The sequence below is a fragment of the Schistocerca serialis genome, chromosome 2 (genome assembly GCF_023864345.2).
Source record: "Schistocerca serialis cubense isolate TAMUIC-IGC-003099 chromosome 2, iqSchSeri2.2, whole genome shotgun sequence".
NCBI classification, from domain to species: Eukaryota; Metazoa; Arthropoda; class Insecta; order Orthoptera; family Acrididae; genus Schistocerca; species Schistocerca serialis.
The window spans coordinates 754,216,886-754,505,243 of NC_064639.1; the positions used below are offsets into that span (position 1 = coordinate 754,216,886).

Below are 288,358 nucleotides of genomic sequence, written 5' to 3' on the forward strand. Positions count from 1 at the left end.
TACTTGTCATTTCCTTCTTACCTCCCTTTCGAAGACTGCTAATTACACTCCAGAAAGGTTTTCCAGCAGCTTGACCCAAAGTCTCCAACCTGTTTCCAAAGTCTTCCCAAGATTTCTTCTTGGATGCTGCAATTATCTGTTTGGCTTTGTTTCTTTCTTCAACATAACTTTCTCTGTCTACCTGAGTTCTAGTATGTAGCCATTTTTGATACGCCTTCTTTTTCCTTTTACAGGCTGCCTTGACTGTGTCATTCCACCAAGCTGTTTGCTTCATCCTACCTTTACACACTACTGTTCCAAGACATTCCTTAGCCACTTCTAGTACTGTGTCCCTGTACCTTGTCCATTCCTTTTCCAATGACTGTAATTGACTACATTCAACTAACTAGTACCTTTCTGAGATCATTGTTATGTACTTGTGCCTGATTTCCTTATCCTGAAGTTTCTCCACTCTTATCCTCCTACATATGGACCTGACCTCCTGCACTTTCGGCCTCACAATACCAATTTCGCTGCAGATTAAATAATGATCAGTGTCATCAAAGAATCCCCTGAATACACGTGTGTCCCTCACAGCCTTCCTGAATTCCTCATCTGTTATTATATAGTCAATGATAGATCTGGTTCCCCTGCCTTCCCAAGTATACCGGTGAATGTTCTTATGTTTAAAAAAGGAGTTTGTGATTACTAAGCCCATACTGGCACAGAAATCCAAGAGTTGTTTCCCGTTCCTGTTGGCCTCCATATCCTCTCCAAATTTACCCATAACCTTTTCACAACCCTTCTGTTCGATTTCCAATCCTGGCATTAAAATCACCCATGAGCAGAAAACTGTCCTTGTCCTTTACTCTAACAACTACATCACTGAGTGAATCATATAAACTATCCATCTTATCTTGATCTGTCCCTTCACAATGCGAATATACTGCCACAATCCTAATTTTCTTGCTAGACACTGTCAAATCTATCCATATCAGTCGTTCGTTTACATACCTTATTGCAACTAAGCTGGGTTCCATTTCTTCCCTGATGTAAAGCCCTACACCCCATTGTGCTATTCCTGCTTTGACTCCTGACAGGTAGACCTTGTATTCTCCCACTTACTCTTCTTTCTCACCCCTTACCCGAATGTCACTAACAGCTAAAACATCCAGCCACATCTTACTTGCAGCCTCTGCCAGCTCTACCTTCTTCCCAGAGTAGCCCCCATTGATATTAATACCTCCCCATCTCATTACCATTTATTTGCTGAGTCGTATCTTAGGAGTCCCTGGTTTGTCATTTAGAGGTGGGACTCCGTCACCTCCAAAGGTCGGGGGCATTTTGCTCTGATTGTTGCCAGCATCATTTTTAAAGTACCAGGGAAGCAGGTTGCTAGCCTTACTTGCCCCGAGTCCCAGTGAGTTTTACCCCTAACGTTGAGGGACTAACCGGTGGATTTGGTAGTCTTTGCCGTATGAGCACAAAGGTGACCACAACTCAGAATATATCCAAGATGCCCAGCCTTATTCCAAAGTAACTGGTATCCCGACTGTCGGGACCACTTACTTGGCCACTCATACGTTGCCCGTGGTTCATGAACTAGGACATGACTACAGGAACCCACACCATGAACCAGTTGACAAAATTCTATCAGCATATTCTTTACTTAATCAGTTTGTAGGAGATTGGGCTCTTTCTTCCCCACACCCTCTACACTAGAGCTCACTCTACAACCCCCACCTCAAATTCCCATGATGAAATAAACTTAAGCACCAAGGAATGGAATGAAATGCGATATATTAGCCTCCATTTAGGGCCACCCATATGTATGCTGGCCAGATTGGCACTGCCAAGAAATAGGCATGTGCATCCAAACACTGTTGAGGTTGGGCTGCATCTGCTGGATGGGCACTGCTGGCATGAGGCGAAGCTCCAAGCACTGACAGCACCATCTGTGGTGGAAGTCAGCAGGCTAAGGCAGTGCCCCAGTATTGCCTGGACCAGTGCACACTACTAGCCTCGCCACATGGCAGCTGGTGGAACTACCCTTGCATGCATGAAGCGTCCATCCTCTGTACCATATAGAGAAACCCCTGTCAGGGGCTGCAGAGATGACACTGTTGGAGGACATACAGCCAGCTATCACTGGAGGCCACATGTGACAATACAGGTATGAGTGGATTCACATGCCTACCATCCCAAGTTGTTCTCTTAACCCCAAACAAAGCATCAGAGGTGGCATTTCTTTGTCTGGGAAATTCCAGACTCCCTTTCTGTCTGTCTGTCTTTCTCTCTCTTTCTCACAAGTGGTTACTTCCTCTTTGTGTGAGCACATGCGTGAACCAACATGTTCAAACGCACAGACAGAGGTTTCCATGCCTCCTCAAAACATTGTGTTCCAGTTGGATAATACTGAGACAGTTAAGGCATATAAATCCTAAACCACTCCACCCTTCATCACTAATCGTCCTCATTCTACTGTCATCTATGATCATGTAATGTCCTTGGGTCCTCATTACCCTATCAACTTTTCGATAGTACGTCTATCCACCTCTACCATAAAGTGGTCAGCAGCAACAAACAGCAGCACCGCTACTGTCAAACGTCCTAGGAAATTTGAGGAGTCGGTATTATTGGTTGAGTACATATTCAAATTATTAACTTTTACTTTTTCTTTTTTCTCTGCACTTTATCCTCTAATAATTTTATAGTATCGAATACATTTCTTTGTCTTACTGTTTCAGCATATTTCCACCAAATCATCGATCAGCTGGAAGCAGAGAGGCAGCGGTAAGTGTAGCATTGTAAATATATATATACATACATCAAAAAAAGTTCTGCATCACCTCGGTTCCGAGAGTTCCGCAACATGTACAGAAAATTGGAATAGAGATCAACATAAATATCATTTCCGCCTTTTTTTTTTTTTTTTTTTTTTTTTTTTTTTTTTTTTTTGCTCATAAAATCCACACATTGCGTGTTGTACCACCATCTGCGAGACCTTCAGAGATGGTGGCCCACACTGCTGTACACACCTACACCTGTACCTGTCCAGATTTCTGTACACACCGGTACCTCTAATACCCAACAGCACATCTTCTTGCATTGATGCACGCCTTTATTCGTCATGGCGTAGTATCCTCAAGTTCTTCAAGGCATTGTCGATCAATATTGTCCCATCCAGATTGTACCAGTCCTAAACGGGGAAACGGGGTAGATACCTCAGAGTAGTTGTTGGGTCACGTCGTCCGTAAACAGCCCTTTTCAATCTATCACAGGCACGTTCGATGGGGTTCATGTCTAGAGAACATGCTGTCCACTCTAGTAGAGCGATATAATCATCCCGAAGAAAGTCATTCACAAGATGTGCACGATGGGGACGCGAAATGTAGTCCATGTAGACGAATGCCTCACCAGTATGCTGCCATATGGTTGCGCTATAGGTCGGAGGATGGCATTCACGTATCGTACAACTGTTACGGCGCCCTCCATGACCACCAGCAGCGTACGTCCGCCCCACATAATGTCACCCCAAACCAGCAGGGAACTCTCACCTTGCTGCACTCGTTGGACAGTGTGTTTAAGTCGTTCAGCATGACCGGGTTGCCTCCAGACATGTTGCGGAAACTAATCTCTCTACGGCTGTTACAAACTGGTGACTTCAAGGATAGCACCGAGCCAGAGGCCCTGTAGCCCGCATTCCACTGACCCCAAAGCAATGTCATTTGCGACTCCAGTGGTGTCAAGCGAGAGCTCGTTGTAGGGCATGGTGGAGGTCTGTTATGTTTCCTGATGAAAGTTTATTCTACCTCGGCGCCAGTGATAGCCGTGTGCTGGTTAGGAGGGGGTCATCTGAGGGCCTACAAGCAACCTGTCTGCATGCTAGACACACTGGACCTACTCCTAGAGTTATGGCCTGGGTTACGAATTCGTATCACAGCAGGAGCACCCCCGTTGCTACCCCACGCATCCCGAGTGCTAAACTATATGTCAGTCTGGTGATTTGACCTGTCATGTTGGCATTCATCAATAGCATTCCAGGGGGTGTTTCCCAACAGGATAACATTCGCCCACAATTGGCTTTTGTAATCCAACATGTTCTACAGAGTGTTGACATGTTGCCTTGGACTGCTAGGTCATCAGATCTGTCTCCAATGGAGCACATATGGTACATCGTCGGACTCCAGCGTCACTCAGAAACAGCATTAACCATCCCTGTACCGTCCGACCAGACACGACAGTCATGAAACTCCAAACCACAAAGTGACATCCGATACCTGTACAAGACAAAGCATGCAGGTTTGCATGCTTCCAATCAGCAGTCAAGTGGTTGCACCGGCTATTAACGTACTAGCATTTCACGTTTTCAATCATTTATCTCGTGCTTACATTAACCCGTGATCTTCCAATGTTAATCGCTTGAAAATGTTACCTAGACAAATTTATTCCCGAAATTTCCGTCAGTATATATTTCTTCTATGAACAACTTTAAGTAGTAAGTTCATCAGAAGCTGAGGGTCAGTAGGTAGGTTCTCGACCTCAGTCGTATACAATCTACACCATCAGCACAGGCAACGTTTCAGAATTTTTCCTTTCTGATGTTCAGTTCTTATTATACACTGAAGGGCCCCAGCGAGGTCGCAGAAGTGGTGCAAATGATGTGGCATGGACTCGACTGATATGTGAAGTAGCGCTGAAAGGAACTGACACCATGAATCCTACAAGGCTGTCTATAAATCCGTATAAGTACTATGGGGTGAAGATCTCTTCTGAACAGCAAGTTGCAAGGTATCCCAGATATCACTAAAGTTTATGTCTGGGAAGTTTGGTAGCCAGCGCAAGTGTTTAAACTCAGAGGAGTGTTCCTGGAGCCACTCTGTAGTAATTCTGGACGAGTGAGGTGTCACATTGTCCTGCTGGAACTTCCCAAGTCCCTCAGAATGCAGGTGATCAGACAAGATGCTTGCGTACGTGTCACCTGTCAGAGTCGTATCTAGACGTATCAGGGGTCCCATATCCCCATATCACTCCAACTGCACACTTCCCACACCATTACAGTACCTACACGAGCTTGAATAGTCCCCTGATCCTTGAAAGGTGGCTACACTGAGTCACAGCGCCAGAGATTGCGCCAAAGAGTATTACTCAGCCGCCTCCACAGGGGAAGTAGTAGTTCAGAAGTTGCCGTGGGCAGCAGTAGTACGTGAGGTTGCCGTGGGCAGTGCTTGTTGAGAGGATGTCGATAGCAGTACTAGCTGAAGGTATGTCGTGTGCAGTTGTCCTATTGGTAGAGACAGCAGACGTTGTTCGATTGTGGATGTTGTAATGTTCACAGTGTATTTTTCGTCAATATATATGAAGGTAACAAAATTTTTTTATTTCAAATTCCCTAAATAACAATGCCTCTTGGTCACAGGTTCAGTCAACAAAGCATCTGGCTTGTGTTCATGTATTAGACTGTAATTATGGTTTCTATGTGCAATTATAGTATTTCTGGGTTTTTTAATTACTTCATTGTAAATGGTGTTTAAAATATCTTGTCATCTTGAGGAAGAACCGTGCCAGATGTGTACGTTGAATCACACTTCCACACACAGAACAGTTACACTTGTGCTTTGTTGTTTCGTAGCTTTTACATTTGCTGGGGACTTAATTAATTAACTGTGTTAACGGAAGTTTCCTTTCATTCTTTGTTGTTATTCTATGCAGTCAGATTGCGTACTAATACTAGTCAGGGCGAACCGTTTACGAGACTTCGTAGCCGGACATACAGCTACTAAAAATATTTGCATTGTATTTAATTAAGCCCACATGCATCCTGCTGACACATAGGGCCCATGGATTCATGACACTGTCTCCAAATCCGTACACGTTCATCCGCTCGATACACTTTGTAACGAGACTCGTCCGACCACGCAACATGTTTCTAGTCATCAGCAGTCCTACGTCGGTGTTGGCGGACCCAGACGAGGCGTAAAGGCTTGTGTCATGCAGTCATCAAGGGAATACGAGTGGGCCTTCGTCTCCGAAAGGCCACATCGATGGTGTTTCGTTGTATGGTTCGCAAGCTGACACTTGTTGATAGCACAGCATTGATATCTGCCATTTGCCGAAGGGTTGCACTTCGTCACGTTGAACGATTGTCTTCTGTCGTCATTGGTCCCGTTCTTGAAGGATATTTCTCCGACAGCAGTAGTGTTGGAGATTTGATGTTTTACCGGGTTTCTTACATTCGCGCTACACTGGTGAAATGGTCGTCGCTGCCTTGGAGATGCTACGTCCCATCGCTCGCTCGTCTGCGGATTATAACACCACGTTCAAACTCACTTAAATTTTGATAACCTGTAACACCAGTAACCGATCTAAGAACTGCACCAGACACTTTTCTTATATAGGCGTTGCCGACCGCAGCGTCGTCTTTTGCCTGCTTACATATCTCTGTATTTGAATACCCATGCCTATACCAGTTTCTTTGGCGCTTCAGTGTATGTCTCAGTGCTGTAGCAGATCTGAAGGTTCTTCCAGTCTGAAAAGGTAAGGCGCATTTTCATATGCTTCACAGAATTATTGCGGACTTATGTCCACGCTACGCTCAAGTAAAGATAGAGACAATTCCTCGGTGACTCTTCGAATCAGAAGGAATTTAAATAAATGGTGATGAAATATTAATGTTTAAATGAATGCCGAAATACAGTTTTAAGGAATATTTTTCCCATTAGAAGAGGGAAATATGGTTTTTGGTGGCAGCGATCACAATATGGTATTAATCAAGGATATTTAGCGTAATGAGCAATAATCACCGAAAGCGGCCAAGGCAGACTTAGGAAAGTTATTTATTGCTCACTGTACATAAAAATTATTTTTGTAACATACATTAATTATCGTACGTATCGATTGTAGATTGTATATAGTTGGGATTACATGAAGGTGATACTGATCTTGATTCTTTGGCCAAAGCCACTGTCCCGAATACAGTAACTTGAAACACTTGTTGAATTTCGTCTACGTCACTTAAGTTTGGGCCTAAGACTGAACATCCCTATCACGAATATTAGAAATCTGATTTAGCCAATAGTACCTGATCAAAATATTTTTCCTCGGCTATCACTTCGCAAGGAAGAACTACTTCAAGTAAAGGACAATTCCATTTTCTACCATTGCTTCTGTAGGGCCACTATCTTTTACACCACGTCCAACTGAGTTTGGCTGCTAGCTATTTTCAAGGGCTTTCTCCTACATTCTTTAAAATACGGGTGGAGAATATTGTAGTATGCAGTCAAAAAAGGCTTACAGTTGAAATCTTCTTGTAAATAACAGTGATTGTATAACATCCATTGGGAAATGGAATCGTCCTTCGATAAATTTGAGGCTGTGGCAACTGATATGATAAAACGTACTTGGAGTGAAGACGCTGGAATACTGACATATCCTCCGCTGCGCTTAGATCTGGTTACGACCCCCACAAGGACTGCAATCTCACTAAAAATGAGATAAGCAACGTGGGAATAGTGGGAAAATTTGTAGAGGGGATGTTTCTAACTTAAACTGTCATGTTGTATACAGGGTGTTACAAAAAGGTACGGCCAAACTTTCAGGAAACATTCCTCACACACAAATAAAGAAAAGATGTTATCTGGACATGTGTCCGGAAACGCTTAATGTCCATATTAGAGCTCATTTTAGTTTCGTCAGTATGTACTTTACTTCCTCGATTCACCGCCAGTTGGCCCAACTGAAGGAAGGTAATGTTGACTTCGGTGCTTGTGTTGACATGCGACTCATTGCTCTACAGTACTAGCATCAAGCACATCAGTACGTAGCATCAACAGGTTAGTGTTCATCACGAACGTGGTTTTGCAGTCAGTGGAATGTTTACAAAGGCGGAGTTGGCAGATGCCCATTTGATGTATGGATTAGCACGGCGGTGGTCTCGCGGTTCTAGGCGCGCAGTCCGGAACCGCGCGACTGCTACGGTCGCAGGTTCGAATCCTGCCTCGGGCTTGGATGTGTGTGATGTCCTTAGGTTAGTTAGGTTTAAGTAGTTCTAAGTTCTAGGGGACTGATGACCACAGCTGTTAAGTCCCATAGTGCTCAGAGCCATTTGATTAGCACGGGGCAATAGCCGTGGCGCGATACGATTGTATAGAGACAGATTTCCAGAACGAAGGTGTCCCGACAGGAAGACGTTCGAAGCAATTGATCGGCGTCTTAGGGAGCACGGAACATTCAAGCCTATGACTCGCGACTGGGGAAGACCTAGAACGACGAGGACACAATGGACGAGGCAATTCTTCGTGCAATTGACGATAACCCTAATGTCAGCGTCAGAGAAGTTGCTGCTGTACAAGGTAACGTTGACCACGTCACTGTATGGAAAGTGCTACGGGAGAACCAGTTGTTTCCGTACCATGTACAGCGTGTGTAGGCACTATCAGCAGCTGATTGGCCTCCACGGGTACACATCTGCGAATGGTTCATCCAACAATGTGTCAATCCTCATTTCACTGGAAATGTTCTCTTTACGGATGAGGCTTCATTCCAACGTGATCAAATTGTAAACTTTCACAGTCAACATGTGTGGGCTGACGAGAATCCGCACGCAATTGTGCAATCTCGTTATCAACACAGATTTTCTGTGAACGTTTGGGCAGGCATTGTTGGTGATGTCTTGATTGGGCCCCATGTTCTTCCACCTACGCTCAATGGAGCACGTTATCATGATTTCATATGGGATACTATACCTGTGCTGCTAGAACATGTGCCTTTACAAGTACAACACAACATGTGGTTCATGCACGATGGAGCTCCTGCACATTTCAGTCGAAGTGCTCGTACGCTTCTCAACAACAGATTCGGTGACCGATGGATTGGTAGAGGCGGACCAATTCCATGGCCTCCACGCTCTCCTGACCTCAACCCTCTTGACTTTCATTTATGGGGGCATTTGAAAGCTCTTGTCTACGCAACCCCGGTACCAAATGTAGAGACTCTTCGTGCTTGTATTGTGGATGGCTGTGATACAATACGCCATTCTCCAGGGCTGCATCAGCGCATCAGGGATTCCATGCGACGGAGGGTGGATGCATGTATCCTCGCTAACGGAGGACATTTTGAACATACCCTGTAACAAAGTGTTTGAAGTCACGCTGGTACGTTCTGTTGCTATGTGTTTCCATTCCATGATTAATGTGTTTTGAAGAGAAGTAATAAAATGAGCTCTAACATGGAAAGTAAGCGTTTCCGGACACATGTCCACATAACATATTTTCTTTCTTTGTGTGTGAGGAATGTTTCCTGAAAGTTTGGCCGTACCTTTTTGTAACACACGGTATAGAGAAGCATTAGAATGTTTGTGAACGCTCCCGTTTTAGGGCCTGCCACCAGGTTTTACAACGATATTACTCATTGTTTCTGTTGAGTTTAGCGGTGATATCCAAGTTTCTATCATTTTTAGGGTTCCATGCCTCAACCTGTAAAAGCAGAACCCTTGTGGGATCGCTTTGTTCCTCATGTGTCTGTCTGTCTGTCCGTCCAAGTGTTCGAATCTCTTTCTCAGGATCACGTCGACGTATCAAGTTGAAATTATTGTCACCCTTGGCAGCGTAAAAATTTTAAGCTCCTAAGTCAATTCACCGAAGAAAAGGCCATTTATTTTACACATTTGGATACATGAGAACTCACTCATCGAAACCTATACGGTAGTCCCCGTTGACCCAGAACCATGAAATTTAGCAATAAGAAAGGTTTCTCAGTGCAAATAAAGGAAACAATATCCGAAATTCGTTAACTTATAATTACATAAAACGAAAAACTATTGCTTTGTCATTCTTCATCCGTCTGTCTCTATGTCTGCTTCTCTGTTAAGTCCCCTCTTTCTCGAACAAGTTGGAGTAGCAAATTAAAATGTATGTCACATGCTATGGTCTACGGTCTCTTGTTGGCGTAAAAACGTCAAGCTTCTACGTCAATTCAGTCAAAAGATACGATAATTTATATCATATATTTTGATACTCAAAAACTCACTCATTGAAACCTATAGGATCCCGTTGACATACTATCATGTACTTACGCAATAAGGAAGCTTTCACAGTACTAGTAAATGAAAAAATCAGAATATCATTAATTTTTAATTATATAGAACAAAAAAATTACTGTTGTCAGTTTTCATCCGTCTGTTACGACCCGTTCTTCCTTTAAGCAGTTTCGCGCAAGAAAGTCAAATGGTTCAAATGGCTCTGAGCACTATGGGACTTAGCATCTGAGGTCATCAGTGTCCTAGAACTTAGAACTACTTACACCTAACTAACCTAAGGACAGCACACACATCCATGCCCGAGGCAGGATTCGAACCTGCGACCATAGCGGTCGCGCGGTTCCAGACTGAAGCGCCTAGAACCACTCGGTCACACCGTCCGGCTGCAAGAAAGTCAGATTTATGGTACATAGTAAGGTCAGTGATGCGTTACAGCTGTAACGGTTTAAAGCTTCTAAGTTAGTGCAGTCCAAAATACGGTCAATTATGTCACATATTTTGATAGTCGAAACCTAGTTCATCAAAACCTGCACTGTACTTTCCGTTGTCGTAGAATCAAGTAATTTGGAAGTCACAGTTTCTCGCTACAAGTAAAGGAAAAAAATTCGAAAATTGTTAATTTGTAATTATATCACACGAAAAAAATTATTTTTATCATTTCTCACCCGTCCGTCTGTTTGTCTATCCGTCTGTTAAGACCCTATTTTCTCATGAACAGGTTAGCATATCAAATTCAAATTTATGGTACTTAGTAAGGCCCATGGTTTGTGGAAGGTGTAAAAAAATGTAAGCTCCTTCTCGATTCCCAGAATGGATGAACTATAAATACGGAACTGTCAGTGCGCTACTCCTACTCGCTCTTGGCCAGTTTTTTCCATTGCAGAGTCCCAAGGACACACAGCAAGTGAGTGGGTGTTCTTGTTTTCGAAAGAGATCTTCGAGTTCTATCATAAGATCTTGTCATTTAGACGCGACTCAGCTGAATGCAGAGACAATATGAAGTCGGCAGCTAACTAGAAACAAACATTAAAAATAAGTAAAAAGTTTTCTTTTGATGGTCGTAACTGAGGTACCTCCCACCGAGTCAATCTATAGGAGTGAGCCCGGAAGAGGGGCGCCGCTTTTTCGGCGTTGCGGCCAGAATTCAAACAGAGTGCGCGGGCAGTCGGTTTCTGTGTCCAGGGGCGGGCAGCAGCCGCTGACAGCCGCCTCCCAGGGGGCGGGCGGGGGCGGCGCTAGCGGCGGCGGCTGCTTGGGATTCAAGCGGCGCCTCTTGGCGCCTTTCTTCCTCGATGAGTTTTATATGCGAGCCCCGGCTAGAGGTGAAGCATGAGCTGAAAAAAGCGACCCGCCAGGGGGCCGCAGGGAGGAATTTTTTGGAAGCATTCGTGATGTGAATGCAGTGCGCGCGCTTTCACCGTCCGACTTCTTTAACGAAGCCGCAGGAGGCGGTCTCTGGGGCCCGTAAGGCAGCCGGAGCACTACTCGGTGCGCTGAAAGGACCGAGTGCCGGCAAGTGGCGGGCCAGTTAGGCGCGTTTTGGCCGCGGTAACTGGGCGACGCGGCGGCGAGGTGCGGTCGAGCAGTGCGAGAGGCCGCACGCGTCACGCACGCAAATAATTGTCGAAACGGCGCACTGAAAGACGAAAGGCGAGAGGCCTACGACTTCAGCGCAGGAAAGGTAAAATATGATTATGTTTTCTAGTCTATGGTGACCACTTAAGTAACTTTTTCTCGGTCGCAGTCGTTTCTCCAATTGCGGTAATATCAGCTACACAGAATAATTCTTATTGACACTGAAAAAAACCCGAATTGACCTAGATGATGCTGAGATAATTAATGCAACGTAAGGAACGTGTGGACACAAATGTCGGGAAATACCCCAGAAGTGGATGACAAATGTTTAACGTCACCAGATGACCTACCTCGCCGCACTTGCAGCGGCTGGGCTTGGGCTTGAAGGGGTGATTGAACGATTCAATAGTTCCATTCGAGCGAAAACTGCAAATTTCGAACACCTTTTGTAAATGGGATCGGTTGTGAATGTACAAGTTAGAAAATTATTCTTCACGTTTGTCCGTTCTTTTTCTGTTGATAGACATTACTTAGTAAAGGAAACATAGTTAATTTACGACGTGATTCGGAACTTATACTCATTTACTTGTGCCACAATACGGCATGTTTTTGTTGTACTGCACTTCGTAATAAGCCAGTAGAGATCACAACATCGGCAAATAAAATAACAAATGTTATGGCAGTGTAAACACATATCTGTCTAACGCGACCACAAAAACACTACCTAACAGACGCAAGACTCGAACCCAGACACCCATGTGCAAAAGAAGCACACGTGGGCTCAGAGCCACACCGACACCTATACTTGACTTGATTGGGATGATCAGACGCAACAGACCTATAGGATGAACCGCTGCACTTACGGCGTGGTACGTCATGTGGTGACCTAAGATGTTCAGCGTTTGTCATCCACTTTTGGGATATTTCCCCACATTTGCGACCCCATAAGCGTTGTATTAAATAAATTATCTCTGCATCATCTGCGTCGCTTCGGTGGTTTTCCAACATTAGTATGGCTGCATGCACGGTATGTAAGGCACTCATCAGAGCCTCTTCTGGTGGAGAGAGCAATGGTACGATTAAAAATATTGCCGTCCATATGTTGTATACGTTTTCAATCTGTCTCTATTTCCATGGTGCATATCGTATTCACTGAAACGAACTTTCATTCAACTTGTACCCAAGAATAATAACAGAAGACACCAGTCGACTTTAGGACTATCAGGAAATTACATGCAGTTCAAAAAAATGGTTCTGAACAGTATGGGACTTAACATCTGAGGTCATCAGTCCCCTAAAACTTAGAACTACTTAAACCTAACTAACCTAAGGGCATCACACACATCTATGCCCGGGGCAGGATTCGAACCTGCTACCGTAGCGGTCGCGCTTCCAGACTGAAGCGCCTAGAACCGCTCAGCCACTCCGGCTGGCTTACATGCAGTAATTAAAGCCTTGGTTCCTGAGCGGCTTTCGGACAGCTTAAAACGTAAAATATCCATGATAAATATCAGACTTAAAAAACATCACAGCATCGCAAATTCATTAATCACATTGACAGCCGACATCAATCAACCCGTGAACAGGCGAGAATCGGCCACTTTACCTCTGCTTAATTTCAGTGAAGCTTTTGATCCAATTGATTTCGACACGTTAGTAACGGAAAGGGAACAGCTGAATTTCTCAGACATTGTGCTACTGTTGTCTGACGGCTACCTTAAAAACAGGTATCAAAAGTTCGTGATTGGATCGGGGAAGTCGTATGGAGGCATGTGTTATCTGCCATCCCCCGCCGTTCAGTTGCAGGTTCTTTGCTTTTCTCGATGTATGTCAATGATATTTCATGCCTGGCATATTCCTATCACTACCACTTGCTAAGGATATCCAGTTGTATCGAAGCGACAACGCTAAAACACTGATGCTACTGCATCGGGTGTGAATGGCCACCTTTTTTTCACCTTGTGATGCTCACAAAACTTAGTATTGAACTAAGCCATAAGAAAATATTGCTCATTCCTCTAGTAAACGGAAAGCTCCTCACTGAACATTTTCGTTAAACAGTTCCTCCTATACTCCTTCACGATATCAAGTTACGCCGTACAAAAGATCTTGGCATAATCTTGGAAAAACATGTAAACTGAGAAGAGCAAACTATCATACTCGAAGAAAATATATCGCTTGTCTAAATACAACAACAAAATTTAAGTAAAATATCTCTATCCATAATAAAACGAAAATCAATCCATTCTTTGGTCTTGACGAATGAGACATATTTCAATACGCCACAAATAGTGAAAAATTCCAGACAGTCGACGTAACCACGAATGCTTGTGTAAGATTTTTGTAAAGCTGATCATCACACATCGGCCCATCGGTGGTTTTATTTGCCATTGTCGGCTTGGACACTGCACGGCCTGACTTCTTGGTTTCACTTGTTTTCGTATCGTAGGAGTAGTTCACGCAATGTCGCCTTAAAGCATATATATTTATTAAGAAAATGACAGTCAAATCATTTTGAGTTGTAGATAACACATCAGATAATATATAAGTAGGAGAATTGACTCGACAAATTCCGTTAGTTAACAAAACTGAAGAAACCAAAGGATTGTCGCTTACGCCCCAATAAAAGTTTATTGAATAATACACATATGTGAATGGCGCCTCAAGTAAATTGTAGATTCAATTTTTAAAATATGAATAGTACTACTCTACTTAATGCGAACACAACATTGAATAGAGAAACATACACTAATGAGCCAGAAGCTTATGACTAGAGAAACATACACTCATCATCCCATCGATAGTGAATCATTAAAGACAGAGCACAGGATCGGATTATTTCAAGGACGTAGAAGGAATCCAGGCGTGCCCTTTAAAATTAGCGATTTGGTAGAATTACTCAAATCTGGATTGTTGGAGGTGGATTTGATCCATCGCACTCCCGAACGCAAACTGATGTGTTAACCACAGTGCCGCCTCACTCGATAATATTATCTGAAGGCCAACGAAAAGTTAAAGTAACTCAGGGTGTACGCGACTGCACCAGCAGTATGATGCCTTGATCGGTTACTTCGTCACTCTTGTCCACGATCCGACAATATGCATCCCTTTATTAACATTACATAACTGCAAGTCAAAAGGTTGACAGTTCATACATCTTTCATGCTGCACTAACTGATCAAAAGTATCCGGACACCTGGCTGAAAATGACTTACAAGTTCGTGGTGCCCTCCATCGATAATGCTGTAATTCATTACGGTGATGGTCGACCCTTAGCTTTGATGACAGCTTCCACTCTCGCAGGCACACGTTCAATCAAGTGCTGGAAGGCTTCTTGGGGAATCGCAGCCCATTCTTCATGGAGTGCGGCACTGAGGAAAGGTATCTGTGTCAGTCGGTGAGGCCTGGCCCGCAGTCGGCTTTCCAAAACGTCCCGTAGGTGTTCTATAGGATTCAGTTCAGGACTAACAACCCTACCACAACAAAGATCAAACATTAATTATGATTGTAGTGTTCCTCACGCTGCTAAATATTGCATTTTCGGGCAACAACAAAGTTATATTATGTGGCAGGTATCATTAGAGCACAGTTAATAAAGTCATTTCTTGAAATAATGGATAAACTAGGCACTCATCTTTTCGTGTTTCCCACGCTGGTCTCGTTGTGAACTCATTTCTCAATCGTCGAAAATCTAGGTAATGATGATTCCAAGCTCGGATGCAAAGAGGCCTAGGTGTTATTCTGCGATATTCAAAAGTTTTATAGATGTGTTTCATAAACCATTCTTGAAGATTAAACTTTTGTAAGTTAGCATAATGGTGATGTAAAAAAGCAATCAGCGCTCGGAATTTAAGTTACACTTCTTTTTTATTACTTTTGTTGCAACATCACTTCACATTATAAAACATACTTGGAAATATCTTCCTCACGGTTAAAGTTCACATTTCATAAACTGACTACAATTTGCGTCTTTTCAACATGACGACCAAGACTTGACTCTCTAATAACCGCTTACGCGCCCAAAAACCAGAGTGACAAGTACGTCAAAGATCATAGTGACAAAAGAAAGAATACACATAAGAATAATATCATTGCAATATATATACATATCGATGTATCAAAGTACCTCTACATTAATGAAATCAAATCTGGATGTTGTCACAGAAATATGTTAACTATTTTACAGAAACACAGTAGAATATTGCTGGTATCGAGAGGTTGAGGTGAGGTGGCGTAATGGTTACGTAATTCAAGTACCATTAAAACCTCCACACAACGTTTCACCACAGTTGAATCGTCCAATGTTTACACTCCTTACACCAAGCGAGGCGTCGTTTGGCATATACCGGCGTGATGTGTGCCCTATGAGCAGCCACTCGACCATGAAATCCAAGTTTTCTCACCTCCCGCCTGACTGTCATAGCACTTGCAGTGGATCCTGATGCAGTTTGGAATTCCTGTGTGATGGTCTGGATAGATGTCTGCCTATTAACACATTACGGCTCTCTTCAACTGTCGGCTGTTTCTGTCAGTCAACTGACGAGGTCGGCCTGCACGCTTTTGTGCTGTACGTGTCCCTTTCCCTTCACGTTTCCACTTCACTATCACATCGGAAACAGTGGACCTAGGGATGTTTAGGAGTGTGGAAATCTCACGTACAGACGTGTGACACAAGTGTCACCCAATCACCTTATCACGTTCGAAGTCCGTGAGTTTCTTGGAGCGCCCCATTCTGCTCTCCCACGATGTTTAAGGACTACTGAGGTCACTGATGTGGTGTGCCCGGATACTTTTGATCACATGGTGTATTGCCATTAATATAATTTCATTGAGCTTTAGTAGTGGCTTTTTCTCTATGAGTACGTTCCTCATGTAGCCACGCAAGAGCGAAGGATCGGGTTGGGTACAGAGCTGATGATTTTTATTTCATTTTTGATTGTGGTTGACAATCTGCATCGTAAGTTCTACTTTATAAATATTCTCTGTGACTTGTAAACGTGTGAATGATTGGAAATGCATGTATGTTGATGTAATGACTACAGCTCTCTTCACTACGTCTGCAGTAAGGGATGGGAATGGTTGATTAATTTTCAAAGCTAGTTTGTGGCTCCAGTGAGGCAGTTCCGACTATCTATCGCACTTCTTTCCGAGCGATTGGTTCCTCAGAACAACTTGCAAGGCAAGTGCACGTTCATATTTTCGACGTCATATCAATGAAAAATTTCGAGCAACGGTCACAGACTTTATTTCAGTTCCATCTCAATGGAGAATGTACCTGGCGTTACTGTGGCATGTTTGTTGATTGTTCATGCCCACCCCCGATATGGTTATCCTGGTCTGTGGAGTAGGATAGATTGAGATTTTTTCTGGGTTCGACAGACGTGGTCTGGGAGTCGGTGAGTGTCACGCAGCCTCTGTTTGCTCCTCAAATGAATATTTGGGATGGGAGTTCGCTTAGTTTTTCATGTCGAGTTATAGTAAATCCCCAAGGCTATCAAATTAATTTACTAATCAAATTACTTGGTTTTCAAGTTTGCCGATTTTAAGATCATTTAAGCTATGAAGTTACATAACCGATTTTTCCAAAACTATCCCGTAATTGAATTAGAATTACAAAGACCTTAAGATAGGAATAATTACTCCCTTCCAACGAATAAAGCGTGTATTAGTACCAGTATCTACCAGTACTTAACTAATGTAGATTATTTTTTCATGCTGAACTGCATGGTTTTCATAAATAAGAGGCCACTATGAAAGCATATGGTGCTGGCCTGCAAGTGAGCAGGTGCGCGGCATATCATGTTAGATACAATGGTAGGGCGCCACGCAGGAGAAGTCCTGGAAAACCTCTCTGGCAGCTGCAGATGTCAACACCGTTTGGTGAGACCAGCTTTTGCTTTGAAAAGACATCTCTGGGCGCCGCACGCCATGAGACGCAAATCAGATGCTGACTCCCGTAGTGCGGGGCCACTGGCAGAGCCTGTTTTCAACAAGTTCTATGCGAAAGGAGGAGACGCACCGTTTTTGGCAATGCCCGGGAGAACACTCATGTGTGAAGAATGTAGAAAGCAGGGCTACTTCTAAATACACTGACCCCAATAGCTTAATATCAGAAAGCGCAGTGAGAACCACGAGTTACTACACCTTTGAGGGCGTGAAATGCCGCCGAGCTCAGGTACTGTGGAAACAACATGGTTAACACAATGCAAGAATAGCCAAGACTGGCTAACACAAATACACTCCTGGAAATTGAAATAAGAACACCGTGAATTCATTGTCCCAGGAAGGGGAAACTTTATTGACACATTCCTGGGGTCAGATACATCACATGATCACACTGACAGAACCACAGGCACATAGACACAGGCAACAGAGCATGCACAATGTCGGCACTAGTACAGTGTATATCCACCTTTCGCAGCAATGCAGGCTGCTATTCTCCCATGGAGACGATCGTAGAGATGCTGGATGTAGTCCTGTGGAACGGCTTGCCATGCCATTTCCACCTGGCGCCTCAGTTGGACCAGCGTTCGTGCTGGACGTGCAGACCGCGTGAGATGACGCTTCATCCAGTCCCAAACATGCTCAATGGGGGACAGATCCGGAGATCTTGCTGGCCAGGGTAGTTGACTTACACCTTCTAGAGCACGTTGGGCGGCACGGGATACATGCGGACGTGCATTGTCCTGTTGGAACAGCAAGTTCCCTTGCCGGTCTAGGAATGGTAGAACGATGGGTTCGATGACGGTTTGGATGTACCGTGCACTATTCAGTGTCCCCTCGACGGTCACCAGTGGTGTACGGCCAGCGTAGGAGATCGCTCCCCACACCATGATGCCGGGTGTTGGCCCTGTGTGCCTCGGTCGTATGCAGTCCTGATTGTGGCGCTCACCTGCACGGCGCCAAACACGCATACGACTATCATTGGCACCAAGGCAGAAGCGACTCTCATCGCTGAAGACGACACGTCTCCATTCGTCCCTCCATTCACGCCTGTCGCGACACCACTGGAGGCGGGCTGCACGATGTTGGGGCGTGAGCGGAAGACGGCCTAACGGTGTGCGGGACCGTAGCCCAGCTTCATGGAGACGGTTGCGAATGGTCCTCGCCGATACCCCAGGAGCAACAGTGTCCCTAATTTGCTGGGAAGTGGCGGTGCGGTCCCCTACGGCACTGCGTAGGATCCTACGGTCTTGGCGTGCATCCGTGCGTCGCTGCGGTCCGGTCCCAGGTCGACGGGCACGTGCACCTTCCGCCGACCACTGGCGACAACATCGATGTACTGTGGAGACCTCACGCCCCACGTGTTGAGCAATTCGGCGGTACGTCCACCCGGCCTCCCGCATGCCCACTATACGCCCTCGCTCAAAGTCCGTCAACAGCACATACGGTTCACGTCGACGCTGTCGCGGCATGTTACCAGTATTAAAGACTGCGATGGAGCTCCGTATGCCACGGCAAACTGGCTGACACTGACGGCGGCGGTGCACAAATGCTGCGCAGTTAGCGCCATTCGACGGCCAACACCGCGGTTCCTGGTGTGTCCGCTGTGCCGTGCGTGTGATCATTGCTTGTACAGCCCTCTCGCAGTGTCCGGAGCAAGTATGGTGGGTCTGACACACCGGTGTCAATGTGTTCTTTTTTCCATTTCCAGGAGTGTAGTTCAAAAGTTAGAGTGAGAAATTCGACTGTGCTATAGAGGCCCATTCTCAGTAGACACAGACAGAGACAGAAAGAGAGAGAGAGCAGGACACGGTTTTTCGGCACCAAGTATTAGGGAGAATATTGCTGGTTAACCACTGAACCAAAAGTATGAGAAGGGGATCAGCTTCTTTTAAGGTGCTCAGAATACCCGTAGCTTAGCCGATAAAATTGGCGTGACGAACGAAAAGCTTGGAAACAGCAGTCTTATTGGGCAAAATCACTTCTTCACTGCCAGCCTTCTCTGCAGCCATAAGCCATCACGGGTCGATCTCGTTCACCAAGTGTCTCTGCAGACGGGCGCCTCTTCAGTGGCTGGGACTTGCGGCTGATTTGAACTTAGCCGCAGACGCAAGTTGCCGGTACAAAACCAATGACATTCTGTAGCCTTCAACCTCTACTTCCACATTAACGTGGTGAGATCTAGCTGTGACAGCGAGGTGAACCGTACAGACATTCAGATCCTTTTTATTCAGTTTCAGTAATTTCAAGCTCCATTATGAAGACTTCCTTGCCAATTTTACGATCAATACCCTTCTGTAGCGCTACATGCCTTTTAACACTAACGTCTCGGCAATCATTATATGACTTCGGAAATTTGTTTTAGACTGGTAAGTATTCGTCACAACTGGACCTTAGATTCCTTAATCAGACTTGTCAAGGTATCAGCTTAGTGATATCAAGGTTTGTCACATGATTTATCACGCAGTTTAATGTAATAAAGGAAGTTTATCGCAATCCTTGTTAAATTTCGTAGATAATGAATTCCTTTTTCATTATTTTGGAGGCCAACGATCAATTATTTCAGATCAACATAGCACCTTGCAAACCCCTAGTCAACATCCCGGCCCTGTACCCTTACAAGGGCTCCTATACTATTCACTTCATGTCTCGTGTTGTAAGTAAATTTCGTGATTGCATGTATGCTCCATAATCCAGTACCGACGAACGCGATTTGGAATTGATAGGGTTTATTCAAATTACACGGTCCTTGGTTTCGTTTCTCTCAATGTGGGACGAGATTTTGCCATATAATATGGAACCGATGGACCTTGCCTACTCCCTATCTCGAGCAGGCAGTGCCTCCCGCTTATAGTCCATCTAAGTGCCAAGCCATTTAAAGCAATTTTAAGTTTTAAACTGAGTAGAGTCCAACGCTGTGATGACGTGACTACAAGGCTCTAGACCGATCGATCTGGGAATGACCACTAATCATATTCTGGTACATGTGTCTTACAGGGCAGTTGTGGCTAATAGAACAGGAGAACAAGTGGAGTGCTGGAGTGCACATTAAGGAAAAAATGACGAACTAATTGAAATGAAAACAGACAAATTGGGAGTGCATACTTCGATTTCAGTACACATCGTAATACCACGATTCCTTAAAGGGGGACGTTCTCACCTTGTTCTGATGTGATACGTTTCTTGCAGATGTCATTACTCAACATTACAGATAAAAATATTGAAGAAATTATTTAACACTATTTTCTTTAAACTGGTATATCTAAAGTACAAATTCATTTCTACACATTAATACTAGCCACCCTATCTAGCTTCGCACAGGTACCTCTACGTACCTGCTTGTCTGGCGTAGCGGAAATAAATTATACACAGAAATCTTCCTCGTGAATCAGTCTATTAGAGAAACCCGTACAGCATTTCCTCGTATTAGTCTTCAAATACGTACAGAAAAACCGGGCGTGGGCTTTAAATTATATTTATGTGTAAACGAGTACAAACGAGTTTGTACACCATGCGCATTTAAATCTTACGAACGGCGTCAATATTCAATCAAATGTAAGTCACACTGCCAGTAATGGTTGAAGATTTTGAGTGCCATGCTGGGCCCACATCACACTGCACAGTGAATAACTGTAACATACTTACTACCACAAGTTACAGACTATTAGGATCTGGTGATTACTCCCTTCATGTTCATTTTGTTGTTGTGGTCTTCAGTCCGAGGACTGGTTTGATGCAGCTCTCCGTGAACTCTATCCTGTGCAAGCTTCTTTATCTCCGAGTAACTACTGCTACCTACATCCTTCTGAATCTGCTTACTGTTTCCACGTCTTGGGCACGCTCTACGAGTTTTAATCAAGCTTCCCTCCACTACTAAATTGGTGACCCTTTGATGACTCAGAATGTGTCCTACCAACTGATCCTTACTTCTAGTTAGGTTGTGGCACCAATTTTCCTTCTCCCCAGTTCTATTCAATGCCTCTTCGTTAGTTACGTGATCTACTCGTCTAATCTTCGAAATTCTTCTATAGCACCATATTTCAAAAGCTTGAATTCTCTTCTTGTCTAAACTGTTTATCGTCCATGGTTCAAATGTCTCTGAGCACTATGGGACTTAACTTCTGAGGGGTCATCAGTCGCCTAGAACTTATAACTAATTAATCCTAACTAACCTAAGGACATCACACACATCCATGCCCGAGGCAGGATTCAAACCTGTGACCGTAGCGGTCACCCGGCTCCAGACTGTAGCGCCTAGAACCGCACGGCCACTCCGGCCGGCTATCGTCCATGTTTTACTTACATACATGGCTACACTCCATAGAAATACCTCCAGATAAGACGTATTGACACTTAAATCTGTACTCGATGTTAACAAACATCTGCATTTTGTATCACATCTACGTCGTCCATCATTAGTTATTTTGCTGACCAAAAAGCAAAACACATCTGCTACTTTAAGTGTCTCATTGCTAATCTAATTCCCTCCGCATAACCTGATTTCATTAGACTACATGCTATTATCCTTGTTCGGCTTTTGTTGATGTTAAACTTATATCCTCCTTTCATGACACTGTTCATCCCGTTCAGCTGCTCGTCCAAGTCCTCTGCTGTCTCTCACAGAACTACAATGTCATTGGGTAATATCAAAATTTTTGTTTCTTCTCCTTGAGCTTAATTCCTACTTCAGATTTTTTTTCTTTTGTTTCCGTTACTGATTGCTCAATATACAGATTGAATAACATCGGGTGTGTGCTACAACCCTGTCTCACTCCCTCCTACACCACTGCTTCCCCTTCCTGCCCCTCCACTCTCATAACTGCTACCTGGTTTCTGTACGAGTTGTAAACAGCTATTCTCTCCGTGTAATTTATCCCTGCCATCTTTAGAAAGAGAGTATTCCAGTCAACGTTGTCCAAAACTTTCTCTAACTCTATAAATGCTAAAAATGTAGGTTTGCCTTTCCTTAACCTGTCTTCTAAGATAGCTCTTAGAGTCAGTATTGCCTCGCAAGTTCCTACATCTCTCCAGAACCCAAATTGATCCTCTACGAGGTCGGCTTCTACCAGTTTTTCATTCTTCTGTAAATAATTCATGTTAGTATTTTGCAAACGTGACTTATTAAATGGTAGTTCGGTAACTGTCACACCTGTCAGCACCTGATTTCTTTGGAATTGCAATTATTATATTCTTCTTAACGTCTGGGGGTATGTCGCCTGTCTCATACATCATGCTCACCAGATGGAAGAGTTTTGTCATGGCTGCCTCTCCAAAGGCTGTCAGTATTTCAGACGGAATGTCGTCTACTACCATGGTTCTGTTTCGATTTAGGTTTTTAAGCAATCTGTCAAATTTTCCACGCAGAATCATATCTCCCATCTCATCTTCATCTATGGCCTCTTCCGTTTCCACAATGTTGCTCTCAAGTACGTCTCCCTTGTATAGACCCTCCATGTACTCCTTTCACCTTTCTGCTCTCTTTTCTTTGCTTAGGGCTGATTTTGCTTCTGAGATCTTCATATTCATACAGGTTGTTCTCTTTTCTGCAAAGGTCTCTGTAATTTTCGTGTAGGCGGCATCTATCTTTCCCCTTGTGATTTATGCTTGTAAATCCTTACGTTTGTTCTCTAGATATTTCTGCTTAACCATTTTGTACTTCATGCCAATCTCATTTTTTAGATATTTCGTATTCCGTTTCACATGCTTCATTTACAGCATCTTTGTATTTTCTTCTTTCGTCAAATAAATTCAGTATCTCCTGTGTTCGCAAGACTTTCTAGTAACCCTCGTCTATGTACAAACATATATTCGTATTTCTGTGTTACACCTGATGTTTTTAAGTTGCGAAATTAGTGTATGTGTCTGCTGCTCATGTAACCTGGTTGACAATTCGTACTTTTGTCACTTAATTGTAAACATCGTACATGCATTTCCGTCTTTCTTTCTATCATTCTAGTTTTATTATTGATTTGTTGTGAGTTGTGTATGAATGCGATATCATGAAACTGAATTATAATCGAATTGTCTGACTGTGCGTTTTTGTAGTGTTAGGGGTTCATGGACTTCAGTTTTATTACGATTTTGGGTCAGTTACACTGGTGTCCAAAATTAATGCAACCAACGGAAATTTTGCAACGTTGCCTTTATTTTGCCACAAAACTGTACAGACAGATGCTAGTATAGTAGAAACAATTTAAAGAATACAGAACTTTAACAACTGCAACATGCATAACGGCAGACAAAAATGTTCTTCGTTTTCTCCAACTTAACTGATTTGCAAACACATTCCGATAAATGATTAATGTGCTCAGTATGAGGTGTGACCACCTCTGGCAGCAACACAGGCCTAGCAAAGGCGGGAAATGCTTGGATGATGTCGTCAGTCTGACGTTGAGGCAATAACGCTTATTATTTCTGCACAGGTGCTCGCAAGTCTTGGAGAGTGGTTGGTGGATGCTGACGTTAATTAACCCGTCTCCCTAGTGCATCCCAGACACGCTCTATGGGATGCAAATCGAGAGAGCGAGCAGACCACGCCGCGCGTGCAATGTCTTCCATTTCTAAGAAAACATCGACAACACTTGCTCTGTGAGGTCGAGCATTACTGTCCATCAGTACGAAGTCCGTACCCACAGCGTTTCGCAATAATCATAGATTAGCTCCCAAGATCTCGTCACAATATCCGACACCAGTTAAACCTTGCCGATTCACCCGTACAAATTCACGAAGAGCTGTTCGAGTGGCCAACGCAATCCTTGCCCATACCATTAGGGATCCTCCGCGATATCCGTTTTTTCCACAATGTTTGGGTCCTGAAATCGTGTTCCACGTCCCCTCCAGATGCGAATCCGTCGAGAACCACTCTCCACACCAAATCGAGACTCATCTTTGGTAAAAAAGTTGGCCCTCTGTTCTACCGGCCAGGTGGCATGTTGATTCGCTTCCAGACGTACACACACAGCAGGTCTCCGACAATAAACACCATACTAATGAACGCTTCTGTACACCGTTTGCCTCTATACAACACGTCCAGGGAGTGCTGCAAGACCAGATGCCAGTTGCCATGCAGTACTACGACTGTACCGTCATGCCCTTACAGGGAAATAACGGCAATTTCTGTCTGATATCACATATTGTCGGCCCTGCCCTGGACTTCGGGACACAGTCTCTGTGTCTGTAAACTGTCGCCACATCCGAGAAAAAACAGAACGATTCACATTAAGCCGTAAGGCATCATCACCTTGCGACTGTTTTGCTCACATCCTTACTACTGCCCTCCACCACTGAAAAGTCCGGTAGATGTCTTCTCTGTGCCATACTGCACCGTCTGTGACGGAGTAGACAGCGAATGAGCGATTGTGGATGTGGGACTGTCCGGCAAACACTACTCCGTTTGACGGGTGCCCTGACTTTACCGTTGGCGTTTAAGGATCATTTTAGCAGATTCTATGCGAGTGACGAGGAGGGCCAGAGGGAGCTGGAGAACGTCCTGGAAAAGATCCCAGACGCGACGCGTGTGAATGGGGAAGCGGACGTTTTATCTGAAATTACGTCTGGGGAGCTGGAGGAAGCGATTACACGAGGTACCTGCAACAAGTCCCCAGGTCCAGACGGATTCCTATTGGAATTTTACTATGCCTTTGTGACCATTATGAAACAGATGTGGTTATGCACGTTTAACGAGCTTCTGCTGCAAGATGTACCGGTTCCCATTAAATTCACGGAAGGGCTCATGATCCCGATTCCCAAGCCGCGTGGTGGCAAACGACCTTGTGATTATCACCCCTTGACCTTCCTTAACAATATCTTTATGCGCATACTGGGTAGCCGTATCAAAACGTCGCTGCCGAATCGAATAATACCGATCAGACTTGTCTTGGCGGCATCATTGATATCCACACAGCCTTGGCAGACAATCGTGACGTCGCCGCCCTTGCGGCTGCAGGCCGCCTCCGGGGGGACTGGTTTCTGTCGATTTCGAACATGTTTTTGATCAAGTGGATCACGTGTACGTCGCAACGGTGATGAATAGGACGGGTGTCTCACCATTATTGATCACTGCAGTGATGCGGCTGTTGCACGGCGTCAGATCAGCGACGGTGATCAACTGAGGGAGAACAGAGTATTTTAAGATCTTAAGATTTGTCAGACAGGGTTGCCTCATGTCGATCCTCCTACATGCGATCACTTTAGAACCTGCCTCGCCACGGTCTTACCGGGATCTCCTTGCGGCAATTATCATTCAAATGTAGAGCATACGCGGATGACATTGTGTTCGTCGTCCGGAATGAGGGGGAGGCTCAATCAGCACTGGATTGACTACAGACGGTATGGGATGGCAGCTGGCAGCGATGTCAACTTCCGAAAATCACAATTCATGCATGTGGAGAGTTAACTAGAACCAGGAACGGAAGGACCCTTACCTGAAGTGCAAACCCTCCGATGTTTGGGTATCACCTTTCATAAGGAGACGGCGGGAACGGCTGCGGACAACTACCGACTGCTGTTGGTCAGAGTCCGCACGTCAGTACGACTAAACGCCCTACGGTCGATGGATATGCTGCAGCGAGTGTTACTCGTCAACCTTTATCTCGCGCCCATGATGTGCCACCTGACGCACCTTCTCCCCTTGACATGCTCGATGGCTATGATACAGGCGGCTTTTGGGTACTACATAAGGCTGGGACAGCTCTTTAAAGTCCAGTACAACACGCTTACCCTCCCAGCGCGAGAAGGGGGCGTTCGTTTAGTAAACGTGCACGAGAAGGCGCGTGACAGGTATATTAATACTATGCTGAAACGATGGCGCAACAGGAATCAGTCGCTTACGGGGTCGATCATCGAAGAACTAGTACCGACATCGTATCTTGCCCCGGTCAGTGTCGTCCATATATCGCCCCCATTAACGTATGTGCGCAGGTTCATCGTTGAACACAGTTGCATTCCAGAGCATTTACCAACGTCCCGACAGTCGACATAGAAGGACGTGTACCATCTGTTTCTTTGAAAGAGCGCCCGGAACAGGGTGGAACGGAAACATACAGCCTTTAATTGGCACGTGGTGTGGAGCACGGTTCAGGCCAACTTGGTACATTGTAGTGAACCGGATATACCCAACGAATGACAAAAGTACGCAATATATTTAACGGATTCACCCATGTGTCAGCAATGCGGCATGTTGGGTACGGACGACCACCGGGCTGGTCTGCGGCGAGGCATTGGCTGTCTGGACTCTAGCAAGGAAGATACTAGCGTTCATGTGACGCACTATATATAAAGCAATATCTTCCGACACAGTATTTTTTCCAGAGGAAACGTGTTTTCCGCGTCATAAGAAGAACGCAGTGGCGAGGCTCACAGGTATGACGGTCCATTACATATACAGACACACACGTCTGAACGTACTGGATTACTGGCAATACTTGCACGATGGACACACAAGACTGTTACGGCTACGAAAGTACAAAGACTGATATGCCAATTACCTAGGAACAATTTTTGTGGACCCGCCGTTACTTGGAATGTACCGGGAGCGCAAAGATGAGCGGCGGTGCTGTAGTTGTGAAACAGACCACGTAAGGTGATCCGCGAGTATTCGACCAAGGAAGAACTAACACTTGCACAGTTAGCAATGGGATGTTTCTTCGAATTTTGTTTTAGTATCTATAAACTGTTTTTAAAGGGTGCCGGAAGTGGCTCCGCTTTGACTTTCTTGTTATTTCATGGTGCACGGTAGGACGGCAGCGAGGTTCCTTCCAGGAACGTTATAATTTATAAGGACGTACAAAGGTTTTGTGAATAATAAAGGTTTCCGTTTCTCCTACTTTCCTTAAAAACAAAATTAAAAAATAAAAGAAAATTAAAAGGAACAAAAAGTGGTAATGCGACTGGGAAAAAAGGTGGTAGAGCACTTGCCCGCGAAAGGCAAAGGTCCTGAGTTCGAGTCTAAGTCCTGCACACAGTTTTAATCTGCCAGGAAGTTTTATTTAATACATTATTTACTAGAACATCCGCTAATTCGGTTCCCACCTTAGGTCATTTTCAAGCAGTTACGGGTGCTGAAAACGAAACAGAAGTCAACATTAATAAAAAAAAAATAAAAATGACCTGAGCCTATATGGCTCGTATCAGCCCTTGTTACATACTCAATCATTATGAGACTGGTAGGACAAACAAACCAAATTCGTGATGAAGACCCCGATATCCAGCCTCGGGGAAGCAATAAGATTATTATTGTTAACGTTTGTTGGAATAAATAATCCGCTCTTTAGACGCTTAACTCGATATTGAACTTATCTAAAGAGTAAGTGGCAATAAACCGAATCCAAACTTGTACTCAAGCACTCGTTTCGACGTACGGCCGACAGTACCATCAATTGCAAGTGTAAATAAAAACATTTGTCTTTAAACCAGTTAATATGGTGGCTTACGACTACATCCGCAATCAAGATCGCAGGCACGACGATATAGAAACTTCGGGACCTCAGACGAACTGCTGACGTTGGAGCTATTGCATGACACGTACGAACACTGGCAAATTTGACATTGCTTGGTACCAAACCAAGGCGAGACCAGACACAGAACTTATTCGGATCACTTTTATTTGAATCACAAAGATCAGATGTGATCAGCAATCAACACTATCGGCTTCTATCCATCGCCATTAACCCATTGTGTCATTTGACCACAGTCATTACCCTGACTTACCTGTTTTCTGCTACAAGGGACTATCATCTCTCAACTGACACTTGTGCTTGCACAAAGGTGGGGCGAAGTAGCAATTTAGAGATTTCCGCAACTTCAACAGATTTATTCTATGGGTCTGAAAAGTGTATCTACCGTTTAATTTTGCTACAAAAAACATGTATAGATTAAGATATCATATCATAATGGCTATCTAAATGCATTGCCGGGAAAGCAATACGTCACCCACAAGGCAAGACCATTTTACAGACAAGCGAGGCGACAGGGAAGTTCATCATCGTAGGAGTAAATGAAAACAAATTCACACCGAATGTAGCACACGTCGCAGTTAAGGGTGTCCAAACATTCGAATGACTACGGAGTGTACCCCCACCCCTCCCTCTGGTGGCAACGCATACGCGTATTCTGGCATGCGAACCGTCATAAAGTTGGTGAATGGACATCCTGCAATAGAGGGTCCCAAGCATCTTCTGCCTTTTGTTCCAGTTCGGCAGTGGTTCTTGCAGCTTCTGGAAACGAGTAAGTTCATCACGTTCATCACAAGGCATTTAATGTACACCACGAAGAGCACGTTGTGTCGGTGCTGCTATATGTGGACGCGCATTGTCCTGCTGAAAAAGCACATCATCTCCCTGTCGAAAAAATGGCAGTAGCACGGTGATAGTAGGTGCCCATTTTAGCTGACAAAGGTTACTTTAGCCTGCTGAAACATCAAATGTGAGAGTGAGTAGAAACTTAGCCCCCCTCCCCCCCCCCCCCCCACACACACACACACCAAGATGCCTGAGATGGCACCTGTGTATCGCGGAAGAATGCACTCTTCAATAGGCACCGCACCAGGTCTTTACGATAAACGTGTACGTGCATCACTCGCATACAGACAACACCTACTCTGATCAGGGAAGACAAGAGAGCACCATTTCACTTCAAAATCAGTCAGATGCCTGGAAGTTTCACGTAAGAAGAAAGCACATTTATTTTGTACTCTAACCTTTCTGTTGCGTTGCAGTGACCCGTCGTCCATCAGTAGATCTGTGGAATAGATTACCTGACGTTTAAGTCGATGATCGATGGAATCTATAATGGAAGTAACTGCTAGTAGGCACAAGAAGAATTTTGTAAATTACAACCTAATGTACTACGTACTAGTAACGTTTTCATGTCAGATACTGTTATTAATAAATCACACAGAGTATTGTCTCAAGATGAAATTTCGGTACTTGCAAAAGGAGGAAACTTTGCTATTACACCTACGAAAGTACCAGTAGAGAAGATGATTGCGAACTTAGAAGCAGGGACATGAACCCTCCCCAGAGAAACTGCAAATGCAATCCGGATCGAAACCACCAGGGTCTTGTGCCACAGTAAACCTATGGAAAGTAACCCAACGAAAGGTGAGGGAAGGTCTCTCGGAGATTTAAATGCCGTAGAAGGGATAGTGGTTCTTCCTTCTGACAAAGGCAAGGCTACTGTTGTTATGAATTAAGAGGCTTATAGAAGTAAGATTTTGGATCTTTTAAAGTCAGGACAATACAATAAACTTAAGAAAGACCCTATAGCTAGTATATTGAGGAGGACAAATACGCTGATAAAGTCATCTACTTCAATTCAGAAGGAGGAGACGAAAGGTTTGTTGAGGAGTGAAGCTATGTGTCCCATACTTCATGGCCTACCTAAAGATCATAATATTAACCTTCCTCTGAGACCCACTGTCATTGCTATTAATTCCCCAACATTCCAAATACCAAGAACATCTGGCATCTTGTTCACAACCACATATTGGCCGAACTCATCCTTATGTAAGAGAGACATGTCATTTCATTGAGAAACTGAAAGGATTAACTTTGGCTTCTGAGGCTATTCTTGTCAGTTTTGACATAGTGTCCTTATTTACGATCATTGCGCTTAACGAAGTTACGGTTTGCACAGCAAATGTTTTCCCAGCAGATTTGACTGCTCTTTTCAGATACTGGCTCACCTCAAGTCAGTTCCAGTGGGAGGACGAGTTTCATGGGCAGGTTGATGGTGTGGCCATGGGTAACCCATTGAGTCCCACGATCGCCAATTTTTACATGGAAAAATTCGAACAATTAGCTCTGGAAGAAGCGAATAAGAAACCATGTAGCTGGTATCGATACGTCAGTGATACATTTCTGGTGTGGTCACATGGTAAAAAAGCTTTAGATGAATTCTTTTGTTATTTAAATAGTATAAATCCTAAAATCCAGTTTACCATGGAAATGGAGAAAGACAATGCAGTAACCTTCTTGGATGTCTTCGTTATGAGACAGACTGATGGCAGCTTGAAACGTAAAGCCTTTCGGAAAGTTACACATACCGACAGACACTTGCTTAAGGCCTCCAATCATAATCCACAACAGAAAAGAGGAGTAATTAAAAGTCTAGTGGACAGAGCTAAAAGGATTTGTGCGCTATAATACCTGGACGCCGAGTTAAAGCATCTAAAGCAGGCTTTTGAGAAGAACTAGTACTCTTTTAAGGAAATAAACAGAGTTTTGCGACGAAATAACAGGAGTCCTAAGAACAACGATAGGACACAGCGATGGAGGAACACGGTTTCTCTACCCTTCGTCAAAAAAGTAACGGATGAAATCTGCACGATTTTAAGGAAACATAACGTTCGACCGATTTTCAGACTAACTAAGAAAATGGGCCAAACACTTCGTTCCATTCAGGATAAACGTCCTCCTCTGTCTGGAAGTGGTGTATACAAGATTCTGTGTACATGTGAAGGGTCTACATTATAACTACAAGGAGAAGTGCGAATACGCGGTTGAAGGAACATAAAAGTCTTTGCCGACTAAGGAAAACAGACAAGTCAGCCGTGGTGGAACATGCTTTTCAGTCGGGTGATCACGAAGTGAAATTTTCGGAAACTGAGGTTTTATGTACAATGACAAACTATTATCCACGGCTATATAGAGAAGCCATCGAAGTATATAAACATGGGGATAATTTTAATAGAAAAGAAGAAGCTATGAAACACAGCGATATATGGACAGTGGCGTCATAGAATCGATGAGAAGTTTTTATCTTTGATGAACTACGAACGATAGTTATAGTTTATCCTTGAGAAGGTTTATCTCTGCTATCACGGTATTTAGGCCGTTCTTCGACATCGTACTCGTCAGTCGGCAAGACTCAGCATAACCAGGAGCACCTCCGAAGATGTCCAACGTAAGTTTGGACGAAACGTTAGGGATAGAAGAGTTCCATGGACCATGGCCATACAACCCGGAAGAAATCTTACGCTACACCTGGGTAGCCATGATACGCGGTGTTAGCCTGGCCAGAGGCACACATGGTTTTAATCCTGCTGAAGGCAGACGATTCACAAATGGCCACTCATGTTACAGCAAGTGCAAAATGTGCTCCGATTTCATCTTTTGATAAAGTTCGGTCGGCACCGCTTTTGGCACAATTCTTCGATTTTGACTTGCATTTGCACTAAGCAGACGTCCAGAATCTGGTCTACAGTTATGGAAATGTTCACCGAACAGAGAACCGCTTAGCATTTGTTGTCAATACAACTGGCCAATTATCTCGGGTTCGATGCGTGCTTGCACTCGATAGTTGCTTGCTTTTCCATAATTGGTCCGGGGCCTCTGATTCAATTTAAATTTTCGATTGTAGCAAGTAGTAAGGCTATAGCCATTCTAATTCTTTTTACGTTCACACTGAAGTTGCCTACATGCAGGAGCAGGGGCGATGATATAATTAGTGACGGCATAATTGTCGTCAGCGACGTCAGCCACCTCATTTTCGAATTCTTATCAGTGGGAAGCCACAGCCCTTTCCCTTTAGCCCACCTCTCCATATCTCCACCCAATTACAATGCAGTATTAAAGAAATATTCCAGACAGCAGAAATAATTCAAAAGTGTTAATGAGAAACTAAAAGCTACTTCCTCCTCCACCTATCTCCAACCGATCACAGTGAAGTACTCCTTATCCTCAGCCAACCATATTGAAAATTTAAAACCCTCCACTTCTTGTAAGGAAACAGATCAATTATATATATTGGACAGCCCCCTCCCTCTTCTCTTTCCAACCAATTGGAGTATAGTGGTACACAGTTTCTGCAGGCGGTTTCTAGGAGGGGGGATTAGGCCCAAGTAAAGGTTGAACATCATTCGACACCAAAATATTTGTTGAACAACGTATGCTTAAAAGACAAGTCAAACCAATTAAGAAAAATTTACTTTCAACAATTAATTAAAAACACATTAATAACAATAACAACAAGTCTCAAAGGTGATGAAATTTCATAAATGTGCTTATCCCCGAACATATGGTGCAGTGTTTACTTGGTATTGAAGTAAGACTTTAATACACTGTCACACTCACCAACATTCTACTGTTAAAAACACAGTAAACTGAAAATGTTGCATATGGTTATGAAAATATCTACATTAAAATACAACAACTTAACTATCACTGTTATCGAAGCAAATACTTTCAACAACCCACATCACAGATGCAACGGAATTTGTTACAGTTCCTTGAGACTTAATCACGTACCACTAAGTTTCAATTCGTGTAATGAGATACAATATAATCATTAGGACACAGAAAAAATTTTAATACAAGCTTATGTGACGGAAAAACGATGCAAACATTTAATACTGTATCTTTGCTTAAAAACGACAGCTAAAACAAGAAGAAATTATGTCACAAACAATTAGGCAGTTCACCTTGTCGTATTTTCTGACAGCTTGCTTACTGATTTCCAATTGCTTGCTTTCACAGAAAGTTCCACAACACTATTGACCAAAGGAATGATATCTTACCAAAACAATTACCTTAAAATTTACTTTCAATTCCTCAAAAGGACACAAACACATATCTCAAATAATATGTAATTAGAAAAAAAACGAGGACAGATACAGTGTCGCGTCAAGCAATTCTTTAGGCCACTGTTGGTCAAGGGGCAGTGCAACCTGCGACCTCAGAATCGAACAGGCAGCATCGTAGTTAGCGTAAATGAGATATGGACACCTCCCAGATAATCGAGACAGTTCATGACACTAGTAACTGCTAGTGTTACCTGGTAAGAAGAAGGATCTTTAAGTTCAACAAGTAATCAAATCATAAATGATTTTGAACTGAAGACAGTATGGCTACAAGCGCAATTACACACCACATATCAGTAAAGGGGCAGAAACCGAGCTCTCCAGTATTAATAAAGAAAAAAAAGTTAATGATTTATTACTGAACACGCAGCAAAATCTCAATACTAGAAGATTCAGTTTCAAAACAGCGTCCAACGGCGTAACGGTAGCAAGGGGCCACCACGCGGGAAAGAAATTTAATAAGATTTGAATGGATGTATACGGTTGGCAAACGAACTTCAGTTACATTAGAAGACAGTACCTTAAATATTAAGAAACCGGCATGAATCTTTTTCTCCCAGAATTAACAAGTTAACTAGCAAGCCTCAAAGCCACTCACAGCAATGCATGGGGTAATTTAAATCAAAGTCCACAATGCTATCATACACTAGAAGATAAAAACACAGTATGTCTTAACTACAGAGAATCACATATTTACGCTGGTATAATAAGTAGTTGGTACAAACACGAGTAGGTCTATTGAACGCGACTCAATATTTCCTTGAGCGGGGCTTAAGCAAGCAGGAGAAGTGAACTGATATTGTTAGAGTTCCAATAGGCGTGAAGGGGCGGTAAGGCGCCTAAGCAGACGGCAACGCACTGCAAAAGACAGTAGAAAGGGACATTTTGCGAATCTCACGCTAGCCCCAAATTCACTCAACAGAAGTAAGGTATCTCACCGTAGTTCTAAGACGGCACGCTTCCCTCTTAACCAAAGCGCCGCAACGAAGGATTTCCGCAGCAGAGGCACGTGACCCCAAGCGGAATACCGAAGTCCAGTCGCCCGACAGAGAAATCGAACGGCCCAAATCACAACTTGCCCGTGTCTGGAGAGCCCTTCCTGCTCTGCCGCCTTTCGCCATCCGACTCACTCCTAACACTACCACTTGCTTATGTCGAAACGGTACGCCCTCCGCTAGACGCAAAGATGGCATGCGTAAGACGTACCGCGACCAATCAACACGGTATGACTCATATTCTAGTAGAAAATAGCCTGGGAAACTGAAAATCCTCTCCCATTCCCTCCTCCTTCAGCCATCTTATTGGACGCAGAACAATTGTGTGTTTAATGCCCCACCGTCTCTCCCCTCTTTCCGACCGGAGTGTAGTGTTACAAAATAGCTTGCGAAATTGAAATTCCTCTCCTCATCCTCCAGCCAATCGGAGAGCAGTATTGGACATCCTAAATTGGGACTGCAGTTTCAACCGTGTTAATGACAAATAAAAAAAAACTAGTCAAACATAGTGTAATAATGGCGTCAAATTATATAATTTTCAATGTACAGTCCAGTCAATGGCATTGCCTCGTTTCCCCCTCCTTTTCTCCAAGCCAATCAAGATGATGGAAACAGACCAATGGTGTGCTTTGTTATATTATCGTCCTTTCAGCTAATCAAAGTGTAGTATTTAAAAGTTTTGTAACAACGGTGTCAGTTAATATTATTTCCGAAGAACACATCCTCGTCCTCTCCTACTTATCTTCGATCATTCACAGCGTAGTATTAAAAATTGCGTCAGACATTCAGTGAAAATTACTTAACCTTTACTTGAAGGCCTCATTATTTCCTTGAAAGTCAGAGATATTCAATACCAGCAACATAAAAACTGGTATGAAATTGCATTATTTGCTTACGGACCAGTTGTTTGATTTATACCTCTACCCCACTCCTCCCTTCGTGTCAATAACATCGTCGTGGAAAAATGATGTCAAATACCAGTATTTAGACAAGCCAATGTGTGCATTATAGCCCCACTACCCTCCTCTCCCCAATTATAGCTCTTTACAAAAAAAATCAAGTTTGTGGAAGTAGACCAATTGCGTGTTTAACACCCACACCTGCTCCAGTAAACGTCTACTCTAAACGCTTAAAAGTAAACGCTAAACGGTAAACACTAGATGCTTAACGGTACAAGCTAAGTGCTAGACGGTAACTGATAAGCGGTTAAATGCCCTTGTATGGGTTAGAGTCTTTGACTAACAATCAATACGTCCTACGTCCCGGTTTCGAACCACGTCGCGCTTACATTTCGCACAAAAATCATCAAAATGGCGATTGAAGGCTTCCAGCAAAAAGAAATCACCCTCCACCTGCTAACGGCCTTGTCAAACGTGGAGGAGAAGCTGACAGATGTTCAGGGCACTGTCTTGCCCTTGGTGTGGAAACTGCCCCTAAAAGACGGAAGTATCAGCAATGATCAAAGCATGAGGATGCAGAAGGTGATGGAAACAATTGTATTAAAGTGACGTACTCTGTGTATCGACAGCACATGTAGCATATAACTGAAAAAGTATCATCAAGATATCTCCATCGGCTAAAGGTTCCCCATTCGGATCTCCGGGAGGGGATCGCCAAGGGGGAGGTGACCATGAGAAAAAGACTGAGCAACCAATGAAAGTGTAACTTTTCATGACTCGGGGCGTGGAATATCAGAAGTTTGAAAAAAAAATGGTTCAAATGGCACTGAGCACTATGGGACTTAACTTCTGAGGTCATCAGTCCCCTAGAACTGAGAACTACTTAAACGTAACTAACCTAAGGACATCACACACATCCATGACCGAGGCAGGATTCGAACCTGCAACCGTAGCGGTCGCGCCGTTCCAGACTGTAGCGCCTAGAACCGCTCGGTCACCAAGGTCGGCCAGAAGTCTGAACGCAGTATGGAAGCAAGAGAATCTGAAAAGGATTGTTCTCATCAAAATCGACATCTGACAACACCGACAACAATAGTTCAGGGATACATGCCGACGTCGCGAGCAGACGATGGTACATGAGAGTATTGAAAGGGTAATACAATACGTAAAGGATAATGAAACTCTAATAGCTATGGGGGACTGCAATTCGGTTGTAAGGGAAGGATTAAAAGAAAGGGTTACGGGAGAATATTGGCTTGCAATGGGAACGAGGGAGGCGAGAGTTTTTCAATAAATTTCGGCTAGTAATAGCGAATACTCTGTTCAAGAATCACAAGAAGAGGAGGTGTACTTGTAAAAGGCCTGTTAGATTACGTGCTAGTTAGGCAGAGATTCCGAAATCAGACGATGGATTGTAAGGCTTACGCAGGTGCAGATGTAGATCCAGATCATAAGTTAGTAATGATGACGAGTAGATTGAAGTTTAAGAGATTAGTCAGGAAGAATCAACGCGCAAAAAGTGGGTGCAAAAGTATTAAGGACTGAAGAGATACGTTGGAAGTTCTCTGAGGCTATAGATACTACGATAATGAATGGCTCAGAATCCAGTTCAGGAATTGATATCTCTAAAAAGGGCAGTCACAGAAGTCGGAAAGAAAATCACTGGTACAAGGGAAGTGACTGTGAAAAAACATGGATAACAGAATAAATACTATAGAGGAAAGAAGGCAGTAGAGAAAGGTTAGGGACATTCTAGAATATAAAAATACAAGTCACTTAGGAATGAAAGAAACAAGAAGTGGAGGGAACCTAAGGCGAAATGGCTGCTTGAAAAATGTGTAGAAATGGAAAAAGTGATGATTGTCCGAAGGACTGACACAGCTTATAGAAAAGTAAAAACAACCTTCCGCGAAATTAAAAGAATGGGCTACACCATGGTAACACTGCTGTTAAATGCAAAGCAGATAGCTGGAGTACACTGAAGGCCTGTTTGAGTGGGAGGACTTGTCTGGTGACAAGATGGGAGGAGAAACAGGAGTGACAGGGAAGAAAATGGTTCAAATGGCTCTGAGCACTATGGGACTCAACATCTGAGGTCATCAGTCCCCTAGAACTTAGAACTACTTAAACCTAACTAACCTAAGGGCATTACACACATCCATGCCCGAGGCAGGATTCGAACCTGCTACCGTAGCAGTCTGACGTTACGGTTAATAATGAAAACAAGAATGAAGAAGAATCAAGACACGCTCATAGGATTTGTCAACCTGGAAAAAGCTTCCGACGATGTAAAATCGTACAGGATATTAAAATTACAAGAAAAGTATAGTTAAGCTGTAGGTTAAGACAGACTATATACAATGTGTCAAGAACCAAGAGGGAAAAATAGCGCTGGAAGAGCAAGAACGAAGTGCTTGTATGAAGAAGGGTGTAAGACAGAGACGCGATCTTTTGCCTATACTGATTATTCTTTACATCTAAGAAGGAATGAGCGAAATAGAAAGAAAATTATTTAGTGAGATTGAAATTCAAGGGGAAAGGACTCCAGTGATAAAACGCGCTGATGACAATGACATCCTCCGTGAAAGTGAAGAAGAATTACAGGATCTGGTGAATGGAATGATCATTCTAATGAGTACAGTACACGACTGGAAGTAAATCGGAGAAAGACAAAAATAATGAGAAATAGCTGAAATGATAACAGCGAGAAACATAACATCAAAATTGGGGATCATGAATTATACGAAATTAAGGAATTTTTTCTGTTACCTGAGCAGCGCGTGAATCGAAGCACTTGAGATATGGTACTAAAGACGAATATTGAAAATTGGGTGTACTGATAACGTGAGGAATGAGGAGGTTCTCTGCAGCATCAGCAAGGAAAGGAACATGTGGAAAACACTGATGAGAAAAAGGGATAAGGTGATAGCACATTTGTTAAGACACCACGGAATAACTCCCATGGTACTAGATGGAACTGTAAAGGGTAAACAGTGAAGAGCAAGAAAGAGATGGCTTACTTTTATTTTATTTATGATAGGTTGCGGTACAGCGTCACCTGCCTTGAGTAGCAATAAAATTTTCCAATCTTACTATAACATCACCGCAATGGCACCATTGTATTGCATGTTGAAGGTGTGGCAGTGGGGCTTGAAGTCACGTACCATCCTCAGTTGGTGGGAGTACAGTGTTGCTTGTAAGAGGTGACACAACTACATAGGTAATTATAGAGATGGTCGTACCATGTATTTCATATAATGAGTGGTCGTATCGAAACTGACATATTAATAGTGGCCGTTCCAGAACTATCGTTAGTCATGTTCCGAATCTGAGTTCTCGAGGATTGTAAGAGGACCAGGTTGGCGGTGCCAGTGCTGGAGAGTCATGGTGCCAATGTTTTGCAATATATTGACCAACTCACGAAGGGCGTCAACTTTGTCGTAGAGCTGCCTTTCCTTCTCTCGAATGGACGTCTTTAGAGGGACCACGTTTACCTTCTCGTACAGCGTAACAATCCTCGTGAGTGTATAGGCATGCAGGCTCCACCAAAGCACCTTATTCTGTCTAGGTGAGGGAAAAGTGAACAATCATACGATACAGTCAGAGACCCGGCCCCTTCGGGTGACATATTCCGCACATCGGCAGAAGAGCAGTTTATTATCCATCTGGACACCTAGATATTTAGTATCCGGGGACTAGGAGACCCGGACGCCTGCAATAGTGATGTCGTGGCGGAGAATAGGGCGCCGTTTGGTGAAATAGAACGCCGTAGTTTGATGCGCCGGCCGTGGTGGCCGTGCGGTTCTAGGCACTGCAGTCCGGAACCGCGGGACTGCTACGGTCGCAGGTTCGAATCCCGCCTCGGGCATGGATGAGTGTGATGTCCTTAGGTCAGTTAGGTTTAAGTAGTTCTAAGTTCTAGGGGACTGATGACCTCAGATGTTAAGTCCCATAGTGCTCAGAGCCATTTGAACCAAGTTTGGTGGCACGGAAGGAAATCTTGTTTGTACGACAGAAAGAGAGTGTTGCATACTACTACTTCTTGAGACGAGCAATGAGCTGGTCGATGTTGGAGCTGGTCGTGTAGAGCGCCGTATAGTCGGCGTATCGCGCCAGGTGGCATTGTGGGATAATTGGCATATCATTACCATAAATGTAAGAGGATGGGAGACAACATGTGACGTATGCTCTAGCGTCGACCTTGCTGAGTAACCAAGGAGGCTGTATCGCAGAGGAAATCATCTACGATCTTGATATAAATATCCGGGATGGTCGTCTGCGACAGCATTTAGGACACGAGTTTGTCCTGCCAAATCCTGTCGTAGGCGTTCTGCAGGTCTAAGGAAACAGATAGGGTTGACATGGTGGAAGTAAATCCCTTGTTGACGTGTTCTGTGATCCTAAGAACTTGTAGTTCGGCCGACAGGTGGATTGGATTGGATTGATTTGGTGGAAGAGACCAAACAGTGAGACCATCGGTCTCTCGTCGGATTAGGGAAGGATGGGGAAGGAAGTCGGCCGTTCCCTTTGAAAGGAACCATCCTGGCGTTTGCCTGAAGTGATTTAGGTAAATCGCGGAAAACCTAAATCAGGATGGCCGTCGTCCTCCAGAATGCGAGTCCAGGGTGCTAACCACTGGGCCACCTCGCTCGGTCCGGCAGGCGGAAGCGAGACCAAATTGTTCTAAAAGGATTGTCCCAGCCACCACCAGAGGCTAGGAAATGTGATGAAGTATCGAAGATTGTAGTATCTTCGCCAGAGAATGGAATGCATCCAGCAAATAACTGAGGTCATAGGTTGCAGTCGCTACTCTGAGATGAAAAGGTTGCTACAGGAGAAAAATTTATAGCGGGCTTTATCAAACTATTCAGAAGACAAATGTGCTCTTACGAAAAAGATCAGTAATTCTAAAACCGAATTCTTTGTTAGTACTAAAACGTATGTCCGATTGGGTCTTCAGCTGAGAGCTTCGTTCAAAAAATGAAATGATCGTGTGGCATTTATTGGCCGGAATATCCCCTTCGGGGTTCGGCCGCCGTATTGCAAGTCTTTTTAGGTGACGCCACTTCGGCTACTTGCGTGACAGTGATGATGAAGGACACACAATACCCAGTTCCCTGTCGGTAATCGAACCCTGGCGTCCTCGCGTGGTCGCGTGGTAACTCTACTGCTGCGCTACGGAGGCGGACTGTAAAGATGTAAGTTTCAGCTGACAGATGGCACTAGTGTTTGGAACGCCTTCAAATTCTGTTCCATTTCATTATTTACATGCTTTTTGCTTTTGCATACTTATAAAATAACAGATCGTCTTTAAAACATAAACATTCAAAGCCAAATTATCTTATAAGTCAACTTATAAAATACTATTTACATGCTTGTAATTCCATACTTGTCGAATTAGTTATTCAGATGCCGCTAATTAGCGAAAGTAATATATGCCCAAAAATATACACTATAATCTGTAAATTTACGAAACATATTATGAACAATAAAACTGTCTCGTTATTAAATTAAAATATTTAGTAAGGCATCACAGTAACATCATCAAATTATACAAGCAAATTAAGTACAGTAAAAGTACTCGTCAGAGAGGCAACAGGTTAATAAAAGACATGAAGCGTTAACATTTAGTGGTTTCCTTCCAGAAAGCATTGCTCGCAGCACGAGAGTACTAATGTCATTATAGATTTTCAAACCAGAGGGAGCGTAGGAAATAGGTTGCGCCACAAAGCAGGAAACAGATGCGACCAATATAGTGACTTAGACGTGTATGAAATGAGCTGCAATGATTGCAATAAGTTTTATGTACAGCAAACCGTAAGCGCAAGACAGGGTTTAAGGAACACTCCTACGAAACGAATTGTAGCGCACTGACGACGCACTGAAAAACTCAAAGGCCCGAGTTAGGCCAGATAAGTGAAAGCGTGGAAGTATTTCACAGAGCACCAAAGGGACGTCGTTTAAATAAATTGGAAGGCATAGAAATTTTTAACACCAAAAACAGAACTCTAAAATTTGTTACGAATGAACAGAGTGATTTTAGCCGTTACTACTTTTTTTTTACGTTTTTCGAAATTTAATAGTGTGACGTATAATCACCGGTGCGCTCTCTCGCTGTTGACTGGATCACACCTGGCCTCGGTTTGCCGGCGGCAATGCAGCTGTTTTGAGAAACAAATTGCGCCTGATTCCGCAAGATGGAGATGCCCTCCAAAAATTTTAATTTAATAACTAAATTGGTTCATTCTTTATAACATGCTTTATACGTTTACCGATTTTAATGTGCGTTTTCACTAGATATTACTTCGTAGAATTTAATGAATGCGTCTTTTTAGTTTAGAGTACTCCAGATGGGCTAATTAGCGGGATCTGAATAACTGATTTGACACGTATGGATTTATACGCTTTTTAAATCGTCATTTATAGTTTGACTATGAATATTTTTACTTTATAGACGATCAAACGTTTTGTAAGTATGAAGAGGTAAAAAGAAACAGAATAAAATTCCGCATAGATTTTAAAATTAAACATACACTCCTGGAAATTGAAATAAGAACACCGTGAATTCATTGTCCCAGGAAGGGGAAACTTTATTGACACATTCCTGGGGTCAGATACATCACATGATCACACTGACAGAACCACAGGCACATAGACACAGGCAACAGAGCATGCACAATGTCGGCACTAGTACAGTGTATATCCACCTTTCGCAGCAATGCAGGCTGCTATTCTCCCATGGAGACGATCGCAGAGATGCTGGATGTAGTCCTGTGGAACGGCTTGCCATGCCATTTCCACCTGGCGCCTGAGTTGGACCAGCGTTCGTGCTGGACGTGCAGACCGCGTGAGACGACGCTTCATCCAGTCCCAAACATGCTCAGTCGGGGACAGATCCGCAGATCTTGCTGGCCAGGGTAGTTGACTTACACTTTCTAGAGCACGTTGGGTGGCACGGGATACATGCGGACGTGCATTGTCCTGTTGGAACAGCAAGTTCCCTTGCCGGTCTAGGAATGGTAGAACGATGGGTTCGATGACGGTTTGGATGTACCGTGCACTATTCAGTGTCCCCTCGACGATCACCAGTGGTGTACGGCCAGTGTAGGAGATCGCTCCCCACACCATGATGCCGGGTGTTGGCTGTGTGTGCCTCGGTCGTATGCAGTCCTGATTGTGGCGCTCACCTGCACGGCGCCAAACACGCATACGACCATCATTGGCACCAAGGCAGAAGCGACTCTCATCGCTGAAGACGGCACGTCTCCATTCGTCCCTCCATTCACCCCTGTCGCGACACCACTGGAGGCGGGCTGCACGATGTTGGGGCGTGAGCGGAAGACGGCCTAACGGTGTGCAGGACCGTAGCCCAGCTTCATGGAGACGGTTGCGAATGGTCCTCGCCGATACCCCAGGAGCAACAGTGTCCCTAATTTGCTGGGAAGTGGCGGTGCGGTCCCCTACGGCACTGCGTAGGATCCTACGGTCTTGGCGTGCATCCGTGCGTCGCTGCGGTCCGGTCCCAGGTCGACGGGCACGTGCACCTTCCGCCGACCACTGGCGACGACATCGATGTACTGTGGAGACCTCACGCCCCACGTGTTGAGCAATTCGGCGGTACGTCCACCCGGCCTCCCGCATGCCCACTATACGCCCTCGCTCAAAGTCCGTCAACTGCACATACGGTTCACGTCCACGATGTCGCGGCATGCTACCAGTGTTAAAGACTGCGATGGAGCTCCGTGTGCCACGGCAAACTGGCTGACACTGACGGCGGCGGTGCACAAATGCTGCGCAGCTAGCGCCATTCGACGGCCAACACCGCGGTTCCTGGTGTGTCCGCTGAGCCGTGCGTGTGATCATTGCTTGTACAGCCCTCTCGCAGTGTCCGGAGCAAGTATGGTGGGTCTGACACACCGGTGTCAATGTGTTCTTTTTTCCATTTCCAGGAGTGTAGATTTTACTACTGACACATAATCTTTTTTTTCCTAAGTTGTAATAGCTTTGGTGAGGGCACCTTTCAAAAAATTTTTAACCTTTTACTTTATTTTCTTTTGTTAGCTTGTACAACAAGCGCCAGTCTCTTTTTCTGCCCCTTTCATCTTAATTTGCAGATATCTAATGACAGCAGCAACCAAAGTCTTTATAAGTAAAGAAAGAATTGTTAATGAACGATGCAGACGATATTGCAAAATATTCACTACGGTCGCTAAATCACAAAGGACATTCATTTCGTTTATTAATATTTTACGTCGGATCATTCCTTTACCTATGTAATCTCGTAGCTATGCAAATGTCCACCAGCAGAGTTGAAAACCAAGAAATTGGGATTAGTAAAGTTAATACTACGTCGTCTCATTTCATTCAAAGTTTCTAGCTTCACCGAGCAGGAGGCTCATTTCTTTCATTGAGGAGATGAGTTGCAGCACACTATTAAAATATACAAATAACGTCAACTGAATTTCTACTGCAGTATATTACTTATTCCTTTGTTTTAAGAATGCAGAAAGTAACTGTTTTTCGCAGTCATTGCCCGTGCAAAGAGCCTCCACGAACATTTCAGCGACAACTCTATAATGGAACTACATTCCGGCGCTCATTGTAACAAGTATAGCGGTATGGAAAAGCTTTAATCTCTTCTGTGCGTACTGTAAACACACTGTATGATTCCTTTTCATGGTAAGCAATAAGTGTCGGTAACTGTTGGATGTGTGCATCTGAAGCTTTTCTCGGCACTCGATGTAACAAATCATCTCGGGACACTAATAGCGTCAATCCATACAGCGGTAGCAACGCTTCAGGTAGTATAATCTCTCCTCCCATATTTAAAAATACACGTACATGAATACTCGGCAGTGCACACTTACCTGCCTGGCAAAGGGTTCATCGAATCATTTTCACTCTATTTCTCCAACGTTCCACTCTCTAAGAGCGTGCGGGGGAAACGAACCCAAAATCTTTCTGTGCCAGGTCTGATTTCCCTTATTTTATTACAATGATCATGTCAACGTACGTAGGTGGGTATCAACCAAATATTTTCTCATTCTGAGGAGACATATACAGACTGAAAATTCGTGAAGAGTTCTCGCCGTAACGAATAATGTAGTTGTTTTAAAGCCTTGCACTCTAACTTGCCTATCACATCCATGATGCTCCCTTCCCTGATTCGCAATAATACAAAATGAGCTACTTTTCTTAGAACTTTTTCGATGTCCTCCGTCAATCCTGTCTGGTAAGGATCTCGTACTGCATAGCAGTGTTCTACCAGCGGACGGACAAGCTTAGGCTATGCTGTCTCTTTAGTAGACTTCTTGCATCTCTTAAGTGTTCTCCCAACGTTCTCCTATTAAACCCAATCTTTGACCTAACCACAACAATAACTACATTGTCATTCCAATTGTTCGTAGTTGTAATTCATAGGAATTTAGTTAAAATAGCAGCCTTTGGATTTGTGTGATTTATCGTGTAACCGAATTTTACCAGTTTTCTTTTAGTACTCATGTGTATGACTTCGCACCTTTTTCTATTTGGAGACAATTGAAACTTTTCGCACTACCTAAATAACTTGTCTAAATCGTTTTCCAAGTTGTTTCGATCAGCTGATGACTTTATAAGACGGAAAATGACCGTATCATCTGCAAACAATCTAAGATAGCTGCTCAGATTGTCTCCTACATCATTCGTATAGATTAGAAACAGCAAAGGGCCTATAACATTTCCTTGGAGAACGCAAGATTCACTTATTTTTCACTCGATGACTTCGAATCAGTTACTTCCAACTGACGGAAAATCATGAATCCAGTCGCACAACTGAGACGATAATCAACAAGGACGCGATCTTATTAAAAACCTCTTGTTTGGAACGATATCAGAAGCCTTAAATGAAAAATGGGCACAAACAGCCTCTTTCGCAAATACATTTTTACGATAGTTCTCATTTATTGTTCGGTGTCAGCTGCACGTTTTTTAAATAGATTGAATGTTTCGTTGACTCTGGATCATCTTCAGATCGAAGCAGCTGTCTCAATAATCCGACTTCTCTGTTCAGACACATATATCAGATTGCCGCCCCGGGCAGCAGTTGACGTCCGTGGAGTTACAACACTACAGCCATTCACCGCCGCCGCCTACCGCCATAACATAAGGCTCTGAGGATGGTCAAAATCTGAACGAGACTGGTTGCAATCAAAATAAATGTGTTTGCGTTCGAGACTGTCCATTTTTAAAGTTCTTTTAGCCATACGGCGGTTCTTCCACGAGAAATGTTCTCAAAAATTATTTTTGCTTAATTTATTGCTACACTATGTGATCAAAAGTATCCGGACAGTTGGCTGAAAATGACTTGCAAGTTCGTGGCATCGGTATTGCTGGAATTCAATATGGTGTTGGCCCACACTTAGCCTTGATGACACCTTCCACTCTCGCAGGCATACGTTCAAACAGGTGCTGGAAGGTTTCTTGGGGAATGACAGCCCATTCTTCACGGTGTGCTGCACTGAGGAGAGGTATCGATGTCGGTCGGTGAGGCCTGGCACGAAGTCGGCGTTCCAAAACATCCCAAAGGTGTTCTATAGGATTAAGGTCAAGACTCTGTGCAGTACAGTCCATTACAGGGATGTTACTGTCATGTAACCACTCAGCCACAGACCGTGCTTTATGAACAGGTGCTCGATCGTGTTGAAAGACGCAATCGCCATCCCCGAATTGCTCTTCAAAAGTGGGAAGCAAGAAGGTGCTTAAAACATCAATGTAGATCTATGCTATGATAGTGCCACGCAAAACAACAAGGCGTGCGAGCTCCCTCCATGAAAAACAGGACCAACCGTAACACCATCGCTTTCGAATTTTACTGTTGGCACTACACACACTGGCAGATGACATTGTCCGAGCATTCGCCATACCCATTCCCTCCCATCGGATCGCCACATTGTGTACCTCAACACAACGTTTTTCCACTGTTCAATCGTCCAATGTTTACTCTCCTTACACCAAGCGAGGCTTCGTCTGGCATTTACCGGTGTGATGTGTGGCTTACGAGTAGCCGCTCGACCATGAAATTCCAAGTTTTCTCACCTCCAGCGTAACTGTCATAGCACTTGCAGTGGATCCTGATGCAGTTTGAAATTCCTGTGTGATGGTCTGGATAGACGTCTGCCTACTACACATTACGACTCTCTTCAATCGTCGGTGGTCTCTGTCAGTCAACATACGAGGTCGGCCTGTACGCTTTTGTGCTGTAGTTCATTATCACATCGGGAACAGTGGACCTTGGGATTTTTAGGACTGTGGAAATCTGCCTTACGGATGTATGACACAAGTGGCACCCAATCACCTTATCACGTTCGAAGTCCGTGAGTTTCTAGGAGCGCCCCATTCTGCTCTCTCACAATGTCTAATGACTACTGAGGTCGCTGATATGGAATACCTGGCAGTAGGTGACAGCACAGTACACCTAATATGAAAAGAGTATGTGTTTGGGGGTGTACGTATACTTTTGATTACATAGGGTAGACGTACTCACGAAGCATCGTTTGAATCCCCAAAGGCTTGAACAGATCTGAGTTATTACTCGTACGGCATTTTCGGTAGTTTCGATACCGTGTTGATATTCTTATTTAGTTATGGGCCAGAGCTGACGAACGGTGCGTTGGTTGAATTTGCAGCGTTCAAATCCCTTTTTAGTGGACGTTACAGAGTTCGAAGCCCATCGCCGCTGATTCAAATGCAAGTAGAATACTTGGACAATGAAACACAGCATTTCGAAAAATCGCCTTCACACTATAAACTGAGGTGGTTAGAACCTTTAAAAAATGTTATACCTCTATAGTTTGTGTATGAAACGGATAAATACCAGGCAGGTTTTATGTACGTCTACTCTGCCTCGTTCCACGTCTCTTCCTGCTATAATCTACCGACCTCAGCAAGCCATGGTAAGTTTTAGATTTTTATCATTTACCAAAGTACCTAACTGTTTCTCTCCTGTTCAGAATGGCATACGTTCTGTATTCAAATAGACCACGGATTTATAAGTTGTCTATAATATCATTCTCTTGCTCATAATCACAATCAAAATTCACAGCAATTACAAAATTTGTTGCAGAGGTTTCTTAAAACATACAGACGCGTATAACAACACGAAGGTCTATGTGCGTGACAAGTTAAAAATTTCGGTGCTTCAGAGTGAGGCAGTACCATTAGCGAGAGGCAGTGTATGAAACGGACAGAACTCGTCGCTATTTGTAAAGCCAGACCAGTTATTATTATTGTCAAATTACTAGGGAGAGCAGTTTAACTCTTTTTCACGGTAGCTATGCTATTCATTTATTTTGAATAAAATCCTGACTCATTATTTTAGCTTTTGTTCGATTGCTCTCATTCCATTTTAATTATTCAAATATTACATTAACAACTCTACAGCTTGTGTGGAAGGTTTTGAATGTGTGGGTGCACTGAATGAGAGTGACAGGGAAAAAAAAGTGATCCTATCTCTGCAGTTGTGTGTAAACCTCGAAAACAGCAATCACTCTGCAAAAATAAGCAACTGACACAAAAGCTAAGCACGCTGTTACCACAAAAGCGCTGTGCGGATTCACCGTATATTAACAAGCGGCATCCGCATACAGCTATTAAGTGTTTAAGGGCAGAGCGGTCTGCGGCGCTGAGACTTGCGAGAGACAAAGTGGACCTACAGTGTCGATGAATGATTTATCAAAAGACATATGATTGACAGTAACTGACAGCTGTAATTTATCTCATAATTCGTCAGATCTGACCTGGCGGAAAAAAGTAGATGTTTTTACTGTTGTTGTGACCAAATACGTTTTAATTATTGGTGGTGCTTCAGATTACCGATATGTATTGTCACGTTCTCGAATAGGAGCACGGAAGCACCTAGGGCCCTGTTCCATGCTGAGGACTGCACGAGATCATATCAGCGAACACTCGTCCCAGAATGCTTCTCACAGCTTCACATACCTGGTACATATGATGATCGCTAAACGACTTACGCGTTGCCGTTGGCTGTTGAAAATGAGCAGGCGACTGAAGGTCGTTGGAGAAACTCTCTCCTCACGCCTTAATTATGGTGAATTATAAATAGTGACGCTTCGGAAGGAAATTCGTACGTCTATACGAAACGGCATAGTTTGCTGAAGGCAACAACTAAAGGCAATGTAGATGACATCCTTGAATATGTATATCTTGCCGCTAGAGCAGCAGCCAAAGCATTCTTTCTACAAGATATGACTTCTCCTTCATACGAGATTTGTATCATGTTAACGATCGTGGCATAACCTCAAAGATGCATGGGATGTGTTTCTTAGGATGGCTCTGAGCACTATGGGACTTAACATCTGAGGTCATCAGTCCCCTAGAACTTAGAGCTACTTAAACCTAACTAACCTAAAGACATCACACACATCCATGCCCGAGACAGGATTCGAACCTGCGACCGTAGCAGTCGCGCGGTTCCGGACTGAAGCGCCTAAAACCGCTCGGCCACCAGGGCCGGCTGTGTTTCTTAGGCGTGTGGCTCTTTGCCGGTGGTTTGTTACTAGCACCTTTACAATATTTTCTTCATAAGCAGCTCATATACATACAAATGGTCCTTTTTGTATTTGTTGTGTGGCTGCTTGGAACAATCAACTCCGTATTGACGTAACTAGTGCAATATCAAAATAATACTCACGTAATTATAATTTTTATTCTTTAACTATAATTGCTTTTTAGGTCTAAGTATTTCTTATCACAGAAGATGTGGTCTCACTCATTCGGATGCAGAACAGTAAATATTGGTTTGTCACTCGTTCTAGTGTTGGTTGTTCTAGCATCCATGAGGTTACAAATTGTTGCCTGCAGAATATGAACTACAGATGGGCAGCTCACAAATTGTAGCCTGCGGAATATGAACCAGAAAATGGCAGTTTCTCCTGGTGAAAGAGTGACTTACCACGAGTAACTCACCAGAGAATTTTGCCAGTAACGAGAGTCCCGATGCAAGTTCGCTGTCTCCACAATATTTCCCCCAGTCCCATAGCACCAATGGTGGTCATAGTGTCACACCTATGGTTTTATAAGACCGAAGGCGTGATCATAGAGCTTAACTGTATCTTGTTGATTTGCTGCTACATGTCAGAAGTCCTGGCACAGGCTGATATCGCAGAGCCACAGTACCGTAGCAGCCCGCTAGCGCAGCCAGGTGATACAGTGGAGTACCATGCAGCAGTTCACTATCTGCATTTGAGGACGACCTATGCTGCAACAAGCCAATCAGAGTTATTAGAAGTGTACGTCAATAGTGCGTCATCATACGCCACAACCGCTAGGTAGAGTAGACGCGTCCAGAGTTATAAAATAAGTCTGATGAACGATCTGGCAGACTAACAACTCCCTGTGAAAAGAAGATCTTAAGAGAAGTTGAGACCCTCGTGCTCGAAGACCGAAGTATCAAAACCGAGGTGATAGCGGAAAAATTGAAAATCAATCATGAGACATTTTTCAACATCTTGCACGACATTCTGAACATGGAAAGGTTTCACCTCCCGCTGGGATCAGCAATGGCTCACATCCATTCAAATATCCAGCCGAACCGACACAGCAGCGGAAATGTTGTAGCTGTGTCAGGCCATTTCAGGTGACTTGAACCACGTAATCAGCATGGACGAGCGATGGTGGTACTGCTATGGTCCCAAGACAAAGCAAGAACCTGAGACCTGTAGACCTGTTGTTGTTGTTGTGGTCTTCAGTCCTGAGACTGGTTTGATGCAGCTCTCCATGCTACTCTATCCTGTGCAAGCTTCTTCATCTCCCAGTACCTACTGCAACCTACATCCTTCTGAATCTGCTTAGTGTATTCATCTCCTGGTCTCCCTCTACGATTTTTACCCTCCATGCTGCCCTCCAATGCTAAATTTGTGATCCCTTGATGCCTCAAAACATGCCCTACCAACCGATCCCTTCTTCTAGTCAAGTTGTGCCACAAACTTCTCTTCTCCCCAATCCGATTCAATACCTCCTCATTAGTTACGTGATTTACCCACCTTATCTTCAGCATTCTTCTGTAGCACCACATTTCGAAAGCTTCTATTCTCTTCTTATCCAAACTAGTTATCGTCCATGTTTCACTTCCATACATGGCTACACTTTCAGAAACGACTTCCTGACACTTAAATCTATACTCGATGTTAACAAATTTCTCTTCTTCAGAAACGATTTCCTTGCCATTGCCAGTCTACATTTTATATCCTCTCTACTTCGACCATCATCAGTTATTTTACTCCCTAAATAGCAAAACTCCTTTACTTTAAGTGTCTCATTTCCTAATCTAATTCCCTCAGCATCACCCGATTTAATTTGACTACATTCCATTATCCTCGTTTTGCTTTTGTTGATGTTCATCTTATATCCTCCTTTCAAGACCCTGTCCAGTCCGTTCAACTGCTCTTCCAAGTCCTTTGCTGTCTCTGACAGAATTACAATGTCATCGGCGAACCTCAAAGTTTTTACTTCTTCTTCTTGAATTTTAATACCTACTCCGAATTTTTCTTTTGTTTCCTTTACTGCTCGCTCAATATACAGATTGAATAACATCGGGGAGAGGCTACAACCCTGTCTCACTCCTTTCCCAACCACTGCTTCCCTTTCATGCCCCTCGACTATTATAACTGCCATCTGATTTCTGTACAAATTGTAAATAGCCTTTCGCTCCCTGTATTTTATACCTGCCACCTTCAGAATTTGAAAGAGAGTATTCCAGTTAACATTGTCAAAAGCTTTCTCTAAGTCTACAAATGCTAGAAACGTAGGTTTGCCTTTTCTTAATCTTTCTTCTAAGACAAGTCGTAAGGTTAGTGTTGCCTCACGTGTTCCAACATTTCTACGGAATCCAAACTGATCTTCCACGAGGTTCGCTTCTACCAGTTTTTCCATTCGTCTGTAAAGAATTCGCGTTAATATTTTGCAGCTGTGACTTATTAAACTGATAGTTCGGTAATTTTCACATCTGTCAACACCTGCTTTCTTTGGGATTGGAATTATTATATTCTTACCTGTAGACCTACTACCACTCAAAAGAGTGAAGACATGACCATCATCCGGCAAGGTGTAGCTGAGTGTTCATTGATGCTGTCATGATTAATTACGATCGGATTATGCTGCTAAGGGAAAAATCATCATAGAAACTTACTGGAGAGATTCCCTGACGTAGTTACTGGAAGCTGTCAAGAAGCCCCGCTGGAAGCGCTGGAGTTGAGTTTTTTAACACCGATGAATTGTACGAGGTGCCATTAAATAGCTTAACTATACATATACATATATATATATATATTTTTTCCGAGTTAGATGCCAGCTGTCCCTGTATACAATGCAACATCAGAACCCATGCTCCTATACGCCGATACCATGAAACGCAGTTATGTCCAAATAAAGGTCAAGTGAGTGACAGTTTCTCTAAATTGTTGAAACTAAACATTTTCTTGTTACACAAAATTAGCTTTAGAACTGCTGAATGGAATAATTGTAATGTGTATGTGTAGAGTTTAGGAGCGCTCAGCACTGAGATTATCAGCGCCGGAATAGTTGTATCTGCTCTTGAAAACTAACATTTCCAATACACAGAGTGTCCACTATTCCTATTACTAGCTTACAGGGTATGTAAAGGGAACTTTGTAAACAGAGTTCTGATAAGGCACCAATGTCGAGAAATGCGTCCTTCGGATACAAAGAAATTTTGAAGAACAGATCACTTTCAAAACTCATGCTTGACAGTACAGTATCAAACGGAAGTGCTGCTCAACGCATGTATCGAGAACGTTTTCTGGCCTGCCGTAGTCCATCACATACCATTTCCGCCCGGCTACAACGACGGCTGCGATAAAGTGGCTGGTACGTTTGTGTTAAATTGGGTTGACCGTGGCCCTCCAAGTACTTGCACTAGATTTTGAGGACCCTGTGTGTGAAAGCTTGCGTCACAGATACAGCTTATCGAACGAACAGCATCGTCGTTACGTGAAACATCTTCCGCACATCACACATGCAGAGGTCTTTGCGTCTACTGTGTGCGTATCGTGGAGCGGGAGATTCTGAAGCGATCCGATCTTCAAATTTGTTTTCAATCCAAACGATTCTCAGACATGGTCTCCTTGCCACTCAACTATATACGGAATTCAGCACTGTGAATTTGAACGTTCTGTTGCCAAGCGTTCAAAAGATATTAGCGCATTTTTAAATCTTCTCTTCGTAACAATATTTTCTTGTGCCTCCAAACGCGTCAAGTCGTTACAGATCGTTGAGCATATAAATTCTCCCCGGTCGATGTGAAGACATAACAATGCCTGATGAGCAGCTGCCTGGAAGCTCGTGAATATTTTATTACTCGACGCGGCTGAAAGACCGAAAAAAATTCTTACTTTACATCGCCTTGAGACCATGCTGCCTTCTCCTCTGCATGTCTAATCCTTTTGAAGCAAACGTAAACACCAAAATTTTAGAAGACTTTTATCTGCAAATGAACTACAAAATTTTGTATGAAATAGAAAGTGCAGAGGTCGAGCAAACTGTGTGATGTTCCTATCATGCCAGAGAAAGTAGGAGACTCAACCGGTATTTGGAAAAAGCACTCCGCGACAAGCGCTACTACCGGTTAAACCTTCACAAGAAGTGTGTTTCCAAATTTGCGTTATCTAAGTAACATGATACCTGACAGGGAGGCTCTTACGAGTAGCGTTCAGAGAAATAAAAAACCCCACTCTTAGTTTCAATTTGAATCTTGAATGAATAGGATACTATCACGACGAACTTCACTGAAATCCCGTATAAAATTACTCTACTACAGCTTTGCTGCTCCCATTACAAAGTAAATACACTAATTAAGTAAGAGAAAAGGAAAAGCATTCTGTTAATAGTGTATTGTCTTTTTTTATTTTGAAATTTTTACGTTGTTGACTGTGCACGGTAGCAGACGCTAATACGATTTGACGAATGTCATTATGCATTTCCCAGCACCCCGTCGACGCCTATGCACTTGCGGTTTCGCACTGTGATTTGCGTAGTTTAGAAAACTATTGGAATATATACGGGGAGGAAAGAAAGAGTATGTAAACACTTTTTAAAGACTAGTTTTATTTACAATATCCATATTCAACAACAATTTTATTTGATATTGTCAAAAACTAAAAACGTCACAAATACAATTTCGCATATACACAAAATAAAAAGACATTTATTATACAAAAATATACATCTTTGTAGTCAACAACACGTACAAGAGCTATATATTGAATAATTTGTGCACCACCAAAACACGCTACGCAGACTTGATTATCTCAAAGATTACATCAAATATTTTAATCCAGCTTTCATCCCGAGCAGCTCACAGTAATATCTGTAGCAATAATTCTGTAAACGATATCTATCACTTCAAATTTTCCTTCATTCAGCCACAAAGTTAGTTGCCGTATAAACTTTTGAATCCTAAGAAACAACATTTACAAACAGAGATAACACAGCACAGTAATGTTATCAAAAATCCACTACCTCTGAAGTCGGCATTTGTCTCTTGACGGTATGTATTACTTTATAATCCATTGAGCTTACCATCATTTAGGAGACCGTTATGAGAACATCTACTGAGTTTAAAAAAATAATTAAATCCAATGCACTGACATCCACAGATTCTTGAAATTTAAGTCATAAAAATGTCATGCTAGTTTCCAATGTACAGTTTTATTACATCATGAAAGTAAAGTAACCGAGAGGAAGAAAATTAAAATTGCTCTACCCAGCAGCAACTGCCGAAATCAATCGAGATAACGCTGAGAACTCCATTTGTAGAATACACTCACGGGGATAAGAGAAATGAGAAAGAGCCTTTATGGAATAAGATGTATTCGCAACTTTATAAGCGCCCTGCTAGTAAAGGATAGATATTTCCACTGTCGAAATAACACAAGTTCATTATTGACTATGGGTCATAACGTAAGACCAATTCTGTCGATTTTCCAGTTCTCGGCAGTCACGGAGAACATAACACAGTGTCTTTTAATAAATATTTGCTAATGACTCAGATAAAATTCTCCGTTTCGAAACACTTTATAGCGATACAATGCTCTCGTGGAGAGAGAAAGAAAAAAATGAAGCCGATCTGAGTTATTCGTTGTCTTTTCCGTAGTAGGTGTACTGAGGTCGATCATTCGGGGCTCTCTTACTCCAAAGCAGGGAACTGTGTAGACGTACCTTCATCGTCAAATACCAGGATATCACGATCACAAAATTCAACATAACACCGTTAAAAATAGACACATGACAAACTCTAAGAATACGCTCGAATTCAAATAAATGGGCGTACAAATCTTTGCTTAGGAAGGCAACTTCAAATTAACCGCTCAGAGTATGCTCTTGAAGAATGTGTTAAAGCTGATGATTATGCAGAAATATTTATTTTCTGTCCATATTAGCTAATCTTCTGATCCACACACACTCACTTAGCACTTGTTCATGAATGTGTATTGTAGTCGATTAGCTTGTATCACAACAGTTAGCGTTGAATCACCATTAATGAGTACTACAAGATTTTTAGGTCAAAATACATTTTCATCGGCGTTCCTTACCGTGTAGTTAATCTTTTTAGGAATAAATATCGATCTAATAGACCACTTCTCTGTAAAATTGTGGTCCCTTTACAGAATCATGTAAAACAGTCCAACTGTGAGTGAACGAACGCAACAGAGTGTTTTCCTTTCTTGTCTTTTAGTGTCACATCGTAGGTAGGATGAACGAAAAATTGCATTATTTTCTGATTATACGTGAGAGGTCACCTGAGTTACATAACGCTGTATTTGTGTACTATACTTAGTACCACAGAGTCCATAAAACGATTAGTGACAGGGTTTTAATTTATCTCAGCCAAGTTCCGAAATAATTAAGTGAAAATTTCGAATCACTGCAACTAGTGTCAGCTGATTCGTTTCCATTGCTAACTCTTTTCCTCAATCAATTCGTTTCATTTTGTGGTACCTGCTGGAATGGTATTTCTGGCTTCAGGGAAGTTGCGTTTTCGGTGCAGATCCTTCTGAGGCATCTATTCTATTTCTGTAATGTAGATGTAATCAATAAACTTCTATGCCGTCCAAAACGATACTGTAATACATTTCATCTTCCTTTAACACTGATCACCGTAATACATTTTATACGTAACAATGTTCACTCGGTATATACAGTTTCTCAATGTTCAGAGCCACTTCCTAAATTAGATTGTAATACTACTTTGCAAACATCCGAACTGTATTTGTTTCAGCATGTATTCATCCATACTGGACTCCATTAAACTTTTTGCATGTCCCTGAGGTACTATGTGTTGTTCTGTTGATGTAGTAGAGACAACCAATTAAACGTTCCATCCAGTCTGTTATTGAGGGCAGTGAAAAGCTGCTCTCGTGTATGAAATAGTTACGATGTTTCCAGGCATTTCAGTCAACAATCCCTCGTACAGGGTGCCCACAAAATGTCTTTACAATTTCAATAATTTATTACAAAGGTAATTGGCAAGGTATCTTCATAGGACATGTACCATCTACTTAGTGATTATTGAGGTTTTTAATCGTATTACTTTACTGTGTCTCACATCCCTGTTAATGGATAAGACACTGTCAACCAGAGTCCATACTAACAGGCTACTTATCAAGAGAAGACAGTGTGTCTCATGGTTTACTGAAACAAACTCGGACATGCAGACTCAGTGAAATAGCAGAATGTATAAGTATGGAAGAGATCCAACGTCACGTACATCAATTCCTGAAAAGCAAAAGAAATTTATGGAAGAAAGGGTACTCTTCGATAAAGAGAGGAATGACGACAAAGAAAATCTGAGGAAAATATAGATCATGGGACACAAGCCTGTGATTGGAATCCCAGAAAGTCTCCCTTCTGCTTCCAGACAGACACATCTACCACTTTCAACAGAACACAAAGCCGTAAATTAAATTTGCGATTCTACACAGTTAAAGAGTAATTGTTATAAGAAATGGACCCGAATGGTAAACCAGAACAAAACGATTTAATAGTTAAATGCTGGTACAAATGTTTGGCGATGAAACATTCCTCACACGAGTTTGATTCAGTGTACGGCAAAGTTTCGTCTTTCAGGGAAGTAACAAACATTGTATGAGAATCTGGAAGTCAGAAGACCTCTACATGACTAGGTGGCTTCAGGAAGATAGTCCGAATGTGAATGTATGACTTGAGATAATGATTAATGGCACCATTTGTCAGTTATTATTCGGCGAGACAATAATAATTGCATATGTGCACTTAGGTATTTTGACGGAATTCGTGCACTTCAACTACACGACCTTCAACCAACCAGCATTTTCCAGCAAGATGGATCACCACCCCCTTGGTGACCGTACATTAGTGTCTTGCTAGATGAAAAATTTGCAGATCTGGGTAACATGTTTCTTGCGTATTTCGTTCAGCAGATATTACTTCACTCGCTTTTTTTCCATAAGGATATATTCAAGATTGATATTAAAATACACGGAGGTTTTAAGCCGCTTCATATTCCACTGCAGACTAGATTACCCGACATTTCCAGCCCTCTTCCGCGATCATCTTCAGGATTGTTCAGATATCCCTGGGTGGCTGAACACTGTAAAAAATAGTGTCCTGGGCTTTTATAACAGCCCGTTTCGCCGCGCGTTCTTAGAGGAATTACTCTATGAAAGCTTCGAAGTTGGCAGTGATGGGCATCATCATTGGGTAAATTCTATTGGCAGATAGTAAAAGAGAGGGGAAATGTTATCAACATTTTTGAAAAATGTAATGTTACCGTCTCGAGCTTCTGATAAAATTCTTTCTCTTACAACCTGGTGACAATGACAATGGACTGATAACGTTAGGATTGGTTCAAATGGCTCTGAGCACTATGGGACTTAACTTCTGACGTCATCAGTCGCCTAGAACTTAGACGTATTTGAACCTAACTAACCTAAGGACATCACACACATCCATGCCCGAGACAGGATTCGAACCTGTGACCGTTGCGGTCGCGCGGTTCCAGACTGGAGCGCCTAGAACCGCTCGGCCACTCGGCCGGCTCGAGGCGACAATCATGACATTTTTCAAACACATGTTAGCTGTGAGGCACCACCTCCTGAGAATATATTGTCGAAATATTATTGCCGTGCACCGAAGTGGCTTCGTGATGTTTCTTCGCGGGTAGTCACAAAGTCGGGATGCCTGTAACTGTCAACTCAACTGAAACTAAAACTCCACTTCTTAAAAGCGTGGGAAAAAAATTTTATAAGTGGAGGCAACCCTGGTTTCCCACATCGTTCAGCCGCCTGGGAACACAAAAGAATCCTAAAGAAGATCCCAGCAGAAGGATCGAAATGTCAAATATTTTACCAGTCTGAGGAGTATTATGACGTAGACTAATAGTTCAGAAGATTTCAGACTTAATGATAAGGCCACGAAAGCCTGCAGACATACAAGTTAAAGACATTATGTATCAAACAAGAGTGCGGGGCATCTCTGATCTCAAGTGAAGATTATTGATGCAATTATTACCGCTGACGATGGTCTCCTACGGTGAACATGACAAGAAATCTAGTACCATCTTAATAAGGAGGAGGAGGAGGATATTAGTGTTTAACGTCCCGTCGACAACGAGGTCATTAGAGACGGAGCGCAAGCTCGGGTGAGGGAAGGAAATCGGCCGTGCCCTTTCTAAGGAACCATCCTGGCATTTGCCTGAAGCGATTTAGGGAAATCACGGAAAACCTAAATCAGGATGGCCGGAGACGGGATTGAACCGTCGTCCTCCCGAATGCTCTTAATAAGGCTTGTGCAATTTACAGTGTTCTTTTATAGGTCTGTTAATTTAAGCAATACGTTTCAATGCATATATTTCACTTTGTAATAAAATTCACATATATTTCGAAATAAAATCCGTCTTCGAAGCAGGGTAAACAATATATTTATTGATGAGTTTCGCCCTTGTGGGGATATCATCAGAAAATTTTAATGCACCGTAAAATTTGCATCAATAAAAGTAATGGTTCTCCCGCAACATAAACTGTCTGCCTTTAGAAATACTACTAACGGTTGTTCTACCAGTCGTTCATTGGGAAGAACTGTTTCACATAACTGTCTTTTCAACTGCTCGTGTAATAATTTTTGAGTTTGAAAATAGACTTTGCGGACACCCAGATGAAGTACCCGTTCGAAGGTATAGGCTCTGAGGTGGAGTCGCCCGAAAAAAACATATTAATGTAGATTTCTTAATAATGTATTGCAGAATTTATATTACCAGAAATAATTTCGGAAATTTAAATACTGTTACAAACTCAACTGTCCGCGTCCGAAGCTGAGTTGTCAGCGTGGGTGACAGCCATGCGGAGAATCCGGGTTCCTTTCCCGATACAGCTACGGATGTTTTTTCCTTGCCATGGGTTAACTGAGGAGCTACTCGACCGATTAGTAACGGTTACAAGGTCAAGAAACAGGGTGACGAGGGGGAGAGCGTTGTGATGACTAAATGTCCTTCCATAAAGCGTCTGATGACGCCATTGGCTGACGATGACACGTGGTCAGCCAGGCCTGAGTGGTCCGTCTTGTGCTGGAACGCGGAACTCCATCCTTACCTGACGAACTGCATTACAACTGTAGATATCGAGCTATGGTTTTCAAACAGGAAGTAGCTAGTCTTAAGGTTGGGCCTTGAAATGCCGATCACCTCCAGTTAGAAGAGCTCTACGGCGTTATGAAGGCTCAGCTGGCTAATCCTAAAAGAGTCGTACCAAAATCCACGAGATTCTCAGGATCATCTGCCTACAACGAAAGTTAATCAGCAAAATGCCTGAACCTTATCTCTGGAATCCCTGTCTATATCCTTGTGCTGTTGTGTTCTGTCGCGTCGTCTATCGACACCTAATATTACTGTTTTGAACTGTTAGAGTTACTTTATTGTTTGTGGATTGCCAGACCTTCCCACTGTAGCTAAGATACGCCAATGTCTTACTAGAGAGTACTAGAATCCGGTAAAAAGGCGCCATCTAGCAAGTGTTTCAGTAACGAATTAATCAAATAACGGAGCGAAATTCTCGGAAGTCGAGAATTTGACAACTTCGGGTTGCAAACTTGCAGTCTCGCCCAGTACGGAATCACAAGGCGCGTGTACTCTGTACTGTTTGAGCTCTTTGTAAGAATTCTTTGGAACTAGCGTCAGGGATATAAAACGTTACTGTTTCGTACATCTCTAGCGATCATATTCAAGCTGCATTACTCTGCCCAACTATTTTTCCGAGGGCCTGACGAAGCTACTTCCTGAAAGGGGATACCAAGGTGTCCTGGTGAATGACGAATATGTAGCTTCCGAGAAACGCTTGGACCACGCAACACGCTATCACTTTTCCCGAGGCGCCCGAGTTGCCGCCAGCAGATGTCGCCGGCGGCAGCTGACAGCTCAGTAATAGAGTTCCTGGCTGGGGAAAGGCGGCGGCCGGTAGCGCGCCGTGGCCGGCAGCCTTGGCGCCTTGTGCGACGGCTGCCGGGGCGGCAGCAGCCTGTCCGGCGGCGCGGGGGCGGCGGGAGCGGGGGCGGCGGCAGTGCCGGCCGGGGGCGGCTTGCGAGGCCGGCCGCCGCCGCGCCGCAGTCATCGCCGGTAGCCGTCGTAGGCGCGCTCGTCGTCTATGCCGCCCCCGCCGCCACCGCCGCCGACGCCGACGCCTCCTCCCGCCGCGACGTCCCCGGCGACGGCCTTGTCGGCATCGGCGCCGCCGGCGCAGCAGGAGCGGCAGACGATGGCGACGCAGGCGGCGAGCGCGAGCAGCGCGGCGGCGCCGGCGGACAGCGCGACGGCCAGCCAGTTGACGTCGGCGGCGTCGGGGCGCGTGCAGAGCGCGCTGCCCTCGTCGCCCTGGGCCGCCGCCAGCGTCGCGTTGGCCGGGCAGTTGGCGACGCCGTTGCAGACGAGCCGCGCCGGGATGCAGTAGCCCGCGTCGCCCGGGCACGGGAACTCGCAGTCCTCGGCCGCGTCGGCGCGCGTCACGTAGTAGGAAGAGGGCGCCGACGCCTCCTGCCCGTCCTCGCCGGCCTCGCTCGACGACGGCGCCGACCCCGAATCCTGCCGATTGATTTGTTCACGTGTACACCAGCTGACTGAACAGGCAACGCAAACTGGGAACTTACAAGCGAGAAGCGAACTGTTCAAAAATGGTTCAAATGCCTCTGAGCACTATGGGACTTAACTGCTGAGGTCACCAGTCCCCTAGAACTTAGAACTACTTAAACCTAACTAACCTAAGGACATCACACACATCCATGCCCGATGCAGGATTCGAACCTGCGACCGTAGCGGTCGAGCGGTTCCAGACTGTAGCGCCTAGAACCGCTCGGCCACCCCGGCCGGCTAGAGGCGAACCGTAATACAATTCAACCGCACCGTGAACGGACCATACCATTGGGACGGAAATCGGTTGATGTGAAGTACACGTACAATCAAACAAACGATCGCGATTTCAGAAAAATTGGATCATTACACTACTGGCCATTAAAATTGCTACACCACAAAGATGACGTAGTACAGACGCGAAATTTAACCGACATGAAGTAGATGCTGTGATATGCAACTTATTAGCTTTCCAGAGCATTCACACAAAGTTAGCGCCAGTGGCAACACCTACAACGTGCTTACATGAGGAAAGTTTCCAACCGATTTATCATACACAAACAGCAGTTGACCGGCTTTGCCTGGTCAAACGTTGTTGTGATGCCTCGTGTAAGGAGGAGAAATGCGTACCACCACGTTTCCGACTTTGATAAAGGTCAGATTGTAGCCTATCGCTACTGCGGTTTATCGTATCGCGACATTGCTGCTCGCGTTGGTCGAGATCCAATGACTATCAGCAGAATATGGAATAGGTGGGTTCAGGAGGGTAATACGGAACGCCCTCCTGGATCCCAACGGCCTCGTATCACTAGCCGTCGAGATGACAGGCATCTTATCCACATGGCTGTAACGGATCCTGCAGCCACGTCTCGATCCCTGAGTCAACAGATGAAGAGCTTTGCAAGACAACAACCATCTGCACGAACAGTTCGACGACGTTTGCAGCAGCATGGACTATCTGCTCGGAGACCATGGCTGCGGTTACCCTTGACGCTGCTTCACAGACAGGAGCGCCTGCGATGGTGTACTCAACGACGAACCTGAGTGTACGAATGGCAAAACGTCATTTTTTCCGATGAATCCAGATTCTGTTTACAGCATCATGATGGTCGCATCCGTGTTTGACGACATCGTGGTAAAAGCACATTGGAAGAGTGTATTCGTCATCGCCATACTGGTGTATCACCCGGCGTGGTGGTATGGGGTGCCATTGGTTACACGTCTCAGTCACCTCTTGTTCGCATTGACGGCACTTTGAACAGTGTACGTTACATTTCAGATGTGTTGCGACCCGTGGTTCTACCCTTCATTCGATCCCTGCGAAACACTACATTTCAGCAGGATAATGCACGACCGCATGTTACAGGTCCTGTAAGGGCCTCACTGGATACAGAAAATATTCGACTGCTGCCCTGGCCATCACATTCTCCAGACCTCTCACCAATTGAAAACGTTTGGTCAAAGATGGCCGAGCAATTCGCTCGTCGCAATACGCCAGTCACTACTGTTGATGAGCTGTGGTATCGTGTTGAAGCTGCATGGGCAGCTGTACGTGTAAACGCCATCCAAGCTGTACGTGTACACGCCATCCAAGCTCTGTTTCACTCAATGCCCAGGCGTATCAAGGACGTTATTACTGCCAGAGGTGGTTGTTCTGGGTACTGATTTCTCAGGATCTGTGCACTCAAATTGCGTGAAAATGTAACCACATGTAAGTTCTAGTATAACATATTTGTCCAATGAATGCCCGTTTATCATCTGCATTTCTTCTTGGTGTAGCGATTTGAATGGCCAGTAGTGCAATTGAAGATAACTCTCTTCACAAATTCAGCAAGCCAATAGCACATTCGTCCACCTGTAGCCCTTACCGAAGAAGCTATTGTTGGATGTCCAATTGAGCGATGTCGAACGGAATTCTGTCCAATTGACCCTTTAGATCATCAAAAATCCCGAGATGCCTGGACGGCTCTGTCCATAACGCTCCAAACGATCTCAGTTGGGGAGAGAGCCGACGACCTTGCTGGCCAAGATAGTGCTCGGCAAGCACAAAGGCGTGCAGTAGAAATTAGTGCAATGTAAGCACAGTATGGTTCGCTCAGAACGGGCAACAAAATGGGACGTACAATATCGTCGACGAACTGCTGTGCTCGAAGGGTGGCGCGGATGACAACGAAAGGGGCTCTGCTGTGAAAAGAAATGGCACCCCACAGCATCGTTCCCGGTTGTCGGGCTGTATGCTGGGCGACAGTCATGTCGGTATCCCACCAGTGCCTCGGACATCTCCAGACACGTCTTCGCTTTTAATGTGGGTTCACTTCGAAGCGGGAGCCATCAATGACAACAACTGTACTCCGGTCAATGAGGTTGCAGGCCCAACAACCAAGAGTAATGGTCTGGGGTGTCATTTCATTTCATGGGGAGAGATCCGACGACCTTGCTGGCATGTCATCTGCCGATTCCTTGCTGCGCATTGATATGTAGTCGATACTAAGCGCCCAGTTTCCTTACAGAAGGGCCAGAGGTAGACCAACGCGTTGCTGATTTGCTCAATTTGTGAAGCTCTTTCTTTTAAATATATCATCAATTTTTCTAAAATTGTTACAATTGGTTTGTCTCTAAGTGTACATCACATCTACTGATTTCCGTCCCATTCAGATATTGCCGCCCTGGTGCATCGGTTCTTTTTACTTTTAATTTTATTTGTTAGAGTAGTATTGAATAACTGCCCTCATCCTGAGACATGCCCCCCGCCCTAATTGGGATTTTCTTCAGTACCTTCTGGTATTCACTGTTAGCTAAACACGGTTAGCAGTTTTCACCAGAAGATGCTAGCAGTGGGGCCGAAACGCCGACCGTGATTAAGAAACAGTAGAGGTGAATAAAGCCTCCTGATATCTTAGAAGATTTTACCTTCAATGACAACAGCCACAAAAGTCTACAGACTTATTGGAACATGATATCAGTCCACTGGAAAACAGTCATTGCAGCTAAATAACGCTGCATGTGGAAACTACTATGTCAGTAATTCAATTATCCTGCTAGTCACACTTATTGTTAACAAAATTACCGTCTTCGGCCAGCACCGGCCATCTACATATCTAAAAGGCAAATTTGTTTAAAAAAATTATGGAAAAGTTACGCGGTTAAAGTTGCATAATATAATGAAATAAAGTAATGTCATGTGGAAAATTAAAGGTCGTGGTTCAGTGGCACCACTGCCGACAATACGCTATTTCCGAATAGCCCCGCAGAGTGGCCGCGTTGTTAGAGGAGCGATGTCACGGATTGCGAGGCCCCCTCGGCCAGAGATTCGAGTCCTCCCTCGGGCATGTGTGTGTATGTTGTTTTTAGGATGAGTTAGTTTAAGTAATGTGTAAGTCTATGGACCGATAACCTCAGTAGTTTGGTCCCTTAGGAATTCACACACATTTTAACATTTCCAAATATACAGGCGAAGGATGTTTCACATAAAAGCTAATTATTAATTTTCCATTGACACATTCCTACAAAAAGTTTTCCAGTATAAAATTTAACACAACATACATTAGTTTGTTAGCCAATAACATGTATAAAACTGCATTACAAGCACTGCAATTGCCGTATTTTATGTCGCAGATGTGATGCATCTGTAACAAAAGTAGTTCACATCCTTTAAAATTTCATTCCGAATAAAAGGTACCACTTATAAAAGGAATCATTAAAGAGAGTAGAGATATAGTAGACAACGTCATTTACTACAGAACAAATGTCGACGACACCACTACGCTTTGTGGGCCTAACGCTGACGCACCACTTGGAGTTACAACAGGTAGTTAAATAAACAGTATTCACACTAAAGACAACTTATAACAAAGTTCGAAATGTAACAGAATATAAATTAATTTGCTTCAGTTACTAAAAAATCTGCTTATTTATTTTGTAGTTCTGAGGGTCGCCGACGCCACCTGAAATCGGTAATTTCGACAGTAATTATTCTCAATACAATACAGTTCCTGTGGACTCCAGCTATCCAGAAATCTGGTTCTCTGCAAAAAGAAAATTTTATATTGTGATACACTGAATGCGTGGTCGAACACGCGAAACGACTGAGAAGAACGCTTCTCGTCTCTCACTGGCTGTCCAGAGCACGGTCTTATAAGGCAGCGTTGCTTGTTCCGGCCTCTGACAGCCTATAACTCGAGAGTGGTGACTTCAGGACAGCCCAGCGCGAGGGGATGGATAAGTCAGTCTGTGGGTGAACATACTGCATATGGTGTGGGATTGCGCTATAAATATTAATGATTTTAATTACATTTTATTTCAGTTTCGTGTGATGTTTATCCAGAGTGGGTGTGATATGTTCCACAAGGGTAGTTACAATCATAAAAAAGTGTGTTGCTGTCCTTAAATATGAAAGTTCATTGTCAACAAGCAAGCAGCCTTTTCATTACTTGTAGCGATCCGCATTGCAGTCAAGGTGAGTGCTATCAACGGGCCGATCGCTGTGCGGTGTAATCTCCGTGAGGGACACATCCACGGAGACACAGGCTACTGCAAAGGTCATAGATCATTAGCGACTTTTATCTAAGTGCACACGTCCACCTGCAACGACCATGTGACTGCTACATACCACCCCCGCCAGCACGTTTTCTCTAGTAATGACGACTGGAGATGGCGCAGAGTGATGTGGGACAAAGAAGTCGCACATAAAAGTAGAAGTTAATATGTCAAACGTATTACACACCTATACAGTACTTCGCTGCAGTACCTGACTCATGAAAGACAGGCTAGAAAGTAGGGTCGTGAAAATGAGATGAAGTTTTTGAGAACTCGGATAGATGCAAGAAAAACAGAAAAGATGAGGAATGAAAGGCTTAAAGTGATAGTGCATGAAGAATACCTATGTGGTTCTAACCCTAGAAATACTTCTTCCCAGGTAATAAGTAATAATTGTACCAAATTTGGTTGAAATCGATCAGATGGTTATGACGAAAATACACACACACACACACACACACACACACACACGAACATACATACGTTGTTGTATATGTTCATGATAAGTATTCGCAACCCTATCAGTAGCTACACATTATAAGTTTATAGAACGACAACGCTACCGCCTATAAGGAACGCATTCAAAAGAACTGCAACACGGATCACGTAGGAGACTGCCTAACTACTTGAGGAAGTTGGTTCAAGGACAAACATCACCTTGCCTCCCCAAATGAAATAGTTTTAACCAGCGTAACTCGAATCATCAACTTGAAATCAGCAATGTTGGGTGCTAGGTGTTAGAGGACTGTTGCAAATTGATACCAGGAGGCTGACACGCATCTCCTGATAATGGCAGGGAACAAGACACAGCACGTTCTCAGGTTCTTCATAGCCGCTATTCGTCCACGAGACTCAGAGGGCCATAGACACGGATTCCCAGGTAGATGCCGTATTTCTTGACTTCCGCAAGGCGTTCGATACAGTTTCCCACAGTCGTTTAACGAACGAAGGAAGAGCATATGGACTATCAGACCAATTGTGTGATTGGATTGAAGAGTTCCTAGATAACAGAATGCAGCATGTCATTCTCAATGGAGAGAAGTCTTCCGAAGTAAGAGTGATATCAGGTGTGCCGCAGGGGAGTGTCGTAGGACCGTTGCTATGCACAATATATATAAATGACCTCGTGAATAACATAGGAAGTTCACTGAGGCTTTTTGCGGATGATGCTGTAGTATATAGAGAGGTTGTAACAATGTAAAATTGCACTGAAATGCATGAGGATCTGCAACGAACTGACGCATGATGCAGGGAATGGCAGTTGAATCTCAATGTACACAAGTGTAATGTGTTGCGAATACATAGAAAGAAAGATCCTTTATCATTTAGCTACAATATCGCAGGTCAGCAACTGGAAGCAGTTAATTCCATAAATTATCTGGGTGTAGGCATTAGAAGTGATTTAAAATGGAATTACCATATAAAATTAATCGTCGGTAAAGCAGATGCCACACTGAGATTTATTGGAAGAATCCTAAGGAAATGCAGTCCTTAAACAAAGAAGGTAGGTTATAGTACACTTGTTCGCCCACTGCTTGAACACTGCTCACCGGTGTGGGATCCGTACCAGATAGGGTTGATGGAAGAGAAAGAGAAAATCCAACGGAGAGCAGCGCGCTTCGTTACATGATCATTTAGTAATCGCGAAAGCGTTACGAAGATGATAGGTAAACTCCAGCGGAAGACTCTGCAAGAGAGACGCTCAGTAGCTCGGTACGGGCTTTTGTTGAAGTTTCGAGAACATACCTTCACCGAAGAGTCAAGCAGTTTATTGCTCCCTCCTACGTGTTTCGCGAAGAGACCATGAGGATAATATCAGAGAGATTAGAGCCCACACAGAGGCATACCGACAATCTTTCTTTCCATGAACAATACGAGACTGGAACAGAAGGGAGTACCGATAGAGGTACTCAAGGTACCCTTCGCCACACACCGTCAGGCGGCTTGCGGAGTATGGATGTAGATGTAGATGTAGATGTGGATGTAGATACGTGCTAGCTCCGTTCGGTAACGTTGTTATCTGGGCCATTAAGCACCCGCAGGGGGAAGGGGGATTTTTTCAGTCTAGAGCTGACGATCTAGTCCTTACCTTCTTCCTGCTAAATGAGTTTGGACCGAAGAGTATTTGGCGGGCTTACATGAAGAGTAATTTCCGCACGATTGGCGGTGTTTGCAGCGTACGTTCTAAATATCCTGCCAGCAGGCAGCACCTTACAGAAGCGCAGTAATCAGGAGAGGGAAATGGGCCATGAGTATTCCTATATTCTGCTCTTGATTCTGACTGGCTGAAAGGCCTACAGTTATGTGAAGTCGAGGAGTCGACTGGCAGCACTTGGGTGGAAAAGCTTTGTGCCTTCTGGGCGGAGGTGGAATTTTCATTGAGTATATCAGGATTAGGGAGTGGGTAATCCTTTGTAATCAATCTGATGTGCGTTCCCAAGGATGCACATAGAGTTCTGTTTAGCATTTTCCTGGTTGTCTCAACGAGTTTTGCGGGCTAGTGATCGTGGACTTACACGGTAAATAGGGAGACATTAGAGGAGAGCGTGGCCAACAGCATTGCCGCAGTGGTTACACCGGTTCCCGTCATATCACGAAAGTTAAGCGCTGTCGGGTTGGGCTAACACTTGGATGGGTGACCATCTGGTCTGCCGAGCGCTGTTGGCAAGCGGGGTGCACTCAGCTCTTGTGAGGCAAACTGAGCAGCTACTTGATTGGGGAGTAGCGGCTCCAGTCTCGGAAACTGACATTCTGCCGGGAGAGCGGTGTGCTGACCACATGGCCCTCCATATCCGCATCCCCTGGCGCCTGTGGGCTGAGAGGATGACACGGCGGCCGGTCGATACCTTTGGGCCTTCATGGCCTGTTCGGGAGGAGTTTAGTTTTTTAGTTTAGAGGACAGCGTTGAGTCATTAGCTAGCTGGAGGTTGTGTAGGTTAAAATTGACGGACTTGGTTAACGTTAATTCATTTCAAAAAATCTTACTTCTTGTACCATGGAAATTGCAGTGTGATGTTTTTGTGTGATTCCTTTCCTATTGATTTTGCAGTATATAGCTGACTTCGTGTTGTGAAAATTGACGAAGGGAGTTGTTCGGCACTAGGTGGAAGCGAAGTGTGAGCAATGAAAGGTGAACCTGTTCCTGTCCACTGGCCGAATGTAGGAATCTTCCTCAACAGTACTGAGATAGGTAGAGGCCTTTCGATATCGACTTCGGAATGGTTACAAGTATAATCTTGAATAGCTGGTGAAAGCGAGGCTGGTGGCCATTATTATTTTGACTTTGCCCGCCGGCTGCAGCTGACGATTGTTCCGGGTCCGCCAATGAAAATTCCCACTTAAATTCGCAGTCCACTACTACATCGCGCAACTTGTCGCCCGCGTCACCCAACGACAAGAGTACGGGGATTGACACAGCGCCCGCGATTGTGAGTTAGCACCACGCCACGGAATGTGAAGAACGGCCGAAAGGATCGTTGTGACATTAATGCTACCCAACGTCACACTCGCTTTACTCGAATTAGTATATGACGATTTTCATTGTGAGAACCCTACTGGAAATCACGCTATGGGATTTACGTGCCTGAACGACCTCGACTCTGGTCAGCTCTGTCCACACCATCCTGAAGTAGTCGGCGGCGCTCCAGGCAGACGAGACGAACTCGACGGTGACGTGCGGAGAGTCGTCGGCGGCGGCTGCGTCCGGCGGGAGCAGGTCGGCGGCCGCGATGACGGGCAGCTCCTGCAAGGCACTGGCGTTGACGCCGCACGCGAAGAGCAGCGGCGCGGGCCGAGCGGGCAGCGACACCGACAGCCGGCAGTCGCGCGACGCCAGCCGCGCGTCCTCGAAGTGCAGCCAGAGGTGGCGCTCCGGCCGCACCGCCAGCCGCCAGATGCAGTGCAGCGAGCGCGGCGGCTCCGCGAAGCCCAGCAGCGCCTCGAAGTTGGGGAAGCGCAGCTCGCCGTCGGTGGCGAGCGGCAGCAGCGGCGGCCCGCACAGCGGCGCGTGCACGAAGCGGTAGCGCGCCTCGAACAGCGGCGGCGCGTGCTTGAAGTAGCTGGAGGCGGCGTGCGCCGCGTCGACGCGCAGCTCCAGCGTGAGGCGCTCGCCGCGCGACACCACCGACAGCGGCGGCAGCTGCGCGCCCCCGTGGCACAGGCACGCCGACAGCACCGCCGACACGGGCGACGACGCGTTGCTCGCCGGCTCCAGCACCACCAGCTTGTCCGCGCGGTCGCGCAGGCAGTCGCCGCACCGGCCCACGCTGTACGGGTTGTCCTGCACACACCGTCGTCAGTCAGTTTAGAATCTCGATCTGACCCCACGAGCGATATAGCCTCTGCAACGAACTTGTGTCATCCCACAGCAGATCGTGCAGGTCTTACGAGTGCCAGCAGCCGTCTCCGATTGGGAGCGTGTAGTTATTTCAGACGAGCTCCGTAAGTATTCTGTTTGTTTAAAACCAAACAATTTCTCAGTAGCACACGACAAAATTAAGATCCTTAGCGGATACCTTTCAAATTACACTGAAGCGCCATAGAAACTGGTATAGTCATGCACATGAGATGTGTGAACATGTAGAATACGGCGCAGCGGTCGGCAAAGCCTATAGAAGGCAACAAGTGTCTAACGCAGTTGTTAGATCGCTTGCTGCTGCTAAAATGGCAGGTTATCAAGATTTAAGTGAGTTTGAACGTGGTGTTATAGCCGGCGCATGAGCGATAAAGCACAGCATCTCCTAGGTAGCAATGAAGTGGGGATTTTCCCGTGTGACATTTTACGAGTGTAACGTGAATATCAGGAATTCGGTAAAACATCAAATCTCCCATATTGCTGCGTCCGGAAACAGGACGGGATCAACAACAACTGAAGAGAATCGTTCAGTGTGACATGAGTGCAACCCTTCCGTAAAACAGTTGCAGATTTCGATGCTGGACCGTCGATATAAGTCAGCGTGCGTACCATTCAACGAAACATCATCGATATGGGCTTTCGGAGCAAAAGCCCATTCGTGTACCCGTGATCACTCCACGACACAAAGCTTTACGCCTCGTCTGGGCTCGTCAACACTGATATTGCATTGTTCGTAACATGTGGTCTGGTCGGACGAGTCTCTTTTCAAACTGTACCTAGCGGATAGACGCGTATTGGTATCGAGACAACCTCATTAATCCATGTACCCTGCATGTCAGCCGGGGACTGCTCAAACTGGTGGTGGCTCTGTAACGGTATGGGGCGCGTTCAGTTGGGGTGATACGGTACCCCTAACACGGCTAAATACCACTCTGACACGTGACGCGTACGCAAGCATCCTGTCTGATCACCTGCATCTATTCATGCCCATTGTGCATTCCGACGGACTTAGGCAGTTACAGCAGGACAATGTGACTCACCACACGTCCAGGATTGCTACTAAGTGGCTCCAGGAACACTCTTCTGAGTTTAAACACTTCCGCTGTCCTTTAAATCCCGAGACATGAACATTATTGAGCATATCTGGGATGCCTTGCAACTTGCTGTTCAGAAGAGATCACGACCCCGTCGTAGTAGTACGGATTTATGGGCAGCCCTGCAGGATTCATGGTGTCAGTTCCCTCCAGCACAACTTCAGACATTAGTGGAGTCCATGCCACGCCGTGTTGCGGCCTTCTGCGTGTGGTGGGCAAGCCGACTACTGTGACGTCACAAATTTGTTGCGGAACCTGTGTATCTCGTTGGCCCCGAGCAGCCTTATCCACCATAATTAGCGAATGCTTGGTTCCATGCAGGACCCACGGGGAATCAGTATATCAATGAAAAGATACCAACTAAAGGTTTTAACTTTGTCGTATGCTACCGAGAGCTTGCATGCAATTAAACGCGCAGATTAGAATTATGGAACTGGTCTAGAAAACGAGTAGTTCCTCGCTTCCAGCCAGAGACGGCTGTTGACACTCGTAAGAGTTGATGCGTCACGTGCTGTGACGTACGCGCCGTGGACTGTCTTCGCGAGTCTCGAGTCTCAAGTACTGACATCGATAGGTATGTTGTTATTGCGAGATTACGACCACGTGAATATCACGTTAATTCGTGTAAAATGAAAGAAGATGGCTACCTAAGAGACAAGCGACCTGAGTGCGCCCATAAGGGCTTCGATGCTAGCTGATCCCTCGCACAGGACGGCCTGGGTCAGACAACGGAGGAGAGCAACCTAGAAAGACATATGAGAATTACCCAGTTTTTAGACCAAAACGTCAAAAATGGCAAAATCAGTCAGGCCGCAGTGCAGGCCGTTAAAAATGAACTGGCGGCATGGGCGATCGCCAATGCCAAGCTAGAAGGGAGGATTGAAGAGCTAGAGAAAGAAAACGAACGACTTAGGAAACAACCAGGAAAGACATGGGCCGGCGTCGCAGCACAGGCTGCACCAAAGGCCCAAACAACAAAAGAAACCATTGCAGAAGTCTCTAAACGACCGGACACTGCAGTCTTCTTAAGACCATTACCCGGCCAGGACATTAAAAAGGTACAGGAAGTGTTTGCCACCACTGTAAACCCCGTAAGAGAAAAGATTAAGATTAACAAAGTAAAAGTAACTAAAAACGTAGCTATTGTAGATGTAGCTTCGGAAGACGACAAAAACAAGCTCTTAGGAAACCAAAAATTGTGCAAGTCAGTTAAATGTGAACCCCCTCGTAAGCGAAATCCACTTGTCATCCTGTATGGCGTTCCAAAATCAACGACGGACGAGGACCTATGCGAGACCCTATACCAACAAAACCTTGAGGATTCAGATATAAGCATGGAAACATTCTTAAAAGACTTTAAACTCAGATTTAAGACGGGACCTAGGGACAGAGATGTAGTTCATCATGTTGCTGAAGTTACAGGGGGATTATGGAGGAAATTGACAGCTAAGGGCAGGGTGTACATAGGTTTTCACGCCATAAACGTAAAGGACTACCTGATCGTACCCCGTTGCCACAATTGTGGGGACATTGACCATATTCATAAATACTGCAGTAGGAAACCAGCTTGCTCCAGGTGCGGAGAGGAAGACCATGTAAGGAAGGACTGTAGGCAATTCGCTGTATGCATACCATGTACACAAAGGGGCAAAAGGACCTGTGGCACAACCGGGAGGAACTGCCCAACATACAAACTACTCGAACAACGCCTGATCTCTAGAACAGATTATGGCTGAAGGCAACAACAAAACCGGATCAACCAAGAAAAGAAAGTCTCCAAGTAAGAAGAGAAGGGATGCGGAGAGAGCAGAGAAATTCAAAGAATTTTTGAAATCTCTCCAGGAGACAAAGAAAGAGGAGACAATCATGGTTGATTCAAGCATCCAAACTGAACCAGAAATAGAGATTGAAGAAATAGAAGAAAAGGCTGACCCAGGCAATTTGACAGAGCCTAAGACTCTGGTTCATCTGAGTGTCAACTCAACACTCAACCCGGAGGCAGAAAGCTTCGTTACAAAGCAAGAAAAAACAAGCCCGCAACAGACAATCATGGTTGACCTATGCATACAGACGGAGCCAGAAGAGGAAACAGAAGACAGTCTGCAACCGGCAGAGAGTAATAGCATTGTTTCGGTTCAAAAAGGAACTCTCCAAACTGTTGTACAAGACAACACAATCACGAGCACAATGCAGTTGCAAGTAATTCCGAGAGCTCCAAATCCGGATCCTAGAAGGATCTACCCGAACTTGGAGCTTGCTATGCAACTTTCACGCTTGGAGCAGCCGGCTGTCCTCACCACGGCGCTCAGGCACGTCGTACGTATAGGGCATAAATATGGCAGGAAGGTCACCTTCTCAACAATGGAGGCTGTGGACAGGATACAGCTAAAGTCAATGAACCTTCCCACAGATTTCGGAGCCCTGCGTGATTTGCTCAGAAGGGTTTTCGAGACAAGAGGAGAGGAATTCAACATGCAAGAGATCTACGTACAATCTGTCCTTGCAAATGGCCGAATTGCTTCAGATTACAACAAACCATGGCCTGATTGCAATTTGCACACTTTCTTCCCATAACATCTGAAATTGTAATAGGACAAATAAACACTCATAACAGTCGGCTGGTCATGCAGGAGCTTCGGAGGGTAGTGGAGGAGAGGAGACTGGATGTAGTCTGTCTGCAGGAGCCATACTCCCGGGCGGGGCAGATCTCCTTCATGTCTAGCACTTGGCAGACAATTTCTACCTGAGAAGAGCCGAAGGCAGTCCTAATAGTCACAAACAAGGCCCTAAGGGCCACTACACTAACACAGCTATCCAACAGTCACTGCAATGTAGTAGAACTACAAACACCAGTAGGATTAATACACCTTGTTAACATGTACTTCCAATATGGGGGATATTTTGAAGATTTCTCGGACCACCTTGCGAGAGCCATCACGGCGCTACGCGGGCGTAGGGTTATTGTCACGGCAGACATCAATGTCAAGTCCCCCATGTGGTACAGTGGCACAAGGGATGCTAATGGTGAGAAGACTGAAGAACTAATCATGGCTTCCCAGCTTGTAGTGGCAAATAAATCTGGAAATCCTCCCACCTACAGAGGAGGCGGAGGACAGGGGACAAACATTGATGTCACCCTGGCAACTGCTAACGCCATCAGCATCGTTGAAGGTTGCAAGGTTATTGAACACGCCACTACAACTTAATTACCTTCTGCCTCAGAGAAGAAGGGTGCCGCTGGGACCTAGGATGGGAAATCCAACTTAATTACAACAAAACCGATTGGGACTGCCTGGCTCGGGAGTGTGACATTCCGCCATTGCCGGAAGGTGACCTGGACATCGATAGGCACGCCGAAGAGCTGGTAGGGTCAATAGTCAGCGCGGTCAAGGCCGCTGTGGCAACCAGGAGGAGAGCCGTGGCGGCTTCCCCATCGCCATGGTCTGCCGACCTTGAACGTATGCGTCAGTCTGTGAGACGGGCGAGGAGATACTATCAGCGAAGTGCTGTCTGGCAAGAAAAGCAGTTCTGGCTGCAGCAGTACAGAGAGGAAAAAGAAATATTCCAAAAGGAATTAAAGTAAGTAAGAATGAAAAGTCGGGAGAGGTATGTGCTGAACCAGCTAGCCACTGATCCTTGGGGAATACCGTACAAACTGGTCAGGGAAAAAATCAGGTCCCCTGCGGTCCTCTCGACAATCAGAGACGGAGGCAGAATGACAGAGTCGTGGCAGGAAACCGCTGAAGTTCTCCTGCGCACTCTGCTGCCGGATGACGAGGAAACTGAGGAGAATGAACTCCAACAACAAATTCGCAGGGAGGATCTAAATGAATACACAAACAACACCATGGTGTACCCCTTTTCAGAAGAAGAAGTGGCTGCACAAATCAAATCATTGAAAAAGGGCAAAGCACCGGAGCCAGACGGCATAGTCGCGGAGGTGGTGCAGTTCCTTGCCCCTCAGCTAATAGCGTCTCTCACGGGACTGTTCAACGAATGTCTCAGAACTGGGAGATTCCCTAAAATCTGGAAAAGGGCTAATGTAATAATTATTCAAAAAGGGAAGGATAAGGACCCCACAGAACCCAAATCTTACAGGCCAATCTGCCTCCTAGACAACCTAGGAAAACTGCTGAAGAAGCTATTGGCTGACAGACTGACAGCGCACAGGATACTGCGCGGGATGCGCGACAGGCAGTTCGGCTTTAGGCCAGGGCGATCGGCTTCTGACGCAATCGCCCTGGCGGCTGAGGTCTGCAGCTCAACCCCGCACAAGTATGTGGTAGGCATAATGGCGGACATCAGTGGCGCCTTTGACAACCTGTGGTGGCCCTCGCTCTTCTCCCGCTTGCGTGAGAAGTGCCCAGGGCCCCTCTATGGCTGTCTAAGGAGCTATTGCATGGACAGGGAGCTTTGGCTATCGTCGCCTAGCGGAAGAACAAGTAAAACCATCACGAAAGGGTGCCCCTAGAGATCGGTTCTGGGGTCACTCTTTTGGGATATAAACATAGAGCCACTCCTAGAGAAACTACAACTAAGTGAGGACGTGCTAGACGTGATAGCCTATGCTGACGACCTCCTCTTGCTGGTAGGCGGCCGCAGCCGAGAGGAACTCGAGCCTAAGGTAGAGCAAGCAATGATAGTGCTTCAGAAATGGTGCCAAGAAGCAAAAATGAAAATAGCACCACACAAACCACATATCTGTTAATGAAAGGCAGTCTAGTCAGAAATCCAACTGTCAGAATTGAAGGAACTCCAGTTCTTCGGCGTCGTGAGGCCAGATACCTAGGAGTCACAATAGACGAAAAATGGAACTATAATACACACATAGAACACATAACGCAGCACTAGAAGTTTTAAATAATCTCATAAGTATAGGACATAGAAGATTCCACCTACCTCCCAACTTGATCAAACTATACCACAATAGTATCCTAACGTCCTTACTAGGATATGCGAGCGGGGTTTGAGCACACCGGCTTACGAGGGTGGTGCCCGCAATGACCGTGAGAAGGGTGCAGCGGAACATGCTGTTGCGTTCTGTCGGGCGTGGTACTGGGTCTCCAAAGGAAAAATAGATAAGACCAGGGAAATCATGGGGGTACAAGTTGGGGGTAAATATGCAATAAAGAGAAGGGGCGAAGAGTTGTGGCAACAGCAATGGCAAATCGAGGAAACGGGAAGAAGGGTTTTCCAGCTACTACCAAATATCAGAGAAAGGCTTCAAATGAGCCACTTTGAGCCGAGCAGAGGTCTGGTGCACTTTCTTACAGGTCATGGGCCATATCCGACATATTTATGTCGATTTGGAAAATGGGCAACACCAGCGTGTGACTGTGGTGCTCCGGATGGAACACCCGATCATGTCGTCTATGACTGCACGTTATATGACGATGTGGCGCTCGAACTCAGAAACCAATTACCAAACAGAGACACATACACATTACAACGACGTGGCGAGACCTTCAATGTCCTCAACAATTTGGCTAACGAAATATCCAAAAACATATTGAGGGATTTTATTAGAAACCAACACGGTTAGAGACCAAAAAAATAACCCGGTGAAGACACAGGTTCACCTGCAATTGCCGCCGAGCGCGGTACTGGCCGGTTGTTTAACGACCGGAATCCGCCGCGCTGCTGGACCAGGAGAGCAGGTGTACCATTCCCGGACTTGATTTATGCACTAGATTCATTAGAAAGTAGTTACGCTAGAATAAAGTAAAATTAGAGCACTAACATTACTAACATAGGTAGGGACTGCAGCGATTTCAAAAGTAGTTGGCCAGCCCAGTGCCAGGGGCACGCTCACTAGGATTAGGTCAGTGAGCAGGCCTTATTAGTAGATTTGTATATCATCTGGCACACCTGTAACGCTGCAGGGTAGTTAGTCTCAGAATAACCAGAGTAGTCAAGTAGTTAGATTAACCCTGTCTATAGCAAGTGCCATTAATCAGTTAGTATAAGCTGCCTGTTAAGTATAATAATTGGACCCACTAATTATATAAGGTGGTGGGTTAGAGTGTATAATACAATGTTTTGTTGTTATGAATCGTCTGTGTCACAATACTTGTATTTTTTTTTTCAATCGTGTTATAATGTTGTTGTATCAATAAAGATTCTTTAAAAAAAATGAAAGAAGAACAACCGGAAAGTAATGCCTCCTGTTTTTACACTTTTTTATAGGATCGCTTTCTTGTCCATTTTTAAATTGATTTTAATCTGACTTTCCGATGAGCTACAGACCTGAAACTTTCTACATAGCTCAGAACTGAATGTTGATGCAATACTAATTCGCTTTCCACTCTGATGTGTTGCGGAGAGTACTTTGTTTACCGCCTTTATTTCCTAATCAGCTTGAGACTTGCAACAATCAACATAGCTTAAAACGAGATGATGATAGAATGTTAACTGTATTTCGTGTCGTGCTGTCCAGGCGGACACTGTGGTTGCTTGTCCTACTCTCCCATGCGTTGATATGAAGTAAGTGTGGTTCCCCATGACTGACTGGTCCGATCGCCACACATTTATCCTCTCGTAATTATTTTGTGGCACCTGAAGATGAACATTTAAGCTTCGAAACCGGTCATGGAATAAATTAAGAAAATTATTAGCAACTGGAGTGGATTTTTAGTGTGTAACATTAATTCGCTTCCTTGCCATGTATGTGGCGGAGGGTACTTTATTTACCACTACCATTTCCCAGTGAGGTAGACACTTGAAACTCTTATATCTCAGAACTGGATTATAATGCAGTACAAACTAACTTTCTTGTCTGGTGAGTGGCGGAGAGTAGTTTGCTTACCGCTGTCATTTCCCAATGAGCTAGAGACTTGCCGGCCGACGTGGCCGTGCGGTTAAAGGCGCTGGAGTCTGGAACCGCAAGACCACTGCGGTCGCAGGTTCGAATCCTGCCTCGGGCATGGATGTTTGTGATGTCCTTAGGTTAGTTAGGTTTAACTAGTTCTAAGTTCTAGGGGACTAATGACCTCAGCAGTTGAGTCCCATAGTGCTCAGAGCCATTTGAACCATTTGAGCTAGAGACTTGAAACTTTCAACATAGCTCATAACTGGATGACAATGCAATATTAACTTGCATTCGTGTCTGGTGTGTGGTGGAGGGTACTTTTCGTACCACTGCTGCTTTCCCTTTTTCCTCTTCTAGTCGCAAAAATTTCGAGGCAAGAATGGTTGCTGGTAAGTCCGTATGTGAGCTCGAGTCTGATTTTTACCTTGGAAGTCTTTTGTGACATCATCAGATGAGGAAGCAATTAATTGGTTGACACAGGTGAAGAGTAACCGAAATAATCCTGAAATTTATCATGTGTCTTTGTTGCAGTCTCACTAAAATGTTTGAAATCGATGGTCACACACCACTAAAAAGCATAAAATAATTATTTAAACAAACTATTTAATATAGCATGTTTCTAAATGGACTAAAAATTATAAAATAATTTCTCATAGCCCCATAACGATTGCGAACTCCATACAAATAGTCCTGCAAATTTGTGCTTGTAACATTTTGATAGAGCTATCAAAATACTTGTACAATTGAAACGACGAACGTGGGGTGCCTCCAAAGCATAACTGATTTATGAATGTTTCGAGTCCTTATTATTGTCTGTTGCATGCGCCCCATGCTTCTGGTTTTCAATTCTACAAGTACTTTCATCACTATTACAATTTCACAAGCACAAACTTTCAGGACTGTATGGGGCTAGGAATCTGTATAAGGCTAGGAGAAAATATTTTACACTTCTTAGTTTGTTTTACAAACGTGTTATATTACGAAATGTTTAGTTAAATTATTATTTTCTACTTCATTAAGTTCTATAATGTGTCCGCCTCCTTAGCTGAGAGGCCAGGGTAGCTGACTTTCATGCAGACTACTCGAGTTCGATTCCCTTTACTACCAGGGAATTTTCCTTGGTCAGAGGTCAGGAACGTGGTACACTCAGCCCCATAGTGTCAACTGATGAGCTACTTGACCGACTAGAAGCAGCACTAGGTCTGCAACACCGACAATGGTCGGAAGTGCGATGTACTGACCCTTACACTTTCATACCACATCCAAATGACACCATTTGCAGTGGATGACGCGGCAGTCGGTAAAAACTGATGAACCGTCTCCCACCGGAATGGCAGTGCTTATTATTCTCAAGTTGACAATGCACTAATCACGAATTTGGTTTACTTCTTTTAATGTTCTTCTGTAGCCCACTCCATCAACAGCGTCCCACATCAGCAGACAGCAACACTGCGCAAGTTTAGAAAATGGCCTAGCAAGACGTATGGATAGGACTGGGATCCACGACTGAATTCGTTACTGCAGGAGGTGAGACACCCAACTGAAGGGCAGACACAGTGGGCTAATGCTGCGGTGACTCCGTGCAACATCCCGCGTGTCGATCAAATCATCCACCAGACTTCCATGTGTGCGCCACAATCAAAGAAGCTCATCGGAGGCTTCACCCTGAAAATGCACAGACAATTAAAAATTCTGTGAACCATTGGCTGAGGAAGTAGGACTGTGATTTTTACTACACAGGTATAAACTCTCTTGTCTCAGGAAAACTGTGAGGAAAGATGGTGATTATATTGAAAAGAACAAAAGTGTTGTAAGTACTATCCTAGGTACTTGTTATTTACTTTTCTCATAAAATAACGACGTAAAAAGCACTACTTTCTGGCTGATCTTTGTAGATACAACGCCGGCCGGTGTGGCCGAGCGGTTCTAGGCGCTACACTCTGGAACCGTGTGACCGCTACGGTCGCAGGTTCGAGTCCTGCCACGGGCATGGATGTGTGTGATGTCCTTAGGTTAGTTAGGTTTTAAGGAGTTTTAAGTTCTCGGGGACTGATGACCTCAGAAGTTAAGACCCTTAGTGCTCAGAACCATTTGAACCAATCTTTTTTTTTTTTTTTTTTTTTAGATATAACAACCAGCTACGGCCAATGCTGCTATTTACTTAAACTAAATAGGGCTGTCACCATTTTCGAGCCAGCATCTTCGGACTGCTGTTAACATTTACCTTTTGCTGAACAAGAGACTTTGGCTGTTTCTTGAATTAGGAGGAAGTTTCTTTGTTGAAGAGACTCAGTGCTTTTTAGATTGTGGAGGGCCGTGCAGACACCGGGATTATCACGTGCCATTTTGTACGGGGTTCATACAAGTCCGTATCACCCTCCCGCAGTTAACAGCCACCCTAGGACAGCAGTTTATACCTAAAACTACATCGATACCCGGCGTTCCATTTTACGACGCACAAAAATGTAGTGCTATTCCCTGTAAGAAACTTTATAACTTGTCACAGTTCGCAACAGATGGTATCATAACTGACTAAGAAACACAACTTAAAATCTACGATATGCACGTCAATTTAACAAATGTACAGATAAACAAATGTAAGACACATTTATTAGAGAAAGGGCGTCAGCATAACTTGAAGCACAATTAATCAAAAACAAAAACAAAATTAAAGAAATAATTTCTGAGGTAAAAGTAGCTTGTATTTATGCAAAATTAAACAAAAATTAAGAAACAAAAGTTTCTTTACAGACGAGAAAAGCCCTGCATAATGCACTACATGCAGATAATTAACAATGTACCGGAACTTACGACAGTAAAAACCTTAAATAAAAAATTGCTAGATGCAAGAGCTTTAGTGATAAAATCTGATGAGGGTAAAAGCAATGTTATTATATGAAAAAGATTGCACTGACAAAACATTACAGTATTTCGAACAAAATGGCATAAACGAAACTAGTAAAGATCCACACAATATGTATCAAACCGAAGTGAAAATAAAAATTGATACCTCAAGCTTCTGTTTGACCCATTAGGGAAATGCAAAGATAATGAACCCTACTTTTCCTACTGCAAGAGCTCGGATTAAAATACATAAACCTGAAAAGGCAAATCGAGTTATTAATAATAACGACTACGCCCCCAGTAGTAAACTCAATTACGTACTTGTGGTATCTACCACTGTTAAATCTCCCCACCGGGTATGAACATTATTGAACATATTTGGACTGCCATGCAATGTGATATTCAGAAGTTCTCTCCATCCCCTCGTACTCTTACGGATTTATGGACAGCCCTATAGGATTCATGATGTTAGTTCCCTGCAGCACTACGTCAGACATTTGTCGTGTCCATGCCACGTCGTTCTGCGGTACTTCTGCGTGCTCGCTTGGGTCCTACACGATATTAGGTAAGTGTACTAGTTCTTTGTCTCTTCAGTGTATCTGCATTGTATGCAGTGCTTCTTCCATTAAGTATTGACAGTGTGGACATTGACTGCTTTCATGCTTCTGTGCAAGATGTTCAAGTCGCTAAGGAGTGATTCGGAGGGAGCACGTTAATCACGGTTGAACTGATAAACAACTGAAGTAATTTCTTTCCACTACATAATTTCCAAAATTTTTGTAAAAGACAAAACCATTTTGTCTTACACCTAGACTGAATTTTTCCAGGTGGGTGTAATATTCGTCACTGCAGCCATTTTCAAGTAATACAATACCAGTTACTTGTCACCTACATCCATAATATTATCTGGCCTCTTACAGAATAACGCGTGCAAGTGAAGTAATCCTGTGAGCATAGAGAGAGGTCGGATGAAATGCAGTCCATGATACTCCTGTTATCCTTTCTCATAGACCAAATACTGAGAAACCTACCGCCCGATCATGTGCACCCCCTTCTTCATCTAGGGTACCTGTGTCGTCTTGCAGACAATGAATCACATCATTGTTCCCGAACTTTGTGAGTCTACTTTGAGGCTATCTCTCGAAACTTTGTGGCTAGTTTTCATAAGATACAAGACTTTCTCGCCATATTGTATCTTTATGCAGAGTACTCTCTAACGCCATTCAAGCGGGCATGCTAACTCCATTGCCTTTCTTTACGTACGCCCTCAACCGGGTATGGACTGCACACAGTTTTGCAGCGTTCTATTACTGATCGCACATACTATATATTTTAGCAGCAGTCTCATTCCTGGAAAACTGCTGTTTCCGTTCGACTGCAGACTACGTTGAGTTAACGTATCCGATTACTAAGTTTCATTTGACATCCTGGGTATTTCTAAGACATCAATTTTAGTGTCATGAATTTATATCTTGATTAAGGTTGATTTGGCAGACTCTATACGAAGGCTATGTGAATACGACCGTAATAATTTGCACAGATATTTTAGGCATTTAAAATAGACTGATTTCTCCAGAGGATCGATGTATGTAAAGCTGGAATGTTACGCAACGGGATTTTCGAAAAAGCAGTTCTGGTACCATGAGAGAGATTACAATGTAGCGATTTATTTTGTGAGGCCCATCATTCTTTCTTCTTTTGTGCCAAGCTCTTTACCTGAGAGTAGAACATACGTCCGACGTCCTCCGTTACTTGTTGGATAATACATTCCAATTTCGGTCTTGTTCTACAAGTTTTTCCGCCAAGGCTCCCCATAATATCATGGGAATTTTTCCCTATCTCTTATCACATGTCCTACAATACTTTCCCTTCTTTTTTTCCTTATAACCCTTCCTTCACCAATTCTGTGGAAACCGTCGTCATCAGTTCACTTAAATTTCAGCACCTCTGTCGTTCTTTAGCGCCACATCTCAAACATTTCAACTCTTTTACGGTTTTCCCACAGTACATAATTGATTTACATACAATGCCGTGTGCTAGCCGCACATTCTAAGAACTCTTTTTCGCAGCCTAAGACCTATGTTTGATTCTGATAGACATCTATAGCGAGAAATTCTCACCTAGTCAGCTACATACATATTGGTCATCCGTTATTTTGCTTCCAAGACAGCACAAAAATTTGGGACGAAAAAATTATGCTAAGTCTGTATACTGCTGCTGACTGTTGAAGCTTCTTAATTACTTCATCATTCGTTAGCATACTATAAATCCGTATTCTGTGTTCATTAGACTGTTCTTCTCACTTTCACAGAGCATAACAATGTTGTCAACGAATCTTATCACTGATAATCCCTTCACCACAGATTTTTCTGTACCTTCCTTTTATTTCATTCCTTGCTTCTTGGAATTCATCTGTAAAGGACAAAGACAGTATTCCTGTTTTAAGCCCTATCTAAGTGACATAGTAAATACATACACTTCATGAGACAAATTATATGGTGTAACTACATAAACCTCAATATCGTTGTCTACCGGTCTAGGCCAGTAATCAGAACTATATGTTCTGTTAAGAGCGAATAAAAGTTCCATATGAAAATCTGTTTCTATCAGGGTAGTTGTTTTATTCAACCCATGTTCTTTCACTAAATGTGTTGCTTCAGTCCAGGATGACTATGCGTGCAGCAGTGAGCTCTCCAATTCTGCTTATGCGTTTAGGTTGCTATGAAATAGTGGATGCTATAATCAGCTGTGGCCGAAGTATAGGTCAGGAGACCTCTCGGGAAAGTGAGTAAAATATTCCAAGTTCACTTGTTAGAATAATCTTTCAAATTATCTTTCCGCTAGAAGATGCTATTGACAATATAGACCAACTCTTTTACAAAGTAAAAACAGCAGCTAGATGCCAAGTAAGGATCTAACGACGTCTCACGTATGTAAAATGTTCTACTACAATGTGCAAAAGAATTAAAGGGATCATTTCTCCGAATACCAGTAACTGCCTGCCATGGCGACGCAGATGTTTGAAATTTGGATCAAAGGTACCGAAAAGCTGTCTCTGTAATGGTGCAAAGGCGTGGCGTCCTGAGATGTCACATTCGGACTAGGTGACGCTACAAATAGCAAGGTGCCGACACATGCGGGGAAAAGACCACACCACGGAAGTTCATGTAGCTGTGAGACGGGCTGACGTCACATTTGCACCAAATTTCACCACAGTCCTGCCTACAGCCACCTTGAACGTGTCAGACGATGGGAAGGTCATTATTTAACCTCTTACCCACATTTCACAGTCTTTTGACGTCTCTGCGAAGGAGGCCAGAAATGCGATTCCCATCGTCGAAATCATGCAGGTTATTTCTGAACAGCCGAGGAAATCATAACAGACACACCGCCGCTCAGAATCGACACGAAAAGGTCTGAGGGGTATCAAAGAATCCACTTCTCTTTTCGAGATCGAAAACGACGGTTCGCGGTGCGTTGAGCAATAGAGACATACAGTGAAGAGGCAAAGAAACTAGTTCACATGCCTAATATCGTGTAGGGCCACTGCGAGCTCATAGAAGTGCCGCAAACATGACGTGGCATGGACTCGACTAATGTCTGAAATAGTGCTGGAGGGAACAGACGCCATGAATCCTACAGGGCTGTCCATAAATGCTTAAGAGTACGAGGGGGTGGAGATCTCTCCTGAACAGCACTTTGTAAGACATCCCTGATATGCTCAATAATGTTCATGTCTGGGGAGTTTGGTGGCCAGCGGAAGTGTTTATGCTCAGCAGAGTGTTCCTGGAGACACTCTGTAGCAATTCTGGACGTGTGGAGTGTCGCATTGTCCTGCTAGAATTTCCCAAGTCCTTCGGAATGCACAATGGACATGAATGGATGCAGGTGATCAGACAGGATGTGTAACAGGTTAGAGTCGTATCTAGACGTATCAGGGGTACCGTAACACTCCAACTGCACACGCCTCACATCATTACAGAGCTTACATTAGCTTGAACAGTTCCTCCTAACATGCAGGGTCCATGGAGTCATGAGGTTGTCTCCATACCCGTGCACTTCTATCCACTGGATACAATTTGAAACGAGTCGCATCCCACCAGGCAACATGTTTCCAGTTATCAACAGTCCAACGTCGGAGTTAACGGGCCGAGGTGAGGCGTCAAGGTTTGTGTCGTATAGTCATCAAGAACACAAGTGGGCCTTCGGGTCCTACAGCCCACATCGATAATGTTTGGTTGAATGGTTTGCTCTCCGACACTTGTTGACGGCCCAGCAATGAAATACGCAGCAATTTGCGGAAGGGTTGCACTTCTGTCAAGTTTGAACGATTCTCTTTATCCGTCGTCGGTGCCGTTCTTGCAGGATCTTTTTCGGGCCGCAGCGACGCCAGAGATGTGATGTTTTACCGGATTCCTGATATTCACGGTACACTCGTGAGATGCTGTGCCCCATCGCTCGTGCGCCGTCTATAACACCACGTTCAAACTCACTTAAATCTTGATAACCTGCCATTGGAGCAGCAGTGACCAATAGAACAACTGCGCCAGACCCTTGTTGCCATATATAGGCTTCGTCAACCTCAGCACAGTTTTCTTCCTGTTTAGATATCTCTGTATTTGAATACGCATGCCTATATCAGTTTCTTTGGCGCTTCAGCGTATATTTGACGATCTTCGACACTGAGATCACATTCAGTTGAAATGCAGCCCGACAATGTCCTTAGAGAAGGGTTGAACGTCCGGGAGATATCAGCAGTGTCAAAGGATGTCTGAACATCTTCCTATGGCTCAGCGCTCTGCGAATTGTCGTTCTGTCGTTTTCCATCGCGAAATTTGTGGGAATCAACGCTCCAAGGGAAGGAGTTATTTAATTGACCCACTTTATGCCTCTCCCTGAGGAATTTTCCTGTCGATTCTTAGCGGTGGTGTGTAAAATGTTTGGGCAGGATTGTGCTGAAATTTGGTGTCAATGTGACATCATTATCCCACCATACAGCTCGCATGGAATTATGATCTGTCGCCTATTTCTTGCGTGTGTCGACACCTTGCTGTTTGAAACGTCACCGAGCCCGAGGGTGACGTCGCAGGACGCAACGATTTTGTACAAAGTAAGTTTGTAGGCACCTTTGAGCCAAATTCTAAACTTACGTGTCGCAATGGAAGGCAAATACTGGTTTTCGAAAAATTAGTCCTTTAATTTCGTTACGCAGTACATTTCATTCGCAGCGATGACACAAGCGCTCATTCTGCAGAAAAACAAGTTATCTCCAACTTAGTTGCTTATGAGTGTATTTTAACTCTGTAGCTGGGTTGCCTTTCTACCTTCGCAATAGTCAGTTCCTGTAAGGTAAGCTAGTCGTGTTCATCATATGTCTGTGACTGCTAGAAACGTTGTTCTGTGTGTTACTGTTTTCGTGAGATAGAGATGGTGGTATTACCTTGCATAAGCCTTCACGCGACTGTAAAACCGTCTAAAAACCCAATTCAAACTGGCCGATTTACCAAGCAAGTAGCGGTAGGTTCGTAGAGTGCTGACCTGCCTCGTAACCTACCGCATTGTTTACTAAGCTATAGGTGTCCTTCGCAAGACAGCTATACACAACTCTCGTAGTAACCTATAATTTCCTTCGCCAAAGAACTATTACTCTCAAATAACTGTTCAATCGTAAAGAATTTTTCACTTTGCAACGGAGAGGGACAGATTTGAAATTTACTAGCAGTGTGTGCCGCACCGGCAGTAGAATTAAAAACGCTGCTTTACGCGAATAGTTTTGTTACCAACTAAGCAGGAGCCCGATACTGGAAGAATTGAAAGAGTGATGAGGTCGTCAGATACCTGTCCTAGGAAATTCTGGTCTTACGTTAAATCAGTAAGTGGATCGAAACAGGATGTCGGATGATAATGGCTTTGAAACAGAGGATGACACGCGTAAAGCTGAAATACTAAACACCTTTTTCCAAAGGCGTTTTTTCTTACTTGTCACTTCTTCTTCCATGTGTATTTGCTTTTAGGAAGCTTTAATTGTCAGGTGCTATTAATAGTGTTCCATAGATTTCGTGTTTGTTTTGAATACGGTCAGAGAGAGTCCCTTTAGTCAACCATAGTGCCAGTAGTGCTAGTGTTTGTTTTCAATACAGTCCAGAGACAGGTAGTGCTATTTTCATTGTTTTCTGCAAGAAGTGGCTAGCAACCACAGTTTAGTGAATAAACAGCCGCCTTTAGTGAATTAGCAGTCTAGTTAAAGGTTGATTAACTCTCTTCAGTAAATTGATTCCTTAGGATGGATAGGATGTGTGACTGCTGTGTACGGACGCAGGAGGAGCTGGCCACTGTTCGCGAACAGCTGAGCGTGTTGACGGCCGCGGTCAGCCGTCTTCAGGCTGCTGCCTCGGAATGTAGCGGCAGTGGGGAGTCTGGTGCGTCGCACGGTACACCCCGGGTGTTACATGCTTCACCTACTGTCCCTGCTGTCGAGACATCTTCGCGGGTACCGGGCGCGATTGGGCCACCCTCTCCCCAAGGGGAGTGGTGGGTTCAGCGGCGTTCGCGGCGCACGAGGCGGAGGGTCAATGTGTGGCATCGGCCGCTCTGCCTGTGAGTGGACATGTGGCTGCTCCTTCAGCAAGGTCCGAGCAGGCACACGAAAGGAGGGGTTTATTAGTTATTGGGAGCTCCAACGTTAGGCGGGTGATGGAGCCCCTTAGGGAAATAGCGGGAAGGTCGGGGAAGAAGGCCAGTGTTCACTCTGTCTGCTTGCCGGGGGGTCTCATCCGAGATGTGGAGGAGGCCCTACCGGCGGCGATAGAGAGCACTGGGTGCACCCGACTGCAAATTGTTGCTCATGTCGGCACCAATGACTCCTGCCGTCTGGGTTCAGAGGTCATCCTCAGTTCGTACAGGCGGTTGGCGGAATTGGTGAAGGCGGAAAGCCTCGCTCGCGGGGTGAAATCAGAGCTAACTATTTGTAGTATCGTTCCCAGAACCGATCGCTGTCTGGTTTGGAGCCGAGTGGGAGGCTTAAACCAGAGGCTCAGACGATTCTGCGGAGATCTGGGGTGCAAATTTCTCGACCTCCGCTGTCGGGTGGAGAAATGTAGGGTCCCCTTGAATAGGTCAGGCGTGCACTACACGCCGGAAGCGGCTACAAGGGTAGCGGAGTACGTGTGGAGTGCACATGGGGGATTTTAGGTTAGAGAATCCCCTCCCTAGGCCCGACAAGACGCCTCCTGAGACGAGGCAAGGTAGGAGTAGGCAAAATGCAACAGGGAATAACAATATTAATGTGCTAATAGTAAACTGCAGTAGCGTCTATTGAAAGGTCCCAGAACTGCTCTCATTAATAAACGGTCACAGCACCCATATAGTACTAGGGACAGAAAGTTGGCTGAAACCAGACGTAAACAGTAATGAAATCCTAAACTCAGACTGGAATGTATACCGCAGAGACAGGCTGAACAGTGAAGGGGGAGGCGTGTTTATAGCGATAAGAAGTGCAATAGTATCGAAGGAAATTGACGGAGATCCGAATTGTGAAATGATTTAGGTGAAGGTCACGGTTAAAGCAGGCTCAGACATGGTAATTGGATGTCTCTATAGGCCCCCTGGCTCAGCAGCTGTTGTGGCTGAGCACCTGAAGGATTATTAGGAAAATATTCGAATAGATTTCCCCACCATGTTATAGTTCTGGGTGGAGATTTAAATTTGCCGGATAAAGACTGGGAGACTCAAACGTTCATAACGTGTGGCAGGGACAAAGAATCCAGTGAAATTTTTTTAAGTGCTTTATCTGAAAACTACCTTGAGCAGTTAAACAGAGAACCGACTCGTGGCGATAACATATTAGACCTTCTGGTGAAAAACAGACCCGAACTATTTGAAAAAGTTAACGCAGAACAGGGAATCAGTGATCATAAAGCGGTTACGGCATCGATGATTTCAGCCGTAAATAGGAATATCAAAAAGGGTAGGAAGATTTTTCTGTTTAGAAAAAGTGACAAAAAGCAGATTTCAGAGTACCTGTTGGCTCAACACAAAAGTTTTGTCTCAAGTACAGATAGTGTTGTGGATCAGTGGACAAAGTTCAAAACCGTCGTACATTATGCGTCAGATGAGTATGTGCCAAGTAAGATCGTAAGAGATGGAAAAGAGCCACCGTGGTACAACAACCGAGTTAGAAAACTGCTGCGGAAGCAAAGGGAACTTCACATCAAACATAAACATAGCCAAAGCCTTACAGACAAACAAAAATTACGCGAGGCAAAATGTAGTGTGAGGAGGGCTATGCGAGAGGCGTTCAATGAATTCGAAAGTAAAGTTCTATGTACTGACTTGGCAGACAATCCTAAGAAATTTTGGTCTTATGTCAAAGCGGTAGGTGGATCAAAACAAAATGTCCAGACACTCTGTGACCAAAATGGTACTGAAACAGAGGATGACAGACTAAAAGCCGAAATACTAAATGTCATTTTCCAAAGTTGTTTCACAGAGGAAGATTGCACTGTAGTTCCTTCTCTAGATTGTCGCACAGATGACCAAATGGTAGATATCGAAATAGACGACAGAGGGATAGAGAAACAATTAAAATCGCTCAAAAGAGGAAAGGCCTCTGGATCTGATGGGATACCAGTTCAATTTTACACAGAGTACGCGAAGGAACTTGCCCCCCTTCTTGCAGCGGTGTACCGTAGGTCTCTAGAAGAGCGTAGCGTTCCAAAGGATTGGAAAAGGGTACAGGTCATCCCCGTTTTCAAGAAGGGACGTCGAACAGATGTGCAGAACTATAGTCCTATATCTCTAACGTCGATCAGTTGTAGAATTTTGGAACAGGTATTATGTTCGAGTATAATCACTTTTCTGGAGACTAGAAATCTACTCTGTAGGAATCAGCATGGGTTTCGAAAAAGACGGTCATGTGAAACCCAGCTCGCGCTATTCGGCCACCAGACTCAGAGGGCCATAGACACGGGTTCACAGTTAGATGCCGTGTTTCTTGACTTCCCCAAGGCGTTCGATACAGTTCCCCACTGTCGTTTAATGAACAAAGTAAGAGCATATGGACTATCAGATCAATTGTGTGATTGGATTGAGGAGTTCATAGATAACAGGACGCAGCATGTTATTCTCAATGGAGAGAAGTCTTCCGAAGTAAGAGTGATTTCAGGTGTGCCGCAGGGGAGTGTCATAGGACCGTTGCTATTCACTATATACATAAATGACCTGGTGGACGACATCGGAAGTTCACTGATGCTTTTTACAGATGATGCTGTGGTGTATCGAGAGGTTGTAACAATGGAAAATTGTACTGAAATGCAGGAGGATCTGCAGCGAATTGACGTATGGTGCAGGGAATGGCAATTCAATCTCAATGTAGACAAGTGTAATGTGCTGCGAATACACAGAAAGATAGATCCTTTATCATTTAGCTACAAAATAGCAGGTCAGCAACTGGAAGCAGTTAATACCATAAATTATCTGGGAGTACGCATTAGGAGTGATTTAAAATGGAATGATCATATAATGTTGATCGTCGGTAAAGCAGATGCCAGACTGAGATTCATTGGAAGAATCCTAAGGAAATGCAATCCGAAAACAAAGGAAGTAGGGTACAGTACGCTTGTTCGCCCACTGCTTGAATACTGCTGAGCAGCGTGGGATCCGTACCAGATAGGATTGATACAAGTCATAGAGAAGATCCAACGGAGAGCAGCGCGCTTCGTTACAGGATCATTTAGTAATCGCGAAAGCGTTACGGAGATGATAGGTAAACTCCAGTGGAAGACTCTGCAGGAGAGACGCTCAGTAGCTCGGTACGGGCTTTTGTCAAAGTTTCGAGAACATACCTTCACCGAAGAGTCAAGCAGTATATTGCTCCCTCCTACGTATATCTCGCGAAGAGAGCATGAGGATAAAATCAGAGAGATTAGAGCCCAGACAGAGGCATACCGACAATCCTTCTTTCTACGAACAATACGAGACTGGAATAGAAGGGAGAACCGATAGAGGTACTGAAGGTACCCTCCGCCACACACCGTCAGGTGGCTTACGGAGTATGGATGTAGATGTAGATGAAAGCTGTTTCACAGAGGAAGACTGCACTGCAGTTCCTTCTCTAAATCCTCGCACGAACGAAAAAATGGCTGACATCGAAATAAGTGTCCAAGGAATAGAAAAGCAACTGAAATCACTCAACAGAGGAAAGTCCACTGGACCTGACGGGATACCAATTCGATTCTACACAGAGTACGCGAAAGAGCTTGTCCCCCTTCTAACAGCCGTGTACCGCAAATCTCTAGAGGAACGGAAGGTTCCAAATGATTGTAAAAGAGCACAGGTAGTCCTAGGTTTCAAGGAGGGTCGTCGAGCAGATGCGCAAAACTATAGGCCTATATCTCTGACATCGATCTGTTGTAGAATTTTAGAACATATTTTTCGCTTGCGTATCATGTCATTTCTGGAAAACCTGAATCTGCTCTGTAGGAATCAACATGGATTCCCTGAACAGCGATCATGTGAGACCCAACTCGCTTTATTTGTTCATGAGACCCAGAAAATATTAGATACAGGCTCCCAGGTAGATGCCATTTTCGTTGACTTCCGGAAGGCGTTCGATGCAGTTCCGCACTGTCGCCTGATAAATAAAGCGAGAGCCTACAGAATATCAGACCAGCTGTGTGGCTGGATTGAAGAGCTTTCAGCAAACAGAACACAGCTTGTTGTTCTCAATGCAGAGACGTCTACAGACGTTAAAGTAACCTCTGGCATGCCACAGGGGAGTGTTATGGGACCATTGCTTTTCACAATATATATAAATGACCTAGTAGATAGTGTCGGAAGTTCCATGCGGCTTTTCGCGGATGATGCTGTAGTATACAGAGTAGTTGCAGCAATAGAAAATTGCAGCGAAATGCAGGAAGATCTGCAGCGGATAGGCACTTGGTGCAGAGAGTGGCAACTGACCCTTAACATAGACAAATGTAATGTATTGCGAATACATAGAAAGAAGGATCCTTTTTTGTATGATTATATGATAGCAGAACAAACTCTGGTAGCAGTTACTTCTGTAAAATATCTGGTAGTATGGATACGGAACAATTTGAAGTGGAATGATCATATAAAATTAATTGTTGGTAAGGCGAATGCCAGGTTGAGATTCATTGGGAGAGCCCTTAGAAAACGTAGTCCATCAACAAAGGAGGTGGCTTACAAAACACTCGTTCGACCTATACTTCAGTATTGCTCATCAGTGTGGGATCCATACCAGGTCGGGTTGACACAGGAGATAGAGAAGATCCAAAGAAGAGCGGCGCGTTTCGTCACTGGGTTATTAGGTAAGCGTTATAGCGTTACGAAGATGTTTAGCAAACTCAAGTTGCAGACTCTGCAAGAGAGGCACTCTGCATCGCGGTGTAGCTTACTGTCCAGTTTTCGAGAGGGTGCGTTTCTGGATGAGGTATCGAATATATTGCTTCCCCCTACTTATACCTCCCGAGGAGATCACGAATGTAAAATTAGAGATATTCGAGCGCGAACAGAGGGTTTCCGGCAGTTGTTCTTCCCGCGAACCATACGCGACTGGAACGGGAGAGGGAGGTAATGACAGTGGCACGTAAAGTTCCCTGCGCCACACACCGTTAGGTGGCTTGCAAAATGTAGATGTAGTTGTAGATACGAAGCACAAGTTCGTATTGGAGAAGGATAGTAAAGGAAATGGGCCAGCTTTTTCTAAGGAACCACCCCGTTATTCATCTTAAGTGATAATCACTCAACATATAAATCTGGATGACAATTAGCGCTACTCCATCTCGTTCGGTAGCTAAATTGTAGCTATGAAGACAGTTACTGAGTCTTGCCAGCATAGCTCAGACGGTATGAATAATGTCCAAGAAAGACAAGATTCTGAGTTCGAGTCCCGGGCCAATGCAGTTTTAACCTACCAGTAAATTCCAACTCATGTCATCGCCACTATACTGACCTTGAAAGCCATGGACTCTATGGTGAGGATGACCCTGGCGAAGAGCCTCCGGTCGGAGATGAAGCGGTACTGGCAGCGCACGCTGTGGTGCGGGTCGGCGTGTCGCTTGTACACCAGCGTGTTGAGCGGCGAGCGCAGGTACCCTGAGGCGCTCCTCCACGCCACGAACTGCTCGTCGCAGGCGCTGCCCGCCACCGGGTCGCCGCTGCGGCTCGCGTTGAAGAAGTCGTAGTGCGCCCAGTAGTACAGCGAAGACCTGCGCAGAAACAGCGTCGCTCAAGAATTAACCGATTTCTTTTCCTTTTTTGTGCGTCATCAGTCTTCTGACTGGTTTGATATGGCCCGCCTCACATTCTTCTCCTATACATACAGCTTCAGCTCAGAATAGCATTTCCACCCTACATCCTCAATTATTTGATGGATGTATTCTAGAGGTTTTACTCTCTACAGCTCACTCTAGTACTACGGAAGGTACTCTCAGATGTTTTAACAGATGTCCTACCATCCTGTCCCTTCTTCTTGCCAGAATTTTCCATACATTCCGTTCCTCGCCGATCCTATGGAGAACCTCCTCACTACTTATGTCATCAGTCTACCCAATTTTCAACATTATTCTGTAGCACCATATCCCATACGTTTCTATTTTCCTCTGTTCCGGTTTTCTCACACTCCATGTCTCACTACCATACAACGATTCTCATTGACGTTTAGAAATCTTCGAACTTATAGACGTCACTCTGAAACAAGCAATTTAATATAAAATACGCTGCTAGTGTTGCAAAATATCCCAAAAGTGGATGGCAAATTTTGAGCATCTGAAGTCACCAGATGACTTACCTCGCAACGGTTAAGCCTCTCTGTCGCACCTCATCATCCCAACTCAAGTATTAAGGTCGCAGGCGCGACTTTAGCGCGTGGGTCTCATAGTTAGAGTCATGAGTCTGGCTGGAAATATCTTTTTCATTGCGTGAGACGGTTATATGTTTACACTGAGCTATTAATTTACTTAACGGGCACACGGTCTCCGCAGGTTTATTGCAAATTACTGTACAACATAACAGCGTAAAATAAAGGCGGCTACAATAGTTGAAGTCTGTAATGAGCTTATAACGTATAAAAGGCATTACAGTAATAAAAAGCGATGAAACAGAATACGACAAAAGTCAGATTGTTAAAAAGAGGAAGAGATACGGGACAGTAGCTGACATATGCTCATGTTCCAATATTCTAGATAATGGCATAAGCAATAAACACCTTGGATAGTGCACAGAATAATATCAAAAAATCGCTAAAGAAGCCACAATGAATGAAAACATAGTGTTGCACATAATCAGCGCCCTCTGTTAGAGCTAACGCCAGAATTACGCATAGGCGAGAAGCGGTTGAAGGAACGTGACCGCAATGCGTCACAAGCAAATGAGTATAAGCTTCCGAACTGCATCATTACCAGTCTATGGCTGCTTTACTTTATAAGACATGTAAACAAAAATAGGAAAAAAGAACGGTTTTTGCTCGGTTACAGGGTACAAGGGGCCCTCTGGCGGCCACTTTCCTCCAACCACTTCTCGCCTATGCGTAATTCTGCCGTTAGCTCTAACAGAGGGCGCTGATTACGTGCAGCACTACGTTTTCTTTCATTGCGACTTCTTTAGCGATTTTTAGTGTTTTTTAATATTATTCTGTGCACTTTCAAAGGTGTTTATTACTTATGTCATTATCTAGAATATTGGCACTTGAGCATATGCCAACTACTGTCCCTTAACTCTTCCCCGTTTTAACAATCTGACTTTTGTCGTGTTCTATTTCATCGCTTTTTATTACTGTTATGCCTTTTATACGTCATAAGACTTCAACTATTGTAGCCCGCTTTATTTTACGCTGTTAAATTAATCATTGAAGGCTAGTGTATGCCAACATTAGCGACATCTGGTGAACTTAAAACACAAACATCTTGTGGCTACTGTACGGTAGCTTGTTTTGAACAGTAGTACTACTGACAACATGACTCGTGCATATGATGCACTTTTCATTACGGTCTATTTATTGTTTTTAAGCTGTAGACAATCTGCGAGTGTATTTATGTTTTTCCCATTCTTTTGCTAGAGATCTGATGATGGTCATTATAGACTGAAACCGGTAATCTGTTAACAAAAAGGTTTTGACCATAGACGTAAATTAAAGGAAATTTATTTGTCTTCCACTTCTGGGGCATTTCCAGACGTTTCCGACCGCATGTGTCTTGTATTAAATTACCTGTCTCAGCCAAATCTAAATCACTATGAATTTTTAAACGTTAATAAGAATCACCCTGTACAGTTCCCAAGTCACCTTATGGCGTGTGGCTGAGGATACTACGTGTAGCACTGACATTTCCCCGTCGTCCTGTTCCAATCGCGCATAGTTTGCCAAGACAACGATTGATGCTAAACCTCCGTGTGAATTCGAACATCCAGAATTTTTCCCTCACGGCCTTTCCGTGAGAAATTCGTAGGAGGAAGCAATATGTTGCTTGACTCTTCTAGGAGCATAAGATGTCGAAACATTCCTAGTAAACCAAAGCGTGTGCTAATGGAGCTAGCTGGGCACCTCTGAGATGCTGATGCGCTTACTAAATGAACCTGTAACTAAAGGTGGTGCTCTTCCTCGAACATTCTTTATTTGCTCTGTCAATAATTCCTGGTACGGATCCCACACCGACGATCGGTGTTCAAGTGTTGGCCGACGAAGGTTCTGTGTGCTACCTTCTGTGAAAGTGGACTGCACTTCCTGAGGATTTTTCCAATAAATCTCCGTGTGGCACCTGCCTTTTTACTATTAGTTTATGTGGTCATTTCACTGCACATCGCCCCGTATGCATACCCCTAGATAATTTGTACACATGACTCATTCGCGTGACGACTCTACAATCGTGTGATTACGGACCTTTCTGCTTGTTTATGTGCGATACGTTACATTTCTTTATGTTGTGCCAATCCCCGCACTAAGCATCGATCCCCTGCAGTTTTCCCTGCTTTCCGCTACTGGCCTTAACCACTGCCACTCGTAACATCTATGAAAGATTTACTTAATACTCTGGTCACCAGCAGCAGTGCTCAGAAAACAGTGCATCGTACAACCATTGAAAACTGTACTCTCAGCGTACGAGGGTAGTAATGGTGTAGGCCCTTCCAACTTTCGCTATGGTGTTGAGGGGCAAGCAGACGCAATTTCATAGCGCCTGACTTATTTGACTCCTAAGACTGCACTGTTCTGATCTGTTGTTTTATTTCACACCGTCCATTTCGGGACATCCCATCCTATCATTAGATGTACTTCAAAACTTTACTATGTCACTCGAAAATGAGGTATATCTACTGTGGGAATCCATCTGTAGAGCCTGTCACCATTCAAGGATAGCGTCAGTATTTACCTGAAATCCCTGCAATGCCACAAAACCAAACATACCATCTCCGCCATGCAAAGGACCACTGAGGTTTATAGTTGTCCTTAGTGTTTCATAATGCTGAGGTCTGATACCCAAAAGGACGTAGCTATTGATACTGTTCGTGGGCGCCTAAAAACTTATAAATTATTTTTTGGTATGATTTACGACTTATTTACGACTTCATTCATATGCTGGACACCAGGCCACACTGTACATAGCAACATTATAAGTGCATTCATCTGAAATGTAGTATAAACATTTTGCACTTGAGAACGGGGCATAAGATGACATTAATTTTCAGAGGATCAGTTGCGTCAGGAAAGATACGTTTAAGTTTTTCTCACATTCTGGTACCATTTCAAACAAAGAGAATAGTGTATTGTTTTATTCCCTCTATTGTAACAGCATTCTATACACGTTTAGCCAGCCGCGGTGGTCTAGGGGTTCTAGGCGCTCAGTCCGGAACCGCGGGACTGCTACGGTCGCAGGTTCGAATCCTGCCTCGGGCATGGATGTGTGTGATGTCCTTAGGTTAGTTAGGTTTAAGTAGTTCTAAGTTCTAGGGGACTGATGACCACGGATGTTAAGTCCCATAGTGCTCAGAGCCATTTGAACCATCTATACACGTTAAATTATTTCTCACATTTTAATACAGTTGTAAACAGAGAGAACAGTATGTAATTATTTTTATCTGGACTATTTTAACAGCATGAATCGCCTCGCTTTGACCAGTTTCAGCTCGCAAGACGCCTGTGCAAGTACTCCATGGCAAACAGCATGACAGCAGTTATGTCAGCGGGAACTTCTCTAGCTCTCTCGGTATTGCTGTGCTGCGGCACTTCCAGCAGGCAGCCCAGCCGTGCGCGGATTACGTTGGCTTCACGGTTCTTGCTGGAGGACTGGCTACGTCGCCTTGATAATGTCAGCCAGCATCTACTAACAAAGATCGGCTCCATCAACTCAATCTAGATGCTCTCTCAGTTGAGGTCTCCCTTTTAATTCTCCACATTCGTTCAGCAATGCATCTACGTGACTACTCTGCAATTCATACAAGGGCCAGGAAGAGTTTTCTTCGAACTTCTCTACCGTGGCACTCTCCAACAGCGCTTGGAAAAATTAACGCTTAATTCTTTCCGTACGAACTCTGATTTCTCTTATTTTATTATGATGATTATTTTTCCGATGTAGGGTGGCGATAGTAAAATATTTTCACATTCAGAGGAGAAAGTCGAAGATTGAAACTTTTGTCTCAATGATTGCAATCCCAATTCGCTTATGGCACTGTCTCCGCTATTTCGCAATAATACAGCACAATCCGCCCTTCCTTGAATTTTTCCAGTGTCCTCCGTCAACCCTATCTGTTAAGGATTCCGTACAGCACAGCAGTACTCTAGTAGAGTACCAACACGCTTACAGTAGGCAGTCTCTTTAGTAGATCTTTTAATCTCCTAAGTGTTCTGCCAATAAAATGCAGTCGTTGATTGGCTTTCCCACTAACTTATCTATGTGATCGTTCTACCTTATAGTGATCGTAATTGAATTCGTAGGTATTTAGTCGAATCAATCAATTGCTTTGAAGCAACACTTTCTTCTGTGTCTAGCGTTGTTACAGTAATACCATATGACAGGGTATAAGGAATCGTCATCTTCTGGTTCCACCTCCAGCACGGTTGGGGGGGGGGGGGGGGGGGTTGTTTTGGGGGAAGAGACCAAACAGTGAGGTCATCGGTCTCATCGGTTTAGGGAAGGATGGGAAAGGAAGTCGGCCGTACCCTTTCAAGGGCACCATCCCGGAATTTGCCTGGAGCGATTTAGGGAAATCACGGAAAACCTAGATCAGGATGGCCGGAAGCGGGATTGAACTGTTGTCCTCCGAATGTGAGTCCAGTGTGCTAACCACTGCGCCACCTCGCTCGGTCTCGAGCCTGGATTGGTATCGTCATCTACGGATAATAACAATAGACATGACGAAATTGTAATTCCGGTCTTAGCCGGAATCAGGCATTGAAGTAATTCAGCGGCGACAAGTGAAAATTTGTGCCAGACTGGGACACGAACTCACGGTTCTCACTTTGTACGAGAGGTTTCCGTAACTGCTTCGGTTATCCGATCACGCTTCTCATCCAACCCTAATTCCCAACTTGTCGCACTCTGTAGACGTTGCGTTCCCTGACCGTTACCCTCATTGCTTGCAGCCTCACACTGATTCCCGCAAGGGGTTGAACGAAGAAGCATACGCACTCAGTGATCATTAATTGGTGTAAAGTTACATATTTTTTCAGGAAATGATCATTCAGTATAGATGCAGTCTTCCAGTTCTTGCGGAAGTCAGAGTGAGGCTGTGAGCAATAAAGACAATGGCCTTGTAACGGTGCCACTATAGTGAGCGACAAGTTAGGAATTAGCGTGTACGTGAAGCGTGCTTGGAGAGCCGAAGCGGTTAAGGCTAACGCTCTCGTAAATCGCTAAATCCGAGTCCTAAAGAACGGAAACGAAGCGCATAAATAATACTTTCGTTACAATAATTTCTCCTGACCGTTTACTGTTTCTCATGTCAGTTTGAATCTGCTTAAGCCCGAACAAATTTGTAAATTCACCTCACTGACTGACTTAGAAATCACATATCTATTTTTTCCCGGATATTTGTACCATTTATTCCGGCGGAAGCTTAAGATCATTAAAAGAAATATACGTTGCAGTGTAACAAAGAGTGAATGGCAAGTAAAAATATTACAATTCCTAATGATGCCCTAAAATAATGGTCGCCTTGCGTAATACCTTAGCTGCAAACTTTAATGGGCTACGTTTAATGGTTTATGGAAGATTGCTACCGTCTTCGCTATTGCCCTGAATACAATTCTGCTATTAGCAATCTTTATCAGGTATCCGATAACAAGTAGGTGAATGGTCTTATATTGTCTCTTCCTCAGTAAACCAAGTGGAGTATTCAAACAAATTTCGTCACGGAAGGTCATTGGCAGAAGAGCACAGGATTAGCAATGAACTCACCCTGAGTAGCTACCAGTCTTGCTTTCAAAGCGGACGAACATGGAGCTGCCGCTGGATACGAAGTCGTGCTTCTCCATGGCCCTGGAGAAGGTGTCGCAGAAGGTTTTGATAATTCGCGCGTCGTCCGCCCACGACGCGTCGTACAGCGTCAGAGACTCGCCGCAGTCCCCGTCATAGGGCTGGATGGGCGCCTCTATCGTGTTGATTCGAAAGCTGCGGACAACACACTGCCTTCTTACCGCAGTCATGACGAAATCACAAAGGACATAAAAACATGGACAGTGTATTACACAAATTAATAAGCAGGTTTGGCTCCATCATGCAGATGACGAATAAGGCTAAAGTCTCAGGCTCCGACATTACGGAAGGACTTTGACAGTTGCAGCGTGGCCCAAACGTTGGAAGATCTGGTTAAATTTTTAGGGATCAAAGAGGTGCGATGAAAAGAGGATACGCGGCTGTATGAAAGTTATAACAGCATCCGAGAAAGATACAACAGTTCGTATCACTATGAGCAGGAAAGTGGGCAACATAAAAAGTCACTGCGAGCAACGCATTGACCTACTTATTGTGCTCAACGCGCCAAAGTCATATTAGCATTTTATAAAGGATAGCGAAAATGAAATTAAGTCAATAAGTGTCCACAGACATTTGATGACAACGTAATCTAAAACAGTGGGAAATAAGATAGAGCAGCAGCACACTTCTCAAACGTAGTCTCGGCACGAGTTACGGAGGTGAGGAGAGGATAGTTAGCAAAGGACATAAGGTTTCCTGGCAGCAATGATCGCCTAATCTTACTCGTTGTGCATTATATGTTGAGATTTATACGAATAATACGCATGTTCTGGAAGACCTAGATGACACACGGTAGAACGTTCTTCTTACCTGGTATAACGTAAATTCGTGGGAGCTGTTACACACAGTGGTTCAACGTATCTATTTTAGCTATGTACTGTACTCATACATTATTATGCATATGTGGGTCACGTTAAGATGTTCGTTTGAACCAAGCTGGTTCTCTGTTAAAAATACATATTTCCCAACTTTTGGTGGCTCGATGCCGTTCATAAAAGAAATTGAGACGTTAGTGACATATGTGAAGAGTAATGAAACGTTCTTGGGGGAACTGTATTGGTTTAGAACTGGTAGTAGCAATAGTAGTAGTAGTAGCACAAAGTTTTATGCCTCTCTGGGGCCGTCAACACTGACATTGGATTATTGATGACTGCAACATATTGTCTAGTCGGAAGAGTCTCGTTTCGAATTGTATAGAGCGGATAAACGTGTACGGCTATGGAGACAACCTCATGAATCCATGTATCCTGCGTATCAGCAGCAGATTGTTCAAGCTGGTGGAGGCTCTGCAATGGTGTAGGGCGTGTGCAGTTGAAGTGATGTGGGACCCCTGATACGTCTAGAAACGACTCTGACAGGTGACACGTACGTAAGCATCCTGTCTGATCGCCTGCTTCCATTCAAGTCCATTGTGCATTCCGACGGACTTGGGCAATTCCAGCACGACTATGCGACACCCCACCCGTTCAGAATTGCTACTGAGTGACTCTTCTGAGTTTCAACACTTCCACTGGCCACCAAACGCCCAGACACGAACATTATGGAGCATGTCTAGGATGGTTGCAAGGTTCAAAAGAAATCTCCACCCCCTCTTACTCTCACGGATTTGTGTACAGCCCTGTAAGATTTATCGTTTCAGTTCCCTCCAGCACTACTCCAGACAGTAGTCGTGTCCAAGCTCCATCGTGTTGCAGCACTTCTGCGTGCTCGCGGGGGCGCTACACGATATTAGGCAGGTGTACCAGTTTCTTTGGCTCATCAGTGTATTATGCAAGAAAACTTCAACAGCTGGAGCTGTCTAATGTCTACAGCACTGAAGAAACTGTCTCAAGCGTAAGTGTTTCAATTTCATTGTCTCCACTACGACTGGCTACGATACTTTTCACAGCTTGAGGCGTATCATGTTTCAGCTTTTCCAACATCTGAAGAGGTCTGCATCATTAGTAGGTCACATAGGTATTATGGAACTTCAGATACCTCATCATAAATCCAGCAAGGAATTACAGTAGCCAATTCCACAAGCGCAAGCGGAACGGAAGAGATCCAGCAAGGCATTACAGTAGCCAATTCTACAAGCGCAAGCGGAACGGAAGAGATTTATGCAGACTACCAGTTGTTGTTGTTGTTGTGGTCTTCAGTCCTGAGACTGGTTTGATGCAGCTCTCCATGCTACTCTATCCTGTGCAAGCTTCTCCATCTCCCAGTACCTACTGCAGCCTACATCCTTCTGAATCTGCTTAGTGTATTCATCTCTTGGTCTCCCTCTACGATTTTTACCCTCCACGCTGCCCTCCAGTACCAAATTGGTGATCCCTTGATGCCTCAGAACATGTCCTACCGACCGATCCTTCTTCTGGTCAAGTTGTGCCACAAACTCCTCTTCTCCCCAATTCTATTTAATACCTCCTCATTAGTTATGTGATCTACCCATCTAATCTTCAGCATTCTTCTGTAGCACCACATTTCGAAAGCTTCTATTCTCTTCTTGTCTAAACTACTTATCGTCCATGTTTCAATTCCATACATGGCTACACTCCATACAAATACTTTCAGAAACGACTTCCTGACACTTAAATCAATACTCGATGTTAACAAATTTCTCTTCTTCGGAAACGCTTTCCTTGGCATTGCCAGTCTACATTTTATATCCTCTCTACTTCGACCATCATCAGTTATTTTGCTCCCCAAATAGCAAAACTCCCTTACTACTTTAAGTGTCTCATATCCTAATATAATTCCCTCAGCATCACCCGATTTAATTCGACTACATTCCATTATCCTCGTTTTGCTTTTGTTGGTGTTGATCTTATACCTTCCTTTCAAGACACTGTTCATTCCGTTCAACTGCTCTTCCAAGTCCTTTGCTGTCTCATCGGCAAACCTCAAAGTATTTAATTCGTCTCCATGGATTTTAATACCTACTTCGAACTTTTCTTTTGTTTCCTTTACTGCTTGCTCAATATACAGATTGAATAGCATCGGGGAGAGGCTACAACCCTGTCTCACTCCCTTCCCAACCACTGCTTCCTTTTCATGTCCTTCGACTCTTATAACTGCCATCTGGTTTCTGTACAAATTGTAAATAGCCTTTCGCTCCCTCTATTTTACCCCTGCCACCTTCAGAATTTGAAAGAGAGTATTCCAGTCAACATTGTCAAAAGCTTTCTCTAAGTCTACAAATGCTAGAAACGTAGGTTGGCCTTTCCTTAATCTTTCTTCTAAGATAAGTCGTAGGGTCAGTATTGCCTCCCGTGTTCCAATATTTCTACGGAATCCAAACTGATACTCCCCGAGGTCAGCTTCTACCAGTTTTTCCATTCGTCTGTAAAGAATTCGCGTTAGTATTTTGCAGCTGTGACTTATTAAACTGATATTTCGGTACTTTTCACATCTGTCAACACCTGCTTTCTTTGGGATTGGAATTACTATATTCTTCTTGAAGTCTGAGGGAATTTCGCCTGTCTCATACATCTTGCTCACCAGATGGTAGAGTTTTGTTAGGCCTGGCTGTCCCAAGGCTGTCAGTAGTTCTAATGGAATGTTGTCTACTCCTGGGGCCTTGTTTCGACTTAGGTCTTTCAGTGCTCTGTCAAACTCTTCACGCAGTATCATATCTCCCATTTCATCTACATCTACCTCCTCTTCCATTTCCATAATATTGTCCTCAAGTACATCGCCCTTGTATAGACCCTCTATATACTCCCTCCACCTTTCTGCTTTCCCTTCTTTGCTTAGAACTTGGTTTCCATCTGAGCTCTTGATATTCATGCAAGTGGTTCTCTTTTCTCCAAAGGTCTCTTTAATTTTCCTGTAGGCAGAATCTATCTTACTCCTCATGAGATAAACCTCTACATCCTTACATTTGTCCTCTAGCCATCCCTGCTTAGCCATTTTGCACTTCCTGTCGATTTCATTTTTGAGACGTTTGTATTCCTTTTTGCCTGCTTCACTTACTGCATTTTTATATTTTCTCCTTTCATCAATTAAATTCAATATTTCTTCTGTTACCCAAGGATTTCTACTAGCCGTCGTCTTTTTACCTACTTGATCCTCTGCTGCCTTCACTATTTCATTCCTCAAAGCTACCCATTCTTCATCTACTGTATTTCTTTCCCCCATTCCTGTCAATTTTTCCCTTATGCTCTCCCTAAAACTCTGTACAACCTCTGGTTCTTTCAGTTTATCCAGGTCCCATCTCCTTAAATTCCCACCTTTTTGCAGTTTCTTCAGTTTTAATCTACAGTTCATAATCAATAGATTGTGGTCAGAGTCCACATCTGCCCCTGGAAATGTCTTACAATTTAAAATCTGGCTCCTAAATCTCTGTCTTAGCATTATATAATCTATCTGAAACCTTTTAGTAACTACCAGTAACACTATTAATAGTGAATGAAGTGCAGTAACTTCCAAATTATTCATTAATTCGCCATCTAATGACTTCAGTTACTCGACTTTACAATATGTAGTTAACGACAGACAGCAGCAAAGTGCTACATTTACCAATTCAATTATTTTCCCACCAACGGTCACTGACAACTTTACACTAACCTTCTCAGCCATTGTTCATGGGAACGTATTTTACATTCAAGCTCGCTTAACAACTGCAAATAAGTACTAATTTAATAAACTGAAAATACCTCCACATTATTAACAGGAACTCAATGAAGTTACTTTGTCCACCCACACGAGAGAACTGGACAGAATATGTTGGAGAGGTATGATTTGTTTGCAAAACGCAAAGCTAGCAGCGCTCGTCGTGGGCGATGTTGCATTGCTCGCAGCAACGCCACAGCTGCAGTACAGGATGCCCGAGGCTCAACAGTGAGCATCGACTAACGTAGATTTTATGCATATGCGTTTCTTGCGTTAGTATTACTAGTAACTCGTATCTATATTTTATGTAGTGTTAATAAATTTTGTGTGAAATGAACACTCCCTCCCCTTCGGTATGTCTGCACAGATGTCAGTTATTCATAAGGCGAGCTGCGGAAAAGTCAATGTAACTTGATGAAAAACCCTGCAGTTGCTTCATGTGACTTACGGAAGGTGTAGTGGGGAATCACCTGGTCGCACTTCAGTTTTGAAAACGTATGAGGAAGGAACTGCATGATCTCAGCCCAGCGAAATACTTTCCCTCACATTTATATCCATCAGCCCCCTCACCCTTCGCCGTATTTCTCTCCCAGAACACAATACATCCCTTAATGTAGTTCTGCTGCATTTAGATGAAATACACACATTTAATACTCGTTCTTAACCCACATGACTCAACAGTAAATAATAATTTTATGCCTCTAAAATACTGTTTTTAATAATCAGCGATTTTTTCATCTTTTACGACTTAGAAACTGTTAATCCTAGAAAGAAAATGAATAGGAACTTTTTGTAGGATATTTAACGTAGCCTAATTTTCTACTGAAAAACATGTTCGCTAGAAGCCACTTTGTAACTGTTATGTAAGAAAAACATAAATAAAACCGTTAAACCCCCAACCTCCCCAACCCTCCTTTCCCCCTTACACAAACACCCGGTGGGGCTTTTAATATGTAGTTCATGATACTCCCTTCAACAACTGTACAATAATTTAGTACTATATGATTTTTCCCTAATTTTCTTTCGTTGACTAGAGTACGACGGGGGACGAGCAGGTAGGCAGATTTGTAAAGAGCAGTGCGTGGTAAATAGCATCAAACTTCTGCTATTCAAACAAAGCTGAAAGAAATGTTAAGAAAATTTATCCGTATCTAATCTGGTACACTTTACATGCTATACCGTCCATGTACTTCACTCATGCTGTAATGTTAAAATTTACTGGCACCGGCTAGAAGAAGAGGTGGTTACACAGACCAGGAAAAGATAGGTCGATATTTTATGCAAATATAGTTCATATTGAATCTGCGCAAATGCTTAAACCTATTAACCCTGGATTTCTGTAAGAATATTTGTTAAAAATTAATGATTTCTCATGATTTTCCTCTTTGTACCCTTATATGCTGATTGCTCATTTCCAGCTTCCAACTTACTTTACCAGTAACTCCATGTCTGCAAGATACCCAGTGTCTTCTCTGTGGACCAGCCTTGAGCACTTTACCACTTACTATGGCTTCGACAACACTATATTGATTTCAAAGGAAAAGAAAGAAAAATTATGCTTTCTTTATTTTTTGAGTAAAATCGATGAGAGAAAGCCACTGCGATTGTATTACGTAAATAATATCCTACATCGGACATGCTCCACAGACGAACATTGTAAATGTTAATAAAAACCACCACAGCTTTATTTCTGGTATATTTCTTGCGTCACAACCGGTTTCGCTGTGAATGAACATCTTCAGGTGACACAGAATTTTTACCAACAGTCTTCGTCATTAATTGCCATAAAGTGGCAACAGTGTTCCGCTGTCCTGACTTAAAGTATTCTAATCGCTTTATATTTAGACAATAAGTCATGAGGCCGGTACATTTAAAATACTTTATGAAAATTAGTTAGTATACTTCAGTATCACTTACTGCAATGCCTTCCGGACATGTATTTTGACAGTTTCCTGCATTATCAGTAATGGTAATTCACTGCTAGATTCACAAAATACTGCGTATTTGGCAGATAATTTTATCTGACAAATTTTTATCCTCTGCGTCGCGTTCAGAAAAGGTGATTAGAGGGAAGTAATGGAAGCACTTCTGCGATTCGAGACAACTTAATATTATTGCCAACTCTGATTCTGTGTTCCTACTTAAAAACGCCCATTAAAACGTGCTCCTCGTCAGGTCGGGAAAGCCCAAAGACTGTCAATCGCCCACCGTGTCGTCCTCTGCCTTGTGGCGTCATGTGGATGCGGTATAGGCACACCGCACCCAAAAAAAAAAAAAAAAAAAAACATTGATCAACTTAAAGTTGCCACATAGCTACATAATAGTCCTTTTCTCTTCAAAAATTACTGTGGCTATTCATGCGCGTGATGAGCATCTGTCGACTAGTTTCGAGTGTAGTAGTGTTGAGGACTGTATAACGCATGAGAGAGTATGACTCGCTCAGTATTTTTTATATGGGAGAAAGTTCTACCCCAAATTGGTTTGGAAACACCTTTCTGTATACCCTTATTCAATATGGAACAAATAAATAATGCTTCCTATTTATTCGTAAATCGCCATTTACAAATATACTCTGTTCAATAAAGTTTAAAATATAAATCTCTCAAGGTTCAGGGACTATATCTATAGGATGTTTCAAAATCTTAGCATCAGATGCCTAATGGTGACAGATCACGTCATGGAGAACAACTGTCCCGGCCACACTAGGCGTCTTTTATCGTTGTTTATGCGGCGGCAATTATGCGGGGGCAGGGGATAGGCACTCTTCGGTGTGCCTATGCAATGTGTTTCCTTTAATACAGTCATTCGTTTATAAAATATCATTCTTAAGGTTTTCTTCTACATCTACATCTACATCCATACTCCGCAAGCCACCTGACGGTGTGTGGCGGAGGGTACCCTGAGTACCTCTATCGGTTCTCCCTTCTATTCCAGTCTCGTATTGTTCGTGGAAAGGATTGTCGGTATGCTTCTGTGTGGGCTCTAATCTCTCTGATTTTATCCTCATGGCCTCTTCGCGAGATATACGTAGGAGGGAGCAATAAACTGCTTGACTCCTCGGTGAAGGTATGTTCTCGAAACTTCAACAAAAACCCGTATCGAGCTACTTCCTTTGTTTCCGGATTGCATTTCCTTAGGATTCTTCCAATGAATCTCAGTGGCATCTGCTTTACCGACGATCAACTTTATATGATCATTTCATTTTAAATCACTCCTAATGCGTACTCCCAGATAATATATGGAATTAACTGCTTCCAGTTGCTGACCTGCTATTTTGTAGCTAAATGATAAGGGATCTATCTTTCTATGTATTCGCAGCACATTACACTTGTCTACATTGAGATTCAATTGCCATTCCCTGCACCATGCGTCAATTCGCTGCAGATCCTCCTGCATTTCAGTACAATTTTCCATCGTTACAACCTCTCGATACACCACAGCATCATCTGAAAAAAGCCTCAGTGAACTTCCGATGTCATCCACCAGGTCATTTATGTATATTGTGAATAGCAACGGTCCTATGACACTCCCCTGCGGCACACCTGAAATCACTCTTACTTCGGAAGACTTCTCTCCATTGAGAATGACATGCTGCGTTCTATTATCTAGGAACCCCTCAATCCAATCACACAATTGGTCTGATAGTCCATATGCTCTTACTTTGTTCATTAAACGACTGTGCGGAACTGTATCGAACGCCTTGGGGAAGTCAAGAAACACGGCATCTACCTGTGAACCCGTGTCTACGGCTCTCTGAGTCTCGTGGATGAATAGCGCGAGCTGGGTTTCACACGACCGTCTCTTTCGAAACCCATGCTGACTCCTACAGAGTAGATTTCTAGTCTCCACAAAAGTCATTATACTCGAACATAATACGGGTTCCAAAATTCTACAACTGATCGACGTTACAGATATAGGTCTATAGTTCTGCACATCTGTTCGACGTCCCTTCTTGAAAACGGGGATGACCTGTGCCCTTTTCCAATCCTTTGGAACGCTACGCTCTTCTTGTTGGAAATCACTCTATCATTTTAGTGCGGTTAGTAGCATGCAGATGCAGAACACCCATATGGAGTCATTTATCACTCCTAGACGTTTGATGCGAAAACTGAAACACCTGTATAGGAAGCGACACACAGGCATCGGATGACTACAAGTAATGGTCCTAGAACCTACTTAGGACGTCTGGGCTGTCCTCTTTATACCATCAACACCACCTGCACTGCAAATACCGTTTCCACCACCACCACCGCCACCAACACCACCACCACTACTACTACTACTACTACTACTACTGTCGCTATTGATGTAACGTTTGTTGGGACTGTTCTGCGACTTTACAGATACCCACTTTTACATCACTCCAACCTCACTCACAATCACATGACTGTCAAAACCATCTTGAAGGAGAAACATGGCCATTTCTGCTTACCACCACCACCCTACGTGATGATCAAATTCCTTGTTAAATTGTCGTTCCTCCTCGGTAACATTACATGAGATTGTTTGAGATATATGCAATTGTTAGGCTTAGATGTGTGTTAGTGCACAGTGCATTCTCTCTTCCTTCCCACACATTGTTGTGTTACAGTGAGGCAGCCTGGTACCTGGGGAAGTAGAGGCGGACGACCTGTCCGGGCCGGCCCTGCAGCAGGTAGGTGCAGGAGGAGTGGGGCGGGTACCAGTGGGCGACGCTCTGGAAGATGCCCTCCTGGTCGGACCCCAGGTCGTCGCCGGTCAGCAGCCAGTCGCACGTGCCGTTGCGCACGCCCGCCAGCTTCCCGTGGCCCGGCCAGCTGCCCACGTTGAAGTGGAAGCCAGTATTGAGCAGCGGGCCCGCCGGAGAGCTCGAGAACTCCACCAACAGATCTTCCGAAGTGCCGATGATCGAATACGGGAAGTGTCCCATCCCGCAGAAGACGCCTGCAGTGTAAAAAGCAGAGTAACCAAAGTGGACTAAAACAGCATACGCCAGCCAGTAACATCTTAATTCGTGAGCTTTTTATGTTTTCGTTTCTTTCTGCAATACCGGTCATTAAAATTCCAACGCAATGAAGGAAGCAAGCAACAAACTAAAACCAGCATGAAGTATATTACCGACGCGGGCATGCAACTGATTAGCATTTCGACGCAATCACACAATTTAAGTAGCAGTAACGCCATCTTCAATCTGCGTACAAGGAAGGATTGCATATTGGTGTTCTGATATCACTTTTGTGTATTGGTTTTCTCTGATCCAGGGAGCTTATAGGCTCCACGCGGTACAAATGAGTCAGAGGGCTTGCCGAAGGAGCAGGCGTGAAGCGGCGAGTGTGTCTTCAGTTTCGGTAGGGAGTCAGTTCAGTTCAGTTCCATTTATTGCTCCGAATTTTAGACCTGTTATCTGGAAACTCTAAACAGGTTGTAAGTATTCAATAATGATGATGAAGGACAATGTTTTATATTATGAATATAATAGTAAATCATGTTATCAGCAACCACTGGTAATATTAATATAAAAATAAAACACAGCACTTGAAAAACACGAATAAATAAAAAATGCATTTAAAATAAAAGGACTTAAGGCAAGTTCCAAGCGAATAACTTCCATCTTACACTTATAGATATGTTACTGGAAGCCTCGGAAGAACTCGGGCTGGGGCTAGTACGGTCTTGATCCATGAAAAGCGAGTAGGATGAGATACTCTTTATGCCTGGCAAATGTTTAACGGAAACTAAGTGTTCTTCTTTAGTTCTACTCTGTTCGAGACTGTTCTTTAGTGAATGTGTGCCTTCGTCTACGTGTGACATGGTATGTTAATCAACGTGATTAAATTGCATTGTCCTGAGAAAGTGATAGAACTATATATGAAAACAGCAATGGGTATCTATTTTTGAAGCTACAATCATAATTTACATACATCTGTTTTCATGTGTCTACTCTCAAACACAAAGAAATGTTTTCCTAAAACTATTTTTTTGTCGAGCCATCTTGGAACACAGCTTTCTTAAGCATTGAGGTCGAATGTACAGCGGAGTGCTGTTTGCGGCTACGATTAATGCGGGGCAGATTCCCTTGTCTTTACCTACTGTATTTGATTTGTGATCGGATTTAAGAGGCTGGTATTTCATACACCGAAATGTTTTTGTACGTTATATGTTTTCCAAATCTACGTTATGTAGCTGGTCATTGTATGACTATGCCACATGGCTCACGTAAAATTAGTCTTATTTCTCTGGTAAAATTGTATTCTCGGTATCTGATAATAATGATAATAATAATAATAATAATAATAAGGTTAAAGAAAATCACCTATTTTTATTTCTGTTTCGTTCCTTTCACCAATTTCTTTAAATGAATTATTACCTTTCAAGATGACAGTACAGGCTATCTGTAAATTATCCTTAATTTAAGACTTTTATATCTTTAAAACCATAGTAGATATTAACAAATGGTTATAAATATGTGATAACTCACAAAGTTTTGTTTCCTTATTCATACACATCAGTGTTCGCACATTTAGCGGCACGGATAATGCCTGGTCGGAATTCCATTTGTCTCCACGTATAATTGAAAATCTCAAAGGCGACACGTTGAAAAGACTTGTGAATGTGTGCCTACAAGTTCTGCGCAGATCTCTAACCTGGGTTCAGCACTCTAGAGTGCTGGGAGTTGGGGGAGTGGGGGGGAAGGTGCCATCAAATTGGACCATCTCATCCAAGTCACCTATCCGGAAACTTTCCTGAGATTTTTCAAGTTCAGTTTTGCGTCAAAGCTGCGTTATCTGGAAGGTAAAAAGGCTTATAATATGTTATCAGATTTCGAAAACCATTTTAAACATCTAGTACAGTTTTAAAGTTAATAAAATATTAAGTTGTAAAGATAATTTATGGACACCCTGTATTGAGTAACCATGAAGATTTTCACTACTGCCTTGTATATGAATAACAAAAGATGCCGTTTTATGCCTTCAATTCACTCATTAGTTTGAAGATAACCATTTTTCATGTCGTATGCACTGTGCGACCCAGCAAGGCTTTTTGCTGCTTTAGTCAGTTATGTTCATATCACGCAAGGTAAGATTGCCTTGAGAATTTCAGAGCAACTGTTGCTTCGCCCTTCTGCAATGTTTTACGGTAACTTTACATTACTAGCTCACAACAACCAAGCGTTATAAATTTATAACTGAATACATGATTTGATATTTGTACCCTGATGATTAGGTTAAATCTAGAGGTTATTTATGACATCTAATGTTAGGTTCAGTAATGAGAAAGTTAGCTGATCAGCAGCAAATCATTTCAGATGCCACATAATATCCGTTGTGCGAAGTACGTATGTCTGTGATGAATTATAGCTGAGAGCAGTCAGATCAAAAATAAAATTATTTTCTTTGGGGCTCCATTCACCTTAAAGTGAAACTTTAATATCCATTTTCAATTATTCGTAGACACCACACAAATTGTGCTCTCTTATTTGACGTGCCAAGTCGCTTAAATCCCACTGATACTACAGACCAGTCACTTCCTATCACTAACCATTAAATTTCTCCATTCATTCTGCAGGTTCTGTGATCCTCTAAAACACTGGAGGAGAGCCTTGGTAGTTGTCAAGCTTGTAATGAAATTTCTTGATGGTCACAGCGTCGTTGGTCCTAATTTATGTTGTGAGATCGGAATGTCTAATCGACGAATACAAGAGTCCAGGTGTAAATTAGTGAGCTCCTGCCATCTAGAAGTGGCCTTAAAATCTTTCTTTGATCACATAGTTAAGTCTATCGAGTTGGGAAGTTATTTGGAAGAACAATTCAACGACGACACACTACAAATACGACTTCGTAGAATTTAGATACATGAATTGTAATTAATGCCGCTGATCAGGCACGTCCACTGTGTTTGCTGACCCCGTGTAATACTCGAAACTACAGACTTTCCGCCAATCAAATGCAGTTCGTGTGGACTCAGCGTTCTCATGATCAGTGCAGGTTTTCTGCATCCTCCACTGTGTGACCCTCAGTTTCTCTCCGTTTGCAATGCTCCATCATTTCTTACAGCTATGGGAGCTCTGTGACGTCTTAACAGATACTAATTGTTTGTTTCCCACTACTAGGATTTATTTTCATGTTTCTTATTTTATTGAACAATGTCTACAGTAATTGTCTATAGTGCACATACGACAGTAAGTCGAAGCAGCCTTATGTAGACTTGTTAAGAAATGGCACATTTTTTCATGAGGTTAAGTAATAGTGTCGTTAGGAAATGATTATGCCGAGAATAGTTAAAGACATGTTAGTCTTAACGGATTATGACCTCGTGACTCTCTATTTCAAATTGGACCTCTACAGCATAACCAGTAATTTATTTGGAGCTTCTTCAGCGATAGTCGACATAAGCGGCGTGCTATATTGGTAATGCCGCGGAAAATTCGTCGCCTTAGAGCAGCTTCTTGCCGTCGACGTCAGAAATATGGCACTTTTAGAGGAAGCCGTGGAGGTTTCCGCCCCATCGCCCTGTCACTGATACATTACGCTCCACCACGCAGTAAGGCAAAGTCAGAGCTTTCTATCGACAGAAAGCCTCACTATAAAAAGAAGGGAGTTCGTCTTACGTCGCGGCTCTTGGAAAGAGACGACCACCGTTTTCGTGGCGTAACCCGAATTATGTATTCTCACAGAATTCTGTTTGTTCCTCTTGTCATATAACTACGGTAATAATGCAGTTTAAACATTGCAAACTCAAGAAATAATTCTTAACATGTGCTTCATATTTTACAATCTCTAAACGTCAGTTTTCTCATAAGAAAAACACACTTCTGCTCATCTAAATCGTTCACTTCTGCAAACATTGCGTTTATAGAACTTCGTGAATTTCTGTTATGTTTTCGTTTTCCAGTTGCTAATAGGCTTGATATATCAGCTGAGCCCCGTTGGCTCGTGCTAATACCTCCATTATGTTAAACATGCTTTGCGCATGCCTTGTATATAAGATCTCCACATTTTCCGTCACTATGATTTTACTATTTAGGCTGTAGACTATCATCAATTTAGGCATAGCTTCTTGTCGTCTTCTACCTCTCCTCGTTACACGGATATTTCATCGATGAAATCATATTGAAATGCGGAAATATATGTACATTTCATATAATTCTGTAGTTTTATAATTTCATGATTTGATCAAATCGGTTGAACACTTCGCTCTTTCTATGGTTTCCTATATTTTAAATGCCCGGAAGGAAAACCACGCACGGATCCAACACTGAGATTGTTTTATTCTCATTTTCACGACATTAGATATTCAGCAAACAATGTTCCCGTAACAACGTGTCCTAAAAATAGATAATCGCTGCATTGCGTGACTGTGGGTGTAATTACAACGCATGCGACTGGGTGAATTCAGATGGAAGTTCTTGGTGTACCTTTGCGGGTGAAGCCTGAGAAAGGCGTTTGAATGCAATCTTCGAATCTGGCCCGTGGCTCCAGTCAGTTGGGACACTCGTCTGCCCAAACGCTTTACACGTGCCATAACGTGATTAATTGCTCCGGACTCACTAACAAGGGAAACTAGCTTCGAAACTGGGAAGTTCAATGAGTGGAAAATTCTGAGGCGAGGGAACCGGGAATTGACTCTCCTGTTTTCTGACTGGAGGAGACGTCTGCTCCACTGGAAATTTCGTCTTGCTGATGATCACTTAGGTCTCTCCAAGTTTGTTCATTCTTTCTGCACGGAGGGAGGCGGGTTCGATTTTATCCAGAGTTAGCCTGTCGCTGTTCCACGATCAAGAAATTAAGTAGTGCTACTTCTGTGCATCCTTGACGGTGATTTTGAATGGGCGTTACTTCAGTTTTGAGTTATGATACTGCATTAACAATTGAATTATTTCGTTAGGAGAAGTGGGTATTAATTTTGCTGGCGTTTTGCACAGATTCATCTGGAATTTGTTCCTTAATCGGTTACGATTCATTTTATTCATCGACTATCCAGTTAACTTTCATGATTCTTTTCGCTGCGCGTTAGAGGTAGGCTTTGACGGTTCAGTCTTTATTGAAAAACGGTGAATTTTGCTTTCAGTTGTTCTGTGAGTTTGAAACTATTGGACGCGCCTCCATGTTGCTGTACTTAGTCCACCCAGTTCTTGCTGAATAATGATGATCTTTACGCAATTACAGTTTGCTTGTAAGGAATTTTGTATGTAGTCCATGTTAAATACAGTTCAGGAGTGCGTCCCCCTCTGTGAATAAATGTCCTTCATGCTGCTATGCAGTTAAATTTCACTACAGTGTGCATAGCAAACACGCCTTCCCTTCCCCTCACATACTCTGTAAGAGAAAGCTACTAGGAAATATGTAATGAAGTCTAAAGCCTGATTGATCGATCCGAAGATCAACAGATTTCTGTTTCGCGTTTTGTTTAAGACCAGAACTCAATATTTATGGAAGTTTAGATAGCTTGGCACAATATTTGTTCAATAGTATGCTCGCGACTACGAGAAGTCTCTGTTACAGAGCGAAAGTTTGATCCACCAGAGAACTGAGTGTCGACTTTTTTACACAGGGAAAAAGAGTGGGCAGCCGGCTTCTAACGTATCTTGGAACGACTTCTTTTACCGTAGCAGGAAATGATATTTTGGTACCTGTGCCTTACAGTACCGCCATGATGTGCTTAACGCGTTTGTTACTGCTTTACTATACGTAGCGCGCTTGCTGACGGAAAGGGTGCCATGAAAACTTTGGCATTCTTCAAATTTCAAACGAAGCCTTCCAAGAAGATGCTGGTATTCGGCTAACACTCAAGAAATTTCATCAGCTATGGCCTCTGTTTTATCCATCTAAATTTAAAAATCGCACTCTTACATTATTGTCAACGCTCCAAACATAGCTAATTATGGAGTAACCTCACATCTTCAAACTATGACTTGATATTTTGCAAGGATAACTGTTAGGATGAATGTCGTGTTTTAAAACAACTGTGCACATGCACTGCTTCATGTCTCTTATGTGCAAGTCGACAATGTGCGAAACATACGGGTGAGAATAAATAGACAGTAATGCGCTAAATTTACATTTGTTGATTTAGAGAAAGCTTTTGATCAAGCTGATTCGAACAAACTATACAAAAATGTGAAACTAACAGGAATAAAATACAAGGAGTGAAAAGTTAGTAAAGTTGGTACAAAACCCAGGCTGCAGTAATAAGCTGAGGGACAGTAGTTGAGAGGATGAGATAGGATTGTAACATCCCCCCCCCTCCCATTTTATCTAATCAGTGCACTGAGCGAGTAGTAAGGGAAACCAAGGAGGAATTTGGAAAGATCGTTCAAGTTCAGGAAAAGGAAAAAAAAACTTCAACGTCTACAGACGACATAGTAACTCCTTGAAAGACGACAAAGGACTAGAAAGAGCATTTGATCTGAATAAATAGTGTTTTGATATGAGGCTCTTAGTTGAGCATCGAAATCGGTAATGGAATGTTCTTCAACTAAAGCAGGGGACGCTAATGGAATTAGACTGGGAAATGAGTCCCTTAAACTAGTACATGAGTTCTGCTATTTGTGCAGCAAAATAACTGACGATTCCAAAGTAGAGGGGATAAAAATTCTGAATGGTAATAGCAAGAAAAGGGTTTGTTTAAAGTAGTTATTTGTTAAATATCTAATAATGAAGTCTTTTCTAAAAGTATTTGTCTAGAATGTGCGTGTGAAGTCTGGGCGATAAGCAGCTCAGACATGAAGAGAAAAGAAGTAGATGTCACAAGGTGCTACAGATTGGATATATGGACCGAATAACTAACGAACAGGTACTCAATCGAAAACAAGAAAAATAGAATTCATCGAAAAAGTAAGCAGTTTCAAATGCCATACAGAAGATCCCGTCGTCGTGCAAGACAGACAATATATAAAACTATTGAAGACGTCGAAATGACCACATCTGTCGCCGACAAGAAAAAGAATACCATCAAATCTGTCGCTGCACACTCTCTACTGGACGGACCTGCAGTGTTTTGTGGTTGCAGACTGAACTTCAGCATTGACATCAATGATTCGTTTACCCACGGTAACGGATGGTTAACAGTCGCTGTTGTACGTGGTGGTACAGGCGTACCTAAAAGGGAAGCAGGGTCTTTTACAGGATAGACTAGTATGAAGAGTTACTATCAAATCAGTGTTCAGACAGCAGACAAGAACAACGGCAACAACAACAATGTTCAGCTATTAGTATTAAACATGTACATACAGGTGAATCTGGACTTACAACAAAGAATTAAAACAAATTCCTGTGTCGGCCGCTGGTGGCCGAGCGGCTCTAGGCGCTACAGTCCGGAAGCGCGCGGTCGCAGGTTCGAATCCTGCCTCGGGCATGGATGTGTGTGGTGTCCTTAGGTTGGTTATGTTTAAGTAGTTCTAGGTTCTAGGGAACTGATGACCACAGAAGTTAAGTCCCATAGTGCTCAGAGCCATTTTTGAACCAAATTCCTGTCTTCGTTGTAAGTTGATACTGTGACACCGAATGTAACATCTTTCATAAATATAGAAATATTGAAATTTATTGCTCATCTTCGTCTACTATTTGCAAGACACCATCCTTGAAAAGAATATATTAAGTTTCGCACGACTGGTTTTCTGAAACGATGATGACTGTTTTGTTTTTAATACCGTAATGCAGGTGCAGATTAAGTGCAGACTACAGGTGCAGCGGCACTCACCGATGACTGGTGCGCTCTCGTTCTTCCCGTCGTACACCTTAATGTAGTCGTACGGGCAGTTCTCGGCGCCCGACGAGATGGGCCTCATGGGACACGTCATGATGTTCTCGCAGCGCTGGCCGTCGATGTTGAAGACCTCGTTCTCGATGTAGAGCTTGATGAAGGGCAGCCTGGTGTTGAGGTGGTAGCGGCAATGCAGGCCCCTGGGGTAGACGCCTGGGTAGGCGGGAGACTGCACGTAGCACGTCTGCAGGCGGCAGTCGCGGAACACGCGCTCGCAGTAGGACCTGCGAACACAACAGGACGTCCGCTCATGCCGGGGCAGAAGACGTTACCGCCCGCTTTTATCGCTGCCGCGGGCAGTTTCCTCTCCTCTGTGCAGGCGAGCGCCCTAAACACGGGAACACACCGCGCGTAACACTGCTGTGACCTAGTTCCACCCAGTACCTGCTGCTGACAGCATTGTGAGGCGTTGACGACCGCGGTTCGTATCTATGTCGATGCGAAACGTGCTGCGGGAGTGTGGTGAAAAATTATAAATTAACATTCTATCGACAATTTTCTGCTAATAATAGGGATGTAATTAGCACTTCAGCAAAGGTACGAATTCTAGAAGACGTGGTCAGAAAACTAGAGTGAAACCCTATAGTCAGAAGCCAGGGCAGATCCACATGTCCTCTGATATATCCATTGTGCGGACGAAAGCCTGAGCTGAGGCGCAAAAACTACAGTTACATCAACGGACATGAACAGTCATAATTTCTTTCTGGTAAAAAGTTAGAGGACAGCGCCAGTATTACGATTTTTGTCTGCTAGCATAATAGCCGGCAGGAGTGGCCGAGCGGTTCTAGGCGCTACAGCCTGGAACCGCGTGACCGCTACGGTCGCAGGTTCGAATCCTGCCTCGGGCATGGATGTGTGTGATGTCCTTAGGTTAGTTAAGTTTAAGTAATTCTAAGTTCTAGGGGACTGATGACCTCAGATGTTAAGTCCCATAGTGCTCAGAGCCATTTGAACCATTTTATCACTTGTATATGCACGTAGTCCCAACTGGACCTTTCATGTCAAATGTAGAGTTCACACTGTGTCAACGTCTGAAGTGAATAGTCTAAATGGGATTATGTGCATACACAAGTGTCTTTAATGTCTTAACTTACATTTACTGCTCTGAAGACGGCCACATGGTGACCGAAATCCAGATCTGCAATACATATCGTTGCGAGTGACTGCTGTACTATGAACGTTTTGAAATAAATACAGCCGCTAGGCGCTATTTTTTTCCCTAAGGAATCGAGGCTGATATTATTATTCTTAAGTTACTCTTATTACCTATTTGGGACAACGTGGCACTATACCTGCTGTAATAGACGATGACCTGGGAAGGGTAATTGTCATCTCCCGTGCTCTTCTTTCTGATTTCCAAATAGCTAAAGTTGCATCCCATTTCCGTCGGACCAGTTTAAGCCTTACGTCTGTCATTCCTGTGTTGTCTGCAGTGGCAGAGGTCACTTCTACTATTAGCAGAGGCATCCTCAGCGATGTTCTAGAACAAACCACCCACTGATCGGACTACTGATTTTGTGTAAAATACATCACAGGTAACGTTTGGCTTAAAATCAGTGAGTCTGCCAACGCTCCTCTTAAAATTATTTACAAGTGGACAATGCAGTTCCTATTCTTGAGAAATATAGCACCTTATCATGATTAAAATTATGATGGATTATTGCAAATCTGATAAGAGAAATTTACGAACGTACAATTTCGCGGCGATATATATCGATTAAATTCTCTCTGGCTTTCAGCCGCGTCATGTAGTTTAAAATCTACGAGATTTCTACCGAGTACTCCACTGCCATTGTCAAATGGTGACACAAGTGTGGTTCGTTCTGCCGTCCTTAGATAGCAGGCTGTGACGTTACGGGAGCCCAATCCAGTGCCAGGTAAGGAATTGTTTTGGGCGCGCGAGAGAACGGCGTTAATGAGACAAAACAAATTCCTTCTTTACCATGTTGTTAGGGTTAAAAGATATGAACCACAAAATAAACTGTACTCTTGTGAGGTTAACAGAAGTATTATCGCTTATGTCCACGAGGGTAGTGAAGTCTTCTATAGACTGAAAGCCAAGCAAATGAGTCTTTGTTCTTTCTTAACTACTTCAGTAGGTGTTCCTGTAGGCTGTTTCTTTTAGCTATACAGTCTTCTCGACAGCGACGACACAATACAGAGACTCCGTTTATTATATTATTATTACATTATTATTATTATTATTATTATTATTATTATTATATTCTTACTGCATTACCACTGTATGAAATAGAGAATGAGACAGCAATCTCCCACAGCAATGTAGGGTACATTATATTACCGTATGAACGAGTGTCATAAGACTAGATAGGGTTTATGCATACACCAAAAACATGGAGCGTAATGTAAGGAGGCTGTAAGTAGGCTGTATAGGTTTTTATGTTGGTAGCGCCACGTAGCGCTCTGCATGAAAATCACTGGCTGTGCTGTGTGCAGTCTGTGGCTGGTTGGCATTGTTGGAATATTCGCCATTGTAATGTTGGGCAGTTGGATGTGAACAGCGCGTAGCGTTGCGCAGTTGGAGGTGAACCGCCAGCAGTGGTGGATGTCGGGAGAGAGATGGCAGAATTTTGAGAGTGGACGATCTGGACGTGTGTCCATCACAAATAGTAAATTTGTAATACGGTATATCATGAACTGATATATATGTGATGACTTTTGAATATTGTTAAGGTAAATACATTGTTTGTTCTCTATCAAAACCTTCCGTTTGCTAACTATGCCTATCAGCAGTTAGTGCGTTCAGTAGTTAGAATCTTTTACTTAGCTGCCAGTATCGGCACTCGCTGTATTGCAGTAGTTCGAGTAACGAAGATTTTTGTGATGTAAGTGATTCATGAAAGGTAAACGTTATTGTTAGTCAGGGCCATCTTTTGTAGGGATTATTGAAAGTCAGCCTGCGTTGCGCTAAAAATATTGTGTGTCAGTTTAGTGCTGTTCAGAATAAGTAAAGAGAGAAATGTCCGAGTTCGTTCAGTTCTGCTCAGCTGTTTGAAAATCAAATAACGTAAGAGGTTTATCAGCACAGTAATTCATATATTTTTCTAAGGGGACGTTTCAGGAATATCTTCCGGCAAAAATGCTTGTACTCCCAGTATCTCCTTCTAAACGGACAAATATATTTCGACAGGATTTTGAACACAACGTAATGCAATTGATGAGTTTATGATTGAGAGATAAAATCTTCAGTTGATGCTTCTTGATGTAGTACTCAAGAAATAATAAACGAATTTCGTTTGGTATTTCAGTACCGCATAACAGAGCTATACCGTTAACATTGTAAAGTATATTTTTAAGGACTGAATGTATTGCAACAGTAACAAAATCTGTTCAGAAGTAGTCCTTCTCACTGCTGAGGCTCATTTTCGAAGTTTAAAACAACGCCCGATGTTTTGTAAACTGCTTAAGTTTTATATGTTTGAAATACATTCTTTTGGCAAAAGAATTAATGCAATTGCTCATTTCAAGCAATTGCTGATTATATGTAGGTAATCACATAACGTTCACTATTTTACTCACGATGGTTTGGGAACACTGCAACTGTTTTTGCAAAAATAAAGCTGAAGAAAAGCTGGAACCAGCCACTCATTTTTAGCGAATGACTTATTTCGCTAATCTCGGATCTGAGCCCTGACACGAAGAAACAGAATATTTACAGCAATATACATTATAGCTGTAGAAATGAATACTGCATCAATTTTTTCTTTGATGCAGCCAATCAGATAACTAGATGACGTGTCTTCAGGTGTATACACATGTGTCCACCATCTTGCTTTGGTAAGTTCGTGTTCAACTTGCTGTAATGACCCGAGCCCTCTGCTGTAATATGTAGGGAAACGTTTTCCTCAAGTAACTGACATTTAAAAGGTTTTGTGTATAACATAAAAGCTTTTGTAAACAAGAAAATTATGAATATTGTGTTATATTATAGAACAAAACCGTGATATTTGTACAAGAAGCCCTGGTTGTCGCCTTACGATTGTCTCAGCCCCAAAACTGGTTACGGCGAAATAAATAATTAATTTAAAAATGTGGCTGGTTGTATTTCTTTTCTTCTATGTATAAAAACGTTCATTGTTTGGGATCACGTTTGCTTGCAGTTAACTTTCAGTTTACAGACTATAATAGTATTAGAATTCCACTACTACTATTACTACCACCACTACGACTTCTACCATCATCTCGTTGCAGTAACAGCAATGGTAATAGTATAAATAGGGGTAACAGGAAGGAATAAAATGGTTGTTCAAAAATTCTCTAGTGACACTAATCATAAATGTAGTTCAGATAATATCAAATGAGAAGTCGAAATAGAGTGAACCTACGACGAAGGTAGAGGTTACAGGTTTTTTACAGCAGGAGAGAAGGATATTCAACTGTGAACTGTGAACTGTTGGCTCAGGAATCTTACACTCTCGTTGGTGGCATCTGTAGAAAAAGGAAGATAGTGGCAACAGAAGAAAATAGGTAATTTAAGATTAGACTCCCATTTACTTAGCGTTGTTGTGCTACTCTTGAGTCCAAAGACCGGTTTGAGGCAGATCTCTATGGTCACCTATCCTGTGCAAGCCCCTTCATCTCTGAATAACTGCATTCATCTGAACCTGCTTTGTGAATTCATGTTTGGCTCTCCCTCTACAGTTTTTATCCCTACAGTTTCGTTGACAGCCAGACTGTCTCTTCCGTGATGCGGCAAGACTTTTTCCCCACTTCAATTTAGTACCGTATCAGTAGCTATTCGGTCGACCAATTTAATCTTCAGCATTCTTCTGCACCACCCCATTTTAAAATCTTCTATTTCTTATTGTCTGAACTGCTTATCTTCCACTTTTGTATTCTCAAGACAAAAACCTTCAGAAAAGACTTCCTAACACTCAAATTTCCCTTTTTCAGAAACGCTTTCCTTGCTACTGCCAGTCTGCAGATCGTCTCTACCTCGGCCATCATCAGTTATTTTGCTGCCCAGATTTCAAAACTCATCTACAACTCGGAAAATTAAGAACATTCGCCCTCAGGCACATTCGTGAGTTTATTTCATTGCACGACGCATTTCAAGTCATGTGTGTTCCACTTCAAGTGCTGTGACAGTCTTCATCGATTATTTCTCCAGGTTTAGATTCATTCTGGTCCTGGTAAGATTACAAAGGTATATTACAAAATGGTCATATTCTAAATATAAGTTTACAAAACTTATACAAACTGACAATTAACTTACTGTTTCCAATGGTGGATGCATGGTTTTTGAAGCATAGTACGAGTAAACGTGTTTATGTACATATATATACATTTTTTGTTATACAGCACATTCTGAATGCGCAAGCCAAGGAATTTCAAATGTAAATAAGCAGCATTTCTACAAATACACTAGTTCTATTATTTCAAAGGAGATAAAAAGCCATTATATTATTAGTTATACAGCATATCACTTCCAAAACAAATATTTGTCAATATGTAAAACGTGGATTATGTTATCAATTGGTGGCACTATTAAATATTTTTACCTTTAGGAAAAAATAAACTTCTAAAGTAACTGAAAAACCTGTGACTCCTAAATTCTGTTCATTCAAATGTTTTTCAGAGATTTTACTTTGTTTAACAATACCTCTGATTGTTCTAGTAGTTCAAGTTTTTCAGCATGTTTTTCTGTGTGGAGTACAGTTATGCTGTTGTGAAAGTCAGTTTATGTTTGTCTGTTAAGGTACTCGTGGTTGGCTATCGTGGGTCTATCAAAGTGGTTAATTTTAAAAGCATCAGTGTGTTCTTTGTATTGTGTGTGGAAATTTCTTCCTATTTTGCTTATGTAAAATTGGGGACAGCTGTTACATAGTAATTTATATATTCCTCTAAGTTCTGTTATTCTGGTGTTTCTGTTTACTGTGTGAAGTAAGTGATGTCCAAGATTGTGGTTTGTGGAGAATGATATTCTAATATTGGTGTTTCTAAATAAGTTAGTAATTCTTTGTGATGCTGTGTCTAAATAGGGAAACCTTGTGGAGAAGTGTGTTGAGTCAGTTGTTATTAATGCTTCTGTTGGCCTGTATTTTGTTGGATAGCTTATCAATTGATTTTTCTGAACTCTCGTTGTTTACTGAAATTGCGTTGATCATATCAGTTTTTGTATCAATGTTCCAAGTTTCAAAGATAATGTGTTTGCCCTATTCAGCACAAAATACTTGTGTGTGCTAGGATAGTATGATAATTCACGTTTTGTGATGTCAATGTTAGTTGATTCCCTGTAATGTAAAAATTATGTTCTTGTTGTTCGTTAACAATTGTAAGGTCTAAGAAATTTATGGATTGATTTCTTTCACGTTTTACTGTCAGTGTTATTTTATTGTGGAAGCTCATATTTTGTGCCACCAAGTAGGAGTGGATTGTCATCCACATAACTTCTGTAATACTGAATTTTTTCAGGAAGTATATTCTTCTGTTCAAGAAATTTATGTTCAGGAGGCTTGACACGTTAATAGCCGTAACTAAGGTTTCTTCCTGGTGTTAGATTTAATATTACAAGTTTGAACAGATCAACTAACTCTAATAGTCTGGTATGGTTAGTTTTTTGTGTTTTATAAGGTTTTCTGTTGTACTTTCAATTGCGTCTTTGACAGGTACATTTGTGAATAAATTAACAGTGTCAAATGAGGCAAATGTAACTGCACTGGGGATTACAACATCTTTGATGAGTGTAGTTAAAGTATTTGTATTTTTATTGAGTATATTGTTTCAGAAGTGTAAAACTTCCTGAGTATGTTCTTTAATACTTGGGAAAGTTTGTATGCTGCTTTATCATTGGAGTTAAGAGTTGATCCAATTGGAGTGTTAGTTTAGTGGATATTTAGTTGTGTGCAAAGATAATTAATGCGCTAAATTTTACTTGTTTATCAGACAGCAGGAATTTACATTGGTTAATCATTTTCTTTAATTTTTACTGCAATTTAGTGGTTGGGTCATGGTCCAATTCAGTAATGTTTTTTCTGAGAAAAAATTAAGAATTTTGCTAATGTAATCCTATTTGTAAATGACAAGAGTGGAGTTTCCTTTATCCACCTTAACAAGTGTAGTGTCATGACCATTTAGTTTATGTTGCAACTGTTCTAACACTTAGTTTTCTTCAAAGATTGTATTGAAGCGTTGTTTTACTTTTTCCTCTTCTTGTTGAATAATTTCATTAATATTATGTGCTAGGAAAATCTTTCCATTGTTTTTAAGGCTGGCCATGTCAACAGCTTTCTTAGTATTTACTAATTAGTTTTGTAGGGTATGGTGATCAAGCACTAGTCTGATATTGTGTTTAACACATTTGATCAATAGATTGGTTCTGTATTTGCGAAAGTAATGTTGGTTTTATTTATAACCCTCCCAGAGAAATTCTGTGTTTTGGAAGTAACATTATACCCCAGTGCCCCAGAATATACGACAAAAGCAACTACAGTAAATAATGAGAATACAGAAAAACCAGTTGACAAATTATCTAAGAAAATACAGGCCAACCTAAGTGAATAACAGAAGCGTGAATAACAACTGACACAACACACTTCTTCACAAGCATTCCCTATTTAAGCAAGGCATCACAAAAATTGCTAACTTATTTAGAAACATCAATATTAAAATATCATTCTCCACAAACCACAATCTTGCACATCACTTTCTTCACACAGTAAACAGCAACACTCCAACAACTGAACATAGAGGAATATATAAATTACGATGTAACAGCTGCCTGCATTTTACATAGGCAAAGCAGGAAGAACTATCCATACGTAATACAAAGCACACACTGAGGCTTTTAGATTTAAGCACTTCGACAAATCCACAGTGGCCAACCCCAAGTACCTTAAGAGACACAGTCTACCTGACATTCACAAAAGAGTAACTGTACACCCCACAGAAAAACGTGGTGAAAAACTTGATCAACTATAAAAATTAGAAATAATGTTAAACAAAATAATACCTTTGAAAAACATGTTGAATGATCAGATTTTTGCAGCCACAGATTTACAGTAATTTTAGAAGTTTATTTTTTCCTAAAGATAGTTACATTAAACAATGCTATCATTTGATAACATAATCCACATTTTACATATTCGCAAACCTTTGTTTTGTAAATGACATGCTGTATAACTAATAATATACCGGCTTTGTATCTCCTTTGAAATAATATCACTAGTGCATTTGTAGAAATGCAGTATATTTTTTCGTTTGAAATTCCTTGACTTGTGCATACAAATTTGCTGAAGAACAAAAAAGTGTGTATATGCACATAAACACGTTTACTCATACATTGTTTCAAAAACCATGTATCCACCAGTGGGATTAGTAAGTTAATTATCGATTTGTGTTAGTTTTTTTAACTTATGTTTACAATATGCCATTGCAACTTTACTAGGACCAGAATGAAAATAAATTCGGAAAATTAATCAACGTAGACTGTCAAAGCTCCTGAATTGAGCACTCAGGACTCGAGATGTATTGTGCATTGAAATGAAATCATGGCTTGGCCTACAGGGAGCTGTTCTTTATTTTACGAAAGTAATACTGTCACGAAAGTAACGCCAACAGAAATGGATAAAATTAATCGTCTAAAGTTTTTAGTTTCTTGTCTCCTAATCTAACTCCCTCGGCGTCACCTGATTTACCTCGGCTATTACTTCTATTGATGAGCATCTTATAACCTCTTTTCAAAATACTACGCATTCCGTTCAACTAATCTTCCAAGCTCTTTGTCGAATCACCCGCAAATTCAAAGGGAAACCGTTACTGTCCATTTTAGTCCTCTTAGTGAGAACAAAGGAAATTTACCATTGAGCTGAAAACAGTATAGACGGAACGTCAGCTTGTCTTGGACAAGGACAGGGAAGGAAATCACGTCTGGACATATTTCGAAAACCATGACCGTTTGTATTAAATATTTACTCTGTCAACGGGAGTTTAAAATGTAGATGCGTGGACGGAGAGTGAACTTTGTCCAGTATTCTTCCTAGTGTTCCATCTTGGCTGGTGAAGTGTGACGAGAGTGTAAATGAGTCGACAACGACATCCTTCTGTTGATGCTACGTCATACGTGGGCGTTTGAGGACAGATGAACATAAAAACACCTCGCTTTCTCTCTCGACATTCGTTACCATTTGGCTACAGGTTCATCAACATCTGAGGAATATTAGTGTTGCCGCCGTGAATTTAATACTCAGGGCGTCCTACTGATAATACTTGAACGTTGCTAATAGCTCAGAGTACATTCGTCTTTACATAAAATTATGTGCGGGGAGCTTAGTTTCTTTATCTTGCTTCGTTTACGAAATGTAATGCGCCCTCCGTGACCTACGAGAATACGTATGGAAATAGAAGTAATATTTCAACGAACGTTCCTAAACATGGCATGAGAAAGAGTGTTTCAGACCAAGGTGCAAACGCGCTATCGAATTTTTTTCCTTTAATTAATGAGCCGTAGAGTGAATAGATGGTGGCAGGGGGTGCGAGTGCTGCTATTGTTCTCTGTTGGGGAGTCTGCTGCGATCTTTGTTATGAAGAGGTCGGTTTAAATTCCACGTTATTAAATGAATGAGAAAGCTACGGAAACGAGTTCTACAGTGCATCGAGTTGTAATAAAGTTCACAATACTGAATGAGTGTGTTGTAATTAAGCTTCTCGGGAATTATAGTCTGTATATGACATTTCCAAGTGGAAGACTTGTAAATTACGTCAAACATTAGAGCAGAATGCAAAGATTATACTGTTACTCGAGTGCATTACACAGTTCAATTCGACTCTGGACTTTCTGTGGTCAAATAAAATAAGATGGGAAAAAAATGTGTGTGAAATCTTATGGGACTTAACAGCAAAGGTCATCAGTTCGTAAGCATACACACTACTTAACCTAAATTATCCTAAGGACAAACACACACACCTATGCCCGAGGGAGGACTTGAACCTCCGCCGGGACCAGCCGCACAGTCCATGACTGCAGCGCCCTAGACCGCTCGGCTAATCCCGCGCAAAATAAGATGGAGCAAGATTGCGAATCCTACGACTATACTCCGGTCAAAATTACTTTGGGAGTGCAACAGTCTACAACTGTACTCGGATTAGAATGACCTTGTGATTGATGTTTCAGTGAGCCGTGTGGTAGTGGCCTGGCGTCAGCCAATCGCAGCTGTTTCTTGGGCTCCACGTACTCACTGCGCTGCCTGTTCGGTGGGAAAAAGTCACACAGCATAGCCAGATGACGAGGCCTGCAGAGGCTGGGAGTAGGGATGGGAAAAGCTGGCCAGTTAAACCCGATATCAGTAATTTATTTCCAAATTATGGTAAGTTTCGGCACTTCTTTGCTCTCATTTTTCGTTAATAACAGGGTAAAAAAACGAAATATCAATTAGCCGTAGCTGCAATGCTACAAGTTCTCGTTTTTTAAATATATATTAATATTTACTGTAGTTCGCAATATGAAAGCCGGAAAAGCGATAGGTGCTATTTTAATAACAGTGCCGATGGAAATGAGCAACAAACACAAGACGTGAATTGGTAGAGCACTAAGTCAGTAATGTCCCTGTTGTGTATCGTGGCTTGAGGTACGTAGGGGAGGGGAGGGGGGATGTACGAGCAGTGTGCAAAGCTTGTCCCCCGCCCCCTGGCAATTTATCGATGTCGTCGCCAGACATCCGTTGTATTGCAAAACGGCACCAACGCTAGTCTGGAAATGTTTCTAAGAAGTGACGTAGCACTTAAATACAATGCTTCATTTGCTTTAAAAGATTAAGGATTTGTCTGCCATTTCTATAAAATAATAGAAGAGGAATAAAATTATGGTAATTTTAGTAAACTAATAACTTAACAACATTCATAGCATACGATAAAAACAGAAAGTAACTGATCTGCTGCCTGTGTCTACATAATACGTCTTCACCTACTTATCCTTGGAAACGGACTAATTAACACGAAAAAAAGAGATCTCCGATCTCAGTTTTCACGATTTATCTCTGACTATTCGTAATACGCAAGCTGTGGTACGATCCCCGATTACAACATGATTTTTGAGCACAGTTTCGTAAAACTGAAATCAATAGGAAAATACTGGTGAGATTTTTGACAGTATTTAATCACTTATCACTTTTCGAAAACAGCAGTGAATTGTGGGCAGACTATATTTTCTTTTACTTGCTCATTTGATTGAATATTTTCATCTGTATCATTAAACTGAGAGAGTCAAAATTTTTCAATCTTTGCTCGGTTTCTACGTTTATTACGGAAAATAATAGGAATAAATTCCAAAACATCGGTTATATTGGGATGTTTAACACGCGGGTTAAACTGGTTTGAAAAAAAAAAGAAACGATGTAACCAAAAACCGGTTGTTTCTGCGACAGCCGCCATGCCTAGTTGGGAGGGGCCAGGTCCCAAGGGTGAGACGGGAGGGGAAGGAGGGTCCCATAACCAGTGATTTTTGTTTCGAGCAACTACAAAAACAATATTACGCACATAAGGCAAAACTATGTCTGCTACTGAAGTTAGTCTTTGGTAAACGGTTTAGTTTCTGCACTACCAGCAAGTAAGTTAATAACAGTCGACAAGTAACGGAGCCCACGGAAAGTAGACACATTGTTTCTATTTTGGTGCGCGAGCATGAGTACTTGGTATGCTGGGTACAGTCCAGCAGCTCTGCTCCCCAACACTACCATCTGTCGCCGGCCAGGGTGGCCGATCGGTTCTAGGCGCTTCAGTCTGGATCCGCGCGACCGCTACGGTCGCAGGTTCGAACCCTGCCTCGGGCATGGATGTGTCTGATGTCCTTAGGTTAGTTAGGTTTAAGTAGTTCTAAGTTCTAGGAGACTGATTACCATAGATGTTAACTCCCATAGTGCTCAGAGCCTCTATAGGGAGTGACTTTACATCAACGTACATCGTTAATAGGCAGTTGTCTCATTATTTTATACTGTTTTATTCATTTCTCACTGCATACTAATGTTGTTCTCTAGCGACAAGTTTGTATGAATGCACGTTGTTGATGCACAACCAACCTGTTGGACCTGTAGATGCTACTAATACACTGTTTCGCTGCTCTAAGAAGCCATGGTTTCCCGTTTCTAATGCTGAGGTATTCAAGGTAGTTTGCGGCATTTCCTTATATTTGTATGGAGTGGTATACACTGACACTGATATGTCAAAGTAGCCGTTATGACAGAATGAATGCTTGGGATCCATCAGAATATGCCAGGGAAAATACTGTTGTCCACATGGTGCCGATCGGTTTGTAAATTGTTTAAATGACGATATATCTCCCTAAAATACAGTGAAATTAAAATTTTATCATGTTTTAAAACACATTAGCAGATGTCTTTTAAGGAATTCAATTACAGAGTATTTTTACAAATATTTAATTTCTGAAACTGATTAAAAATTGGAAGTAGTTGTTCTAATTTCTTGTGTTACTAAATGCTGAAGAACTTTATACAGCCAGAGTGTTTAAAATGTTTTGCTGTCATCGGCTTAATTTCAGTTATTATGACAGGTCTGTTGTTCAAGTACAATTCCACTTTTATGTCGACTGATATTGACACAAGTTATTACTAAACAATAAAGTGTCCAAAATTCACCCTGTACTCAGTCAATCGATTCCACCCTTTTATCCTGTTCACCCAAACCAGCATTTAGGATTTTCTAAGCTGTATCCAAAATCAATAAAAGTGTACTGATAGTTAGGGCTCAGCCGGCCGTGGTGGCCGAGCGGTTCTAGGCGCTAGAGTCCGGAACCGCGCGACCGCTACGGTCGCAGGCTCGAATCCTGCCTCGGGCATGGATGTGTGTGATGTCCTTAGGTTAGTTAGGTTTAAGTAGTTCTAAGTTCTAGGGGACTGATGACCTCAGAAGTTAAGCCCATTAGTTCTCAGAGCCATTTTGAGCCAATTAGGGCTCAGAAATTAACAATTTCATTTCTGTTATGGTGCATGAAGTATTTTTTTATTTTCAGATATCTTATCCGAAAAATGTGGGTAAATTCTTCTGTGTGGAGGAAATATTAAAATTTCTTAGACTGTACAATTTATGATAATCTCACGATCTGTTGAGAGCAGTACACTACAAAAATAAAGATAAAAGTAACTGTGCCGTCATACACAGAGTTTCACACGACGCCCACAGCACACTGTGTCATCCTCTGACGAATGACGTCATTTGAATGCGGTACGGAGAAGCGTCGTCCCGCCCTTTGTAAGCTTTCCAGACCTTGGAGTTGCTACATATCATTCAAATAAATGTTCAGTTGGTCTGGTGGGGCTCAGGCACAATGTTCATGTCCTCCCACCAAGAAAAAATCCCTGCCACTGCCAGGAATCCGTCACAGGTCGTCCACATGGCTCAGATTCGAAGGCGGATATCGATAATAAAAGTGCAAATCATAATTTATTCATCGAAAATCTGCAACGTCACTGGATCTGCGCCGAGGAATAAGAGATAATTTCAGAATGATATAACGACTCCTAGCTCAAAGGTACAGTGCCTTTTCTACTTTCGCGACGCTAGCATGAGAGGTCCCGATGTTGGAGATTTAAATGCGCTGTTTCATGCGTGAGCTTCAGTCGCGCTTGCTTTAAGAAGCATCGTAATAGTCTCATATTATCCTCGCTGTGTGTTTACGGTCACGAGAAGGACACAAATCTTATCCTCTTCGGATGTGAGAAATCGGCGAAATGCCACCATTTGTTCCGCTCTGTCCCAGTAACTTCGTTATCATCGGAGACTGACTTTTGTGCTTGTTTTAGTCACTTTGGAAATGCGTCGTTGTGTCCGTGTGGCATGTTAATAAGAATGAAAGTTATACTCTTTTTGACGAAACATCACAAAACTTCACAAAAATTGAAATATTACATTTATTCTCTCTATCGACCATTATCCAATTATCAAAGTATAATTTTGGTTTTACGCTGTGGCGGAACTCACATCGTAGTCTGTCGATCAACTGGCCCGTAGGAACTTAGGTACACTAAGTATGAGTTATCGGCTTAGGAACTTTGTCTGACTGGTCAGAAACTGGCGAGTGTGTACGAGAGTATTACTATTTTTGAGTGATAATCACCACTTTCTCAGAAAAACGCACATTCACAGATTAAATACAATGCAAGATTCATAAAATATTCCTCCGTCTTTGTAACGACTGTTGACTCAAATCTGGCCTTACACTAAGACACAAATCATCATACCAATCCATTAGAATATCACTGATCTCTCAATTACCCACCACGTGTATTTAACACAATTAATCTTTTAAATGCTCCGTCATCAATCCTCCCATTGACTCACAGTAATTACAAACAAATCCTTGAAATTCTGTATATTTCAAGCCCAGCTCGGCACTGAGGGCTTTAAAAAGCCATGGACAGGTCAGACGAGAACTTTCGATTTAACATTTCACATAATTTCAATTTGCACCAGTGACCTTACGGACTCATTGGCGGCTGCTTCTTTCTTCCTCGCCCAGACTGTGGTTGTCCTCTCAGCTGTCTATGTAACTTTCCATCATGATTTGCTACACCGCACGATATAAGCGGTCAGTCACAACGCCTAATGTGTAAAGGAAACTGATACTAGACTGAATGAATAGGTGTAAGTTGTTATTAGTGTATATATTTTGGTGTCCTCGTCCGTCATGTACTTTGGCATATCCATATTAGCTGCATCGATTTTCCAATCTGTGACTTAAAACAATTGCATTATTTTGAACTGACTGTGAATTCACTTAGATAACAGATCTATAAATCGCTATCCTAGGATAATTTCAACAGTGCTATCACTCGTTAACTGTTACTAGAAACATTCGAGTTTAATGTGAAAGCAGATTACATTTATAGTAGGCCTACAGAACAACTGAAGGAGCTTATTGTTACAAAACATTTGTTATTGCATCCCTCGAATCATATGACTACGTCACACTGCACTGCAATCGTTAAATTATACATCAGGTTAATTTTCGAAATGCTTTAAATATAAATTTAGGGTCACTGGCCGCGTCCAACTCCGGCTTTCAATAATAAATCTCATACACACAACAAAAAAAGTTCCCAGAACTCCTGAAGATAAACGTTGACTGTGGATATTGTATCACAGACACAGTCCCTTTGACTGTTCAGAGAGCCGGCTGGAGTGGCCGAGCGGTTATAGGCGCTACAGTCTGGAACCGCGCTGCTGCTACGGTCGCAGGTTCGAATCCTGCCTCGGGCATGGATGTGTGTGATGTCCTTAGGTTAGTTAGGTTTAAGTAGTTCTAAGTTCTAGGGGACTGATGACCTCAGCAGTAAAGTCCCATAGTGCTCAGAGCCATTTGAACCATTTGAACTGTTCAGAGAAGTCACTAAACCCGTTCAACGACGTAAACAACCAGCATGAGCAGCTCCTATTAGACGGAGGGGGGTCCGACACCCGATCTGTTCCAGTCATTCCACAAGGAAGGAGGTACACAGCTCGTTTTCTCTGTAGTTCAACCATGCCTAGACGGTCAATACCGCGCTTCGATCGTGTCCGCATTGTTACTTTGCGCCAGGATGGGCTCTCCAGAAGGAATGTGTTCAGGCGTCTCGGAGTGAACAAAGGAGATGTTGTTCGGATATGGAGGATATACAGAGAGACAGGAACTGCCGGTCACAAGCCTCGCTCAGGCCGCCCAAGGGCTACTACTGCAGTGGATGACCGCTACCTACGGATTATGGCTCGGAGGAACCCTGACAGCAACGCTACCATGGATTGGTACCACGTTCTCTTCACCGATGAGTGTCGCATATGCCTTCAACCAGACAATCGTCGGAGACGTATTTGGAGGCAACCCGGTCAGGCTGAACGCTTTAGACACACTGTCCAGCGAGTGCAGGAAGGTGGAGGTTTCCCGCTGTTTTGGGGTGCTATTATGTGGGGTCAACGTTCGCCGCTGGTGGCCAAAGAAGACGCCATAAAGGCTGTACGATACGTGAATGTCATCCTCCGACCGATAGTGCAACCATTTCGACAACATTTTGGCGATGCATTCGTCTTCATGGACGAAAATTCGCTCCTGCATCGTGCAAGTCTTTTGAATGAATTCCTTCAGGTAACGACATCGCTCGACTAGAGTGGCCAGCACGTTGTCCAGACATGAACCCTGTCGAACATGCTGGGGATAGATTGAAATGGGCTGCTTATGGATGACGTGACCCACGAACCACTCTGAGGGATCTACGACGAATCACCGTTGAGGAGTGAGAAAATCTGGACCAACAGTGCCTTGATGAACTTATGGATAGTATGCCATGACGAATACAGGCATGCATCAATGCAAGAGAACGTCCTACTGGGTATCAGAGGTACCATTGCGTAAAGCAGTCTGGATCACCACCTCTTAAGGTCTCGCTGTATGGTGGTACAACATGCAATGTGTGGTTTTCATGAGCAATAAAAATGGTGGAAATGATGTTTATGTTGATCTCTATTCCAATTTTCTGTACAGGTTCGGAGTTCTCGGAACTGAGGTGATGCAAAACTTTTTTTGATGTGTGTATTTAAGTGCTGCAAGAAACCTGTTACGGGAGCGAACTGTTATCATGTTAAACTAGGCGCAACTACCAATCGATGTTTTAAAGCCAATAGAAGCAGCACACAGAGATAAAAAACGATATTCCTGAATGAAAACTATTTACAGCCTTCATGTTTCCGCAGTGGTAAAGCCGGTTCCCGTCAGAAGACTGAAGGTACAGGCTGTCGGGCTTGGCTTCAGTTTGGATGAGTTACTGTCCGGATGTGCGAAGCGCTGTTGGCAAACGGGGCCCAGTCACCACTTTTATTCGTTTATTTATTTTTATTTTTTTATTCATCAGTCTTCTGACTGGTTTCATGCAGCCCGACGCCAATTCCACTCCTGTGCCATCCTCTTCATGTCACAGTAGTATTTGCAACCTATGTCCTCAATTATTTCCTGAACGTATACCAATGTCTGTCTTCCTCTACAGTTTTTGCACTCTACACCTCACTCTAGTACCATCGAAGAAATTCCATGATGTCTTTACAGATGTCCTATCATCTTGTCCCTTCTCCATGTCAGTGTTTCGCACATATTTATTTCCTCTCCGATTCTGCGCAGAACATCGTCATTCCTTACCATATAAATCCACCTAATTTTCAACATCTGTCCGCAGCACCACATTTCAAACGCTTCGATTCTCTTCTGTTCCGGGTTTCCCCCAAATCATGTTTCACTAACACACAATGCGGTACTCCAGACGTACATTCACACACATTTCTTCCTCAAATTAAGGTCTATGTTTGATATTAGTTGACTTCTCTCGGCCAGGAATGCTTTATTTGCCACAGCTAGTCTGCTTGTGATGTCCTCATTTCTCCGCCCATCACTGGTTATTTTGCTGCCTAGGTAGCATAATTCCTTAACGTCATCTACTTCGTGACCATCAATCCTAATGTCAAGTTTCTCGCTGTTCTCATTTCTGCTACTTCTCATTACTTTCGTTTTTCTTCGATTTACTCTCAGTCCACATACTGCACTCATTATACTGTTAATTACATTCAACAGATCATGTAATTCTTCTTCATTTTCACTTGGGATAACAGTGACATCAGCGAATCGTATTACTGATATCCTTTCACCTTGAAATTTAATCCCACTCCTGAACCTTTCTTTTATTTCCATCACTGCTCCTGCGATGTATAGGTTGGACAATAGGAGCTAAATACTACATCCATGTCTCACACTCCTTTTCAATCCGAGCACTTCATTCTTGGTCGTTCCTTCCTGGCTCTTGTACATGTTATATATTACCCGTCCCTCCATAAAGCATACCCCTATTTTTCTCAGAGTTTCGAATATCATGCACCATTTTACATTGTCGAATGCTTTTTCTAGGTCGACAAATTTTATGACCGTGTCTTGATTTTTCTTTCGTCTTTCTACCATTATCAACCGCGACTTCATATTTGTATCTCCGGTATCTTTACCGTTCTCAGAGCCGAACTAATCGTCATCCAAGTCATCTTCAAATTTCTATCCTGTTATTCTGTATATTATTTTTGTAAGTAACTTGGATGCATGAGCTGTTAAGCAGATTGTGCACTTGTCAGTTCTTTAGTTTTCGGAATTGTGTGGATGATATTTTTCCGAAAACCAGATGGTATGTCGCCAGACTCATACATCCTAAACACCAACGTGAGTAGTCATTTGTTGCCATTTCCCCTAATGATTTCAGAAATTCTCCTGGGATGCTATATATCCCTCCCACCTTATTTGATCTTAAGTCCTCTAAAGCTCTCTTGGATTCTGATTCCAATACTGTATCCCCTATATCTTCTAAATCAACTCCTGTTTCTTCTTCTATCACATGAGACACATCTTCCTCCTCATAGAGGCCTGTAGTGTTCTCTTTCCGTTTATCCGCCCTCTCCCCTGCATTTACCAGCGGAATTCTCGTTGCGCTCATTACATTACCACCCTTGGTTTGAATTTCACCGAAGGTTGTTTTGACTTTCGCACATGCTGATTAGTCCTGCCGACCATCATTTCTCTTTCAGTTTCTTCACATTTTTCATGCAGCCATTACATCCTAGCTACTCGGCACTTCCTGTTTATTTCATTTCTCAGCGACTTGTATTTCTGTATTCCTGAATATCCCTGAACATTTTTGCACTTCCATCTTTTATCGATTAACTGAAGTATTTCTTCTGTTACCCATGTTTCCTTCGCAGTAATCTTCTTTGTATCAAGGTTTTTCTTTCCAACTTCTGTTTTGCTCTTTTTAGAGATGTCTATTCTTCTTCAACTGTACTGCGTACTGAGCTATTCCTTATAGCTGTATATACAGCCTCAGAGAACTTCGAGCGTATCTCATCAGTCCTTAGTACATCTGTATCCCACATCTTTGATTATTGATTTTTGCTGACTAATCTCTTAAACTTCAGCATACTCTTCATCACTACTACAATGTGATCTGAAAGTATATCTGCTCCTGGGTAAGACTTACAATCAAGTATTTTATATCGGAATTTCTGCCTAACAATGGTGTAATCTAACTGAAATGTTTTCGTATCACCCGGCCATATCCCAGTATATTTCCTCCTCTTGTGATTCTAGAACAGAGTATTCGCTATTACTAGCTGAAATTTATTACAGAACTCAACTAGTCCTTCTCCTCTCTCATTCCTTGTCTCAAGCCGATATTCTCCTGCAAACTTTTCTACTCCTTCCCCTGCAACTGCATTCAAATCCCCCATGAGTATTGGATTTTCATCTCCCCTCACGCACTGTGTTACCCGTTCAATATCCTCATATACTTTCTCTATCTCTTCATCTTCAGCTTGCGACCATGGCATGTATACCTGCACTATCGTTGTCGGTACTGGTTTGCTCTCGTCTCTGGTAGAAAGAACCCTATCACTCAACTGTTCACAGTAACACACACTCTGCCCTACCTTCCTATTCATAACGAATCCTACTCCTGTTATACCATTTGATGTTGCTGTTGATATTACTCTATGCTCATCTGACCCGAAATCCTTGTCTTCTTTCCACTTCACTTCACTGGCCCCTACTATATCTAGATTGAGCATTTACAGTCCCCTTTTCAGATTTTCTAGCTTCCCTACCACGTTCAAGCTCCTGACCTTCTACACCCCGACTCGTAGAACGTCATTCAAACTCTTTCTCATGGTCACATCCCCCTTGGCAGTCCCACCCAGAGATCCAATTGGGGGATTGTTTCGAAATCTTTTTCCAATGGAGAGATCATCATTACACTTATTCAGTTACATGTCCTGTGGATACACATTGTGTGTCTTTAATGCAATGGTTTCCATTGTCTTCTGCATCCTCACGTCGTTGAGCATTGTTGATCCTTTCGCGTTAGGGGCAGTTTCCCACCCAAAGGACAAGAGAGTGGACTGAACCTCCGTCCGTTCCCCCGTCGTCTTGGACAAGGCCGTTGGCTGAATGAGAGTGACTTCTTTTGCAGGAAGTCTTCAGCCACCACTGCTGACTATTAATGAAAATCTAAGTAGTGACGGGGTTCGAACCCGTGACCGAGGACATGTTGATTGCTACTCAAAGACACTACCCCCCCCCCCCCCCATTTTATGTTAGTATCACTTTGTCTGTTATTATTCGTTCGAGTTGTTCGGGGCAGACGTCCCATGACGCTTGTTCAAGTTCATTGTTGATCAATTAAGTCAGTTTTTTTATTGCAGAACTCAGCTAAGATTCTGGCCGAACACGCTTAGACCACTTGTGCCCTTGCTCAGCGTGTGTGGTATGGTGAGGCACGTGGTGAGCACAACGCTCTTCCAGCGATCAGTTTTCGTGACCGGAATCGCCAATTCTCGGACAAGTAGCTCCTCAGTTGGCCTCACTCAGCACTTGTGCACATGCCCCACCATACCCGTATCTAGTGGCACCTAACGGCTGAGGATAACACCGCGGTCGGTCGGTGCCGTTGGAGCTTCCGAGGACGGTTCGAGGGGAGAGAGCGAGAGATAGAGAGGCCCTTCATGGCTCGCTTCTAGCACAAATCAGTTGCCACAGTTCCTTCTAATGACACCAACAGATGACGGTACTCAAAATACACAAGTTCCCGTGCAGTAACAATATGTTGTAGAGTATGTAGCAATTACACAGGTACTGACATACAGCACCTGCAGAAACTAGTGGATTTGCACCTTTCAGAATATGACTCCTGTAACAATTTTAACGTTGCCATCAGTAAACAAAATAACTTTGAAAACTGGGTGCTGCAGTTAAAATCGTTATGTGTATGAGGGAATGAAGTGGCCCTAGTATGGAACCCTGAGGAAGACACAAATAATGGAAATATTTGTTTCTACCAACGAACGACCTCTTATTGTCACAACATCTTCCTTCAATTCATTTCTTGTACTACTTCACATTCCGTCAAATAGAGTTGGAAAATTCGCATCCAGTCAATGTTTCAGTATTTTTCAGTAAATTGGGGACTGAAGTTGTTCACACTTGATCTGATATTTTATGATCATTCAAATCTATTGTGTCTCACGAAACTGCCCGTGATCTTCGTATACGAAAGGGATACAATAGCTACGTAAACCAAGTTAAAATATGGGCATATTTATCCAAAATCCCTTCTAAATCTGGGGATTACCGAACATGTAACCTGATTATCTCGAGGAATACTAAAGGTGGTGAGTAATCAAGTCGAGTAACTGTAAATAAAAGAAAGGGCAGAATAACGAATTGCACTTTGCAAGATTACGGTAAACACACATTGCTCGTCCTCCTTTACGAGCTTAATCTGTCTGCAGATGTTTCTGAATAAAGCGTCGAGTGAGGAACTGTTATTTTATGCCTGTGTACGGATTAAAGTAATCCACGATCCAGCATTCTTTTATCTCCCTGGCCGCATGAGAGTTCTGCCGCAGAGCGCAGTCCCGGCTGTAAGCGCATTACGCAGAATTGGCCTTCTTTGCACGCTAACTGAGCCGCGACCGGCAGTGGGCAGATGGAGTTTGCGGCGAGCAACAAGTTCGCAGATTGGCGCTACAGTTGTTTGCGTTATCGCGAGGCGCCGCGCTATCCATTATGCATGACGGGCAGGCGGTCCGGTCCCAGGCAGCAGGAGGCGGGTGGTAGGCAACCCGCCGTCCTCGGCTCGGCCGCGGAATTGATTACTCGCGCTGCGCGGGGCAGGTGCCGCCGCTCCGACGGTGATTGCCATTCCCTCAAGACTCGGCCTGCCCACGCAGCTTTAAAATAAAGCCCGGCCGCGTGCCGTTATCCGCACTGCCGCGATGGCTCTTTCTTGCTGACGTGTGGTGTCCCAGCTGTCGCTACCATCTATAGGAGAGGTACAGGAGATGTGGGAAGACGCTGATATTTAGAACGATTCAACAGAAATGCTACTTCTTGGAATCCTGTCTCGACGATCAGAGAAATACAGCCAGTTGAGGCCCTGGAGGGAGTAGTTATCAGTCGTTCACCCCCTCGAGAACGGAATTTTGAAAAGACCATTACTTCAAATTTATCTGCATTGTAGGATCAACACTCTCTCCAGTTTTAAAGTTTCTATCCTATGCAGTTTGGGCTAGGTGATGATGAGTAAGTGAATCAACAAGTACACGTTCTTGGTGGTTAGAAACAGTCTGAAAAGTTTGTAAGGATGTTGCACGGTAGGTTGAACTAAGAAATAATTCTTAAGAAAAAAATTCGATGCTTAGCGCCGTTTCCGAGTTATTTAGCGCTGAAGTTAGCGAATCAGGCCGTTGTGCACGAATTCAAGAGGCCCGCTAGATGCAGTTAATGTCAGTTGTTTTCACAGCGTAGATGACAGCGGACGAGCCTGCTCAGCTTTTGCCTCCGGTTCGATCCTTACTACATTTCCGGGTCCAATATTTGTACCACACTCTTCTTCGGTTTAAGGAAACCACACCACAAACACGTTTGGCCAAAAATGGTCCAAATGGCTCTGGGCACTATGGGACTTAACATCTGAGGTCATCAGTCCCCTAGAACTTAGAACTACTTAAACCTAACTAACCTAAGGACATCACGCACATCCATGCCCGAGGCAGGATTCGAACCTGCGACCGTTGCGGTCGCGCGGTTCCAGACTGAAGCGCCTAGAACCGCTCGGCCACACCGGCCGGCAACGTTTGGCGCCAACGTCTCTGGGTTTCAGACTGCTTCTGACAACACTATACGAAAGAACATTTCCTGATTGATTCAACGACTCATCATCGCTGAGCCCACACCTCTGAGGATAGTAACTTGAAATTTAGAGAGGTTGTTGGTCTTATACTGTAGGCATTGTTTAGGAAGGTATTGCTCTAAACTCCACCGCCGAGGGGGTGAATTAGAGGACGAAATTCTTTTTCATCTCTTTTTAATACATCACTATTGAGACAACTTTGAAGTATAACTATGAAAATTGGTACATGGTTTCTCCGTCAGGAACAAAACAATACGTGTTTCATCAGTTTTGGAAATTCAGCCCATAAGGGGGTAAAAAGGGAGGATGACATTTTTTTGGAAATAATCATTGTTAAAGAATTACTAAAGCATTTTTTATGAGAACTGGTATTTGACATCTTGGTTAGACATAAAAAATATGTGTTTTAGTGTTTTTGGAAATTCAACCTACAGTAATGTGAAACAGGGTACGCAATATTTTATGAAAATATTTCATTCCGAAAGCACAATCACTTTTTGATCAGAAATATATTCGGAAAAGATCATGCTTCTTTAACGTTTATTAACGTGAAAGGTTTAGACCTTGTTGTGATGTATGCACTAAGTGAAAGACAGTTGTTTAATAGTCACCATGTTTGTCAGAACTGCATAGAAAAAGAAACGGACCTTAATACATTTCTTTTTCAGTAGGCCTAACGCATGCTTATAAAATAATTTTTGTTGCAATTACTCCGCAAAGTAACCATTACGGATGACAGAATAGATACCAACTTCAAATGCGATTCCAAATACAGGAATTATCGATTAAGTTGAGAGAATTTAGTATTGGGTGCTTAGAATGGCGGTAATAATAGTAGAACCACTTATCCGATTTGTCTCTTTCTTCTTTTAATTTTCTGTATGAATTTAAATTGAACCCGCTTGAACATTTTAGCTACGCAGAGACTAGCAGCCAAGTAACTGGTCACTAACTCTTTTACAATGCAGGTACAGAAAAATAATAAAAACTCAACAAATAATCTGTGATAAATATCTTCAAACAAAGACAAATGAAGGGGGTACACAGTTTTAGCCAAAGCGTAGTTTTGTAAGGAATAGTGTATGAATTGCGTATAATGAGTCATAGGACAGCTATGCTCCTTAAATAGAAATATAATCACACATAACATAATCGAACATTGTAACCAAGGGAAAGTGAAGCGGCCGCGCGGGATTGGGATTAGCCGAGCGGTCTAGGGCGCTGCAGTCATAGACTGTGCGGCTGGTCCCGGCGGAGGTTCGAGTCCTCCCACGGGCATGGGTGTGTGTGTTTGTCCTTTGGATAATTTAGATTAAGTAATGTGTAAGCTTAGGGGCTGATGACCTTAGCAGTTAAGTCCCATAAGATCTCACACACATTTGAACATTTGAAAGTGAAGCATTCAAGCTACATTTTATGGCCATGCCAGCGGTATAAAAAGCTACGGGTTGACCACAAAATCCTAGATGAACCAGAAGACAGAAATTTAATAACATAACAATTACAGAATTATGAAATGTGCTGAAGTCCATTGAAGATAGAAAACATACCAAGTGAAGAAATTTATGTCAACAAAGGAGTACACCAGAACTACAAAATACAGAAAAGAAATTTCCTGAAATCTATGACACTCTTTAGGAGACTGGACAGTATGTAGATTTACACACGTTCAGTGGGCGTGACAACTTACAAATTGGATTAAAGAAAAGTAAAAGAAATTCAGACCATACAATCTATGCGAGCGAAGCAACCTGTGCTAAGCTAATTGTACCTATAAGGTCTTCTCGCGAGGTATACATAGGAAGAAATAATATTTTGTTTGATTCTTCTGGGAACGTATGCAATTGAATTTTTTTACAGTAAATCACGCCTTGATGAGAAACAACTCTCTTGTAGCTTCTGTCAGCGTAGGTGGCTCAGCATCTTCGTCACCGTTTCGAGTTTAGTAGACGTACCCGTAACGAAACCAGCTACTCTTCTTTGGATCTTCTTAATTTCTTGCTTCAGTGCTATGTGATACGGACGCCAGATTGAAGAGCAATTGTTACTCGGACGAGGGTTTCATAGTTTCCTTTCGGGAGCACTATACTTTCTGAGAACTCTTACAGCGATTGACATTTGCCTGCGATTAGTTTTGTGTAGTCCTGGCACTTTAAACCTCTCCTTTAGCACACTCTTAGGTATTTAATTGGTATAACTGCCTCCTGCAACGGCCTTACCACAGTGGAAACGCCGGTTCGGCTTGGGTAGCACTTGAATGGGTGACTGACTGTCGTGGTCTGCCGAGCTCTGTTGGCAAACGGAGTGCACTGAGCCTTTGGGAGGCTAATTGAGGAGTTACTCGATTGAGAAGTAGCGGCTGCGGTGATGAAAACTGACAATGGCCGGGAGATCGGTGTGCTGATCACATGCACCTCCGTATCCGTTTTCAATGACGCCTATCGACTGAGGATGACACGGCGGTCGGTAGGTACAGTTGAGCCTTCCGAGGCCTGTTCGGTCGGAGTAGAGTAGTTAACTACCTCCAGTGATTGTTCTTTAAAAGTGTAATGTTAGAGTAAAGTGTCTTTCTGCGTAATGTGTACCATTTATGTTGAGGGTCAACTGTCAATCCGCAGAGAGTCAACCGTCTGCAGGTCGTTCAGGATTCCGCTATAGTTTTCTAGCATTGCCACTTCTCTACAAGCAACAGCACCATCCACAGAAATCCTTATGGAACTTCTGACGTTATCCATTAGGTTATTTATATATACTGCGAAAATTGCTCGTCTTATATCACTCCCTTGGCATATGCCCGAAGTTAACATTACATCTGAAAATGTATCTCTGTTAATAATGGCATGCTGCGTTGCTTCTAATGCCTCTTCTAGAATTCATTGTGCACGGCAAATATCTTTCTAGCAACCTGATCAAGTGTGAAGTACTTTTTTCATTCTTTGACTCCATCTTCTGTTAAAAAAATGTTCTGCTCTCTCTGAACATTGTCATTTTTAAATATATCTAGTCTTGTACAGCGTGTCACGGATTTCAGGAAATTATTATCTGTATTTTACATCTCTGGTATACTCCTTGGTTGACATAACTTTCTTCAGCAGTTATTTTTTCTGTCTGCAATGGAGTTAAATGCATTTTATAATTCTGTATATGTTACATTATGTACACTTCTGTCTTCTGTTTCCTCTTGGACTTTGCCATCAAACCTTAGCTTTTTATAACACTCAACCGAGTAAGCCATGGCCATAAAATGTAGCTTGCATGCTTCACTTTCCTCTTGATTAAAATGTTTTATTATATTACATGCCATTGGCTGTCTAATTTACTAACAAATCCGTCCCACGACTCATTATGTAAATTTATACAGTGTTCTAGACAAAATTCCGATTTTGCTAAAGTGATGCATAAGCTTGATTTGTCGTTGTTTTAAGAGATTTATTACAGACTATCTGTTTTGTTTTTATTAGTTTTCTGTGCCTCCGTTCCAATTTTTCAATTCTATTTACGTTTCCTTAAAGCCTCCTTGGTAAGAACTTCCACTACAGTTTCATATTTACACTGCCCATAACGGCAAATACATTTTGTTAATCTTTTTTGAAACATATCATATGTACTTTCCATTGTATTCTAGGTGAACTACATACAGTTTAAATTCCGTTTTCACAGCGTTATTAAATACTTTGCTCCTTCTTGTCCAATATGTGATGTAGCGTTGTTTGGTATGTATATAGTATACAAAAAAATGGTTCAAATGGCTCTGAGCACTAGGGGACTTACTGCTGTGGTCATCAGTCCCTTAGAACTTAGAACTACTTAAACCTAACTAACCTAAGGACATCACACACATCCATGCCCGAGGCAGGATTCGAACCTGCGACCGTAGCGGTCGGGCGGTTCCAGACTGTAGCGCTTAGAACCGCTCGTATGGTATACACTTACATAATTTAAGATAGGAAGAAAGATCAGTGCTAATCGGGATGGGGAAGAATGTTCGAAGTAGCCTTCTAAACTAATCATTCGAGCAGTCTTTTGGAAAGATAGAGGTAAAAGATGGGTCACCCCCAGAGCTCACGAAATAAGTCTGCGGCGCCTTCGCAAAGCACCTTGCCTACTGGTCATGATAGTTCATATTATGACGTCCGAGTCATCGGATGCTCTGATCCAACAGTTATCTCTCAATTAGCCACAGACACCACTAATTTTCTGGTGATATCGCCGTCACAGCTAAGGGTAGCGCATTTCAAGTGTGGCTCTCACTAAGAATGAGGACTTGACTGGTAATGCCCCTGTATGTTTTAAAATCGCAGTTACATTCACTGTATGAATGTAGCTGGCAAACGTGTACTTCTGGTTCCCTCACGAGAGCGCCCACAGCCTGTCGCGAACGAGACGAATACATTTGCGGGTGCAAGCGATTCCTTGACCCCCATCCAGCGGCTTGCGCCACGTTGTTCAGGATCACGTAGCTAAGACGTAAATACGTATTCTCGTAAGTCACAAGGAACCCTTCGTATTTCAAAAGAGATACAAGGAACTAAATTTCCTGCACACACATTTTTGCAAAGGAGAGAGTGTTTTGAACTTGCACGTCTACATTCCATAAGACGATCTGAGAACTTCGTTGACAGAGAACAATTAATTTTTATCACATTTTGATGAAACTACAGCCAAGTAGTAACGTAACGCATGTAGAGAGTGAAGCGTTGCGTTACGTATATTTACCTGGCTTTGACCTGCGACGTATGACATAACACAGAGGGATGCCACTCTCGCCTCCGTACAACAAGCGAGGTGGAACGCTGGCAAGACTCCTGGATTGAAAGTGCCCTCTCATCCGGATTTAAACTTCCTGTGGTTAGAATAAACCATTGGATGTAAACGGCAGCAAGTTCTCGACATATGTGCAGAGTCGATTAAGCAACCTTGCCTAACCCAAGACAGGCTTGCATTCCGCCTGTATTGTAATCAGCTCCGTAGGTCTTTTTTTTTTTTCATTTCTTTATTCGAACTCTGTTCAATTACTATTACCGCTTACCCATTTATAGGCTCTTCCTGGAGAGTAAAACATGTATATTTAGAACGTATTTTCATGAAACTGTTCAAGAATCGCCTTAGTAAACAGTTAATCGTCGAACTGTAGCTGTTTGAATATGTTTCTTACGTAAAAACTCAATCGTGATGGGGGCTACATTTGGCACACAAAAGTTCTTTAATCTGTTTTGTATCTACGTCTTTGCCGGCCGCGGTGGCCGAATGGTTCTGGCGCATCAGTCCGGAACAGCGCGACTGCTACGGTCGCAGGTTCGAATCCTGCCTCGAGCATGGATGTGTGTGATGTCCTTAGGTTAGTTAGGTTTAATTAGTTCTAAGTTCTAGGGGACTAATGACCTCAGATGTTAAGTCCCATAGTGCTCAGAGCCATTTGAACCATTATCTACGTCTTTACTCCGCAAGCAACCGTAAGTGTGGCAGAAACTACGGTGTGTGTCACAGCCTTTTTTGTGCTTCTGTATTTCATTCTTTATTAGTGGTTGCGTAAAATATGACGGAGAAAGTAATGACGTTCTTAACTCGTGCTGCATTGGGTAAGCAAATCCGTTACAAAGCGCGCTGCTGTGTTTGAAGTTTCTCCTTCACCTCTCTCTTGCACGGCAACTCTCTTTTTCTCTTGCTCGCTATCTCTCTTTTACTAACCCGTTTAACAAATTTAGGACCATTCCCAGACCGACGAAGTTATTCTCATTGTTCTTCTAATAATATTCTGTCTGTTATCTACCTTTCACACAATTGGATTTACGTGATGTGAGGGTTTTTTTTCCCAAAGAGTCAAAGAAGACCCATTACAGTGACTACATGTCGATGGTAGTGCTGAAAGGTATCAGGTTTTTCGACTATACGGGTACTACGTTACAATTATCTTTTCTTTCCCGCCAAGCAATAATCAATTTCAAGTCGTACTGCACTTCGTAACATTCTTTTAATCACTGTCTACAGCTGTGGTGGACAGTAGCGAATACCTTCATATCTTGAGTTATTATTTAAAAGCATTATGCTGGACTCTCAACGCATTCTGTCGACACATTGGAGAATGTGATTCCATTTTAGATACCCTCGGATGGTATCAAAATGTCCTGTGGACTCCCGGGACACGTTGCAAAAGGCTTCATCGCCTGTAACGATGTTCGACACAAAACTGTCACCATCAGCTTCGTCACGTGCTAGCAATTCCGCATGGGCCAGGAACCCTGCGGGCACATACATCTGAGTCCCCAAAAAGATAGACGAGTGTGTCAACAATACTAACAGAGACGTCCATTTGAGGAACGAGGTGCGCCGAGTACCTTGAATAAGTGTCCGCTTGTTCCTACATTGCTGGAGACTCAGCTGTGCGCGGCCGGCCGGCACGCAGGAGATGGGAAGGTTTGCGCGACCTTGTTGCGATGATGACAGACACCTGGCCACTAATAGACCGTGCCAAATCTGCGTAGACACACTACAAGCACCTATGTATATCAGCGATGCACTTGGTTTTCTGCCAAAAGAAATTCAATGACACCTCTCCGCTTGGAAGCGACCACCTTTACAGACGCCAGAAGGCTATGTAAATCGCTGCCATCTGTCGGAGCTTCTAGAAACTATAGGGGCTGAAGCGGGAATATTTCACGATGTTTCACAACAAATTTCATATTTTTTCAAACGAATTTTGTCGAGAAAAGAATGTGTTGCATTACTTATTGAACGCTACTAGCATACTCCCCCCAAAGTTTGTAGTAGTATTTCTGGTACACCCAAAATAAGTATATATTTGTTTCTCAATTTAAGAGTCCTTAAAAAAAGTGAAACGTAGGTAGAAAGATCATGCACGAGCCGCAAAGCAATCAACAAAGGGCACCGCTATTAACCATTGAGTAAATATGACACAGATTAAAAAGAAACTTACTGAAAATTTAAAAATATGTTACAACTGGAGTGTGGCAACATGACCCTCAGTCTGTGAACAGCATGGTCATTTGTAAAAATGGAAAAGTGGAAAAATACGCTGCAGGCTTCCTTGACGCCAAAGTGTTTCTCATTAAATTTCGAAATCGTGATGAAAAGACAGATCAACAGGTATAAGCATTATTTTACTGCCTTCCCCATTGACCATTCCAATGTCTTGCACATCGTATCACACCTTGTGAAAGAGTGAGTTGAAAACAATTAACAAGTCTACTATGGCTGGCTGTACCCACCTGGATACGGCACGAAATTTCCGAGACCTTAAATGGGTAAACATGAAATAGCACATTGGAAATTACGGAACTTCTCTCGTAAGAAGACAATTGAGAGAAACGTTCCTTCAAACAGCTTCGTTAAAACGAAATGAGCAAACAATACTTGATGTCGACAAATTTCGTTGTCATTAAGTTATTTTTGGAAAAGCTACGGAATCCCCGTAATATTCAAGTGACCACAGGACGAAGGTAATGGGGAAATACCTCCATTGTGACGCAGGAGACACCCAGTCTCTAATGGAAGAGCGCTGATTAAAAACAGTGCGTTACATTTTCATAAAAGGACGCACAAAGCACAATTTTGTATCTATTTTTGTTTCAGATGTAGACGTTCTGGATGGAAGGTTAACTAAGGCAGAAGTTAAAATTAACTTTCTGCATATGTTATTGGACGCCCATCAACTTTTTCCAATCCAGAATGCTCTTTCAGTAATTATGACTAACATGAAAGAATAGATTGAAAGCGATTTCTCGCCGAATGGTGGCGAGGTTAAACCTCGACATCGACTGAAGAGTTATATTAAACTGGTCATGACAAAAGGGATTCAACATGCATCACACAGCACCGATTATACTCTTACATCAGCTATTAAAACACAAGGAGATTTTAAACTGTAGGTGTTGTTTCAGGAGGACCCGGAAACTATCTTTTGGTGTGGAAACTGAATTAACAGAATGCCTGGAGGTTTGCTACACAAGCACCTCGGTGGCTCAGAGGCTACGTTTAACCGTTTTAATAGGAGCGTGGAATGTCATAATTTTGAACATGGTAGGGAAGTTTGAATATCTGAAAAGGGAAACGCTAAGGCTCAGTCAAGATATCGTGAGGGTCAGTGGAGTACAGTGTAAGGGAGACAAGGATATCTGGCCAGATGAGCGGGAATGGCTCAACACGAGTAGGATTCGTTATGATTAGGAAGGTAGAGCAGAGAGTTACTGTTAATTCAGCGACAGAGTATCCTCGTCAGAATCGACAGCAAAATGTCACTATCAACAATAGTTCAGATATATATACGCCGACTTCACAAGCCGAAGATGAAGACATAAGTAGAGTACATTAGGATGTTAAACGGGTAATTCAGTATGTAAGCGGAGATGAAAATCAAATAGTCATGGAAGATAGGAATGCGGTTGTATGGGAAGGAATAGAAGGAAGTGTTAATGGAGAATATGCCTTGGTACTAGGAATGAGAGAGGAGAAAGATTAATTGAGTTTTGCAGTAAATTTCAGCTATTAATAGCGAATACTCTGTTCAAGAATCACAAGAGGAGGAGGTATACTTGGACAAAGCCGGGTGATACAGGAAGATTTCAGTTAAATTACATCATGGTCAGGCAGAAACTCCCAAAACGGATACTGGATTGAAGGGGTACTTTGGAGCAGATATAGCCGATGTAGACTCAGATCATAATTACTAATGGTGAAGAGTAGGCTGAAGACTAAGAAACCAATCAGAAAGAATCAATGTGCAAAGAAGTTGGATACGGGAGTACTAAGGAATGAAGAGGTACGCTTGAATTCTCTGAGGCTGAAGAGGCTATAGATACTGCGATAGCGAATAGCTGAGTAGGCAGTTCAGTTGCAAAGGAATGGACTTTCCTGAAATGGGTCATCACAGAAATTGGAGAGAAAGCCGTAGGTACAAAGAGATTAGCTTCCGAGAAATCATCGGTAACAGAAGAAACAAAAAAATGGTTCAAATGGCTCTGAGCACTATGGGACTCAACTGCTGTGGTCATAAGTCCCCTAGAACTTAGAACTACTTAAACCTAACCAACCTAAAGACATCACACACATCCATGCCCGAGGCAGGATTCGAACCTGCGACCGGAGCGGTCACGCGGTTCCAGACTGAAGCGCTTAGAACCGCACGGCCACAACGGCCGGCCTCGAAGCATTTGAGATGTGGTACTACAGACGAATGTTGAAAATTGGGTGGAATGATAACGTAAGGAACGAGGATGTTCTCCGCAGAATCGGCGATGAAAGCTATATATGGAAAACACTGACAGTATGGTAGGATCTCTGTTAAGACATATACAAAACAGTGAGGCGCATATGCATATACCTGTATTCTTGCTCACATCGACGATGTGGATCTCCTATCTTAATTTTCAATTACAAAACATGAAAGTAGAAACTGAAGTACCTTATCGCTGCGTTTAAGAGATAGCTGAAACATTTTGAACACCATAACACTTTACAAAATATATTGCCTCTCGAAACAGGTGCTTACAAGAAACCCAAAATTCAACCTGTGCCCGCAGTCTCGATGGAAAAAATTGCTTTCTACAATGCATTCCAGAAGTACACTTTAAAAATCTGAAAACATTATAATAGAGACGAGGAACTACATTCTGGTCGCTGTTCGGCCACCCTGATTGAGATTCTCATGGCGATTCCAAATAAAAACGGTACATTACCAGAATGGTTGTTTAAATAGAACACGGTCAATTCATTTCCATACGTCACTTAAGAAGGCTCGTAGTCCAACACTAATGACTTATTTGTTGATAAAAATGTTGAAATATATCTTTTACACCAACGCGGCAAAACTACTATCTATATATGCAGAATATTTACAACTTACAGCTACAGCTACATTTAAGCATTCCGTTGTTGATGGGGCTGTGGAGAATTCAGCCCTAAGGTTAATCATGAAAAAGAAAAGAGAAATCGCTTCACAGTGAAGTTAAATACTCTAAGCGCCATCTTCGGAGGCAGTATCTGCGGCCGACCACTTGGAGCGTCACTTCGCGAGTGGTGCAGTTGGTCCGTGGTTTAACATTGTAAATTACTGAAGATTTATACAATAAAAACGTGATCCTAAAACGAAAATCTGCACCTCTAATCGATGTGCACGAAACAGGAAACCTTTACTGCCCAATCTACAGTTATTCCTCGTCTGTGGTCGGTGTGGCTACAAACTCTTCACGTGCGTCCATCCGATTATTATTACCATTGCTAACTGATCTCTACACGTTCACATCAGAGAATTTGCTGGACGTCTATTAGTGATGCTAATTAATGCTCTCTTATTTCATATGATGATCTCCTAGTTTGTGGACTGTGTTCCAAAGAAAGGTACCTTCACATCCATGTAACAACTTTGACACTGGTGTACCAAAGGCATTGGCGCAACACAGCAGTTCAATGTTATATTCGTGTGACTAAGTCGTAAAAGTAAGTGATTTGCGCGAGAACTTCTGTTTTGGTAATCTGCTGTAGAATACACGATTCTAGTGTGACAAAGTTCTTTGAAAGCCACGAAAGTGAACTAAACTATCCAACCCGCTAATTTCAGGCCATCCCACGTCAAAACCTGTACATAAAATCTGCAGTCTTGCTAGCATCGCTACTCGTGAACTTCGTTGACACATTCCCAACTAGCCACTACGAAATATGAACAGATCGGCTAATGCCGCCCACTACTTGTCCAATAGTGCAGCTGATCGGTACCTCATATCGAAAAGAGTCTTGTCTGATCTTGTCTCTGAAAGAAATCTCTAGAGAATGCGAAGAACTATAGCGCAGGGAAAGGTTCTTGCAACGGTTCATCCTTCAGGAGAAACTCTACGTCTCGGTGGCCGAGAATGGGGAAAAACTTCAGTCAAATTCAGTTTGAATATCCCCCGCCCCCCCCCCCCCAAAAAGTGTGTCTACTGAAACAAGGGCTACAGACTGTAGTTCGCGCGTCTATTGTTAGTTCGCGTCATCAGGAGAGACTTAACGACCAACTCCTTCTCAGATTCAAATCCAGTACAACTAGACACCTTTTTCCCTAATTGTTTTCCGAGCATATGATCAATTAATGTCTCCAGCCAAACGCCCCAATCCAGTGTATATCACATGTTCCAATATTTTATTCATCGTAATAAAGTATATTTGGGTCTGTGGGTTAGAATTATGTAACTTAAAGAAGCGAATTTACAATAGTCACTGTACATTAAACTCTCATTTAATGCATGTTTACGTACCAAATCCAACAAAAACTGTGTGTCCTATGCTCATAGTAATCGAAACAACCTTCACATAGCTTACTTTGACAATAGGTCACATGGTTTCTGCTTACATCTAGTAAAGAGATCATACAATCTTGACATCAATGATGAATTAATAGTTTTCAAAAATGCGACTACTGGATATTTTTCATCATACATTTTAGGTATTTTCATATCGACATAATTTTATGTATTTTTGCCCATACGTAATTCCCAATATGATGACTCAGTAACCAACCAATGGTAGTTCAGTATTGGCTTTTCCTCAGCGTATTCCTTAGAATTGGGACCGTTTAATCGTTCTACTTATTTTTAGAGCTACAGCGTACATTTTAAGAATTTTTACGTGATGAAGATTTGTGGGAATACAAGCTCTCTGAAACCGTAATCTGACGTACCGTTGACGAGAGTTGTGAAGCTTTCTGACCGAGTCACTGCACGTTCTCTTTATTGACTAATCAGTGTCCCTAATCAACGACATAGAATACAAAATGTATACTGCACTCGCGTTTCAGATGTTTTACCTATTTCTCTCGACTTTTCGATTCATTGTAAGGGAGCTAAAATCTTCTACATCTACATTTATATCTACATTTATACTGCGTAAGCCACCCACCGCTGTGTGGCGGAGGGCACATTATGTGCCACTGTCATTACCTCCTTCTTTTCCTGTTCAAGTCGCGCGTGGTTCGCGGGAAGAACGACTGCCGGAAAGCCTCTGTGCGCGCTCGATCTCTCTAATTTTACATTCGTGATCTCCTCGGGAGGTATAAGTAGGGGGAAGCAATATATTCGATACCTCATCCAGAAACGCACCCTCTCGAAAGCTGGACAGCAAGCTACACCGCGATGCAGAGAGCGCCTCTCTTGCAGAGTCTGCCACTTGAGTTTGCTAAACATCTCCGCAACGCTATCACGCTTACCAAATAACCCTGTGACGAAACGCGCCGCTCTTCTTTGGATCTTCTCCTCCGTCAATCCGACCTGGTACGGATCCCACACTGATGAGCAATACTCAAGTATAGGTCGAACGAGTGTTTTGTAAGCCACCTCCTTTGATGATGGACTACATTTTCTAAGGACTCTCCCAATGAATCTCAGCACCCGCCTTACCAACAATTAATTTTATATGAAATTCTCCGATAGAGGTATCAGAAATGAAGTTCTAACGCACGCTATGAAGTTCAAAACAGGGGACACCGTCTGTTGTAAGCGGGTAGCAACTGCACATCCAAAGACTGCAGATGGCCGCGTGGCAAAGCGCCTCACCCTGGCACAACCTGGCCGCGCCTGTTGGGGTAGAGCTCGGGGTGGTGGCCGTAGCGCGCGTACACCTCCAGCTGCTGCTCCACGCGGGATTCGAAGCTGAAGTAGGTCTGGTCCGTGAAGTTTTCCACGTGGAACACCACCTTGACGAAGCTTGTCTCCGAGATGAACGTCTGCGGCTGCTCCGTCTCGCCGCAGAACATGCCCGGATCCTTGCGGTTACTCAGCTCCGTCTTCGCATTGCCGTCCACGATCTGAAAGAAGAAGAAGAAGAACAATTAATTGAATAATTTCTCTTCTGTTAACTAGCAAGACGACGAATATTAAATGTGACTGAAAGCTTTGCCATGGAAATAACATGCTAGTGCTGTGCAACCACATCATAGTATCAGTTTTAGTGGAATACACTGTGCAGTGTCATCACTCTTTAGATCACCTCAATCTATTTTAGCACTGACAGCAGAAATATGTGGCCTATGAGGAACTGCTCAACCATTGTATCCCATTCTTTGCAACTACCTTTTCATAAGGTTTTTAACATTGCTGTCAATCAGCGACTGCTGTATAATACAAAATTTTGAAAAACACAGCCCTCTGTCGCGAACACAACTGTGACTTAGGTTTCGGTGTCACAAGGGACACCTTCTTCGGACAGAATTAAAACTGAATGTTACAGCATAACGTACCAAAAAAATACGAAAGCTGCGGTCATACCTAACAGCGTCAGATAGAATTAAAATAAAATGCAACAGAGGTCCAAGCCACTAGGGGCTACCATGTGTCCTCTGCTACAGTCAACACAAAACTGAAACATCATGTGACTTGTGCGTCACGGCAACTTCAAGACAATACCGCCATCTGGTGGCTGATTGGTAAAACAAGCTATTTTATAAAAAACTCTCGTAACTGCAGAGAGGGAAATAAGCAAACACCTGAACGGTATACATGAAGTAATTACAGTAGCGGGATGCTGCATGATATAAAATACAACTAACGAATGACTGGCTTTAGTACAATAATGGTTACGAAGCTCGGTTGGTAGATGATATCCTCAGAAAGAAGATTGGCAAGAATGGTACTACACTTGGTTCTTTCACCAGCGTCCCAGAAGAATCGGAGAAAAAATTCTTCTGAATTCCATTTTTAGGTCCAGTGTCACACCAGATTCAAAGGTTGCTTCGGATTAAATACAAATCTAATATTGCTTTCTCTACAAATAACAACTTGATAAAAAATGTATCCGTAATTTAAAGTCAACCACTAGTCCTCTGCAGAATTCTGGTGGCTATAAGATTTCATGTGACACTTGCGGTGCCTATTATATTGGTCAAACAGGACGTGCCTTTTCAATTCGCTGTAAAGAACATTTTCTGAGGAAAAACAGTTCATGTGCCCCTAGTTCTTCTTTTGCAGATCACCTGTTAATCACAGGGCACTCTCCTAAAGGGGTTGAGAAGTTGGAGATTTTGCATATCGAAAAATGGGCGTAAACTTGATATTTTGGAAGAGCTGGAAATTTTCAAGCATTTCCTTTCGAATGACGGACTTTTTCTCAACGAGCAGGTGCAGTTGCGCGGAAGAAGTTATTTCAATGGTAAAAAGCCACTGCTTGACGAGATCTAACACTGTGATGTACCAACTACTTCTTGCAGATTCAAAGATACCTTTCCTTTCTAATTTTTAGGCTCATATACGTAAATTAAAAAACCCTTTTTTGGTTTTCATAACGCTTCTATTGTAGCAAGCAGTAATGCCATTTAATGGATTATTTCGTATATGTCTTCTTTATGCATTTATTCCGGAATTTTTGTACTACAGCCAGTCATTCATTAGTTGTATTTTATATCATGTAGCATGCTGTAACATTTAGTTTTAATTTTGTCCGAAGAAGGTATCCCTTGTGACACCGAAACCTAGGTCACAAATTAATTGTGTTCGCGACAGAGGGCTGTGTTTTTCAAAATTTTGTCCCTTTTCATATTTATTATGGTTGCTGGGCTCCAGGTACCACTTTGGACCTCACGAGTGATTGTTCCCGCTTATTTCATGTGATATTTTTACAACCACGCTCTGTAATAATCGGCGTGCATTGTACGTCAGTTCTTACATGAGGTCTACTTGTTCTTGGTCTAGCTTTGGTTGTTCCTTCGCTCTTCCGCTTCACATTCTCACCACCAACAGTCAACCGGGGCTGCTTTCGAAGGATTGAAATGCCGTTGATGGATTTGTTGCTCATGTGACATCCAAAGACTATTCCACGTTCGAAGTCACACAATTACCATGAGCGATATAATTGCTGTTGCTGCTTCTCTGTTAACAACTGGTGGGCCCTTTCCCCCACCCCACCCCCCTCCTCACTCCCTCCAATTCCCGCCTTACACAGGAATGCCTGGGTAGTTCAGACAGTGTATTATAGTAGAAAGAGTAGATGATTTAATTGGTACGTGATTTGCGGCTGTACAGAGTGTGAAATGTACTAAACATAGCAGACACCTCTGGTCTCTGGTTGAGCACTGCCAGAAACGTATTTCGAATGATAAATAACGGTACGACTGCATGCTGCTTCATCTCTACGCCAAAGTTCATGCATCGTGATTACTTGTGAGTGACGGGGTGCCAGATTTTAAACCCACAACGACATGATTTCATATTGTGAAAAGGCTGGAGGTCGTGCTTGCTAGGGCAACAGTCGAAAACCTTCTACATCGAGGCAGGTCAGGACTGCAAAGGAGAACTTCTGGTCTGGAGTTATTTTGTCGGAACATAAGGCACAGCCGCAGTCCTTGACCCGTCAGAAATGTAGCTCCTGTTGTCCGAAACACCGGCTATGCGAAACAAAGATGATCGTTTTGAGTACCAGATGGCACGCCGTACTATCAAGCCAGATGGTGGACCCATATGACGACGACGAATGCAGTTCGACAACCTTTATTCCCCTTCGATGCCCCATGCACTCGTACGTTCCATTACGAGGCTCTACGCAGAATCTGGATTCGCCTCAAAAGGCCAAACAGTGCAACCCCTCTGTGCACCGTTGTCGTTCAGCGCACCATTGTCGGTGCATCTCACTCTACTGCCGCGTCAACGGAAGCCCCAATAATCGTAGCCGTGGAGACAATGCGTGGTGCTTCATACTGAGTCGAGGTATTGATACATGTCTTACTGCAAAGTTACCCGTCTCTTGACTCAAGATACACGGCGTAGCTGTACGATCTTGCTAGACCGAGCGAACAGTAATTTTGTTTTCTCAAGATCGTGTATGATTTTGAGTGGAGCCCTTCCTGTAGTCACCGATTGTGTATCCCATGACATTCGTGGTAATCCGACGAACGCGAATGGCAATGTCTCGAAACGGTAAACGGCTGTCTCGATAGGCAACGACTTTACAGCTGCCAAATTACGACGTGCGCTGGAAGACGTTTCTCCTTGTACGACCCACAATACGAACCTCTCGAAGACAATATTGATAAGCGATTTCGGAATTAGAAAGCCACTGGGTAATCTTTCCTGATGTACAGAATGTAGTCGGTGTTACTGTTAACCACTTTGTACGATTGGGCTGAAGTCCTAATTTACGAAGGGCGTCCTATAAGTAATGCAACACATTTCTTTCTCAGCCAGTTTCGGTTCAAAAAATTCGGAATTTGTTGAGTGACGGCGTGTAGTATATCTGATTCAGTCCATATAGTTTCACGGAGTTACGATGTGTGGCGGTGCTATACGTAGCTTTCAAAACTGCGTCTGTAACGGAAGTACGTTCCAAGGAGAGAGCTGTCAGTGAGTTTCTTCTGGCGGAAAACCAGAACCTCGCAGATAATCATAGGTGCTTCCCGAATGTCTAGAGAGACTTGGCTGTGAACAGAAGCACAGTAAGTCGTTGGGTGAGGCGTCTGTCATCATCGCAACAAGGTAGCGAAAACATGTCCGATCCCCCCCCTTGCCGACCGGCCGCACAATGTTGAAACGTGCGGACACTCTTATTCGAGGTGATGATGAAAGACAATCAAACACCCAGCTGCGCAACTGGACGCCTCTTTTGGTAGTGCTGATACTCTCGTCCACCAGTTAAGGTGCTCAGAGGTGTGTGCCCGCTGGATTCCTCGCCTATGCGGAATTGCTTGCACCTGGCGAGGCTGATGTTGATAATTTTGAATCTAACATCGTCACGGGTGCTGAAACATGAGTTCATAACTTCGAACCGAAAGCAAAACGGCGATCCATGGAGAGGCGCCACACCGCCACTCCTCCGAAAAAACAAAAGTTCAAAGCCACACCCTCAGCCGGTACAGTAATGGCGGCGGTCTTCTGAGTCGCAAGGGGTCATTTTGTTTGATGTACTCTCTAGTGGTGCCAAGATCAGCATTGAAGTGTATTGTGCTACCCCAAGGAAATTGATGAAACGACTTCAGCTTGTTCGCCGCCACAAAGTTGCATAAAAACTTCTCCTTCTCCATGACAACACAGTCCCTCGCACAAGTCGGCGCACCCGAGCGGAGCCCCTCATCCACCCTACAGCTCGGATATCGCACGTTCACCCGGCCATATGTTTGGTCCATTGAAGGATGCGCTCCGGGGAAAGCAGTACACGAATGATGGGGAGATTACACATGCAGCAGGATGTTGGAACCGCCGCCGACAAGGGGAATGGTACTATCGGTAGTTGGGAGCTCCAACGTTAGGCGCGTTGTGGGGCCCCTTAGGAACCTGGCCGACAAGGAGGGTACGAAATCCAATGTGCACTCCGTGTACATACCGGGTGGAGTCATTCCAGATGTGGAAAGGGTCCTCCCGGATGCCATGAAGAGCACAGGGTGCAGCCAACTGCAGGTGGTTGCTCACGTCGGTACCAATGATGTGTGTCACTTTGGATCAGAAGAGATTCTCTCTGGTTTCGAGCGGCTAACAGAAGTGGTAAAGGCTGCCAGTCTTGCTTGCAAGATGAAAGCAGAGCCGACCAAAAGCAGCATAGTCGACAGGACCGATTGCGGACCTCTGGTACAGCGCCGGGTGTAGGGTCTGAATCAGAGGGTCAGACGGTTCTGCGACCGTGTAGGCTACAGATTCGTCGACTTGCGCCAAACGGTGGTTGGGTTTTGGGTTCCGCTGGATAGGTCAGATGTCCACTATTCGCAGGAGGTGGCTACACGGGTAGCAGGGGCTGTGTGGCGTGGACGTGCGCTTTTTTAGGTTAGAGGGTCTCGGGAAAACCAAAGAAGGGCTTCAGTCACAAAGGGAGCAGGCTGAACACAGAAAGAACCTAGATAAATGAACCATTGGTATAACAGTTGTAAATTGACGTAGCTGTGTTGGGAATGTACCAGAGCTCCAAGCGCTAATAGAAAGCACTGATGTTCAAATCGTTATAGGCACTGAAAGCTGGCTAAAGCCGGACATAAGCTCAGCCGAAATTTTTGCGAAGAACCTAACGGTGTTCCGAAAGGATAGGCTAAACATGGTTGGCGGTGGCGTGTTTGTTGCTGTTAAAAGTAGTTTAACTTGTCGCGAAATTGAAGTAGATACTTCCTGTGAGTTAGCATGGGCAGAGGTAATTGTTGGCAAGCGGAATAAAATAATAATTGGATCCTTTTACCGACCTTCCAGTTCAGATGTTACAGTTGCTGAAAGGTTCAAAGAAAACTTAAGTTTGATTTCAAACACGTACCCGACTCATACGATAATAGTTGGTGGTGACTTTAATTTACCCGCGATATGTTGGCCGAAATACATGTTTAATTCCGGAGGTATGAATAAAATATCATCCGAAATTGTGCTAAACGCATACTCCGAACATTATTTCGAGTAGTTAGTTCATGAGCACACGCGAATAGTAAACGGTTGTGTAAACACACTTGACCTCTTAGCAACAAATAATCCTGAGTTAATAACGAGCATGGAAACCGATTCAGGGATTAGTGAACACAGGGTTGTCGTAGCGATATTGAATATTGTAATCCCCAAACCCCCCGAAAATAAGCGAAAAATATACTTATTCAAAAAAGCAGATAAAAATTCACTTGACGCATTCCTGAGAGACAATCTCCACTCATTACAAATTAATAATATAAGTGTAGACCAGATGTGGCTTAGATTCAGAGTAATAGTATCGGCAGCAATTGAGACATTAATACCAAATAAATTAACAAACGACGGAGCTGATCCTCCTTGGTACACAAAACGGGTTAGAACACTGTTGCAGAAACAACGAAATAAACATGCCACATTTAAACAGACGCGAAATCCCGAAGATTGGCGATCTCTTACAGAAGCTCGAAATTTAGCGCGGACTTTAATGGGCGATCATATAACAGTTTCCACAACGAAACTATGTCTCGAAACCTGGCAGAAAATCCAAAGAGATTCTGGTCATATGTGAAGTATGTTAGCGGCGAGAAACAATCGATGCCTTGTCTGCGCGATACCAATGGAGATACTATCGAAGGCAATGCCGCCAAAGCAGAGTTACTAAACACAGTTTTCCGAAATGCCTTCACAAAAGAAAACGAAGTAAATATTCTAGAATTCGAATCAAGAACAGCTGCCAACATGAGTAATGTAGAAGTAAATGTCCTCTGAGTAGTGAAGCAACTTAAATCACTTAATAAAAGCAAGTCTTCTGGTCCAGACTGTATACAAATTAGGTTCCTTTCGGAGTATGCTGATGCATTAGCTCCATACTTAACAATCATAAACAACCGTTCGCTCGACGAGAGATCCGTACCCAAAGACTGGAAAGTTGCACAGGTCACACCAATATTCAAGAAAGGTAGTATGAGTAATCCACTAAATTACAGGCCCATATCGTTAACGTCGATACGTAGCAGGATTTTGGAACACACATTGTGTTCGAACACTATGAATTACCTCGAAGAAAACTGTCTATTGACACACAGTCAACATGGGTTTAGAAAACATAGTTCCTGTGAGACACAACTAGCTCTTCATTCACATGAAGTGTTGAGTGCTATTGACAAGGGATTTCAAATCGATTCCGTATTTCTGGATTTCCGGAAAGCTTTTGACACTGTACCACACAAGCGGCTCGTATTGAAATTGCGTGCTTATGGAATATCGTCTCAGTTATGTGACTGGATTTGTGATTTCCTGTCAGAGAGGTCACATTTTGTAGTAATTGACGGAAAGTCATCGTGTGAAACAGAAGTGATTTCTGGCATTCCCCAAGGTAGTGTTATAGGCCCTTTGCTGTTCCTTATCTATATAAACGATTTGGAGACAATCTGAGCAGCCGTCTTCGGTTGTTTGCAGATGACGCTGTCGTTTATCGACTAATAAAGTCATCAGAAGATCAAAACAAACTGCAAAACGATTTACAAAAGATATCTGAATGGTGCGAAAAGTGGCAGTTGACCCTGAATAACGAAAAGTGCGAGGCCATCCACATGAGTGCTAAGAGGAACTCGTTAAACTTCGATTTCATTATAAATCAGTCTAACCTAAAAGCCGTAAATTCAACTAAATATGTAGGTATTACAATTACGAACAACTTAAACTGGAAGGAACACATAGAAAATGTTGTGGAGAAAGCTAACCAAAGACTGCGTTTTATTGGCAGGACACTTAGAAAATGTAACAGACCTACTAAGGAGACTGCCTACACTACGCTTGTCCGTTCTCTTTTAGAATAATGCTGCGCGGTGTGGGATCCTTACCAGATAAGACTGACGGAGTATATCGAAAAAGTTCAAAGAAAGGTAGCACGTTTTGTATTATCGCGAAATACGGGAGAGAGTGTCACAGAAATGATACAGGATTTCGGTTGGAAATCATTAAAAGAAAGGCGTTTTCCGTTGCGACGGAAACTTCTCCTCCGAATGCTAAAATATTTTGTTGACTCCGACCTACATATGGAGGAATGGTCATAAAAAAAAATAGGGGGGGTGAATATGAGCTCGTACGGAAAGATATAGGTGTTCATTCTTTCCGCGCACTGTACGAGATTGGAATAATAGAGAATTGTGAATGTGGTTCGATGAACCCTCTGCCAGGCATTTAAATGTGATTTGCAGAGTATCCATGTAAATATGTAGATTTAGATGTAGATGCGAGATTCAGGCCCTTCCAATAAGGTGGCGTATGGCGGTCGCAATAAATACATATTATGTTTAAAAACAGGGTTTTGTAAGGGAAAGGGTGGGGGATAATATGGTGTGTTGGAATCCTGAATGAAACCAACATGTTTTCTCAGAAAATGTGTTGCCTTACTTATTGAATGCCCCTCGTGTATATCCAAGCATGTTGTATATTTAATGCCAGTTTCATACGCAACTAATCATCAATCAGATTGCATAAAGTGATTTCTTAACAACTGTTGCCACCAAACCTACTACTAGGAATTTTAGCGGACGGACTGCGAGAGGATAGCAGGCGTCTCCGATCCGAGAAGTTAATCACGCAATGCGTTTTTATTGCACTCCTACAAGGTGACTATAGATAGCTATGCTGAGGATAGGAGAAAAAAAGACGAGGAGTGGCAAGTTTGTTTGCGTGGTCAGCCCCTGCAGCCAGCACAGAAATACTTGTTTTGTAAACACAACCGCATTTTCCTGCTGCCACTTAATTAATTTTTCCCAGAAGCGTTTCGCCTTTTTCCTGCTACAAGACATCAGTGGGATCTATAACGATACAGTTTTGTTATTTTTCACGTCGTGGCTTTTTATGCAAAAAGTAATTACTTACGATTTGCTGTGATCTGCGTTTCCTCTCAACTGGTCTGGAGGTCGCACTACAACTTTGTTACCGATGTACAAGGTGTTGCAAAAAGGTACGACCAAACTTTCAGGAAACATTCCTCACACACAAATAAAGAAAAGATGATATGTGGACATGTGTCCGGAAACGCTTAATTTCCATGTTAGAGCTCATTTTAGTTTCGTCAGTATGTACTGTACTTCCTCGATTCACTGCCCAATTGAAGGAAGGTAATGTTGGCTTCGGTGCTTGTGTTGACATTCGACTCATTGCTCTACAGTACTAGCATCAAGCACATCAGTACATAGCATCAACAAGTTAGTGTTCATCACGAACGTGGTTTTGCAGTCAGTGCAATGTTTACAAATGCGGAGTTGGCAGATGCCCATTTGATGTATGGATTAGCACGGGGCACTAGCCGTGGCGCGGTACGTTTGTATCGAGACAGATGTCCAGAACGAAGGTGTCCCGACAGGAAGACGTTCGAAGCAATTGATCGGTGTCTTAGGGAGCACGGAACATTCCAGCCTATGACTCGCGACTGGGGAAGACCTAGAACGACGAGGACACCTGCAATGGACGAGGCAATTCTTCGTGCAGTTGACGATAACCCTAACGTCGGCGTCAGAGAAGTTGCTGCTGAACAAGGTAACGTTGACCACGTCACTGTATGTAGATTTAGATGTAGTGCTACGGGAGAACCAGTTGTTTCCGTACCATGTACAGCGTGCGCAGGCACTATCAGCAGCTGGTTGACCCCCACGGGTACACTCCTGCGAATGGTTCATCCAACAATGTGTCAATCCTCATTTCAGTGCAAATGTTCTCTTTACGGATGAGGCTTCATTCCAACGTGATCAAATTGTAAATTTTCACAATCAACATGTGTGGGCTGACAATAATCCGCACGCAGTTGTGCAATTACGTCATCAGCACGATTTTCTGTGAACGTTTGGGCAGGCATTGTTGGTGATCTCTTGATTGGGCCTCATGTTCTTCCAGCTACGCTCAATGGAGCACGTTATCATGATTTCATACGGGATACTCTACCTGTGCTGCTAGAACATGTGCCTTTACAAGTACGACACAACATGTGGTTCATGAACGATGGAGCTCCGGCACATTTCAGTCGAAGTGTTAGTACGCTTCTCAACAACAGATTCGGTGACCGATGGATTGGTAGAGGCGGACCAATTCCATGGCCTCCACGCTCTCCTGACCTCAACCCTCTTGACTTTCATTTATGGGGGCACTTGAAAGCTCTTGTCTACGCAACCCCGGTACCAAATGTAGAGACTCTTCGTGGTCGTATTGTGGACGGCTGCGATACAATACGCCATTCTCCAGGGCTGCATCAGTGCATCAGGGATTCCATGCGACGGAGTGTGGATGCAAGTATCCTCGATAACGGAGGACATTTTGAACATTTCCTGTAACAAAGTGTTTGAAGTCACGCTGGTACGTTCTGTTGCTGTGTGTTTCCATTCCATGATAATGTGATTTGAAGAGAAGTAATAAAATGAGCTCTAACATGGAAAGTAAGCGTTTCCGGACACATGTCCACATAACACATTTTCTTTCTTTGTGTGTGAGGAATGTTTCCTGAAAGTTTGGCCGTACCTTTTTGTAACAGCCTGTATAAGCACAATTCTGAGTTCCAACCTTTTTCACACTGTTCACCATGTTCCTCCTTCTTTTTGTGCTATACTATTATTCTTTTGCCACTCGATATAACTATTTCTTCGGATACTGTGCTTTTAACAATGTAAATATTTTAACTTCATTACGTGTTTCCTCCTCTTTGGTGTGTTTGCCTACACGTTGCCAACGCAACGAAATATGTGTTCAAAACTAACTTACTTTAATGATGTTTACATAGTGCGTGTTTATGAGAGAGAGAGAGAGTGAGCTAAAGAATGTGTATATTTCTTTGTTTGTCTGTGTGTGTGTGTGTGTGTGTGTGTGTGTGTGTGTGTGTGTGCGCGCGCCCTGGCGGGCGGTTTGGGTTGTAGGGTATGAAATATGAATAGACAATCTGTTAGTCAGTGGTTGAAAGCCGCTGATCTGACTTTTTGTTTCAATGTTTTGTGGAGTGGTTCATGGATAAGTGAATGTGAAGATGTTGGGTGGTATTATTATATTAATCCTCTTTGGGAGAGTTATTCTATTATGTTATCTATTAGCGCAAACAATGAATTGTTTGGCATATGTACTTGACCATTCAACTGGATTTTCCTTTCTGCTTTTGTTTTCTGTATGTGGTAATTTTCTTGCAGGGTTAGGAGGTGCTTTTTATTGTTAATTCTAATTATTTTCATGTCTTCTTCTCTAGTGGTTGGTTTGTGGTCATGTTCTCCTGGCTGTTCTGCAAATGTGCAAATGTGGAGTGGTTTGTCCCATATTTCCTGGCTCTCACGTGTTCCTTGTATCTGAAATCAAATGTTCTATCTGTTTGTCCTATGTATCTGCTTTCACAAGTGTTACACTGTAGTTGTTATGTACCGGCTTTCTGGCATATGTCTCTGTTTTTTGTCAGTTTTGGGGTGTATTTTTGTATAGAATTGTCTGTTGTATATGCTGCGTTTATTCCCTTTCTTTATGTGTGAGTTTGTGTGTGTCATTGTGTACCATTTTGTGTTTTCTTTCCTCTTTTTCTGACTATCCTGCGTAGTTGTTATGGGACTGAGTGTTTGTGTTTGGTTCTCTTGTGTTGTTCTCTGTGGTTTGGTGCTTTCTGCTTTTATTTTACTTTCATTTTGTTGTTTAGCTTTGTGATTGTGTCACTATTGTAACCATTGTTTCATGCTATCTGTATTATTATGTCCAGTTCTTTTCGGTAGCTTTCTTTGCCGAGTGGCACAGTGTTGAGTCTGTGGAGATTTTATCAAAATTCTACTTGCTTTTGTGACTGTGGTGGTTCGAGGATTGGGAAATGATAATGTCCGTTGCTGTGGGTTTACGGTTGATTTCAAACATATGCGTATTGTTTTTGTTTTTTTAATTGTTATATCCAGAAAATTAATTTGGTATTCTGTTCTCTTTCCATTGTGAATTTTATATTTTCATGTATTTTCTTGATGTCAGTTTGTAGTTTTACAATTTTTGTTTGTGGTTCAACTAGTAAGCAAAGGATGTCATCTGTATACCTGAACCAATATAATATGTTGTATGCTTTTGCTACTATTTTTGTAAAAATGATTTGTTAAATGTGGTTTCCAAAAATATTTGCTTAGGCTCCTGAAACTTTGGATCTCACTGGTGATAGATCTTCTGGTTAATAAAATTCATTATTGAATTGGAAATAATTTTGTTAAAGTGTCAGTGCGTGGACTTCTCACTTATTGCAATCTGTCCTGCATTTTCCGATTTATCATTGATGCGCAGAATGGAACAAATAGAATCGATATACAAATTTACCATTTAACTGATTCCTGTCAGGTAGGCTGTATCACACGAATCCTAATTTATATGGATACAGTACTGCTTGTGTCTCAAAACATTTATTCTTCTCTTGTTTACTATTCCGCTTCAGATGTTTCCCTGTTTACCTTCATTGCCGTTTAAGATAAAAGGCTCAGAACTAAAAAAAAGGACTACACTGGATCTAATTCATTAACGTCACACACATCAAAGCGCTGAACCGTGAAATGACTAAATGAAGACAATAGCAGCATAACACAATCTGCCTGTTATCATAATGCCCAGCTTTGAAATGTGTCCGGTCCTGTAGCCGAACTCTGTAAGATTATTTGGCCTCAAATGTAACATCACAGAAAGAGATTACAGCACCTTCGCAAATAACTTCAAGCCTGTGAGGCAGAAAATTCTCCCCCACTGAAAAAAGTAGAACAACTAGGCCAACTAAGTACGAAGAGTATAGGATATCATCTACGGAAGGTTCCTAGAGTTTCGCACATAACCCTTAAGCAGATCCATTTACCAGAAACACTAAAATTCATCGTTCTCACGAGACATCTCAGACTAAATCATCTGACAAATTTACTGAAAAGGTGAATATTTCTCATAGTGATGTTACAGGATACCAGTTATACAATCTAATGCGGAAATACAGATTTATTATAGGAATCTAGATATAAAAAACACACAAAGTCCACAAAACTTGTAACTGCGTCCATAATCAAATAAAATTTTACAGTCACTTACAGATTTTACATCTCCATCAGAAAAGATCTCTTTTTTCTTATTTAGTTAAGGAAACTATGGATATATACTGCCAATGCACAAGCCTGCATCAACATTGCCAAGAATAACAGTCCGAACAAATAAGACAATATTGCAAAAGACGTTGAAGCATGAGTGATAAAGTTACTACAATACTGTATGAAACAGATGGGGACTTAAGCGAACAAACAGACAAAGAAGTAAAACACAAAACAATTCCGAATTATTTTCCAGCTATAACGAGAATTCTTGTCCGAAATTACCAAGAACAGATAATAACATACGGCACATATTTTTATTCATATGAGTTATATCATTTACAAACAGGCAGCCAAAGCAAAGAGGAATAATATAGTAATTGTCGAAATAGCTTTCAACATAGAGATTAGGATTATTTTTTTAAAGGTTACACTAAAGTATCAAGGAAACATCAGAAGCATCACTGAACTGACATATGCTGTTTATCAGTGAACTTTCAATATTTGTTTCCAATATTCGAATAGAAATGATGTATTGGGACGTGATCACAAAAGATATGGAAAATCGGCGAAAGAACTAAAGCCGCTGACAAGCAGGAAGATGGAACATGAAGAGATGCGATGATATAACATAGACTGTCACCCTGATGGATATGGAATTCTGTCTTAAAACGCATTAGAACCGTTTTATAAGGACTACGGAATAAATGTTTCGATATTAAGAGTGAAGTAACGTAAGTACAAGCAAAGGAAAGGGTAAAAAATACATTCAAGAAGAATAATTAGAATACTTTTCTAATGTCTTCAGTAACGAGGACAGAGGGTTCAGACCCACAAATATACACTTCGAATTTATCAATGATAAAGCCAACTTAGAACTGACCGACAAACATTATGGAGACTTTTTTTTACAAGGGGAGAATATATTGTAAAAATCACAAACATTGTAGGAAACACAACACTATGTTGATATACTGAAAATGCAAGGCACTAGATGAAGAAGACATACACTCCTGGAAATTGAAATAAGAACACCGTGAATTCATTGTCCCAGGAAGGAGAAACTTTATTGACACATTCCTGGGGTCAGATACATCACATGATCACACTGACAGAACCACAGGCACATAGACACAGGCAACAGAGCATGCACAATGTCGGCACTAGTACAGTGTATATCCACCTTTCGCAGCAATGCAGGCTGCTATTCTCCCATGGAGACGATCGTAGAGATGCTGGATGTAGTCCTGTGGAACGGCTTGCCATGCCATTTCCACCTGGCGCCTCAGTTGGACCAGCGTTCGTGCTGGACGTGCAGACCGCGTGAGACGACGCTTCATCCAGTCCCAAACATGCTCAATGGGGGACAGATCCGGAGATCTTGCTAGCCAGGGTAGTTGACTTACACCTTCTAGAGCACGTTGGGTGGCACGGGATACATGCGGACGTGCATTGTCCTGTTGGAACAGCAAGTTCCCTTGCCGGTCTAGGAATGGTAGAACGATGGGTTAGATGACGGTTTGGATGTACCGTGCACTATTCAGTGTCCCCTCGACGATCACCAGTGGTGTACGGCCAGTGTAGGAGATCGCTCCCCACACCATGATGCCGGGTGTTGGCCCTGTGTGCCTCGGTCGTATGCAGTCCTGATTGTGGCGCTCACCTGCACGGCGCCAAACACGCATACGACCATCATTGGCACCAAGGCAGAAGCGACTCTCATCGCTGAAGACGACACGTCTCCATTCGTCCCTCCATTCACGCCTGTCGCGACACCACTGGAGGCGGGCTGCACGATGTTGGGGCGTGAGCGGAAGACGGCCTAACGGTGTGCGGGACCGTAGCCCAGCTTCATGGAGACGGTTGCGAATGGTCCTCGCCGATACCCCAGGAGCTACAGTGTCCCTAATTTGCTGGGAAGTGGCGGTGCGGTCCCCTACGGCACTGCGTAGGATCCTACAGTCTTGGCGTGCATCCGTGCGTCGCTGCGGTCCGGTCCCAGGTCGACGGGCACGTGCACCTTCCGCCGACCACTGGCGACAACATCGATGTACTGTGGAGACCTCACGCCCCACGTGTTGAGCAATTCGGCGGTACGTCCACCCGGCCTCCCGCATGCCCAATATACGCCCTCGCTCAAAGTCCGTCAACTGCACATACGGTTCACGTCCACGCTGTCGCGGCATGCTACCAGTGTTAAAGACTGCGATGGAGCTCCGTATGCCACGGCAAACTGGCTGACACTGACGGCGGCGGTGCACAAGTGCTGCGCAGCTAGCGCCATTTGACGGCCAACACCGCGGTTCCTGGTGTGTCCGCTGTGCCGTGCGTGTGATCATTGCTTGTACAGCCCTCTCGCAGTGTCCGGAGCAAGTATGGTGGGTCTGACACACCGGTGTCAATGTGTTCTGTTTTCCATTTCCAGGAGTGTATGTGGAAACTAGGCGGTAAACTGGCAGCAGTGTAATGGAATAACTCTGGAAGAAAGAAAGATACGGGGATGCCTGGGTCTGGAAACTCTCATTCACTCCAAGATAGACGCCAACAACCAGAGAGGCATCTCCTTCCTACCTGTCATTTAAAAACAAAAACAAAATGTAGATGACGCCGGAAGTAATCTTCCACCTAAAAACGACTCTGAGATTTTCAGCGTGATTATAAACAAACTTTCGCCACTTAAGCCAGTGTACATGGCAAACTATTTAACGTTTGGTTACCCAATTTTATAGGAATGACTGTGCGCTGCGGGATTTGCTATTTTCGTAGTGTTAGTGACAAGACTTGCCATTAGGTGCAGGTACCGAAATGGCGACGTAGGTTGAAGCACAAGCATCAGTGTGCAGTCGGCCGGAGTGGCCGAACGGTTCTAGGCGCTACAGTCTGGAACCGCGCGACCGCTACGGTTGCAGGTTCGAATCCTACCTCGGGCATGGATGTGTGTGATGTTTAGGTTAGTTAGGTTTAAGTTGTTCTACGTTCTAGGGGACTGATGACCTCAGAAGTTAAGTCCCATAGTGCTCAGAGCCATTTGAACCATCAGTGTGCATTATAGTTGTAAACAGTCAACATGAATCCAGGAAAGTAAAATAGACCTTATTCGTAAGCTGTTTTATCAAAACAATATCAACAGTGCTGTTGATCTTTGCGAGTATTGACGCATTAAATGCATACGAAGAGGTCAACTTTCGCATCGCGGTTGAAGAACACGGTTCGGAAGTTCCGTTTAACTATCGATTTTGGTATGGTGAGAGTTCGACAGCTAGTTATGTCGCGAATTGTCGAACAAGTTACTGTTGCCATATCTGACGATGCTAGGCGCAATGTGCGATCTTCAAGGAGCACACAAGTTTTGTCACGACAGCTAAACAAACATTCCATGGTCCACTATTTGAAAAGAGCTGCCAACAGTTGTGAAATGGTATCTCTGGACGGTTACAGGCTGTTGAGGGTGCAGTTGGTGGTCATGTAGAGCAACTTTAGTAGCCTGGAAAGTAAGCATGGTAAGCGCTTAACAAACGCTAAACTCTGGTGTGGATATTAAAATGCGTTTCCTTCAGTGATTTATTCGTTATTTGTCTTCTACATGCTATTACAAGTATTTCTACAACGTTTCATTGTCCTACGATCACTCGTTTTTCACGGCAGTCCTCTCAAATAAAGGAAGTTTAATTATAACCACCCCGTACAATAACAGGAAAAACCAACACGAATGTCAACTTTGTTGAATTGAAGAATGGCCTAAGTTTCCGTAGATTGATCGACTACATACTTAACTCCAAGTTATAAAGATCGAGAAATATCAATACAAAATGAGAGAAAGCATCCTCGTAAATATGATATAAAGAGTGAAGCTTGTAAGGGAAATTTCGGGATCGTTCAAAATACAACAAACTTTCTGCAACGTGACGGTCCCTCTCTCATTAATTTCGTGCTAGGTACAAGAGAAGAATGAGAAAAATGATGCGAGAGAAGCACATCAAGCGAACTCAGCTGTAAAAAGGACAAGAAAGGTTTCAGGTTTCTGATTCGTTTCTCCCAATGACATTGCCGTAATTTTCTGAAACAAAGTGAAACCAGAAGCAATTGCGAAAAGCCTTACATTGCAGGTGAAAACAGACTACAGATATTCGGTGATTTTAGTCACAGTGGAAAAGCGGGTTTTAGAACTATATGGGTCCCTCATGTGAGTTGACAGATTTAAATAAGAAGAAGAATATAACCAAAGAGACGGACTAAATGATAAACGCAGCGAGATAAAGAGAAAAGGAAATGTGATACAAAATTCCAGCAGCAAAATCTATATGTTCCCAATTAAAAGTTTATCACTATTCAATAGTAATTATGGGATGGGAGAGGCGAAAAATTGTAGACACGAAGAAAGACAGAAAGACTAGAAAATGTAAAACATATTGCAGAAGATATTGGATGGAGCAGGCAGGTAGAGACGAAGCGCAAAATAGGAAAAGATGTATGACGGAATCAAAAAGCCTAAAGACTGTATATAAATAAAATCCAGGTGCATTCCATGGATCCGAATGAGTTACACGAAGCACAACAGCTTACCAGTATAAACTACAAAGAAAATTATAGGAGAATGCACTGAAAAGTTGTGAGAAAACAAAATAACTAAATTAAAAAAATCGAAGAAAGGAGATAGTGTTCTGAACAGAAATTTATATAAACAATATGAAAAAAAGGTTAAAATTTAACGGGGTATTTTCGTAGATTGAATAGTAAAAGACGCACTAGTCAAATCTGATATCACATCTCAGAATTAACACACTCACTCACACACACACACACACACACACACACACACACACACACACACAATAAGGGGTTAAGTGAAGGGATAATATACAAGAATATTCAAGATAACGGAATATATTGATATGAACAGAAATGGCTTCCGGGAACGGATCACTTCTGTGATATTTCCAACCCTTACGCCTAAACGACAATCTAAGCCAGTGTGTCAGACGAACAAAGGCCTTAAGTCAACGTATGAAGTTCTGAGGAGAAAAAAGGAAACAGACTAACCACGGTCTTTAAGCACTATGTTTTCTTCGGAAGACAAAACGCTTCATCATAACATTGAAGTAATATTCTGCTTGAAAATACTTCATTTTGCAAAGCCTGGTAACAGACAATGTACTGAGACTGTATCAGGAAAAGTACGAAACAGCGTCCTCCTCCTATTATTACGATTCACTTCAGTGTTTAGGTAATGTGCCTGGTCCAGCTTCACAATTTTAAGACCATATTTTTCTTGGTCCTCCAATTTATCTTTTCTCCTCGCTGTTTGCACTTGTTTACAAAGACTTGAATTCTGTGTTCTTCTGTACAGTTAGGACGTTGCCTCAATTTCTCCTTGCATTATTCCACTTTTTCATTTCTTACAAGATCCCCTCTTGATCAGCCTATGACATACCTTAAAGATTTCATTTCGGGAGGTTGTTTACTGCTTTATTTTTATTTTATTTTTGTTTTTTTTTTTTTTTTTTTTTTTGGTCCAAGCTTCACTGCCATAGAGAGACAAGCACAGTCATTCCTTCGTAAAACTTTAGTTATGTGTCTTCTCTCGTCTTGTCCTTTAAGGTTTTATTTACAGTTCCAAACATGAGCTGGAATATATTGATTTTATTCCGTAAATCGTTATGGTTATTTCAGTTTGTATCGACCTAAATAACTAAATCTGCACATTTGTTCCAGTGTCTTGTCTTCAATAACAATTTTTGGTCGTTGTGGGTGTTTTCCATAAAGAGTCACGAGTGTTAGTCGTGGCTATTTTTAGGTTGTAACATTAGCTTCCTAGTTTATGTAATTCAATATAACGAATATTGTATGTCTGATTCCTTTTTCTGTATGAAGATTACATCTGTATATAGCATAGCACTCAGTTGTATGGCTTCGCGTACTTCCATTTTTTTTTTTTTATTGTTCCGTGGGACCACATTTAGGAGAAGTCTCCATGGTCATGGAACGAGTCAATACATGAAATTATAACACGATTGTAGAAACAGATAAAATGAAATATAAGAAACATATTCAGGCGACACGTCGTTAGTTTAAATAAAGAAAATCAAGAATGTAACACTGGAATTTGCTTAATTTTTTAGCTCTTACAGGAGCTCCTCGACAGAATAGAAGGAGTGAGCCATGAGGAAACTCTTCAGTTTAGACTTAAAAGTGTTTGGGCTACTGCTAAGATTTTTGAGTTCTTGTGGTAGCTTATTGAAAATGGATGCAGCAGAATACTGCACTCCTTTCTGCACAAGAGTCAAGGAAGTGCGTTCCACATGCAGATTTGATTTCTGCCTAGTATTAACTGAGTGAAAGCTGCTAACTGTTGGGAATAAGCTAATATTGCTAACAACAAACGACATTAAAGAAAATACATACTGTGAGGGCAATGTCAAGATTCCCAGACTATTGAATAGGGGTCGACATGAGGTTTTCGAACTTACACCATACATAGCTCGAACAGCCCGTTTTTGAGCCAAAAATACCCTTTTTGAATCAGAAGAATTACCCCAAAAAATAATACCATATGACATAAGCGTATGAAAATATGCGAAGTACACTACTTTTCGTGTTGAAATGTCACTTATTTCAGATACTGTTCTAATGGTAAATAAAGCGGCATTTAGTTTCTGAACAAGATCCTGAACATGGGCTTTCCACAACAGCTTACTATCTATCCGTACGCCTAGGAACTTGAACTGTTCCGTCTCGCTTATAACATGCCCATTCTGTCTGATTAAAATGTCAGTTCTTGTTGAATTGTGGGTTAGAAACTGTAAAAACTGGGTCTTACTGTGATTTATTATTTTCCACAAGCCATGAACTTATATCATGAACTACATTATTTGATAATGTTTCAATATTACACACAAGATCCTTCACTACCAAGGTGGTGTCATCAGCAAACAGAAATATTTTTGAATCACCTGTAATACTAGAAGGCATATCATTTACATAAATAAGAAACAGCAGTGGCCCCAGCACCGACCCTTGGGGAACTCCCCATTTAACAGTGCCCCATTGGGACTGAACATCATTACCACTCTCAATATTGCGGAGGATTACCTTCTGCTTTCTGTTCTTAAAGTAGGAGGCGAACCAATTGTAAGCTACTCCCCTTACTCCATAATGTTCCAACTTCTGCAGTAATATTTTGTGGTCAACACAGTCAAAAGCCTTCGTTAAATCAAAGAAAACACCTAACGTTCGCAACCTTTTATTCAATCCGTCCAAAACCTCACAGAGAAAAGAGACTATAGCATTTTCAGTTGTTAAGCCATTTCTAAAACCAAACTGTACATTTGACAGCAAATTATGTGAATTTAAATGCTGCAGTAACCTTGTATATACAACCCTCTCGATAACTTTAGCAAACACCAATGGCATAGAAATAGGTCTATAATTGTCAACATTATCCCTGTCTCCCTTTTTATAAAGTGGCTTCACTACCGAGTACTTTAATCGGTCAGGAAACCGACCACTCCTAAAGGAAAAGTTACAGATATGGCTAAGTACTGAGCTAACATACGTGGAACAATACTTTAGTATTCTGCTAGATACCCCGTCATATCCATGAGAGTTCTTGGTCTTTAGAGATTTAATTATTAACTCAATCTCCCTCTTGTCAGTATCATGGAGGAGCATTTCAGGTAACAGTCCCGGAACACTTTTTTCTAAGAGCGCTATATGATTCCCTGTTGGGACTAGGTTTCTATTTAGTTCACCTGCTATATTCAGAAAGTGATTATTAAGTACTGTACATATATGCAACTTATCAGTAACACGGACATCCCCACTACGCACTGATTCTATATTCTCGACCTGTCTCTGCAGACCAGGCACTTCCTTTACGACTGACCATATGGTTTTAATTTTATCCTGAGACTTAGCTATTCTATCTGCATACCACATACTTTTTGCCTTCCTAATAACTTTTTTAAGCACCTTACAATACTGTTTGTAATGGGCTGCTGCATTTAGATTTTGACTGTTTCTAACGTTTTGATATAATTGCCACTTTGTTCTACAAGATATTCTTATCCCTTTAGTCAGCCACCCAGGCTGCCTGTTTGTGCTAGTACCCTGTTTTGAACGTTCTAACGGAAAGCAACTTTCAAAGAGCACGAGAAAAGTCTTGAGGAAAGCATTATATTTATCGTCTACTGTATCAGCACTATAAACATCTAGCCACTCTTGTTCCTTGATAAGGTTTACAAAAGTCTGTACAGCAACTGGATCAGCTTTCCTAAAAAGTTGGTAACTATATTTAACATGTGTTGAAGCACAAAAATCTTTTAGACTTAAAATTTGTGCATCATGATCTGAAAGGCCATTCGCCTTTTTGCTAACAGAATGCCCTTCTAATAATGACGAGTGAACAAAAATATTGTCTGTGGTTGCTCTACTGTTCCCTTGCACTCTCGTTGGAAAGAATACGGTTTGCATAAGATTATATGAATTAAGGAGGTCTACCAGCATCCTTTTCCTTGCACAATCACTTATACAATTAATATTCAAGTCACCACATATAACTAACTTTTTGTATTTCCTATAAAGTGAACCAAGAACCTCCTCTAGCTTTAGCAAAACTGTTGTGAAATCGGAGTCTGGGGATCTATAAATAACAACAGTAAGACGTTTAGCTCCACTAAATTTAACCACACCTGCACAACATTCAAACACCTTTTCAGTGCAGTACTTTGAAACATCAATTGACTCAAATGGGATACCGTTTTTCACATACATGGCTACTCCCCCACACCACAAAGAGCTCCTAGAAAAGCTGCCAGCCAACCTGTATCCTGGTAAAGGAAGCCTCTGAATTATCTCCTTATTTAAGAAGTGTTCATATATACCAATAATTTCAGAGTCAACACCTATAAGCAGTTCACTAACTTTATCTCTAATACCTTGTATATTTTGATGAAATATACTAATTCCCTCATTAATCGGATACCCAAGCTTTGTAGAAAGTGGTTTCTTTGTTAGAGAGACTTCCCTTAAGCAGGAATACCTATCAGCTGACTTCAATCTAAAAAAGGTACAGCTCTAACACCCACAACTACCGGAATTTTCCCATGAGTGGTCCCACCACCCCCACCTATGCTGTCACCTATAAGTTTTGCCAACCTCCCCTTCCCATACCTGTTGAGGTGCAGGCCATGTCTAGTGAAACCCGTCCTACTGATAGACTCCACCGACACCACTGAAATGTGACTCATGCCTACTGTCATCAGCGCACCCCCAAGTCTCATGTTATTACGCCTGACGGCTGTATTAAGATGAGGCCGATCGTGACGCTGAAACAGTTCCACGAAATGCACATTCGTGTTGCCAGTCTGATCCTCAATAAAGTGTGTCGGGTATAAGCTACATCCTTGTCTGACGCTTTGATTTATTTTCTCTTCCGTTTTTAGACTTCCTCTATTTATGATTATTTTGGAAACGTCACACAAGTTTTTGATTGTCTGTATAAGGTGTTTAGGATATCATCTTTCATTTATTATTGCCCATATATAGTTTCTAGTCGATTCAGAAGCTTCACCGAAGTCAATAAACGCAACACATCTATCTGGACTGCCTTCACGCCATTCTAAAATTCTTTCAATGATCATTCAGGGAGCGTCCCTTCCTAATGTCACTTATTCTCCTCCCAGGAATACATTTGCTATTGCGGTCAACCGATCTTTGAATATTTTTCAGTAAATTTATTAATTAACTTTATTTGAAACACTTACACCTTTTCAGACGTCACCTACATTTACGAATCGGTTTTCAAAAGTAGAAAAACACCTCTGTGGTCTTAAAATCTGTAGAGGTTTTATAAATTCGCCAGCTTTTACTGAATACATCTAAAACCCATAACTCACACACCGTCCCTCCTCAAATGTTACTGAATCACTTGTCCTATTTAGCTGGCGAGTCAGAACACATTCGCCTTAAATCACTTGGGAAAATCATTAAACACCCAAATCAGTATATTTGATCAGGTAAAGCAGGATATCTCTTCCCCATTCTTCTTCGATTTTACGGCTTATTATTACACAATGAAGGAGACTTAAGTATTCATTAATTCCTGTTTTCTAAAGTCATTTCAGTGAGATCCAATTACCAAAAATAGGAAGGTGACCTATATTTGTTCTTGTATTAAATTAAAGAAGTTTTCTAACGAAATAAGGTTAAATTTGCATTTGAATATTTGCAGTTTGTCAGTAGCAGTATAATTTTCTTGCATTAGCTTATTGAAAATGGTTGTCGAAAGGACGTTAAGCCTTAGAATTGTTTCGTTATATTTTACTGATAATCTACATCAGACGGTGCTGCATACTTTTCTGTACAGTAGATAAAGATGTGTTCGCAGTATGAAGGTTATTTCTGTGTCTCGTAATCAATGAAAGTAATGAAGTGTCAAGTGCATGAGTTCTCAGTTTGCTTGATATAGGACTGTTAATCGAAAGAGTCGGCGGAAGAAGGAGACACCAACTCAGTTTAGAAGAGATTAGTTTGATCACGTGATCCGTTGTGCTCTCGCTTGCTACAAGTAGTTCCATATGCACCTCTACTGCTAGGAAGTACAGTATACTAGAAATGTTTCATGTCTTCTTGTATTTATGTTCTTTCCTTTGAATTTTACCAAAAATATAACATGCAGCAACTGAGAAAATGTTGTTGGGCGTTAGCACTTTCTTTCGTGGACTTCTTCAATTTCCAGCATGCATGGTTCATTGACCTGACTGCCCCTTTTTTTAGCTAAACGTATTGTTTTATGTTGCACTGAACTGAGACAAAATTTTAATTTACATGATATCAACCAATAAAGGTAAGTGAAATTAGCGCATTTCAGTGTATTAGTCGTGCTGATTGTGAACAATATTCCAGTCGTGGAAGAAACTGCATTCAGGTCGTTTTTAGAAAGTCCGAGACCGTCTGTTGTCTGTCTTCCCCGACTGGATTTCAGGTAGATATTTGCAATATGTCACCATGAACCAATGCAATTCATCACATGTTTCATGTGAAAACGTCGATTTGTTTATCGTTCAAACAAAATTAATTTTAAAGTGATACTTTATAATCGCGTAAGATACAGATGTATTAGTATACGTTTTCGACTTGCATGTACCAGCTTTTCCGAGTTGATGTCTAAACGGGAACAATTTGCAGTTAATGAAGGTAGTCATTACAATATCAGAGGATGTGTTTTACGAAATTCTGAAAATATTTCGTTTCCTTTTTCTTACCTTTTTTTCTTTTTGATCAACATGCGAGTGGAGTTCATGGATTCCATTGAGGCTCCTTTAATAGTGTATTATGTTTTTCATTTAAGAAACTACTGACTTAATTCTGAAGTCAGTTTTTTTTAACTTTTGCTACACGGTCATACTGTAAATAAGTGCACACTTGACTGTGTTACAACCATGGATGACGCTCAACGCACATAGAACACTACTAGTTTAACGCAGTAAAATTTGTAGTACTTTATCTGTCTTTATCTATTGAATAAAATCGGCAGTCATTTATGCTGTCTGGTTTTTGAAATAAAGTTTCGCATATTTCTACAGCAGCAGTTTTAGTAAAAACTTGAAGAAGAGTTCCTACAATGATATGTCAGGAAACCAATACCTGTTGAGACATTAGTCAGTCTCTCCTCTCATTTCCATCTGTTACGTAGGAGCAGCCCCAGCAGGTGGTTCTGCGTGTAGTCACCAAGCATCCTGACACGTCCCTCAGTCCTACTTCAGGGTGAATCACTCTCTCTTTCTAATACACCTTGGTCTAGTTACATTGCGTCACTTGCATTGGTCACATGCTCTTGTAACGTGAGCACAATGTCGACGGGTTTAGCATATACCCATCATTTCAAATTTGGCCATAGCAAGAAATCCAACGTATTGAGATCCAATGAAAGGGGAGTCCCTACAACTGGACCTCAACGACCAATCTATAGTCCGTGAAACGTTGCGGTGAGTTATGATCCGGAGAAAATGTAGTGTTTCATACACCACAGTCGTTGTCTTTCCACAAGGATAACATTCTTCTGCAGCGCTAGCAATTCACCACGCCGTTTACTGCAACAGCAAGACGTCCTACATCATCGAATACCACACATTACTCGTAACATGTAAACCAGTCCATTCTCAACAGACATTTTTTTCCGAATGCATAAGTATAGAAACATTTTTTCTATTTTTTACCTGTAGGAACATGTAAATTTACCTACTTTTCCACTCCACAGACTCTCTATCTTTATCTTTTATATTTCCCGTTGTTTTTTAGTTTCTTTTTTATTTCTGAAAATTGCTTTGTGTGTGCATCTAGATGAAAGGCTGTTCGTTTGGCTCTACACTCGTTTCGCTTCTTTTTGCTCATGAAATATCTTCATTGGCGGTTTTGTGAAGTTCTCCCATAGGTGTCGTTCTGGAGCTGTACTTAACTGCTCTGCGTACACAAGGATGTCCATTTTTCGGCGTTTGCCAACACGTTACATTGAGCACTTCACTTTCACTCTTCACTGTGTCACAACATATCCATGGATAGGCAATCTAGTTCCAGCCTCCTTCCTCTTCTGTACTTCAATCCTTAGACAATATGCCCGTTCCGACTCCATCTCTTTCTCGACCTTTCTGCATATCTCCTTCCTGAGGGCTAGTACTTGTTTACAGCGACTGGACTTCTGTTCTCATCCGTCCAGTTGAGGTGTTGTCTCCATTACTTCCCGTACTCTTCAGTCTTCTAATTTGAATTACAGATTCTCAATTATGCGTGGGTGTCATTATTTTTTTATGTGTTTTCTCCTGAAAGTTCTTAAAAATCTCATTTCTGATGACTGTATGTTACTTTTATATTTCTTCCTCTCATTGCCATATTCGCTACCATTAAGTAGCAGAGACACAGCCGTTGTTTCATATAGCTTCAATTTTGTAGCTTTTCTAACTTTAATGTTTAAAGTTTCAACTTGTAATCAGCTGATTAGCTCCAGATCGTGCATGACGCCTGCACTAGTTGTTTGGTTTCCTTATACCAGTTTTGAACTGGCATTATGAACCACATGACCACAGCAATATGGTGCATACGTCTTACTTTTGACGCTCTCAAATAAAGCGATAGTTATACACTTCTGAAGGAGGCCATTAGAATTCTGACACGGGTAAAGCAATAAAATTTCTTTTGTACAACTGATAGCTGATTATTTCAACAAATGTTCTGCCTTAGTTACCTCATTTAATTCATTTTGGAGGTTGTTATAAACCTTCTGAGTGTCTTCTTTCCTTCCTTCTTCTGGTGCATATACACCAATTACAGTAAGATAACAGTGTCTACTCTGAGAGTCCCCGAGAGCCATAGTGGCATTAGCCGTTGTACCGAGAAAGATGTCTCTCGCAATTGGAGACGAAACATTAGGGAGCAGTTTTATACATCAGCCACTCCACCTCAGCCCAGTAATTTTAACTGAAGAAGACGCCTACCTTGAGAGCCTACACCGTATGATTACTTGTCATGAATGTTTCATTTGCATAGTTACAGCTTACTGTAACCTACCTCTATTTATTATCCATTAAAATTGCTACACCATACAAGCCCCCTGTTTTAAGGGACTCCACCATATACCATTATATAATCCTCATATCCTATTAACCCCTTTAATATCTTTTTAGTTTATGTTCTGGCTAAGACATCAGTTTTACATTGTTTTAGAATGTGTAGTCCGTGGATCACTCCTTTATCCCCCAGAGGCATCTCATTCCATGTTCCTATTTTTGCTCGATCTATAATTCTCAGTCGTTTATTCTTAACTTTTCGCCATGGTCGTTTGGCAAATGACCCATCCGGCTTTTTCCTGTGAAGAACTAGAGTTTTTTGCTATTTCCACAGAACAGTTTTCCAGTCTGTCACCAGGTAAGTCTAAAGAAGAGCCTGTCTCCTCTTAGCCTATAAACATGATTCCAGATGTTGTGAGATAACGTGCGATTTGTGGCGCCCTCGAAATATTACATGTTCGGAATTGGGGCGGCCGCACATGACGCTAGTCAAATCCGGGCCAGGCAGCAAACACGTGGTGGCAAACGTTACCGGACGAGAGGGGTAGCCCCAGCGCATGGTCCAGCCGCGTGGCTGGGAATTCCGCTGTGACGAGGACGGTGCTTTGTGTCGATGAAGGAGGTGTCTATGCCGGGAGTGCCAAAGATGGCAGACTTTATGAAACCTTAATGGCAGACATTTCACAGTTCGTATAGAAATTAATAGTAGCCAGATGAATCATGATACCTCAAAAAGAAACATGAACATTACTATTATCTACACGACGATTCTGATGGTGTATTCATATTTTCAATATCTTTATTAGTTTAAAGTTTAGTATCTGACGGTAAATTACACAAGTAACACCCAACAACGAATTTCCAAAATCTAATCGGTTCTTTCGATTTTGACGGTCTACGTATCTTTAGAAAGGTGTTAGTGTAAACCTAAATTGTTATGAATTACAGGCATGTAACTTAAATAGTACATGAGTTATTGGAGGTCAAAGTGGCCGATTACTATCGATCGCGTCAGGCCATAAATACTCCACAGTTACACGATAAAACGGTAACAGCATGCATATAAACATATTTATTCATCTATGTCTTTGTTAATATCTGATACATACTAGTCATGATGAAATTGGTTAAATATTTACTGTGTTTTAGAAAGCACAGAGACATTAGGCTCTTGGCCTACCTTTTGTTTCTATTCTTTCGATATATGTTTATTTAATTGTTTATGTATCTAGTAATGTGTGTTAGAGCCTGTTTGCGGGCCAGACATAGGAATATTTATTTAATTTCAAGTATTTAAATATGAATCCAGTATTTAGAATATGTTTCGTTATGTTTGTGACTGTGCGTTGCCACGAAGATATGGCGCGAGCGATCTAGCCAATCACAGCGCTCTTGAATGGGGGGACTGGATGGAAGCGAGTTTCCGGAGAGGACACAGGGGTAGTCCGGGGAGTACGGCGCAGGACACGGTGAGTGCTGGACGGGACGGAACTGGACACGGGGAGTGCTGAACGTGTAGGCGCGACGTATGTTCTACATCTACATCTACATCAGCCTCCGTGCGCGCTCTAATCTCTCTAATTTTTAATAATAATTCGTGATCTCCTCGGGAGGTATAAGTAGGGGGAAGCAATATATTCGATACCTCATCCAGAAACGCACCCTCTCGAAACCTGGCGAGCAAGCTACACCGCGATGCAGAGCGCCTCTCTTGCAGAGTCTGCCACTTGAGTTTGTTAAACATCTCCGTAACGCTATCACGGTTACCAAATAACCCTGTGACGAAACGCGCCGCTCTTCTTTGGATCTTCTCTATCTCCTCCGTCAACCCGATCTGGTACGGATCCCACACTGATGAGCAATACTCATGTATAGGTCGAACGAGCGTTTTGGAAGCCATCTCCTTTGTTGATGGACTACATTTTCTAAGGACTCTCCCAATGAATCTCAACCTGGTACCCGCCTTACCAACAATTAATTTTATATGATCATTCCACTTCAAATCGTTCCGCACGCATACTCCCAGATATTTTACAGAAGTAACTGCTACCAGTGTTTGTTCCGCTATCATATAATCATACAATAAAGGATCCTTCTTTCTATGTATTCGCAATACATTACATTTGTCTATGTTAAGGGTCAGTTGCCACTCCCTGCACCAAGTGCCTATCCGCTGCAGATCTTCCTGCATTTCGCTACAATTTTCTAATGCTGCAACTTCCCTGTATACTACAGCATCATCCGCGAAAAGCCGAAAGCGGAATATGGAATGTTACATCCTTTAATCGAATATACAGGTTAGAAAATTTAAAAAGCAGAATTGGTAAGTTGAAGTGGGAGGTAGAGCGAATTGGTGGAGTGTTACAGCACTCTGCGCTCCCAGAAACTGTTAGTCTGCCTTTCATTATTGGTTATTAGAGCCACCACACCGTATCTGGTGGGATCTGCCATCCGAACCTCGAGGACGCGCCCGGTAGGCGTTACGTAGGCCCCCCTCTGGTCCCAATTAGTCACAATATTTGTAAATTCCTGACTTGCCTCAGAGCTTCCTAACAGCATAGACTTCCAATTTTTTTCCAAAAATTTTGCTAGCTGTAGTATTTTGGTACAATACGTCAGGGACCTACCTTCAATACCTGACTCGATAGGCTGTCGATTCTCAGATTCTGAAAGTAGAACATAGTGAGTCTACTGTAGTGCAATTGACTGCCATTCTCTAATGCACAGATGTAGAGGTAATAGGCTCAAAGCGACGTCAGCCGGAGTACCGACAGCGCCAGAGGCGACTGTGCTGCAGCGAGCGGCGAAAGCGTACGGCACTCGCTCCAGAACGCTTTCACCGGCAGAAATCCCCGATAGCGTGGGGAGCGCGCTGCAGCTGGACGAGTGAGGATCGCTGTGCCGCCTCCCCCACTCCTCCCTCCACTCTGCGGAAAGCCCTCACGACGGCGACCGGCGCGCAATTTGTTACAATTAGAGTAATTAATAGCTGGCCGCCTCCCACGCCACGCACGCACGCAGCGGGCTCGCGCAAATTAAGGTTTGTGTGTAAAGGACAGGAGTTAATTGGCGACCCGTAATTGAACGCGTGCGCGCATCCGCGTCCGCGCTCGGAAAACCCCCGCACGACAGCTGTGGGTAAGGTGGGGGGGGGGGGGAGAGGGGGTGACAGGGGGTGCGGGGGCTGATTGCTGATGAACCGGGCGGCGTTAATTAGCCTAAGTTGAAAGCGGCGGCGATTAACACGGCCAATTAACGGCCGCGGCCTGACCTTAGCCGCGGAGCAATTATCGCTGCGGGTTCTCACCTGCTGACACTCGGCATCGGTTACCACTTGCGACTCTAGACGCCGATCCGGTTAAAGTCTGCAAAATGTTCTTCATGTCTCATTTGTGCCGGACATTGAGGTGTGGGTATAAGGAGAACGGAATTACTCCAGCATGTGGACATTCGCCTGAGCATCACATGGATGATACGTGTGGCTCCAGACTATTGCCACGCATACAAGAAGATTCTGAAGATCTCAGGTTGACTTCATTATCAAAAATGTTCAAATGTGTGTGAAATCCTATGGGACTTAACTGCTAAGGTCATCAGTCCCTAAGCTTACACACTACTTAACCTAAATTATCCGAAGGACAAACAAACACACACATGCCCGACGGAGGACTCTAACCCCTAGAAATTCGTCGCAACATTTCTAGAGCACGCTATACAGATTCATAATCGTACCTTTATTTAATTTCTGTTACTAGCATAATCATAACGACAGTGATGAACATACAGGCCAAGTTAAATTGGCGTCTGGAAATTGGAGAGGTTCAAAATGGCTGTGAGCACTATAGGACTTAACTTTTGAGGTCATCAGTCCCCTAGACTTAAAACTACTTAAACCTAACTAACCTAAGGACCTCACACACATCCATGCCCGAGGCAGGATTCGAACCTGCGAGCGTAGCGGTGGCGCGGTTCCAGAATGAAGCGCCTAGAACCGCTCGGCCACATCGGCCGGCAACTGGAGAGGAAGCTGATGCCTGGGTGACAGGTAAGAAAAGAGGCCGTAAGACAGGTCTCCATTTCATCGAGAGCAGACACTACTATGGGAGGATTTTACAGTGGCCAAAATCTTGGTTTACTTATAGAATAGTACATTCATCAGCACCATTACATCCCTTTCATTTAACAATTTGCGAACACTTTTACGAAATTTATTATTCTTTCATCACAGCAGCCCGTTCAAACGTATATTCCTACGGATAACATCATCCAGCTACTTTTACACAGTTGTGGTGGGGTAATGAAGTCAGCCGAGCGGTCTGGGGCGCTGCAGTCATAGATTGTGCGGCTGGTCCCGGCGGAGGTTCGAGTCCTCCCTCGGGTATGGGTGTGTGTGTTTCTCTTTAGGATAATTTAGGTTAAGTAGTGTGTAAGCTTAGGGACTGATGACCTTAGCAGTTAAGTCCCATAAATTTTCACACACATTTGAACATTTGAACTTCGATGGGTCGCAGAGGATGTCTTGAGGAATAAATCGACAACAGAAACCTGTGTCCGGAAACGCCACCCAACGACGCGGCAGAGTGTCGATGTTACAGGCGTCGGAGCCTGCTGTTACGTCGTGCCTTCGGCAGAAAACGTGACTTTGTATACCGAGGGTGGAACGTCTTACAATGTCGTTTCTTATTCTGTGATCGTCACTGATAGCCAGGATCGCTAGTGTAGAAGATGGCGCTAGCTGTTGAGTGGACAGGCTGTATCCTCTACGAAAGTGATGCTCTGTTGCCTCGGTGGAAGACGGTTTGAGATACACGTTTCCAACCACAGTTTATTTTTCTCCTGGAAATCACCAATACGTTTCGGTATACAGGAGAAAGACGAATTGCAGATGGCACCCCGTGTCCAAAAGCATCGACCAACAAGGCAACAGAGTATCGCATCCATAGGAGACAAGACCTCTACGGGGCAGGTAGTTCTGTCTTCTCCACTGGTGATCGTAGCAATCGTCCGCAGTCCCTGAATGAGAAGCATTGCGAGACGTTCCGTCTACGGTTCATCACCGTACAAAGTCACGTTTGCTGCCGAAGGAGTTGCCTAGCGGCGGCCGCCGTCGCCTGTGTCTTGGACGATCTATAGCGTGCTTGGATGACGTTTCTGGACACACGTTCGTACTCTCTTTTTATTCGTCAAGACATTCCCTACAACGCCTCGAGGTTTGTCGCAACATCTCTGGGACACCCTGTATAAGTAAGAATAGTCACCATATTCAAACACATCTATTGTAAATAGAAACCTCGCTTACATATACAAAAAGATCACTTAATCATGTAATGTATTAGCACTGAAATTAGTGAGGAACTGTGCTTAAACCTTAACTTCATACCTGTGTGTAGGCCATTCAACCGGCAGTCAGTGCTTAGTCAACCAAAGAAAATCACACACAATCTATCTATATCTATATCGGCATCGGTACTCAGCGAGGCTGCGGACGGTATATAGCGGAGGATACTTATCATACCACTAAATGATCCTGCCCCCTTCCTTTCGCCATTCGCGAATGGCACGTAGGACAAATGATTGTCGGTAAGCCCCTGTATTAGCTTTTATTTTGCGAATTTTTGTAGTTATGGTCATTTCGCGAGATGTGTCTGGGAGGAAGTAGTATGTTTTCCGACTCTTCCCGAAAAGTATTCTCCCGAAATTTCAGTAGTAAACCACGATGCGCGGCACCTGTCTTGTAGGTCTGCCATACATTTTTTCAGCATCTGTGTAACGCTCTCGCACGGACTATATAATCCCACGATCTTTTCTCTCTCTTCTATCAGTCCTACCTGGTAAAAGCCTAGATTGATGAACAATACTCAAGAATCGATCGAACGACCGCCTTGTAAGCCACTTATTTAGTGAATGAATTACCTTTCCTAAAAATTCTTGCTGTGACTCTCAGCCTGCCATCTGTTTTTTCTGCTACTTATTTTATGTGGTCATTCCAGTAAGGTCGCTCCGGATAGGTACTCCTAGATATTTTGTGGCAGTTACTGTTTCCAGCAATTTGTCCTCAATAGTGTAGTTATAGAGTAGTTGCTCTATTTTCGTATGTATGGCAACATGTTACATTTATTTACGTTCAGGGTCGACTGTCAGTCCCTGTATCGCTCTTCAATCCTCTGTAGGACGTTCTGCAAATCTTTGCTGCCTTCTGGCGTTGCTGCCTTCTTATAGACCACCCCATCAGCTGTGAGAAGCCTTAAAGAAGTTCCAACGCATTCTGCCAAATAACTTATGTACGCTGTAAACAGTAACGGTCCCATCACGTTCTTTGGAGAACTCCCTTAACTCTGTCCCTTTCGTTCTGTTAAGAGCGACGTGTTGAGTTCTATTTGCTAGGAAGTCTTGAATCAGTCGCATATGTGGTCAGATAGTCGGTAAGTTCTTTTATAAGTATACAGCAGAGCGGAATAGTGTCAAATACCCTCCTGCAGTCGAGAAACACGACATTAGTCGGAGAACCGATGTATAGCGCTGTTGGTGTAATGGACAGAGGTGTACACATTCCACTTTTAGCCTGACCATACTTGCCTGTTAGCTGGGCAGGCAAGTTGCCGCATTTTATCAGCATAACGGACAGGATGTTTTACTCCCATCCAAGCCAATCTGTGCCCAACCCTAGTACGTTTTTGCTATTTTGACATTGCGCTTTGACGCCCCATCACCCCTACTCCCAACTGGAGGGGGATAGGTGGGGCTCAGCAGACGTGATTCTGGGGATTCAGTGAGCCGGGATTTCAGTGAGCAGTGTTCTCCTACAGCTCACTAATGTCGCCCCATCTTTCTGTGCTGCCGCATCAACGGATTCCGCAACAGTGGTGGCCATGGTTACGTCCTGAGCTGAGAAGACAAAAGTCATAGGAAGACTGATATGCGCAGATACAGATGGCTGTACTATCGGGTACACAGGGTATAAAAGGTTAGTGCATTGGCCGAGCTGTCATTTGCACACATGTGATTCATGTGAAAAGGCTTCCGACGCGATTATGGGCGTACGATGGGTATTAACAGACGTTGAACGCGGAGTGGCAGTTGGAGCTAGACGCATGGGTCACTCTTGCTTGCCTACCCGTCCTCTCCCTCTGCTACGCTAGTACCAGTTCATTCTGTACTCTTTCATTGTAGCTGAAGTTGACGAAAATACCCGAATATCATAAGGCTCAATGAAATATATACTCATATCGGGTCATTGTAGGCCAGAAAATGATGGATTTTATTTACCTTTTTTTTCTTTCTCGGCGTATTTCGATCTTATTTATTTCGATATGGACAGCTTCCCCTGCAACCTCACACTCTTTCGATTATGCCTTCCTGAAGGCATACAAAGTTGAGCACTTAAGACCTGCTCCTCGGCAGTTGCAGGCACCCATGTATCACTTCTTGCACATACATGAGAGCTATTTGAGACATTTTCTTGGGGCTGACTCACGTAATCTTGTTCACGGTGACAGGCCAAGGGAGCATTTCCACCAAAATTTCTGCACGCGGTAGTATGTGCAATACGAATCGAAGGCAGCAGCTTCTTTGGTGTGGGACAAATGAGCCACGTCCACCTTTGCAGTGGCTGCTGATTTGATGAACAGGTGAAAATAAATGCCGCATAATGTGTCGGTGAATGTGTCCCCTCAATACAGAGAGATCAGAAACTTCTCTCCAACCTCAGCAATAGCTTTCCGACTCACCCCTGGGAAGATAAACACAGTGGCCAAGTCACATTTCTTTTGAGAAACACTCCGTAATTTTATTTTTCCTTGCCAGAAAAGGGCTGAGGTGGTTTCACATCCGCTGAATTCATATAAGAAGAGCTCAGATCCGAGGAGAAACTCTACTTCTCTGAGAGCAAAAGAAGTGGTGGAGAAGTGAGTACAGCTTTAGTCACGCTCGCTGTTTTTTCTGCAAGTAAACATTTCAGACGGTTGAGCCCACGCAGTAGAGGAAAACGAAGTCCACTTCTCTCCAACCATGATGCCGTACCATTTAATTAGATGAGTGTTGACGGTTCTGATATCAGACTCGTAATTGCTTTTCATTTTGTCTCTGAGGTCATTCAACGAGAATTGACAATTTTCCTGTTTTCAGCAGTGTATATATATATGTTCCATGCAATCCCTAATATCTGTCCGCTCTGAACGTCTCTTTTCAGTTTAACAGTTGATGCCATGCTGTACAACGTTTTATGACATGTGAGTGGTATCTGGCATCAGCAGCGACGATTTGCCACTTCAAGAATCGTCTCTTTTGCACCGAATGATTGCACTTGGTGCACATTGTTCCTTCGTGACTGAGGTAGTTTCGTTTAGTGCTTGATAAATTCCTCAGTGATATTATCTTCACAGAAGAAACAAATATTTCGATGGTCCGCGAATCCTCTTCATAACCTAGAAGACGATGGTTCAGGAACTGTTTGCCTCCACGACGAACAGTGCCCGTAACATTACTTTCAAACAGTATATCACTTCCTCTACGCATAGTGCACAGTAACTTCATCTAACATTTGTAAAACTAATAAGTCTCCTTAAGCCCACGCTTCACACTCACTTCATATAGTGAAAGCATAAGGTTCTTTTTTTTCTCTCACCGCTATCACGTGACTTTTCTTAAGTGCTCTTTGACGTATGTAACAAAACCTGACGGAATTCACATTTTACAAAACTCGATGAGACACTGACAGAGCAGAGAACCGAATGCGACTAAAACCTTAACAGGACAAGGGAATGGACAACAGACTGTTAATAACGAACCAACTGTTGCGATGAATAGGGTGATATTACAATAACACAAAGTAGCGATGACTTACTTAATTTTGGCCACATTTTTGTTGGTCCACATGCAATTCATGTACACATACAATCCAATCTTTGAACGCAATGCCCACAATACGTTATTAGAAGTGTTGATGCTAACTTCTTTAAAAATTAAATTTCTGACATACTGATTATCTGCGATATCCAGAGAGCTACTGGGCCTGAAGACTTCATTTTGTGTTCAAATGAAATCCAATAAAATAAAATTTCTTCTAACTTCCATTATCATACTTTCTTTGTACGATGAGCCGTGATACCCATATTCAGCCCGAAAATAGAGCAAAACTCAAAATTTAAATTTTTGATAAGAAATGGCCAATATTTGCAGTTACATATATCAGAAACTACTGGATATATAAACTTACGGTTGGACTTAAACTATTGCATATTTAATGTACTGTACATATGGGAATAGCTGTTAATGTCGGAGAACGGCGTGGTTTATAAATTATAAGGCAAGAACTAAACGAAGTCCAAGAAATTCGTAGCTTGTGCTTATTTCTCGGAAAGACAAAGTTTTTCGAAGCTGCAAACTGGAATTCACACTACCGTAACCGACCCTAATAACATAACAAGAGCCGGCCGGGGTGGCCGAGCGGTTCTAGGCGCTACAGTCTGGAACCGCGCGACTGCTACTGTCGGAGGTTCGAATCCTGCCTCGGGCATGGATGTTTGTGATGTCCTTAGGTTAGTTAGGTTTAAGTAGTTCTAAGTTCTAGGGGACTGATGACCTCAGAAGTTAAATGTCATAGTGCTCAGAGCCATTTGAACCATTTTCTATTTTAGCCATCAGTCTTCTGACTGGCCCGCCACGAATTCCTCTCCTGTGCCGACCTTTTCATCTGAGAGTACCATTTGTAATCTATATCCTTAATTATTTAATGCATTTATTCAAATCTCTACTTTTATAGTTTTAACCGTTCGCAGCTCCCTCTTGTACCATGGAAGTTATTCCCCGATGTTTTAACAGATGTTCTACCATGCTACCCCTTCTCACTGTCAGTATCTTCCTTATATTCCTTTTCTCATCGATTCTGAGGAGAATCACCCAGTTTTCAACATTCTTCTTTAGCACCGTATGGAAAATGCTATGTTTCCCTTCTGTTCCGGTTTTCCTATAGTCCATGTTTCAATACCATGCACTACTCGGATATATAGACTTTAAAGCGAATTCGTTCCTTTTAATGTATGTCAGGGCGCTGATGACCTCCACGTTGAGCACCCATAAGCCCCAACAGACACACACGCGAATTTTTGTCTCCGCGCATATCGAAGCACTGTCGCCTGCAGACAATAGCTGTCGCGGCACCGCTGTAACTTCGTACGTTAAACATCCGGTTCCACGTAATTTAAGCGAGAGCAGAGTGCGCGCTTACCTGTAAGTAGCCGCGCAGGCAGTGCGTGCCGTTGACGAGGACGCCGACCTTGAAGCGGCGGAAGCGCAGGCGCAGCACGAGGTCCTTGCGCGCCGTGCGCAGCCGGTAGAAGCAGGTGACGGCGCGGCCCGGCTCCGCCTCCGGGCTCGTCACCTCCTCGTACGGCGACACCGTCTGGTTGCACGCTGCAACACAACGCACGCCTCGTCAGCCCTGTCGAGAAAAACACTGGTGATCGGACGAAATTTGTAAGATCTACACTGCTAACCGTTAAAACTGCAGCACCACGAAAGATAACTAAATTTTATTTGTAGTAGTATGCAGTATAGCATTTGTAGGCCATTTTAGAGTACACCAGCTGTGAAATTCGGTGCACACAGCTGGAACCAATGGTGCCAAAAATGGCTCCCGGCTGGGCGTTAATTCTAAATTGGAGCTGTTGCTAAGGTACTGATATATCGATGTTTTTCCTTAGAATATCGATAAGTCTCTGCATATCGATATATCGGTACCAAGACGGTAATATAGAGTACTTATATTTTTGTCTTACATTTTTTCACAATTTTCGAAAAATATTTGAAATTTCCCTTCTGAAATTGTAGTAGGACATTGTTTTACTTTCACTGTGTGAGGAATTCTGTAAAGACATTGCTTTTCCCGAAAGGCGATAGTATTTTTTTTCTTTTGTGCATTACCTTGTCATAGTACGTATGTATCATTTATTTCAACTATTCTTTATTTATTAATACGTCACATTGTTTATTCATCCATTTTGCTACTGTTTTGTATTTTATATTGTACGAATATGAATGCTCTGGTTTTATATGCTTTGTAAATCTTTGCTTAGACTAGGAGAAGTACTGTGTCAGAGGGAGAAAGCGATCGGCTATCGATAGAGAGCGTCCGAGTTGTTGGTGTATCGTGGCCGGTTCGCGGATGGAGAAACGTTGCAAAGTTCGGCGTAAAAGTCGGTGATACGCGGAGGAACAATTAATTACAGTGCGTCCGCTGTGTTAACAGCAGATCTGGTGTTATTAATAAGTGAAGAGTAAAACCTGAAAAGTATATGGAGTGTTTGCGGTGACGATTCTACTTACTGTGTGAACTTGTGACAATTAGCCGTGAACCAGACATCATTGTCGTGTGGAGACACTAACTGTTAGAATTGCGTGAAAGTGGAACAAACCAAAATGATAAGTAAAAGAACACAGGTGTGATTTGACCAAGAAACATTTAATATATCATCCAAACTGTCTTAAAGACGACGACGTAAATTGAACTGATGTTTAACGGACTGTTATAATGACAAACACATGTGACTCATTTCCTGTGACAACACGGTGAAACAACTGTGCGAAGTATTGGCATTAACCAGCTATATATCGTAAATACTAAAGACATTGCATAATTCCGACCTTCACACACCGCGTGATTAATAAACTTTTAACAATAAAACGTCGCGCGCGTAACGACAACGCACACACTGGAACTATTATTATAGTGCCAGTGCTGCCAGCTGATTCGAATACAACGGAGACGTGGACCACCTCCGTAACTGGAATATTAATGAAACAGGAGGAACCATCATTATCTTCACGCCACGAACCAGGATTAACTCCACACATCGCCCGCGCGGGCCACCGCTGATGTCATCGAACTGCCTGCAGCAACAGTTAAGACATTAAAGAAAAATTATTACGATCTCTCTCATTTCAAAATTAAAGACAATTGCAGTTAAATTATCTACTTTAAAAATACTGTCACAATACCAAGGTTCAATTTTGTTTAGTTCCAATAAATATTCTTTCCAGTATTTCGTCTTGTCGACAGTGTTGAAAACCCGCCAAATTAAAGTTCAATTCCTGCAGAAAGTGTCATCACTTCTGTCTCTATGCTGTTCATTTTTGGAACACAACCTACGACCACCTTAGAGACAGAAGTGATGACACATTTTGCAGGACCTGACCATCATTTTGCAGGACAATGCTGAAGAACGTACAGTGCAAGCTATTACTGACTTGTTTGACTGATGGGGCTGCTAAGTACTATAACACCTACTGCACTTCCCTGACTTAAGCCCTAGTAAGTTCAACTCGATTTCTAAACTGAAGGAAACATTTCACGGCATTCGCTTCAGGACTGCTACAAATTCGTCGGACAATAGACGGCGCCGCTCGGACTGTCAACACAAATGGCACTGCTAAGACTTCCACATTGCTGGCAATGGGTTATGCACAATGCTGGTAACTACTTTCCAGGTCAGTAAGACTTTGAAACACGTTCCTATTTTTTACCAGCTGTAAAAAAATAGTTGTCACTATTAAAGATGCAACCCTCGTATTACTCAGAGCTTTTCGGTTTCGCCTCTGGGACATATCTTAAATCACAGCAATAATTTGTGCAAGGCTGAATCTTCTGAATGGACAGTTATTAAGTACTCTGCGGTTTACTGAAAGCATTTTCCCTTGAGCTGTGGCATTAACGGCACACTAGTTATTTAACGAACTGTTTAACAATAAAAAATAAACCTCTCCCGGTAGTTTTAAGTAAAACTGCTTTTTCTATTTTAGGCTATAAGCTATCATGTTAAGTGCAATTTAGATGATATCTTCTTTGTGGTCCAAATGCCAATGCATGACTTCAGCTGTGTAAACTACAAGCTGCCTCCTGTGAAACGTAATAGTAACAACAGATTTGTATTACGAAAGTATACTCTTATCTAAAAGTTAATCTACCTTGCCTTTGGCACATATGGATTACTGAGTGAATTAGAATAAGGAAACTGAATGATAATGAAGGTTTGATCAACAGTACACCGCATACAGCAGTGGTCGGAATTTGTTGATATTTGTTTACGAGGAGGTTACAGTGGAGACGACGGTGATTTTACTAATTGTAATGAGATATTGTTATTACATATAATAAGACGTTTTCCACAGTAGTTGATTAGTGTGTCAAAAGTACTATATGTTACCTGATATTCCGTTTAAAATAACTTGTGCTTTAGCAACTGTTTGTTGATTGGCAGTTGACTTTAATCGTGCAGAGGTTAAATGTGAGTGTTGTTTACCAGTTAAGTAATCGCAACGTGTTGGTAACACTACCTTCAGGTTTCTGCCATTTGTGTATTTGAAAATAAATGTGTAACTAAAATGCAGCCTTTACATAAATTAGTCCATCCCACCACGGCATTTCTCCCTAGTACGTTTTTGGTATTTTGTTTTGATGCCCAACCCCCCCCCCCCCCCCCTCCCGCCGCAAAGGAGACGGGGATAGGTGGTACAGCATTGCCTCCGGTAAGAAACAGTAGAAATAAACAATGGAGGAGAGTTATCTGTGCTATCAGAATTACAAATATTATTATCTGTGTTTTTTTGAAAAAGGATGATGAGTGGTTTTTGTTTCATTATCTTGTCGATTTTGCGATCCTCACTGACGGACGTTAAATTTTCACGGTCTGTAACTGATATAATTATTTGCAGTAGGAATATAATTTCGTTGAATACATATGAGATTAATGATTGTAGTGCGTATTTTTGTGAGCAGCTAGTACCTATTCTGTATATGATTCAGTACGTAATAATTAAATGTTGCCCTGGCCATTTCTGCGTAGGCTCATTGTTGTAGCGACGCCATTAATGACAAAAATTATATAAGTTCTTCCAACAGTCATATAATACTAAAAGTATAAAAAGAATAATTTTAATAATCTGAAAACGGCGTCCTGCAGTATTTTTCAGTTCATATTCGGCCAGAGGTATAGTTCTTATTAATAGCAATATCAATAAATGCTTACGCTGCCATTGCATCCTGGAACATCTAGCCCCTCAGAAAAAATAATTAAGAATTATTTAAATGTATTATCGTGTAGTAGTTAAAAAGGATTTTAATCCATCGTGAGTAGGACGGATATCTTCACGTTGGGATATGTATGCTGTTGTTGGTGATAGCACCCTGTGCAAAATCAGAAAAGATTCATTATTTCTATTTTTCAAAACTATTTCATATAATAAGAATAACGGCGCGGTTGTTGTTTCATGACTTATGCAATCAATCATTTATAATCATTTAAAATTAAGCGATATTGTGGCTCAGTAAACGTGATTCTAGGGATTTCAGTGAGACGAGATTTCAATGAGCAGTGTTCTGCCTGAGCTCACTACCGCCGCCTTTCTGCGCTGCCCCATCAACGGATTCCGCAACAGTGGTCGCCAGGTGACGCTCTACACTGAGATGAAAAATATCATAGAGAGACTGATATGCAAACATACAGGTGGCCGTAGTATCGGGCACACAGGGTGTAAAACGGCATCGCGTTGGTGGAACTGTCGTTTGTGCACACGTGATCCATGTGAAAAGGTTTCCCAGATGATTATGGACATACGACTGAAATAAACAGACTTTGAACGCGGAGTGGTAGTTGGAGCTATACGCATGGGACATCTTTAGCAAATGTAATTTTCTGAGACCCACTGCGTCAAGAGTGTGCCGCACATACCGAATTTCAGACATTATCTCTCACCAAGGACAACGTAGTGACCTACGGCCTTCTCTTAACATCGGAGATCCGATGCATTTTCGTTGAGTTGTCAATGCTAAGAGACAAGTAACACGACGCGAAATAACCGTGGAAATCGTTTGGGACGTACGACGAGCGTATCCATTAGGACAGTGCGGCGAAATTTGTCATTATGGGGTTATGGCAGCAGACGACCGAAGCGAGTGCCTTTGTCAACGGCACGACATCGTCTGCAGCGCCTCTCCTAGTGACTATAGCTGTTGCATCCTAGACGACTGGAGAATCATACCCTGGTCAGACGTGTCCTGATTTCAGTTGATAAGAGCTGACGGTAGCGTTAGAGTTGTGGCGCCGACCACACGAAGCCATTGTTCCAAGCTGTCAACAAGGCACTTTGCAAGCTGGTGGTGGCTCCACAGTAGTGTGGGCAACATTTGCATTGAATTTACTGAGTCCTTTGTTCCAAGTGAACGGATCAATGACTGAAAATTGTTATGTTCGTCTCCTTGGAAATCATTTGGAGCCATTCACACACTTCATGTTCCCAGGCAGTGATGGAATTGTCACTGGGCCACAACTGCTAGTGATTCGTTTGAAGAAAAAGAAAATTCTGGACGAGTCGAGCAAATGAGTTGGTCTCCCCCATCGCCCAACATGAATCATATCGAACATTTATGGGACAGAATTGATAGGTCACTTCAGGCGCAAAATCCTGCACTGGCAACACTTTCGACAGTATGAATGCCGATTGGGATAGCGTGGCCCAGTATGTCTGCAGGGGACTTCCAACGATTTGTTGAGTCCATCCCACGTCGATATGCTGCACTACGCCGGGAAAAAGGAGGTCCTACGTGATATTAGGAGGAATCTCACGACTTTTGTCGCCTCAGTGATTGTGCGCCATACGTCTTCACACTGTCCCTGTGTAACTTTTCTTCCTTCAAGCAAGACCACTTGAAAGGTGGCTACACTGAGCCACTGCGCCAGAGATTGCGCCAAAGAGTATTATTAAGCCGCCTCCACAGTGCTTGGGGAGAGCTCGTGGTAGTCTGTGCCTGTCGAGGACTCGGGGTAGTCTGTGCTGAGATGTCGTAGTGAGGAGTGTTTGTTGAGATGTGCTAGTAGGCAGTGCTTGCTGAGCTGTGATATTGGAGAGTTCTGGTTGAGATGTGGTAGTAGCGAGTCGGTGTGGAGAGATTGTAATGTCTAGAGTGCTCTTCATCAATATAAATTAAGGTAACAAACTACTTTTCTTTTTTTTCTCATTATTTCAATGTCCTAAATAATGTGTCATTACAGGTTCAGTCAACAAAGCATCTGGCGTGTGTTCTTGTATTAGAGTGTAATTCTGCTTTCCTTACGCAATTATAGTATTTCTATTTTTTCAGTTACTTCAGTATGAATGGTATTTAAAATTTCTTGTCTTGTTGAAGAAGAATCGTGCCAGATGTGTACGTTGAGTCACACTCCCACACACAGAACAATTACACTTGTGCTTTGGTTTAGTAGGTTTTATAGTTGCTGGGGACTTAATTAATTAACTGTGTTAACGAAAATTTTCTTTCATTGTTTGTTGTTATTCTATGCAGTCAGATTGCGTAATAATTCTAGTCAGGGCCAACCGTTTACGAGACTTGCGTAATCGGACACACAGCTACCAAAAACTAATTATATTTGCATTTTATTTAATGAAGCCCCCATGCACACTGTACTACTAAAGATCCGTGATGTGACTGAAATATCTCTCCACTTGGGCACTATCCACGTGGGCTACTGAGATCCTTATATACGTTTATATGGACATTTTGGAACCATGGATTCCATGAGAGCATCAATGTCGTGGAATGATAAATGACAGTCTCGACAGTCCGCAGTGCTGTAGCTGCAGAATTCCAATACATGATGTGCTGCAACTTCACTTCACCGCCAGTCGCTGTGGCTATTGTGACTTTTCTACCTTGACAACACACTACGAAGTACCATTGATACATCTGTCCACCCACATATGTGTTACTTCCAACAAACTAGTTATAAATGTCTATGTCCAAAACACTGATATATTCAGTAATACAAACAGTAAAGCTCCAGGTCATCGCTGTAGTAAAAGCCCCAGCCTGTGCCAATGTTCCATTCATGAAATGGGTGTATACGACTATCTTATTAATGGTATGCACACTGGTTCACGGCAGCAACTTATCACTGGGTTGCAGATTTAATATCGGACTCATCGCCGGGGAGTGTGTTGATTTCTTTGGTGAACAGGTCGATGCTCCTCAGTAGGTGAGCTGTGATGGAACTACTCAGCACAAAGAAACTGAAACTGACAATCTGCAGAACGCAGCTTTTATCCTGGTTTCGGCAGTGATATAAAACTGTGCATTACTTGTTCCAAATGGCTGCTGACGTGCAACATTGTTCCTGTTATGCATCTGGCCACCTCTGTTGTACGTCACTTGAGTTGCTATCGGTTTCGCTCCGCCTGGAGAGTAGGCTGCCCCATGTACAGGGAAGGCTAGCTTGCAGTGGAGATGCGATTACCCTACTTTCAGTCACATCACACTCGCAGATGTTTGTCCTTGCTATATGATGCGCCAGAGTACCGTCTCACAGCATTCCAATACGTTTTCTGAATGAGAAATTTGTTGCTTAATCTTTGCTTATGTACAGATTGCAGAAATTCGTTTGGCTGAAATGCTAATCATATACTTACACCAAGCATGTAGTACACTTCGTACCAGTTTAATGTTTGTTTGGTGGTGTTTCAGTATTAACAGCGAGAAGTGCAGACGGAATCATCGAAGTTCGGATAACGAAGAACGGCAATCCACACAATCACGACCACTGCACAGGAATTCATGATCGAAAGAGGTTTATGCAGCGAGAAAAAAAAAGAGTGAGTGAAAGAGACAGAGAGATAGAGAGAGAGAGAGGGGGGGGGGGGAGGGTGAAGGAGGGAGGAACCCCCAAGAGATGTGGAAGAGACTGGAGGCAATCTCTTTTCTCTTTAAGTGTAGTCGGACCGACTGAGAAGACACCTTCATAGTTGTCAACCCTTGCGTGTGAAAACAAGTAAAACTGTGTCACAACCAAGGTATGGTCAATTTGCTGGCTTAAGTTTAAATTTCATTGGCTTCTGTTGGTTGTTATACTTCCGACAGAACTATGTGGTGACTGTTGATGACGCAGGGATGGGTGGAGAGAGACAACACTGTGTCGCTCGAACGACTCTTCATATTACCAGTCAGTCTAGCACCGTTTCCGTACTGGAGAAAATCCAAGGAGGAACAACGTGTTTCGTCTTGTGTTCCTTTATTATGCGCTAGAGCACCACGGAGGTGCTCATTAAACTCAAGCTGCGTTTGTTACAAGAGAGGCGCTGTACATAAGCGACAGATTTATTGTTATATTCGGAGAGCGCACGCTCTAAGAAAGCACAAGAAACATATTTCTTGCTCCCACACACATCGCACTTAAAGAGACATGACTGGAGAACAAGAGCCCTTCGACCTCTAATTGAAACTTCCGACAATCGATCATCCCATTTACCAATTAAAATGGAACAGTAAAGGACAAATGTAATGGAAATCGAAATGCACTCTGTAAAGTGACTTGCAGAGACAGTTTACAGATGTGTACGTAGTGCCTCGCATACCGTAGTGCCTCGTGTACTACGTATCTACTATTACCGATATCATTTAATATAACATCATGGAAGAGTCAAACCCAAGCGTCAATATGCCAGACAACGGAAATGCAGAGGACATCTGTTGCGTCGGTGAGAGACACTTCCTTGAAAGCTAAATCACACTTTCTTCACTTTTGTGCTGCTGCTCCTATGACCCTGAACACAGTTTTCGATCGTCGTATATTATAGGCTGCCTGAGAAGATCTGAAGCAACAACTTAAAATAAAGAAAGGGAATAATGCCTTACCTCGCCCAAAATTGTCAAACAATGGCGTCGTTTAGTCTATGGAGGTGTGCAGAGTATTTTACGATGTCCAATACATGAAATTTCACTCAGACAGAATTGTTTTCACCTTGCGGAACGTCTAGTGAACGATATACAGCGCTAAATGTATTGTGACACCAGTGACAGTCAAAGGGAGCTTGTTACAACCTCTTCTTTTCCGTGCTCCGTTACCTTGCTCTATGGCAAATCGTACACAGCTGCGTATGAAACGATTTACGAAAATTTAATGCTTCTTCAATTGAGAAGATTTCAACTGGACCTCTGCCTCATTAGTGTGTGTCACATAATATCCTTGTATCATCGTTCAGAAAAGAGGAGGTGGATTTGTTGGACGAGCCACCTCAAATCCTTTCAGTGCCTTCAGGATAATCTAAATTCTAGAGAATCAGTTCCGTGTTATAAAATTTGGATGAAAACTGTACAATAAAAATTTAACATCAAGAAAAATGTATCAGACACTGTCGGGAAGCTTTCCACTAAAATTAGACGGTATAGCAGAAGAAGCAAGAGACGCATGGAGAACGACGCAGACCCAAAAATTGCTTTTAGAAATAGCGATTACTATTCCAATGAAATTACTCTTTAGCTTCTACGATACACCGTATTCGTAGCTATGTGTAAATAAACAAGATGCACGTTGCAAATACCATACAGGTTCGTTCAACAATTATTACTTGACAAAGCGAACTATAAGCCTTACCGTAGCTGGAACTAACTTGGTTGCGTAAATAGTTACAGCCGCACTGCGATTCAGAATAGAGCGCATTGCTACATCGCAGTGCAGGCACGGACATTGGTTGCAACAAATGTCTTCACAGGCCATGGGGAACGATCGCTGTTAATGTAATTTAATTTTTGATATAGTAGCAATACTATGAACAACTTTGACATGTACCTTGAAATGCCAAAGAAACTGGTAAATGCATGCGTATTCAAATACAGAGATATGTAAATAGAATACGGCGCTCCGGTCGGCAACGCCTGTATAAAACAAGTGCCTGGCACAGTTGTTAGTTCGGTTACTGCTGCTACAACGGCAGTTTATCGATATTTAAGTGAGTTTGAACGTGGTGTTATAGTCGGCGCACGATCGATTGGCCACAGCATCTCCAAGGTAGCAATGAAGTGGGAATTTTTTCCGTACGACCATTTCACGAGTGTGCCGTGAATTTCAGGAATACAGTAAAACATCAAAATTCTGACATCGTTGCGGCCGGAAAAAGATTCTCAAAGAACGGGACCAACGACAACTGAAGAGAATCGTTCAACGTGACAGAAGTGCAACCCTTCCGCGAATTGCTGCAGATTTCAGTCCTGGGCCATCAACAAGTGTCAGAGTGGGAACCATTCAACGACACATCATCGATATGGGCTTTCAGAGCCGAGGGCCCACTCGTGTACCCTTGCCGACGACACAAAACTTTACGCCTTGCCTGTGTCCGTCAACACTGACATTGGACTGTTGATGACTGGAAACATGTTGCCTGGTCGGACGAGTCTCGCTTCACATTGTATTGAGCGGATGGACGTGTGTGGATATGGAGACAAACTAATGAATCCATGGACTCAGCATGTCGGCAGGGGACTGCACAAGCTGGTGGAGGCTCTGTAATGGTGTGGGGCGTGTACAGTTGGAGTGATACGTCTAGACACGACTCTGACAGATGACACGTCCGTAAGAATCCTGCCTGATCACCTGCATCGATTCATGTCCATCGTGCATTCAGACGAGCTTGGGCAATTGCACCAGGATAATGCGACACCCCTCATGTCCAGAACCTCTACAGAGTGGCTCCAGGAACTCTTTTCTGAGTTTTAACACTTCCGCTTTCCCCCACACATGAACATTATCGAGCATATCTGGGATGCCTTGCAACGTGCTGTTCAGAAGAGGTCTCCACCCCCTCGTACTCTTACGGATTTGTGGACAGACCTGCAGTACTAATGTTGTCGATTCCCTCCAGCACTACTTAAGACATTAGTCGAGTCCATGCCACGTTATGTTGCCCCACTTCTACGTGTTCGAGGGGGCCCTACACGATATTAGGTAAGTGTACTAGTTTCTTTGGTTCCTCAGTGTACATTAATAATTAGGTTGAAAGAAATGGAAAGGAAATGGGATGGGGAAGGCGTACAAAGGAAAAAATGAGTTCCATCCGCACAGAACGTGCAAAGACGTGAGTTGAAAATTTGTGTCGGACCAGGACTCGAAGCCGGATCCTCCGCTTCTCTAGAAAGATTGCGTGAACCGCCTCGGCCATCCGTACACACTTTCCGTCAGACTTAGATTCCTAACTTCCAACTCGCCTCATCGCTACGACTCCCGCCCGTATATCTCCAACTCATAGATTTCTGATTCCTGTGCGAGTTCGGTAATTGGTTGTGCATTCGCACTGGAACTCTTTCATCAGACATGCGTTGCAACCCTAGAATTATAGTTACGAGAGGATGTCTGTTTTAACGGACATGCCCGTTCTAGACAAATCCAGCATCAGGGTTCGAGTCGTGGTCCGGCATAAATTTTCATCTCTCGCAGTTACATTGCCACAATACCCTGCGCGGTTGCAAGTCATTATTTCCTTCCTATCCCTTTACCATCGCGTTTCCTTTCCATTCCTGTCACCCCAGTTATTCCTGGAATTAAATTTACTGTCGATGAGGAGAAAAGTTAAAGACATTGCTGACGGGACGCGTACAAGAAAAATGTTAACCTGAGTGACTCCGTCGCGTGCAAAATCATGGCAGGAACAAGAAGAGGGCGAACAGAGTGGATTTTCAGTAGTCCAGACCAAAAAGTATAAGCAATTCCATTGACGAGTAGCGTAAGTGTGCTACTCAGAAGAAATTTTCCGGAAACTGTGAATAATACCAACTACATCTACATCCTATTCCGCAAGTCACTTAATGGTGTGTGGCGGAGGGTACTGTAACGGAACTGAAATGATGGTGGGCTGACAGTAATTTGGAGCCCGCGCGTCGGAAACGGGCGCGCTGGTGTGAGACTGCCAGGGAGTGCACCCTGATGCCATCTATTAGCGCTGCCTCTCAGACAATGCACTAAGCTCTCGGAGTCAAATGTATTCTTTTTCTTGGTAATTATAAGTTATTACTGTATGATTTAATGTTATAAAGCGCTAGTAGTAAATTATTATGACTGGTATGAACTCCAGGGTAATAAATATAAATATTCTTAAATACTAAATGATTTCGGTGAAAAGGTGGTAGGGGAACGCCCCCACTCTTGGTGATACGAGCGTAGCTAGAGGTAGCTGGAGACACAGGGACTGAACAATGGAATGGCCTGGGGAGTGTTGACGTGACCGGACGTGCGTAACTGTGCTCACGCAAAAGTGATTGTGCAACAGCGAAGAGGCGAATATCGTCGCCGTTTGTGGAATAGAGCGCGACGAATGGTTGTCGAAGCCGTCTCTATGCCACTGGGGCTGATTGTGAGAGTTCCTGCGCCCAGATTTTATGGCGGACGTGCAGTAGCTTATACGAGTGCTACAGCTCGTAGTTCCAGCCGCCATTGAGGGCATGAGGCGTGAAGAGCTGCGTTAGCCACATGCATCTCACCACCAGCACCGACACGTCTACCCAAGGCAAGACTGCTTGCAATTGTTAAGTCGAACTTTGTATACATGTAAAAGGAGAATACCAGTTTTCTTTTGTGCAAGTGCAGAAGACAGAATATAGTAATGAGTAAAATTACGACGCATGTTGTTCATTGTAAAGTGTAGTAACCTGAAACATAGTGTAGTGAAATCAGACTGAGGCCACCATCGTCTCTTTCATTTACAATTCTTTTGGGTGTAGAATACTTTAGCGTATAAGAATGTTGAAAAGAGCAATTGTCACACCAGAATGAGTCGCCTATTTATAGTTACTTAAATTTTTCTGAGTAACCTTTCAAGTATAGTCACTTAACTAATTCTATATCAATTGTCCGAAGAGTAATATCCAAAATCATTAAATAAGTTGAAGGATAGAATTTGTTAACCTAAGTTGCATAAGTTGTCTTGGTGGTAATTACCAAGCCAACTCACAGAAATTGAGAGAGTATTTGCTTTGTAGAATCACCTAGAATGATCAGAAATAGTAATATTCAGAATTAAGTTTAAATTCAACTCAAGCCGTTTCACTTTGCAACGAGCCAAAAAATTGATTTATTCTTTTGCTCCTTCAGAGCTGGCGACCGTAGTTATAAGTATTTTCAGGAGGATTCGACGGTAAGTCTGCTGCTCTCGTCGTGCTGATAGGATTATCCACTGCTGCTAGCAGTGGTGATTGGATACATAAGCTCACTACCAAGTTAAGTGGGTCAGGTAGGCAGTGTTACCGTGTGAACTGTAGGGCACTGTAGGCCGTGGATCGAACCCGTTCAATCATCACAGCTCTTTGGGAAATAGTCCGGTTAGGAGTGTACTAATCATTAGGTAAATACTGGCGAGTAACGGTCAAAACTGTATACGCAAGTGAATTTAGCAAGGTCCATGTAGCACCTAGTTAATGTGGTGCAATGGCGAGGGTAGGAGTGGAGTAAAAGTGAGCGGAGCTTGTGGCAGCTGTGCTGTCTTCAAAGATTAATAACGTGAATTCACTACTACCTCTTACCATTAGGGCTGAGCTATTTACGGTTAAAATACGTAGCAGTAAGCGCAAAGGCGTGACAGCTACAAGTCCGTATCGGCTTTATACGTACGGAAGTAGGAAGCGGGTCATTCCGTCAGTGGAGGGGTTAAAACAACCGAGTCAGTCGAGAACATACCTCATTTACTGATGGAAAGATTCGGCGGTTCGGTCGCAGTACTTTCGAAACCACTATCTGATCCCACCAATCCTCTTCCACTCGCCAATAGCGCGTGGGAAGAATGATTGTCGGTAAGCCTCCTTATTGGCTCTAACTTATCGGATTTTCTCCTTGTGGTCTTTATACGAGTTGTATGGGAGGGGGGGGGGGGGGGGAAGTAATATGTTGTTCCACTTCTGCTGAAAAGTGCTGTCCTGAAATTTCAATAGTAAATCTCTCCGTGATCCACAACGCCTCTCTTGTAACGTCTGCCAGTGGAGTTTGTTTAGCATCTCGGTAACGCTCTCTCGCCAGCTAAACCATTTCGTGACGAAACGCGCCGCTCTTCGTTGGATCTTCTCCGTCTTCTCTATCAGTCCTAGCTGATAGAGATCGCAGATAGATGAACAATACGCAAGAATCGGGCGATTATAACTATTTCAAACAGTTAACGCAGTACAGGGAATCAGCGATCGTAAAGTGGTTACAGCATCGGTGATTTCAGCCGTAAATAGAAATATTAAAAAAGGTAGAAAGAGTTTCCTGTTTAGAAAAATTGACAAAAAGCAGATTTCAGAGAACTTAACGGCTCAACACAAAAGTTTTATCTCAAGTACAGATAGTGTTGAGGATCAGTGGACATAGTTCAAAACCATCGTACAATATGCGTTAGATGAGTATGTGTCAAGCATGATCGTAAGAGATGGAAAAGAGCCACCGTGGTACAACAACCGAATTAGAAGACTGCTACGGAAGCAAAGGGAACTTCACAGCAAACATAAACATAGCCAAATCCTTGCAGACAAACAAAAATTACACGAAGCGAAATGTAATGTGAGGAGGGCTATGCGACAGGCGTTCAACGAATTTGAAACTAACGTTCTATGAACTGACTTGGCAGAAAATCGTAAGAAATTTTGGTCTTATGTCATAGCGGTAGGTGGGTCGAAACAAAATGTCCAGACACACTGTGACCAAAATGGTACTGAAACAGAGGATGACAGACTAAAGGCCGAAATACTAAACGTCTTTTTCCAAAGCTGTTTCACAGGGGAAGACTGCTCTGTAGTTCCTTCTCTAGATTGTCACACAGATGACAATGTGGTAGATATCGAAATAGATGACAGAGGGATAGAAAAACAATCAAAATCGTTCAAAAGAGGAATGGCCGTTGGACCTGACGGGATACCAGTTTCGATTTTACAAAAAAAAAAATGGTTCAAATGGCTCTGAGCACTATGGGACTTAACAGCTATGGTCATCAGTCCCCTAGAACTTAGATCTACTTAAACCTAACTAACCTAAGGACAGCACACAACACCCAGCCATCACGAGGCAGAGAAAATCCCTGACCCCGCCGGGAATCGAACCCGGTCGATTTTACGCAGAATACGCGAAGGAACTTGCCCCCCCCCCCCTCTTCTTGCAGCGGTGTACCGTAGGTCTCTAGAAGAGCGTAGCGTTCCAAAATATTGGAAAAGGGCACAGGTCATCCCCGTTTTCAAGAAGGGACGTCGAACAGATGTGCAGAACTATAGACCTGTATCTCTAACGTCGATCAGTTGTAGAATTTTTGAACACGTATTATGTTCGAGTGTAATGTCCTCTCTGGAGACTAGAAATCTACTCTGTAGGAATCAACATGGGTTTCGAAAAAGACGTTCGTGTGAACCCAGCTCTCGCTATACGTCCGCGAGACTCAGAGGGCCAGAGACACGAGTTCCCAGGTAGATGTCGTGTTTCTTGACTTCCGCAAGGCGTTTAATACAGTTCCCCACAGTCGCTTAATGAACAAAGTAAGAGCATATGGACCATCAGACCAATTGTGTGATTGGATTGAAGAGATCCTAGATAACAGAACGCAGCATGTCATTCTCAATGGAGAGAAGTCTTCCGAATTAAGAGCGATTTCAGGTGTGCCGCAGGGGACTTCGTAGGACCGTTGCTATTCACAATAGATGTAGACGACCTTGTGGATGACATCGGAAGTTCACTGAGGCTTTTTGCGGATGATGCTGTAGTATATAGAGAGGTTGTAACAATGGAAAATTGTACTGAAATGCAGGAGGATCTGCAACGAACTGACGCATGGTGCAGGGAATGGCAATTGAATCACAATGTAGACAAGTATAATGTGCTGCGAATACACAGAAAGAAAGAACTTTCATCATTTAGCTACAATATTGCAGGTCAGCAACTGGAAGTAGTTAATTCCATGAATTATCTGGGAGTTGGCATTAGGAGTGATTTAAAAAGAAATGGCCATTTAAAATTAATTGTCGGTAAAGCAGATGCCAGACTGAGGTTCATTAGAGGAATCCTAAGAAAATGCAGTCCGAAAACAAAGGAAGTAGGTTCAGTACACTTGTTCGCCCACTGCTTGAATACTGCTCAGCGGTGTGGGATCCGTACCAGATAGGGTTAATAGAAGAGATAGAGAAGATCAAAGGGAGAGCAGCGCGCTTCGTTACAGGATCATTTAGTAATCGCGAAAGCGCTACGGAGATGATAGATAAACTCCAGTGGAAGACTGGGCAAGAGAGACGCTCAGTAGCCCGGTACGGGCTTTTGTTGAAGTTTCGAGAATATACGTTCACCGAGGAGTCAAGCAGTATATTGCTCCCTCCTACGTATATCTCGCGAAGAGACCATGAGGATGAATTCAGAGAGATTAGAGCCCACACAGAGGCATACCGACAATCTTTCTTTCCACCAACAGTATGAGACTGGAATAGAACGGAGAACCGATAGAGGTACTCAAGGTACCCTCCACCCCACACCGTCAGGTGGCTTGCGGAGTATGGATGTAGATGTGGATGTATAAGCCAGTCCATTCGTGGATAAGTTAGATTTCCTTCAATTATTCCGAGGAATCTGAGTCTGGTGTCTGCTTTTATGTAGTCATTCCACATAAAACAGGTGGTCGCACTGGATAGTTACCCCTAGATATTTTACGGCAGACTCTGTCTCCAGCTGTTTGTCATCAGTAGTGTAACTGTACAATAGTGGATTTCTTTTTCTATGTGCGCGCAATACGTTACATTTATTTACTGCGAACATTTCTACAACTTTTGTCGCACATAACCGATCTACAAACACCAACTACTATAATCTGAGAAAAAATGTTTCTGTGGTGTTTGGTACTAAAAGATGTCAGTAGAAACAAGGCATCGAGTGCGAACGAGACGACATAGTTTCAAACAAGAAAACCTGCACTGAATGTTGACGAAAAATATGAAGCATTAAAATTAAAGCAACTAGTGAATTCACACACTTTACAGTGGGGACTACTGTTATCACAGTGATAATGTGCGGACGCACTGACAAATTAAAGTGTCTGCCAGTGCAGGGTACTATTTCATGTAGAATCACTGCTATCTCCTTCCCTCCCTTTTTCAACGGCGTAAAACTACAATGCTTTCGTTAGGGATTCATTCCACTTTGATTTTCGAGGGAAGCAATTCTTTTGATACTTTCAAATGTGTTTGCCTAAAACGTGCTTGCCGTATTATGGGGCGACTGGGTTCAATACGTCTTTCAGATATGCATATGAAGAATAAAATTGTGCATGACCTGATATTTATACATTCGACGGCACTATTTTGACTGCGAAGACGAATGCTCGACTCATGGTAACAGTCTCTACGCCTTTTGTGTGGGTTGCGCCAGCCAGAGATATATAAAACTGTTGGCGAGCCTTCTGTTACGATCACAGATTGTTTCCGCCGTGTTTGTCTGAAATATGTGGGAATTGTTAGAATGAAAGATCCGTTGGAAAGTACACTGTCATCTTTTACAGCACAACATTTTAGTCTCATCATAATTAACAGTGAAATAAGGATACATATCTGTAAAACAAACTTGATTAACTATTGTCAGTATTTATTCCCGTAAGGGACTCATTGGTCGAAAATTAAGCACAAAGTAGGACATGTCGCTCTCGTCCGCTTCTTAAGCGAAATTGCAGTTTCATGAGCTCCGTTTTGCGGAAACTTCAGGTTGTTGTATCTCATGCATATTTGTCTAGGCACGGGTGCAGCCTGCCACAACGTAATCTAAAGCTCGTTTCTTGACAAGATGCACAACCAGAACCGTGATCTGAGTACACTGGCCTGGTGGCCTAACAAAGGCCACAAATTGCACTGGATGCACGGGCTACAAATTAAAATGCAAAGCTTCTCATAGAACTTCTTGCAGTCGTTTTTCTTTAACTTCTGCTATAAGACTGTCTTGTTGAAGTGACATTACATTGGTTTTTGAGAATTTACATGCATGCTTTGTGCTGATCGCAGTTATTGGTGGTTGTAGTGGAAAGTACAGCGGATATCCGAGGTGGGATGGTGAAAGCGGACGTATGATGTTGGTTTACAAGCGATGCTTCAAAAGCTTTCGGACTGGCATATTTGTGGAAAGCAGCGTTCAAATATTCTTATAATCACCTTGTTTCTCTCTACTCATTACTCGCCCGTATAATAGATAACAACATTCTCATTTTACAATTTTTCAGTACTTTCATGTATAAACTCCAGGTGTAAATTATTCTCTCCAAGTACGACTACTTGGCGTGTTTTGCGTCGACAAAGTGAAAAAGAAACGGCTGAACATACATGCAACGCCTTTTACATTTCACGTCATCTGCTTTCGCAGTGATTGTGCTGAAGAACTGTTTGAACGACTAAGGCAGTGTGCTTTATTGAACAAACTTCTTGCTTCCACATTCAGTCAGATGTTTAATTATTTGAGCTTACAAAGTGCATGATTCTTCGCCAGTAGAAAAAAGGTATGAATTATTTATCATGGCGGCCCAAAAAGTCAGAATAATTGTACAAAATTAACGGAGATTCTGACCTGACCATCGCACCATTCAATCAGAAGTACTGACCGTAAGACCGTATACGCCTCCATTTGCATTTGTTATGCGTTACAAATTTGATTGCATTTATGTAGTCATAATTGTTGATAGCATTAATGTACGCAGTATTTGAACTGAAATATCAAGCGCAATTACAGTCTGGTAACTGCTTCCAACAGCCGACCGTTGTCTCCGAACGGTTCTAGGCGCTTCAATCCGGAACCGCGCTGCTGCTACGGTCGCAGGTTCGAATACTGCCTCGGTCATGGATGTGTGTGATGTCCTTAGGCTGGTTAGATTTGTTTCTGAAACTAGGGGACTGATGACCTCAGATGTCAAGTCCCATAGTACTGAGAGCCATTTGAACTGCTTCTAACATATTTGAGAAATATGGTTCGCAAGTGGGCTCTGCCTCAGCGGTGACAAAAATAACAAAATTAAAATTTTCTCCATAGTTATAATACTACAATTTAGTGAAATACTAATTACGATGAACGTTGTTGGAATCGTTTCTGAGACGAATTTCTTGTTAAAGGTGTACATGTAAACACTATATGATTGGATAGAAAAAGCAATGTTTGTGAGTGGTGCAGGTAAATGCTTCCCAGGTAAAATGAGACGCGACGAAAACCAGAAGATAACATTTGTTTGATACAAGGCAGAATGATACAACTGTGACAGGAGACTGAGAAACTGACGGTGTTGTAAGACTAAAGGTATCGTGCGCGCTCCAAATGCATGAAAGACATACTAACCGTACGGAACTTACTAACAGATCAAAAGTGTGACATGGAAAATCCGTGAACGTTGCGCAGCTAGCCACCGAGTTATTCCGACAAATTTATTTTAATGTCGATACGCCCCTATCTTCCTCCAATCAGAGTCTATACTATGTGTTGTTTCATGATGAATCTTTCCCTCTGAGGAGCAGTGTACTTTGTAAAACAACTGCCTGTCACGTTAAAACTGAGTATCGAGTAGGTATATAGAAGGTTAGAGAGCCGGTTCGGTTGCCAGTACCGCACACATTTTTAATCTGGTTTCATTAAGCGTAAACACTCAAAGGTTAATTCTGTACTTTTATGTTGAGCAAATTTGTGATGTGATCATTCACATTTTCTCGTCAACATTGATGATATCAAAACTTTTATGTTTGCAGTCTGTTGTCATTTTTATTTACGGGGCATTTCAACAACTTTCATGGTGGCTTGCTCCAGTGCTTCCTCTCTAGATTCCAACAAGACGGTGATGATCCAAGGTTTTCGCCATTACAGCGATTGACTCTCGGCGCCGTGAAGTAATAAAACAATGTCACAGAAATTTAAGACGAATCGAAGCAATAAGCATAGCCGTAAATATGTTATAAGGAAAATAAGGAAAATATCATAAGACAATACCCTTAAAACCCTTAATAAGAATCTGTGTACAGAAAGAGAAATTATTGACACACTGCTGATCAAAAGTAAGCGACCACCCCAACGTAATGCTGATTTGACCACTAGACATCACGAGAGACAGACCCGCCAATATAAAACAAGGCGAGGAGTACTGCGCTGTCAGTAGAGAATCAGTAAACAGCACAATGGGTCCGTCAGCAGAGCTCAGTGACTTCGGACGTGCAGTTGAATAACAAATACATCACGAACATTTCAACCCTTCTCAGGGTGCCGTGGTGTGATCGTGAAGTGCAAACGCGAAGGAACAATCACAGCTAAACCAAGTTCAAACAGACGAAACGTACTTCGTCCACTTCCGAGAGTGGTTGTCCTTTACTTCAAGGTCCCAGTAATTCGTAGTCAGTGCTGCTATTATGTCTCATTTCATTGTCGCTGGTTAAGTATTGTTCGGTCACAACTGATTTAGTTGACTCCTTGAAACTCCAAACAGCAAGTGCCTCAGGAAGGCGTTAACATAAGCTGCAGAAAAGTCGTGTTAACGAATGATAACTCGGCTGCTACTGCTTCCAAAGAAAAGTATCGTAATAAAAGACAGCAAAAACCAGTTCTGGTTTAATAGCACCATTCCGAGATTGTTGCGAAACTAGAGAATAGTACACTCTCTCCGGCCGCTGGTGGCCGAGCGGTTCTAGGCGCTTCAGTCTGGAGCCGCGCGACCGCTACGGTCGCAGGTTCGAATCCTGCCTCGGGCATGGATGTGTGTGATGTCCTTAGGTTAGTTAGGTTTAAGTAGTTCTAAGTTCTAGGGGCCTGATGACCTGCAATGTTAAGTCCCATAGTGCTCAGAGCGATCTGAACCATTTTTTTAATACACTCTCGCTACAAAATACACTGCGGGGACACAGAGGAAAGTTAATATCATTTCGTGAGTCTCTGAAAAGAGCCATCGGCGAAGCATTCAACAATTTTGACAATCATATACTGGCCAAAGATCTATCAGAAAATTCTAGTAAATTCTGGTCGTGCCGTAAAGTCTGTTCAATCTCCCGTGGATCCGTCTGGTGTTGTAAATGAAGGCACAAGACATAAAGTGAGAATACGGAATTCGGCATTTAAAAATATATTCAGGTGCGAGAATATTACCATATATAAATTTGACAGCCGCACATACACAAAAATGAGAGATGTCGATATCAGCACATCCGGTATTGAAGAACAATTAGGACTAGTCTTGGAAAGGATGAAAATTTAGCCAACCAGCTGTTTAACACAGGTTTATTAGCACCCATGACATAGCTTTCGGAAGTTAAAAAATTATCTTCTTCTGGTGTATATTGTAATGCTTGTTACAATTAGGGCTGCTTAAAGCGAATGAGGCACCAGGTCAGTGCGGAATGCAAGTTAACGAGGCAAAATTTACCCCTCTTCTAGCTCTCATTTATCAAGGACGTCATGCGAAGCGAGTAGCCCCGTGAGACTGGAAAACAGATCACTCCAGCTTATGTAAGTGGTAAAACGTCTGAGGTCCATTTGCAGCAGGATCGAGGACCGTATTCTGAGCTCAAACGTACGTAACGTACTTACATACATACATTAATCCTTGTTCCACAGATCGTGAATACGACATTTGATAGATAAGTTTTCTTTACACAATTTAATTAATTAATTAATTTTTCTTTTCTTTACTACTTCGTATCTATGAAATCATCTCTTGAGTAGGAGGAGTTCTCATTCAGATATTCTTTTAATTTGGTTTTAAATGTTGATTGGCTACTTGTCAAAGTTTTAATGCTACTTGGCAAATGATCAAAGATTTTTGTGACAGCATAATTCACCCCTTTCCGTGCTAATGTGAGATTTAATGCAGAATAGTGAAGATCATACTTCCTTCTAGTGTTGTAGCTATGCACTTCGCTGTTTTCTTGATTTGGGATGGGCGATTAATGACAAATTTCATAATTGAATATATGTATTGCGAAGGTAATGGGATTATCACAAGTTCCTTATATAAATGTCTTCAAGGTGATCTTGGATGGGCTCCAGCTATTATTCTGATTACACGCTTAGTTAAATTGTAAGTAGGCTGTATAGGTTTTTATGTTGGTAACGTCACGTAGCGCTGAGCATGAAAATCACTGGTTGTGCTGTGTGCAGTCTGTGGCTGGTTGAAGTTGTTGGAATATTCGCTATTGTAGGGTTTGGCAGTTGGATGTGAACAGCGCGCAGCGTTGCGCAGTTGCAGGTAAGCCGCCAGCTGTGGTGGATGTGAGAAGAGAGATGGCAGAATTTTGAGAACGGACGATCTGGACGTGTGTCCATCAGAAAGAGTAAATTTGTAGAACTGGATGTCATGAACTGATATATATATATATATATATATATATATATATATATATATATATATATATATATATATACACTCCTGGAAATTGAAATAAGAACACCGTGAATTCATTGTCCCAGGAAGGGGAAACTTTATTGACACATTCCTGGGGTCAGATACATCACATGATCACACTGACAGAACCACAGGCACATAGACACAGGCAACAGAGCATGCACAATGTCGGCACTAGTACAGTGTATATCCACCTTTCGCAGCAATGCAGGCTGCTATTCTCCCATGGAGACGATCGTAGAGATGCTGGATGTAGTCCTGTGGAACGGCTTGCCATGCCATTTCCCCTGGCGCCTCAGTTGGACCAGCGTTCGTGCTGGACGTCCAGACCGCGTGAGACGACGCTTCATCCAGTCCCAAACATGCTCAATGGGGGACAGATCCGGAGAACTTGCTGGCCAGGGTAGTTGACTTACACCTTCTAGAGCACGTTGGGTGGCACGGGATACATGCGGACGTGCATTGTCCTGTTGGAACAGCAAGTTCCCTTGCCGGTCTAGGAATGGTAGAACGATGGGTTCGATGACGGTTTGGATGTACCGTGCACTATTCAGTGTCCCCTCGACGATCACCAGTGGTGTACGGCCAGTGTAGGAGATCGCTCCCCACACCATGATGCCGGGTGTTGGCCCTGTGTGCCTCGGTCGTATGCAGTCCTGATTGTGGCGCTCACCTGCACGGCGCCAAACACGCATACGACCATCATTGGCACCAAGGCAGAAGCGACTCTCATCGCTGAAGACGACACGTCTCCATTCGTCCCTCCATTCACGCCTGTCGCGACACCACTGGAGGCGGGCTGCACGATGTTGGGGCGTGAGCGGAAGACGGCCTAACGGTGTGCGGGACCGTAGCCCAGCTTCATGGAGACGGTTGCGAATGGTCCTCGCCGATACCCCAGGAGCAACAGTGTCCCTAATTTGCTGGGAAGTGGCGGTGCGGTCCCCTACGGCACTGCGTAGGATCCTACGGTCTTGGCGTGCATCCGTGCGTCGCTGCGGTCCGGTCCCAGGTCGACGGCCACGTGCACCTTCCGCCGACCACTGGCGACAACATCGATGTGCTGTGGAGACCTCACGCCCCACGTGTTGAGCAATTCGGCGGTACGTCCACCCGGCCTCCCGCATGCCCACTATACGCCCTCGCTCAAAGTCCGTCAAGTGCACATACGGGCACGTCCACGCTGTCGCGGCATGCTACCAGTGTTAAAGACTGCGATAGAGCTCCGTATGCCACGGCAAACTGGCTGACACTGACGGCGGCGGTGCACAAATGCTGCGCAGCTAGCGCCATTCGACGGCCAACACCGCGGTTCCTGGTGTGTCCGCTGTGCCGTGTGTGTGATCATTGCTGGTACAGCCCTCTCGCAGTGTCCGGAGCAAGTATGGTGGGTCTGACACACCGATGTCAATGTGTTCTTTTTTCCATTTCCAGGAGTATATATATATATATATATATATATATATATATATATATATATATATATATATATACACTCCTGGAAATGGAAAAAAGAACACACACACACACACACACACACATATATATATATATATATATATATATATATATATATATATATATATATACTCCTAGAAATTGAAATAAGAACACCGTGAATTCATTGTCCCAGGAAGGGGAAACTTTATTGACACATTCCTGGGGTCAGATACATCACATGATCACACTGACAGAACCACAGGCACATAGACACAGGCAACAGAGCATGCACAATGTCGGCACTAGTACAGTGTATATCCACCTTTCGCAGCAATGCAGGCTGCTATTCTCCCATGGAGACGATCGTAGAGATGCTGGATGTAGTCCTGTGCAACGGCTTGCCATGCCATTTCCGTCTGGCGCCTCAGTTGGACCAGCGTTCGTGCTGGACGTGTACGTGAACCGTATGGGCAGTTGACGGACTTTGAGCGAGGGCGTATAGTGGGCATGCGGGAGGCCGGGGATGACGTACCGCCGAATTGCTCAACACGTGGGGCGTGAGGTCTCCACAGCACATCGATGTTGTCGCCAGTGGTCGGCGGAAGGTGCACGTGGCCGTCGACCTGGGACCGGACCGCAGCGACGCACGGATGCACGCCAAGACCGTAGGATCCTACGCAGTGCCGTAGGGGACCGCACCGCCACTTCCCAGCAAATTAGGGACACTGTTGCTCCTGGGGTATCGGCGAGGACCATTCGCAACCGTCTCCATGAAGCTGGGCTACGGTCCCGCACACCGTTAGGCCGTCTTCCGCTCACGCCCCAACATCGTGCAGCCCGCCTCCAGTGGTGTCGCGACAGGCGTGAATGGAGGGACGAATGGAGACGTGTCGTCTTCAGCGATGAGAGTCGCTTCTGCCTTGGTGCCAATGATGGTCGTATGCGTGTTTGGCGCCGTGCAGGTGAGCGCCACAATCAGGACTGCATACGACCGAGGCACACAGGGCCAACACCCGGCATCATGGTGTGGGGAGCGATCTCCTACACTGGCCGTACACCACTGGTGATCGTCGAGGGGACACTGAATAGTGCACGGTACATCCAAACCGTCATCGAACCCATCATTCTACCATTCCTAGACCGGCAAGGGAACTTGCTGTTCCAACAGGACAATGCACGTCCGCATGTATCCCGTGCCACCCAACGTGCTCTAGAAGGTGTAAGTCAACTACCCTGGCCAGCAAGTTCTCCGGATCTGTCCCCCATTGAGCATGTTTGGGACTGGATGAAGCGTCGTCTCACGCGGTCTGGACGTCCAGCACGAACGCTGGTCCAACTGAGGCGCCAGGGGAAATGGCATGGCAAGCCGTTCCACAGGACTACATCCAGCATCTCTACGATCGTCTCCATGGGAGAATAGCAGCCTGCATTGCTGCGAAAGGTGGATATACACTGTACTAGTGCCGACATTGTGCATGCTCTGTTGCCTGTGTCTATGTGCCTGTGGTTCTGTCAGTGTGATCATGTGATGTATCTGACCCCAGGAATGTGTCAATAAAGTTTCCCCTTCCTGGGACAATGAATTCACGGTGTTCTTATTTCAATTTCCAGGAGTATATATATATATATATATATATATATATATATATATATATATATATATGATGACTTTTGAACATTATTAAGGTAAATAGATTGTTTGTTCTCTATCAAAATCTTTCATTTGCTAACTATTCCTATCAGTAGTTACTGCCTTCTGTAGTTAGATTTTATTCAGCTGGCAGTATTGGCGCTCGCTGTATTGCAGTAGTTCGAGTAACGAAGATTTTTGTGAGGTAAGTGATTCATGAAAGGTACAGGTTACTGTTAGTCAGGGCCATTCTTTTGTAGGGATTTTTGAAAGTCAGACTTCGTTGCGCTAAAAATATCGTGTGCCAGTTTATGGTTGATCAGAATAAGTAAAGAGAGTAATGTCTGAGTACGTTCAGTTTTGCTCAGCTGTTTGAAAATCAAATAACGTTTAGGTTTATCAGCACAGTAATTCATTAATTTTTCAAAAGGGATGTTTCACAATGAATAATTTCTCTCTTGATAACGAATTGCCCCAAAATATGAGACCATATGAAAGAAGTGAATAGAAATAGGCAGTTTGAGGCTAATTTGCTGATATGTTTATCACCAGAATTTGCAATAACCCCAATAGCATAAGTAGCTGAACCTAACTGTTTCAGCAGATCATCAGTGTGTTTCTTCCAATTCAATTTCTCGAGAATTTTGAATGTTCTGCCTTGGCAATAGACTTCTGTTCATACTTTATATTTATCAATGATGTCATGCCACTTACTGTACAGAACTGTATAAACTGTATTTTCTCAAAATTTAGTAAGAGTAAATTTGCAGAGAACCAAAAATTATTTTCTAGAAGACATTATTCACAATTTCCTCAGCTGATTCTTGCTTGTTGAGTGTGATTACTATCCTTGTATCATCAGCAAAAAGAATTAGCTTTGCATCTTCTTGAATATAGAGGGGTAACTCATTAATATATATTAAGAACAATAAGGGACCCAAGACTGAACCCTGTGGGACACTATTCTTGATACTTCCCTAGTTAGAAGACTCTGCTGATTTTTGCAGACTATCTGTACTGTTAATTTCAACCTTCTGAATTCTTCCATTTAAATATGAATTAAACATTTGTGCACTGTCCCACTCATACCACAACACTTAAGCTTATCTCGAAAAATTACATTATTCACACAGTCAAAAGCGTTTGAGAGATTACAGTATATACCAGTGGGTGACGTTCGTTTATTAAATGCATTTAATATTCATACGTTCCTGGAAGCAAAAGGGCAAGTTACTGGTAAAGACAGCTTGGATTCAGCAGAAACCACCAACATCTTTGCTTAATTCATACACGACATACTGAAAACAGTATAAGAAGGCGAGAAGGCCGATTTGTCTTCCTAGAATTCCAAAAGGCATTCTGCACTGTACCATATTGTCGATTACTGACCTAGATACTGTGATGCAGTGTGTCTTTTCAAATGCGGTGCTGTGTGAAACAAGCACGAAAGTAACTTCTGTTTGATGTTCCCCTGCCAAGTAACACAGCTCGATTAAATTTGAATCATACACAGAAACAGCTGCTGGGGAATAGTACATAAGGTAACTGAAAGAAGTATGTGATGCAATGCGACATATAGAAATGGAACTTTTATTTAAAGACAGTAATTACACTGAAGCCACCGCGTTCAGTGAACCCATCGCGTTTCATGATGGTCCCTTGGACACTACATTATGTGGGACATGGTTCTTGACAGGTTGTATGATAACCACGGATGCTTTGCTACTGGCTACCACGGTGGGCACAGGTTGGTGATGAGTTCTCGCGGTAGGATGTCCCATTCCTCCGCCAGCTTCGTTGACAACTGCTGGACGGTCGTTGGTGCACCTGTACGTGCCGAAATATGCCTCCCAAGCGTTCGATGGAATTTACATCTTTAAAACACGCAGGTCAATGTATTGGCCGAATACCTTCTCGTTCCAAGGGCTGATCGAAATGCGTTGTTCAATGCTGTCATATGATGCCATCCATAAAAGATGAGGTCGTTGGGCATATTTACCCCAAAAAGACGCACAAGGGGATAGGAGTACTGTGACTGTATAGCGTTAAAATATTTTGATGCCAGTGCCTCTCCACATGGCAACACCTGGAACACCAAAAAGTTCATGTTCGACAACATTCCTTGTGCATTACACGTTCCCATCTCTTGCAAAATGAGGGCATACTGCCCTCCAAATGTTTAAACACCGCACACTCACCAGTCAATGTTATTACGACACTGTACTCTTTCCTCATGTGCATGTGCATGTGCCTTCGACCCTGAAATTACTTTTATGGATCCGTATCGCATAGAGCATGTGAAGGGGCTCTTGGAACGAGTGGATAATCGTTCAATGGACTGAACTGTCATTCCCCGAACTTAGGACCCATTGAACACTTAAGTGATGCGTTGGAGAGATGTGCAACATGTGCACACGCACCACCGACTGTCCAGCAGTTGTCAAATCACCTGGTGGAGGTATGAAACGCCCTACCGTAAGAACTCCTGTACCAACATTGTGGCCAGCATGGGAACTCACTGCAGAGTGTGTATTGCCTTCAATGGTCCAGAGGATCATAATAAATAATTTACTTAACAAAGAAATTCGTCAAACAGCCATGGAAATTGAGTTGTTATTTTATTTTATTTTCGCTACCAGTTCCGGCAATTCAATATGCCATCTTCAGGCGCCTTGTGCACCTCTAAAAATTTATCGATCTTGACATTCGGGGGCCATCTGTTTCTGGATAGAGGTGTGCTCAGTTGTAATCAAGTCTTCGAAATAAATGCTTTAGAATTCATGACATCCAGAAACAGAGGCCCCAGAATGCCAGTATTGATAATTTTTGAAAGGTGAATATGGGGTCTGAAGATGGCATATGGAATTGCCAAAACTGGTACCTAAAATAAAATAACTTCTCAATCCGCAATTCTGTTTGGCGAATTTGTGTGTTAAATATTTGATCAGCTGCTGTCCCACACCCAAAATGGATCAAGAGAGACTGATCACAAATCATGTTGACTTCACTGTAATCATCAATTTTGAATAAAAGTGTCATATCTGTTCGATTCATTGCGTATTTCTGTCAGTTACATTTTGTACTATACTTAGACGGTTCTTTTTATGTATGGTTCATATTCAAAGGAGCTATGTTACTTAGCAGTGACTGATAATGCGAAATATATTTTCGTCCATAAGGTCTGCACACCAGTGTGGAAATTTTCCACGGAAGTGAAAGTACCCTTAGTGCGACCCAAGAAAGGACATTACGACTTCTGATGTTCTCTATATACATAAATGGTTTATCACGTACATGCAGCGGAGGTTCAGGATGTAACAGGTATAATTCAGTTATTATTACACCTGTCATCTTAATACATACATACATACATCAATATGTTGGCTTTTTTTCTCAGTGTGAAACAGTCTTTCCACAAATACGTCACAAACTTAACGACCTGATGTTTTCCAAACGGTTTCAACATCGTTCAAATGGCTCTGAGCACTATGGGACTTAACATCTGAGGTCATCAGTCCCCTAAAACTTAGAACTACTTAAACCTAACTAACCTATGGACATGACACACATCCATGCCCGAAGCAGGATTCGAACCTGTGACCGCAGCGGTCGCGCGGTTTCAGACTGAAGCTCCTAGAACCGCTCGGCCACGCCGGCCGGCTCCAAATGGTTTAACTGCACCGCTAAGTGGATTATCCCTATCAGTACAGACTCACCGTTCTATGTCCAAGCATGCACATTTAAACGCGTGACATGCTACCCAAAGGAAAACAAGCATTAAAAGCTTGCATTTTTCGCATGTTCTTGGAGGTACTAGCCAACTTAAAAATATACTACTCCTAATAGCTATGATTATTAGTCGGCAAATGAAGGAAATACTAATGTAATGTTGTTCAAGATGCTGTCTTCAGCCATCATAACATCTGTACTCACTCCTGTTAAACCATGTATACGTTTGTTCACTGACGGTCCTATACTCTGCAAGAAAGTATCTTCATTGGACGATTGTAAGACTTGAGAATCTTTATGCTTCGTGTAATGGACAGCAGCTCTATTTAAATGAAGCAAGTTGTAAGATAACGCTTAAAAGAAAGAGAAGGAACCTGACAATTACAAGATCGGTGGTGAATATCTTAAGCACATTAGATTATATACGTACTGTTTGGTAATACCAAGAATTTATATCACAACACATCAGTATTATGTAAAGCGAGTGGAAGACTACATTTATTGGGAGAGCTCTGGCAAAATGGAATGCATTTGTTAGGGATATCGCACACAATACGTTTGTGGGGTTCCAGTGATTTGAGTCCTTATCAAGTAAGAATGACGAAAGACATAGCACGAATTCAGAGACGCGTTCCTAGGTTCATAACAGGTCGGTCTAGTTAATATGAAAGTGTAACATAAATACTCGAGGAAGACGGAATCATTGGAGGAAAGCGATTGTACTTCTCGCGAAACTCCCTTGGTTAACCTCGACTCCCAGGACGCTGTGCGACTCTTTCCTGTCACCAACATACATTTCGCGGAGAAATCACGAGATAAAAAGCCGAGAGAGGTGGTGTAGTGGTTAGCATACTGGTCTGGCATTGGGGAGGACGACCGTTTAAACCTGCGTCCGGCCATCCTGATTTAGTTTTTCCGTGATTTCCATGAATCGCTTCAGGTTCCTCCTCCATACCTCCCTAATCCTAGCTTGTGCTCCGTCTCTAATGACCTCATTGTCGACAGACGATAAACATTAATGTCCTCCTCCACCCCCACGCGAGAGGAAAAAAAATGTGTATGGCACCTGCAGAGCCACATAGACACCGTTCTCTCGCCCTAGAGACGTCTGCGACTGGAAAGCAAACTGATAATATTCGTTTTATGTGCCCTGTGCCACGTACAGTACAGATGTAGAACCCAAAAACATTCGTAACGCCGTATGAAGGCACCTATCTCTGCTTGAAATCAGACAGAGATTAAACAAAAGTGTCAATATGGAGCCGGTGTTTCTGTTGTATTTCCCGTGAAGTTACGCTCACGGAGCCGCCTCGTACGCTCAGAAATTGTCGGTTCATTACTGCTGTCAGCTAACTGCCTGTCGGCAACTCGGAAAAGAGAAGGCAGGCAGCGAAGTGGTGCGCTGGCTCTCCAGCAGGCAATCGGCCGGCGCTGCCTGTCGTTCCAGGAATCAGCGGCCGCTCCAGTCCTGCAGACGCGGCACAAAGGCGCCGTCCCCAGCGTCGCGGTCTATTGTGGCGGCGACGCCGACGTCAGCAGCGGCATCCGCCCAAACCTGCGTCGCTTTCCCCAGCGCCACAGCGCCCCGCGATTCACACCAGCAGCCCTGCCGTCGAATACCGCCGTAATGACTTCTGCGCAACATAACACTGTCCTCAAAACAATAGCCAACATGAGTTCTTTCGCTTGTACAGCGCGACCTATCGAAGTGTGCCACGTGGCAGTGTTTGTAAACTGGTACCCCGCTGCCAGCACAGTCGACTGTGCTCAGAAAGTGAAACTCTGTGTGAGGTGGAAAAGATTCGTGTTCCCTTTATTGTGAATGTACAAAAATTACTTTCTTAATTGTTTTCAGTAAACCCAAAAGACATACGCCTCTCATAGAAACCCAACCGCAAAGTAGAATTAGTACCGCCAACTCAATTTCCGCTTATACACGAAGTCCTGCTACTTCCTTGTAACACTTTTAAGATGTTGGATGTTATGTACTTATGCAAACTGAAGGAACGAATGAAAATTTGTACCATTGCCGTGATTACTAGCAGTAATAGGCAGCCCGGGTGATTGACTAGTGGGATAAGGATATCATGTAGAACTAAGAGGGAACTACATCCAAATGTTAGACGTAGTCACAATCAAGCTACAGTAGCCCATTACAAACAGTATTGTAAGGTGCTTAAAAATGTTATTAGGAAGGCAAAGAGTATGCAAATAGAACAGCTAATTCATAGGATAAAATTAAAACCATATGGTCAGTTGTGAAGGAAGTGTTTGGTCAGCAGCAAAAGGTCGAATCGTCAGTTCGTAGTAAAAATGTTTCTGTTGCTGATTAATAAGATATATGTACAGTATTTAACAATCATTCTCTGAGCATTGCTGGTGAATTAAATAAAACTTTAGTTTCTACAGGAAATCACATAATTTTCTTGGCAAATTCCTTTCCGAGATTGATGTCTGAAATACTCCTCTGTGTTACAGACAAGAGGGAGATTGAGTCAATGATGAAATCACTGAAGGCTAAGGACTCTCATGGTTATGATGGACTGTCCAGCAGAATACTAAAGTACTGTGGTGTACATGTTAGCCCTGTATTTAGCCATATTTATGCTTTTTCCTTTAGGAATGGTCAGTTCCCTGAACGATTTAAGTACACAGTAGTAAAGCCGCTTTCTAAAAATGGAGAAAGGGATAATGTAGACAATTTTGGACCTATTTCTATGCCATCAGTGTTAGCTAAAGGTATTGAAAAGGCTGTGTATCTAAGGATAACTGATCATTTTATATCACACGATTTGCTCTCAAATGTTCAGTTCGGCTTTAGAAATCGTTTAAAAACTGAAAATGATATATATTCTCTTTTTTCTGTGAGGTACAGGATGGGTTAAACAAAAGGTTCCGAATATTTTTTATTTAACTAAGGCATTTGATTGTGTTGATCACAAAATATTGCTCCAGAAGTTGGACCATTACGGAATACGGGGAGTAGCTCACAATTGGTTCACCTCATACTTCAGCAACAGACAGCAAAAGGTCATTATTCACAATGCTGAGAATGGCTGTGATGTGGGTCTGAATAGGATACGATCAAGTGACGGGGGGGGGGGGGGGGATGATGCCCCAGGGATCAGTGCTGGGGCCTCTCCTGTTATTTATTTGTATAAATGATATTCCCTCTAATATTACAGGTAGCTAAAATACTTCTGTTTGCTGTTGACACTAACTTGGTAGTAAAGGATGTTGTGTGCAACACTGGCTCGGTGTCAAATAGTACAGTTCGTGACCTAAGTACATGGCTTATAGAAAATAAACTAACGCTAAATCACAGTAAGACTCAGTTATTACAGTTTCTAACACACAATTCAACAAAACCTGACGTTTTAATTTCACAGATTGGGCATATGATTAGTGAAATTGAACAGTTCAGATTTCCAGGTGTTCAGATAGATAGTAAGCTATCGCGGAAAGTCCACGTTCAGGATCTTGTTCAAAGACTAAATGAAGCAATTCTTACTATTTGAAAGGTATCTGAAGTGAGTGATCGTTCGACACGAAAACTAGTCTACTTTGCTTATATTCATTCGGTTACGTCATATGGTGTTATATTTTGTGGTAACTCCTCCCACTCTAAAAGGATATTTTTCGCTCAGAAACGGGCGGTTCTGGCAATAAGTGGTGTAAGTTCACCTACCTCTTGTCGACCCGCGTTCACGAATTAGGGTATTTTAGCATAGGCCTCTCAATATACATATTCCTTACTGTCATTTCTTGTTAATAATATTAGCTTATTCCTAAGAATAAGCAGCTTTTACTCGGCAGAAATCAAACCTGCATTTGGATCGGACTTCCTTAAGTCTCGTGCAGAAAGGTGTGCAGTATACTGCTGCATACATTTTCAACAAGCTACCACTCCAATTCAAAAATCTTAGCAGTAACCCACACGCTTTGAGATCCAAACTGAAGAGTTTCTATTCTGCCGAGGGGTTCTCTGAAAAATTAAGCTGATTGTTGTTATATTGTTGATTGCGTTTACTTAAACTTATGGACTGACTTTTTGCGAGTTCATAAACATAAATAAATATAAATCCGAGTCTCACTCTCACTAGGCAGATGCGGTAACCACTACGCCACTCTGATACAGTGGTTTTGCACTAGTGCACGGACTACCGCAGCATGCCTCTCTCCTTAGTCCAAATTCCCATTCACATTTCAGCCCATTTGGTATACCCCCTAAACTTCAATGCTGTTCGTGTTTATGTGAAATATCATTTAAGCTGAGATCTGAATGGGAATTTGGATTTAGGAGGGAGTCATGCTAGGGTAGTATGTATGGGTTGTGCAAAGCCACTGTGCCAGGAAGGCGTAGCGGTTAACCCATCTGCCTAGTGAGCAGGAGACCTTGGTTCGAGTACCAGCCTTGGTACAAATTTTCCTTCGTCTCATCAATTTGCATATATACACCGTAGATGTTTGACACCTGAGAATGGAACGATGTAGTTTCATTTGAAGCTGGGTAGTTATACATTAACGTCGCAGTACATATTATCTCTCCTGAAATTGGTTCTATATAAAAAAAGTCCCACAGTTCAGAAAGAGGTTAAAATGGTTAAAATGGCTCTGAGCACTATGGGACTCAACTGCTGTGGTCATAAGTCCCCTAGAACTTAGAACTACTTAAACCTAACTAACCTAAGGACAGCACACAACACCCAGCCATCACGAGGCAGAGAAAATCCCTGACCCCGCCGGTAATCGAACCCGGGAACCCGGGCGTGGGAAGCGAGAACGCTACCGCACGACCACGAGATGCGGGCCAGTTCAGAAAGAATAACGATCAAGAATTAGAATAACACATGGAAAAGACTGCACTAGTTACCTTTCATTAAACTTTATTGTAATTCAGAAACGAATGAATAATGGTGGTAGCAAATTCCTCGATCACTTACCCAAGGCCTGACAAATAGCGGAGGTAATTTTCAGATTAAGCAAAAATACATTGCCTGACTAAAGGTGAAGCACCCAGGCGAAATTGTGGAATGTCAATATATCTTCGTACTCATTCATAGCAATTGCGATGTATGCAAATGATAAGAGCAGCAATGCTCTGAATCCTGAGACCGGCCACCAGGGTGTAGTGGTGTTCTTCTTGTTTAGAGCTGTTACGAGGAAAAATTTGGTCTGTTCCTGTATATAGACAACGCACTAAAAAACAGCAAAGAAATCAGCAAATAAAAAATTCTTTCTCTTATCAGGCCTAGTAGGGAACATAAGGGGCGTGAACAGCGTCAGATGTTCACGGATCGCTATGAAGAACACGGAGGTTCAGCGTACTTGTTTGGGACAGCACCTGGCAAAGTTTGAAACATGCGTCAATGTGGATCTCGCTTTGGTCGGCTGATCGAATGGTGCAATATCCGGATACGGCTGTCGACAGATTTTGGACCGCAGTGTTACATGATAACAGGCAATTTCATCGTCAAGACGCCGCTCGGCCACGTCTGACCATCCCAAGAGACGGTCGCCTTGGTGTGCACCAAGCACATCGTAACGCCTTCACATCTGCACGTGCCATCCGAAGTAGTGGTCGCCCTGTGTTATCGCGCGCAACTGGCTGAAGACTAAAGGCAATCGAACTAATAATCGGCCCACGCGTACGCTTCCATCAATATTACACCACAAACGGCTGCGTTTCGAGAGATGCCGTGACCGGAAAGCATTGACTGCTGACAAATGGCGTCGCACTGTGCTCATCGATGAATCACGGTTCTGCTTTAGCCCAGACGGTCATCGTCAGCGAATATGTCGGCGATCTGACGAGAGGTTACACGCTTCCAATATTTCGGAGAGCCACAGAGCTGTCACTCCTAGTGTCATGCAGTAAGGAATCATTGGGCGTGACTTCGGGTCACTGCGCGTAGTGACTGTCGGAACTCTGATGACACAAACGGTACGCCAACGAGTCTCTCTCGCGACAATTTTGTGGTGCCATTTTTCAACAAGACGAGTGTCTGAATAAATTGTTAACGTACTACCATGGCCAGCAGATGCTGTCAGAGGTAGAACGTGTGTGAGACCAGCTTGGATATTAACTCCATGCCAGTGCCAGTATACAGAATATCAAGGGCCAGTTAAAGCAGCTGCGGAGCAACTTGACTCAAGAGAGGATACAACGAATGTACGAAACCCTTCCTGCAGTAACGTAGCTTATCGACTGCCGGAGACAATGCCTCGAAGATTCCTGCGGACGCCACGAGCGGCGCTTTGAACATCTCCTCCAACGAAGAACCTCTTGGCCGCCGACTCGCATTACTGCACTTCTCAATCCAATCTGTGCATACATTCTGGCCAGAAGAAGTGAGACGTCACATTGATAGCTATAAATTTGACTCGATTTTGTAATCATTGAAATAACGTCGTATGCTGAAGCTTCCTGGTAGATTAAAACTATATGTCGGATCGAGGCTCGAACTCGGGACCTCCGTGTTTCATGAACAAGTGCCCTACGGAGTGAGCTACTCAAGCGCAACTCACGACCCCTCCTTACAGCTTTTCTACGTGCGGAAGTAAAGCTGTGAGGAGGGGACGTGAGTCGTGTGGGGTCACAGTGGCTCAATGGGTGCCGCCGCGGTAGCTCACCGTGTTCCATAAGAGCATTTGCTGCCCTCTGTAATTAAAAAAAAAAACTGAGTGAACGGATCAACGATTAATGTGAACGGGTGTCATGGGACGTCCGCTCCAAACAAGTATAACGAACAGTAACGAACACTTGCAATTGTTTTTTATTCCAGTCTTTGATCACAATATAAAGTCCTTCGACGACGAACGGTTTCAGTCAGTAATAACCATCTTCAGATCCACAATGTAAAAGATATACAACTAGTGGGCAGTCCATCTTTCAAAACAATGCAGTATTTCACATTGCGATATACTCTCATATAAAATGCGGATGTACAGATGAAAGAAGGTCAAGCGTACCTGTTCTACACTATGTCCTAATGTGATAAGGCCGCCGGCCGGAGTGGCCGTGCGGTTCTAGGCGTTACAATCTGGAGCCGCGAGACCGCTACGGTCGCAGGTTCGAATCCTGCCTCGGGCATCGATATGTCCCTATGTTAGTTAGGTTTAAGTAGTTCTAAGTTCTAGGCGACTGATGATCTGAGTAGTTAAGTCCCATATGCTCAGAGCCATTTGAACCATTTTGTGATAATGCCGTAATGGCATCGTCAACACATGTAAATACACGCAGCAAAGCATCGTTGTGTAGAACTAAAATATGATGTAAAATATGCTGCATCGTCCACACAGTCATTTTGCAACTGGCGTTAGCGTACAAAACATATGAAGTGCGTAGCTACCAGAAATATGTTTGCCTATATGCTTCATAGATGTCACTACTGTGGGCTTACATATATCCTTCATTTACGTAATAACCATAATATGATGAAAATGTAGTAGGTAAAATACATGTAACAGACTTTTAAATTTTAATAACTATTATAGAAGCCAATTGTGATAAAATAAAAGACGAATACAGTAACATATAAAATTATTTAAAGGAAATATAATAGGTTTTGACACTTTTATGGAGAATTTACGGTCAAAAATAAAATATACGTAATACACTGCCTGTACTAACCTACAAATTACCTATGAAAGATAAAATGTCTGTATGACAAAATAACTGTATGGAACAAAAAGCAGATCAATGATCAACGCCCTCTAATGGCTCGGCCGCCAGGATGTTACGTAGGCGCGTAGCGATAGTAAGAACTTATCCACTAGAGGGCCTTTTGTACCTCGTGAAACGTCTCCCACAGAAAAGATTGAAACAAAATACGTATTAACAGTCAACAAATAAGATTGTATAGTCTCGCCATACAATCCATGATTATATATAATCAGTTACAGGATTAGAGCGCCGAATGTATGGAAGTCAGGCAAATGCATACAGTTCTCGACATAAATCATCAACAAGGCTAGATATAAATAAGCGAGACATTATGTGCTTATAGTAATGTGATATGAAAGAAAGCAAAATAGGTGTTGGGGGATCCTGCTGGGTTCATGGTTTTTAGTGTTGTTGCTTTCCGACTTCTGTATGATTTCCAGAGCACGAATGTGTTCCGCCTTGTGCAGAATACGAATACAACTCACAATATTGCTTGTAGTGTGGGCAGTTTCTGCCAAATGTATTCCCGATGTTATTTTGTTACGTGTCTGTAAATGTTTCTTGAATCTTATTTTAGAAGAGCGCCAGCTTGAGCGATATAAAATTTGTCACAACTGCTTCAAACGATGTTGTAGACCCCAGAACCACCAAATTTGTCAGAATTATTACTCAAATTATGTTTTACACTGAGTTTCAGAGTGTTGTTAACTTGAAAACCACATCTAACCTTATATTTCCTGATGCACTTTTCTGTTTGTTGAGACATTTTTCCGTAAAATTTCATTGGAATAGTTTTCGGTTTTCCTTTATTATTTCTTTTTTCTGGCTAATTGTGTTCCTGCCTTCTATTCATTTTCTGTTTTTTTATCATATTATACGGGTGCATAACATCATTTTCCGAAAAACCGTTGGCTACTGCAATTTGCTTTACGATACTAAGTTCTTGGCGCATTTCACTGTCCGCCAATGGTAATCGAAAGAGTCGGTAGATCACAGAGGTGAGAAAGGCCTTTTTATATCGTGGCGGATAGCATCAACTATCACCGACAACAGTATCTGTACATCTAGGCTTTCTGAAAATCAAAAATTTATGTCCGTTATCAACTTTCTTATTAGTAAGTTCTAAATAGTTAATTGAGTTCGCTGCTTCTACTTCTGTAGTAAAAGTAGTACAAGCTAAAGTGCATGCTGCATATGGCTTGAGCAAATGCGGTAACCTCATTCTCGTCACCCTCTAACAGTAGCAAGATGTCTTCGACATAACGTTTTTAACATATAATCTCGGTTTTAGTTGTGGAAACTTAGCAAAGAACTTACATTCTAAATCGTTCATAAAAATGTCTGCTAACGTAGCAGCCAAACTGTCACTCATCCCAAGACCATCTTTTTGTTGATATATTTTGCCATTGAAGGTAAAACATGGTGCAGTTGCCGTTGCACTCTGTCACGGGTAGGATGTAAGACTTAAAGCTAGTGGGTAGCTGGGATGGCAGTTATAGAAAAGTAATAGATGTATACTGTAACTCAAAGGTAAAGCAACTCGAAAAAATTTGTCAGGTAATGAAATTTTGTACATTTAGTTTTAAGAATGCAGCAACGCAATTTGGATTTCGCGAATTTTTACAATACTGACCCTTGAATGTAGGAACCAGGTATTTTCTGTCAGATTACAGATAAGTTAAATTTTGGAAACTATTTTGTCTAACGATGTCAGACCTTTTGTCATGTAGTAATCCAAGTGTTTTTAATTACGACAGTAAGCGAGAATTGTAGAACAGTTGAGAAGTTCACTGATCTTGAAGCTAATGTAAAATGTTTGCTATCAGATTTTGTGAATGAGAAACTTTATTTTGGACACAAGTTTCAAACTGAAGCATTTCGTCTTAGGTTATCCCCTTGTCAGTACCTCATCCTCTTTCATGTCGTGTTTATTTGAACCCAATAAATATTTTTTTTAAGAAATCATTTTTCAATCAGAGTCAGAAAAATATTAATGTGCCAGAATCAGAAAAGTATTAATGTTTGTAACAGCTTGAATGCGGGCAGGCAGCACTGCGCAGCGCTGAGCCAGTATCCAGTATTTTCAAGGACCATTAGCAAAGTTGTTCTTGTAACAACCAATGTACAGTTATTATTTGTATGTGGCTATTTTATGGTCGGCATTGCACTTGCTATGCCAAGACTGAATATTTTTTATGCTTACTATGGAGAGAGCACAATACCAAAATTACATCCGTTGCGACTCCAGAGCTAAGGAAAATTTATTTTATTGTTTATTTTCATAGGGAATTTTAACAGTTTATTGCACAGGGCCATAGAACTCGGTGCTGACGAGACTGGGTAAATTTCAGAGGGATTGCTTTCATTGTGGTCACTGCGTATTGGTTTTGCAGATCACGTCATTTGCTCAACAACACGTCACACATCAAATTTGCATGACACTAACGTTACACATTCCATATTCATTCACAAGCAAAACTACCAAATCCTGTTAAAAAAGAACGTTACACGCTTATATCATTCAGTGATTTTGGACCAACTGGTAAGGGCACTGATTGCTTCATAGTGTTCCCTTAAAAACTTGGAAAGAAATTCGGAAATGATGTAGACATCGTTTTAAATAAGAATGCTAGTTCCCTACCTTTGTCACAGGTATTATTAATGGGCACTATAGCTTAAGATAGTCTCACGATCTTCCTGAAGACGTGATGACTGGGTGTTGTGTGCTGTCCTTAGGTTAGTTACGTTTAAGTAGTTCTAAGTTCTGGGGGACTGATGACCATAAATGTTAAGTCCCATAGTGCTCAGAGCCATTTTCCTGAAGACTCCGTGAATATTTATGTAGTTCCGATACAGAGAAAAAGAACTGAGTGCTGCATTATGATAATGTCCCCTTACGTTTAGCGCAGAATACGGTCATCCTGAGAGTATCACTTTGCTCTTGTGTGTACGGATTGGTAAAACCTCTAATTGGAACACACTATACTGGACGCATACAAGTACATACATCGATACGGCAAACTGTTGTGGTAAATGCAGAAAATTTCAAAAGTAAAAATTACTCTGTACAAATTACATATCGGTAACAATGAAGTTACTACAGATGAACATTGCTGTAAAAAAAAATTTGTTTCCCTTTGTTTCCGTTCACCCCTTTTTTCGTTTTTACTTTTTTCTCTTTTCCTTTTTCCGTTTTCCATTTTTCTTTTATCCTTTTCTGTTTTACTGTTTTTCCATTTTTCGTTTTTCCCTGTAACTTATTCCTGTTTCCATTGATTGTCTCTTTTCCCCTTTCCCTTTTCCTTATCTCTCCCCGTTCCTATTCCCATTGTCTCCCCTGTTCCCTTTTCGCTTCCCTTCCCTTTTCCTTTAGCATTTGCCTTTTTTTCTTTTTGTTTTGCAGGAATAATACTATTAGTTTTTGTCATTTTGCTTTCAATGCTGGTCTGTGTGAAGTACTGCTGTAACGGCTCGGAGGGATGCGTATAAAGAGGCGAGTTGGTTAGTAATTGCGCTTGAAATAATGCATGCATATCATTGGGATTAATGGTTTCCGCATTGTGTGTATATTTGGAAAATGCTGTCATGTTTAGCGATATTTACTGATAACCGAACTTACAGCCCGTTTTCAATATCAACAGATTTACAACCCTAGAGGTCGGAAACATTATTGTTGTATTCCTGTAAACCACACACGGCGCTATAGAATGAATATTGAAATACTGTATCATAAAGGCAGTCGTGCAGCGACGGCAATTTTACTCGCACAAGCCTGTTTTCGTTGATCCGTGAAGTATTATTGCACTCCGTTCGGACGATCAGTACATACTCAACACCATTTGGATCTCGTAGGGTTGTTAAATGTTGTTTATAATAACGAAAGAGATAAGTGCAAGGAATAAATTTGAAAGCTCCTCTATGAATATGTGCTTGACTTCAGAGAAATTAAAGCTATGAAAGAAATAATTGTAGCCCAGAACTTAGTAATGAATGAATAGTACCTTCCATTTCGTTTCTAACATTAAACATGTTTTACTCTATCCTAATGTCTTTCTTTTTCAATCTGTTTGCTTTGGTGCAGCCTTTAGCACCTTTAAGAAGCCTCATTTTAGCTGCCTGGATCTCACTTTAATGCCTGAGCCGTGGTGCCATTAAGGGGACATTGTATGTCCTATGCCGCTAAAGATAAATTATCGAATTTTGAGACCCATTATGACGGAAACTTTTCAAGACACCAGCTTACAATTTTCCATAATTATTGAATGCACCTTTTTAGATACACTGACCTAGAATTATTACTAAAATTGTATTGTGGGGCATGTTATCCTTTTTTTTTTTTTTCAAACACTCAATTTTTTGACAGAATTTTGTACATAAATGAACATAAAAACAAAACAACTCAGATTATTTTAATTATTCTAGTTGCATATGTGTAAAATCTTACACTCGGCATGCTGTCAAAATTTCATGTCTATACCATTAGTACGTTTCTAGAAAACCGGTCATTTATTGTAAAAAATGTAGTACAGAGAAAAAGAGGATGAAAACTTTTTTATTACAAATTCTTATACAGACTTACATTTCCGTGTTTTTTATTCACTAGAATTGCCATTGTCGATAGCCTGTGTCTTCTTCAGTGCCACAACGTCTCAGTGCTTACCGCCTCCTTTTCTTTCTTGCTTCTTTTATCATTTGCTGAGCAGTTAACTCTGCTTCACGTACACGAAGCTCATCCAGTTCCCGCAGACCTTTAGTTGTGTTCTATCCAAATCTTACTCCTAACTTCATCAGAAACCTAAGTCTTTCATAGTCCCCACCATTAAAATTATCACAGCATCAGACAATGCTAACCTTAGACTCGTGTAGCCAACAAATACATTTTAGCCACACGACACTACACAACATTACTGAAGGACTCATTCACATTCTGGGTCTTCCCATGTAAACACCTCTTTAGTAGCTCAGGATTTGACAAATCTCTGTAAATAGGACTGATTACCTCCATTACTGCCAAAGGAAGACAATGTTTATGTGTAAATTCATGCAAGGTGCCAGAAAATTCAGCTTCCCTATATTTACACCAAGTGTTTGGTGGAGAGGACACAAAGCATGACATGGCTTTTCATCGGTTGATGTTCGATGAAAGAAAGTGGTCCACACAGCTCTTTTCATCTTCTCTACATTGTCACATTTATCTCTAATGGCCTCCCCATAGTATTCCTGTAATTCGTCAATTAATTTGTCTGTTAGTCTTCCAGTACATTTTATTGTCTTGCTATCAGACAGTTTTGTGTTACCGAGCTGGGTTTTTAGGCTACGCCGACGTGTTCCCATTCTTTTCTTGACATGTCATACACACTCACATTTTGTGTAGGAACATCATATTGCTTACTGTTTTGTACTGCAATGAAAGCCTTGCTGTCTCCATCACCTAAGCAATTCACATATCTGACACTTCTCGCCTTCTGCGAATGCTGGAAAATGTTAACAGCTCTTTTACACTCCATTCCTCCTCTTGTGCCATCATAACTTTTTATACACTGCTGCTTATGAAGTAATCTGTTCTTCTGGTTCACTATACAACCCTGGCAGTACTTACTGAGAACTTCAAAATCCAAAACCTTTCCAGTGTCAATACTTACTTCAAACGTAAAACCATTTTTAGAACTGAAATCACGCTTTTGCCAGGATCCTTACACAGCAATGCTGATGTCTGTGTCACCCTCATTTTGTTCAACAGCTTCTGATGTAGTAGCAACCATTAAACCTTTAGCCACAGCATTTACAGAGACCTCAATTGCTGTTACATATTTCGTACACCTAGTAGGTGGTTTTGGAAAATTCAACACGGTGCAGAGAACATTACCAGCCCTTACACCTTTACAATGCATCTAAGGCCATAGATCAGTCTCACATTAGTTTCGTACAATTCATCAATTGAACACTTTGATGAAATACGAAATGCTTTTTTGTTTTTGCACTTCTGAGATTTAATGATTAATTTAGACACAACACCTATTCTATCTCCAATATCATCATAAAATTTAACTTCACCACCACAAAGACAGCAAGAGACAGTTTCAGAAATAACTTGTGCAAGGATTTGCAGATTAATAGTGACGTTGTCCATAATATCATTACTTTTACCACTGTCATCCGTTTCTAAAGTTACTTTCCTTTTCGATGCACTAGGGGGCGTGGTCACTTCAGAAACATTATCATGGTTTTCTTCACTGCTAGCACGCGTGTTTTAAATACTCCAGAAGAAAGTACAGGTGTCACATATCTGTTATTCGCAAATTTGCGTTTCTTGAAGTTACTTTTACGCTTCGTCATTTTATCTACGTATAAAAAGCAATAGAAGTAGGTTTACTACAAAAATAGCCGATAATCACACTAATTTCATTGAAAATTAGTACCAGAATGAAAGGACTGATTTGTTTGTTCGTGATTGAGACGTAGCAGTAGACACAAAACAAAGCAATTCACAGCCTTCTAGACTGTTAGTTCCCAAGATATAACTGCTCAACCGTGGTAATATATGTGTAGCCGCGGAATTTGACAGTCACACGTCAACATTCAAAATATTGTTTGAAGGTCTCACAATTGTCTGATTTTAATCTATTATATACCAAAACGTTCAGGAATGTCCAAAGAACATTATGGAGTAGAGAACAGGAAACGTCAAATTTCAACGAATTTCACGTAGAATGTCCCCTAAGTCAGACTGTTCTGTCTGGCGCCACTAGCCACTACTACCTCAATTTTAGTATCGACTATCCCTCTTGCGGTCCCGTTGCCAATAATTATGAGGAAGAGGTAGTATCTAAGCCAGCCTTATCATTGTCATAATTGTTTCCTAAATTGTTTAACCTTTAATCATAGTTGCGCATCTTAACCCCGAACTTTTCGACATACAGTGTCTAAATAAATTAAAAAAGGTTTTTTGCGTCATTTGAGTAATTGAAGCGCTCTTGTTATCGATATTACTTATATGTTTTCATGTGTTGCAGAAGGGCATTGAATAACAGAAACTGTGTCCAGCGCAGTAGTAAACACCGCTGTTTCACCCGATAATGGGCGAACTGCAGGTCCGGGCCCTTGTATTCATTGTCATGTTGTTCTTGTTTTGATTTCTCTCGCAAAGGCCTATTCATTTCACAAATTTGTTAATTTGTAAAGAAAACAAATATATGATTATGTATTGTTAAATAAACAGGTTGTGTGAGAAGGAAGTTACATAGGAGGGTCCTCCTTCCACGTTTTTCTTAATACCAGTAAATTCAACGCCTCAATGTCGTTCGTGAATAACTCATGACTCACTTCCTTAGCGTACTGGTAGTGTGGGCACAGTCATTATGAAACTACATTCATGTTATTTTTTGTGTCTTGGTTCTAAGGTATCTGCTTATTATTGAAAACATGTAACTAAATTTTTCTAATAATAAATGAAAAGCACCAGTTTGCTTTTGTTCTACAATATTGTAGAACAAAAGCAAACTGGTGCTTTTCATTTATTATTATAATGTTGTTCTACTAAGAACCGACGGAAGATTCTGTTAATATAAATTTTTCTAGTTTCATGTCTAAATCTTTGTCAAACTCATTCATAATAGCACACCTCAAACGATTGACTTGACTGACCTGTCCCACTATTGTATTCTACATCAATGTTTGGGTTCTTCTGGGATTCCATGGGCCAAAACGCAATATTTTAATTTATTTGTGGATGCCTTCATGAGCCTTCTTGGTAGGCCATTCTCATTGTTATATTCACGCCCGGTTACACGCTCCGAATCGGTTGGGAAGTGTGCCATGAAGCCATTATATACTCTCCTGCGACGAAATGGCCTCTAGCCGCTCTAACTGGTCCCTGATATGCTAGACACTGGTATGGGGATGGAGTTGACTTGGCAGATACGAAGCGATTACGATGTGCTTAGTGGACAACACTGCTGTGCGCTCTTATGGTGGTCAGATACGGTCGATCGGGACCCTTACGACGAGAATGCCTGCCCTCACATGTCCAAGCAGTCTAACATCGGGTCACTGCCACATCCTAATGCCCCGCAAAACTGGATATTGCACGGGTAGACCAGCAGCCCAAAAGGAGATCCCCAATATGATCTCTTTCAAAGTCTATAAATTGCTTATAACGCTGTCTCACAGTATCTTCGTGTCCTTCACAGTGATCACTCAACATATGCGGTTGTTCATGTCCCTTATATATCCTAATTGGCCTGGTAACAACAGCAAAAACGAACACCACTACTGCTTTCTGGTGGACGATCTTCTGTCAGATAAAATTGCAAGTCTAGTCATTTACATATCTGCTGATGGTGTGCACACCTGTACTAAGTTATATTATTATTATTCACGTTTGGGCCCTACTGGACCACGCGAAGTACAATCACGGGGCATTCAGTTATTTTCTTTTAGACTTTCTCTCTGCCCAAATTGTTTTCATTCTCTCGGAATGAGCTCTTTTCCTTTCATCAGACCATGTGGTTCCAGTTTTCTTTGGTTTTTCAGCTTGACCAACTACCCAGTCATGAATTTTTTGCCCAAATAATTTTCTGTCTTGAATTTCATCTTGTTTTATATCTGCCTCTTTCATGTCCTCTTTTATAGCAGCAATCCATTTTATTGTCTCAAATTTAGCTTTACTTCGATTTTCGTAGAATTCCACTACTTGTTTAGTTAGTCTGGTAGCATCCATTCTTTTAATATGCCCATAAAATTTTAATCTGCGTTTTTTCATATCCGAATATATGCTGGTGTATTGTTGAATTTCACTATTTGCTCGTAGCCTGTATGTTCCTTCTTCAGTATATTTTGGACCTAGAATTTTTCTGATTACTTTTCTTTCTCTTTTTTGGATTTCTTGAATGTCCTTTTTTCTGTTTAAAATTAGCGTTTCAGCCCCATAAAGGCACTCTGGTTTTATGACCGTGTTGTAATGTCTCAATTTAGAGTACCTCGAGAGATATTTTTTGTTGTAGATGTCTTTTGTAAGTCTAAAAGCTGTCTCCATCTTTTGACAACGAATTTCATTTCCAATTTTTTCTAGACCAGTCTCTGAGATTGTTTCACCTAAATATTTGAATTGCGAAACTCTTTTGATTTTTCCATACTTAGTTTCCAAAAGTTTGGGTGCCAGTTTGTTGCTAGTCATATACTGTGTTTTTTCAAATGAGATTTGGAGACCTACTCTTTCTGCTGTTTCTTTAAGAATTTCTATTTGTTTCTGAGCAATTTGGATGTCCTGCGTTAGAATAACCAAGTCGTCTGCAAAGGCCAAACAGTCTATTCGAATATTTGTTCGTCCTAATTTCACTGGTTGGTCAATTTTGAACTCCAATTTTCGTTCGCGCCACTCTTGTATTACTTTTTCTAGAACGCAGTTAAATAGCAACGGAGAGAGTCCATCACCTTGCCTCACGCCTGTTTTTATTTCAAAGGATTCTGAAATTTCTCCTCTGAACTTTACTTTTGATTTTGTACCAGTTAGCGTGTCTCTGATAATTGCCGTGGTTTTAGGATCCAGGCCTTGTTCTTTCACAATTTGGAAAAGAGATTCACGATCCACTGAGTCATAAGCCTTTCTAAAATCTACAAAGGTACAAACTAGTTTTTTATTGTAAATTTTTTGATGTCTGAGAATTAGTTTTAGGACTAAAATCTGTTCTGGGCAAGATCTATTTGGCCTGAAACCTGCTTGATATTCGCCAATTTTCCATTCAAGTTGTTGTTGTGCTCGGTTCAGAAGACATTGAGAGAGGATTTTGTATGTGACTGGAAGAAGAGAAATTCCTCTGTAATTATTAACATCAGTTTTGTCTCCCTTCTTATGAAGTGGGTGAATCAAGGCGGTTTTCCATTCATCAGGAATTTTTTCAGTTTGCCAAATGTTTTGCATGATTGAAGTAATTTCTTTAACGGTTTTTGGACCAGCTGCCTTTAAAAGTTCTGCAACAATTCCATCTTCACCAGATGCTTTGTTGTTTTTCAACCTATGAATTTCTTTAATGATTTCCTTTTCATTTGGTGCAAGTGAAACTGGATTGCATTGTTGGGGAATTTTTGGTGGAAATCTTTCTGTGGGCTCGGGGCAATTTAGAAGATTCTTAAAATATTTAGAAAGTTCTTTGCAATTTTCTTGGTTGTTAAGAGCCAACTGTCCATTTTCCTTCTTGAAGCAAAGATTCTGGGGTTGGTACCCCTTTATTTTGGTTTTAAAAGTTTTATAAAAATTTCTGGTATTGTATTTCTGAAAATCTTCTTCAATTTCTAAGAGTTGACTATTCTCATATTGTCTTTTTGTTTGTCTAATTAGTTTTGAAGTGTCTTTTCTAGTTGTCAGGAATGTATCATATGTGTCTTCTGTCTTGTTGCTATTCCATGCTTTAAATGTCTCTTGTCTGGCTTTGATTGCATGATCACAGTTTTCATTCCACCAAGCATGTTTCTTGTGTTTTCGTAAAGGAATTTGATCTTGAGCTGTTTTGATAATCTTGTGTTTGAGTTGTTCCCAATTTTGTGCACTTGTTTTGTCAAATTCGTCTGCTAATAATGATGGTTGGATTTTACTGGTGTCAAATTTGGGGATTAATGGTGTCCTTTTGTTGAAATTTTGGGGTTTTAGCTTTAGTTTCACACGGGTTAAGTAATGGACTGAGTCAATATTGGCGACTTTACGAACTTGAACATTTAAAATTTCTTTGTGACATGGATACGAGATTGCAATATGGTCAATTTGGAATTCACCTATGTCCTTGTTAGGTGATCGCCATGTCTTTTGTTTTGAAGGTTTTTTCTTAAAATGACTTGACATAATTTTGAGATTGAAATTTCTGCAAAATTCTACCAGCCTCTTTCCATTTTGATTGGTCCATTTATGTGCAGGAAATTCACCGACCGTTTTTCTAAATTTTCTCTCTTTCCCTAACAGTGCATTAAAATCACCCATTAAAATCTTTACATAATTTTGAGGAATTTTGGAGACTATTCTCTAACACTTCCCATGACTTATTTACTTTTTCTGGATTTGTTTTATTCTCCTGGTTGATAAGCATGTGTGCGTTAATTAAACAGTACATTTTATTTGCACATTTCATGGAAATTGTCATTAGTCTGTTGTTTACTGGATTTATTTCGATTACGGAGCCAAGAATGTCTTGCGAAATTGCGAATGCAACACCCAGATGCGGAGTGTTTTTAAGAATTCTTTTGTCTGTTTTACTTTTAAACAATCGGTAGTTTCCAAAATCCATGGTATTCTCATCAGGCAACCATGTTTCTTGCAGGGCAAAAATTTTGATATTTTGTTCTTTTAGTGTGTCTCCTTATTTATAGAGTTTTCCTGGTGTCAAGAGAGAGTTATATAGTGTATTTATTAAAAAATAGGGGTCAAATGCTACACAAGTGTCTGACTCAAATCTCCATTCACGATGGAATTGGGTAAGTGATGCAACACGTTTATTTTCTGAAAGCAAGTTGGTTTTATTCAGGATTCCAGTACCCCATATTATTTCCCACACCTTTGGCTACAAAACACCATTTTTCAACACAATTTCCGTTCAGCTCACGGCCTTGCGCCACCTCACTAAGTGGGTCTGCATGCCCGCATAGTACCACTCTACTGGTCGACGACGGAGTCGACGCAATGCTTTATTGATAACCTCCCATCATCCATGTGATGCTTCCTGCGGAGTGCAGCCTTCATTGGGCCAAACAGACCGAAATCGGTAGGTGTCAGATAAGGGCTGTTGGGTGAATGAGGAAGAAGAGTCCCGTGAATTTTTGTGAGCCGCTTTCGGGTGGGCAGACTTGTGTGAAGCGTTTGTATTTTTGTGGCGGCGAAACAGCTGAAGTCTTCCCTGAGGGTAGCACAATGCGCTTCAGAGCTGATCGTCGCTCCATGAGGTAGGACATTAAACAGAGTGACCGCTTCAGATTCCCAGAAAATCATCGCCATGACTTTATCGGCTGAGGGTGCGGGTCTGAATTTTTTCTTTGGAGGAGATATGGTCTGGCGGCACTGAAAGGGTTGCCGTTTCGTTTCCGATTCGAAGTCATGAACCGAAGTTTCATCGCCTGTGACGATGTTCGGCAAAATATTGTCACGATCAGCGTCTTAAAGTGCAAAAACATTCCGCACAGATGGTCCTTCATTGGTCTTTTGTTAGTCGGCGTGGAACCCAGCGGGCACACTACCCTGAGTACCGCAACTGGTGGATGAATGTGTCAGCAGTACCATCAGAGATGTCTATTTGTGGAAATGTTCAGCGAAGTGTTTGATCGTGTTCCGTCGATCACCTCGAATGAGAGTGTCCGCACGTTCCAACATCGCAGGAGTCAGCCATGTGTAGCAAGCCGTCACAGTGGAGATCGGATAGGATTGCAGGAGTTGCGATGATAACAGACGCCTCGACCAACGACTCATCGTGCTTTTTTGTTCATTGTCAGGTCGCCGTAGAGATTCTGCAGGCGCCTATGAGTATCTCCGATGATCTGGATTTCCTCAACAGAAATCAATGACAACTTTCTGCTTAGAACGCACCTCTGTTTCAGACACCATTTTGAAGGCTACTTGTAGTGCTGGCACCTATCGAAACTTGATGAAACTACAGATGCTAAAGCGGGAATATTCTGCAATGTCTTACAAAAAACTCCGAGAAAAAAAAGTGAGGCATTACTTATCGAATGCCCCTCGTATGTCAAGTTATGTTTTAGAATAGGCTTCTTAAAGTACTAATAGGGGTGCATACCATATTTTTACGCAAATAATTGTTGAGGTGGAAGGTTTTTAATTTTACCTCAGTCAAACTTATCCCTCCTGATTTACGGGCCGAATGTACTCGGCAGCTCATCGACGCCACTTTTGCATTCTCTCACTTTCTGTCCATCAGATTAATCTTCTTGATGGAGAGGGCATATTCAGGGAGTGTTCAAGCGGAGAGCTTGCACAAGTGTTTCCGTGAGAGGAGTTCATCGCAGATCATCTGAAAGCGCTCTTCTCTGGAAGCGGCTAAATTTTAATGTTCCCTGATGACTATTCCGGCATTTTCTCGCAGTCGTCCGCTGCAGGCGGGCTGCGATTGTTCGGCGGGAGGCGGACGAGCGAAGAATAGCGGAGGCAGCAGTCCCCCTCCTCACCACTCTGCAACGGCCCCTCCCCCCCTCGCCCCTCGCCCCTCGCCAACCTTGCTGATAGCGGCCGGGGTCTCGCCTTCTTTCAGTTCCAGCAGCGGCAGCAGCCGGGGCCCGGGAAAAACGTTTCTTCGGGCCGCTGAATGCCTGCGCGCCTTCCATTCGTCACGTTGCGCCGCGCCGCGCCACTGCCGGGCTCGGCCGCTGCTCGCGATATTACTCTGCGGAATTAGTGCAGCCTCGCGGCGCGGCAATTTGCAGATTGCGAACCAGCGGCGCACATGTTACTGCTTTTGTGCTCGCGTGTGAGTGCGAGCGCCTATATGAATGTGTCGGTGTGACCGCCTGCAAACTCAGTCCACTGTGCGAACATGACGGCAGACTTTCGTACGAGTTTGATTACATTTTTTTCTGCTCCTTTTTTTTGCGACGGCATAACTGGTGGCAAGTGCCTCCGGATTGCTTGCGGTATACCCGAGCCGCTCCGGCAGTGCTGATGTTCCACTCTGGGTGGAGCCTCTCCGACATCGGAATTCTGCAGGAGAGGAGTCGATGGAACCCAAATGGAACCCAATTGTTGCTCTACCCATCTCTGAATGAAGAAAATGAATTAGTTGATTCTTTTTCCACTCTGCTAATGGATTGTCTCAGGCAGAGTGATTGTTTCTGTTATTTATAAAAACAGAAACTGTGTTCCAGAAATTTATTTCTTCGAGTCGGCGTTTTGGTAGCGGATTGAGGTATATCCCAGTAGAGCTCTACATGTATAATGGGCGCTAAAGGAGTAATATATATACACACGTATTTTAAAGACCGTATCTTGTAACTTCACGCCAGCCTTAAACTGTGTTCCGGACTGAGAGTTGAAACCGTGACTTTTTCCTTTCGCGGGCAAGTGCTCTACCAGCTGAGGTACTCGATCACTACTCACAAATCGTTCTCACAGTTTTACTTCCGACAGTCCCTCATCTCCTGCCACCAAAACTTCACAGAAGTTCTCCACCGAAACTTGCGAGATTGCACTCCTGGAAGAAAGGACACTTCTGTGCTCCAAAGGGAAACGGATCTTTTCTATAGCGAATGATACACTAGTGCTCCTAATTCCAGCAATGCCCTGGAAGCGTATGCTATCAGCTTACCTTCACCATTCTCTTTTTTGCAAAATGACAGGCACCACCCCAGTCATGGACGCGTCCGTCAGACATCTAAACTACCATGGCTTAGTCACAGCCTGGAGGATGTTTCCATTCTAGACCGTATCTTACTTATATTTTACGCTTCGTGACAACTGGTGAGTACCACCTGGCAATTGCTGAGGAACAACTGCTAGTTACTACGGAACATCAACTGCAACAAACGCCTCACCAATGCTAGCGAAAGGCGATGCAGAGAGCGGGACGTCAAATGCACTAAATCCTGTGCAAGAAAGCTACACATGCATTCGACAGTTTAAGCAGTAGGTTATTCGGCGAAGATTGTTGTGGAACCGATCAGTGTGACATTGAGTGTGGTACGGCGACATGTCTGCAAGATATCATCTGATTGCTTACGATCGCGGAAGGGCACCTGGACGGCTCGTAGCTGCTCCGAGTGTCACTACTGTGGCCAAAGTAATGAGTGTGTCCGAAAGTCATGTCGCGCGTAACAAAGGCCGCTGAAGGTGGAAACCTTGTGCAGAAGCATGCATGTGGTCGTAGACGGACCACCAAACGGCAAGAGGATCTATTCGTAGCCCTAGTGGCGAAAAAAAAACATTTCACTCCTAAACAGATTGCTGTAGACCTCGCATCCGCTACCGGTATGTGTCGCTGCCAAAACTATCTCGCGACCATTGAATCAGGCTGCTTTGTGTGCTCGGAAGCCTGTTAAATTCATCCCACTTAAACGACGCCACTGTCGGAAAATATTTCATTGGTGCAGGGAGCACGTTGGTTGGGGTCAGTCTGTGGAGGACCTCCTCATTCTTACTATCAGTCCACCTAATATTCGACATCGTTCTATAGCACCACATCTCAAACGCTTCGATACTCTTCTTTCCGGTTTTTCCGTGGCCGATGATTCACTTCCACACGAAGGTGTCCTCCAAACGTACATTCACAATCATTTCTTCCTCAAATGAAAGATGATGTCTCAGGCAGTAGACTTCTTTTGCCAGGAATGCCCCCTTTGCCTGCGCTAGTCTCCTTTTTGATGTATTCCTTGCTCTGTCCTCCATGCGTTATTTTTCTTCCAAGATATAAAATACATTCACTTCACTACTTCGTAGTCACTAATTTTGTTGTTTGATGTTAAGTATATCGGCAATCGGATTTCTGGTACATCATTTTAGTCTTTCTTCGATTTGCCCTCGATCTATATTCTGTACTTTATTACCTATGTACACAACTGGTGGTCTGCTCCGAAAAATCGAGTCTCATGATGGATGTCGGCTGCTTATCCGCGGTCGTAAGTCAGGAGAAGCCTATACTTTTTAATGTTAAACCGTAATTTTGAACTGAAAATAATAACACTATTTAGAATTGTCGTCGCACGAGTGCAGCCTCAGGCATTTGAAATACTGTACCAGTGATGTATAATACATCTGATGTAAAAAAGCCGTTCCCGATAGTTATCTGTGACGGATAGTTTCTTGACTAATGTTTCTTGTATTGGTCAGCTGATTGTTTAGAAGTCTAAGTAGCTACCAGTGCGTAAATTAGCGGTATGAGCTTCCAGTAGGCAATAGCTTCACATATTACACGGAAACAAAGTAACACATTAAAAAGTATGAGTACATAACGCTGAATAGCTATGTGCCGCTCGCCACTTCAAACCGGTCCTATCCTAATTAATACCACAGTAGATCAAATGATTCGGAAGACCTATCATCTTTTAGCTACTTTAGAAACCGAATTGCTCTGGACAGTAACGATAATTGGAATATAAAAGTAGCTACTTTTGGAAATTCCGGTGTGATCATCTTAACACACTGAAAATGTATCAGATCTTTTCAAAATCCGTCACCACATTAAATGAAACATGGAACATAAAATTAAACCTCTGTATGTCAATCTTTTCACAGATGGTTGCAGGACCTCGGCTGTTCGGTACAGTATGTCAAATCAAACACCTTTCAGTCGTCTAAATTGTTATTTTATTGGGCTACCAGTTTCGGTGATATATTACGCCATCTTCAGATCCCCCGATCATCCATGGTCCAGTCAAAGTAGGGACCAGCGTTCAATGCTGGTATCCTTAGATTTTTGAGACAGCGATCATTGAAAATTGTCAGCAGGCGATGTTTGCAGTGATCGTTGTCTCAAAAATTGAATGCTGACTCCTATTTTGACCGGACCAAAGGTGGGAATCGTCCTACCCGCCGCTCAGGGGGCCTGAAGATGGCCTAATACACCTATGTGATCAAAAGTATACGGACACCCCCCAATACATACGTTTATCATATTAGGTGCATTGTGCTGCCACCTACTGCCAGGTACTCCGTATCAGCGACCTCAGTAGTCATTAGACATCGCGAGAGAGCAGAATGGGGCGCTCTGCGGAACTCTGGGACTTTGAGCGTGGTCAGGTGATTGGGAGTGACTTGTGTCATACGCCTGTACGCGAGATTTCCACATTCCTAAAGATCTCTAGGCCCACTGTTTCCGATGTGAAAGTGGAGTTGAAACGTGAAGGGACACGTACGGCACAAAAGGCTACAAGCCGACCACGTGATCATGTGGCGCGGACAAAAAGCGAAGTTCTGCGTGACCCGTTTAACTGTCGGAACATCGATGCTTCGATGACCTCCTGAATGGCTGTTTGCAGCAATGGTTTCGGTGTTATTGCTATACACTTCGCCTTTAATATAGCCCAACAATAAGGAGTCGCATGTCTTCCTATCCGGAGAATATGGCGGCCAATCGAGGTCCATGCCAGTGGCCTCTAGCTACCTCAGAGCCAGAATGCGGTCCCCAAAGTGCTCCTCTAGGATATCAAACACTGTCCTGCTTCGATGGAGTCGAGCTCCGTCTTGCGTGGACCACATCTTATCGAAATCAGGGTCATTTTGGATAAAGGGGATGAAATCATCTTCCTAAACCTTCACGTACAGCTCGGCAGTTACCGTACCATCAAGGAATATCGCACCGATTATTCCGAGAATGGATGTTGCATACCACACAGTCACCCGTTGAGACTGAAGAGAAACGTGGATCCTCACTCCCCCAAATGCGCAATTTTTGCTTATTGACGAACCCATCCAAATGAAAGTGGGCTTCGTCGCTAAACCAAACCATACAGCGCATACTAATTCCCATTATGCTCCACGGCCAACCGCGCAGTTTGGATGTCCCAACGCAAACCGTTCAGAAGCTATGACGATTTTATTTTACGTAGTTTAATAATTGTCACCTCGTAGATTCTACCCTTGTTACGTTTCACTACGTTCAACATATACTTGTTTCAGTAGTCTTTACTTTTAGATTTTCCCTTGGTTTACACAATGAAATTTGTGCAAGGTACCAAGACGGCCAAGCAGTATCGTACACTGGTTGGAGACCACGCCCACAACTTCATGACGTCATGTATCCCGGCGGCAGTAGCATTTTTCAGCGCAATATTGCGTCATGTCATAAAGCCAGGAGTGTGATGGAGTGGTTCAAGGAGCACAGTGAAGCGTTCCAATCGATGTGTTGGCCACCACCTCGCCGAATCTGAACCCAATCGAACGCATATGTGATGTTACTGAACGTGGCGTCAGACTTCAGCGCCCCCCTCCCTGGAATTTACGGGAAGTAGGTGACTTGTATGTGCAGGTGTGGTGCCAACTCCCTCCAGCAACCTACCAAGACCTTATTGCTTTCATGCCATGACGCACCGCCGCCGTTATCTGTGGGAATTAGATAGGTGGTTCATCAGAGTAAAAAAGCCTAGAAAACATTGTCTCCCACCATGTATCAGCGCCTGCTGAGAGATTTCGCCTTATTTCATGAAATACACATAATGTAACTGTCACGCATATTCGTCTTCAGAACAATTCTCGGCTGCACACTACGGCGATAATGAAAACGCTCCTGCAGCATTTTCGATGGCAAGTGTTTCATCACCCACTGTACTACACGGATTTGGCTCCATCCGAGCTTCGTCTGTCCTCACATGAACCTGGCTATGAAGACATCATTTTGGTACAAACAATGAGCTGCAGGCTAGTGTAGAGAATTGGTGGAAAGCATAGGTGCCTGCTTTCTACGTCGAGGGTATTGGAAAGTTGGTGCAACGTTACGACAAACGTATAAGTCGGACCTGCGACTATCTCGAGAACTAGCTGAAAGATGTAGCTAACTGTTGCATCTGAAACATGTGCAATTTTCACTGTGGTTTCCATCTCGCGACCGATCGGACCATAATAAATGAACAGCCCTCGTATGTTAGTGCCGTCTGACAGAACGTTTTTCTTAGCGTTCTACGGCCACACTTAGTCCGGTTTGTACTTAGTGTTCACGTGATTAACTTTGACATGATTGTCTGTATCAATAGTAATTTGATAGGTGGAATTTCTACTATGTGCATGCCGTATTCAGTTGATACAGCTCATATGTTTCTCAATGTATACTATTCCTTTATTATTTAGCTACTTTGAAAACAGCATAGTGCTGAAACGTGTCATGATAAATGAAACATTTGCTGTCAAGACGAGAGTTTTTGGTCAAGACGGAAGTTTTAATGTAAGTGAAATATGACTGCCACATTTAGTAAAGCTTTTATGCAATATGCATAAAAAAGTATATATTGTTAGAACAAAGTAAAACTAAAGATATTCTATTATTGCTTATTCTACTTATATTTTCTGTGGACTAGAAATGGCCGTAGATAAATGACCCTATTTCACAGTCGTTTACCATTTGAGAAGCAGCGTGAGAAACTGCCATGAAAAGCAGGTGTGCTGCAGCCCCAGAACCGTGGGAGATCTTGGTTACAAAGTGCCCCGGGCTGATACATTTGTAATTAAGCGTTAATTAAATTTCATTACAGTCGACTGCCGCTGCATTTCGGTCAAATATGAATGCCGCACTAAATTACATTTAATTACCCCCCAACTACTCAAAACATGAGAAGCGGCAATTTATCACTACGAGAGTTTAAGAAAAATATAAGAGACATTGCGTACGAGGCGACAGCCATTAACGTTCCGTTTCCCAAATATTTCCCTGAAGCACAACCAGAAGGTCTTTTGGGAGAAATTATTCTTCTTCCTTAATTCTCCACGCAGTTGTAAATTGAAGTTTTAATAATAAAATATAGGAGAGAGCGGGGAAATACCGTGCACGTAAGCCATTTTTCAAATATTTCGTATTTTTCGAACTCAATTGAAATGCTGAACACCTTTTTTTGGGCAAGAAATGAATGCAACACGCGTTTATGGCTTCATATTTGCTACATTAAATCGATTTACGTTCCTACAGCTGTTTTACAAAAGTGTTACGTTGCACGGTATTACTCCGAGGGGTGGGGTAATTCCGAGCAATGTATCTTATGATACAGCATAGCACATAAAATGACAAAAACTCTGTAAAAATAAATCAAATTAAGAAATTCGAGATTCAGAATTTATTTAGAATTGAAAAACATAAATTTTACAACTTATTAAAGTTTCTAAAGGCAGAAAATCCTTTTACTGGTAAAACAAAATTATTGGATTACGGTGTCAACTTGTCTCTGAACACATTTATCCCCTGTTTTAACGGCAGTAGTCGCAAATACAGTTTTCAGCTGTGTCACATGCACTACACTCTAAATAAACCCATCCACTGCAAATCACACATCGTAACCACAGCTGCCTGTTTTTCCCAAACTCTCCGCAAAGCATGCAGACGGAGTCGTCGTCCCTGAGAGTTCCATTCTTGCTCGTAGGCCTAACACTAGTTTCTCTGAAAGGGTCAACGTCATCCATCTCATCGTCACTACAAAGTTTGTGCAATGGTAGGTCCAAATCATCATCCGATGAAGAATCAAAAGAAAGACTCCGTCGACATTTCTTTGTTTCAAATTTTTGAGGTCTTATCTTTGAAGCAAACTTTCTGAACTTGCTTTTTCCCTTAGGCTTGAGCACTGATTTTCTTTCTCTATTTATTAATTTTGTTTTTTTTTCATCTCTGCTGCTTTTTGTTAACTAGCTTTGTTAGGAGTCAAAGTAAAAATTGAGGAATGATGTTGTCTGACAGTTTTCTTCAGTTTAAGAGGTTCTCGCAAGAGAGAAATATCTTTGAATTGTAGCCCAACTTCGGGCTGAACGTGTAGGCCTAAGGCTTCGTCTCTATCATCGGGGATACCAGTCGCTGTCTCTGAAGAACAGAGCACAACTGTCACTACTTTCATCATTATTAGCGCTGCAATCCCCAACAACTGGTAAAGCTAGGCCTATTTCTTCGTCTGGGTGCACACGCATGAAATCTTCGTCATTAAATGTGGTAGGATTTAGACGGAAAATTCCTGTTTTGCTAAAGCGCCCGCATCTCGTGGTCGTGCGGTAGCGTTCTCGCTTCCCACGCCCGGGTTCCCGGGTTCGATTCCCGGCGGGGTCAGGGATTTTCTCTGCCTCGTGATGGCTGGGTGTTGTGTGCTGTCCTTAGGTTAGTTAGGTTTAAGTAGTTCTAAGTTCTAGGGGACTTATGACCACAGCAGTTGAGTCCCATAGTGCTCAGAGCCATTTGAACCATTTTGCTAAAGCCTTCATTAAGGCTTTGCTAAAGATAGGAAAAATGTCGTAAGGAGTTATTTTCTGGTGGGGATTAGATCTCATAAAATTGTCACATTCTTGATTAAATGCAGCCTTCAGGCTACTGAAAAAGGCCACATCTAAAGGTTGTAGCCTGAGTGAGCAGTGGGGCGGCAGTGTTACCACTACTATTCCATTGTCTTTACAAAAGTTGTCGTCTTCTAGAGAGACATGGCTAGTGTGATTGTCTAAAATCAAGAGAATGGTGTGGTCCTTAGAGGCTTTGGTAAAGTTAGCAAAATGTTTCAGCCACTTTGGGAAGAGCTCCTCAGTCATCCAACCATTCTTGCTACATTCGTATATTGAATTTGGCGGTCCTCCTCTCTGTAGGGCAGGCGTCATCCTAAGCCTCGGAAAAATAAACATTGGAGGCACATATACCCCACTGGCACTCATTTCAGAACACACTGTAATATTTTTCCCACGCTCCCAGCTTGTTGCTGAGCCAACTTGTTTAGCTCCTTTGGGTGCTAAAATTTTTCCTGGCTTCTGAACCGTTGATATTCCTGTCTCATGAAAATTGTAAATTTTGGAGGCATCGAACTTATAGACGTCCATCACAGTGGTGAGATTCGAGAATAAAAGCTTAACTTCACTTGAATTAAAAGCTGAGATCCGATTGAGACTGGTAGCCTCAGGTTTGCGAATGCTGACTGATGGATTTCTTCAAAGAAACCCAGAGAGCCAATCCTGTCCAGCTCTTTCTGATATTTTATTAAGACTATGCTGAATATTATTTGCCTCGGTATATTGATAAACTAATCTCCTCAACTCCACCGACGATATTCCATAAAATGTCTTTGCTAGCAAAAGAACATGCTTAGCTATGTCATCTTCCTGTTCTTTTGAAAATATAGGTTTTCTTCCCAAATTTACTTTAGAGCAATCTCCTGTTTTTAGCCTATCTCTTAAAGTAGAAAGAGGTATTCCGTACATTCTTGCAGCTACTCTCTGTGGCTTTGTATTTTCCATAGCATCGTGGAGTGCGCAATTCATGTTCCGTCCACCCATTGCCCTTTCTGTGGTTCTGGCTCTGTTTCTCACCATCTGTGATTAAAAAAAAGAAAGAAAACTTTTAAGATGACACACATACACACACACACACTTCCAAATATATAGTTCACGAAAATACCAAAAGAAATTACCATATGGAGCAATACCGTTCACAATGCGGCAATACCATGCATCGGTCACGTGGCACATGACTCGCCATTGTAAATTCTAACCCAACAATCATGAAATTAAACGTCTGACATTTGATGTTTAAAAGAATATCGTAATTGAATAGAGTTACTTTAAATATTGTTGCTATTAACATATTTCGGTCACCTCTAGACTTATTATCATCAGATTTTATAAGAAACCGATTGCCGAAGACGTCTGCGCCGTTGAACAATATAGACCCCTCTGTATCTGATTATAGTTACTTCCGCTATGTGACAGCACCATGCAGCACTCTTTACGCTCTCTGGGAAACTGGATAAAGCGGTGCACGATATTTCCCCGCTGTACGGCATTGCCCCGCTCTTTCCTAAGCAAATTTATAGTGGAAAATTCATCACAAAGAGTTCCGGTTAACACTGTCATAATGGCAAGTTATCATGAAGTAAATTCAGCAACATTTTTATCATGGTAGTGACAAATGGTAATTCAATACAAAATTTAAAAAAAAACTACTTCCATTATATCATTTTCAGCTCAATTTATGAACCCTACACGAAAAAAAGAGCGATCATGTCTGGACACAGAAGTGGAATCCCCTGATAGACGTCATATCGATGAACTACAGAAAATTCAGTATTATAAGGGGACAGAGAATCTGAAGACAAATAAGGATGTCAACTTCAGGTAAGGTGACTGATAAGTGAAGAAAATGAGGACATATATAAGGTCTATAGAAAGTTGGAGACTCTACATTTGTTGAACATTGCTGAGGGAAGGTCACAGATCCAAAGAAAAACAGAAATCTAACATCTAACAACGAAAGGAAAAGAAAACTTATTGGAAGCACCTGAGGTCTCGTATGATTCCAGTGATCAGATACAGCTGAAAAGATCGTCCACAAGAGCGAATAAACCAACCACACACACCGTCACCTCAACATAGATGGTTACGTCATCTCAAGATTTTGTTTTTCTTACAGTCCTTTGTTTGATAATTTTGTGTCTCTTGCATTCTTATTAGAATGTCCAGACCTGTTTGCCTTTAATGTAGTTTTCATATATTCAGTGTAGGCCTACTGTAGTTTACGGTACAAAGCTGGTAATGTGGATCACATATTATTGTTAACATATTCTATGGCTCTCATTCTTTTTCATCATTTACGATGTCTGCACCTAGATTATACTAAATTCACAGAGACTATACATCTCAGTACTGTATATTCGTTGCATACTGTAATTTAACAACGTTGTACACTTACAGTATCATTAGGTTGTTATCATCCTACATTGTGTGTAACAATCAGTGTGCTCCTACACCAAAAACAATAGTAACTCTTTGTTAATGTGTATGTAATAATAGTAATCAGAAATTAAATATTTGCGTAGAGCTGCATCTGTAGTACAGTGAAAACTATAACCCTTGAAATTTTGTATACTCAATCTCTTTTTAATACCGTTGTCCACATTAAGCCTCTAACTACGTTCATATATTGGATACATACCACTAGTGATGAACACTCGATTCCACATTTGCTACCTAATGTCCAGACCAAAGTTTCTGAGCGCTGGCATTGCAGTTAGTGAAAAGTTAGATATCTCGTACTGTAGCGGTTCTTGAGGATTTAAGTCGTTTATTTATGGCCTAATAAATCGAAAACCTGTACCTAATAAGCAACTGTTAGTGGAACGAAATGCAACAGTTACGCTTTTCAACTTGAATAATGCAATTTTCGTATCACAAAGTGACGGAAGGATTTATTAATAATATTCAGCAAGTAGTGGATTAAACTGTACAGCACACTGTAACTTTTAATCTGTCCTCTGGGTAAACGTACGGATTTTTACTTGTCATGGTTATGTGGCATAAGGATTTGAAAGTAGATATTTCGTATCACATAATGTTTTCCAAAAGTAGATGTTTTATTGTTTGTGAAAAATACATTGTTTTGAAACCTTGGAAAGACAAACGTTTCACACAAGGACAAGTTTAGAAAAACAAATTTGGTCGTTTTCTTTCGTATTCACGTTGCACAGTTCCAACAATATTTGCCAACAAGCTGCAGCTTCACCACCCTACAAACCGCATTTCCAGTACTACAGTGTCCTGGATATCATCACTTGTATCCTCTAAGTTCTGAGGGAAAAATTCAAGTTGGCGGTCAAAGAAATACATCTTTGATGATAAGTGACACTTAATACGTCATTGCACTATACAAACGCGTTGAGGGAAAGTGAAAAAGATTTCAAACTATAACATGAAGTCAATTTAGAACCCTGATCGAGCAAATTCCGTCCTTGCAATCGAGAATCCAGGAACACAGATCGTGTCTGTGACAGATTCAAGGGCCTGTCGTGTTATCTGTTGCTAGCAAAGAAGGAATATAAGGTTTTAACTTCCCGCCGACGTCGAGGTTATTATAAAAGTTGCACACACTTGTATTGGTGGTAGATAGGAAAGCAAATCGGCCGTGGCTTTGCAAAGGAACCATTCTGGCACTTGCCTTTAGCGGTTTGGAGAGCTGCGGAAAGCTACATTTGAATGACCGGTCGATTATTTGAACTGCTGTCATCTCGAATACGACTTCAGTGATTATTTATTACAGAGTGATGATTTACTCTAGGCGGTAAGCGTTTTAATCCGTTATCGTCGAGCTTCATAGCTTTCCAGCTAAGTTCAACGCGGTAACACAGCTAGTGTTCCCAAAACTGACACGAATCCAATAGTGACTATTTCTATACACTGCGACTCAGGTGGTTCATGGTTAGGCAGTGGACCGATATTAAATACTGAGGTACTTGCCCAATCATCCAGTGTACGTTTTCCGTCAATTTCCTAAACGTCCGGATGATTGCTTCGAAAAGGGGCGCCCTATATCCATGCCCATGCTTGTGCAATCCGAGCTCGATTTCCACCTCTAATTCTTGCCTCTGTAATCTAGGGGTAGAGTCTTTGATTCATAATTAAAATGTCTTTGATCGCGGGTTCGAATCCCACCTCTGCTTAAATTTTGATGAGTAATCAGCATTGGCGGCCGAAGACTTCCGGCATAAGTCACCCCCATTCCATAAACGGCCTTGTCAAAGAGGGCGGAGGAGAGGACAGAGGTTCAGGGCACTCTCTTGTCCTAGAGGTGCGAAACTGCCCCTAAAGGCGGAAGGATCAACAATGATCAACGGCATGAGGATGTAGAAGGCAATGGAAACCACTGCATTAACGACACGTAAAGTGTATCCACAGGACATGTGGCCTGTAATTGAGAAAAAGATTGAGTAATCAACGAAAGGATGACGTTCTACGAGTCGGGGCGTGGAATGTCAGAAGCTTGAACGTGGTAGGGAAACTAGAAAATCTGAAAAGGGAACTGCAATGGCCCAATCTACATATAATAGAAATTTGTGAATTGAAGTGGAAAAAAGACAAGGATTTCTGGTCAGATGAGTATAGGGTAATATCAACAGCAGCGGAAAATGTTATAACGGGAGTAGGATTCGTTATGAATAGGAAGGAGGGCAGAGAGTGTGTTACTGTGTACAGTTCAGTGACAGGTTTGTTCTTATCAGAATCGACAGCAAACCGACATCGACAACGACAGTTCAAGTATACATAGCGACGTCGCAAGCTGAAGATGAATAGATAGAGAAAGTGTATGACTATACTGAAAGAGTAATACATTATATATAAAGGGGGATGAAAATCTAATAGTCATTGGGGACTGTGATGCAGTTGTAGGGGAAGGAGTAGAAGAAAAGGTTACAGGAGATTATGGGCTTGGGATAAGGAATGAGAGAGGAGAAACACTAACTGAATTCTGTAACAAGTTTCAGCTAGTAATAGCGAATCCCAAGAAGATAAGGTATACTTGGAAATGGCCGGGTGATACCGGAAGATTTCAGTTAGATTACATCATCGTCAGACAGAGATTCCGAAATCAGATATTGGATTGTGAGGCGTACTCAGGAGCAGATATAGACTCAGATCACAATGTAGTAGTGATGAAGAGTAGGCAGAAGTTTAAGACATTAGTCAGGAAGAATCAATACGCAAATTGCCCGCATCTCGTGGTCGTGCGGTAGCGTTCTCGCTTCCCACGCCCGGGTTCCCGGGTTCGATTCCCGGCGGGGTCAGGGATTTTCTCTGCCTCGTGATGGTTGGGTGTTGTGTGCTGTCCTTAGGTTAGTTAGGTTTAAGTAGTTCTAAGTTCTAGGGGACTTATGACCACAGCAGTTGAGTCCCATAGTGCTTAGAGCCATTTGAACCATCAATACGCAAAGAAGTGGGATACGGAAGTACTAATAAATGACGAGATACGCTTGAAGTTCTCTAAGGCTATAGGCACAGCAATAAGGAATAGCTCAGTAGGCAGTTCAGTTGAAGAGGAATGGACATCTCTAAAAAGGGCCATCATAGAAGTTGGGAAGGGAAACATAGGTACAAAGAAGGTAGCTGCGAAGAAACAATGGGTAGCGGAAAAAAATACTTCAATTGGTCGATGAAAGAAGGAAGTACAAAAATGGTCCGGGAAACTCAGGAATACAGAAATACAAGTCGCTGAGAAATGAAATGTATAGGACGTGCAGGGAAGCTAAGACGAATTGGCTGCAGGAAAAACGTGCAGATATCTAAACGGAAATGACTGTCGAAAGGACAGACTCAGCATACAGGAAAGTCAAAACAACCTTCGGTGACGTTAAAAGCAAGGGTGGTAACACTAGGAGTGCAACGGGAATTCCACTGTTAAATTCAGGGGAGAGAGCGGATAAGCGGAAAGAATACATTGAAAGCGCCATGAGGGGGAAGATTTGTCTAATGTGATAAAAGAAGAAACAGGAGTCGATTTAGAAAAGATAGTGGATCCAGTATTAAAATCAGAATTTAAAAGAGCTTTCGATGAGTCAAGATTAAATAATGTACGAGGGTTATTCCAAAAGTAAGGTCCGATCGGTCGCGAAATGGAAACGACTATGAAAATCCGATAAAGCTTTGCACAGATGTGTTGGGTAGTGTCTCTAGTATAACCCCAGTTAGCATCACGTCGCTCTTCTCATTTCTGAGCTCGCAGTGAGTGCGTAAAGATGTCTAGAAAATAGTGTCTGCCGCCAAGTACGAGGGCCTGGTGAGAAATTTCGCCTGAAGCTATGCAGCCAACATTACATAACTGTCGTGCTGTTTCGTCTTCACGACAATTCTCAGCCGCATTCTGCAGGGGCAATGAAGATGCTCCTGCATCGTTTTCAAATGGAAATGTTAGATTACCCACAATACAGTCCGCAATTGTCTCCCCCTGAGTTTCATCTCTGGTCACATGAACCGCTGTCTTTGACGACAACATTTTGACACAGACAACGAGGCGTAGGCCAGCGTGGAGAATTGGCGGAAAGCACTGGCGGCTGCCTTCTATGATGAGGCTATTGAAAAGTTGGTACAACGCTATGACAAAAGTCTAAGTCAGAACGGCGACTACGTAGAGAAGTAGCTGAAAGGTGTAGCTAATTGTTACAAGTAAAACATTTCTGATGTTCACTGTGGTTTCAATTTGGCAATCAATCGGACCTTACTTTTGGAATAACCCTCGTAGAAGGGCTAGATAACATTCCATCAGAATTTCTAAAATCATTGGGGGAAATGGCAACAAAACTATTCAGTTTGGTGTGTAGAATGGTCGAGTCTGGCGACATACTATAGGACTTTCGGTAAAGCATCATCCACACAATTCCGAAGACGGCAAGAGCTGACAAGTGCTAGAATTATCCCACAATCAGCTTAACAGCTCTTGCATCCAAGTGGCTTACACGAATAACACACGGAAGAATGGAAAAGAAAATCAAGGATGCGCTAGATGACGATCAGTTTGGCTTTAGGAAAGGTAAATGCACAAGAGAGGCAATTCTGACGTTGAGCTTAATAATGGAAGCAAGACTAAAGTAATGTTAGGATACGTTCAGAGGATTTACAGACCTGGAAAAAGCTTTCGACAATGTAAAATTGTGCAAGATGTTCGAAATTCTGAAAAGAGTAGGGATAAGCTATAGGGAGAGATTTGTCGTATAAAATATGTACATCAGCCAAGAGGGAATAATAACAGTGGACGACCAAGAACGAAGTGCTTGTATTAAAAAGGGTGTGAGACAAGGAAGTATCCTTTTGCCCCTACTGTTCAATCTGTACATCGAGGAAGCAATGATGGAAATTAAAGTAAGGTTCAGGAGTGGAATTAAAATACAAGGTGAAAGGGTATCAATGATACGATTCGCTGATGACATTGCTATCCTGAGTGAAAGTGAAGAAGAATTAAATGATCTGCTGAACGGAATGAACAGTCTAATGAGTACACAGTATGGGTTGAGAGTAAATCGGAGAAAGACGAAGGTAATGAGAAGTAGCAGAAATGAGAACAGCGAGAAACTTAACATCAGGCTTGATGGTTACGAAGTCAATGAAGTTAAGGAATTCTGCTACCTAGGCAGTAAAATAACCAACGACGGACGGAGCAAGGACACAAAAAGCAGACTAGCAATGGCAAAAAGGGCACTCCTGGCCAAGATAAGTCTACTGATATCAAATGTCGGCCTTAATTTGAGGAAGGAATTTCTGCGAATGTACGTCTGGAGTACAACATTGTATGTTAGTGAAACGTGGAGTGTGGGAAAACCGGAACAGAAGAGGATCGAAGCATTTGAGATGTGGTGCTAAGTTAGTGGACTGCGTGATCAGCTCTGCATGCCATTGATGCAGAAAAGCACTTCTACATCCTACACACCTATAGTTTCTAGAAAAGGAAACATATTTTATTTCATTAATTTTTCCGCCTTGAATTAACCACTACGTTTTTCATTTAAATTTACCAAGATATACGTCTTCCAGTGGTTTACGTTAATAAAGTCATTTTCAAAGAAATGATCTTATTTTCCAGTTGCAAGGACAGAAACATGTCACTGTTGTGAGCTATATCCCCGCAGAAGCATGTATGGATACAATTTGTCTTACTCGAAGATGCCAAGACTTATCTGCTCCAGTGCGAAACAAGTAAAGTGGGTAATTAATTTCTCAACGGACCTGTCATTTCAGGAAGTATCGAATGCCTTATGAAAAACTTTGCCTAAATTTCGAGGACATAACGGTTAGTAGAACGTTTAATCATAAACACACCTGACCAACAAGCTGCATTCCCCCGCCCTCACCCCTCCCCGTCACCCTACTCCCTTCGCAGATATTGACTTCCGGCCATAATGTCTGCCACTATTCCAACGTAATCCATTCAAAATTGCGTGCCTCTTAATTAGCAGTTACCGTGGATAATAATTTAGCTCCCTCCAGCGGAGTACACACATCGTTATTGACAATTAATTAGCGCCAGCATTTTTAATCAGTGCACCCAAGGCATTATCTGCTGCACCAACTCCGGTATCACAAATCCCTCCAGTGTATAATTTCCCTGATCAACGACGAATTGGCGTGAATGTCGCTCTGATATTTTCACAAGTATTAAACTTCGTAACAATGAAATGTGGCTGTACCGTTTGAAACCTTTTATCACAAGAAATGAACAATATTCACACGGAACCATCATGAATAAAACAATTATTTATGCACGTATGTGTACCTTTCACGCTCTGCCATGGTGAAACGTAATGCAAAAGATAAAACACATTTCATTTCGAGCAAAACTGAAGATTTCGAAATAAGGTAAACGGCAAATAACATTACAAGCATGACACTTTAATTTTGTTGTAATATGTTCAAATTTCTTGATTTTTGTTTGCACAGTGTTATTGAAGCAAGTATTGCTTTGATTGTCAGAATGACTGACTCAGTATATAGAAAAGTCAAAGCAATTCGAATTCCGCTGTTCAATGCAGAGGAGAGAGTTGATGGGAGGATGGAGTACACTGACGGCCTCTATGTGGGGGAGTACTTGTCTCATGACGTAATAGAAGAAACAGGAGTCGGCAAGGAATAGATAGTGGATCTCTTCAACTTTTTGTAGTCCTGTATTCCTCAGTTGCACGTAGTATTACGGTATATTGATAATTTTTTACTTATGGACCGTCTGACAGCAACTGAATAAAACACAATTTTAGTGCCATACGCGTTTCGCCTATATTTTCTGCAAGGCATCGTCAGTGGCAGGTTGCGTGGACAATCTCTTACATATTACGCTCCTGTTGCATTTTATGTGTTGTTTTTCTTCTTATGAACGCCAATTTGCGGTTTTTTTCCACATTCGACAGCACTGTGAACTGAACGCTTGTTTTAATGCAATTATTGCATTAAAACAAGCGTTCAGTTCACAGTTTGTCGAATGGGGAAAAAAACCGCAAATTGGCGTTCATAAGAAGAAAAACAACACATAAAATGCAACAGGAGCGTAATATGTAAGAGATTGTCCACGCAACCTGCCACTGATGATGCCTTGCAGAAAATAAAGGCGAAACGCGTATGGCACTAAAATTGTGTTTTATTCAGTTGCTGTCAGACGGTCCATAAGTAAAAAATTATCAATATACCGTAATAGATAGTGGATCTTCTATTAGAATCAGGATTTAAAAGAGCTTTGGCTAACTTAAGATCACACATGGCAGAAGTGACAGACAAAATTTCATCAGAATTTCTAAAATCATTTGGAGGAAAAGGCAACAAATGACTACTCAAATTTGAGTTTAGGATCTATGAGTCTGGCGATATACCATCAGACTTTCGGAAAAGCATCATCGACATCATTCCAAAATTTCAAGAGGCAGCAAGTGTGAGAATTATCACACAATCAGCTTAACAGCTCATGATGCTGATAAGAATAATATATAGAAGAATGTAAGAGAGAACAGAGGATGTGTTGGATCACGATCAGTTTGGCTTTAGGAAACATCAAGGCACCAGAGTGGCAGTTCCGCCGTTGCAGATGATAATGGAAGCAAAACAGAAGGAAAATCTAGATATGTTTATAGGACTTGTGGATCTGAAAACAAGTATTCGACAATGTAAAGTGGTAGTATACGATCGAAATTCTGAGAGAAATAGGGGTATGCCGTAGGGAGTGACAGATAATATAGGACTTGTGGACCTGAAAACAAGTATTCGACAATGTAAAGTGGTAGTATACGATCGAAATTCTGAGAGAAATAGGGGTATGCCTTAGGGAGTGACGGATAATATTCAGAATGTAAGAGAACCATGAGGGAAGTATAACAATGGAAGACCAAGAACGAAGTGTTCGGATTAATAAGGGTCTAAGACAAGGATGAAGTTCTTTGCCTTTGCTGTTCGGTCTAATCGTCGAGGTAGCGATGACGGAAATAATAGAAACGTTGAAGGGTAGGATTATAATTCAAGGTGAAAATATATTAATGATAACATTCGCTGATGACATTGCTGTCCTCAGTGAGAGTGGAGAATAATTGTAGGATTTGTTGAAGAGAATGATCAGAATATAGTCTGAGAGTAATTAGAAGGAACATAAAAGTTATTACAGGTGGCAGAAATGAGAACAACGAAGTTGGAGAAGTTGAAAAGTTCTGCTATCTAGGCATCAAAATAACCCATGACGGATGAAGCAAGGAGGACATAAGACTGCACTGGTGGCCAAAAGGGCATTCCTGGCCAAGACAAGTCTGCTAGTAACAAACGTACCCCTTAAGTTGAGGAAGAAGTTTCTCACAATATGTCTGGAGCACATCATAGTATGGCAGTGAAACGTGGAAATTGGAAAAACCGTAACGTAAGAGAATCCAAGCACCTGAAACACCGTGCTGCAGAAGAATGTTGAAAATTAGATGGACTGGTAAGATAAGAAATGAGGAGGTTCTCCGCAGAATTGGCGAGGAAAGAAATACATGGAACACACTGACAAGACGAAGGGACACGATGATAATACATGTGCTAAGACAAAAAAAAACTTACATTCTCAACGAAATTAAATAATTTTTTGTGAGATTCGATAGCCCCTGGAAACATGTAAAGCATGTTAAATTTAGCGTTTAAACTTTCCACAAACTTTTCCAAGAAAATCTCTAATATTGAATTATGAGGCAGCCGGAAGGGTTCCTTCATCTTTTTTTCCTCTCTGTTCTTCTTCTTTGAGTCATCTACCTTCCTACTGGTTTCATGAATCTAATTGATGGATGCATCCCAATCTCTGTATTCCTCTACATCTTTTACCCTCTACAGCTCCCTCCAATATCATGGAAGTCCCTCTAATACCATGATGTCTTAACAGATGACCTATCACCCTGTCCCTTCTTTTTGACAGTGTTTTCCTTATATTCCTTTTCCTGTTCTATTCTGTGCAAAACCTCCTCATTCCTTGCCTTATGAGCCCACCTAATTTCCAACATTCGTCTGTAGCGCCCATCTCAAATACTTCGATTCTCTTCTGTACCGGTTTTCCCACAGTCCATGTTTCACCACCATACAATGTTGTGCTCCAAAGGTACATTATTAGAAATTTCTTCCTCATATTAAGGCCCATGCTTGGTTCTAGCAGACTTGTCTTGGCCAGGAATGCCGTTTCTGAAAGTGCTAGTCTATTTTTCATGTCCTTCTTGCTCCGTGCGTCATTGGTTATTTTCTTGCCTGGATAGCAGAACTTCATCTGCTTCGAGGCATCAAACCTGGTGTTAAGTTTCTCACTGTTCTCATTTCTTTGATGACTCTTTACTTTTGTCGTTCTTCCATTTACTTTCAATCAATGCCCTGTGCTCATTAAGCTGTTTATTCCATTCAGCAGATCCTGTAATTCTTCCTCGCTTTAACTGAGGACAGGAATACTATCAACGAGTCTTATCGTTCATATCCTTTCACCTTAAAGTTCAGTTCCACTCTTGAGCTTTTCTTTTATTTCCTTCACTGCTTCTTCGATGTGAAAGGAATAGACGCAGAGTAAAATTTTGTAAGACAATTTTGTATTGAAACAGATATGCTGAAATGTAGTATCGATTGTGTAGTAGCGTCGCTGCTCAACAGCGCTAGCTGGTTCAGTGTGTTATGGGTAATGTGGTAGAGTAACTCAAGATGGAGAGATATATGGAGAACTCTCGAGTGTAAACACGTGTTGTATTTTATGTGTGCTGGATATATACTAACTCGCTGCGGTCAGTAATGATTTTTATTTGCAAGATACCATACGGAAATAATTAAGGTAAAGAAATCTGTTTGGTTGCCAGTGAAGTGTGCATATTCATAAGTGATGATTGAGACAATACATAGCTCTCACATCCAGTGATTTTGTAAAGCTAATTGTTAATGTATAATCAGTTCATTGTGTGTTAATTGTGAACGTTATTAATTTTCGGAGAGTGAAAATACAAGTTACTCACCACAAGTCAATACCAGTTCCCATATCCATGTCGTTTTGATTAACCACTTTGCTAAGGAAATTATTGTCTCAGTCACATTCGATTTAATTAAAATGAATGCTAAGTAACAGACTTGCACAATAGCCGTATGCTAACTATACAATTTAATGTACTAACAGAAAGTAGAGTGAAGAGAGTTACCATTGCGCAGATAAAGGTAAGAGATTTTACTATTATACGGATAGCATTCCTTAACCACAGGGATCATTATTTTCAAATTGATCAAGTTTTGTGTTATTAACAGGGCCCATTTAAAATCCATAGTGTTGCATTAAATTCTGTTCCGTAAGGCCATGCATTTTTGGTTCGGTTTAAAGTTATTGACAGTTTACATTCTTGCAATCAGGAAAGTTCAGTATAGGGTCGAGCGCATAAACTACGAGATAAAATACACTTTCGCATGCCATTCCCATTCTAACAGATGTGCTGCCGGCTACTGTTAGTAACGTTACTTCTTGTTTCACTTGGCAACTTTGTGCAGATCGAAATTATTTTTGAATTCTTTTGAAATAATATAGTCAGGCATACGCTATGCTCTTTGTTACTTAGTAAGTGTAGTTAGCAATTTTGTGCTGCACTTTTACTAATTTGTGTCAATTATTTCTAACAGGTCAACGACAAATTTCCCATTATTTCTTGTTTATTTGTTTGTTCTTTGATTGTATCTGTGCATGTTGCCGGTTAAAATGATTAATAGTACTACTCGTAGTTCAGTCAAGGATAGGGACGAAAATATTCATTTGGCAAATATCTCTGTTGCAATGAATACCAATTCTGACAATAGTGCATTGACGACAGTGCATCACACGACAATCAATGAAAGAGCGTATTCAATGCCAAACAGTCAAACTACCTAGAATTTTGCTTTTACAATGAAATGAACACCCTTAGCTGGCTACAGGCGTTGGCATACGTCAACGGAGACAGATGAAAATGTGTGCCCCGACCGGGACTCGAACCCGGGATCTCAAGCTTACATGGAAGACGCTCTATCCATCTTTTTTTTTCCTTTGTCACTTTTATTTTTTTTTACATGATTATATTTAGGGAACGTGTACAAATGAGAATTCTAGTAACTAAGTGTTAGAAGTAAGTGTTACAACAACAAAGGTGGCATAAAAGAGTAATCAAAAAATAAAAATATAAATCACTGATGTAATTCCAACTAAAAGGTTCTTCAATAATGTAACTGGTTACACTTGGAGCCTCGCCATCGTTATCTGATATCTCCAATAGCGCCTCTGAAGAGCATCTGCAACGGAGGCATTCTGCTTCGCTAGTGCCTCAAGGAAAACAGCATCCTTGCAGCAGCTTGTTTCTTCCTTCGCTCATGGCTGACAAGGCAGATCGTTCAGCCGTTAGTGTGATGCGGCACAGAACATTAACCGCAGCCTGGCACTCCCCAGCTGAGTAGGGGGTTAACGAAAACGCTGCGTAAATAATTTGCGAAGAGCGTACAGTATTTCGGTGTGCGTTCGAGGGCATTGTGAGCAATTAATTACCACCAGTAATCAAGCTGCTCTTTCTCTCCGTCGCTAAAGATGTAGGCGACGGTAAATCCTTTGAACCATGTAAGCGCATGATATTTTGCAGCCGGAAAGTAAGTTTCATCGGGACAGAGTAGGGTCTGAGGGTCAATCGTATCAGGTGTGACCCGGAGGTAACAAGCTAATATCTTCTGTGTTAGTCGCCAGACTCCGGGCGATGATGCGCAAGTAAAACGATGTTCATCGGTATCCAAGAGCTGACAATCTGGGCAATAAGGGGAGTCTGCCAGTCAAATGGTGTGAAGTCGCTGTCGTGGGGCACATTTTTTGTTGGCGATCTGATACCACTTCGAACGCACCGTGGATGACAGAAAGTTGTGGTGTATCGTTTACCACACTCTTGGCCAGTGAACCGTAGGGTACTTGTTTTCCACCACGTCATGGGGAACAGCCCGTAGAAGGTTGGTATAAAAATCTTTCGCCTTTGGTGGACGTGTGGCGGAGAGGTTCGAGCTGACATAGCTGTAATCAAGAACGAAGGTCGATACATGGGAGAGCTGTGGTGCTACGTGCGCAACCGACACCGGCGGGTCGTTAGAGACTGGCATCAGAACCTGTAGTAAACGACCCATGAGAGAGGTATATTGACTTTTCCATCGTTTCCTCATGTTGCTCATGTAAAGGGCAGCTGCTCTCGCCCTGACGTTGACCAATCCCAGCCCTCCTTTGTGCACTGGGAGGGTAAGAGTGTCGTATCGTACTTTAAAGATATGACCTGCGGAAACGTAGTAACTGAAGGTCGCCTGAAGCCGGCGACCTATCTGCAGCGGTAGAGGGAGGACCTGTGCCACGTGGTTGAGTTTTGATGCTACGTAGAGGTTCAGGTATTCAACACGTTGTAGCTGATTCAAGTCCCGGAGCAGGTTCTGTCGCACCATTGCGCGTATGATCTGTAATAACCGTCGGTAGTTTGCTGCAGCTGTTTTACGTACATCTTTCTTGAAGGTGATTCCCAAATATCGTAGATCAGAAACTGGTGGGAGGGGAGCGAGGGCTTCCGGTCCGAGACCACGCCCAATATCCAACGCCGCCGACTTGTTGATGTTCAGAAAACTGCCTGCGGCCTGTCCGTATCGCTCAATCCAGGTTAGTACGCTTTGAACTTCGTCATTGGAACGAACCAGCAATAGCAGGTCGTCAGCTATGTCCTATAGCGAAAGGTGACGTCCCGCAGCGTGATGCCAGATAGGCGGTGGTTAAGGCCACCTAGGAGTGGTTCGAGTGCGATTGCATAAAGGTAGGTAGAAAGGGGACAACCCTGTCGTGGAGACCTCTTAATGGGTACTGGTCCTACCGTCCTTCCATTGACCTGGACGTGTGAGCTGGCTGCGGTCCAAACACGCCGTAGGGTGTCGATGTGGCCCGGGGGGAATCCCATACAGTCCATCACTCGTAGGAGGAAGTTGTGGTGCACTGTATCAAAGGCGCGGTTGAAATCGACGGAGACGATCGCCGCTCTCAGACGGCACGCGGAACCGATCGCTATTAAGTCCCTGCAGTCACCGGTGGCCATGTGTATGTTGGCTTCTCCCCCCTGCGACGTCTGTTCTGGAGCGAGGATCATCGGCAAAGTCGTCTTCATACAGCTCGCCATAATCCTGGTGAAAATCTGGTAGTCGGCGTTCAGCATTGTAAGCGGCCGATAGTCGTTAATCGATAGCCCTCCACCTGGCATGTGTACCGATATGAGAAGATCTTCTACAAACGCTGGCGGCGCAACACAGTCTGGAGACATAAGTTCGCGGAACATTATAAACCAGCGAGGCATCATGATGTCACGGGAAGTCCGGTAGAATTCGATGGGCAATCCATCAGGTCCAGGAGACTTATTGGCCGCACCTTTGTCCACGGCGTCTTCGACTTCTTCGAGTGAGATTTCCTCTGTTAGTGCATTCACGGTCGCCTCGTCGATGGTACGTGTTACCTGCTGTAACACTTCAGTAGTGGCCTCGTCATCGACGGTTCTTTCCTTGTAAAGATGACGAAAATGATCCTCCACCGCCTTTACTACGGTTGCTTGGGTCGTACATAAGCGACCGTTGTGTGTCCTGAGTTGTGTGACTAAATGTTGGCGTTGTCGGCGCTTATCCGCAACAACGTGGTGCATAATGGGTTCCTCTGCAACCGTTCGGTCGTGCCGTCGCGAGCGGACTACTGCACCTTCTAGTCGGCGCTTCGTCAATGATAGTATGTGAGCCTTGATTCTGCTTTGGTCATGTTGTCTCTCCGGGGAAGGGGGTAAGGCGTCGAGGTCCCTGAGTGCCGCGCAGTAAAAATCGAGGGTCTGTCGATGCCACGCAGTCACGTCCTTGCCATATTGCGTAAGTGTCCTACGGATTGCTGGTTTGGCACAGAGGAGCCACCACTCCAGGGTCGAGGTGTATCGTGGGTGGCGGCGTTCACAGTCAGTCCACGTTGCTGCAACTTTCCGACGGCAATCCAGGTCCAGGAGATGAGTTATGTTGAGCTTCCAAAAGCCATTGCTGCGCCAGATTTGTTGGGGGCGTAGGTGTATGGTGCAGATATAGGCACTGTGATCAGAATAGGCTTGAGGTCATAGTTCGGCGTCCACCACACCATGTGTGAGATCTTGTGACACATATATGCGGTCAAGTCGGCTGGCCGAATCACTGGTAAGATGAGTGTGGCCAGAGCGGTTACCGGGACTTTTTCCCACGTGTCGCACAAGTGAAGTTCTTGGATCATCGCACCCAGTTCCGGACAAGGCATGTAATGTGGGATTTGGTCCTTGGGGTGAAGTAAGCAATTAAAATCGCCGGCGAAGACGCTGTGGTCGTACCGTCCAAGGAAAAGGGGAGCGACATCTGTGGAGTAGAATCTGGCGCGGTCGTGACGTCTTGTGGTACCCGACGGCGCGTAAACATTAATGAATCGGGTGTTGAGTGCCGTAAATGCTATTCCTCGCGCGGAGGGAAGAAACGTGACGTCGGTAACTTCAATACCTTCACGCACTAATATTGCCACTCCGGTGTCTGCAGGGCTACCGGGCGTCACATGTGTGGCGTAACCGTAAAAGTGCGGGAGTGCAGTCGTTTTCACTTCTTGTAGGAAAGCAAAGTCAACTCCCATGGCTCGTATGGTTTCTTTCAAAAGTTGGATCTTGACAGGAGAACTGATCATGTTGATATTCATTGTCGCCAGGCGGAAATCCTGGCAACGCGTTGTTTGGGCGAGGTTATCCATGCTGAAGTTGGAGAGAAGCGAACATCGGAAGTGATGTCACCCCCCGCCGAACGCGGTCCTCCTTGTGCTGCTTATGCTGCATGATCCGGCGGCGCCTCAGCTGGCCGCGGATCGGGATCTTGTGTCTCGACGTCCTCGGCCAACGAAGCGGGCGCGGATGTCTGTTCATGTTCCATAGCCTCGGAATGTTTGATAGTAAGGGACCGGGGGACTTCGCTGCCTGCACTGGTACTTTCCCGCTGCTCACTGTTTCTGACAATAGGCTGATGGTCGAAAGCTGCATGTTTTTCTGTCTGTTCTGCATGGTTGGAGTCAGTGGAAACAGCCTCAGCTTCGCGGCTGGCTTTTTGAGTGGTCAGTTGTTCTTCCCCGCCCGAATGCGAACCGCTGTGTTCCGACACGGTCCGACGACGGCGCTTTCGGCGTTTCGGTGATCGCTGTTTCCGTACATGGCCTTCATTGTCAGAAGACGGCACTGACTCACGCTCCGCCGGAACAAACGCTTCGGTCGGTACAATAAGGGAATCAATTGCCATTTTGCTGGCGTCAATGTCTGTCGCGTTCGGTAGCTCCAGAGTCGTAGTACTATTTTCCACCACTGGCCAGGTCGGCGGATCATCCAGGTTTTTGTCCGTGGAAAGTGATTCTTGTACCGCTGAAGCGGTCGGCCGTGTCTGTTGTGTGGAGAACGTCTTGAGCGCCGCCGCGTAAGTCACGGGTAGAATAGTCTTCGCAGCTGGTGGTGCAACGTCCTTCGGTGGGAGTTGTGTGATCCGACGCTGGAGGCACTCGGAACGAAGGTGACCTTCCTTGCCGCATCCGGAACACATCTTCGGCTGGCCGTCATAAATAACTATGGCCCGGCATCCTCCTATCTGTAGATAGGATGGCACGAGTCGTTGGAGATCAATGCGCACTTGGCGTACTCCATTGAGTACTGGATACGTCTTAAACTGGGTCCGTTTTTCAGCCACGTGTTCGTGTGCCGTGCCGTAGGGGCGGAGCGCCGCTACAACTTCTGCCGCCGGGAGTTCAAATGGAAGTTTGAATATGCGTATAGTCCGCAGTCCCATTGCGGCATGGCCGACCTCGACGTTGCCAACATTGCCATCTGCGTGGCAGAAGCGGAGTTCTTGTTTCATCTCACGAAGCACCTTGTCGCATGTAGTTTCGTTTATGAGCTTTACATAGACCGTGCTACTGACGATCGAAAAGTGAATGCCGACAATGTCGGCATCCGGGATCTTGGCTTCCACTTTTAAAAAGCGTTCGACTTCGAGCGCCTTTGGTCGGGTAAAGTCGTTCCGAAATGTGAATTTCAAGGTTGATCTTCTGTATTGGTTTGCCTTTGTCTTGTAGCGCTACGGCGTCACGTTAGTGTCGGCCGAAGAAAGGAAACAAGGCGCGCGGGCCTTCTCTGACAGCGGAGAGCACACACCGCACGTCTTCTTCGCTCGGCTGCAAGAGCCGCACTGATCCATCTGAGCCACCGAGGACACAGAGGATAGCGTGACTGCAGGGATTTATCTCTGGCACGCCTCCCGCGAAACCCACATTCTCAACGTATTGTCCCGCACTACATTCGTAGTGCCCCTGCCCATTATAGTCATTACTCGCGGCGCGTTTCCGATCCCGTAAGAGTTCGGGCACTGTTTGTGCATTCGCACAGAAGAAGAAGATGGTCAAGCGGCCGGTGAGCCTTAATTTTGCTTTCCCTACCGATGTCGAAATTAATCAGAAGTCACATTCCAAAAATGTGGAAGCCGCTGATACACGTACTTCCCTTGCTCAAAATTTGCACTCTGATCGCTTACCTTTAGAATGAAATCAAAATGACGATACCCATAGTTCAACACGCATGTCAAATGCTGACACTGTTGAACAGTTTACGCAAATACTTTAAACACCGATGGTCATTTATCGAATAATGCCATTATGATGATGTTTCAACAAACCATTCATAGCAACAAAAAGTCACAGCAGAAAAAAGACGAAAGTTTCACTTAAATTTGTGACGTGATGAAGCAACAGACACAAAAACTCAGTGACGAAGTTAATAAAGTCTCATAGAAACAGGAGGAACTGACCCACAGTATAGAACAACAGATTAACGATTATTTTGAACAACAAGAAACTCGACTTAATGAACGCCTCAATCAGCACATAGAGGCATGTAATCCATTTCAAGAGCAAGTTACACTTGAAATCCAAGCGCAAAATGAGACCATTTACCAACAAAACAGCACGACAGAACCGATACGCGAAACTCTTGTTCGCGAGCAATAAGAAATCAGCAAAAATGTAATACCTCACGTAGAAAAATACTTAGACAATTGCTAAAGGAATGTTTTCGGTAATCTTAACACAGAGCAAGACGCGAACACTCAGCTTCAAAGCGATTTTACAGAGCATAAAACGCAAGTAGAAACTCGATCGAGTCAACAACACAAAAAACATCAAGAAAACATGCAAACTGTCACCAGTAGACTTGAACAATTAGAACTTGATAGTGATTCTACCACAGTGAAATCTGGCATACGCAAAATTATTAAGTGTATAAAGAAACTGCAGAATCAGATCGACGAAAATGACGTCAAAAATGCAGCTCAAATTTCATCACTTACAGAAAAACTTGACGACCCTTCGAACAGAGTAGAAATTTTAGAAAGTACTACCGATACTAAATCTGAAGACACATTGCCCTCTCGTTTCATTCGGTCTGAACAATTTCGATCTAAGAACCGTGATATTAAGGAGCTGAATCGTAAAGTTAACAGTTTGCACCATGAAAGTGCCATGTTAAAAGATCAGACATCATACAATAAAGTACACAGCAACCTTGAATATAATCAGGCAGAACAATTGGCACTACACCACTAGAACACAATTTGGTATTTACGACGTGTGAGAGAAATAGCGTCCGTAAAACATATTTTTCAATAGTAATGAACCGACACAAAATTTCCGACACGATGGTTTCGATTACAAGCATTTCTTGTCAGTACGTAAGATCAAAGTATTCCTCAGTAACAAAACAGATCTCCGTACCTTAGACTGGGTACAACAGTTTTCGTTCTCGTTACCCCCAATTGGTCTATTACCCATAAATTAGAACTCATTTGCAGCTTTTTGGAGGGCTAGTCCGCCACCAGGATGCAACCCATTGCAAGACAAATCTACTCATTAGAAGAATTTCTAAATGCGTTTTTCTCAGCTTATTGGTCGGAAACTACACACTAAGGAACTAAAGCTCAGTCAATCAGTTTGCCGTCCTTTGAAAATTCTAACTTTCCAACCATTACACAATGTTTTGAACATATGGTTCAACAGAATCAGCACTTTACCGAGGCAAATAGTCAATCACCATTAATACAGCTATGAATCTCTAAATTATCGCGTTCATTACGAGTCTCACTGTTAACCGGACAACAACAAGAAAGCATTCCTGCATTTCGCGATCTTTTACAACTTTCTGAAGTACAACGTTCTGACCATTTCTTTGTCAATAAAAATTTCTCCCAATACAGCACCAGTAACAACACTTATGGATATCGAAAGTCATCAAGAAATTTTAGTAATAGACGTAAGAAGTTTAGGAGTGGCAGCAACTATCAGAATAATTTTCACAGACGTCAAAATTATAATAATCATTATTCACAAAACCATCACCAGAACCAACAGTTTCGTAGCGAAAACTAGAATTTTCAACGACAAAAGCTGCAAGCTGGAAATTTCGGACTATAATCTCCGCTAGTTCAACCCAACTTCAATGGTTTGCCGCAAACTTTGGTGAAAACGCGACAGCATAGCAATAATACTACACCACAAGGCAGTAATTTCGTGTTTAGAAATCAGACATCGCATTTCAACCAAAATATTCCGTATCAGATTAATTACAGCAACAAACGAAGAGATCATAATCAGAAATTTCAGCATAATTATAGCAATAAATTTTTTTTCCAGAATCACGGGCAATTTCAGCAACAACCTCCAATTATTCTGAATGAACCTCACCCACGTTTACACCCACCTCAAAACCCTAATGACCACAATAGCAGAACTGTTCAAATTACTGAGATACCACAACAAGCTTCTACATGTTATCAAATTCGGAATAATACATGACTAGAGGACAACCCCATTGCTTTAGCCTGCAACGACGATAAGCAATTAGAACCTCACGTAACAGTAACTAAAAATTTAATCACTTTCCATGACATTCGAGAAACCATTCTACAAGAAAAGAACAGACTAAGAAGACTGTTGCACATCCCATCATTGAAATACAAATAGGTACATATAAATTTATTGTTAGATTCAGGTTCGCCTGTTACTGTGATAAGTGATCCTGCATTTAATGATCGTAACCATGGTAATTCCTGGCCGACTTTTTCCACCGAGCAAAATAAAAGTACGTGGCGCAGTTTCTAGCAACGGCGCCGACGTAAAACTTCAAACACATTTACCTTTCTCTGTACATGTTCACACATTTTATTCTAATTTTTGGATTGTTCTCTTACTCACCACCGACGTAATGTTAGGTATAGGCTTTCTGATCGAACATAAAGTTGTTTTGGATTTCAAACACTCGTACCTCATATTAAATGAAAATGGCTACCAGGTTGCTTTGCAATTTTACCAGACTTTATCATCTGAAGAACAAAACGTCAATAAAATGTAACTTATTTCTGTTGCCAAAAATACACATTTGCGTAAATCCTTTTACACTGGCACTAGTTTTCATTACAGTAATGTACCAGACGGTGTCGAATACGACTTTGAACAAACAATTACCAACAAGGTCAGCGAAAGCCAAGCAATAACTCACAAGAAACACACCTACTGGGATAAATGTATCTACACATTTCAAGAAATTATTAACTCCGTTCCAAATGAGTCTCCGTACGTGATATTAAATAATTTTGAACAGCCGAACAAAATTAAGGAATTAATAGCATTTCCTGCATCACAAGGACTACGTCACCATGAAGTCGTCGACATTGCTGTCACAAAATTAAGCATGCAGCTGAACTAAGAACGAAACAACAGAAACAGAGAAGTCATCACCACGAATTTAAAATCGATTAAAGAATATTATTACGTACTCATCATCTTTCCAACAAAGCCAAAAGTAGGTGCAATAAGTTCGAGTTTCTGTGGAGTAGTCCGTACAGAATAAGACATATTCCGTACCCAAATGTTGTTCATGTAGAAACTTTGCCTACGAAAAAGACACAAGGGAACCATCACATTAGTAATGTAGAACATTTTATTGAATGAAATCATGTTTTTTCCTGACTGAGACGATATTTGATACTACACTGTCACAGCGTGACATAATAATTCCTTTTGAATTTTTCTCTAGTTTTAGCATTTTTATTTACACTATGCACTATGATTTTGTTATTTGTCTTGTAACTAAGTCCCATTTTATGCACTACTATGTGTTTACAGGAAGCACCTTCTAGGTAGAGACAAGATTTCATGTGCTTACTGTATATTCCGTTGTCATTATCATTTACCCATCGTGCTCATTCGCTGTTTCAGAAAAAGTTGTCACCATGTAAAGTAAAATAAAAAGAAATAAACATATACACATTTTGATGCATCAAGGTTACGCAATACGTTAATGGAAAATGAACGAAACAAGTGCAACGTAGGTCAGTCATTCTTCGTCATATACCAACAAATTTTTTCTTGCAGGTTTTACAGGAAACAACAAGTGTAAACTTAAGGGTATCATCGGTATACTACAAACTCATTTATATGCTTTCACTGATCAGTTCTTTATAGCAGTACTAAGAATGACATGCACTAACGATTTTTATATGTATGCTGGATATAATTTTCAATTTGATTATGGCACTATTCTATGAAGTGATAATAATTGAGGCACAATGATGTTCTACTAATGATGATAATGATTTTATGAGAATGATAGGGTTAAAGAATGTGATGACACACAGGTCACATTGTTATAATGAGAAATGTTTTATGATAATTTGAAGTTAAAACTTTTCGAACATCTTACACCATTTGACGTTGTCGAGCGCTTTTCCAGGTCGACAAACCCTATGAAAGTGTCTTCACTTTGTGCTTTGTGCTGTGGGCCCAGACTTCCTATTGATGGACGACAGTGCTCGACCTCATAGAGCACGGGTGGTTGATGTTTCCTTGGAAACGGAAGATATTGCATGCGAGGCGTGGCCTGCTCGCTCTCGCCATTTGATTCCTACAGCGCATGTCTGAGATGCACTGGGGACAAGGGTTGCATCACGCCAGCATCTACCAACCACTCTCCAAGACTTGTGAGCAACTATGCAGGAAGAATGGGAGTTATTGCCTCAACATGAGATTGATGACGCTATTCACAGCATGTCTTGTCGTTGTCAGGCCTATACTGGTGCCAGAGATAGTCACACCCCATACTGGGCATATTAAGCAGTTGTCAGAACGTGTGTGCAAATCCGTTAAGTTGGAGATGCATGTTGCAGCTGATTACGTTCTGTATTCTTTACATCGCTTCTACTTGACTGTCACCTGTTTATACAGTTTTGTGGCAAATAAACGCAACCTTGCAAAATTTCAGTTAGTTGCTTTAATTGTGGACAGTACTTTATGTGGTATTAGGTAGTGCTACGTTGCTGCTGCACATTGCGACAGAACCTGTCGTACGAAACCCGCGTGGCGGCATTTACATAGCCGATACAGCCTCCTCACCAGTCAGTTTGAGGAAATTTCTCGTACATCTTTCCAAAAATTTTCAACATTAAAAACTGTTACAGCTTTAGAATTCAGCTAAAAATTTATTTTTCGATTTGAAAGAAAATCGTACTTATTTCGAGATTTAAGTTTGTCCAAGAGTTTAGAGTATTAGCCGTAGAACCAAATGTTTTGCATCTCTACATACTTTCATTCGTTGAACTCATTGTTTGGATATCTTTAAGCATTCACCAAATAAAAGGGGTCTTACTGCTTATATGGCTCATCTGATGCACCAAGAAATGTGATGGGGCATCGATGTAACTTCGTACACGTACACACTATCAGCGGGTATGTAAATGATCAGAGTTGCTATTCTCCGTGGCAGGTAGAACGGCCACTAGACTACACTGGTGCAGTTCGTATTTAGTGCTGTTACCAAGTCTAGTAGGGTATATAACTGAAGTGAAAAGCGACAGTTTTGAGTGGAAGAGACGGAGATTCCGCGCACTCGTTTGAGTCACCGTTATCGACACTTGACAAAGGCTGACAGTGGCCTCTTTCTGGGTGTTCACTCAGCTAGTTGACTTAACTGTGTAATTCAGATTTCTGAGGCATGTGGACTGCGTGGAAAGGTGGTGGCAGGCATATCGTCAAGGTACCAGTCGTTCATACCTGACCACCACAACAGAGGATCGATCGCCTTATTGTGCACAAAGCACATCGTAACCCTTCACATCTGCATCCGCGATCCGAGAACAAATGACGGACTCCCTTCAACAATGTGTGATATCCCACACCGTTGATCCGAGAGTAGCAACAGCCGGACTATGGAATTACTGTCTCATGAGCACGTCGCTGTTAACAACACAAGCGTCTGTGTATATTTTGGTTTCGTGACCGGGAATCATCAACTGCCGATGAATGGCATAGCTTTGTGTTCGACGATGAATGATTCTGAAACACCCCAGAAGACCGTCGTCGGCGAGTGTGGTGATGACCAGGGTTAAGGCCACATTCTTCCAGTGTTTTGGACGAAGCGGTGTTACTCATGACGTCATTGTGGTGGGAGCCATCAGGTATGACTTCAGGTCACGACTGATAGTAACAGAGTTAACTTTGATGACACAATGCTACGTAACAGACATCCTGCGCACACATTTATTACCTCTCATGTAACGGTATTGTGGCGCCATTTTTCAGCTGGACAATGCTCGTCCACACGACGCACGTGTGTCTATGAGCTGTCTCCGTGATATTGAGACATTCCCATGGGCAGCAAGATCTCCAGATCTGTCACAGATAGAACATGTGTGGAACCAGCTTCGATGTTCGTCCCATTACCGGTATCCAGGACATAAAGTGGCTGTTACAACAGCTATGGGCCGGCTTGCCTCAGGAAGGAAGGAAGGCAGATTGGTTTGACGTCCCGTCGACATCGAGGTCATGAGAGTCGGAGCACAAGCTAGGATTGTGTTGAGGATGCACTTTCGAAGAAACCATCCCGGCATTCGCCTGGAGCCAAGTAGGGAAATCACAGAAAACGTAAATGTGGATGGCTGGACGAGGGTTTGAACCGTCGGCCTCCCGGAGAGGATACAGCGGGCTTATGACACCTTCCCAATCGAATCAGAGCATTCATCCAGGCAAAATGGGGTGCAACGTAACACTGACATTTGGATTCGTACTGTTCACTTCTTTGTAACTTTTAGTCGATTTCGTAATTGCTGAAATAACATCACACACCCTTTCAACTCACGAAGCTTCATTTCGTTTCGTCCTCCCCTTCAGTTTTCACCTTTTTTACCAAGCCATGTATATTAGAAAAGCTTGTGGCGTACTTGGGAGGGAAGGTTGGTAACACGTAACACAAAATTGTAAGGTTGAAATGGTTTACTCTTTGGTTCATATGACATTACTTCACAGAACATGCGTGCAGCGTATGATTCAATATAAGATGTGCGATGAGATGATTTGTGGTGGACATTTGAATGGGCCGGTCACAAGAAGACAGTATGCAGTCAGCTCTATGTGCCCGCTGTACTGCCAATAGTCATTAGTCCATCTAAAGTGTGCAGTGCTTGGTAAATGTGTTCAGCCTATTTTAGAACTGAGTCAAGGTGACTGCTTCTGATGTAATCTTATTGTGGTTTAAGAATTTCACATGTACGCAGCTTCATGATAAGTACACCTCAAATGTGGTAGCTCCTCTAAAGCGCTGTTTCCTGTAATACATGACAACAAAGCAGTCAAGTTTGATGAAAAGTTATATGGCTCATATTCACGTGCGAATTTTGTAACTGTTCCAACTATTGGTATGTGTCGTCATTATGCTGTTACAAACTGTCTAAGAACATTGAGATTCTCGCAGTGTTTAACCTGCAGTGATCTTTCTGCAAGCCTGCGAGATGCAGTTGAAATCACCGTAATTTACTTTATTTTCTGTATAATATTGATTTTGGATAATGGTAACCTACTTCTGTGAGCCTTCACTTCACTCAGTTATCAGTCCAATTCGGTGAACACGTGTGTTTCTGATCAATGTGATTCGCCTGCTACTGATCAACTGATCATACGCTCTCGTATCTTTGATCAAAACCACGACCGTTGGTGATCCCAATACATACATACTGTTAATTTAAATTACAATAGAAAAGTAGAGGTATTCACGTAAGTCTTCTGTCTCGCAATCAGTGACAGTGTATTTTTTTATTCTTATTTGGATGCTGTTTCATCTGACAGATAAATAGAGAGACAGATGTCGCATATTAATCCCGTATTTCACTTTTGAATCTGAACTAACAAACCAATCAGCTCGTAATTATTAAATCTACATGTTTGTCTTACTTTAAGTTATTGTTGGGCTCACCATTAGTCATCGCTGTTTGCTCACTGTTTTACACGCTCTCGATCTGTCTTATCAACACTGTAGCACACCTGGATCTACTCCATTAGTTGTTGCTCCGAGAGCTTCCGATCTTTCCCCATCAGCCAGGTGCCTTTGTGCCGTATTTTTCCGAGCGAAACAGAATCGGACAGCAGTCCGCAGATCCTACGGGATTCAAGGGATAAGACCCGCAGCGAATCTTGTTGACGGTGGGGATCACAGGCTAGCCGGCAGACATCGTGGCGAAAGAGGCAAAGGCAATAAAATACCCGGCAGAGCTCTCTTCCAGAGTCCCACCCTCGAGACGCTTGTCTTTTTACTCCCCACACTGGATTACGCTAGCTTTGAAAGCGACATGGAACGAACACCGAACTGACACGAAATGTATTTGATGCTCTGATATGCACGTGATTAGCACTGTAAGGTTTCTATGTTATGACAGATAGCAGTTTTGTTTGTAATTTTTGACCCAGAAGTATTTCCTAGTCAACATCTTGTACGAGAACGTGCTGAAAAGTAACGCCTCCGATAGTTTTTAATCGGTTATCGATATCGACCGAGGTATTACGTGCCACGCATATTAGTCTGCCGGCTTTCCCGCGTCGCTGACGTAAATTGCAGCCCTCTGTCGCTAGAGGGCTCCAAATTGTACAGTGAAACATGACGGTGTGAAACGCAATCATGACGGTGCGTGAAAAATGGCGTGCTGTAATCGAGTTTCTAGCTGTAATTTCTGACCTGCCTCCAAGTGAAGTGCACGGAAGAAAGAAAGCTACACTATGTGATCAAAATTATCCGGGAACCTGGCTGAAAATGACTTACAAGTTCGTGGCGCCCTCCATCGGTAATGCTGGAATGAAATATGGTGTTTGCCCACCCTTAGCCTTGATAGCTTTCACTCTGGCGGGCATACGCTCAATCAGAGAAGGTTTCTTGGGGAATGGCATCCCACTGCACTGCAGAGAGGTATCCCTATCGGTCGGTGAGGCATGGCACGAAGTTGGCGTTCCAAAACAACTCAAAGGTGTTCTGTAGGAATCAAGTCAGGACTCTGTGCGGCCAGTCCATCACAGGCCATGCATTATCAACAGTTGTTCGATCGTGTTGAAAGATGCAATCGCCATCATGAATTTCTCTTCAACAGTCGGAAGCAAGAAGATGCTTGAAACATCAATGTAGGCCAGTGCTGTGACAGTGCCACGCAAAACAACACGGGGTGCAAGACCCCTCCATGTAAAACACGACCACACCGTAACACCACAGCCTCCGATTTTACTGTTGGCGCTACACACGCTGGCAGATGACGTTTACGGGGCATTCGCCATACCCACATCCTGCAGTCGGATCGCTATATTGTGTACCGTGACCCGTCACTCCAGACGACGTTTTTCCACTGTTCAATCGTCCAATATTTACGAACCTTACACCAAGGGAGGCGTTGTTTGGCATTTATCGGCGTGATGTGTGGCATATGAGCAGCCGGTCGACCATGAAATCCAAGTTTTCTCAAACCCTACCTAACTGTCATAGTACTTGCAGTGCATCCTGATGCAGTTTGGAATTCCTGTGTGAAGGTATGGATATATGTCTGCCTATTACACATTAAGAACCTCTTCAACTGTCGGCGGTCTCTGTCAGTCAACAGACGAGATCGACCTGTACGCTTTTGTGCTGTACGTGTCCTGCACTTTTCCATTTCACTTTCACATCGGAAACAGTGGCCCCAGGGATGTTTAGGAATGTGTAAATCCGGCGTAAAGACGTATGACGCAAGTGACGCCCAATCAAAAATGGCTCTGAGCACGATGCAACTTATCTTCTGAGGTCATTAGTCACCTAGAACTCAGAACTAATTAAACCTAACTAACCTGAGGATATCACACACACCCATGCCCGAGGCAGGATTCAAACCTGCGACCGTAGCAGATGCTCGGTTCCAGACTGTAGCGCCTAGAACCGCACGGCCACTCCGGCCGGCGACGTCCAATCGCCTGACCACATTCGATGTCCGTGAATTCCGCAGGGCTCCTCATTCTGCTCTCTCACGATATGTTATTACTACTGTGGTCGCTGATATCGAGTACCTTACAGCAGATGTCATCACAGTGCACCTTAAATGAAAAACGAATGTTTTGGGGGTTTCCTGATGTTTTGGATCACATAGTGTATGTAGAGTGATGATTGTGTCGAAATCAGTATTGTGCGACGTTGTATTATTCGTGCTCGTAATGAGGGTAGCGATGGTACTAACCTCAATGTGTGTGAAACGCCTCGGAATGCGTCCATAAAGAACTCCTTAGAGAACGTAACTTTGATAGTGATGAAACGGTGCTAGCAGAGATGAGGGTGTTCCTCCATCAAAAAGTCATACCGGCCGCTGTGGCCGAGCGGTTATAGGCTTTCAGTCCAGAACAGCGCTGCTGCTACGGTCGCAGGTTCGAATCCTGCCTCGTGCATGGATGAGTGTGATATCCTTAGGTTACTTATGTTTAATTAGTTCTAAGTCTAGGGGACTGATGACCTCAGATGTTATGTCCCATAGTGCGTAGAGCGATTTTTTAACCAAAAAGTCAAACATTCTATGATGAGGGTGTCAACGAACTGTTCTTCAATTCGAAGAACTGTGTCTGTCGACGGGGTGACTATATTGAAAAATAGATATGTAGACATGAAAAATAAATATTTAGAACATTAATAGAGTTTGTTTCATTTAAAAAGCTTTGCTTTAAAGAGTTTTCAAATAAAAATTTCAGAGGAATTGCTTTTCAGCCCCCCCCCCCCCCCCCACCACCTCTTTCGAGACAGAAATGTGATGGCTTCGGCAGTGCCGGTGTGCAGGACTGATTTCGGAATACAACTCCTTCGGGACATATCGAACAAGACAGTTTCTTTCTATCCGTTCGCGTGCACTGGCATTGCAGGAAACAGAAATTCGCGTTTAGAGAGATTTTTCAATATTGTGACTTGTGTCTTGGTTGTCAGAACATTGTAGGTTTAAGCTCTAAGTAAAGGATCACATCATTCTTTGTGACCCTTTCCCTTTTCAGAGTGCTGAATGTAAGAGGAATTTTTAACTAAAGTGGTCAGTTCATATGTTTTCTGTCCTACATCCCAAATTACAGTAATTGTTAACAATAATGACCTGCAATGTATCCGTGATAATATTCTCCAACTGCTGAAATTAATACAAAAACAAACCACAATAGTTTCCTAGTTATTCATTCCTGAGCCTTCACATCCAGTCTGGCTATTCAAAATGTTTCTCAAATAAGATTATCCGTACGTTGCTGCTCGTGTGGTCCGATAACTAATATCTGATTTGCTGGCGCTCGGTTTGATCGCATTGTACTTAGCAAAATTCGCTCATCCAATATGAAAAGCAGCGTGACTTCTTCCAGCTCATCTTGTTTCAAGTCACTTTTCACTGAGGCGACATAGGTCATTGGATAACGATATGCACATATGCAGATGGCGGCAGTGGCGTGTACACAAAGTATAAAAAGCCAGTGCGTTGGCGGACCTGTCATTTGTACTCAGGTGATTCACGTGCAACGGCTTTTGCCGTGATTATGGCCACACGACAGTAATTAACAGAATCTGAAAGGGGAATGGCAGCTGGAGCCAGACGCATGGGACATTACATTTCGAAAATCGTCACGGAATTCATTATTTCGAGAACCACAGTGTCATGAGTTCAGCGAAAGTACCGAATTTCAGGCGTTACCTATCACCACGGACAAAGCAGTGGCCGACGGCCTTCACTTAACGACAAAGAGCAGTAGCGTTTGCGTGTAGAGTTGTTAATGCTAACAGACAAGCAACGCCGCGTGAAATAAACGCAGAAATCAAACTGGGACGTACGACAAACTTATCCGTTAGGACATGTCGCGAAATTTGGCGTTAATGTGCTACGGCAGCAGACGACCGATGCAAGTGCCTTTGCTAACAGCACGACACCATCTGCAGCGCCTTTCCTGAACTTGTGACAGTATCCAATGGACTCTAGACGACAGGACTTGGTCAGATGAGTCCCGATTTCAGTTAGTAAGGGCTGATGGTAGATTTCGAGTGTTGCACAGACCACACGAAGCCATTGATACAAGTTGTCAACAACGCGCTGTCATTGCGGTGGCTCCATAATGATGTGGACTGCGTTCACGTGGAATAGACTGGGTTTTGTCGTCCAACTAAACGGATCGCTGACTCGAAACGGTTATGTTCGGCTACTTGGAGACCATTTGCAGCCGAACGGAGATGGAATTGTAATGGATGACAATGCGCCATGTCACCGGGCCACAACGGTTTGAAACTGGTTTGGAGATCATGCTGACCAATTCTAGCGAATAATTTGGCCATCCATATCGCCCGACGCGAATCCCATAGAACATTTATGGGACATAATCGAGAGATCAGCTTGTGCACAACATCCTGCACCGGCAACATTTTCGCAATTATGGACGTATATAGAGACAACATGGCTCAATACTCAGAGGAAAGTATGAAGAAATACTGTGCTGCTCCATACTCAGTGCAGCGGATAAACAATCTTTTATTCAGTGTTTTGCTGAATCATGATGCAAGACTCTTACATAGTTACGTATGTAAATATTGATTTGGTTAACATACATACCGTTGTTGTTCAATTAAAAGATTGTATTAACGAAAAATAATAATGAATAAAGAATACCCATGAAGTATAAGTACGTAAATAGCAATCATATCTATAGAATCAGATATATAGGCTTTACAGAGACTGCATATAGTGCGTGTAAAATACTATAACCTATGAAGTAATATTTGTCAGTAATGCTTAATTTTTATTGAACTCACATATAACATTTAAAATTTGACAAATCCAGAAGGAAAAAAAAACTGTAGAAACAGCGAAATTCGCTCGATTTGTTTTTCTTTGTAGCTGGAGGGGGTTCGAGGGGGGGTATGGGGGAGGAAAGCCTTGTTATCTCTGTCAGTGGTAAATCATTCCCTTGGTACAGGTCTTCGTAAGAGTTTATGCATACCGCACATTCTAAAAATGTCATAGTACCGCTGTCCTTGTTCCGTCATATTTATTTAAACTCAGCAATTTTGGCCAAATTTTTCGTATTTTCGTACGTCAGCAATCTTACGACCGAGTGTTTATTCTGTTTCAGTCAATACTTCGCCTCTTCCACTCTACTTTTCTCTGATGAACTAACTTTTAACCTTTTCCACAGTACGCATATGATGAACTAACTTTTCACCTTTTCCACAGTACACATTTAATGTGCTCCCTTCTTCATCAGCTGCTTGCTTTTCTTGTTGGTCTGCGACGCCGCTGTATTTCCTGGAATTTTTTATCTAAACATCGCTTCACAATTCGGAAATACTTATTTTCTTAACAAAGTCTTCTTTCGTTGCTTTCTACATCTCTTTCGACTTGCTCGCCGTCATTTTATTGGGAGGTATTAAAACTGTATGAGGCCTTTGGGGAAAAAGAGAAGCAGCCGTATGAACATCAAAAGCTCAGATGTCAAAACCAGTCCAAAGCAAAGAACGGAAAGCTGCAAGGGGAAAAACCATATAGTCTAAGCAAGTGAGATGAACTTGAAAGCACTATTATAGAAAAGTAAGTGGATGTAGTTGAAGATGCTGCAAGAAAATTTTTGACAAAGGGCTGAAAGCTCTAAGTCGAAATAAGGCTCCAGAAGTAGATGATATTTCGTCAGAGCTACTGCAGCTTTGGGACCGCCAGCCATGACAAAATTCTTCCATTTGGCGTGCACGATGTATGAGACAGAGGAAATATCACCAGACTTCAAGAAAAATGTAGTAGTTCTAATTCCAAAGAAAGCAGTTGCAGACAGATGTGAAAACTACCGAACTATCAGTTTAATAGGTCATAGTTGGAAAATATTAACATGAATTACTTACAGAAGCACGGAAAAACTGGTAGAAGCAGACTTCGGTGAAAATCAGTATGGATTTCGGATAAATGTAAGAATACGCGAGGCAATAACGACCCTACGACTTATTTTAGAGTATAGGTTAAGGAAAGGCAAACCTACGTTTACAGCATTTGTAGACTTCGGGAAAGTTTTTGATAATGTTCACTGGAATGCTGCCATTGAAATTCTGATGGTAGCAGGGGAAAAATACAGGGAGCGAAAGGCTATTTACAAGTTGTACAGAAACCAGACGGCAGTTATAGGAGTCGGGGGGCATGAAAGGGAGCAGTGGTTGAAAAGGGAGTGAGACAAGGTTGTAGCCTATACCCGACGTTATTCAATATGTACACTGAACAAGCAGTAAAGGAAACCAAAGAAAAATTTGGAGTAGGCATTGAAGTTCAGGGAGAAGAAATAAAAGCTTGAGACTTGTTGATGACACTGTTATTCTGTCAGAGACAATAAAAGAACTTGGAAGCAGTTGAATGGAAAGGACACTGTCTTCAAAGGAGGATATAAGATGAACATCAACAAAAGCAAAAGTAAGGATAATGCCAAGTAGCCGAGTTAAATCAAGTGATACTCACGGAATCAGACTGAGAAACGAGACACTAGAAAATAGCAGGCGATTTTTGCTGTTTGGGCAGCAAAATAACTAATGATGGAAGAAGTAGGGAGAATATAAAATGTAGACTGACAAAGGCAAGTAATGTGTTTCTGAATAGGAGATATTTGTTAACATCGAATATACACTACTGGTCATTAAAATTGCTACACCACGAAGATGACGTGCTACAGACGCGAAATTTAACCGAAAGGAAGATATTGCTGTGATATGCTGTGATATGCAAATGATTAGCTTTTCAGAGCATTCTCACAAGGTTGGCGCCGGTGGCGACACCTACAACGTGCTGACATGAGGAAAGTTTCCAATCTATTTCTCATACACAAATCGCAGTTGCCGGCTATTGTGGCCGATTGGTTCTAGGCGCTACAATCCGGAACCAAGTGACCGCTACGGTCGCAGGTTCGAATCCTGCCTCGGGCATATATGTGTGTGATGTCCTTAGGTTAGTTAGGTTTAAGTAGTTCTAAGTTTTGGGGCACTGATGACCTCAGAAGTTAAGTCCGATAGTGCTCAGAGCCATTTGAGCCATTTTTGAACAAATCGCAGTTGACCGGCGTTGCCTGGTGAAACGTTGTTGTGATTCATCGTGTAAGGAGGAGAAATGCGTACCATCACGTTTCTTACTTTGATAAAGGTCGGATTGTAGCCTATCGCGATTTCGGGTTATCGTATCGCGACATTGTTGCTCGTGTTGGTCGAGATCCAATGACTGTTAGTAGAATGTGGAATCGGTGGGTTCAGGAGGGTAATACGGAACGCCGTGCTGGATCCCAACTAGCTGTCTTATCCGCATGGCTGTAACGGATTGTGCAGCGACGTCTCGATACCTGAGTCAACAGATGGGGACGTTTGCAAGACAACAATCATGTGCACGAACAGTTCGACGACGTTTGCAGTAGCATGGACTATCTGCTCGGAGACCATGGCTGCGGTTGCCCTTGACGCTGCATCACAGACAGGAGCGCCTGCGATGGTGTACTCAACGACGAACCTAGGTGCACCAATAGCAAAACGTCTTATTTTTCGGATGAATCCAGGTTCTGTTTACAGCATCATGATGGTCGTATCCGTGTTTGGTGACATCGCGGTGAACGCACATTGGAAGCGTTTATTCGTCATCGCCATACTGGAATACCACCCAGCGTGACGGTATGAGGTGCCATTGGTTACACGTCTCGGTCACCTCTTGTCCGCATTGACGGAAATTTGAACAGTGGGCGTTACATTTCAGATGTGTTACGACCAGTGACTCTACCTTCATTCGATCCCTGCAAAACCCTACATTTCAGCCGGATAATGAACGACCGCATGTTGCAGGTCTTGTAAGGGCCTTTCTGGATACAGAAAATGTTCGACTACTGCCCTGGCCAGCACATTCTCCAGATCTCTCACCAACTGGAAACGTCTGGTCAATGGTGACCGAGCAGCTGGCTCGTCACAATACGCCAGTCACTACTCTTGATGAACTGTGGTATCGTGTTGAAGCTGCATGGGCACCTGTAGCTGTACACGCCATCCAAGCTCTGTTTGACTCAATACCCAGGCGTATCAAGGCCGTTATTACAACCAGAGGAGGTTGTTTTGGGTACTGATTTCCCAGGACCTATGCACCCAAATTGCGTGAAAATGTACTCACATGTCAGTTCTAGTATAATATATTTGTCCAATGAATACCCGTTTATCATCTGCATTTAATGGGCAGTAGTGGAGATTTAAGTGGTAGGAACTGTTTCTGAAGTGTAGCGAGTCGGGGTTTCATGAAACTAGATATTGAGCAGCAGTGACAGATGGAAGCAAAAGTCATTGTTTGTCAGAGATGGTGGGAGGGAAAGCGAAACTTCATGGACGGTTGAATGGGTTCTTTCCTTGGTTCAGTGGGTGAGGTGTGAGTGCAAATTGGTGGTTCCAATATCAGTCCCCTTTAGACAAAGTAACACAATGTCTTTTAACTTCCTCGATTGCTCTAGGCAGTGGTGCGACGCGGAGTCGTAGCGTACAGATTCCAATGACGGCTCGTGTTGCAGCGGAGCGCCGGACGGCGAGTTCTTCCTTTCAGTACCGAACCCGTGATCCACTGCGGCGGCGACGCGGTCTTTTCCTTGTGAAGTCGCTCGTTGCGTTATTAACAAGTGGTTACGGCGTAGTGTGGAGTGCTCCGTCCTGGAATCGAACCAGCGACCCTCAGGTTCGGCGCCTTCTGGTGGATTTCATCAACTTCTACGTTCACATGTGACCCGTTTAGTGAGACCGCAGTCCCTTCGTCCTTACCGGCCACCTGGGTAAGAACCACACGATCTTCTTTCTAGTAACATGTGGAATGGCATCTTCTGCGTTGACCTATTTGGCGCGTTAACATCGTCTGTCGAGCAGCGTAGCGGCTAAGTCATTGCATCAGTCCAGGAGAAGTTTCTTCGGCTCTTGTAGCTCCCCTCAAAGGACCAACTCGTGCCCGTTTGTCGGAGGTATTTATTAGGAGTTTTCGCCAATGTCGCGACGTTTCTAAGGCGGCAACTGACTCTTCGGTCGTTGATCTATGCTTCTCACATTGAGCAGAAACGTGACCAATGGCGCCACAAGTGCTAGCTTTCTTTGTTTTATCTCTACGCATTGCCCTGTCGTCCTCCTCCACATCGCGAGATACGTCACGCGTGTGAGTTCAGTATGATGCCAGTTCCTGGACCGTTGACCGCAGATATGCGAGCTGCTCTGGCCGTTGTTCTCCTTGGAAGCATTGCCCATCTGCTCAGTCGCTAATCTGTGTAAGTGCTGACTGCTGCTGCACAAACTCTGCTGGTCATCGGCCTCGTTGTTCGATTGCTACCACTTCCGAATATTGTTGCTTAACATATCAAAGACTCTAAAATGCTCATCTAGCCTGTAATAAGTCTTTACGTATTTTTCTGCCAAATTTCACCTTATAACAACCATAAATAACACACAGTTATTAACATAATTATTGTATACCCTACAGAAGTTATTTGGAGGGTAACTTTGTATGGAAGTGAAACATGGACAATAAACAGTTTGAATATAAAATTCGTGCTTTCGAAGAGCGCGACTGTAAGGAAACGACTGTTTTCATGCAAGGTAGGGCAGCACTTCACGTCAATCGACCAGTGAAAAATTTGCTTAATGTGACATTCTACGAATGTGCTATCTACACAGCTTTTCCAGCAGATGACGTACGTCAGATTACCGTGTCATGCCGCAAGACGAACCAAAACAGAATGGCGCAGTCCGTTGATAATACGGATGAAGGAAGCAGGAGTAGAGTTTAACGTCCCATCGACACTGCAGTCATCAGAGGCAGAGCGCAAGCTCCGATTATGAAAAGATTGAGATCGAGATTGGCCTTGCCCTGTTCAAATGAGCCGTCCTGTGATCTGGTAGGATGTACACTACTGGCCATTAAAATTACTACACCAAGAAGAAATGCAGATGATAAACGGGTATTCATTGGACAAATATATTATACTAGAACTCACATGTGATTACATTTTCACGCAATTTGGGTGCATAGATCCTGAGAAACCAGTACCCAGAACAACCATCTCTGGCGTATTGTGACGAGCCAGTTGCTTTGCCACCATTGATCAGACGTTTTCAATTGGTGATAGATCTGGAGAATGTGCTGGCCATGACTGCAGTCGAACATTTTCTATATCCAGAAAGGCCGTACAGGACCTGCAAATTGCGGTCGTGCATTATCCCGCTGAAATGTATGGTTTCGCAGGGATAGAATGAAGGGTAGAGCCACGGGTCGTAACACATCTGAAATGTAGCGTCCACTGTTTAAATTGCCATCAATGCGAACAAGAGGTGACCGAGACGTGTAACCAATGGCACCCCATACCATCACGCCGGGTGATACGCCTGTATGGCGATGACGAATACACGCTTCCAATGTGCGTTCAATGCGATGTCGCCAAACATGGATGCGACCATCATGATTCATTAAACAGAACTTGGATTCATCCGAAAAAATGACGTTTTGCCACTCGTGCAACTAGGTTCGTCATTGAGTACACCATCGCAGGCGCACCTGTCTGTGACGCAGCGGCAAGGGTAACAGCAGCCATGGACTCCGAGCTGATAGTCCATGCTGCTGCAAACGTCGTCGAACTGTTCGTGCAGGTGGTTGTTGTAATGCAAACGTCCCCATCTGTTGACTCAGGGATCGACACGTGGCTGCACGATCCGTTACAGCCATGCGGATAAGATACCTGTCATTTTGACTGCTAGTGATACGAGACCGTTGGGATTCAGCACGGCGTTCCGTTTTACCCTCCTGAACCCACCGATTCCATATTCTGCTAACAAAGCGATCAGCAATGTCGCGATACGATAAACCGCAATCGCGGTAGGCTACAATCCGACCTTTATCAAAGTCGGAAACGTGATTGTACGCATTTCTCCTCCTTACACGAGGCATCACAACAACGTTTCACCAGGCAATGCCGTTCAAATGCTGTTTGTGTATGATAAATCGGTTGGAAACTTTTCTCATGACAGCACGTAGTAGGTGTCGCCACCAGCGCCAACCTTGTGTGAATGCTCTGAAAAGCTTATCATTTGCATATCACAGCATCTTCTTCCTGTCGGTTAAATTTCGCGTCTGTAGCACGTCATCTTCATGGCGTAGCAATTTTAATGGCCAGTAGTGTATTTAAGAAAATCTGTGAAAATCTGAATTTGCGTGGTGGGGACGTGGAATTAATAGTACGATGATACGGTGATTCCTTTTCGTCAGCAGTAGAAACGTTTCAGCTGTCAGGCCAACCCATGGCGCTAGAGAAGTCATCTCGATTGAAATGGCACCACTGAAAACGATTTACTGCACGAAGTTCACTTCCCAACTGGTCTGCGTAGTTTTGTTTTAGCTGCTGTAGCAACGATTGGCCGTATTAGTCGCCTACAGTGGTGTTGCATTTGGGAGTGGGTGTGTTTGGGTCGACTTAATGCGAGTTTTTATCGTCATATTGCACGAGGACAGACTGAAACACTTATTATCATTTGAGCAACTGTCTTGAAACCATTCACAGTGACATGCGTTTTCGTTAGTCACTATTGTATTTGTTTACTTTAATGTCGTCTCGTGTTTCCAAGAACGAACGAAGAAGGCAACTGCAGTACCATCATGGGCGGATAGTAGTGTGCCGCCGAGATTTCGGTGCTTACAAGTCATCAGTCCCTAAGCTTACACGCTACTTAGCCTAAATTATCCTAAGGACCAACACACACACCCATGCCAGAGGGAGGACTCGAACCTCTGCCGGGACCAGCCTCTCAGTCCATGACTGCAGCGCTCTAGACCGCTCGGCTAATCCCGTGCGGCACCAGGACTAAAAATATGTCTCTGCAAAAGAACAAATATTAGTTCCGGTTGTCAAAACTTTATGACTACCCTTGTAAGAGAGCCTTGTTGTGCTTATCTTCTCTAGATACATTAATCGATCTTATGAACACTGATGATGAGGAACTGATCCGTCCTGCGTTACTGTTATATCCTTTCTAATGTACCACGGCAACAAAACTGCTGGAGACGCTTCCACGAATGAGCCGCGTCTGCATCGAAGTGGGACATCGGACTATTTGTCTGGAGACGCCTTGATGGTAACTGCGGCGGTGGTGGCGGCAGTGGCGGCGACGGACGGCGACGTCTTGCGATAAGGCGGCGGCGGCGGCGGCGGCGGCGGCGGCAGTCGGTAGACGCGGCTCCAGATAACCGCACCGCTGGCTGCTCGGATGACAACAAAAGACTGCCGACCAGGCCGGGTCGATAGTGGCGCCGCGCCGCGGAGGACCCGCTCCTCAGCGGGGCACGTCCACCGTGGCCGCACCAATAAGGCCACTCCATCTATTGTACGAGTGTGTGCTCTTTTTCCGTCTTTTCGTTACGTCGATCCTCGGTTAAATCCCACATCCTTTCCTCGGAATGTCTTTCAACAAGGGAGTAATATTTTGGAAATCTTACGCCGTGTATTACGTTCCTAGATTAAATTCAATGACTCTGCTGTCCAATGTTCCCCGAAATGTGCTTCAAGTAGGGAATATAATTTTAGAAATCTCGACGGCGTACATTGTTATCTTTCTGGATTGATTCAATGATTTTACATTTCTATTTCGTTAAAGACACAAAAACAAATATCTGCTCAATGAATGGTATACCCCGACCAGACAAAATGCGTGTCTGTCGCGACAGACATCAACTGTTGCTACAGCTCACTTACGTTATAACACTCGTATTACGAACCGTCCGAACAACGCCACACGCGTTGACGAGACTGGGCGACCGCGTAAGGTTGGAAACAAAGGACAAATTGAGAAGTAATTAATGAATACAAAATCAGGTCACAGATTCGGGACCTGATGTGGAACAAACCGCTCCTCTCTTCATAATTTGCAAATCAATTTTATTTCGCTCTATTTAAAAATTCAACAGTTTATTAGAGCATATAAGTAAGTATAGAAAGGAGGGGAACCTTATAATAATAATTCCCTACAAACAGAGGAACCGACATGTGTAAACAGATTACGGTTGCTGTCATTTCTCAGGAATTACTAAATTGTTCAATATCCCGGCAGACGTTAAAATGATTCAAGTTTAAACGGAGCGCCTGCTTGGTCTCGAAGCGCGCACGAGTACATGAGCCCGTTGCTCTAACGTCCGGAGCTGTGTCATGTTAGGAAACCTCTGCGGCAAAAAGAAAGCGGCCAGTTCTATGGCCCAGCAGGCGACAGCTAACCGCTCGACCACCCAGCAAGTTGGAACGAGAATAACTTTTTTTCAGCCGTAGGCACACTAGTCTGAGATGCCGACCAGCTAACAGAACACCTGAGCGACACCGCTCCGGGCCACCCTGCAGTGTGTTCTTGGAAGGTCCACCAGCTGCCTTTGTACAGTACTGGCCATTAAAATTGCTACACCACGAAGATGACGTGCTACAGGAGCGAAAATTAACCGACAGGAAGGAGATGCTGTGATATGCAAATGATTAGCTTTTCACAGCATTCACACAAGGTTGGCGCCGGTGGCGACACCTACAACGTGCGGACATGGGGAAAGTTTCCAACCGGTTTGTAAGACAACAACCATCTGCACGAACAGTTCGACGACGTTTGCAGCAACATGGTCTATCAGCTCGGAGACCATGGCTGCGGTTACCCTTGACGATGCATCACAGACAGGAGAGCCTGCGATGGCGTACTCAATGACGAAGCAGGGTGCGACGCTGCATCGCAGACAGTAGAGCCTTCGATGGTGTACTCAACGACGAAACTGGATGCGCGAATGGCAAAACGTCATTTTTTGGGATGAATCCAAGATCTGTTTACAGCATCATTATGGTCGCATTCGTGTTGGCGACATCGCGGTGAACGCACAATTGAAGCGTGTATTCGTCATCGCCATAGTGGCGTATCACCCGGCGTGATGGTATGGGGTGCCATCGGTTACACGTCTCGGTCACCTCTTATTCGCATTGACGGCACTTTGAACAGTGGACGTTACATTTCAGTTGTGTCACGACCCGTGGCTCTACCCTTCATTCGATCCCTGCGAAACCATACATTTCAGCAGGATAAGGCACGACCGCATGTTGCAGGTCCTGTGCGAGCCTCTCTGGATACAGAAAATGTCCGACTGCTGCCCTGGCCAGCTACATTCTCAAGATCTCTCACCAATTGAAAACGTCTGGTCAATGGTGGCCGGGCAATTGGCTCGTCACAAACACCAGTCACTACTCTTGATGAACTGTGGTATCGTGTTGAAGCTGCATGGGCAGCTGTACCTGTACACGTCATCCAAGCTCTGGCTTAATGCCCAGGCGTATCAAGGCTGTTTTTACGGCCAGAGGTGGTTTTTCTGGGTACTGATTTCCCAGGATCTAAGCACCCAAATTGCGTGAAAAGGTAATCACACGTCAGTTCTAGTATAATGCATTTGTTCAATGAATACCCGTTTATCATCTGCATTTCTTCTTGGTGTAGAAATATTAATGGCCAGTAGTGTATATAAGTACGCTCCGCCATGCTGCGGCAAAGTTTAACGGATCGTTACTTCGAGCATAATCTAGTAACAATGCTCGGCTTCGATCGCCGTTTCGGTCGTTCGGCAATCGTGAGTATTTCGCGATGATACGGGAAAACAGCAGCGCCAGCCAGGTTCTGAGGTCTATCACCTCCCCCCCCCCCCCCCCCCCCCGACCTCCGGCTCCCCTCATCCGCCTATTTGTTGCCAAGATCTAGTTTTCATGGTTCAGTATTCTCTCTCCGCAGAATACTCCGTTAAACTTGGGTAGTAACAGGTGAAGGCTGTTCTGTGTGTCGTTCTGTGAATGTTTTTATGTAAATGAGGCTGCCCTCGATTAAGATTACCCAGGTCTCTACTGATTTCAGAATATGCTTCTTTGTTTTCTTTTTCAATCTTTTATGAATTAGTGTTGCGGTTACAACTACCTTTCACCTACATCCATTCAGATCAGTGGCCCCCGTAGTCCATGGCTTCCCATGGTCTCATACAGAGTGAAATACTAAGATGAATCCCAACTATCTAGCAGTATTTATCTGATCCATTAGTTTGGGGAGGTCTTCCCATTTATGCCGCCTGGGATACGGAACTGTGATATCTTAGCACCTGTCATACATTCCCTTCCTTTTGTCCATGAGTTCCACCCGTTCCTCCGCTTGTTGATTTTGCGAAGAACTTCATTACTTGTCTTATAATTCCACCTAATTTTCAACATCCTTCTGCATCTCCACAACTAAAACGCTTCTCAAATTGAGGCGGAATTCAATACTATCAGGTTTCTTTTGGCCATAAATTCCCTCTTTCTTTGTGCTAGTCTGCTTTTAATGTCCGCCTAGCTTCGTCCGTCACGCGCCATTTTGCTTTAAAGGTGGCAGAATTCCTCCACTTTGTGCACCTTGTGGTCCATAATTTTGGCGATAATCGCGATTCTGCTGCTCCTCAATACATCCGTCTTGTTTCGGTTTGCTCTCAACTCATATTGTGTACTCATTAGACTGTTGGTTGCATTCATTTCCTCTGAGGATAGCAAAGTCAGCAGCCAATCATATCATTGGGATCGTTTCACCTACTATAACAGGAGGGCGTTGCTGGTTCTGGCGCAAATCACTGAAATCACCACTTTTTGGTGTCAGCGTTCAAGGAATCCATATCTCGTATCCTTCAAGCACTTCTTTCTTGGTATTCCTTTATTACATGTCCCTTTTGGTTGTACGTATTGTGTACTACCCGTCCTTCCCTATTGTTTATAACAGTTTTTTCTGAGAATTTCTAACATATTGTACTATTTTATGCACTCGAAAACTTTATGTAGGTCGACAGATCCAATTATTTTTATTAATTATTGCTTCCATTCACAATCGTAGGGTGAAATACTTTACAATTCCTAAACAGAAATTGATCATCATGTGTCAGACCCTCAATTTTCTTTTCTATTCTTCTGTACATTATTCTTGTCGGTAACTATCATGCCTGTGACGTAAGTTGACTGTTCGATTGTTCTTGCTCTTATCAGCTCTTACTTTCTCCGAGATTGTGTACATGATTTTTTTTTCCGAAAGCTTGATGTTATGTCTCTGTAAACATTCTAAGATAAAATTTCAATAGTTTGGTTACCTCTTCCCTCAGTGATTTCAGTAATTCCGATGGAATGCTATCTACACTAACTACCTTATCAGATAAAAGCCTTCCAAAGTTCTGTTAAAACCTGAGGAGGAAGGAAAATAACAGCATCCATCTGTGTTCCCCACACACGACGGTTATCCCAGCTGGTGGCCAAGAGAGTAGTGTTTTCAACATGTTGTGGCTTATACCTCTCGACGTCCTGTCTGGTTATTAGGCATTTTTTGAGTTATGACACCAGTACATTTTGTCAGCTGAAGATATTCATTTAAAACGAATCCGGTTGTAAAGTAGTAAATGCACATTTAATAACATCAGTGGTGCTTATTTATTAAAGTTTACGTTGTTCATCTGTGGGTGTACAAAATGATAAAAAAATGGCTCAAATGGCTCTGAGCACTATGGGACTTAACATCTGAGGTCATCAGTCCTCTAGAACTTGGAACTACTTAAACCTAACAAACCTAAGGACATCACACACATCCATGCCCGA

The 288,358-nt window shown here is 42.9% G+C and overlaps 1 protein-coding gene across 1 annotated transcript; it reads right to left on the bottom strand.

Annotated features, from left to right (window-relative positions):
• Window positions 1–59,650: 59,650 nt before the first annotated feature.
• On the bottom strand, window positions 59,651–187,556 carry LOC126456385 (uncharacterized). Its single transcript, XM_050092139.1, has 9 exons — window positions 187,517–187,556; window positions 150,870–151,120; window positions 115,559–115,845; window positions 107,488–107,803; window positions 98,210–98,422; window positions 91,777–92,032; window positions 68,410–68,981; window positions 64,149–64,191; window positions 59,651–60,121 (listed from the first exon to the last, which is right to left on the bottom strand). Exons 2-9 carry the CDS (start codon window positions 151,067–151,069, stop codon window positions 59,651–59,653), a joined length of 2,358 nt encoding a protein of 785 aa, XP_049948096.1. The 5' UTR covers window positions 151,070–151,120; window positions 187,517–187,556.
• Window positions 187,557–288,358: the final 100,802 nt, after the last annotated feature.

What these genes read in the sequence shown, in the direction of transcription:
- LOC126456385 (XM_050092139.1), bottom strand. Translation starts at nt 151,069, where the DNA reads ATGTTCTGCGGCGAGACGGAGCAGCCGCAGACGTTCATCTCGGAGACA. An exon ending in CGCGGCCAGGTTGTGCCAGG is followed by an intron (nt 115,846 to 150,869) that starts GTGAGGCGCTTT and finishes TTGTGTTCGCAG; the next exon opens with GTCCTACTGCGAGCGCGTGT. An exon ending in GAGTCCACAGGAACTGTATT is followed by an intron (nt 60,122 to 64,148) that starts GTATTGAGAATA and finishes ATCAATCGGCAG; the next exon opens with GATTCGGGGTCGGCGCCGTC.